Raw genomic sequence first — 288,358 nt, 5'->3', positions numbered from 1 at the left:
AAATTATACTCTTCCCCTGCGGAGACCCTTGTGGGAGGGATTTAGAGGGACCAGGAAACTCCACAAGGTTCATCTCCTGGAATTTCCTTCCAACTGCCCCCTTATGTAAGAGGACTTGGAGCTGAGTATGGAAGAGACAGGGAAGGACTTCTCCTCTCACAGAGAGCTGTCTGCTCTGCATCCCCCCTCCATCCTGTCAGCACAATTCCTGCAGGAGTTGCTGCTGACATTGGCCAAGCACTCTGGACTTAGGAAACTCCTTCTTATAGCCTGATCCACTGTCCATTGAAGTCCATAGGCGTCTTTCCATGGACTTCAATCTGCTTTGGGTCAGGCCCTTGGAGAGGGTCCCCATGGGGAACATCAGTGAACACACTTAAGGAACATTAACAGGGCTGGACAGCCACATGTCAAGGGAGGGAGCTGTGATGGGGAAACCCTCCCTTGAAAACCTGCAGAGCAACCAGCCCCATGGTGCAACTGTGAAGGGGCTTCTGTTGGGACCCAGCAAGAGACAAGATGGTGCAAAGATGGGACTCCTGCCTCTTCTATCCACCCCCATGCCAGAGCCACCAGAGCTGAGTCCCCTCTGTTTGCAGAGCAGAGGGGATGATTTGACCCTAGATTTCCAATGCCTGGGAATTAAACACCTGTATCTGTGTTGGGGGCCAGAAGGTCTGGACTGAGAACTGAGGTCATTCAGGTTCATTATTTGTGAAAAATTGGCAGCCCAGGTGACAAACTAGCTGGGCTGAAGCTTCAGCCTAAACTTTAGAAGCAACTGTTCTTCACAGTTCTGTAAGCTGATTCGGCCTCTACCTGACCACAAGGGGAGAGGGAGGCTGAGCGCAAGAACCGCTTTCAGGTGGGCATTTTTGACATTCCTTAGACATCTGTCCCTGTTCTGAGGAGGGCTACTCTGCTCCCTCCCTCCCTCACTTCCCTGGGCCATAGGGGTTATAAAAGCTGATGTTATTACTGTTTAGCATGAATGGCCTCAGCCGTCATCTGCAGAAAGAGTGAGTTAGTTAAATATGTGTGGAAGTTTTGCACTCTGCCCAGGTGGACAGCACCATCCGCTGTTCCTCCTTGACAAACAGGAGGCTTCAGGTAAAATGGTGCTCGCTTACTTTTGAAGTAAGATCACACTGCAGCTTTAGTTTAACACTGTAAGACCCATCCTCCTTCTACTTTGTAAAAACAGGAGCCTTTTGACCTGGCCCTTTTGGTTTTAGATGTTTACTTTGCCTGGGGAAACAATATGAAACAATTAAAGAAACAAGCAAACAACAAGAGGTTTAATTGTCTCTGGTTTACATCAATCACAAAATGCCATCAATGTTTCTAACAATTCATATGGCAACACTATTGAGGAATAAGATTTTGGGGGCATTTTTCACTCTACTGATGCCTGGTAAGTAAATTGATGACAACACAAAATCTCTAACCTCCAGGAGCTTTAATGCCATGTGCTGGAGGTGGGGGAAGAGAACGGGAGCAACCATCATTATGTCTTAATAACATTGTGGGATGTATGGTTATTTTGATATTGTATTTAAAAAATAAAGACAAAGTAAAAACAATCCGAGCATTCATTGTTCTCAGACCTTTACAGCAGATCCAGCCTTCGTTTCCAAATTGTATGCCCCAGGTTGAGCTGAGTTCCCTTTGGTTATTTCTACCAAGTAGAATAAATAATAGACAATAATCAAATGAACCTGATCCTACAGCTGACATTAAAATCCCATCATTGCTGAGTAATGACACATCCCTTCACCAGGCTGCAGAGTTCCTTTGCTCTGCCAGAAGCAAGGGAGAGGAGGATACAGGGCTGGGCCTCATCAGCCCTTCTTACTGCTGCGGCGCTGGGAGGACTCAGAACCCTGCAGAAGGGTGACCACTCTCCCAAAAGCTGTGAGGAGGAGGGAAGAGAGGAGCACACCTTCTTCCAGCAATCATGACAATTTTTCTCTGATCATTCCATTTAGTGGGGTGTAGCTTGCTGGGAGGGGCAAGGGCACGAGTCTGGGGTTTGGCCTAGTAAAAGAGGGCAAGCCGAGACATGAATATTATTTGTTTAGCATAGTGTGCTCAGTGCTGTACGAGAGACAAAAATAAAGACTGTCCCAGTCCCCAGAGAAGGTCGAGTGTTCTGAGAAATCCAGAGGAGGGAATAAAGCAAGTTACTGTTTCTGTTGTTATATTATTTAATTATCAGCCTGAGAGTTTTCAAACAGCCCAGCCTCAAGCTCTCTCATGCTTCATCTGCTTTCTGTCTGCTTTGATAATGCAATGCAACTGGCAGGCTCCTCACTAGCCTCCACATGGTGGCGCTGTCTCACCAGGCTTTGCAATGTTTTCATTCTGCCTTCCAGCAAGGAAAACAGGGGACCTACATAGCTGGCTCCTCACTGTAGGTCAGATCCTGTGGGGTGCTGGGTGCTCTCTGCCGCAATTGATGTTAAGCACCTGAGCACCTCTCCGATGCCACTTGGGACTCAATTTTCAGAAGTGACTAGTGATTTGAGGCGTCTCAATTTTTGAGTGCCCAGTTTGAAACACCCTAGAGGGTCCCGATTTTCAGAAAGCGCTGAGCCACCCATCTCTGAGAATCAGGCCCATTTAAGGGACCCCAAGTTTGGCTTCCAGAGTCACTTTTGAAAAAGCTAGGCACCGAACTCACTGCAGGATCAGGCCCATAAAGCTGGATGCTGCGAAGTGCCGAGCACCTTCAACTCCTGAGTACTGGGGTTCTTTTCCAGCAAGAATCACCATTTCCATTCTATAGCAACGCCAGAAGTGCTGCCTCGGGAGCTGGTCTCAGAGGCAGGCATTTCTCTATACTCGATACCAGTCATGTTAACATCCCGGTAAACATGTTTTCTTTTCCAGGTACAGCTTGTAGCAGTATTTGCCCAAATTAGAGTGAGTTTGCTCTGCAAACTGCACTTACCTTTACCAGATACAGAGCAGCTGTTCCCTTTAGGTTCTCGCAAGGGCTCTTGTTTGCATAGACTTTTGTCAGCAAATATACCACCCTAAACAAGCCACTCACTCGTACTTTCCAGTGCTGATAGGGGAGTCATGAGCCCTGGCAAGACACCTTCCTCCTTGTCTTTTCATTTCATTAACAGGCAGCTGCCCCCGCGCCGGCGCCACCAATGATTTACTCACACCATCAATCATGTCACGGGAGTTGACCGAGTCTTACAGAAATATAAAAGACAGCAGCAGAGGTTATTAATTCTTCCCTCAGTAAAAGCATTTTGATCATGCAAAGCTGACCCTCTCTTCATTCTCTAAATCTCCTCCTGGGAATAAACACCTCCCTCATCACAATGCTAGCCAACACCTGACGTGACAGAACCCCCCACACACCCAGCACCGGGAGAGCTTATCATGTGGTAGCCGGAGACAAGAGCCCTGAAAAATGTTCAGATAGTGATGGTCCCCTTTGCCCATTCAGTGATGGTAAAGCAAACGGACCTGCATGTGGACTTTGCTCCTGCTCCCACTGAGTGGGACTGAGCTCCTAATGTCTGGCTTTGGCCTTCTCCCTCAGTCACAGCTCTACCCCTCCCTCCCCCGACACACATTCTGAGTCCAAGGTGTGTGTCACTTCTGGAACAGGGGAAAGTGAATTTTACCAGCCATTTCTTGAGAACCATCCTTAGAAGAATCAAGGAAACTAGCCCAGGGACGTTTCATGCCTGAATCGTGCTCATCAACCTGAGTTTAATCCTGCCATGCAAGAGGAAATACTTCCTTACATTTGGTTTGTCACAGAATCACAGGACAAGATTCTGCTGCCCTTCTGCACCTTGAGTAATATTTTACTCCCCAAGTATGCTGTTTATTTATTATTTGTATTACAGTAGCACCTAGAAGCCTTAACTGAGACCAGGGCCTCATTGCACAAAGCACTGTACTGACACATGGCAAGAGACAGTCCCTGGCCTGAAGAACTGACAGTCTAAATAGACAAGGGACAAGAGAGACGGTGGCTTATTATCCTAATTTTACAGTGAGGAACTGAGACACAGAGACATTAAGACCATCCTTCCTCTCCAGCAGTCCCATTTGATGGTTCAGTTACCAGTGTGAAATCTGTTTGTAAAAGTTGTAGCAGATGAATAATTCGTATGATTTAACGTGCTCTTCTGGCTGCTGAAATGAAATGACCCTGGCTGGCCCAGTGGGGGGAGGGATAGCTCAGTGGTTTGAGCATTGGCCTGCTAAACCCAGGGTTGTGAGTTCAATCCTTGAGGGGGCCACTTGGGAATCTGGGGCAAAATCAGTACTTGGTCCTGTTAGTGAAGGCAGGGGGCTGGACTTGATGACCTTTCAAGGTCCCTTCCAGTTCTAGGAGATGGGATATCTCCATTATTTGTATTTGTATTGATGGAGATTCAGTATGTTAGGGATTGGTATTTTCTGGAACAGTAGAGTTATTGACAGCCTGTACAGTTATATTTTCAGCCAATTTACAGCAATCCCTCCCTCTCTCCCGAGGAATGAGTAAGTGGCACAAAAGAGGCACTTGGAATATTTTATTTAATGCATTATTGAAATATACTGCTCAAGACAGGCACTGGTTTGACAGAATTGTGGAAAGAAGTCTTCTTGACATAGAACCATGCAGCAGAAGTAGCAACAGTGAATTGACACTAACTGACTCCCGCTGAGGATCTGTCGCTTAATCTTCTTCTTCCTGTTTACATAAGATGATTACATTTATTTCTTTGAATCTGCTTCTGGCTTATGGCCCATTACATACACACACCATACGAGCCAGCTGAGTTGGTAGATCAAACTGTAGACCAGCTACAACAGTCTCTCTAACATACAGAGAAGACAGACAATTCCTTATTAATCACAGTTGAGTTGTCACCTAAAAGAGGAACGAAGGCTGTTGCCATATTCCCTACGACAGCTGTTTCACATCTGTTGCAATTAACTTTACTGGGCAAGGCTCAGAGGATACCAAAAGCTTATCAGTTGTACCTGGGAGACAGTGCTCTGGTGAGACTTGTAGCGACAAGCCCATCCCATAAAGAAGATGGGTGGGGCCAGCTATAGATAAAGGCTTCTAATGGTTTGACATCTTTAACAGTAAGTGAATCTTTTTGGAAGGGACCTTTCCTGAGGTCCCCATATTTTCTCTGCCCTGTGACCCCACATCACAACAGGGCTCCATATCCCTTTTTAGTTGAAGAGGGTGGAATGTGGACTGAGAAAGGGGACTGAAAACAATGCACAGTTCCCCTTCCCTATGATGTGTCCCCAGCCCCAGTGATCACAGGGAGTGAGGGGGAGAACCTGAACTTGAATCCCCATGTGGGAGTTCAGACACAGTGGCTGATTCAGGTAAGTTTGGATTTTTCACCCCAGGCAGTTCATATCTTCACATATTTGAGTGTATTTTGGGGGGAATAGAGCAAGGAAAATGCTTGGGTGGGAGCAACAGTGCTCTGCTGTGACGATCATGAGATGTGCTCTGGGACCCAGACAATCTGGGTTCAGTTCCCAGCTCTGTCATAGACTTTGTGTGGGCACGTTACTCTGTGTCTTAGTTCCTCATCTGTAAAAATATGGGATAATAATACTTCCCTCTTTCACAGGAGTACAGGATACTACTGTGCTGGGCACTCAGATACTAGGATGCTGGGACCAGAGAAGTGTTACCCCAAAAGTTGGACCTAAGGCACCCCAATACTGGCTTGCCTATAATTCTAAATTGATCATCAATTTATTTTGCCCAAATGGGTAATAAGGTGGTGGCCCGCCCTAGAGGAATTGCCAGGGTTTTACCAGGGGGGTTGTTTCCAACTCACAGAGGACTCCCCAGAGCAGGCAAATCCTACTAACCCCTGGGAGGGCCTGGATGCAGCCCTCCGCTCAAAGGGTTGACATTCAAGCAGTAATTCTTCAAAAACAAAGTAGTATTTATTTAAAGGAAATAAGTAGTTTCAATGCATTCAATAAAGCAAGAGGGAATACATTATAATACATAAGATAGAATAGAACATTATGAACTCTTGTTTAGAAATTATACATTAAAGCAGTGCAATAAAATAAAGACAAACTACACAGAACACATAGCATGCACAAATCATATAATGGTTACAGTGTGATACTTAAGGCACAAAGAGACCCTGCATACATATGTATACAAGCCCTACTACAACGCTGATACATAATACTGCACTTATTACAATGCAGCAGACGGAGCCTCTTTCTCTCTATATATATTTGAAGACATTACACATTTGTACATGGAAAAGATGGTATACTTTAACATTACCATTCTGTGAGCGATGATCAAACAGTCACAGAATGGGGTGGGGTGGATCTCACTGAGAAGCAGGCATTCAGCTTTATTTACAAGCACACCCAGGCAGTCTTTTAAAATAGACAGAAAGTCAGATACACTCCTTCACACTCCCTCTGACCATCTTTTGGTCCTTCTGCTCTGCCTGGACACAAAAGAGTAATGGTTGACCAGGCTGTCTCACTGTGGCTGCTGCCTCCAACTGCTGCCTCAGAGTGCCATCTGCTGCTTCTGTGGCTGTTGTCTTCTAGAAGTTGTTGTTTGTTTGCTGCTGCAACTGCTTCTTCTTCAGGTAGCTGCTACTTCTCTTCTCCTTGCTGGTTAATCTTCTCTGCTTGGTTCCACACCCACACACCAGCCAGCTAGCTGTCAATCTTATATTCAGAGTCTGGCACTCTCTGATTGGTTGCTTTTCCATGCTCATAAATTAGCATAGATCCTCCCTGCCTAATTATACCAGCTCAGCCAATCAACTTGAATTTATCAGCCTAGAACCTAATCCTGTCTAGATCCTCCTTCTAGCTATTAGCACAAGTCCTCCTTCTAGCTCCACCATTCAGGCATTTGGAAGGAAGCTGAGTCAGGCCTGTTGAACTCTATTTCACCCCTATTTCTTAACTGCTATTGGTCAACTTAGTCTGTGTCCTTCATTTTGATGTTTTCTAATAAAGTGGCCATTTTGGATTTTTCACTATAAATTATCATTAATTATTACTTATTTAAAACCTTAATGTTAAAACCAACTATTGTTTTATGCAAGCTAAAGCATTATGATACTGTCACCACCATTGTTATGCAAATTTGGAGAGATGATTTTCCCGATGTTTTAACCCCTCTTTCTAGCTGTTTTTTTTCTGCGTATCTCTGTCCTAGGTGCTGCAAGGTTTTTCAGAACAGCTAAAAGCAAAATCTCTGGTTTCAGAAGTAGCTAGGTAACTAGAAGTAACTTCCTCCTTCATCTGAGGGGTCTGTGGGAAAAAAACCCTTCAGTTTCAGTGTGACCACTTGCAATATTGCTCTGCATTGACATGTTGGTTACTGCAGTACGCCCAACTACAGGTGACTTAAGGAGGAGTAACATGAGCAACGGACCCAATGTTCTATGACACGTTGACAGAATTCTCATTCATTGACTTGGCTTGACATTGTCTAAGGTCATTTAGCCAGACATCTCCTGAGAAGAAAGCTTTATGTGATTAGATTCTCTAACCTCCCATTCTCTTTCCTTTTATTAATCACACACCAAAGAACTTCTATCTTTCAAGTGCTGCTCAGGCTAAATTAATCAATCAAAAGCAAAAAGGCAACAATGGTACATGCCTTCATCACTTCTTGGTTGTACTATTGCAATTTAGTCTACCTGGTGCACAGAGAGATGGTCACATTATCTCTTGGCAGGATAGACAGGTACACACCCATGCCCTCGACTGGCTCTCTATTCATTTCCAGGCCAGTTCAAAGCCCTGGTATTAATCTAAATGGACAAAGCTATATCAGAAGCCATCTCCCCATACAATATACATTGAGAGATTGGGAACATTGCAACCGTCAAGAACCAGGGTGAACGGGTGAAGCATCAGAAGCAGGGTGTTCTCAGAAGAGGGCTATAGTCTGTGGAACCCTCTGAAGGATTGAACTGAGCCCAGGACTAACAGTGTTAATGAAAAAAATGCAAGACAAACCTTTTGTCTCACAATGGCGAGACAATTTCTCTCGGAGGAAGAAGTTTCTGCATCCACATATTCACAGTTGAAATCCAATCCACACCCTTTATGTAAAAAATAATTATAAAGCAGAACATGGAGATACCCCTTGGAAGCTCCCTTCTGACATTTTTAAATATTCTTTAATTTTCTGCTTTTGCATTTAGGGTATGTTTACACTAAAAAAAAAAGGGTGTTCTTAATTCTGGTTAGCTAAGACAGTTTAAAATTGCAATGAAGACATGGCAACATGGCTTTTAACTCAGGCTAGTGGCTCAAATTAAAGCCAATAGGGGAGCCTAGGGTTGAACGTGAGCTGCTAACTCAAGTTAAAAGCGGAGTTGCCATGTCTTCACAGCTTTTTCACCCCAGTTAGCCATAGTGGGTTAGCTAATCCAAGCTAAGAGCACATGTTTTATTTGCAATGTAGACATACCCATAGATACTCTACCCCAGTGATTGCTGCCTTACAAGAGTGAAATGAACAAAATCAAATTGAGGGGACTGGACAGCTTAACTGACTGATGCTGTGATACAAACCCTTACCCTGTAGGTATTACTAATTCAAATCCAGCTCAGGTCAGTAGTGACTGAAACTGTTGCTATCTGATGACAGTTGAGTAGCCTCAGTCCAATTCCCTTTGGGCAAGTGTCTCCATCACCACTACTGGCACTAATTGGTAATCCTGTTGGCAGCCTCAGCAGAAGGGTCAAAGACCTGAATAAGCCTGGAGTCTGAACTAACCTCTCACCCCTTGATACCTCAGGGTCAGTGTTGAGGCATATTGACAGGGCAGTGTGTGCTGGACCTGTTCTGGCTCAAATACTCAGACCTGTCAATCAGGCACTTTTCAGAAACATTATGTTCAAATCCCCACAAAGGCCATGTGACATTTCTGGCCATAAATAAGGCTGTTTCATGCACCAGGACAGGTTTGACGTTGCCTGTTTCCTATAGACACAATTAGAATATTTTACCAGGCCGAAATATTTTCAACAGATGGCTCTCGCTTTTCAAGGAAGTGTTTGTAACATATGTCTCCGGCAGAGCTGGCAGGCTGTCTGAAGACCTGCTCCTCAGGATTCCAGCCCAAACGGACAGCAGTGCACAAGAGAAGCAGCATTTGTTGTATTATAGCCAAATGAGAAGGTCAAGAAACCTAGCCAATGACATTCTAAGAGCAGATTGTTTTAATCAAACATTCTACTAAAGAAGCAGAAAACCTGATTATCATGTTATCTACTCTTCTCAGGCTGGGATTCACTTTGATGTGACAACCAAGTATAACAGTCTAGTGGTGGTAGGGAGCGGGAATTTACACAAACTTAAGAAAAGGCTTCAGCAAATGAGATGGGTCCTGCCAGGGGGAGGCTGAAAAGAAAGTGATTGCAGAAGTGGTCTGTGGGACATGGATTTTTGCCCACCCTTTGGGACAGACCTATTTACTGGGTCATCTTTATAATGTACAGTAAGTTCTTTGGGGCAGGGAGTGTGTCTCAGTATTTGTCCATATCACTCCTGGCACAATGCAATACCAAATGCTTGTGATTACTAATACTCATTATTTTTAACAATAGCCATAGAAGCTATGGAGATTGATGTGTTTTTCTAAGAAACACTTAAAACAACCCCCGAAAAACAGAAAAAGGCAAATGTATGGGTTAGATAGCTATCCATAAATATGTAGATAATACTCTAGCTAATACATGACAACTTGTAAGAACTGCACCTTGCCATCTGGACAGGGAAAGAAGCAGAGGCAGCCTCGCTGACAGAGAAGTGATTGATCAGCACCGAGATGCTGTGAAAGAACAGACTAGTGTTACAACATTGATTTCTCTCCTTGCCACAGAGGCCATTAGACACTCTGGAATCAAATGTGGCACCTCCCAGCAATATAAAGTACAGTTACAAGCGGGATGAAACCTTATGATGGGTTAAAACCTCATTCACACTGATGTGGGAACACATCCTTTGTTTAAGATAGTTGTAAGAGACAGCTAAGGAGTCACACCTAAAACAAGGCCTATTAGGGTATGTCTACATGGCAGAATCCACCCCACGGCAGTGAGCGTCAGAGCCCAGGTCTACAGACTTGGGTTCCTGGGGCACACGCCATGGTGCTAAAAATAGCCATGTAAACGTTCCTGGCTTGGGCCTGAGTTCAGGCTCTGAAGCCTAGGGAGGAGTGTAGGTTTCATGTGGGAATCTTGCTTGTCATGCAGAAGGTGATGGTGGTGTTGGGGGAAGGGTGCAGTTCAGCTATGAGACCTTACAGAGACCCTTCCACAGGACTGGAATCTGCAAGTGAGGAGTGGGCAGGTCACACTGAGAGAGGGCAGGGATTTGGGGGATGCCCATTGTCTCCTCCACTGGCCCAATTGTGTTTTAAATAATTCAGCAACAGGGAGGGATGTGGGCTTTGAGTTGTGGGGGGCAGCAGTGGAGGATGACAGAGTGTGAAGGCGGGTGTTGAATCCTTTGCTACGAGTGATGTGATTTTAACAGTAGACACCTTTATTGCTAAGTATTACAGTGCACCATAGTGTCCAGGTCACGAAGTGGTTACAGACCAAAATAAGCAGAGAACAACCTCAGGTGACTGGGGGGAGGAGATTGGATCAGGGAAGGAAAACCTTCTGCATTCAGATGCAAATGCTACAGTAGCCAGAACTACAATGAGGTGCATGTTGTCATATTGGAAAGACTCAGCTGGAGACCTGCTGACCAGAATGCAGACTCAAGCAATTGTCTGTGAGAGGTCACTCCAGGGTCAGCAAGATGGTAGGAGTTTCAATGACAAAAGAGAAGAAACTTGTTCAATGCATACCTTCAACCCTCAAACAATTGCTTATTTCCTTAAGGAAATCTGTTATGTCATTGTCACTGTTCTGCAGAGGTGCACAATGTATTTATTTTTCCAGTAGAACTATATCTTTTTCCATTTGCTGTTGAGCTTTTATTTGCTGCTCATAAGAAGTCAATAAATCATCATCATCATCATCATATTTTACTTTTACGGGGAATGCCTTTCATTCTGAAGGATATCACACCGCATCACATTACATATATATACACCTATATACACACAGCACGGTTGAAATGCAGCCGTCCTTGGGGCAGAGGGTGTCAGCCTATTGGCAGGCCTCCTGCTGCACCACAGGGGAGATAGGGGAATTTTGGCTTAGGACACGAAGGCTGAACCTACCCTCTTGCTATGAAATCTTCACTGTTCACCTCTAGATCCCTGACTACAGTAAGCTGCATTGTAGTTATTTCAGAGGGATGGAAGGAAGAGTTCACTCTTCTAGCGTTTGATGTGACTTTGTGGCTTCAGGGAGTAGATCTGCTTGAAAAATTGTGAATTTAATTTAATTTAATTAGTTCCATCACACTTTCAAGATGGAAGTGAAGAATTCCTAATGTGGACTTGGGCCAGGCTCCCTCTTTTCCACTACCCTGGCTGTTTCTGTCCTGGGACTCAGAAGCTGCCATATTTTCAACAAGGCCTAACTCCAAGCTTAGGAACCTGCTCTGTGGGAAATGACATTCTACAGGGGAAACTCGTTCACAGAACACGAGATCTCTTGAGAGGCTGTGTGTGTGTGTTGGGCTGAGAGTTAGGGACTGGAAGAAAAAACATAAGTAGTGATAAGAAGGTCTATCGTGGCGTATGCCAAGGAAGTGCAAAGTCTGTCAGTAGACACTAAAGTGATGACGATCAAACAGTTATAATGAGATAAAGCACAATATGGATCAATTCCGCTCACCTTACTCACATGAGCAGTTCCACTCACAACCAGAGGGCAAGCTCTCATTGCCACTTTGAATGTCTTCCTTGTTCTATGTTCTCACAGCTATATCTGAGCTTTGGAAATGCTACATAAAGTTGTTAAAATACTTTTTATCTCTACTGCTGACTTAAATACTTGCCAGTCAATGGGATGACTCACATGTTACAGTTAGGAACATGTTTCCATCCTTTGTTGAATCAGGGCCTTAGGGCCTGATCATGAATGATTGTGAGCATCTCTTGCAAGGCACACCTGGAACACTGTGTGCAGTTCTGGTCGCCCCATCTCGAAACAGATATATTAGAATTGGAAAAGGTGCAGAGAAAGGCAACAAAAATGATCAGGGGTATGGAACAGCTTCCATGTGAGGAGAGATTAAAAAGACTGCGCCTTTTCAGATTAGAAAAGAGATGGCTAAGGGGGGATAGGATAGAGGTCTATAAAATCGTGACTGGTGTGGAGAAAGTAAATAAGGAAGTGTTATTTGCTCCTTCTCATAACATAAGAATTAGGGGTCACTGAATGAAAGTAATAGGCAGCAGGTTTAAAACAAACAAACGGCAGTACTTGTTCACACAATGCACAGTCAACCTGCAGAACATGTAGCTAGGGGATGTTGTGAAGGCCAAAACTATAGTGGGATTCAAAAAATAACTAGATAAGTCTATGGAGGATTGGTCCATCAATGGCTACTAGCCGAGATGCCTAGGGATGCAACCCCATGCTCTGGGTGCCCCTTGACTTTGGCTGCCAGAAAATGGGAATGGGCGACAGGGGATGGATCACTTGATTGTCTGTTCTGTTCATTCCCTCTGGGGCACCTGACATTGGCCACAGTCGGAAGACAGGATACTGGGCTAGATGAACCATTGGTCTGACCCATATGGCCATTCTTATGTTCTTAGTTCTGGGAACCACTGAAGAAGAAACTGAGCACACTTGTCACGCAGTAGCCTGCCATTGGAGGGCACCGTAGGCTTGTCACAGCTCAGAGCCTAGTTAATTCAGTTATATGGATTTAGTAATATTGGACCAGATTCAACCACAATGATGCAGGGAATTGCAGTTCGCACTTCCCTACGTTAGCTGGAGCCTCTGCCCCCACCACTCTCACACAGGATTTCTACCAGGCCAGACAGGTTTCAGTAATGGCAGGAGTTTCTTAGGAACTGACTGGTGAAGACTGCAATAGGGACACATTACATCAATGTGTTCCCTGGCAGCCCTAGCTCTGCCACCGCCCCAGCCAGCACCACCCACTTTTTAAGCAGCTTTGGCCCTTAACTGGAGGGGAATCATGGCCACTTTTCACCACCAAACCTTCTGCTCCTGGAAAACTTTCCAAGACTGGGGCATGACAGCTGGATTTCTACTGTCGGAAGCCAGTGTAGTGAATTTGGCCCCCATAGTATATAACAAAAATGTACCAAATCACACAGAAAAAACATGAGGCTATATCCCCAAAGTAGCCCACTTCTTAAGATAGGGAGAAGAATTCTTTCACAAGTTAAAGTCAGTCCTACAAGCTTACCCACTGCCTTGTAAAATAACAAGCAAGCAGAAACGCACATTTCTCTAAAACTTTGGTCAATTATTTTGACCATCATCCCACAATATAGCAATCTGCAGCAGCTGTGGACTGCAATTTGTGTCAGGTGCCTGGGCAGCTTAAGTGGGTTTCCTAATTAAGATCTTTAGAGTCAAGAGCTGCCCAAATAATGATTGAAGTGGCTGCTGCCCAAAACGTAAGAAGTTTGTCTTGTGGACTCATCTATTTTTATTGCTTTACTTTTTCAACAGCTTCACTCAGCTGGAATGTGATCATAGACATTGCTTACTATCTAACTCTGGAACTTATCATAGAATCATAAAAATTAGGGCTGGGAGAGACCTCAAGAGGTCATCTACTCCATCCCCCATGATGAGGCAGCACCACGTGTACCTAAGACCATCCCTGAGAGATGTTTGTATAACCTGTTCTTAAAATCTCCAATGACTGGGATTCCACAACCTCCTTAGGTAAACTGTTCCAGTGCTTAACTATCCTTATAGGTAGAAAGTTTTTCCTAATAACTAACCTGAATCACCATTGCTGCAAACTAAAATGACGACTTCTTGTCCTGCCCTCAGTGCACATGGAGAGCAATGTAGCACTGTCCTCTTTATAACAAGATTTTACATTTTTGAAGACTTATCAGGTCCCCACTCAGCCTTTCCTTCTCTAGACTAAACATGCCAAATTCTTTCAACCTTTCCTCATATGTCATGTTTTCTAAACCTCTTATTTTTATTGCTCTCTGTAGCCCATAGAGTTAGTGTTAGCATATATTTTGTTCAGAAGTAATGCAAGGAACCTAAAGGCCTGATTCCTGGAAGACACAGGCTTCAGCAGTTAGCGTAAGGCTTGACGTCTGTGAACTCTGGCACAGATAAATGGCCTAACGGTCCCCACTAAGTTCTGGAGAACTGGAAGTAGTTTGTGGAAGGGGGAAGTTTGTCCACAACGACATCAGCCAGTCACGGGAACAGGAGCTAACACCAGCTTTTGACTAGACCATCCACAGATGTCTGACCACAAGAGTGCCAGGGCAAGGAATTGATGTATATGCTAATAAGTTCAGATCATTAATATACTAACCTATAGGAGAAGGACACCCCAACATTAGTAGGGTGAGGAAATACAACTAAGGAAGAGGGAAGAAACCGCTACTGCATATGCATTAGACCTAGTGGCATCAGTGTAACATATTATAAAAGTTGTATTCCAGCCTGTGGGCAGGAGGAGAGAGAGATGTAGCCCTTGGGAGGTGCCAGGATGATGGCCACTGGTGATGATGAGGAAGGTGATGGCGATGAGGAAGATAATGGCTAACATCTCTGGTTGTTCTGCAAAGGCTGGTGTGAGTATATGAGTGTTCAGATGTACATTCTGTAGTATTTATACCTACCTTGCTGGATTAGAGTGTTTGTGTCTTTGTGAAATGTATTAATAAACTATTGTAAATACAGAAGGGTTCCTGAAGTGTGAGTGTTGCAGCTGTGCACATCGGGGCTCCTAATTAAACAGTAATTTTAATAATACTGGGACTGATCTTGGGATAACCTACAACCTACCAAACCTCAGAGTAATTACTGGGAATTCTTAAGTAATCAATATAATTAATACATAATCTATAGATCGGGCTACATCTCCTCTGGACTCTCTCCAAAGTGTCCAGAACTTTCTTAAAGTGTGGTGCCCAAAACTGGACACAGTACTCCAGCTGAGGCCTCTCCAGTGTTAAGTGCAGCAGAACAATTACCTCCTGTGTCTTATATATGAACTCTTGTTACTACATTTCAGAATTACATTTGTCTTTCATCGCAGCATCACATTGTTGACTAATTCAATTTGTGATCCACTATAACCCCCAGATCCTTTGCCGCAGCACTGCTGCCTAGTCAGTTATTCCCCATATTGTATTTGTGAATCTGATTTGTCCTTCCTAAATGTAGTACTTTGTACTTGTCTTTTTTGAATTTCATCTTGTTTAAATCAGACCAATTCTCCAATTTGTCAAGATCTTTCTGAATTCTAATCCTGTCCTACAAATTGCTTGCAATCCCTGCCATCTTGATTTCATCTGCAAATTTTATGAGCATACTCTCCATTCTATTATCAAAGTCATTAATGAAAATGTTGAACAGTACTGGACCCAGGACTGATCCTGACATGTCATAGAATCATAGAATATCAGGGTTGGAAGGGACCTCAGGAGGTCATCTAGTCCAACCCCCTGCTCAAAGCAGGACCAATACCCAACTAAATTATCCCAGCTAGGGCTTCATCAAGCCTGACCTTAAAAACCTCTAAGGAAGGAGATTCCACCACCTCCCTAGGTAACCCATTCCAGTGCTTCACCACCCTCCTAGTGAAAAAGTTTTTCCTAATATCCAACCTAAACCTCCTCCACTGCAAATTGAGACCATTTCTCCTTGTTCTGTCATCTGGTACCACTGAGAACAGTCTAGATCCATCCTCTTTGAAACCCCCTTTCAGGTAGTTGAAAGCAGCTATCAAATCCCCCCTCATTCTTCTCTTCTGCAGACTAAACAATCCCAGTTCCCTCAGCCTCTCCTTATAAGTCATGTGCTCCAGACCCCTAATCATTTTTGTTGCCGTCCGCTGGACTCTTTCCAATTTTTCCACATCGTTCTTGTAGTGTGGGGCCCAAAACTGGACACAATACTCCAGATGAGGCCTCACCAATGTCGAATAGACGGGAATGATCACATCCCTTGATCTGCTGGTTATGCCCCAACTTATACAGCCCCAAATGCCGTTAGCCTTCTTGGCAACAAGGGCACATTGTTGACTCATATATAGCTTCTTGTCCACTGTAACCCCTAGGTCCTTTTCTGCAGAACTGCTGCCTAGCCACTTGGTCCCTAGTCTGTAGCAGTGCATGGGATTCTTCCATCCTAAGTGCAGGACTCTGCACTTGTCCTTGTTGAACCTCATCAGATTTCTTTTGGTCCAATCCTCTAATTTGTCTAGGTCCCTCTGTATCCTATCCCTACCCTCCAGCGTATCTACCACTCCTCCCAGTTTAGTGTCATCTGCAAACTTGCTGAGGGTGCAGTCCACGCCATCCTCCAAATCATTAATGAAGATATTGAAGAAAACCGGCCCCAGGACCAACCCTTGGGGCACTCCGCTTGATACCAGCTGCCAACTAGACATGGAGCCATTGATCACTACCCGTTGAGCCCAACGATCTACCCAGCTTTCTAGCCACCTTATAGTCCATTCATCCAGCCCATACTTCTTTAACTTGCCGACAAGAATACTGTGGGAGACCGTGTCAAAAGCTTTGCTAAATAAGTCCTCCCTTTGCTAAATATGTCCTCACTAAATAAGTCCTCCCAGTGTGATGGTGAACCATTAATAAGTACTTTTGGATGATGGTCTTTCAATCAGTTATACACCTACTTTATAGCAATTTAATCTAGACCACATTTTCTTAGTTTGGTTGTGAGAATGTCATGTGAGACTTTTTAAAAGCCTTACTAAAATCTAGATATATTATATCTATTGCTTCCCTCCCTCCCACACGGTAAATGTAAAATATCTGGAATTTAGTCAAAGTCCCACATGATGTTCTCATAAACAAGCCAGGGAAATATAGTCTAGATGTAAATACAAACTATTACTAAAAAATTACTATCAATAATCACTAAGCCAGTTATCCTATCAAAGAGGGAAACTTCATTGGTTTGGCATGATTTCTTCTTGACTAATACATGTTGGCTATTACTTATCAACTTATTATCTTCCAATTTGTTCTAGTAGCTTTCCAGGTATTGAAATGAGGCTGACTAATCTGTTATTTCCCGGGTCTTTCTTCTTCCTCTTTTTTGTAGATGGCTCCAGCTACTGTAGTGTCCGAACATCTGACTCACAATCTTTAATGTATTTATCTTCACAACACCCTTGTGCGGTAGTGCTCTTACCCCCACTTTATAGATGGGGAACTGATGCACTGAGAGACTAAATGACTTACCCCAGCTCACACGGAAAATCTGTAGCAGAGCAGCGACTTGAAGGTGGGTCTTCCGAGTCCCAGGCTAGCTATCTTTAATCACTACCTTTCCTCATGAATTAGGACTTCAAGAGTATATTTCTTGCACTATTTTATTCTAGCAGTTGTTGGTAGTTGCAGCTGAAATTAAGTCTGCAAAGCAGTTTCCATTATAAACTCCTGTTTTCATATGCTCATAACTTTTTGGAACATTTGCCTTTTGGACTAAAATTTTCCATGTGTTGTGCTGCTCAAAGGGCACTTTCCCCAGTTGGTGTTAGATTATTTTATTGATGGCCTGGAGTATTCCCTGCTGAAGAAAATCCTACATGAGGTTTCTGGGAGAGGAAATCTTGGTGAGGAGTCCCTGGTGGTAATTCCCCCCACATTGTCCCACTGGCTGTCCCGCATGAAGATGGCTGCTCTAGCTCAAACTGAAGTTACGGGCTTGTTGCAGGAATTAGTGGCTGAAATCCTATATCCTGTGTTATCAGGGCCGGCTCTGGCTTTTTGGCTGCCCCAAACAAACAAACAAACAAAAAACGGAGCGGCCAGAATGGCAAAGAAAAAAAAAAAAAAAACCTGCGGGGCGGCCAGAGCCAGGGTGCAGGGGGACTCCCTGCGCTGCAGATGTGCCCCGGCTAGCGGGGGGAGGGGGGAGGGAGTGGGGGGGAGTGGGGGGAGAGATAGAAGGGAGGCGGCCAGGGCTTCAGCGGGGTGCTACCACGCGGCCGCGCCGCCTGCCAGGAGGGCTCTGCGCTGCTCCGGTCGGCTGGGAGGGAAGGACGCGGGTTGCCCTGCCGGGCTTGCTGCAGGGCGCTCCCGTCCTCCGCGCCGCCGCCCCCTACAGGGCGGCCGGAGCGGAACACCACACACACACACACAAAAAATAAGCGGCCATGCCGCCGTAGGATTGGGCGGAATGACACCTCCTACAAGCTGCCGTCCCAAGCACCAGCTTGCTCGGCTGGTGCCTGGAGCCAGCCCTGTGTGTTATGCACAAAGTCAGATTATATGATTTTAACATGCCTCTCTGCCCTCAAATCTATTACTGTACTTGGGCTGCATGAAAAGGTGGAATTAAGGTTAATTCAAATTCACTGAATAATAAAGAGCCCTCATTTGTATCTAGTGAGTAATTCCTAGTGTATGTAACAAGCACACCAGTCACATAAACTACGCTAAGTTAATGCAGAATCAAATCTACACCAGTTTACGTAATGAGAAAGAAATCTAAAGTGGCCTTGTACACCTAGTTTCTCTATTGTGTCTTTTCTTACACCCAGCGGATCATTTTTTATCTGGGCCTATTGTCACCTGTGTGTACGGGTGAAAAGACAGGAATGCTAGAGATAACTCTGTAAACAGATAATCTACGGAGGGGCCAAGACCCAACAGAGAGGTCAACAAGCTGGCTTAGCACGGGAGACTCTGAGTGAGACAAACCAATCACATCCAAGAGCCTGGTAGACAATTGTTACAAAAACCTGAGGTGCTCTATTTTCAGTCTTTAGGAAAAATTGCATATGACCTTTGCCTGCGTGCTACTGACAGAGTCATGCAGGAATTACGAATGCTAGGGAGTGTGTTTGTGTGGGTGTGTGAGCGCCCTGCAGGGATATACCTTTGAGAAAAAGGCGGAAATTCCAAACACTTTATTTCAGTGGGTCTCAAACTTTTTTACTCGTGACCCCTTTCACGTAGCAAGCCTCTGAGTGCGACCCCCACAATAAATTAAACACACTTTTTAATATATTTAACACCATTATAAATGCTGGAGGCAAGCAGGGTTTGGGGTAGAGGTTGACAGCTCGTGACCCCCCATGTAATGACCTCGCTACCCCCTGAGGGGTCCCGACCCTGCTTTATTTAATCTTTTCAGGGCCAACAGGCTTTCCATGTTTTTGTAATTTAGCAACATATTACAGTGAATAGCATGGCACTGATTGCACAGCAGTGTCTGTACTCTCTGTGCCTTTGGTGGGCACAGTGTTATTTAATACACATTCACAGCTTGCTACAATGAATCTTTGAAGTCAAAGCCAAGTTGTAGCTGGTTGTGCCATGTGCACAAGGGTTTTTTGGGGGGAGGAGGGATGTAGAATGTGGAGAAGGCTCAAGTTTGCTATCATCATTGAAGTCAACTGGGGTTTAACTATCGATTGCGATGAAGCAGGACTGAACCCCATATAAAGTCCATCCTGTATCTAACAATACCTTTAATTCAAGGGCCAAAGTTTCATTCCCACTGCGCTCACCGTTACCATTGAAACCAACGAGAGTGCAAGGTATTGAGACTTTGTGCAGTGGCTAGCCAGAATCCCAGTAAAGAGCACAAAGGTTGTGCAAGTCGGGACTGGATGGGCCAAGGGCGTGGCCAGCGCTCTGCCTCTCTTCTACAGTGAGCAACAGAGCTGTGCTGGCATGGAGGGAGTGCACACACTACACACTGTAAGAGTGGCCCAGCTCCCACTCTGGCCTGCACTCGCACAGAGCTGCTGAGGGACTTCTGGCTAGGCCTAGGGTGACCAGATGTCCTGATTTTATAGGGACAGTCCAGATTTTGGAGTCTTTTTCTTATATAGGCTCCTATTAACCCCTACCCCCATCCTGATTTTTCACATTTGCTGTCTGGTCACCCTACTAGGCCGTCAGCATGTGGCACATCCATAATAAAAGGTAAAGAAGGAACCAAAGCCCATTCTGCATCTGATTTTTTGGAAAGTTTCTGTTGTTTCAGTCTATAGGGCAGAGAGTCCAGTCCAGTCACCTGACTTCACTAGCAGGACCAAGTACTGATTTTGCCCCAGATCCCTAAATGGCCCCCTCAAGGATTAAACTCACAACCGTGGGTTTAGCAGGCTGATGCGCAAACCACTGAGCTATCCCTCCCCCCGGGGGTATAATGAAAGGTTGAGTGTTAAGTTAATGCAACAAATCAGAGCTACTGCTTGGGTGATCTAGACATTAACTCCAATTCTCCACCTCTTTTAGCCTGTCTTAGGGTAGCTCCATCTTCCTCCTATGGTTAGAAATGTCAGGGTCCCCCTGGGCTGTCTTTTGTTGGAGCACGTCTCTGCCTGACATCTCATCTCTGCTTTCTACACCAACCTTCACACTCCCCAGTGACTCTGCACGCTCCCTGCTCCCCCTCAGATTTCCCCTACTCCCTTTCCTGTGCTCCCATCATAACCTCCATTTCACGCATGTGCAGGCTGCCATGGCCATCACTGCTGCTTCTAGTAGCTCTACAATCCTCAACAGTGCTCAAAGAGTGTGTGTGTATGGGGAGGGGGCACGAGAGATCACAGACCCTACAACCCCCCCCCCCCAAAAAAAAAAAGATTAAAATCGAGTTGAGTCAGAGAGGAGCACAATAAGCACTGTCATACCAAATTGCTGCTCCCAGATTATGACAGACACCCTCCTCCTTTATTTCAGACCATTTTGAGCACTGTTCCTTAATGACTTCACAGCTCTCTTCCAGCTGAACTCACAGATTTCTAGGGACAATTATTTTAGGCCAGGAGGCAATCAAAGCAAGTCCCATAGCAACTGTTAGCAGGGATGGTATGAACTGGGGATCACTTAGCAAAACTAACCACAGCTGATTCCAAATGCCACTACCAGGATCCTGTCACTGTACGAGGAAGGCAAAATTCTAGTGCTGGCTCCATGGCACTAGTTAATAATTAGATTCAATATTAGCCTCAGTGTTCTCTTTATCCAGCAAGGGTCAGTCTCCAGCTGAGCTTCCTCTCTGATTTAGCCACCACAAGTGCCAGCTGAGGTCGTCAGTGCTGGTGGAGGTCTAATTTTTCCATTCTGTTTTAGACGGCAATGCAATAGCAAGTTCTCCAGAGGTGATGGGCTTCTGATTCACTTCACCAAGTGCTGGGGCTCACAAGCTTACTGGTGTAAAAGCTTTTATCCCAGCTGAGCCCAACATTGACAGGATGCCTGGTTTTCATTATGTATCCTAAAATGCAAGCTGCCACTGTTTATCTGGTGCTATTGCTGGACTTCCATCTGCTTCTTCCTTTTCTCCTCCTGACCACACTGCATAATGCAACAATCAATGGGATTTTCCATCAGGGATTTCTCCTGCCTATTACATCCTTTTTCGCTCCTGTTTTTACTTGATTAATAAGATCATATATAGATACATACACCTGATCCACTGATACAAGTGCTTTATTTTTTCATCCTTGTCGCTATGGTTTTGGCACTGATTAAACAGTACTTGGTACAAACTGAGGTTAAAGCCCTTTTCAGATAATAAGGCCCCATTTTCCCTTCCTACATGAAAATCTGTGGGAGGGGAAATCTGCTACAAAAATTCTGAGATTCATAGAGATACTTATTATGGGAGGAAAGACGGTCTTGTCTTGTGCGTAAGGTACTAGATTGGTGCTCAGGAGAGGTGTGTTCAGTTCACAGCTCTGCTACAGACATCCTGTATGACCTTGGGAAAGTCCCTCTGTCCAGGTCTCCATTCCCTAGCTGAAAAATGGGGAGAATATTTTTGTCCCCCCCAACCTCATGTCCTGTCTCTTTAGACTGCACATTCTCTGGTGAGAAATATCTCTCATTGTGGGTATTTGCTGTGTGTAACATAATGGGGTCCTCACCTTGGCTAGAATTCTAAGTGCTACCATATTACGAATAATCATAATAACGATGCAGGCTTCAAAGAGGAAAGAGTGGTGACCCCATGGAGTGAAGGGGACACTGCCTGAAAATCCTGCAGCTCCATGGGAAAGGCAGAGCACACTTTACTTCTGGGGGAATTCTGTGCCACTGTACACGTGCAGAATTCATGTCCCCCGCACATTTCTTTGCTTTCCCACAGAAAAATGCTTTTCTGACAGGGAAGCAAAGGGAAGCCATAAAAGTGGTCATGCACCCCTCCCCAGCAGCACAGGCATGTTGTTTTGAGTGCCCGGAACAGCCGGCGGTGAGGTAAATCACTGCTGGGGGTGGGACTGGGAACACCCCAGCTGGTGAAGTGAAGTGCTCAGATACTGCTTGGATACCTCAACAATGAGTAGGAAGGGAATAGGAATCTCGACAGACAGAACACCATACAATTGGGGTCCTGAGCATACAACACTCACCCTAAGAATCCCGCACAGGCTAACAGAGAGGATTTAGCACACAATGAATTCACTGCTTTTCTCCCTAGCACCCTTTGCTCCAGATTCCCAGTTTTCTTCTATCCAGCCAAACAAGAGAAAAAGCCTTTAGCCCTAAATTTGGGTGCTGACCTCTGTTCTGCAATCTTTCAGGTATGACGCAGGGCGAGGAAGCTCACAGACTTTGAGGTATGTTTGTAACAAGCATGGCAGAGGTAGAATAGGTATATTTAGACCTGATTTTCATAAACCAACATATAAAGGAGCACGGATGGGAAACAGGAGAATTTACAGGGAGGGAAACATTTGCTATATTTAGAAAACTGTAACTGGGCTGAGTGTACAGGTAGGTAATCATTTTCTTGCTACAATAAAGCCACATTAAACAGTGCATGTGAACGCCACCCTTACTATGGGACTCTCCTTAAAGGTCAAGCATTTTGATGATAGCTGAGGTTTATGATGTCTAGAGCTAGTGCTATTACAGAGCAGCATCACCTTATGCTGAATTAGAGATAACATCTTTCAGATAAGGTATTCAACCAAGAACCCCTCAGTCCACCTCTACCTGGCCAGATGGGAGTTAAAGATCTCAGCCTAAAAAAAACAAAAGTAGGTTATCTGTCTAGTGTACCTCTATGGCCCCTAATGCTGCAATATCTGAGCACTTCACTAACCTTGTAATGTATTTACCCTCACAACACCCCTGTGAGGTGGGGAAATGAGGCACAGAGAGACTACATGACTTGCCCTTGGTCACACAGGAAGTATGTAGCAGAGTTGGGCACTGAATGTGGGTCTTCCAACTCCCAGGCTAGGACCCTAGCCACAGGCACTGACTTTCATTTTTCTGGGTGGGTGCTCCACCCCCATTCTGCCCGGGCCCCACCCCACTCCACCCCTTCTCTCAAGGCTACGCCCTCATTCCACCTCTTCCTGCCCCCTCCCACAGTGTCCCACTCTCACCCCGCCTCTTCCTGCCCCTGCTCTGCTTCCACTCCACAGTACCTCCCGCCCGTCGTCGAACAGCTGATCGGTGGGTGGCTGGTGGGTGTTGAGCACCCACTATTTTTTTCCATGGGTGATCCAGGGCTAGAGCACCCACAGAGTCGGTGCCTATGAGCCTAGCCACTGGACCATCTTCCATCAATATCCAAGCCAAAGTGACCCCACTCTAAGTTTAACTGGTTTTAACATCCAGCACAGTGGGCTTGACCCCACATCAACACAGATGCATAACGTGGGGCACAGAAGTGCAACGTGAAAAGTGTCAAGCAGGATAAGCAGTGCAGAGGAGCCTGATTCTGCTACTTCTTGGCCATCAAGTTACTCTTGCCTAGTAGCAAGAACACAACCAAAGAAGGGAGCACTTCATGTGCATGCTGAGGATCACACTGAAACTCATGTCTGCTCAGCAACACCTCTCTCACCTCACTCCCCAATTGTTTTTTACCTGGCATTCTTGTAAATAAAGAAGAGGGACACAAAGGATCTAGAGCTCGTTAATACATTGTGCAGAGAGTTACGTCTCATGCTTAACCTTATTTTCTCCCACAAGTAACCTCCCCTCCCACCTGTGTTAGAGCACCCTGTTGTGAACCTCTCAAGGACTTGTAGGAGTAAGGCCCATTTAACCACATAATGGGTATCATTACTGCCTGCATAGTCACTGTTCTACCAGCAACTGACTCACTACTCGATAGGATGCTTTGAGATTACTCGCATAGGAAAGGCATACTGTTAAACTAAAGTTCTATTGCACGAGGATATTTGGTATATGACTTACACCATCACTGCACAATCAGAGTGCAGATGACTTCATAATGTTGGGAGAAGACCACCAAAAATGTCCCCGATTGGTCCCCCCAAAAGGTTCAGGAAAGACATAAGAACTCTCCACAAGGGGCCTCCTTTGTCTTTGTGTTAATACTGGGTACAAATTGTGAGAGTCTCTTTCTCTCTTGGAAGAGTCTGGAAAATGCCAGCATTCTCTGGGTTAATCACCAGCATTCTCCGGGTTAAACACATTCCTACATTTTTAAAGAGCGTCATGAGTCAGCCCATGACACAAGAACCACAGAGAGCATGGTGGGCAAAGAACGTGAAAAAATAACCCTCTGTAAATACAAGATGGATTTGTGCTTGTTTGCCTCAGCAGCGTCCGGGAGTGTTCCCCAAGCAGCCCACAGTCCCAGAAGACATACAGGTGATTCCAATCCTGGGAAAATTGGGACGTTATAAGCTGCTGTGTAAAAATAGCGTCTATCTTTGCTTCCCTTTTAACAAGATTAGTCTTGCTTTTCTCTCTGTCTTTATTTTGCTGTCTACTGGCCACCTCTTCACTCTCACACTAATGTGATTAGCTGGGCATGTGGACCATACTGGGAGCTACTGTCACAAAGATCTCTGCTTACTTGAGTGCACCTCTTTCCTGAATGAAACATCTTGTGTTTATAGTCACAGGGGGTATTGTTAACTCTTGGATTCTAATAGAAAGGGATATTTACAATCCCCCCCTAAAAGTTGATTCAGGGAGACATTTAGGAAAAAAACAGACAGAAGACAGATGTGTTTCCTACCACAGATGCTGAGGAGGGTCAATTGTTCTGCATATGTAATGACTTTTTATGGTTCCTTACAAATGCCCTTTTACACTGCTAAAAAGGTGCCAAAGTCAAATATGTATAGTCAGTCACCACAGACAATTTAGAAACCTTACAGGACACTACAGCTTTATAACTTGTTAAATATGTTAGAGATGGACCTCCTTTCACTGTCTATATATAATCATGAAGGAGAGTTTCTTGCTGCACCGAAGAACTGACATGTTATTGTGATTTCTAATGTCTTCACTGCTGTGTGGTTCTCATTTTCCCCTAGATCTTATCTTGAGTCTTCTGCAGCTTGTTTCCCATCAACTCTCTCTGCTTAAGGAACTTCATGGATTTGTTCAGAGAGGTGCACAGTGTTGGTCTTAAGTGTAGTTGGAGTAGGAAAAGTTGCTAAATTATGAGCCTACATAGAATAGGTGATCAGTCAATAAAAAAGACCTGAATATAGACAGGGGAAGAGAGTTGAAAGATGACAAGTTGTGACAAGAGGTTTGGGTTCAGTGAATATGTGGGAAATATATAGTACAAGGCAAATTGGCATATGCTATTTAGGGCAGCTGAGAATCTGGCCCAAGTTACTCATTTCATTTATTTGTATTCAATCTTGTACCCAGTGAGCCCAGAAACACCCAGGGATTTCAATGAGAGGTCTGGCCAAGAGCTGAGCCCTTTGTGAATATGTACACAGCAGACTGACCACATTTATTTCTAACCATGGCAAGAAAAGGCTCAGTAATCTCCTGACTAGCTAGCTGTGCATTGTCAGAGATGAAAGATATCGTTTAGATAACACATAATGGAACAGTTATAACAAACGGGATAGTTTCTTCCTACCCCAGTTTTCATCTCTGACTCCTCTTTCGTCACCTTGGGCTGCTTGTTACTGACAAATAAACTTTCACCTAGGATTGTCTAAGAATTCTCTTGACATAAGTAGAGTGCAGTATGTTTCACTTCATTTTAATTCAGTCCAAACACGATTCCATTTCTTACTATGTGTTTGTACAGCACCTAGCACAATGGGGCCCTGATCCATGATTCCAGCCCCTGCTGCAATACAAGTAATAATTAATAACTTGCTAAAATTATATCGTATTGTATCTATGAGCATATTGGGAGAGGGTGAACAGGGCGAAGCCAGGCAATGTGGTATATTCTGCACTTGATTTTCTGGACTGTAGCTAAACACCTCCAATTTTAAGAGAACGGTGATTTTTAAGCAATGAAATAGTAAGGGTTTCAGTAGGGCTAGCTGAAGCTTTTGCAGAGCTCTGGGTAGAGATTAAACCCAACCAGCTCCCTCCTCATTTATGCCCAGGTCCCCTAATTTCTGTGTAACCTATCCTCAAAGACAGAGACACAAATCATGAGTAGACCAATGATTTTCAGGTGCAGGAGCTGGAGCTGCCTAGCTGAGACTTTTCCTCCATAGTAAACTGGGTATAATCTAGAGGTAAACTGCTGCTACTCCAACACTCCTATATGGCTATAGCTGTCATGCTGCCTCCCTGATACATCTATGTGCTCTTGAATAAATAAATGGTACCGATGACTACCCCAGTCACAGCGGATAAAACAAGGAGTGGTTGAGACTGGGTATTCCCCTTGGGGGGAAAAAGAGATCTTAACGTTGTACTTGATGCTTAGACAATATGGTGGTGGTGGTGGACACATTAGAAATAAGACAGAAAATCTGCTACATTGTTGCCGTCTTCCCAGACAGTTAGCGTGTGTGATGAAATTAAATTAGAAAAAAATTCAACACCAGGATTACCAGCTATGTTGTCTATACTGCCCCCATAGCACCAGTGAGACTCATAAACAGTAATGCTAACAGAGCACAAGTGCATTATAGGAAGGGCTGAGAGACGCCTTTGATTTTAGGCAGCTGTCTTTACAAGTTCTTGAATTCAAAGTATGTACTCAGTATGAGGGCCTAATTGTGCAGTCCCTACTCAGCCAGAACTCCCATTAATTTCAATGAATAAATAACATCAGAATTAGGTCCTAGCTGTGCATGTTTTTTTTTTTTTTTTTTTTTTGGGTCTAAACGTGTGTGTAACACCAGAAACAGTCATTGCTTCATTCCCATGTCACAAGACATTGACCATTCATTACCCATATCTCCTCCTGTCTAGAAAGAAAACAGACCATTCTTAGACCTGGATGTTTTCTTTCCCCAGGTAAATAATTAATAAATGAAATAACAAACTGCTGCTTGTCTAATGCACACATACAACAAACGGTACTTTCTTTGCTTGGAAATGAGCCTGGCAAAATCTCATGGGAACAAGAGAAGTCTTTAAAAAGCCAAACTTTAGCTGCTGGAAAAATCTTTACTGAAATGACTGGAACAGACAAGTTTAACAAAGCGTTGAGTCATTTTTTTGTGCTTTGCTCCAGTAATTCATTGGTGAAAAGCCAAACTCAGTCTTCTCATTTTCTCTTTAATTATAGGAGAGCTTAGTTCCAGTTTCAGTTCCACTTCCACCAAGTTTTCTTCTAATACCTTTGGTTAATGTTCATCTTGGCCTGGTCACTTGTTCAACATGCTAGAATTAAGCTGATGATCCAGGTTAGTGAGAAGAAATGGCACCAAGGATACACCCTGCAACCCATTCACCAAATCAGAGACGGGCCGAAGATGCAAAGTTGAGATATTTTGGAGAAGAGTGAGGGATCTTTGCATACACTGTTTGGGAGTCTTTTCTAGCGGTCAGTAACGGTGGTGTATATTTAATGTATAACTATAGGTTAAATTGGCATAAGGGAAAATGCTAATATACATACAACTGAGACATGTGTCTATTTTATTTAGGTTCTTATACCATGCCCATCACTATAGCATCTTATCTTATGCCCCCCAAATATATATTTTTAAAATCACATACCCACATTTTGGGCAAAATTCTGCTTTTAGATCCATATGTGGCTCCCATTAATTTTGGGAAATGAGACCAATCTTTTCATTTGAGAAAATACTCATATTTTCCTTTTTGATGTGAGAAGGACATTTACATTTAGAATGGGGCTGTTGATCATAAAAATTCCCTTAGTAATGGCCTGGAAATCTGATGTTAACCCTGTCACAGACTGCTGCTTTTCACTTGTCTGTTCAAATTGCTAGTCATCTTGTACACAGACACAGAGGGCCCAATCCAACTGCCATCAAAGTCAAAGGAAGACTTTTCCATTGATTTCCGTGGGAGCTGGACCAGGCCCAGAGGCATTGTGGGTCAGAGCAGGGAAGTCAGATTGCATCTCTACCTGGTTCTGATGCAGCTGGCCCTGGAATGCTGCGTGGAGTTCTGAATACTTCATTACCGGAAAGGTATGGATAGTTTGGATGGAATTCTGAACAGGGCCGGCTCTAACTTTTTTGCCGCCCCAAGCAAAAAAAAAGAGCGCCGCCCTCCATAGCACTGCCATAACACACACCTTCAGCACTGCGCCGCCACCCACCCCCGCGGAGCACCGTGGCGCCGAACACCAGCCCCCTTGCGGAGCGCCGCCGAACACCTCCCCCCCCGCAGAGCGCCGCGCCGCCGAACACCGCCCCCCCCTGCTTCCCTAGGGCCCCGCAGAGCGCTGCGCAGCCCAATACCCGGCACCCCGCAGAGCGCCGCCGAACCCCCCCCCCCGCCGAGCGCCGTGCCGCTGAACCCCCCCCCCCGCGGAGCGCTGCCAAACCCCTCTGCCGAGCGCCATGCTGCCAAACCCCCCTGCCGCCACACACACCTCCTGCCGAGCGCCGCCAAACACCCCCACCACTGAGCCGCGCTGTCGAACCCACCCGCCGAGCGCTGCGCTGCTGAACCCCCCCGCCACCACACAAACCTTCCGCCGAGCGCCGCGCCGCCAAACACCCCCACCACCGTGCCGCGCTGCCGAACCCGCCCGCCGAGCGCTGCACTGCCGAACCCCCCCCACCGCCACACACACCTCCTGCCGAGCGCCGCGCTGCCAAACACCCCCACCTCCGAGCCCTGCTGCCGAACCCGCCGAGCGCCGCGCTGCCGAACCCCCCCCACCGCCACACACACCTCCTGCCGTGCCGCACCCCCCCCCCGCGGAGTGCTGCTGCCGAATCCCCCCCGCAGCGCCTCCAGCCACCAAAACAAAAACAACCCACCCCACCCCCAGCGCCGCCCGACCGAATCCAAAAAACAAACAAACCCTGAGCGCCCCCGCCCGCAACCCCCAAGATTGGCTGCCCCTTACCAGGAGCCGCCCCAAGCACGTGCTTGGTCGGCTGGTGCCTGGAGCCGGCCCTGATTCTGAAAGGAGGAACAAAAAATCACTGGGGCCTGGGAGGGAAGGCATTAGTAAAAATAGTTAAATATGAACAATCAACCACTGTGGCCTCAACCCAGAGCTCTGCACTGATGGATTCCCTCTGCACACAGCCCCATTGAAATCAGAGGGGCTTAGAACAGGGGCCTTCCCAAGTGGCGCTCATTGCAGGATCAGGGCCTTAGTTGTCATCTAGCTAAATTATACATATTTTAATTCCTTTAATCTTTTCCCAAATTCAAGCTCTCCACTGCCTTAATCATTTGTTTCCCTCTTATCTCAATTGCCTACAATTGCCATTGGCCCAGCCTAACAGTTGCTCCTGACAGCACAGGGTCTGTATTCATGGCAGCACTACATGCATCAGGAGACACAGCCCTGCCATAAAGACCAACGTCTGGAAGCAGCTCGGAAATTAAGACAAGACTAAGTTCTTGGCCATAAAAAATTTGCTCCAGGCTGAATCTTGCTGAACAAGGTGTCAGCGCCAAAAGGTTTTTTCACCATTTGTCATAAAATGTAGTTTAACCACCTTTAAGTTTCAGGAGGTGGGGGGTGTTCAGGGGTGTGTGAAAAGAGCACATCTCGGAATGTGCTACTGTTTAAGCTCAGTTTTATAGATGCTCCTCTCACTTACTGGTTTTATACTGACATAACTCTATTGTTCTCAATGGTACAAGTGATCAGAGAATTAGGTCTAAATAAACTAGACTGTGGATTGATTTCTCATTTAAAAAAATAAAGTAAAATAAAGGCCACAATTTTCAAACACAGCCATCTAAATTAGGCTTCTAAAGCCACAGCTCAGTATCTGATTAAAGATATTTAGATACCTAGATATGGCTTTGGGAGAGTAGCTTTAGGGACCAGACTTGAACCTTTCTGAACCTCATTAGATTGGCTTAGGGTGACCATACATCCCATTTTGGCTGGGACAGTCTTTTTTAAGCCCTGTCCGGGCCGTCCTGACTTTTTTTGGCAAAAGTGGGCATTTATTCCATTTGCTCTTGCCAACTTGATCAGTTTGCAAGAACTAATGAGTCAAATGCCCACTTTTGTCAAAAAAGGGATGCAGAGGAATGTGCAGGATGGGGGGTGAGCGGCAAGGCCAGCCTCATGCAGGGGGAGAGGCAGGGTTTGAGTGGGGCGCAGGCAGGGCTCAGGCAAGCAGCAACGCCAGCCCCAGCCCGATGAGGGTGGGGGGAACGCCCCTCGGGTGAGTGGCTCAGGCCAGCCCCAAGCGACGGGGGGAGAGGGGAATTGGGCTAGCCAGGAGAGCCCTTCTTTCCTTTTGCGAAGATCAGTACCCCGTTTGCTTTTCTCCTGTCACCTGGTACTGCTCTAGGTGTCCATGATGTTTCATAAATAATTGTACCAATGGCATAGAATACATTTTTGAGCTAATTAAATCAATACTCTAGGATGCATATCACACTTGCTGGCCTATTTGTGCATGTTCACATTTTGCAAGCATTCTCTCCTCGGTTCTTTCTCAATAGTTATTTTTTACAGGGTTCTTCTTAGTCTTCAGCTACTTTTGAGTCCTGTTAATGTCCTCCCACCTTTTGGATGGCCAGGTGCTCTGAGTAGGATGAAACATTTGAGAGACAGTACAATAGAGATGATGATCCATTGCTTTGATCTGATGTAATGGCTTTCTTTGTTCTTTTCCCAAGGAAAATGTTACGTAGATTTAAACAGAATGAGGGGCAAAAGTAAGAGAGATACCCAAATCAACGAGTGAGAGGGGAAAAGGAAGAATAGGAAAAAGGAAGAGAAGGGAAAGGACAGTTTGGTATTTGTAGGATTCCCTAGGCAGCAGCTTCACCTGATTTCTTTGTAGGCAGTTACATGTTTTATTCTTGTCTCAGTGTGATTAAATACATAACAGGCAGAATTCAGGGAATATGATGTAAAACCTTTTTGCTTTAGCAAGACGTGCTGGGTCAACAAAACCCAGCTGAAAGATGGTGTGTGTGTTAAATAGCATGGTCAGTAACTGGTTGGGAGACCATCACTACGGTAATACACACAATTCCCTTAAGGGCTCTAAAATCTCTGATTCTCCTCATGAGGATCAGTCAGTTTTCCATTCTAGCACCTGGTGTGCTCTGTCACTTGGTATCATATTGTGCTTAAGTAGATTGAGCATATAATGGGAATGGAGCTGAGTCATAGAGAGAAGTTTCCTATGTCATTAGTTCTTTGTATCATTATCATTGAATCTGGGCCAAATTCACCACAGTACACTGCCATATAGTGAAGCCATTTTGCAGCCCCACGTCAGCTGTCCGCTAACAGAGTCAGGAGGCCGGAATGGAGCTGTGTGACTAATAGATTTTTGGGGGGTCAGCAGTAATTCCAAAATAAATAAATAAATAAATACAAACTTGTTTTGGGTTGAACCAAACTCAAGTTTTTTCAAAATTTCCAGCATATTGAAGAGTTGAAAAAAATGTCACTGCTGGTTGAATGAAAAGTCTTCTTATGACAAAATCAAAACGTTTCATTTCAATTTTGCCCATTTTTACGTATTTTTGATTTAAAAAAAATGTAAGGACATTTTGAAACAAAAGAGTAAATGCTCACCAAACTATTTAAATTCAGATTTTCTTTTCACCCAAAACAGTTCAGCAAAACTGACAAATTCACAAAACATTCCAGAATGGGAGAATCTGGGTTTTTCACTGAAAAACAGTTTTGCCTAAAAAATGTCACCTGACTTTAGGAGTCTAATGAGGATCTGAATGTAGATTTGCTTGGTTAAGAGTACGTCTACACTGCATGACTCTTTTACATGTATAGCCACTCCAGCACAGGTATAAAGAGCAGTGGAGACCATGAGGCAGGGTTTACAATAAAGACACGTCTGAAGGGCCTGGGTATAAACCTGAGTACACACCCTATACGGCTCTCTACTCATCCAAGCTGTGCCTCCCTGCTGCCTCCCCTCATCCCGAGCCTTTCACTGATGCAGGTAGCCACACACTACAGTGTAGATGCAGCCTGCTTTTCCTCGCAGCACGTAGCTACATGTACACGACATGCCGCTGACAGTGGTGTGTAGTGTAGATGTAGCCTAAACGTAAAACCCTTTCGTCTGATCCCATGTATGTAAACGTTCACAATGACCAGAGCTGTTGATGTTGGGGGCAGGGCCAGCGCAACCCATTAGGCGACCTAGGCAGTCGTCTAGGGTGCTAACATTTGGGGGGCGGCGACCGCAGCGGCCAGATCTTTGGCCGCCCCAGTCGTTGTCAGTATTTCGGGGGCGGGACCTTCCGCCGCCTAGGGTGGCAAAAAAGCTGGTGGCGCTCCTGGTTGGGGGGGGGGGTCTATGCTGGGTAACAGCAGAACCCCCCGGCACATTGGGCCATATTCACCCCGGTGTAACTTACTGAAGTCACTGAACTTGATCCATGGGGTAGCTTACAAATACATTAACAAGGCACACACTCAGTGCATGCTCAGAAGACGGATCCTCAATCCCATGTTAAGGGGGCATTTACAATTATCGACAGTTTACTCTCACAGATAATTGGCTGCTTGCATATCTCTATTTGCCATGGCAAAGGCTGGTTTAAACTGCTATGTAAAGCATTAATTCATAGAAATTTTGCCTTCATTCAAGCTCAAAGAGAATGGCCAGCGAAGCATTCACACATTGAACAGAGCTTTTGGAAAGGAGTCTGCCGGCATCCCTTTATCACATGCAGCCTTGATAGCTCTGGTGGCTGCACTGATACCTTTTCCCACATTCTCTGCTTTAAGAATTCTTCCCAGTATGGAAGTACATGACTGTACTCAGCTCCTGCAGTACAGCACTTTCCTTTCACTGTTTGTTGTTGCTCCAGCATTTTCTTTAACATGCTGTTGAATACCAGGGGTTCCTGTGCACACTTCGGGATGCTGCCGATCAGTAGCTATCCTGGATTAGGGAATGTATGCTAACATTAGCACACACTATATACACATTGGCCTAAATTCTCCTTTACATTCAAGCCACATTACACCATTCTGGCCTCAAAGTGGGTGTAAATTACATTTCTGCCTGTTTTAAAGCCCCTTTACACTGCCAAAGTGCTGTAAAGAGGCCTTAATGTAAACGAGGATGAAACCAATTATGTATGTAACCCACACACCTCCTGGGTGTGGTGCTCTGTCCCCTCTAGTGGCACCGAGACCACTTAGGGAGAGAGATTAATGAGTTTGCTCTACAGCCTTAGCTAACGCGCAGTTGGCTTTTAGCTCATGCGGTAGAGGCTCATGCACTAAGCTCCAGAGATCACCCGGTTCGATACCGACGACCAGAGTCTGTCAGCGTTACAAGTGGGGGTCCCTCCAGGATTTCAGCTGAGAAGTCTCTGAAGCTTAGGATGCGCTTCCTCAGCTAGGGGACGTATGTAACCCGCACACCTCCTGGGTGTGGTGTTCTGTCCCATCTAGTGGCAATGAGAGCAAGAGAGATAAGATGAGTCTGCTCTACAGCCTTAGCTAGCAGCCGGTTGGCTTTTGGCTCATGCACTAAGCTCCAGAGGCCCCAGGTTTGATCCCAATGACCAGGGTCCAGCGGTGTTACATACAGACCTTATATACTATATATGTGTGTGTGTATGATGTACATATTGGAGACAGATTTAGAGATAGACCCAAACTGGTCTCCCTCATGGGTGTTCTGATTCAGGGCACCAAAAGTGGGCCCACTTCCTGAAATGTTGGAGCTAACCCAAGTTAGAAACCAGAGATAAGTCCCTGGTCTAAAGTTTGCGGGCAGCGTCCTCCATTGATGACTTCCCCAGGCAACAAGATTGGCAGATGGCCAAGATTCAGAAAAGAGTTTGGTTGTTTATGTGGCTGTCAAGAATACCCAGAGTTATTATAATGATAACATTTTGTGGAAGGGCTATTAAATCTCTATCTATTAGAGATTGGGATGAGACTTTGCTGATTACCCTACCTCTGCCTACCATGGGGTCTGACACCTTCCTCTGAAGCATCTGGTACAAGCCACTACAACACACTGGACTGAATGAATCTGAGGTCTGACCCGCTATGGCAACCGCTATGTTATCTGGATTGCTGGCCCCGAGCCCCACCAGCTATGGAAACAGAAGGCTGGATCAGTGCTGGGAAAATATACAGGGATGGAGAACCAAAGTTGTTGTGAAACGGAGGATTCATAAAATAGAGGGAATGTACAAAACCCCACTGTCCTAGCGTGATGAGATATCCCACTATTAGGGGCTTTGTCTTATATAGGCAACTATCCCCTCCCCCCTAAAAAAGTGCCTTGATTTATCACACTTCCTATCTGCACCTGCACTTGATGGAAGAATCCCATGCACTGCTACAGGCTGGGGACCGACTGGCTAAGCAGCAGATCTGCAGAAAAGGACCTGGGGATTACAGTGGACGAGAAGCTGGATATGAGTCAGCAGTGTGCCCTTGTTGCCAAGAAGGTTAACGGCATATTGGGCTGCATTAGTAAGAGCCTTGCCAGCAGATCGAGGGAAATGATTATTCCCCTCCATTTGGCACTGATGAGGCCACATCTGGTATATTGCATCCAGTTTTGGGGGGCCCCCTACAGAAAGGATATGGACAAATTGAAGAAAGTCCAGCAGAGGGCAATGAAAATTATTAGGGGGCTGGAGCACATGACTTATGAGGAGAGGTTGAAGGAACTGGGCTTGTTTAGTCTGCAGAAGAGAAGAGTGAGGGGGGATTTGATAGCAGCCTTCAACTACCTGAAGGGAGGTTCTATAGAGGATGGAGCTCGGCTGTTCTCAGTGGTGGCAGATGACAGAACAAAGAACAATGTTCTCAAGTTGCAGTGCGGGAAGTCTAGGTTGGATATTAGGAAAATCTATTTCACTAGGAGGGTGGTGAAGCACTGGAATGGGTTACCTAGGGAGGTGGTGGAATCTCCATCCTTAGAGGTTTTTAAGGCTCAGCTTGACAAAGCCCTGGCTGGGATGATTTAGTTGGGGTTGATCCTGCTTTGAGCAGGGGGTTGGACTAGATGACTTCCTGAGGTCTCTTCCAACCCTAATCTTCTCTGAGTCTATGATTCTTCTATGATTCTATGAAGGAGCTCTCCCATCGACATAATTACTCCACCTCCCTGAGAGCTTCTCCCACTGACATGGCGCTGGCCATGCTGGCTCTTAGGTCGGTGTAGATTACCTCAGACTTTTCCACACCCCTGAGCGACTTAAGTTATACTGAAGTAAGCACTAGTGAGTACAAGTGAGTACAAGGCCTCAGTGGGAGCTGCCCATGCTCAGAAGTTTTAAAAGTCAGGCTGCGCGGTTAGCTACTGTATCAAGACATCACTGCTGTCTGGCCAGACTTAGCACTCCTCCCTCTGGTGGCGGCGGGACCTGAGGTAAATCAGCCCCGACTTGGACAGTGTTTGTCTTTCCCCTCTGGGTTTACTTGTCAGTATTTTTGAGGGAAGCCATAGGGCAGGGCCAAGGAGTGCTCCTCCACCAAACAAATGTACAAACACAAAACCAAAGTGGCTTTCCTTTCCGTGCCTCCTCACTGTGGGAGCATTGTCCTGTTGTTGGCCCCAGGGTGTCAGTCCTTCCCCTACAAAACCAGCACTCAGTTTTAGTTGTTTCCCCTATCTCCCTGCTGCCACTAGCCCTGCAGCACTTGTCTCTCCTCTCTCTCTCGCTCACCAGAAGAGGGGTTTAAAAGGTCTCAGGCAGCCCTTAATTGGATTCAGGTGTCCTTAATTGACCTGAAGTAACCCCTTCTCAGCTTATACGAAAAAGGCCTTTATCATTCTAGGCAGGGGCATGTGCAAGGGGGGGACAAGCAGGGGCATGGGCCCCCCTCAATCAGCAGGGGCACAGAACTCCTCTGGGTCCAGGGTGGGGAGAGCGAGCTCCTCGGGCCGCGGGGGAAGAGCTATCTCCTCTGGCCGCTGAGGAAGAGCAAGCTTAACCGGCCCTGGGGCCATGCGGGGAGAGATCCAGCTCCACCGGCCATAGCAGGGAGAGCCAGCTCCTCTGGCCACAGGGGGAGATCCAGCTCCTCTGGCTGCCGGGGGAGAGCGAGCTCCCTGCGGCCACAGAGGGAGCCAGCTTCACCGGTGCCATTGTAGGGAGAGGCAGCTCCTCCAGACAAGGTGGGGGAGGGGAAGAAGCAGCTCCTCCAGCCGCCCGATTCTAGGGCTAGCAGTCCTGTCTTCCACCCCCCTCTTACAGCGGTCAGCCTGACTTGTCACACTACCTACATGTGGATTTGGATGTCAAGACTTTAGGCATCCGGAGCCTCAATTTCAGAGGTGGCATCTCCCACTAAAGCTCAGCACCACTGAAAATGAGGCCACTTAGGTAAGTACCCAAACATGGATTTAGAGACGTAACTCTAGACCACCCACAGTTTGAAAATTGGCCTATAGAAAAAATGCTGTTTCTGATATTATTCATCTTCCCATATTGGTTCAATGGCTCAACCGAGCAGCTGGGGACAAAGATCACACAATTACAATCCATTTTCTGATCAGCTTTGTAGGAGCCCTACCATCAACTTTCTTCCAATCCAGCTATGCTATTCCTTTCACACTTACCCCAGCGCCATTGTTTATTGCTAAAGATAACTGGGCGACAAGACCAGGTTGCAGTGCAATTTGGTTGCATGTAAAAATTTTAATGAATCAACAGATCCAGAGAGAGTGAGAGAAAAAAACTGCATTCCAAGCAGCTGGAAGACTTAGCAGACAGTGAAGGGCAGGAGGTGATTTCTCTCCTTGCTGATTTAGTCTTGGGCTTTCAGGGGCACTTTAGATAGTTATGATCCAATGCACATTGAGCTTGGATTAAATTGATTTCATTTCCTCTATTTATAAAATGGCAAAGGATCAGGGGGCTATTGGCTCATGTACTACGTGGTACTTTGCTTGCTGGACACACCCCACTGAGTCTAACTAATTCTCTCAAAGGTCGTGCTAATGCTTTCCATCTAGAGGGGATTAAAATGGCCTGTCTCAAACTTCTGACTCTCCAGGCCTATACCGGCTTTTGCCATAGCATCTAAATTGCTACAAGATTCATCCTTTTCAGTGGACTTTGGCAGCCTTTTGGTAGCTTCTATTTATCAGTCATTCCAGTGGAAGGCTGCTTGAAGCTGGTTCACCTGAGCCATCCCACTGCAAATGCAATGCTCATGTTTCCTTTGGGCCATTTCACATGGAGATACGGCTGTCTGAAGATGATACCACTTTCTTTGGTAGTTTGTTCCAATGGTGAATCATCCTCACTGTTGAGGGCATTTTTCTCCAGCCCTCAAAACATTTTATGGCTCTTTGCTGCTCATCTCCAATTTTTCAACATCTTTTTAAAATGTGCACCCAAAACTGGCTGCAGTATTCCAATTTCAGTCTCACTGATGTTGTGTCACCTTCCCACCCTATTTACTGCCCATATGTCTAATGATGGCCTTAGCCATGGGCAGCGGGTATAATAGGCATAGGGAGGCTCTGCCTCCCTCGGCGCTGCCGCAGCCGCCAGACCCCCAGTTGCGAGGTTTGGCGGTGAAGTTTTTTGCTTTATTATGCCCCATGCAGGTTCCGGGGCAGCTGAGGCGGCGGTATGTATCTCCTCAGCCACCCCAGAACTTGCATGGGGCATATCAAAAGCATCTTCTAAGGCAGGGGTCAGCAACCTTTCAGAAGTGGGGTGCCGAGGCTTCATTTATTCACTCTAATTTAAAGTTTTGTGTGCCAGTCATACATTTTAATGCTTTTAGAAGGTCTCCTTCTATAAGTCTATAATATATAACTAAACTATTGTTGCATGTAAAGTAAATAAGGTTTTTAAAATGTTTAAGAAGCTTAATTTAAAATGAAATTAAAATGCAGAGCCCCCCGGACCAGTGGCCAGGACCGGGGCAGTGTGAGTGCCACTGAAAATCAGCTCACGTGCCGCCTTTGGCACACGTGCCATAGGTTGCCTACCCCTGTTCTAAGGGCTGCTTTTCCCCTGGGCGGTGGGCAGGTTGGGTCCGGGGAGGGGAGGCACGGTGCAGCTGCGGCCCACCCCAGGCTCCTCTGGGCAGGTGGAGGCTTGGCTCAGGGCTTTGGCCAGGCCGGCCGGGGCTCCTCTGGGGGGTGGGGGAGGCTCGGGACTTCAGCCAGCCTGCCGGGGCTCCTCTGGGCAAGGTAGAAGGTGGGGGCTCTGGGCTTTGACCAGCCTGGGGCTCCTCCGAGCGGGGGGGGGAGGAGGGAGAGGTTCCGGGCTTTGGCCAGCCCGGGACTCCTGTGGCCTGGGGGGGAGGGCGGTTCAGCAGGGGGGGCTTGTGGCTCCGGCTGCAGCGGGGGGGCACAGGGTCTTGGGGCTCTGGCCATGGAAAGGGCATGGGCGGAAGGGGCGGAGCCGAGGGCTAACCTCCCCAGAGGGGGACTCTACCTGCCACCCCATGGCTTTAGCATGGTCATCACAGCATCACGCTGAGAGCTCATGTTGAGTGGCTTGCCCAGTATGACTCCTAAATCCTTGCCAAAGTGACTGCTTTCCTGGATACAGTTCCCCATTCTGTAGGTGTGGCCTGCATGGTGTGGTGCTAGGTATATGACCTTGCATTTGGCTCTGTTAAAATTTGTTTTGCTTGAATGGGTCCAGCTTCCCAAGTCCAGTGGGTCCAGCTTCCCACTATGCGGCTCAGACTGGACAAAGCTGGAGGCTTTCCACACAAAATGTCAATGTTGTATATTGGGCATAAAGTGGAATGATTTCATCTGTAATGCAGTTGTTTATGGTCATTCGGGTCTACAGACTACTGGGGCCACTGTCCACAGGTGGTGCCTTACGCTTTTCGGACATATCTCAAGTATGCCAAAAGATGTTCCAGGGAACGCCGTTCTCCGGGTGGCTTGTAACATCTGGGATAAAATTCCACCAACCGAGGGGTGGAGGCGGCCCAAAGGCAGACCCCCTATTACATGGGTTCATCAAATCTGTTCCGATGTTGGACTCTCAGGCCGTCAAGCCTTTGTAGTTGTGCAGGAATGGACCAAATGGCAAACGATCGCTACAGCCAACTGTCTGGCTGAGTGTTGAAGAAGAAAAAGAAGCTTACCAAGTGATCCAGAGTGCTCCGTATGACTGCCCTGTCCTTGTCCTTATTTACCACTCTGCCAGTATTTTGTCACCCACACATTTTATCAGCGGTGATTTTATATTTTCTTCCAGTTCATTGATAACAATTATTTTAAAAAGTTAGTTCCTGAGATCCTCTTCAGATCCTAATATCACGTACCTGCTCCCTATAGCACAGTCCTGTAGTGTAGACAAGCCCCAACTGTGTCTCAGTCTCTCACCTTGTAAAATGGGGATAATAAATGAAACCTTGATTATCTCTATTTTATAGTTGGGGAAACAGAGGCACACAGAGGTGAAGAGACTTGCTCATGGTCACAAAGTCAGGAATAGAAAATGGCAGGTCTTCTGATTGCCAGTCCTAGCTCAGATTATCCTGGCCTCCCTGCTCTAACTTTAGTCTCAGCCCAACTAGAGGTTTTTTCTTCTTCGTGCCCCTTAACTCCACATCACTACAGGAAAAATGATTTTCTGTTAGCCATCTGGCTTTACTGCATGTGGATGCCTTTCCAAAATATGTGCTCTGGCTCAGTCTCATGTTATGGGTTTGATGGAGGAATCACTTGGTGACATTTTAGGCCTGTGTTATACAAGAGGTCAGACTAGATGGACATAATGGTCCTTTCTGACCTTAAAATCTATGAATCTGCACATTTTTCTGCTGTTAGTAAGATAACTCTGGTCATATTTTCGATCATTCACTTTCAGTTGGAATAAAAAAGCAATACTTACAAGCACACTCTACTCCGGGAAGTTTATTTATCCAGTATTGGCTCCTAATCCATAGCACCAAATTCTTCTTCTTCTTTCTCTGAGCACATGCTTTATCTTGCCTCCTTTCTCACCTCCTCCTCCACTCTCTCTTCTAAGAAACTACCAGCAATTTGCAGTAACACAGGGTAGAAGCAGGCAGAATTATATAAAGAGAGCACGGGAGAGACAGGGTGAGTTAGCAGCAGATACACAGTCATCTGTTTATCTTTATTAATGAACAACCTCAGAGAGGGGTGCATATATTTAGCACTGGAAAAGCAATTACATGTTGTCTGCATCCATAGAGTGGTGTGCTGTTGTAATATCAAGGTCGCCCGGGGGGGGGGGGGGGGCAAGTGGGGCAATTTGCCCCGGGCCCCGCAGGGCCCCCCACAAGAGTTTTCAGGGCCCCCCACGAGAGTTTTCGGCGGCGGGTCCTTCACTCGCTCCGGGACCCGCCGCCGAAGACCCCAGGCCCCCTGAATCCTCTGGGCGTCCCTGTGTAATATTTTACAAGATAAGCAGCATCAGGGATGGTTGGTGCTTGGATAAGTGACCTCTAAAGAAAACAATGTGCTGTGGATGTTTTAGTAGGAAACACTTCTGTTTGAGTCAGTTTGGAATCAGGGTGCTGCTGGACATGCAGCTTTTTGGAAGAGACGGAAAACGATGCTACTGACCACTTTGGTGCTCGAAAATCCTAGTCCCAGTCTTCTGGCCAGGTGCCAATGTAAAAAGCTCTAATCTGCATACCCAAACATCCTTTGAATATAGGATGCTTTCTTAAATACCTGTCCTCAACAGTTTTTCAACAGCTCATAGTAATGCTGCACAACTATCACTTTTCACCCCAGAGGTAGCTGCATTTCAGAAGAAGACAAAATGATTCTTCTTTCATGAATCTGATTCAAAACCCAGTGAAGGCAATGAAGTTGACAGAAGGACTCCCAATGAGCATTGGCACCGGTCCTGTAGGTATTAAGGATAGCCTTATTAAATCATAACCTGATCAGACCTTTCCAAGAGTTACTTTGTATAAGAAGAGCCTACTATAAAGGCTAATCCTATGGTAAGGCATTTATCACCCTTCTGAAGATCCCTTGATTATGTCTGGAATGGATTTCAGGCCAGCCAGAGAAGTGAAGGATTCCAGAGTTTAGATATCTCTACGATGGGCTTCATTGTAAATCAGAAAAGTGAAAGTAAAGATTTTTTTTTTACTATATATTAACTTAAATTTCAAAATGAAGTTGTACCAACTCCAAACAATTAGAACTTCTTTGTTTAGAAAATGTTGGGGGGGGGGTGTCTTTCAATAATTTTAGAACATATTTTTTCAATTTTTTGTTTAAGCGGAAAATTTGTCACAACCATTCTTTTCCCGTGAACAGTTTCAGTTTCAACAAATCAGCATTTTCCCAATGAAAAAGCCTTTCATCAAGAAATTCCCACCCTGCTCTAGATCCGACGGTTAGCTCCACTGCTGCTGTGAGGCTGTGCAAACTATGAGCTCAACTATGAGCTCCAAGGTGACCTCTGGCCACTTGCTTAATACAATCCAAAGAAAAGGCTAGAATGTTGGATTCAGACATGGCCAGTCTCTCCTGTTGGAGCTGTTCCACTCTGTTTAAATATTCATTGAGCCAGAAACAAAGATTGACTCTATAACCCGGTGGGTAGAAGCCTGAGGACCAACTCCCAGTGCTGGCTGATTCAGTTCAGGGACCTGTGCTAGGGTCTCCCACATCCAAGAAGACTGTCCCAACTACTGGTTATTCTGGGGTCTCTGTCTCTCATGTTTTTTCACAACAAATTTCAAAAGGCCTCATTTTCCTTCTGCACAGGAATGAAAATGAACTTCAAAACCTTGCAAATTTTTGCAAAACAGAATTATTATTTTCCAGTCGGCCCCAGTTACTCCTAATACACTTTGTGGGTCATGGAGAAAAACAAATACATATTCTATGGCAGCCACTTCTAATGCCTGACTGCCTCAATCGTGACAGAACAGGTAGAGGAGTTAGACAGGGGTACCACGCAGCCTCATAGTTCAATTCTCTCTGAACGAAATGGTAAAATACCTTTTCTTTTTCAATGGGAAACTGGCTGACTGACTGACTGAGTTAACTATATGTCACGAGAAGAGCTATCATGCATTGAGTTTTAAGAAGTCATAATACATCACTGCATACAAGTGTGAGAGTTAGGGTGAAATCTCTCAGAGTATAACAGAGATAAGCGTAAGCGCATGGCTTAATCCATTCGTAATCCGTCAGCTCATGAAGAACTATGGAATATTCTCTGTACTGTTGATTAAGCATATACAAACAGAGCTGAATGTGTCATTCACAGCACAAAGCTTGATAAATAAATTTAACCTCTTTTTCTGCTTGCAAACTGTCCCTAAATTAATTGTAATTCCCTTGCACTAACTCATTGTTTGACATTACTGAATACAACATTTTTTATTCTGTAGCCCGATTGCAAATAGTTTGCTACAAGAATTCAATATTCTATATTCAAAATATAAACTGTGTTGGTTAGTAATGATGATACACAAATCACATAGTAAAGTTTGTGTTGCTTGGTTGGACAAGTAACGCCTATGATCAGGAGAGGGATTGAATATGTTATTGGAGCTGGAGTGAATCTCTTAAAGAAAAGCAGCAGATAAACAGGTCCGAGGGAATGGCATAACAGGTGGCATGGCTGGGGAGGTGTTAAGAGAGCCTGAGGGAAACAGGAAATGCTCCAGCTGGAGCTAGTTATAACTGGAAGGTATATAAAAAGACTTCGCTCTCCAAAGGAAATGATTCTGGTCAGGGAAAGGATGGTTTTATTGAGCAGTAGGGCTCAGTTCTGCACAACCTGAAGTACCTCGCCAGAAAAGGCTGTATTACACCCTGGAGAGAGGAGTCTCCTGCTGAGAGTGGAGTGTATCTTTTAAGGGACAGCTGAAGCAAGCTAATTCCCAAGTGTGAGCTGGACTTCTCTGAGAGACCAGGGAACTGATTACCCCTGTAACAGCTGGGGAGTAGAACAAGCGGAAATTATTTCATCAAGAAATTTTTTGTATGAAAAATAACTTAATAAAATACAAAATTGTTTTGGTCAATTTGGGTTTTTTTGTTGCAACACTAAGAAAGGGTTAAAACTGATTTTTTTTCTTTTGTTAAAAACTAAAATGTCATACGAAGTGAAAAGTTGTTGGTTTGAAGCTATTTGCAGAAAACATATAGCCTATTTCACCAGCTCTCTAGGGGACCAACTTGAGGCACTAGGGAATTAAGAGCCCTCTTTGGGGACTTTTTTTTAAAAAAGTCTTGATTGTGTCTAAGTTGGTTGGTTGGCAGACAGAGCCATTACAGCAAGAGAGGGAACTTCAGAAAACAGCATTCATCTTCCTTTTTGGATCACGCACATTCTAGGAATAAGGCACATTATGAAAAATGAGAAGGAAACCTTTGGTCTAAAAATAAACTAGCACGTGCACAAGGTCTAGTTTCTGGGTGCAGTTAACTTCAGTGCAGTTACTCCAGGTTTACATCTGTATAAGCAAGATCAGACTCAGGCCCTGCTATTACAGATACTCATCCATTATTATTTATTTATAGAAAGAAGAACAGGAGTACTTGTGGCACCTTAGAGACTAACAAATTTATTAGAGCATAAGCTTTCGTGGACTACAGCTTATGCTCTAATAAATTTGTTAGTCTCTAAGGTGCCACAAGTACTCCTGTTCTTCTTTTTGCGGATACAGACTAACACAGCTGTTACTCTGAAACCTATTTATTTATAGCCACACGTAGAACCAGGAACCCCATTATGCTGGGTGCTGTGCAAACACTAACAAAGAAGACAGCCTCTGCCCTCAGACACCTTGGAATGTAGGTTGATGAGCAGCAGACAAAAACGGGTGGCTGAAACAGACAAATGGGTTGAGGGGACTTGGGAGGATGAGCTAACAATAAAACAGGCAATGTTTGTTTGACAGCAGAAGTCTCAACTCACCACTTGCCTAGGCATTGTCAGGTGGTTGTGTTCTGCAGGCATCATAGCAGAGGTACATCTTTGATATCTGAAGTTGTCTAGCCTATATAAATGCATGTTTTTATTACTGTTTCATTCATTCTCCCCCGCATCCTTTCTTCTGATTGCTTGTTCCACCCACAGTCCTTATCTTTTCTTAATTATGTGATGAAGTCTTTGGGGCAGGGGTTTGTCAAGCCCGTATGCTGACTGCATTTCAATAGAGACTATGTCTACACTAGAGACTTTACAGTGACACAGCTGTACCAATGCAGCTGCCCTATTGTAAGGGCTCCCGCCAGGCCGCCGACGTAGTGCTGTCCACACTGGTGCTTATGTAGGTCAGGGGTGTGTTTTTTTCACAACTCTGACAGACAAAAGTGCTAGTGTAGACAAAGCCATAGATTAATACACTGTTAAGTAGGGCTGGTCAGCGGTTTTCTGACACAACATTTTTCCATCAGAAAATGCCTTTTTGTCAAAATCAAAATTTTCCCACAGGAATGTATAATAGGGATGAAATTTTGTTTAGAAAAAAATTGAAAAAGCATTTTGATAAGGTGACTCAAAACGTTTCATCGACATTTTTTGAACAGAAAGTTTACTTTTTTTTTTCAAAATTTGATCTTATAAAAAAGATTTACAATTTTTATAAAAGTCAGGATTGAAACAAAACTTTGACCTGAAATGATTTTTCTTCATCAAACATTTCATTTTGCAGGAAGTTTCAAAATTCTGTGTGTTCCTTCTAATTCAGAACAAAACCAAATATCATAGTCACAGGATTTCCCTCAAAACAAAAATTCCGAGTCCTGCACAGCTCTGTTGTTAAGTCAATATTGTTAAAATCCTTTCATTCTCCTTCTCTCCCAACAAGGACACAACTTGGTATGACTATCCCATTTGCTTCCTCTCATTCCCTATGGGCCTGACCCTGCAGTCTCTACTCAGAGCCAGCTTGCACCTGACCCTCTTAAGGGTGCATAGGGAATGTTCAGTCCAGGGCCGGCTCCAGGCACCAGCTTCTCAAGCAGGTGCTTGGGGCGGCCGCTCCGGAGACGGGCGGCACGTCCAGGTATTCGGCGGCAATTCGGCGGACGGTCCCTCACTCCGCCTGGGAGTGAAGGACCTCCCGCCGAATTGCCGCCGCAGATCGCGATTGCGATCGCGGCTGCGGCTTTTTTTTTGTTTGTTTGTTTTGGCTGCTTGGGGCAGCCAAAACCCTGAAGCTGGCCCTGGTTCAGTCTGTCTTTCCTTAGGGTGCACGATATTTCCAAGGGGTTGGACAAGAGACAGGGCCATTGTCACATCTCTCCCACTGCACTGATGCAAGCTGAGTGTGCAGTGGGGGTGCACTGGCACTGCCTCTCTGAGATGGGTGCACCTAGAGACATTCTCCTTGGGCAGGGTGGCTTTGTACCTCCCCGTACTCTGGGCTGTCACAATCAGACACACTCTAGCACTCAGGAAATACTGCTCTAAAACTGAACCAGAGTTTTACTGCAATAACTACTGCAGGATCTGGCCCCATGTTTGCTACCAATTTCAAATTAACATTTCAAATGGCCAGCAGGATTTCTAGCTTTCCCCTTTCCACCTGCCACTAGAGAGCTCCATACAAAAGGGAAGTGCTGTATATTAACTAGCAATTATATTTGTGTGTATGTTTTTGCTACTGGGCATGGCCATGAGAACACTCCCTGAACACACATGCTGTTACTCTAAGTTATGCATTTAGAGGACGGAACAATCATTCTCCCTCCACTAACTATTCTTCTTGCCATTACAGTGAATATTCCATTATGGAAAAAAAAAAGTCATATTGAATGTAACAGGGATTCAAGTAAGTGGGTGTACAGAAAGTTAAGTGCTCTATAGAAATCCCTCTGAGCACCTATAGAATTTTAAAAGCAGTGCTATACTTTCAATAGTTTTTGAACAATCATATAGAAGGGACATAATCTCTATTAAATACTATACAATGGTTCAATAGCATAGACAAATTAGTTTTCTGTTATATTTCATAAGACTGTTCCATGAGTGTTTTTATCTCAATCATATTTTATGCAGCTCAGTGTTACTTTGTATTCCAGTCAAAGAGAGGTAGCCCTGAGGAAATCCTGGCTCTGACAATGACTTCCTCAGTAACCTTGGGCAAATTGCCTAACCTCTGTGCCTCAGTTTGCCCATCTCCAGTATGGGGATAATAATTGCCTCCCTCCCAAGGCTGTTTAAGGATTCCTTAATGTCTGTAAAGGGTTATATAAGTGCTAATTATAACATTTTCCACCTTATCTTTTATTGACTGTTCTAACAGAAGTTTGAAGACAAAATGAAAGACAAACTCTTCTGAGTACTCTGCTTATCCACTGTACAGAGAGAGTATACTGAACAGCTGTATTTGGACCTTAATTTGCTATGAATGTAACCAAGTTACAGTTATGCAGTTATGCCAGGATAATAGCACGTGCAATCAAATGAGGAGAGAAGGGACCACATGATGCTTATGTGCAGAAGGGGACTGATACAGCAAAGTGCTAAGCACTACCTGTGAGATGGTGAACACGCCCAACTCTCATTGAGCCACACACTGATGTCTTACATAAGGACAAAGCACCAGTTTTTACTGACAGTTGCAGATCAATTATCCATGCCCTTGGCTGCTTCCGCCCTCCCCTTAAACCTTCCTTGTGCACTGGGTGCAGGGAACCCACTGTGCAAGGTCTTGCCCCACCCTCAAGCGGCTGAGCCTCTAACAGCTCCAATGCGGTCTGGGCTCTCCAAACCTGTGCGGATGGTCACAGTTGGCTCCATGGAATAAAGTTACTTAGTAAACGCAATTGATTGACATTGCAATGTCACGGGAGTCTTGCTTCTATATTTCTAAAAACAAGTCTTGCTAGAATAAAACTAGGACCAAAAGTGGAACCATGTCAATATAGATCAATTTTGGCAGTCCAGACAATAGTGATTTTTAAAAAAAACCAAACCAAACCAGGCATACAAGTAAATTACTTTCAGTATCTGAGTTGGTAGAACAAGTTAGAGAACAATAAAATCTTGATAGCTAGTAATAAATGTTTCTTTGCCATGTGGGTTAAACCAGTTCAAAGGGAAAAACTAGGATAAAGGTTTTTCTTTTTTTATATACCAGCTGCTGTTAAATTAAGTGCACTAAATCACTCAAGTTAGAAGTGGAGTTTCATTTTCTTGCCACTAGGTGCCTCTGTTTGATCTTGATAAGAAACTATGTTTTTTCCCCTTGATACTACATATAAAGTAAGATTTACAGTAGGGTTAAGATTACAAGATAGGGTTTTCAAAAGCACTCAGCATTGGCCTAACTCTGCTCCCACTGGGGCCAACACGTAAGGCCCCAATACAGCAGCAGCTGGCTGCATGTGTGCATGCTGCCACTCATGTGCTCAGCCAGTTGCAGGATTTGGGTCAAACACAAACACAACTAAGCAGAAGAGGAGCTCATGCCATTCATCCTAATGGGAGTGGCCTGCCATGTGTCAGGGCCCTCAATGAAACCACACAGGTGAATCCGTTGAAGGAACAGCCGTGAAACCTTTACCTGAATTTTACTGAATAAATGATATTTTTCTTAAATTTCAAAAATAAATTCCAGTTGTTTGTTGTGATGGCATCACATTTCTGTCTTTGTAGAAAACTGGCCCTTCATGAATACAGAGTTATGGGCCTAATCCTGCAGGCTTCAGTCAAGCCAAACTCTCCCTGAAGCCAAAGGGAGTTTGGCATCTGTGAGTCCATAACTGAACCCAAAGTTGTCAACAACAGACGTGACCTTTGTCCTGCAAATACAGACACTGGGTGCCAATCTTCTATGGGCTAGAAATCAGTGGTTCTCAACCTCCATCCCACGGGCCGTGTGCTGCCCAATCAGCATATAGCTGCGGCCCCTGTGACATCCTCAGGGCCATACAGGTAGTATATATATTGTGTGGATGCGGCCCACATAACAGATAGAGAGCTGCATATGTGGCCCACAATAGTAAATGCGTTGAGAAACAGTAGGCTAAACTGTGGCAGGCCCTTGCTCAGCTGCATTGGATGGTGGCCCAAGAAATTTCCCCTTCTTACATGTCCGACACAAGAATTGCTCCCTGCGTGTGCATATAGGGGCACACCTCATCCAAGAGTGGGCAAAGATGCAGAGTGGGCCAAATGCCCAGAGGGAACAGCCAGCACCATTCTAATAGCACACTCCCATCACAGCAGGCACAATCCCCACCTGAGCTGCCTGTGAGCTGGCAGCAGCTCTGAGCTTCTGCTTATTCAAGGCTGTGCCTCTAAGGCCCAAACTAGATGTAGAAAGACAGACATTTGGTCACTGCTAAAGTGATGTGTTGTTCAACCTACTGCTTTTGAGTTTCAATGAATAGAAATTTTTTTTATTCATAAGGGGTGAAATTCATGCAGGCGCATGGGACCAGTTAAGCCAAAGGCTGTGCTGGAGTGGGTGCAACAGGTAAGTTAGCCATGCATAGGGGTCTCTGCACCAGCTCTGAATATGCTGGCATGCAGGGGAATGGCCCCAAGATTTAGGCTTATGCAGATCCGATGGCCTGAAAACCACATGGAGGGGGCACAGAAGGGCAGAAGCTGTTTTTCCAGCCCACAAACTAGAATCCGGAGCCATATCAGAACGGTTTGCAGCCTCAGGGTTCTCCAGGACTCTTTGCTGCTCCTGGCTTCCTAAACAGCAGCAGCTGCCAGAAATGCCTTCTTCCATCTACAACAGGCCTGGAAGCTATGCCTCCTCCTGCCAGGTGCTGACCAGGCCCAATTATCAACTCATTTGTGACCTGCCCCCCTTCAAGGCTTAACTACAGAACACTGTACCAGGGAATGACAATGACAGCCTTGGAAAATTTCCAGCTGCTTCTACATGCAGCAGCTTGCCCCAGAGCTCCAAACACTACCCTACACTCCCCATTGAAAGCCAGATTGAATTCCAGTGCTGGCCCCTGCCTTCAAAGCCCTCAATACATTATGCCACAGCTAGCTTAGACGTTGCCTCTCTTGCTGCAGTCAGGACCTTCCATAATAGCCGTGTTCTTCAAGATCGTTGGAACCCTCTGCTATCATTCATGAGTGGGAGACAGCCTTCTAAACAGCTGGCCCATGGTTTCGACTCTGCGTGGTATTGGTGCTTTGATACAAATGTGATAGACACCTTAAAAATACCTTGGCTGGGAAGGTCAGTGTCCCATGGTCTGCATCCATTGCCTCGTCCCCGCTTAATTCCCTGCCCAAAGCCTAATTAACTCAGGATTTGGGCACAGGAGGGCGCAAATGTTACCACCCTACTTGTGAAGCCAGATAGAGTTTTACTATTGCATTCAATGGGAGCAGGATTGGGTCCAAGACATAGGTGTTGGAACTAGGGGTGCCGGGGGTGTGCTGCATCACCTGGTTTGAAGTGGTTTCCATCATATACAGGGTTTACAGTTTGGTTAAATGGCTCTCAGCACCCCCACTATACAAATTGTTCCAGCACCGCGGTCCAAGATGAATCCAATTCCTATACCTAACGAAAACCTTAGGCAACACCTTTAAAAGACTAGGGGCTCAATCCTGCATTTAGAGTGTACTTAAAAGTCCTAGTGAAATCTACGGGAGTCCTGTGTGTGCAAGGAACACAGCATCAAAACCCAAATCTGTTGTAGCTCAATAAGCTTACAGCTCTTATGTATGTTTGACTTCAAGGAAACAATACAAATCGAATGCTGTCACCATATACTGAGATCATCTTCCTGAAACTTTTTATTAAGGCAAAGTTACAATAAAACATTAATATACTACATCACACATTACTTATTACTTATTCAGGATCAGGTTAATAGTCAAAGAATCTGGCTAAAGATTCTGTTTTGCTGGCTGGGGAGCCCTTCTCCTCTGAGTTGGTAAAAACGGTGACCATACTTCTAAACACTTGCGCTTTGTGGAGCTTCTCTTGTAATAGAAAAGCTGTCACACCAAGTATGTACACAAGGACGGTCCATATTTTACTATATCACAATTCCATAGGAGGAAGAGGAGTCACATTTTTCCAGTCATGTGCAAGTCAAAGTCTTGCTGCTAAAGATAAAACAAAGTAATTTGTTGCTCTGTTTAAAAAATGTAGCTCTTTTACTAAAGCACCAAATAAGCAGGTCAGGGGATCTCTAGGAACCTGTAACTTTCTTATAAAATGTTAGTCTCATTAATAATTTCCTCCCAAAACTAATTCCTGGAAACAACTACCACAGGTGCAAGTATGTTTCCCTCTTCTTGCAATCCCTCCTACACAGCACCTCCCTAGTAGCAAAAATACAATGAAACTTATCTGGAGTCAAATGTCACCTATGTGGCAATTTATAAAAGAATTTCTTTATGAGCTACACAAATTGAAGATGGATATCCCCTTTCACATATAGAGACCCACTGATCCAGATCAATTTCTTTGTCCAAATCCCTCTCCCATATTTTCATCTGGGTTCTTTTCTTGTCATTTTGATGTTTATTGTTACATACATTTGAAATTAAAGCCCCATTCAGTTTTGGAATGAGCTCTTATCTTTATTACTGGGGGAGGTTATCTATGTAACTCCAAACTTTCTGCATGTATGACTCACACAGTATAGCTGATCAAATCTGTCAAGCAAGGCTGTCTTTCCAAAGAGAAAGTCTGCACATTAAAAAGAAACAATATAAATTCACATATTCTTGTGGCTGTATTAGTTTCCCGTGAGGATTAATATTTTATTGACCCATAGAGCTTCATGGTGCTTTAGAGAGAGGTAAGATGTCAGGTTCCTGCCTTGAAAAGGCTGCAAGTTAAGCCTAGTAAAAACAGGAGTCATTGATCTCAAAGGGCTTTGGATCAGGTTCCAATGGTCCAATCCCACACCGTTCTCACATGAGTAGGCCTTATTAACTACAGTGAGACACCTCACATAAATATCTGCTCCTGCAAGTAGTTGTTATCTGTAGGGTCATACCCTCAGTTAAATGAATAACACAAGTGTCTATTAATTGTGGTGGGAAGGGAAGCAACTTTACTTATTTAGATAATTAACAAGCATCTGAGACAAGTGTTGATATCTGCATCTACAACACATTACTGACCGACATCATTCCATTTGATGAAGGAGCAGTTATAATAATAATGTTATGGTCCAACAGAATAATTATCATGGGAAGCCAGTACTGCCATGAAAGGATGTGTGAAATTGTAATGCTTCTCCTTTCTCCCAGTAAACAGACTGTGCGCCAGGGTTACTCCTGAGGGAATTCTGCACACAAAAAATTAAATTCTGCACCAAAAATTTTAAAAATTCTGCACACAGTTTAAAATTCTGCAAATGTTATTTGTTAATAAATAAATGTGGAGGCTCCAGCATGGCAGTGGGGAGCACAGGCCACTGGCAGCCCCCCCATCCTCGGCAATGAGGCTGCACCTGACCCTGACACAGCGCAAGGGCCGAGCCTGCCCCAGAAACACCTTGGGGTGCTGCCTTTCTGTGCCAGTTGTACCAAGATAGAGAGCGAGAGGGACCGACTCTCACACACATGCCCAGCCCTGGCCCCTGATCCAGGTGTCGGGCAGGCAGGCTCAGCCCAGCAGGATCCAAGTGTGGAGGGGCTTAGTGTAGGGGGACCCCGCTGTGGCGTGAGAGGGTTTTGTGTGGAGCAATCTGTGTGCGGGCAGCTCAGTGGGGGGGCTGGGTGTGGGCAGGGATCTGTGAGTATGTCTACAGTGCAATGTAAGCCCAGTTAGTAGAACTCGAGTTAGCAGACCATAGTTTGTCTTGAGCATCTACTCTCATTTGTAACCCCGGTTAGGAATTGTTGTTCCCTATGGAACCCAGGGCTCCAGCATCTACTCTGTATCATGCGGGCCTGAGTCCAACCATCCATATCTCAGACTTCCTGACCTAGCGCCCTCCCAAAACGTGGCTGATTTAGCCCTTTGTTCACCTTTGGAACTAGGGGCTCTCAATCCTGCATTTAGAGTGCATTTAAAAGTCCTACTGAAATCTACAGGAGTCCAGTGTGTGCAAGGAACACAGCATCAAAACCCAAAACTGTTGTAGCTCAAGAAGCTTACAGTGAAATTGAGTGACTTGCCCAAAGCCGCGGAAGTTGTTAGTGGAGGATCCAAGGTTAAAATGTAGGAGTTCCTGATTCCCAGTCTGGTGCCCATTATTCTAGGCCACAAGACTCTTCTAACACCCCTGCACTGGATGCACTAGATACATTCTTTTCAGATAAGCTGTAGTATCATTTGGGCACTGTGATTAATTTGCATTCAAGGTACAACACAAGTCTCTGGTTTCAGGCATGGAGACTTGAACATCCAAACAAAGGAGGCAGCCTGGTCTTGTAGATGAGGCACTGGACTGGGAGACCTGAACTGTATTCTCAGCTCAGCCACTGCCTGCTATGTGAACCTGGGCAAGATATTTAATCTCTTTGTGACAGTTCCCCCTTCCCTCTGTTTTGTCTAGACTGTAAGCTCTTTGGGGCAGGAGCTGGGGGCTGGAACAATTTGTATAGTGGAGGTGCTGAGAGCCATTGAACTAAACTATAAACCCTGTATATAATGGAAACTACTGCAAGCCAGCGGGCGAGGCAGCACCCCCAGCACCCTCGTTCCAGCACGTATGGTGGGAGAGGTCTCTTAGTATATGGTTGTACAGTGTAGGTCGTACAGTGCTTAGCACAAGGGTTTCCTGATTTTGGTTAGGGCCAATAAGTGCTATTGTAATATAGACAATAAATAATATTTCTGACCTCAGACATGTGAGTGGTATTCAAATTTCGATTTCAAACTCAAAAGTAGATGCAATTCTCCCCACTGTTGGTACTTTTACATCCCTCTAAAGTTCTTTATTAAGACTTCGCATGATATGTTATGTTTTAGAATACAGTGGCTAGAAGCTACTGTTTATGTGACTTGTTCTCACATAAGTGGGAAAACATTTTCCAGACAGGACAGTGGAGAAAGCATCAATTTCATCTCCTCAAATGGAGCTGTCCCCAAGACAAAGCAGCCAGACCCATCAAGAGAAATTTGGAACTGTGGTACATCATGTTCACTGCCCCCCCCCATTTCACTTTATTTACACAGACATTACAGACATTTTGCCCCCCCCCCCCAAGCTTGGGACCCTGATATAATTGCCCCCCCTTATCCGTCTTCTCATCAGCCATGTAAGCAGCAGTGGAGATTATGGACCCACATACTAGGTTGAAATTAGGAGAAAATCTGCTTAAAAGGGACAAGATAGTAAGAAAAATACGTATCTTCAGTCACACAAAGTACTGTGATTTCTGACTTGATTTCTTCTATGTAAGTGGGGGCAGTACATCTAGAAATACTTAAAATAGACCTACCTACTAGGTAGGAGCCAGCAGAAAAAATTACCTGCCAGAAAAATGTTATTGTGAAAATATGCCTTCAATACACATTCACTCCATTTATGTGCTTCTTGAACACAGGAGAAAACCAGTCTATAAAGTTCCTGGTGGCCTAAAAACAGAAACATCTGTTCGAGTCAGCTTGCTTGGCTGAATATAGCAGCAGGAAAGCCCAACTGATTAACTCTGTCCTCTTCCTAATGTGTTTTTGTAGTTAACAGAAATCCCTATAAAGGTCTTTTAAGGATACTGACATCATTACCACCCAGCCATAATTCTGTAAACAGAGATCCAGGAAATATCACCCTACTTACTAGTTACCAATGGTATCTAGTTTACACAATTCAAATATATTTCATCTGCCATCATCTACCTGTGAGACAAACAACCTGTATTCTAATATATATAGAGAGAATCAATGCATTGATGAAGGGAAGGATAAAAATGACAGTACTGGGTGGGGGAGGATGGTGGTGGGGGAGCTCTCCAACCTCACAGCCAGATCTAAGCTGTAGCAAACAGTGCAGTGGATTAAGGCAATATAATAAATATAGGAGGCACTTCACATCAGAGCCAAGTTGATCTTTCTCAATGTAAATAATAATCACATCTCTTCCCCCTTCTTCTTTCTTCCATATGTATTTTCTTAAAAGGATGCTGTTGGTTTTTTTCTTAGCTTTTTCAGATAGTGTTCTTTTCCTCACATACGTTTATAATAACCCCCAAGGCTTGAACATGAAGGGTCAATGTCTCAGTAGGTGTAAACTGACATGTCTTCACTGAAAGCAATGAAGTCACACTGATCTATGCCAGCTGAGAAGCTGGCATCATATTTGTTAACATACTGATATCCACCAAGCCAGCATTTCTACTGCACACACATAAGGGAGTGATTTGTTGGAGCAGGACTGCAGTGTCAGGCTAATGCCATTGATCTTTTAAAAATAAAAAATTATGGTGAAGAATTTGAGGGGAAAATGTATGTGAAGAATTATATGGTCTTTACAAAAAAAGTAATGGGTCAAATTTTAGGCTCTCATTCCATGGCACTTTAAAATTAATTATTATTATTATTGACATTTTCATGGTTCCATAGTTAAGGGTGAGTTGAGTTTTGCACTGAAAGCAGGGATTTGATCAGTTGATTATGTATGAAAACTAAAGAGCATCATCCCTAAAATTACAACATTTAATCTTTGAGCCAAATGAGTTTTCTGAGAAATTACAAGTAAATCTGCTAATTAGTTTATTAGTTAAAATTAATTTTAAAATTGGCCAATTGCAGAATTTAGTACCCAATGTCAAGCCCTTTGTTCCTTTGTCTGGAATTCTGAATTAACTTTGTAATAGAACACCACAGATGCTTCCGAATTCCCCTATAGTGAAATCTTGTGCAGAGGCTACATGAAGGGCGGGGGGTTTTGCGTTTTTTTTTTCCTATTAGGATTACAGACAATTTTTCCTAGTTACTCTTCATAACTGAAAGTTTCTCCATCAGCAGCATCTGATGAATAATATATCTACAACATAGAATACCCTGTAAAATTGCAGGCTTTCAAAATGGCTGATACCACCCATCATTCTCAGTTAATTGGGGTCACAATTGACCCACAGTTAAGTGGCCATTTTGAGAGAGTGGTGTGTATCTTCCATTGTTCTCAAGGGGATGCAGGCCACAGGCTGCTCTTAAAAAATGGCCACTGGTTTCATGTTCATTGGAAACAATGAGAGGTGGTGGCCAGTTTCAAAGAAGGCGCACATTGTATTACTTCCTGCTGTTAGTGATACAATGAAGGAGGAGGAGGAAGAGGAGGAGTGGGGGGAGGGGATGAATGCATCTTTACAAAGCAGATCAATCTAATCTGGAACCACAGACCCTAAAACATCTTAATCATAAACAGATGGTTATTGCATGGTGTCACTGAAGAGCAAAGTTAAAGGTTATCTGGGTGTCCTAATGGTGCATTTCCACACCTCAAAATGATTTGATTTATTTTCAATTTAACTTTAACACTGAAGTTTTTGGTTTCTAACACTTGGTTTTGGAAACATTCCTATAATGTATTCCGCAAGTTACTGTCATTTACTTTCAACCTTCATCTTGGTTTTTGTTTGGAAATTCATTGAAGGCCCAATTCTGAAATTCTTATTGATGCTTAGTAGTTCTGGACAGGTCAGGGCAACTGCACCTGTATGTCCCCTTTGTGGTCCAGCAAGGGCACCCAATCTCAGGCTTCCAGGTCCCCACTGTTACCACTTTTGGGTGGAGACCCACCTCTCTCTACGGGCCATTCCCAGGCTGCACAGTTCCCTGCCTTCACTGTGTGTTTTCCAGCCCAGACAGATTGCTGGGCACCTGCTGCAAGGACACCTGCTGCTTTCTCTGCAGAGACGGATAACTGAAATATAAGTTACAATACAAATCTTTCTAAACAAGCCTACTTTATTCTTAAGGTAAAAAGCATTACAGAGAAAACATTAAAAACCTACATGCCTGCTAATAAGCTTATTAATTATCATCCCATCCTAGGGGTTTCTTTGCAGTTACAAGTTCATCACAGCTTCAGCTGAGAATAACCACACAATCTTATGAGGCCTCAGTAGGCCCAATCCTCTCCTAAGGATTGGGGCCTGGCCTTCTGTGGACTAGGAATCCCATCTGTTTGCTGGATCAGGAAAAAGGCCCTGAGTCATCTTAAACCCAGACTTTTTATCCACAAATCTTTTCTTTGTTCGTCTCTGGAGAATCCAGTTTGAGCTAGTATATGCATATCTCCCCAGGGGATGCTTCAAAGGCTGATAAGGAAGGAAGTTCATCACCTCCCAACTAGAGAAGGTACATATAGTGCAACACCATATACACAATTGTATTTTTAATACAATGTACCCAAAGGTATTAACCCTAATTCAGTAAGGTTTAGCTTAATTCAATTAAGTTTATGTTAATTCCATAAGGTTTCTTTAGGATATTGTCAGTCTGTCACAATTCTTAAACACACTGAGTTCAATGGCACCCTCAAGTGCTACTCAACATAAGGGTTGGGGAATCAGGCCCTAAATATTTGTCAAGCTTTCTTTATCAGACTGTAGGGAAACACAATTCCCCTTTAACATTCAGAAAGTGAAAAGTTCTATGCTGAGTTGTGCTGGATCAGTTCATTGAAATACCACCGAAATTACCTTAGGCACTGGGAGAGGGACAATTTCTCCTGCTGTCACCTGCCAGAAAAATATTTTCCCCTTTTAATATTTCATATAGAGGAAGGTCCCGCCAGAGCTTGTACTCACCTGGCAGTATGAAGCTTTTTAATGTAAAGGATTTTGTTCCTTAATCAATGGCATACCGGTATATAAACTAATCTCATGTAAGCAAATAGAGACACAATTAGTCTCATCTCATCTTTTCCAGATCTGTCCTACCTCTATTACTCTCTCCCCTTTTGTATTCACCCTACTGTTTCAGTTCCTACAGTATTTTTTTAAATCTCCTGTTAACTATTCACAGATGTTGCTTCAAATACACTGGTGGTGTGCAGAACAGAAAGAAGGTTTTAATTAAACAAATACTATTCTTGGCAAGTAAAAAGAAAAAGTAAGTTTCTTTGCTATCTTCTGGGAACTTCTATAATAAACAAATAAAATAATAATAATATAAATGTATTATTTGTACACCTTGAAGTCCCAACCAAGATCTGGGCCTCATGTGGTGCTAGTCACTGTACACGCACGCAGGAGACAAATCATGCCCCCAAAAGTTTATAATTTAAACAGGTAAGGCAGACCATGGGTGAGAAAAAGGAGGAAGTATTATTATCATCCCTGAACAGAGGCATAGAGAGGTTAATGACTCAGCTGAAGTCATGCAGGAAATCAGTGGCAGAGCTAGGAACCGAATTCAGGTCTCCCAAGTCCCAGTCAAATATCAAACACAAGAACCTAAGCCTGACCTGAGGGAATGCTGAGTTTTGTCATTTCCTTCACACTTTGAGGCCCTATGTGACAGCCACAATTCTTCAGTCCAGAGACAACAGAATGGGATGCACTTTGGAGTCTGTGAACAGTGATGCCTAATCAACTAAACCAATCACTGTGGTATAACAAGAGGAATGCCCTTCCCTTAGGGGTTAAGTGCTTCAAAACTCCAGAGAGAGAGGGACTGGGTAGAAACCAAACCCTGGTCCCCCACAGCAGGGGCAGACTTATTGGAAGTCTTTTGATTCAGAACACATTTTTCAGATCAGAACAACCTATTACTCCACAGATTTTCCAATGTTTTCCCTCTGTGGACAACTGGCTAATACAAAGAGCCTCTCAGAGACCAGCTCAGTAATTCCCCCAAAGCTTTGTGAGACACCACTTCTAGAAATATTGCATTATTGGGATAGGACAAGAAAGGAACATTTATACTAATGATTTCCCATCATCCCTCCTATATTAGGGTTTTCTTTTGCCTCACCTTGTTAGTAGAAGTTAGAACCATGCATGGATATGTTGACTGATTGCTATTGAGATAGTGGCAGGTACAGCTTGCCCTGCATATAAGGGATGTGAGAAGGGCTCTCTGGAAACTAGGACAGTGCAAATACTGGAGAAAATCAATTGGAGAAACAGCCAAGCTCTGCAAGGAAGTTTAGGCTGAGGTTTATGCTGTGCTATTATTTTTGAGTTACCAATAAAACCAAGCTACCAGAAGAGGATGAATTTAAACACTCAGAATCTGTGTCCTCTTTTGAAGATGAGTTATACACTCAACCTTAGGGTTACCATATTTCAGCAAGCAAAAAAGAGGACGGGAGGAGCCCCGCCCTAGCCCCTCCCACTTCCCGCCCCCCAGAACCCCCAACCCTCCCCCCGTTCCTTGTCCCCTGACTGCCCCCTCCTGGGACCCCTGCCCCTAACTGCCCCCCAGGACTCCACTCCCTACCTAAGCCTCCCTGCCTCTTGTCCCCTGACTGCCCCAACCCTTATCCACACCCCCACCCCCAGACAGACCCCTGGGACTCCCACGCCCCATCCAACCACTCCCCACCCATCTAAACCCCTCTGCTCCCTGTCCCCTGACTGCTCCAATCCCTCTCCCCACTCCTGCCCCCTGACAGCTCCCCCCCAGAACTCCCAACCCCCCACCCACCCCGCTCCTTGTCCCCTGACTGCCCCCTCCTGGGACCCCTGCTCCTAACTGCCCTCCAGAACCTCACCCCCTACCTAAGACTCCCTGTTCCTTGTCCCCTAACTGCCCCCTCCTAAGACCCCCCCCAACTGCCCCCCAGGACCCTAGCCCCTACCTGTACCCTGACTGCCCAAAACTTTCTCCACTCCCCCCAAAAAGCCCCCCCTGAACTCCCGACCCCCCCCCCGTTTCTTGACTGCCCCCTCCAGAACCTCCCTGCCCCTTCTCCTGCCCCCTGGCCCCCTTACCCTGCTGCTCAGAACAGGGTGTTGGGCTCTGTGCGAGCCGGACACGTGGCTGCGCTCCCCAGCACAACAAAACCCGGTCCCTGGCCCTGCACAGTGCTGCCGGAGCCGGGCTGCAGGGGAGAGCTGCCGGCTCAGAATGCAGGGCGGATCCGGCTCCTCTACAGCTGCTCCGGAATCCAGCCCGTGACTTCCCTGCAGCCCTCCCAGCCGCTCGCTCTGCTCTGCCGGGGGAGGGGGGAAATCCCGGACATCCCATCCCATCTCCTATTTGTAAATAACATTTTGAGTTATTTACAAATTCCCCTCGGACGCTATTTTTAGCACAAAAAGGAGGACATGTCCGGGTAAATCCGGACGAATGGTAACCCTACTCAACCTGTCTTTTCACCAACAAAAAAAATTACTCCTGGAAGGCCAGCTGATTTTAAAAGTCTCTATATAGAGATATCCATTTCTGTATATGAGTAGAATGGCCTTAAAATTTAAAGTTTAACAATGAACTGAATGACTTTGTCAGTAGATTAAACAATGCTAACTGCAAGATCAGATTAGAATCCAAGATGGCTAATACATGAAGTAACAGACTGACCAAGGCATAGGAAGACAGACAGAATGTGTTTATATGCATGAGTAGGAAACTAAGGTGACAACCAGGGTTATTCAATATAGCATGAGCTCTCTGAGGGCTGCATAATAAATAAGAAAGAAACCTTTGCTGATGGATTTTTACTAACTAGGGCTCAGAATATAAAACATTTTAATTGCAACACTTGTTTCTGTTTTATAGCATCTAAAATTGGGTACACACTAACAATGGAGAAGCTAAAGTGTGTAAGAATAATCTTAAACATTCAGCTATGGTACCTCAAATCTTCTTATGTGAAAGACCTTTGTGCCCCATGGCATTGCTTACTCAATACAGCTATCCTAACTTGTGGTGGTAACTGGTGTTTGAGGAGGTTTATATAAATAAATACACCCCCCCACCTTGGATGCTGTATTTTGCACCCCAGGTAGGGAGTCTGAGAGGTACCCATTGCCCAAGGATTAGATAGCAAGTAATCAGGCCCCTTCTTGAACATCAGATGCACCTTAACTTTTTGCACTATTGATCCAACTGCTGATAACACACCTTCGCCCAGAAACAGTACCAGGCATATTGACAGAGGGAGCCAGAGCTAATCCTCTACACAGGCTGCCCATGGCCGATTCCTGCCGCCTCCGATTGCTATGGCCAATCAGGCACAGAACAGCGGAGATTAGAATCGAACCCACAGCTGTACGGTCCCAGCCCACTCCCCTAAAGCAGGTCTCAGTCTCCGCCTCCCTCCTTTAGCTCTAACCCCTCCCTCACACTCATAGGGAGAGAAGCATAGTAGGCTATAGCGCCTGCGCACACACTTTTATCCCAGGGAGCACCGCCTCCCGGCAGCGTCCTGACGCTCGCTCGGGAGCACGTGACGCCCGCGGGACAAGGCGCCTCGTTGTCGCGCGCACACAGCACAGCAGGGGCCAATCCAATGGCAGCGCACAGAGGTCAAGGGGGCGCGCGCCGGAGGATAGGAGCCGAGAGGGGACAGGAAAAAGACGCCGGGCGGTGCCAAGAATAAAAGCGCATCACGTGGTGTCAGCATGGCTGGGGATGAGGAGGAGGCTGCGGCAGGAGCGGCGGCCGAGTGTGTACAGAGCCGGCGGTTGCCTGTGCGGGGCCTCATGGGGGAGTCGAGACCCCCCGCGGACTGTGCCAAGCGCTTCATCTGCTCCTTCCCCGACTGCGAGGCCACGTTCAGCAAGGCCTGGAGGCTGAACGCGCACCTCTGCCGGCACACGGGGGAGGTGAGAGGGCGGGGCCAGGAGGAGGGGGCGAGTCTGAGGCGGGGTGGGGCTGGTAAGTGGGCGGGGCCAGGGCTGGCACGGGAGGGGGCGGGGCGAGCTGCCCACCTATGGAGCCCTGCTCTCCTGGGGTGGGCTCTACTCAGTGCCTCTCACCCCAAGATCCCAGGGCTGTGGGAGCCTCTGCCTACTGCGCTGCCCTGGTAGGGTGACCTGCCAGATGAACCAGGCCTGGTTCGCTGCCACCTGGGGCCACGCACATGAGGCCGCAAAGGCTGCCTGTGGGCAAGAAGCAGGCAGTTTGTATGGTGCAGCTGGCATGGGGCTAGCAAACATGTGCTTTGTGCCTAATGCCTCTGCCTGCCTGAGGAGCTGTCACAAGATGCCTGAAGTACTTTGAAGACAAGTTGCTAGCACTGCTCGCATAATCCCATTGAGCCCCCAGGACTGGTGTGTGCCAGGGGCCTGTGCCTCAGATGTGCAAGCTGCCCTATTGTGTGCTTTATGGACCCCTCCTGCCCTGCCCCCCATAACATAGCCCTGGGGAGGGGCAGCAGTGTCTAACTGGGCATTTTGCCATGGCATAAGGCAGGAGTTGAGGGATATCAAGAAACTTCAGGGCAAGGAGCAGAGCCTTCTCTTCAAGGCGGTGACTTATTTCAACAGGAAACAGTTCAGAGGAAGTGATGCACTAGGCATGCAGCATTTACTGAGCACAGCTGTGTAAATGTGCATTGGGACTCCTGGGTACCATTTATAATTTTGCTGGGCAGTATCAATTTGGAAATCACATTTTTCACCTGGTGTCTGCTGTTGTCACAAGCAACCACTGTGATTACTGTGAGAGAGATAATAAAAAACTCCTTGTTTTTCTCATCATTTTATTTTGAAGGTTTGGCAACACTGTCTAGGTGATTTCACTTTTATTGAGGGTGCACACCCTTCCCTAGGTTCTGCAAGAGGATGTTTACCATTCATAGTAACAGTAGAATTTAAACTGGAAGTAACCAAGTCACAGACAAGAGTGTGAATTAGTGGGGAAGTGGTGACTGAGCATGTTTGGTGATGGTATGCTCAGACTGGTTAAGAAGCCCTTTCTAAACATAACAGAAAAACACAAACACTAAATTGCCCTTTAAATTACAAGAATTTTTTAAAAATCCTGGTATAACAAAGGATGTTCTCTCAGAAAATTGATTTTAAAAAATTGTCACTTAAAAAAAGCTCCCACTCACATTGCACTTTAACCTCTCTGTGCTTTAGTCGCCTTATCTGTGAGGTGGTGATCCTTCAACTGACTTTGAACAGACTCCCTTCCCTGTCCTTTTCCCTAGTGAAATCATTTGGGGCTCCCTGGGATTGCATAGTCAATTGCAGGATTAGTAACATCTCCACAGCACTTTACAAACCTCTGATAACTCCTCAAGCTCCTTGGGTGAAAGAATCTATAGAAATAGAAAGCATTGTACCACGTTAATAGCCTCCAACGATTTAAAAGGACACTATCTATTTGAAATCTAGTTAGTTAAAAGTAGATCCAGGTCCTTCAGGTGTCTGTCCTCCTACCAAATTTTGTGGCTTAACCATCAAACTTCCCTATTTTATTTTTAAAGTGTGTGTGCTTTCCCATGTGGCTGTATGGAAAAACCACACAAAAAGAGGAAACTAACTTTCGTAAAATTGACTATACTCAAAATGCTGTCAAATACTAATGCAGTTTTTGTTTACATTGTGTATTTTTCTGTCTTTCAGTTAAACTATTGTAAGATCACCCTGTGCTAATTTTGAAACATTAATCATCTTATAAGAAACTTGTCTGAACTCGAGAAATAAACTCAAAGTCTTATGGATACAGATTTTTGGCATTTTCTTAAATTTAAAAAAAATCCAGATTAAAGTTTGAGACTTCTTTTTATCTAGGAAAATATTTTAAATGGGTTCCCATAACAGTCTATGTGTGCAACCTGAGGATATTAAAGTGCTTTAATTTTCTAAAGAGAAAACTTGTGCATATTAATGAATATTTTAAACATTTTCTGTAACTGTTAATGGTTTAACACCGACTAAACCTGTGCCCTGTATGCTCTGATTTTTTTTCCTCCTGGTTCTTAAATGCACTGTTTATATGGGGAAAAAAAATTACTTGGTTTCATTAATATAAGGGCAGCTTCTCCTGAAAATCAGTCTCCTAAAATAACTTACTTGTATGATTTTTAAGCAGTCTCTCTTTCTTTCTGTCAGAGACCATTTGTTTGCAATTATAATGGTTGTGGTAAAGGTTTCACCAGAGACTTCCATCTTACCCGTCACTTTCTTACGCACAGTGGAGAAAAACCATTTGAGTAAGTATTGTACTCTCTTCCTTCAGGCACTGAATAAGATGATTAGCTGCGGTCCTATAGAAACACACTGAAATAGAAAACTTACATTCAGGAAAGCCAAACAAAGTATAACACTAGTATGATTTCAGTGTCATAGAAACCAACACGAGCTGGCATGATGCTTCAGACTAGTGAGCCATCTAGCCTGGTATCCTGTATCTGGCAGTGGCCCATACCAGATGCTTCAGAGGATGGTGAGGTGGGAGGAATCCATAATAGATGTTTATGGAATACCCTGTCCTTCTAGCACCAAGCAGTTAGTGGTTGGCTTGTGCAATGATGCCTGAGGGTTCTAGTTTATCTAATCTGAGATAATTTTGCATGTTCTCAGTACAAATACCAAATCCTTTACTGGAATCCTACTAAGCTCTTGGCCTGTCTTTGCTTTGATCAGTTTTAAATTTTTCTTTCAGTTTCATTGGATGTCCCTTGCTTTTAGGTTGAGAGAAAGTAAATAGGACTACCTGATTTACTACCTTTGATGTTCCATTCACTGTCTGGGGGGGGAAAGACACCCATTTCTCAAATAACTAGCATTAACCTTTTCAAACTCTTCCAGTGGAAGTCTCTTCATGAGACACTGTCATTTAAACTTTCCTGTACTACTAAAATCTTCAGAAATCATCCTTTATTTTTGTAATATATTAAAAATGCATATTGCCATATACAAAATTTTATATGCCTGACTAACTAGAGCTGGGTAGGAAATTGTTTTCCTGCCCCCCCCCCCAGAATGAGACACCTTTGCCTGATTCAGAGCAGGGATTTGACCCTTGGTCTCCCACTTTCCAAGGAAAGTTTTTAATCAAATCTGGTAAACTCCCATGAAAGTTTTGGTTTAGAGAAAATGACGTTTTCTGACAACACAATCGTTTTGTCAAAAAATTCCCAACTAGTTCTATTACTAGTACAAACAGGGGATGTAGCTATGTATTTCTTACTCTTAATGAGGTCACTGAAGCAACTGTGCAAATAAACTTATCAAGTAATTCTTACATTTTTTTGCAAATGAACCAAATTGGAAAATGCAAAACCATATTAACTTGGTCAGCCAGGTCTTTTGTGCTAAACCGGATTGGGCATGGACAGAACTTGGAATACTAAGAGAAACAGGTTCTGTAGGTTGTTGGTGATTCAGCTGCTAGTATTTTGTCTTTCAATTAAGAAGTGAGCCAATGTCCCAACATAGCTAGGGAGCACTACTGCTGAAGGGCCTCTCTTTCAAATGAGACATAAAACAGAGAACACTGGTGCTTGTGTAAATTTGTAGTGTTACTCTTGGCTGTTTAAACTACCACATATTGACCCATTTCATTGGGTGAAGTGACTTCTACGTGGGTTGAACTCTCTTGGAGCTTTCAGGATGAAAGAAACTGTACAATTATAAGACTGTTTATTAAAAGATTTCAGGATTTTTTTTTAATATCATAATACTATAAAGCACTCCAACTTTTCTAATGCGAAGTACAAACTTCCAAGAATTGGTGTGGGTATGTGATGGTCTGGGAGCCAGGAACCCCTAAATTTTAATATCTGTGCTCTGACAGGGATTTCCACTGTAGCCTTAAATGAGTCACTTATCCTGCCATTTTATCTTTAAAATATAGATAATACTCTGTGGGATGGTTGTGAGGTTTGATTAATGTTTGTGCAATATTTTGGAGACACTGGTAGGTTCATTAAAAAATATTGACTTGTGGGTATATAAAGAATTAAACTCTAGCTCTTTCCCTTCACTCTCCTGATTATCTGAATACAGTATTAAGAAAATATAATTTATTTGCAGGTGCACAGCTGATGGCTGTAATCAAAAATTTACAACAAAATCAAATTTAAAGAAGCATGTTGAACGCAAGCATGAAAATCAGCAAAAGCAGTATGTGGTAAGTAACTCTTTGCTAATATATGCTTAGCATTAAACAGCCTCCACTTAATTTAGTCAACCAAATATTTCAGACCCTGGAAACGTGAGTGCATGTTCAAATGTTGTTATAAAACACTTGCATATTTGGTACTGAATTTGTAGTATTAGCAAAAACCTGTGGATCATATTGGCCTTTCTCTAACCATAACCAACTTAATTTTCCAAACAGTGTGCCTTTGAAGGTTGTAGCAAGTCTTTTAGAAAACATCAGCAGCTAAAAGTTCATCATTGTCAACACACCAGTGAACCTTTTTTCAAGTAGGTGAATAATTTTAATAAACTGTAGATATTCCCATATACAATATCTAAATGAAATAAGATACGAGATCTTCAGTGTGGGTGGATGATACAAATCTACTTTGATTATGGACCTTTTATATGTAAACATGCTTTTCTTTTTATTTTTAAGGGATGCTGTTAGGTTAACTTCAGGCTTAACAGCTTACTTCTCTACAGACATATGCATGTGTTGAACTATCCCTTCACTTTGCCAATCTATTCTGAGCAGCAGTCCTGTGCTCCTTAACTGGAAATAGTTTGTACATTCAATGCTTTGGATTTGTTACAGCATCATCCGACTGTATAGTTTAAACTTTACATATAAAGTGTAATCCATAGGTAGAATAGCATTTTCCTTTACCAGGTTGGCTCCCCTGCCTGCTTCCCCATCAGGGAGTAACTGCTTAATTAACACACAGGTGAGTGGTGAACAAAAGTGAGTTAGGTGTAAGGACACAATTGGCTTGACTGAAAAGTACTACCTTTGTGGAATTGTATGTCTCCATGAGCAAAGCAAACCCATATTAATTGATGGAAGCAAAATTGGGTCTTTTTATTTCTTATAGGTGGAATTTTCTTATGAATGTCATTGTTACTTCTAACTATATATAGCATAACTGAAGGAGGCAGCATAGTCCACTGGCTAGATTACAAGAACAGGAGACAGATGCCTGTTGGTTTTACCCCACCCCACCCCCAGCTCTGGTATTGACTTATTGCATTGCTTTGGATGTATCATTTAACCTATCCCCATTTTCCAGAAGGAGAAACTACCTCACAGGGATGATACGAGGTTTAACTAAGCTTTTAAAGTCTTGAATGATACTTGCTATATACATAGAAAATGTTTCATAATTACAACATAAAGTTGCAGCTGTTGAGTGGATCAGGCTGATCAGAGCTGCACTGTGTAGTGTTCTATTTTATTGTAAAGAATATAGAGAATCTTTTTTTGAAAAAATACATTTGATTGCACCCTTCTAATTGCTTTTGGCTCATTAGTGTCTTTGCTTTGCCTCGTTTGATTGTTTTTAATGTGTTTAACACCTAGATGTAGTCATGAAGCATGTGGAAAACATTTTCCTACTCCAAGTAGACTAAAACGGCATGAGAAGATACATGAAGGTAATCTAGTTCTCCCTTTTACTTCAGTGTGACTGAAGTACCACAAAATAGCTTGTTTTTCAGGGTAGCCTGGGGGCTTGGAGATCTACAACCAGATCTAGACATGGCCCTCATGTCACGAACCAAATGGTCTAAATTGACACAAAACAGCACAGACTAATTGGATAGCTGGCTGAGGTGTAATTATAGGGTGTTGCAGTATTCAGTGTGTAACTTCACTTTTAATGTAAGTGAACATTCACAGGCTTGGCAGAATAGCTCCAAGTGTTTTTAGTCATACTGTTCAGGTAGGTCCTTCTCAGATCACACTTTCCTTCCCTCTGAGATTATTTTGATATGATGGCTCAGTGGTTAAGGCAGTAGCCTAGGACTTGGGAGACCTAGATACTGTTCCCTGTTCTGCCACATGCTTCCTGTGTAACCCTGGGCAAGTCACATGGGTCCCAATTTTTAAAGTTATTGAGGGGCTTAAAAATGCAGATGTGGGATTTTTGAAAAGTGCCCAGGTGCCGAACTCTCAACTTCTGAAAATTGCACTAGGCACCTGAATACCTCTAAAATTGTGCTCTGCTCAGCATTGCAAGGCATAAATGACATAGCAGTTTGCCTCATTTTCAAAAGTGATTTAGGTACATACACTGAGTTCCATTAACATTCAGTAAAACTTAATCTCGTATGCAAATTTAAGAACTTTAAATTCATGCCCACCTCATCCATACAGGGGAGTTACAGCACTTTGGTGCACATAGCTATTCACACCACCTTAGCCCAAATTGGAGGGCAGTGCAGATATGCCTTGTCTCTTTTGAAAATGAGACTTAGTTGGCCTGTCATTTGTGCCTTGCAATGCTGAGTAGAGAAGTGCCTAAATATCTTTAAAAATCTGGGCCCTAGCCTCTGACTCCATTCCTCATCTGTAAAATGGTGATAATAGTACCTGCTTACCTCACAGGGAGGCTGAGAATGAATACATTAGCTCCTGAGGCACTCAGATATTAGTGATGGGGGCCCTATCAGTACCTAATATAAGATAGAATTGCGCTCAGTTTTAACTCCAAGTCAAATGACTTAAACTAATTTAATCATACCTGATGCAAACTTGAGTCTTGGCAAATCAAAGATTGGTATGTGGCTTACACTCTACCAGTGTAAGAGGACAATAATAACAATCTAGGTACAATTCCAATAGCTTAAATATTGTAGGCCCAATATTTGGTTTCAGTCAGCTTTACAGTGTGAGTGCCTAAGTGCTGTTCTGCCCCATCTCACTTCTTAGTGGGAAGCCATCTAAGAACTGAGGATAGTCTGTGGGCCTTGCCCTCTGCTGAGTGCCAACAAAGGAGCTAATTGCAATGCCACTTCATAATGAGGTATCTTAATTCAGAATTGGACTGAACTACTCCTTTCACATAGGACAAATAGCCAGTGGCTTTTGGCTGCTATGAACTTGGAAGTGTGCTATATAGGTAATTGATGCCGTATCTGTGTATCCTAGCTAATTCTCCGAACCCTTGCAGCCCTCAAATTAACACTAACGTGCTCTAGTAGCCTTACACACTGAGCCATGCTGCACATGCTGTGGATTTTAGGTATACATTAACAAAACAGATCTCTTTTTATAGCTTATGCACTCAGCATGAAAAGTGTGGCTGCATTAGCATTGTTATAGAAACTTTAATTTTACATCTTCTGGTAAGTGTACAACTCCTGTGTTGCACTCCATTTTCCTGCCTTGAAAACTGAAGTGAGTAAAGGAGGGGCAACTTCAGAGTCTTGCTGCTAACTATAGCTTGGTAGCAAATTTCATTTTTCTAAATGGAAGTAAGAATTTGCAGACTTTAGCAAGTTAGGGAAAATCTCCAAAATCATGAGACTTGCGTTCTGTCCAACTCTCTTCTTGCTCTGACAGAGACAATAGCTTTTTTTTGTTTTTGGAGGGTGGGTGGGTGGGGTGGGGTGGGGTAAATGTTAATCTCCTGATACATTACCTCAGCAGCCGCCTTTGCCTGTTAGGCTGTGTGAGTGCATAGTGATGTCCAAGTGGGAAAAGGATTCATTAGCCTTAGCTAAAAACCATTTCATCCACTTAGTGACACTTTTTTCAATCATAAAACTTAATCAGATTGTTCAAGATTCAGAAATATCATTATGCCAAGTTTCAAGATTCTTCCTTTCTGAAAGTCAGTTAAGTGCAAACTGTTTTTTGTGGGAGGGACAGGTAAGAGATGGAAGAAGATGGGAGTGCTCCACACCTTCTCAAAAACACCTCACATTCAGCTGACGAGTTTCCTTAACCATTCAAGCATTCTAAGTTAAGAATGACTTAGTTTCACTTATCTTGGACCTGTATTGAGCAGGTGTATATGTGTATCTAACATTTAGTTGACTGATCTCTGGCAAATTCACACATTTTAGTGTATTTTCTAAACCTAAGCAATGTGTTTAATAGGATATGTGTGCAAAAAAGACAACTGTTCATTTGTTGCGAAAACATGGACAGAACATCTAAAACATCTGAAGGACAGTCATGCAGGTAAGCTCAGTAAAACTTGTTTTTACAGTTCTATACAATGAATTAAGTTCAGTGCTCTAATGTATTGGGTAAGAACCCAAATACTAACTTGAAGGGAAATCTCACTAAACATTTTACCAACCTGCTCTTTTTTTTTAAATTTTATTTTATAAATTTTCTTTAATTACACTCTATATAATTTATTAATTACAAATTAATACAGCTTAATATGAGATACTTCTATACCATTCTGGCTAATCTGTAATTGAAAAGTACTACTCAAGTCTGTCCCGTTTGCCCACTGATGTGATCATGTGTAATGGGATATAGTTCCTTAGTACAAGATATGAATAGTCTAGGATGAGAACATGAAACAGCTCCTGAATTTCCTTCAGTTAGTGAATATGAATTGGAGACTCTCATTCTAAAGGACTGACTTGAGTTATTTAAGTCAGAACCTTCATTTGGATTTTTTTTTTTTTAGTAAGTTGCTCTGTTCTTGTTTTTCACCTAGAGCCAGTAATCTGTGGTGTATGTTCCAAAACATTCAAACGCAAAGATTACCTTCGACAACATCAGAAAACACATGCTGAAGAAAGAGAAGTATGTCGATGCCCAAGAGAAGGCTGTGGGAGAACTTACACAACTGTGTTCAATCTTCAGAGCCATATTCTTTCTTTTCATGAGGAGAAAAAACCATTTTTTTGTGATTATGCTGGCTGTGGAAAAGTGTTTGCAATGAAAGTAGGTATTGTAGACTGCTTTAAAATCCAGAATATCTTCTCTTGAGTCATGTCAACATAACTTTCTTCTCAATTGCAGCAAAGTCTTGCAAGGCATGCTGTTGTACATGATCCTGACAAGGGAAAGCTGAACTTAAAAGTAAGTCAAGTACTTCTGCAAACACCTCTGAGCCATTTCCTTTCTCTTCAAGAAGCAAAGAGTAAATTAATTTAAACACATACAATTATGTAAAGTGTCTTTAAAATTGGAAGCTAGTCTAGCCCACTACTTTATTTTATGTAGGCACTGAGTATTTCTGAATTTAAATACTGTAAAGGAGGGCAAAGAATAATTTTGCATGTTCGGGGTAGACAACCTATGGCATGTGTGCCGAAGGCAGCACGCGAGCTGATTTTCAGTGGCACACTCGCTACCCTTTCAAAAACCTTATTTACTTTACATACAACCATAGTTTAGTTATATATTATAGACTTATAGAAAGACTTCTAAAAACGTTAATGTATTACTGGCATGCGAAACAATGAAGACTCGGCACACCACTTCTGAAAAGTTGCCGACCCCTGGTTCAGATGATCAAGATTTTTTTAATCTATAAAGTAGGAAGGCTGCTAATACTGTACTGTGACTCTTTTATAAGGCAAAACAAACTCGTCCTAAACGAAGTCTGGCCTCTCGTCTGAGTGGATATATTCCTCTTAAAGCACAGCGCCGAAAGGTTGAAGCGGCAACAGAAAATAAGGCTCTGAATAAACCTGCAGAAAATGAGTTACCAACTGTTGAAACACTGACTCTGCACTAGAGACTTCTGGAGACAACTTCAACCAGAATTGACAATTGCTTTATTATCACATGGGTCAGTTTATAATGGCTTATGTAGAAAACTGAATATTTTGTTTTATAGTCACTTCAAGTGTTTGGTTAAAATCACTGCAGTTCACTCGACTCAGTAGTTTCATTTCCACTCTCCTTGTTCAGAATGTCTGTCTGTTTTTCTTTTTCCATTTTCCTGTACTCATTAACTTCTTTTTCTGACATGTGTCTCAAAACACATGTGCTCTTTCCTTCTTTAGTGACTCTTGGCTGGGATAAGTAAGTAGCTTTCTCAGGCATAGTCTTGACAATCTGATCAAAGAAAGCCAGCTGAAAACAAAAAAAAATTGGTTATATTAACAATGGGATTTAAGCAGGCCATTTCTAATAATTCTTTAGAGTAAGTGAAGAGAGATTAAAATGTTAAGTCTGGTCTACCTCTATGGCCGTTTCTTACAGTTAATCTGATACAACATTAGCTCTGATTTGGACTATGAGTGCAGCACAGAGATTGTCTTTCTCTAATCATCACCACAGTAAGTGAGGCTTTTAAAGTGCCACAGCCTTTTTAGAAGGCTGTTTCAGTGGTGAAGTTCCAGTAAGCACATTCTCCTTTACACCTATATTATCTTTCCACTTGATTCTTAAGTGAAATTATTAGAAGCATAGTGCGACCATGAAATCTTTTAATAGAAAAGGTTAGCCATGCAGTTGCAGTGGTAGGCTCAACTAGTGCCTGAGTGAAGGAAACATTTATAAAATAAGTTACAAAATGTCAGAAGTAGAGAGTCTGTCAGGTAGGGACAGTGAAATTCTCTACTCTGAAATTCAGTCTTAAGCAATTCATAATGACTGAAGGGTGTCATAGAAGATACCTGCACAAGTAGGGGGAGCCCCATTCTTTTCAATCTTACTTGCAAAAAGCATTTCATTAAATCTATCAATAAAATTTTGTTCCACTTTTAAAGTAAATCATTAACATTTACACACACAAAGAATTGCATCAGTGAGATACTAAGTCCTGTTCTCCTAAATTAGCAAATAGACCCACCATGATCAGATGTAAGTCACTGCAAAGTAATGTGTACTGAAACAAAAGGAAGCATACCCTAGAAGCCACCTATTGACCCTCCAGTAAACGGAATTGCTAAAGAAGGTACTCCAGTAGGAGTGGGGAGACAGAAGCTGGATTCTTTGCATTTGTCAGCAAGGTGGCCAAGTACCATAAGCTAGCTTTCATGCATATTGGAGGAAGGGAGTCATAGATTCCAAGCCAGAAGGGATCATTGTGATCTAGTCTAACCTTCTGTAGAACAAAGGACATAAAACTTCCACAGAGTAATTCCTTTTGAACTATACCATCTCTTAAAAAACAAACAGACCTCTTACATTAATAAATTGCCAGTGAGGAAGAATCCACCATCAATCCTTGCTAAATTATTACAATGATTAACTACTCTCACTGTTAAACAGCTAAACCTAAGTCCCAGTCTGAACTTATTTAGCTTCAACTTCCACATTGTCTTACTTTAACTAACTATGCATTAGAAAAATGTAGTGTTAAAACATTTCAAGGCAATGTGTGAGATTTACGTGTGTAAACACATTGTTCAAATTATCTCTGAGAAGAGACAATTAATTCTGAATGGTAGTGTCTGATAAATGGAAGTAACTTCACTTAAAAGGAAACAGGTTTTTGCCCTCTGTACTAATGTCACAACCATCACATACTGGTAAGAGTATACTATCAAAGGAAGAAAGCAGTATTATACCTGGAAACAAATAAGGCTACCAGTGCCAAGTAATACATTTGGCTGATCCACAATTTAAAAAACCTTAATATAGCTTACCATCTTTTCTGGTCCACCTGCAACATTTCTTTGCTGTACAGAAATTCTGACATGATGCTTCTTATCAATCCACTGCTGAATCTGTCTAATTTTAGTCTCTAAGTCATGTTTTGCAATAGCTGCAGAAAAAGTTAACTCCTTCAGCTGAACAGGCCCTGTTAAAATATAACCAATAATATATAGGCTTCAAACTAAGTTTAGTAGTGTTGTGTACACCCCTATTCTGTGTTCTAATGCACTGAGGCTACTGGGAGGTTTTTTGGGGGGAGGAGGGAGGAGAAAAGTACAAGTCAGACAAGTGTCTTCATTCTTATGAACCATCTTTCCTACTCCATTAAGAGTTCCCTATCTTACCTGTTTATCATTATTTTTGCATGCTCACAATACCTTATGTCCTCATATTTAAATATATGGAGATATACCTATCTCATAGAACTGGAAGGGACCCCGAAAGGTCATCCAGTCTAGCCCCCTGCCTTCACTAGCAGGACCAAGTACTGATTTTGCCCCAGATGGCTCCCTCAAGCATTGAACTCTCAACCCTGGGTTTAGCAGGCCAATGCTCAAACCTCCCCCCATATCTTGCTCATTACCACGCTGCCCCCTCCTATTCTGCTCGGAACATGTTCCCATTACCATGATGGCAGGCCTTTCCTCCTTCAACATCCCTCTTAAAGAGCTCTCTTTTCCATAAGGCTCATAACCAGTAACCAATATTAAACTAGAGATGTGAGGTGGTGGTGGAAAGGATAACAATCTTAAAGTTACCATTTCTAGTCACTCAATCCATGTTCTTCAGACTAACCAGGTTTGGTCAAGGTCTGTCTCAGATGAGGCTGAGTACAACTCAGGTACTTAACAAATAAGGCTGTTCCAAGGTGTAGCTGGCCATGAAATGTATGAATCCCAAATTATGCTTTTTTAAATATAAGAAGGCTAAATGTTTTCCCATTGTATAGTTAAGTGGGAAAACTTTTAAAAATTAGTCATCCCCCTCCATCTCCATTCTGTTTCAAAAGATCACACAGCCTTGAATTCTGTTAGAAATAAGTTCCTGTAATAGCATAAACACAACTCATTCTCCTCCCACCCTCTGCATATGCTCTTAAATATCCATTATTACAAACTTCTTTTTGTAGGTGTTTTAACAAGAGCTAACCAAAACTGTTATAGTGGTGCTACTGCGGTAGCTCACCTGTCTCAAATCAGTAGTAAATAGCAGAAAACATCAAAAAGTGTGAACAATTTCTTAGTTTGCATGAGGATAACCCAAGACAGACAGACATCACTGTATACAAATACCACCTCTAAGTGCTCCATCTTGCCAAGTTATCAACCCAATAATTTAAACTACGGGTATAGAATGATTTATGAGGAAAAAGTGAATAATTTTGGTTATTTTATATAAAAAAGTGGAAGGGTCCATTTGGAACACTGTAAATACATTGCTGTCAAGGCTTCCAGATTTTCTCTCCTATATGTTGAGCAATGTTTTGTGACTGTCAGTGACAAAAGTATGCTTCTTATAGATATGGCATATTCAGTTATGAAAACTATCATTTATAAAGAAGTTTGCATTCATAAAAATTAATGATCATTTAAAAGAACAAAAATTCAATATGAATGCCATGGTACCAGAATCTAGGTCATTCATTTATAGAAGTACTTAAACAATACCAGAAGCCAAAATATTAATTATGAGAGCATAACAGAATGGTTTTCTACATTAACTAGACTAAACCAATTTTTGCGTTTTCAGCATGCAAATCTAAAATAACATTGACTGTGATGACAGTACTCTGGATTTACATTGATGTAACAAACTGGATTTGATTTACTGCCACTACTTCTAATACAGCAGTTTTCGAAGTGTTTAATTTATATTAGCAAGACACCTACCAGCTTTTGAACTTGCTTTTTGCTTCTCTCTACGTTTGAGCTGCTCTTCATGAATCTGCTTCCCAGTCATTAGTCTGTACACTGGAGGCTCTTCATTTTCACACAGTGGAACAAGCTTCAGATCACGCTCATTCATGAGTCGAATCACATCTCCTCTGTGCATATTTCCTAAGCTGTTTCCATTTTCACTAATTACATGAATGATCTGCTGAGGAATTTTCCTCCCAATGCTTCCAAATGGTCTTTGGGCATTTGTTTTTTTTTTCTTTCCTTCTGGTTTCTTTTCAGCTTCTTCAGTTGTACAAAATGATTTTGTAGGTACAAACATAAGTCTCCTTTTAGCACCAGCCATCACCATCAGTGCTTGAGAGAATGTTGTCTTTTGCATGGTTTGCACCAAAGGAATGTCCAAGTATTTACTTATGCAACTAGTTTCATTCCTTGTGGCTTGATGTATTAATTTCCTTAGGCAAAGGGCAGCCATTCTGAGAAAATGGGGAAAAAAGAAAAAACAAACCTCTATTCATTAGTTAAAAAGACCTAAGTCAGGGTTGGCAGCCCTAATTTTTAAACTATCCTTTCATTTGTTTGCAAAGTCATGTATTTTTTTATTTAATTAGACTCAAGGTGCACAGTCATCAGTGACCCTACAATTAATAAAGCGTTCATACAATAGAGAAAGAAGGGTTTGGCAGGGAAACCATTTCAGGCTTCTGAAGGGTCATCATAAAGAGTTTTTTTCAAATATTTTAAAATGTAGGGGCTAAACTTACTTTAAAGAACCCCAAAGAGTTATGTGAGCTAGCTGATTTACCATTGTAAGACCAGATAGTTTGTCATTGTCTGGAGGGGTGGGTTTTGTTTTTAAATAAAGTTTCAACATTTGAAGTTACATGCACAAATGAAGGAAGTTGGATGGAAAATCTGACAGTGGAACGAACCTCTCTCTTGGTGCTACCGGCACCCTCCTTGATTAGAATATTTTCTTTCACTTATACTACACTGACTCAGGTCCACCAAGACACTCAAGAGTAGTTGAGGTCTGTGCATCAGATCTCTGCAAAGTCCTTAGAAGTTCATGTCCCTGAGGTATATAGGAAGCTTGGAACTTAAAAGAATGAGACTTCCATGCATAATCTTTGCACACATGCTTAAAACTTGACCATTACCATACCTGTAGGAAGCCCATAGAGAGGAGCACACATTTATCCCAGGGTTGAAATCATCCTTTAGTATACAACCTATTTCTTACATCAGTGACTCAAAATAACAATAATAGTTTATTTTCCTCAAAATATGAGCTACCCAAACTTAATCCCATATAAGCAATCAAAGGAGGATACTTGGCAGTTTTGCTGTTATATGGGTTAAGTCCTATTGTCATTTCAGTAACTAAACTAGAAAGCTCTGTCATCTCTAAGTTCAGACAAATATGCAGTAATATTAGAGCACAGCTGCATCTATATTAGTGGTTTCACTTGTCAAGCTATATTGTTTTGACAAAAGTTGAAAATAAAGATTTGCTATTGACAGTGTTTAAAGTGTGCACAATCTTGTTACTGTATATAGTGAGTTAGGACAATATCCTGATGTTTCTCCCTACTCCTCCAAAGGCATTTAAAGGCATAGAGAATGCACTCAACCAAGAAACCAAGGGGTGTGGGGAGAGTGCATTTTACTATGGCTATCCCAAGATAGCTGTTAAAATGCTTTTTCTGTCCAAGGTGATGTTTGTGAAGCAGGCAGACTGGGAGAGGATGGTAAGGTAAAGAGTTTGCTACAGGCATATGGAATGTCGCAGTATTTCATAGAGTATGTCCACACTGCAGGCTCAAGCCTAACCTCCCTTCTGTCTACACACAAATCGCACTAACAGAGGACTTAGACCCAGGCTCCCAGGACCCCACCAGGATGGAGGGTCTGAGCCCGAGTCAAGCCGGGGCTCTGGATTCAAACCCTCTTGCTTTGCAGTATAGACACAGCCCTAGTAGATGCATGCTCCGGGAGTCTGCCAAAAGTATCCCATGGGCCAACTTTCTTTGTCCTCTGGACAGTCAAGTTTGGTAGCCAGTAAAGTTTTCCCACACTGCACCATGAACAAAGGGCTAGAGCAGCCACATTTTGGGAGGGCGCTAGGAAGTCTGAGATATGATTGGTTGGACTTGGGCCCACAGCGTAGATGCTGGAAACTCCAGGCTGGGACTCAGGGTTTAACAATTCCTAACCGGGGGTCACGAATGTAGAGGCAGAACCAGGATTAGAATCTAGGTCACCTGAGTCCCCAATCCTATATCCTACACACCACCACATTGCCTTTCCTCTAGTGTTCCTGATCATAAAGAATGTCACATGCTCAATACCAAAATGTATCCTCCATCCCAAAGAACCTGGTATTATTTCACTAATTACTGACCAGAAAAATGAAACTCCCGCTACCCCAAACATACACATAATTTCAAACTTTGTTCTCCTTGTCTTCCTTATTTAGTACCATGGACTAACATTTTAAATGCCATATCTGCCCCCCCAAGAAACCCATGATCATTTGCTGGGGGAGAGAAAAGTATCTTTTTACAACAATGGATTTTGCTGCTTATATTTCTGGTGGGGGTGCATATTTTGCTCTGTGTGTGTGTGTTACAATCTCTGGGAAGGACCATGCACAGCTGGGAGAGGGTATTTTACTATGAATTTTACAGTGTCTGGGGAGGGTGTATGTGTCCAGAGAGGAGGGTGTTTTGCTGTGTGTGTACGTTGACAGGATACATGTGCATGCTGAGAGGGAGGTGTTTTGCTGAGTGCTGGGATAAGGTATTTTGCTGTGTGGGAGTGTGCATGCACATGAGCAGGGAGATATTTTTTTTCTGTGCACAAGTGCACTGGGAGGAGGTATTTTGGGTGCATGTGTGTGTGTGCTGGGAAGGAATATTCTAGAGATGGTGTGGGAGGGAGCATTTGGGATGTACGTGCAGGCCTGTTGTGGGAGAGGGTATTTTGGGGGGGTATTTGGGGAATGTGGGAGGGAGTCAGGGTGGGCTGATTTAAATTATAATGATTTAAATCACTGATTTTAATCAACTTTTCTATTTGTACTTCAGTTCTTTTCTAAAGAAAAGTGCAGTCTCATTGGTTGATATAATCATTAAAACATATTGATTTACAACTAATTAGAGCCTTTATTCTAGATTTGGTACTTTTTTTGCTATCTAGTAGAGTACACTATAACTATATACATGTACTTAAGCAATTACTTCATTTAATGTTTTCAGATTCTTATTGATTGTACAGTTTTAGTATGTTAGAGAATAGTGAATGATATATTGCTTATTTACTAGATAATTAACTTTTTGCTCATGACTTCATAGAATCATAGAATATCAGGGTTGGAAGGGACCTCAGGACGTCATCTAGTCCAATCTCCTGCTCAGACTTGTCAAGCTGCATTAGGATGGTAACAAATTTAATTAAACAGAGGAAACAGCGCACAAAATTTATTTTTATTAAACAAAACAAGCCCTTACTATAGTACTTGAACTATTTTGCCATATTTATAAAGCTTGATCTCAAAAGTTAGATGTTTTCCCCAATTCTTTCTTTATCAAGAAAAGCAGCCTTTAACTCAAAGTTCTGATCAAGGCTCACTGGTTCAGCATACAGTATTTATTTTTTTTTAAAATGTTTTAAGATTATAATAAATTTAGGCCTTAGTATATTTTGTATTAAATTCAGATATTTGTAACAGTTTGATATTTTGAAGAAAATCTTATTATAATTTAAATAACAAAATAAACAAATCCAGTTTAAATAAAAAATCTGATATTTTTAATCCATTTTTATCCACCCAAGAGAGGGTATTTTGGGGGCATGTGCTGAGAGATGGGTATTTAGGAAGGGTGTGAGTACTTTGAAGGGGTATTTTGGGGGTGCTGGTAGGGGCTATTTTAGTGGTATGGGGCATGATGCTGGGAGGGATGTATGTACTGGGAAGAAGTATTTGGGGGTGTTGGGATGGGTGTGCGCTGGGAAGGGGTATTTTCGGGAGGAGCTGGGGGTATATACTGGGAGGGGATATTTGGAGGTGCTGGAGGGGGTACCTGGGGGTGCTGGAGGAGTGTGTACTGGGAGGAATATTTGAGGTTACTGGAGGGGGTACTTGGGGGGTACTGGGAGGAGGTACCTGGGGGCAATACCAGATTTACAATGGTGCCACTGGCACCATGCCCACAGTCGAATGGGGCCCCAGCACGCTCTTCTCCGCCCCCCACTCTCTCCTGTGGGGTCAGAGAAGCTTGACTCTGCCGCTGCTGGGGCTCCGTGGCAGCCTCTGCCTGCAGCCTGGCTCCTGCCCCGCCCCTTTCCCCAGCATGCTGTGTTCCCTCCCTGCCACCGATCAGCTGGATCAGCCTTGCAGGCAGGAGGCGAGAGCCACAGCACGCTGCTCTGGAGAGGAGGACAAAAAGAGGCGGGGTGAGGTCTTAGGGAAGGGGCTGGAATTGGGGCATACCCCCTCCAGCCCCCTGTGTGAGCACCCCCATGACCCCAACCCACCCCCCGAGTCCCTGCCCACCCTAACCCCTGCACCCCACCACCCCCTGCTCCCCCTCACATACCCCCAGCCCCCTGCCCTGCCTCCTGCATCCCCCTCACACCTCCCCAGCCCCCTGCACCCTCCTCACCCCCTCAAACCTCCCCAGCCCTGACCCCTGCACCCCCACACCTCCCCAGCCCCCTGCCCTGACTCCTGCACCCCCTCCCACATCCTCACCCCCATCCTGAGAACCAAACAGGAGCTGCCGCAGGTAAGCGCTCCACACCCCAACCTCCTGCCCCAACCCTGAGCCCCCTCCCTCGCCCTAGCTCCTGGCCAGACCCCATACCCGAACATTTTTTTACAATATTTGGAAAGATCATTAAGTGGTCCGTGGAGACCCTCCGTGATTTTCAAGTGGTCTGTGGAAAAATAAGTTAGACTACAAAAACAATCAAGGTACCTCACTTTATTTTCATTTACTTGCTATTACTTATGGGAGGAGGATGAAGAACAAAGAATGAAAAACGGGGCAGGGGGAGATAAGAGAGAACGTTCTTTTTCTTGGCTGAGTGCCAAGGAGAAGCCCCAAAAATGAAGCTGAGCACAGGGCTGGGGGGGCCTCATTAACTCTAAATCCACCACTGGCTGTCACGTCACCTGGGCTGGGGATGCTGTCAGGGCCGGTGTAACCACTAGGCGAACTAGGCGACCGCCTAGGGCGCCAAGATTTGGGGGTGCCAAAAAGCGGTGCCCCCCCAACATTTTTTACACTACAGTGGAGTCACATCTTATATGGGGGTTAGGTTCTAAAGTCACCGCGTAAGAGGAAAATCGCATATAGTGAAAATTACCATAAAGTACAGTATATACTAGAACAGGGGTCCTCAACCTACGGCACGCCTGCCAAAGGTGGCACGCAAGCCGATTTTTTTTTAATGGCAGGCTGCGGGTCCCGGCTGCCGCTGGGCCTGCTGCCGACCTGCGGTTCTGTTCACTCCGCTGGCAGCAGGCTGAGCAGGGCCAGCAGTGGGCCGGCTCCTGCCAGCCAGGGTCCCAGCCGCCAGCCCCGCTCAGCCTGCTGGGGTCCCAGCCAGTTCCACTCAGACTCCTGCCGGCCTGGGTGAGCGGTCTGGGATTCCGTTCTCCCAGGCCGCCAGGAGCCTGAGCAGATCCAGTGGCCAGGACCCCGGCTGGCAGCGGGCTGAGCAGGCTGAGCGGGGCCGGCGGCTGGGACCCCGACAGGCAGGAGCCAGCGGACGGATCCCCAGACCAGCCCGCTGACAGTCTGGGGTCCCGGCCGCCCTGCTCAGCTTGCTGACGATCTGCGGTTCCGGTGGCCGGCCCCTTGCCAGGCAGGATCTCGGCCACCGGCCCTGCTCAGCTTCCTGCCGGTCTGGGTGAACGGCAGGAGGCTGAGCGGAGTCGCCGGCTGGGACCGGTGAGTGCACTGGGAGGCTCATTAGGGGGGTACTGGAGAGGTGTACGTGTACTGGGAAGGGCACCGGGTGAGTGTACTGGGCTGGGTATGGTGGGGTACTGGAGGGGTGTACGTGTACTGGGAAGGGTACTGGGTAAGTGCACTAGGTGGGGCAGGGGGGGTACTGGGGGGTATACGTGTACTGGGAGGGTCATTAGGGGGGTACTGGAGGGGTGTACCTGTACTGGGAAGGGCACCGGGTGAGTGTACTGGACGGGGTGTGGGGGGGTACTGGAGAGGTGTACGTGTACTGGGAAGGGTACCGGGTGAGTGCACTGGGTGGGGTATGGGGTGGGGGTACTGGAGGGGTGTACCTGTACTGGGAGGGGCATTAGGGGGGTACTGGAGGGGTATACCTGTACTGGGCGGGGCATTGGGGGGGTACTGGAGGGGTGTACCTGTACTGGGAAGGGTACCGGGTGAGGGCACTGGGCGGGGTATGGAGTGGGGGTACTGGAGGGGTGTATGTGTACTGGGAAGGGTACTGGGTAAGTGCACAAGGTGGGGCATGGGGGGGTACTGGAGGGGTGTACCTGTACTGGGCGGGGGTACTGGAGGGGTGTACGGATACTGGGAGGGGCATTGGGGGGGTCTTGGAGGGGTGTTCCTGTCCTGGGCAGGGCATTGGAGGGGTACTGGAGGGGTGTACGGGTACCGGGCAGGGCATTGGAGGGGTACTGGAGGAGTGTACCTGTACTGGGATGGGTATGGGGAGGGTACTGGAGGGGTGTACATGTACTGGGAAGGGTACTGGGTGAGTGCACTGGGAGGGTCATTAGGGGGGTACTGGAGGGGTTGACATGTACTGGGAAGGGCACCGGGTGAGTGTACTGGACGGGGCATTGGGGGGGGGGTACTGGAGGAGTGGACCTGTACTGGGCGGGGCATTGGGGGGGGGTACTGGAGGAGTGGACCTGTACTGGGCGGGGCATTGGGGGGGGGTACTGGAGGAGTGGACCTGTACTGGGCGGGGCATTGGGGGGGGGTACTGGAGGAGTGGACCTGTACTGGGCGGGGCATTGGGGGGGGGTACTGGAGGAGTGGACCTGTACTGGGCGGGGCATTGGGGGGGGGGTACTGGAGGAGTGGACCTGTACTGGGCGGGGCATTGGGGGGTACTGGAGGAGTGGACCTGTACTGGGCGGGGCATTGGGGGGTACTGGAGGAGTGGACCTGTACTGGGCAGGGCATTGGGGGATACTGGAGGAGTGGACCTGTACTGGGCGGGGCATTGGGGGATACTGGAGGAGTGGACCTGTACTGGGAGCGGATACCGAAGGGGGGGCAGTGTCGCTCTCCGGGGCTCCCCCTCCCCCTGGCAGGGCGGCTGGGGCAGGCCCGGGACGCGGTGCCAGCACGTCAGCGCCTCCCTGCGGCCCCGTCACCCCCGCCCGGCCGGGCTCCGAGGCCCCGCGGCGGGGCAGGTGGCTGGGCCGGGAGGCGCTTGGCGGCGGCGCTTACCTGCCGGGCCGGGCCGGGCCGGGGATCCGGCAGCGGCGGACGCAGGGCGGGCGGGCGGCGCCAGGCGGGGCGGAGCGGAGCGAGCTCGGCGGCCGGGAGGGGCCTGCGCCTGCGCCGCGCGGGGCCTGTGCGTGCAGGGTGCGCGGGGGGGTTGGGCTAGGAACCGCGGGTGTTTGCTGGGCCTGTGCCGGGCGGGGCGGGCAATGGCCTTTGCTGTGGGGACACTGGGAGCTGCAGCGTGTTGCTTTCTGAGGTGGTGTCTGGGGGTCCCGGGTGTGACTCGGGGGTTACGGGGTTTACATGTGTGTGATGCATGTTGAGAGCATCTCGCTGGCTGCTGCTGAGTTGTACATTTGTGTTGCTATTTGTGCATTTCTACAGGGGCTGAGAGTGACTGCACTGGGCTGGAAGGATGCAGGGGTAGGCAACCTATGGCACGGGTGCCGAAGGCAGCACGCGAGCTGATTTTCAGTGGCATTCACACTGCCCCGGTCCTGGCCACTGGTCCAGAGGGCTCTGCATTTTAATTGAATTTTAAATGAAGCTTCTTAAACATTTTAAAAACCTTATTTACTTTACATACAACAATAGTTTAGTTATATGCTATAGACTTATAGAAAGACCTTCTAAAAACGTTAAAATGTATTACTGGCACGTGAAACCTTAAATCAGAGTGAATAAATGAAGACTCGGCACACCACTTCTGAAAGGTTGCCGACCCCTGGTGTAGACACTAGACACGCACAAATAGGTTGTTGCAAGGCAACTTACATCAACCTAACTTGGTCGTGTAGATCAGGCTTTAGTGTTTAGAAATTACCAATTGTTTTACTAAATAAATAAATAAAAAGGAAGAGAAGGGGATCCTGGCCTCCACCCGTCCCTGATAGAAAATTGCAACATTTTGATTTTACCTTATAAAGAAAATAGGACTGGGTGACATTTTTCCTTTTATTATATATATATATATATATATATATATATATATTTGAAAGTTTGCAGTCATTGCTTCAATTCTTGCAGTAGGTTGAGAAAATATCAGTCATTTTATGTAACTTTTGCTAAATTTGTAATTTTTGTGTGTCTGTGATTCTTCAGAGAAAATGCAGTGCGTGCAGCTCTGTATAAGAGGAAAAATCTTTTCTAAATCAATTTCAAATCTGAACCCCATGTTCAAATGTTTGGGGTGTCTATGAACAACTCTAAAGCCACCACCTTAGATTCCTTTTTAAAACTTACCTCCATGGTAATGAATACAGAAAACTGCTGCTCATAATAATGGCAAGGCAGGTGGTAAGTTGTGTTAACCGCTACAGCTAAAAATTGTACACCCATTTATTCTATGATAAAACAGCCTATTGTTTTTGTTACCTTGCTTCCCAGCCTCCCTCACTGCCTGCTTTTCTGTTTCATCTATCTGTCCTTTTAGACTGTAAAAGCTTAGTCCAGTGAGCCCTCAATACGAAGCTATTGCAATAGAAATTATTAATAATCATTTTCAAGACCCCAGTTGCATCCTTGACAGAGGAAAAGACTCTGCCATAGGGAAAGGAGTGACAGAATGTGATTGATCCCGCTTTTTTTCATCTGCAGAAGGCAAAATATTTTCCCCTTGGAATCCAGATTCACCTACACAGGTGGGGAACTCAAGAGTACCAGCAGCTACTGAGGATAATTTTGGCTGAAGCAAAAAAGATGCTGCGGCCTCACCTCTCCCCTAGCTACATGGTGAAACGGGAATTTCTAATACCTTTTTAAAACTCCTGCTACACCTTCAAGAAACTAGTTGATTAGTTAATCCACTTATTTATTTTATTAATTTTATTTAAAATATTATGTTACTGAGTAACCACATTTCCTTATTGTTATTGCCCCAGCTTTCCTGCCTCACTCCCTCTGTATTGTTTTGTTACTCCCCACAGCATGTCTAATTTCAGGCAGGTTTCTATCCTCGGGGCAGGGATCGTGGGTAAGGTTGTGAGTCTGTCACGGAAGTCTCGGATTCTGTGACTTTCCATGACCTCTGTGACTTATGCAGCTAGTGGGTACGGCTGACCCCAGAGCTGCCCAAGGAGCTCAGGTGGCTTTGGGGCCAGCTGCTCTGGTAGGGTTGCCAACTTTCTAATCGCACAAAACCGAACACCCTTGCCCTGCCCCTTCCACGAGGCCCCGTCCCGCCCCTTTCCTGAGGCACTGCCTCCACTCATTACATTCCCCCTCCCTTGGTGGCTCACTCTCCCCCACTCTCACTCATTTTCACTGGGCTGGGGCAGGGGGTTGGCATGAAGGAGGGGGCTCCAGGGTGGGGGTGAGGGACTCAGAGCACGGGAGGGGCTTCGGGTTGAGACAGGGGGTTGGGGTTTAGGAGGGGGTATGGACTCTAAGGTGGGGCCAAGGATGAGCGGTTTGGGGTTTAGGAGGGGGCTTTAGGATGGGGTTGGGGCCAAGGGATTCGGAGTGCAGGAGGGGGCTGCAGGTTGAAGCGGAGGGGAGGGGTGAGGGCTCCAGCTGAGGTGCGGGCTCTGGGGTGGGGCCGTGGATGAGAGGTTTGGGTGGAGGAGGGGGCGCCGAGTTTGGATGGGGTCTCAGGGCTGAGGCAGGGGCTCGGGCTTATCTCAGGCGGCTCCCTGTCAGTGGTGCAGCAGGGCTAAGGCAGGCTCCCTGCCTGTACTGGCTCCGCACAGTGCCCCGGAAGTGGCCAGCAGCAGGTCCAGCTCCTAGGCGGGGAGGGCCAGGAGGCTGCGTACACTGCTCTCGCCTGCAGGCACCGCCCCCCAACTCCCATTGGTCATGGTTCCCAGCCAATGGGAGTGCAGAGCCAGTGCTCAAGGAGGGGGCAGTGCACGGAGCCTCGTGTTCCCCCCACCTAGGAGCCAGATCTGCTGGACACTTCCGGGGCGCAGCGCGGTGCCAGGACAGATAGGGACTAGCCTGCCTTTCCCCCATTGCCTCTCCAACTGGACTTTTAATGTCCCAGTCGGCGGTGCTGACCCCGGAACTGCCAGGATCCCTTTTCAACCAGGCGTTCTGGTAAAAAAATGGACACCTGGCAACCCTATGCCCTGGCTGCTGCTGGGGTCACCCCGGTCCGCTCCTCCCCCCCCAGCTGCAGTAGTGGTGGTCCCAGGCTGCCTCCCTCCCCCGAGCTGCAGTAGCGGTGCCTCCTCCCCCAGGCTACAATAGGGGTGCCCCGGTCCACCCTCCTCCCCAAGCACCAGCAGCGACCCAGAGCCCCCTCTCCAGAGCAGCAGCAGCAGTATCCCCAGAGCCCCCGAGAGCACCCAAGATTTAGTCAGGAGTATTTATAGTAGAAGTCATGGATAGGTCAGGGGTTGTGAATTTTTGTTCACTGCCCATGACCTGTCCATGACTTTTACTAAAAATACCTGTGCCTAATTCTTAGCCATAATCATGGGGCAGGTTCTCCAGACTGGGTAAGGAGCTTAACTGTTCAGGAAGGACAGGCAGGGCGAAAAGGTGGGGGAGTTGCATTGTATGTAAGAGAGCCGTATGACTGCTCAGAGCTCCAGTATGAAACTGCAGAAAAACCTGAGAGTTTCTGGATTAAGTTTAGAAGTGTGAGCAACAAGGGTGATGTTGTGGTGGGAGTCTGCTATAGATCACCAGACCAGGGGGATGAGGTGGATGAGGCTTTCTTCCGGCAACTAGCAGAACTTACTGGATCACAGGCCCTGGTTCTCATGGGATACTTTAATCACCCTGATATCTGCTGGGAGAGCAATACAGCGGTGCACAGACAATCCAGGACACATCACACGATCCATTGTCTACAGCCAAGCCCTAAGATACAACCGAATTTGCTCCAACCCCTCAGACAGAGACAAACACCTACAAGATCTTTATCAAGCATTCGTAAAACTACAATACCCACCTGGGGAAGTGAGGAAACAGATTGACAGAGCAAGACGGGTACCCAGAAATCACCTACTACAGGACAGGCCCAACAAGGACAATAACAGAACACCACTGGCCATCACATACAGCTCCCAGCTAAAACCTCTCCAGCGCATTATCCACGATCTACAACCTATCCTGGAAAATGATCCCTCACTCTCACAGATCTTGGGAGGCAGGCCAGTCCTCGCTTACAGACAACCCCCCAACCTGAAGCAAATACTCACCAGCAACTACACACCACACCACAGAAACACCAACCCAGGAACCTATCCCTGTAGCAAACCTCGTTGCCTACTCTGTCCCCATATCTACTCTGGCAACAGCATCAGAGGACCCAACCACATCAGCCACACCATCAGGGGCTCATTCACCTGCACATCCACTAATGTCATATATGCCATCATGTGCCAGCAATGCCCCTCTGCCATGTACATTGGCCAAACCGGACAGTCCCTCCGCAAAAGAATAAATGGACACAAATCAGACATCAGGAATGGTAACATACACAAGACAGTAAGTGAACACTTCAGTCTCCCTGGTCATTCTATTACAGATTTAAAAGTCACTATCATTGAACAAAAAAACTTCAGAAACAGACTTCAAAGAGAAACAGCAGAACTAAAATTCATTTGCAAATTCAACACCATTAATCTGGGCTTGAATAGGGACTGGGAGTGGCTGGCTCACTACAGAAGCAGCTTTTCCTCTCCTGGAATTGACACCTCCTCATCTATTATTGGGAGTGGACTACATCCACCCTGATTGAATTGGCCCTGTCAACACTGGTTCTCCACTTGTGAAGTAACTCCCTGCTCTCCATGTGTCAGTTTATAATGCCTGCATCTGTAACTTTCACTCTATGCATCCGAAGAAGTGAGGTTTTAACTCACGAAAGCTTATGCCCAAATAAATCTGTTAGTCTTTAAGGTGCCACCAGACTCCTTGTTGTTTTTGTAGATACAGACTAACACGGCTACCCCCTGATACTAGACAATCCAGGAAGTTTTTGGAAAGTGTTGGGGACAATTTCCTGGTGCAAGTGCTGGAGGAACCAACTAGGGGCAGAGCTCTTCTAGACCTGCTGCTCACAAACTGCGAAGAATTAGTAGGGGAAGCAAAAGTGGATGGGAACCTGGGAGGCAGTGACCATGAGATGGTCGAGTTCAGGATCCTGACACAAGGAAGAAAGGAGAGCAGCAGAATACGGACCTTGGACTTCAGAAAAGCAGACTTTGACTCCTTCAGGGTACTGATGGGCAGGATCCCCTGGGAGAATAACATGAGGGGGAAAGGAGTCCAGGAGAACTGGCTGTATTTTAAAGAATCCTTATTGAGGTTGCAGGAACAAACCATCCTGATGTGTAGAAAGAACAGTAGGAGACCAGCAGGAGACCAGCTTGGCTTAACAGTGAAATCCTTGCTGACCTTAAACACAAAAAAAGAAGCTTACAAGAAGTGGAAGATTGGACAAATGACCAGGGAGGAGTATAAAAATATTGCTCAGGCATGCAGGAGTGAAATCAGGAAGGCCAAATCACACTTGGAGTTGTAGCTAGCAAGGGATGTTAAGAGTAACAAGAGGGGTTTCTTCAGGTATGTTAGCAACAAGAAGAAAGTCAAGGAAAGTGTGGGACCCTTACTGAATGAGGGAGGCAACCTAGTAACAGAGGATGTGGAAAAAGCTAATGTAATCAATGATTTTTTTGTCTCTGTCTTCACGAACAAGGTCAGCTCCCAGACTGCTGCACTGGGCAGCACAGTATGGGGAGAAGGTGACCAGCCCTCTGTGGAGAAAGAAGTGGTTCGGGACTATTTAGAAAAACTGGACGAGCACAAGTTCATGGGGCCGGATGCGTTGCATCCGAGGGTGCTAAAGGAGTTGGAGGATGTGATTGCAGAGCCATTGGCCATTATCTTTGAAAACTCATAGTGATCGGGGGAGGTCCTGGATGATTGGAAAAAGGCTAATGTAGTGCCCATCTTTAAAAAAGGGAAGGAGGAGTATCCGGGGAACTACAGGCCAGTCAGCCTCACCTCAGTCCCTGGAAAAATCATGGAGCAGGTCCTCAAGGAATCAATTATGAAACACTTAGAGGAGAGGAAAGTGATAAGGAACAGTCAGCATGGATTCACCAAGGGCAAGTCATGCCTGACTAACCTAATTGCCTTCTATGAGGAGATAACTGGGTCTGTGGATGAGGGGAAAGCAGTGGATGTGTTATTCCTTGACTTTAACAAAGCTTTTGATACAGTCTCCCACAGTATTCTTGCCAGCAAGTTAAAGAAGTATAGGCTGGATGAATGGATTATAAGGTGGATAGAAAGCTGGCTAGATCGTCGGGCTCAACGGATAGTGATCAACGGCTCCATGTCTAGTTGGCAGCCGGTTTCAAGTGGAGTGCCCCAGGGGTTGGTCCTGGGGCCGGTTTTGTTCAATATCTTCATTAATGATCTGGAGGATGGCGTGGACTGCACTCTTAGCAAGTTTGCAGATGACACTAAACTGGGAGGAGTGGTAGATACGCTGGAGGGTTAGGGACAGGATACAGAGGGACCTAGACAAATTAGAGGATTGGGCCAAAAGAAACCTGATGAGGTTCAACAAGGACAAGTGCAGAGTCCTGCACTTAGGACGGAAGAATCCCATTCACTGTTACAGACTAGGGACTGAATGGCTAGGAAGCAGTTCTGCAGAAAAGGACCTAGGGGTTACAGTGGACAAGAAGCTGGATATGAGTCAACAGTGTGCCCTTGTTGCCAAGAAGGCTAACGGCATTCTGGGCTGTATAAGTAGGGGCACTGCCAGCAGATCGAGGGACGTGATCGTTCCCCTCTATTAGACATTGGTGAGGCCTCATCTGGACTACTGTGTCCAGTTTTGGGTCCCCTACAAGAAGGATGTGGAAAAATTGGAAAGAGTCCAGCGGAGGACAACAAAAATGATTAGGGGTCTGGAGCACATGACTTATGAGGAGAGGCTGAGGGAACTGGGATTGTTTAGTCTGCAGAAGAGAAGAATGAGGGGGGATTTGATAGCTGCTTTCAACTACCTGAAAGGGGGTTCCAAAGAGGATGGATCTAGACTGTTCTCAGTGGTATCTGATGACAGAACAAGGAGTAATGGTCTCAAGTTGCAGTTGGGGAGGTTTAGGTTGGATATTAGGAAACACTATTTCACTAGGAGGGTGGTGAAGCACTGGAATGGGTTACCTAGGGAGGTGGTGGAATCTCTTTCCTTAGAAGTTTTTAAGGTCAGGCTTGACAAAGCCTTGGCTGGGATGATTTAGTTGGGAATTGGTCCTGCTTTGAGCAGGGGGTTGGACTAAATGACCTCCTGAGGTCCCTTCCAACCCTGATATTCTATGATTCTTTGGGGGCAGGTCCAGATCAAGCACAAAGGTGGCTTTTAGCCATCTTTATGTTCCCCCCATCTTGAGGCCTCTGGTTCCAGCACATACCCCAGTGAAACCTGGAGCAGGTCAAAGGCAGTACTGGCTCGTGTTGGCTCTCAGTGGCCCCCTGGCTGCTGAGGCTCACTCTGATGCTGGGGTGTCCCATCCCTGCCCGCTGCGTGACTGCGAGAGTTGTGCAGTAGGAGCTGTGGTGGTGACTGTATGCCACCTGAGGAGTCCTTAGACTAAAGGGATCCTTAAGTGGCTGGGCCTGCTGACATTAGGTTCTGCTTTACACTGCTGAAGTGGTACAAAGCAGCCAAGTGCTCTGAAAGGTTGGGACCTGTGGCTGTTATCTGTATTAGTAGATGCTTAGCATACTATTTAATACTGATAAATAGAATAAGTGATTATCATTCAGACAAGTTACTCAACAAAAGCCCAACGTGTCCATTTGACAATACATAACTCAGAAGAAAATGTACTTAGGCAGCTTTTTCATGGTTATCTCTACTTATTACTTAATGCAGGCAATTGGTTTTTCTTGGCCTTCTATGTGATACAGATTGGTCTTGGGACAGTTCCTGCCATATTTATTCCATATATCAAACTATGCACAGCTCCTACCAGGCCTGTCTTATGAGAGGGGACTGGAAGAGCTTGGTTTGTTTAGTCTAACAAAAAGAAGGCTGAGAGGTGATAAGATTGTTCTGTATAAATTCACTGGGGGGGATGAAGAGTTATTTAAGCTAGAGGACAATGCTGGCACAGGAACAAATGGATGTAAACCATGAAGAAATTCAGACTGGAAATTAGAAGAAGGTTTCTAACCATCAGAGGGCTGAGGTTCTGGGACAGCCTGCCAATAGGAGCTGTAGGGGCAAACAACTTAAATAGTTTTAAAAGAAAACTGGACAAATTCATGAGTGCAGTTGTATGACAGGGTTTCTTGTAATGGTAGGGGGCAGGGCTCAGCAGCCCTGGGGCTCACTTCCACTTTACGTCTTATATTCCTAAAAGTTCATGCTTCAGGGTTGTGTCTGACCACCTACAGGGGTGAGGAAGGGCTGTTTTCTGTTTGTTTGTTTTTATTGTGGCATTGAGCATTCTCTCTCTAAGGTACTTGACTGGCTGGTTCTTGGTCACATGCTGAAGGTCTAACTGGTCTCCATATGTGAGGTTGGGGAGGACTTTTCCCCCAGGTCAGAGTTCAGGTCAGATGTGTCTGATCTATTTTGTCCATCTCCTTGGTTGTAAAGCGCACACTGAACACACTGTTGTAAGACTATTTAGCCAAACAGTGTATTGTAAGGTATCATATAAAAAAACTGGTGACATGCTGGTCATGAATATCTTTGCATGATATATGTACTGGTTGTGTATAAAAAGTTATGTATGTGTGCTGGAAATATGATCTTAAAATATGTTTTTGAGGCAAGCCTGCCTTAGACAAAGGAATATGGATTTACCTGTCTGGGTCAAGCTTTGTAAGTCATAGACAATGAAAGTATATTTGCAAATAAAGTAAACAAAGCAATCAAGCTAACAAGCTGGGAGGAAACAGCTTGTTGAGCACAGCAGGGAACACACTGGAGTAGAGTTAAAGAAACCCCTACAACAACCCAGTTCCTGTTTCTCTGCCCCCTCCTCCCCAGAGCCCAGCTGGGGGCCAGACACTCAAACCCCCTCCCCCCCAGAATCCAGCTGCAGCCCCCCCAGTCCAGAACTCACATCCTCTGCCCCCCAGAGGCCAGCTGCAGAACCTCCCCTGGCCCAGACACACACACCCCTGCCTCCCAGAGCCCAGCTGCAGCCCCCAGCACAGACACTCACATCCCTTACCCCCCCAGAAGCCAGCTGCGGGGCCCCACCCGGCCCAGATACTCACACACTCTACTCCCCAGAGCCCAGGAATTCAGAGGGAGAAACAGCCTGATGCTCAATCCCAGGCTTGCATGGAGTATTCTGTGCGCTGCCGCCTCCGTCCTTCAGGGCATGCTGGGAACTGCAGCTGCTGTGAATCTTCCAGTTCCCTCCCCCTCCTCCGGGCCTTGTCTTCTATTTGCGAGCTGGGCTCTGCCAGGTCCAGCAGCCCCTAGTGGCGGCCAACATCTCTGCAGCCCATTTCTGTAGGGGAGAAGAATTTCTGCATGCACAACATTAATTTCTGCAAAATTCTGCATTGCGCAGTGGTGCAGAATTCCCATAGGTGTAATACCATGAACACCTAATTCAGGAACAGAAGTTTTTCCAAGCAGCCATTAGGCCTGGAATTGGACAAGAGATAAGTAGAACTCAAACCCATACTGTATTGGAAATATCTGTTTATGCAACTTTTTCTATTTTCCAAACAATATTCGCTAAGAATTATAGGGCAAAATTTTCAAATCAGGATGTCTACAGTTATGCTCCTAAATCCATATTTAGTCACCTAAATAGAAGTGTACTCATTTTCAGAGGAGCTGAGCACCTGCAGTTCCCAATAGCTCTCTGTGCCTCAGGCTTCCCATTTGCAGAATGGGGATAAAGATGCTATACTCCTTTGTACAGTGTGTTGAGATCTATGAATAAATGATAAGTATTCTTACTACCAACATTCATCTCAGTCTTTGTATATGGCTCTGTCAGGCAACTCATTTGAAAAACTCCCTTGCACCAAAGGGAGAGAACAGGATAGAACTTTACGTATCTCTTAAAACACACAGTTTTAGTACATACAGACATCCAAATGATGCAAAAATTCTCAATGAATACATTTACTGATTCCTAGAGACTACAGTAATTCATTCATTAACTTTCTATCCCTAGGCTTTGAAAGGTACTTCGTACACACATTTCCATTTCTCTTTTCTAACAAGAAAAGGCAATTACATTTTTACAAACCAGCAAGTGATAAACAATAACTTCTAACTGAGCCCCCACACATAATGCAAGAATCCAGTTGAAACAGGCTAAAGTTTTGTTTTGTTTTTGAAAATCTGTCTTTTCTATGAATTTAAAAAAAAATCTTTTGAAGATGCATGCCCTGCCATTACGTCACTTATACTGATTTACTGAATCCCGGCAAAGGACTGCTTATACTCAGTGAAAAGAAAGGCTGACTGAATATATTAGAATGTTAACCATAAAACAAGCCTGTGAGTCCCCAGGGTGAAATACAATTAAAGTTAAAACTTCCCCATGTAGCAGGTTTTTTTAAATGTCTAGTTTTACATCTTGACTGTATGGCGAGGACTTTCCACTGTACATCTGAGACATTGTTCTGCAGCTGCAAGTTGCTGGGTTGCAAGTTGCTGGGTTCAGCTGCGAAGATTTTAAAAGCTGCTTTGTTGGCAGCCTAGGACACATCCGTGACCTTATTAAAGTAGAAGTGAAAGCTCTCTCTCTCTCTCTCTTTTTTTTTTTTTTTTTTTGCAACAGTAAATCTACTAATTTTACAGTCAGTTGAACAGCAATGGATTAATTTGTTTAAAGTCTGCATTCACAAAGAAAACGTGAACTTCACTGCCTTGAATACCCTAAACTACAGTGTGATATTTGAAGGGTAGAAACTATTACAACTTGCCCTAGAATGATCCAGGCAGTTCACTGTCACCTGCTTCTCAGCACAGGTGCTGACCTCTCAGTCTATTCTGTGCCTCCTGACAGACTAGCAGCTAGGCTGAGCCTTTGTGTGCAACAGAGAACTCTTTTCCAATGACTGGGCCAGTTTTCTTCAGCAGCCACAGGAAGCAGAATAAAGAAGAGGTTAAGGGGCACAATGAGGGTCAGTATGGGTTAAATTTAGTTAACATCAGAGGTTATAGCTTTTAACAATAGCTTGAAGGAAACTTATTTGAAGATGCAATTTGTTTCTTCTTTGTCAACCATTATTTTTTTTAACTCTATTGACAGTGACAGCTTAACAAAGTTTTTATATGCCAGGGTTTTTCATCCTTTAGAGAATAAAGAACTGTGATGCTAAAAAGAGATGCAGGTGGAAGACTTGATAAAGCTTCCATGATTTTCCAATTGAGGGTTGAAAGTAGGCTCCCTGCTTGGCTAAGTCAAAAATAATTTGTAGATGTTGAAAAAAAAAAAAAACACCACACATTAGGAATGGAGGAACTTTTGCATACAAGTTGCCAGTGGCAGAGTGTTTTATCAGCAATATTATAACTGAATAGTCTTTGTGTGTGTTTTATTCCAAAATAATCTAGTGGGTTTTTTTTTTCTATCTACTACTAAACATGATCAGAGTGAAATCCTCTTAACAAAATTACTGATTCATCTTTCCTTAATATTTACTGGTTCATAACATATGGAGCTAGTTTCCCCCCGCCCCCGAATCCAGTAAAGAAAGAGATGCGTTTGACTGACAGCCCATGTACTACAAAATGGTCTACATGAATATTCACATCACTGAGTTCTCATTCAGTTTATTAAAATGCAAAGGTTAAAATGCTCTCTAAACTCTTTTTTTTCCAGAGGATACAAGTAAAATGCATAACAAACATTCAGATGGACCTTCTATATTACTGTGTACATACTGGAATTACAAGGCTTGTGTCAATCAATCTCTTCTTTATGTTATACATTCTAGTGCAAAATAAGAACTGTTTGTATTGTGCTGGATAAGTCACTTAATTGTTGCTCTGAATCCCTGAACTTGAAATCCTAAAATTTTATTTAATTAAATCTGCTGAGAATTAATCTTTAGTATAAATATATATGTTTCATTTGCCTTTACTTTAAAAAAAACATTTGGATATTATGTTGCATGCCACTGTGATCTGTACATTAGAAACACGTAGGCCCAAACTTTGTGTTGTTTATAGGTGTGAACATCATTAAATTCATTGGTGTGAACTTTAAATTGAGAATTTATGCCCCTATATAGCTAGATTATAGCTTTTGTAGTGTACAACAACAATTTAACAGTGATGTTCACTAAGGTAAGCATTTCTCTGTGAAATAGGTTAGTGTATATTTTCTGGCCACTAAGAGCCAAATTCTTCTCTTAGTCACTCTAGCTCAAATCTGGAGTAACTCCATTTAAAATCACTGGAGTTACTTATATTTGTACTGGCATGACTGAAAGCAGAATTTGGCCCTAATGTTGAGTAATGTATGGTATTTTTCATGATTTTATAAGGCCAAATTCTGCCCACAGATAAGGGACATCTGGGAGTTTCCGAGGAATCAATGCAAGAGAGACACTTAAGGCGGTTCTGTTGTTTCCGGTTTGGGTGAATTGTGCCACCAGATGGATGTGTGTATTTGAAGGCGGCACTGAGACTGATGATGGGAGGGTGTAGTGGTAGTAACCATGTAGGGCCTTCTCTGGGCATAGACCTGGGGGAAAGGGGCACAAGCTGGCCCAAGTTCTCAGGACAGTACATCTCCCCACTGTGGGCTGCACATCCACAGGGCAGCCCGTGCATTGTGCAGGTGGACACACCCCACATCTAATCTCCTCATGACAAACAAGGAACGTAAGAGACAAAACGGCATTTAAAAAACAACAAAAACCTCCCCTTACTATTCTGTTCACAAAGCTCAGCCAACACTGAGCTGCGAGAGGAACAGAAACGTCTTTTCAAATATTTAATGCTGCCATTTTCCCTCTGAGCTGTTCTTAGCAGCCTTAGCCCGTTCACTTCAAAGGCTTCACGCAGACAGCGGGCATCAACCAGCCCACGCGAAGTGGAGGCTTGGGTAGGAGAATTGCAAAGCAAAGCTAATGGCAATACTGCTGCTGTGTCGAGGGTGTTTGTTTATTACAAATCATTGATCTATTTTTAATCGTGGCGCTAGTGCTGTTTCGTTTATGGGTTTAGTTTTAGAGTAGTCTAATGCTCTAGTTGGTAGGGCAATGGGCTGGGGGTCAGAACACCGGGTTCTGTTTCCAGCTCTGCTGCTCCCTTGCTGTGTGACCTCGAGCAAGTCACTTCACCTTTCTGTTTCCTCTCCCGTCCTTTGTCCGTCTTGTCTATTTTGACTGTAAGCTCTTTGAGGGCAGGGATTGTCTCTGGCTATGTGTTTGTACAGTGCCTAGTACAATGGAGTCTCAGTTTGGGCCTTTTGGCATGAGCATCATTTAAATAAATAATAATGGAATGTTCCTCAGTGAGGAAATCTGAACAGCCAATCAGGATTCCCCGATGAGCCTGAGCCGAGAGCTGCACTGACAGCCTTAACAAAATAAAAGTCCTTCAGAAGACTGAGGGTTTTTCTGGATGCTGATTAATTAGTTAATGTTTGTGTAGCCCTTTGAATAGAAACAGCGTTAGGTAAGTGTTAATTATGATGTCTGTGTAGTTAGAAAACAATTTACAATGCTGTAAATACTTCAGATAATGCTAATGGAGTTTTATTCAAAGTCTCAGTGGGGATCTTCAGAACTTTATTGGCTTACATTTTTTGTGAACTTCATTTGTCATAAACCTAAAATTGTTTTGTGTGTCTGCCTCTGTCTGCTTCCAGATGGAGTTCAAGTGCACTGGGATACTGGTCAGATCCTCAGCTGCAGGAAATCATCAGACCTCCATGGAAAGCTATGCTGACCTCTAGCAGCTGAGGATTTGGCCCACTTTTAATATTACATGCAAGGGAGTTATGATCTTAGCAGAATTTTATCATTTTGATTCTCTTCTAAGATCTCCCTTCTATGGGGATGTTCTTCTACTAGATCTAATATTTACACTATTAAAAATTAATGATTATACACTCAAGCACCATCTGTTATGAGAACAAAAGTGTTCATGCCAATTGATTACTCTTGATTGTGGTTTCAGTGTTTCCATCCACAATGAAAACCAAGTGCTTCCAGTATGTCAAAATTGTACCTCTGGAGAATTTTGTCTGCTTTCATGCAGATTTCAGATCTCAGTCATGGTCAATTCCTACAGCTCTTTGCTTTCAGACAGTTCCATCTTTACACAAGGCTTGCTCTCAGAGAGCCTCTAAGGCAACCTGTCTGCAGCTGGGCCAACTTCCAGAACCCCACTTAAGTTATCTCTAGCCAAGATTAGCATTCATGGGCTCCCACCAAAATCAACTGGACTCCACATGTTCCTAAGGCCTGGTCTACACTAGGCGTTTATGTCGAAGTTAGCGCCATTACATCGAATTAACCCTGCACCCGTCCACACTGCGATGCTATTTAGTTCGACCTAGAGGTCTCTTTAATTCGACTTCTGTACTCCTCCCCGACGAGGGGAGTAGCGCTAAATTCGACATGGCCATGTCGAATTAGGCTAGGTGTGGATGGAAATCGACGCTAATAGCTCTGGGAGCTATCCCACAGTGCACCACTCTGTTGACGCTCTGGACAGCAGTACGAGCTCGGATGCTCTGACCAGCCACACAGGAAAAGCCCCGGGAAAATTTGAATTTGAATTCCTTTTCCTGTCTGGCCAGTTTGAATCTCATTTCCTGTCTGGACATCGTGGCGATCACAGCAGCACTGGCAACGATGCAGAGCTCTCCTGCAGTGATGGCCGTGCAGTCTGTGAATAGAAAGAGGGCCCCAGCATGGACTGATCGGGAAGTCTTGGATCTCATCGCTGTGTGGGGCGATGAGTCCGTGCTTTCTGAGCTGCGCTCCAAAAAACGGAATGCAAAGATCTATGAGAAGATCTCAAAAGACATGTCAGAGAGAGGATACAGCCGGGATGCAACGCAGTGCCGCGTGAAAATCAAGGAGCTGAGACAAGGCTACCAGAAGACCAAAGAGGCAAACGGACACTCCGGATCCCATCCCCAGACATCCCGTTTCTACGAGGCACTGCATTCCATCCTCGGTGCGGCCGCCACCACTACCCCACCACTGACCGTGGACTCTGAGGATGGGATACTCTCCACGGCCGGTTCCTCGGACATGTTAGGGGACAGGGAAGATGAGGAAGGAGATGAGGAGGGCGAGGCAGTCAGCAGCGCTCACAATGCTGATTTCCCCGACAGCCAGGATCTCTTCATCACCCTTACAGAGATCCCCTACCAACCGTCCCCAGCCGTTACCCCGGACACAGAATCTGGGGAAGGATCAGCCAGTAAGTGTTGTAAACATCTAAACATTTATTTTTAACAGAACAGGAATATTAACAATTAAAAGAATGGGTTGTTCATGATTACTGTGCCCTAGGCGCTTAACAGTTTAGTCATGGGCAGTGCAAGTTTTGAAAAAAAATCTAGCAATGTCCGGTTTTCCGTGATTGTCCAGCACAAGCCACTCTACTGTTTATTCCCTGCTCCTGCAGCTACAGTAAAATGCGGTCTATATATGCGAGGATAGAGCAGTAATCCTCCTGGGACATCTCGATGAAGCTCTCCTGGAGGTAATTGGAAAGCCGTTGCATGAGGTTCCTGGGGAGAGCGGCCTTATTGGGTCCTCCGAAGTATGACACGTTGCCGCGCCACGAGACTATCAAGTACTCGGGAATCATTGCTCTGCACAGCAGGGCGGCATACGGCCCTGGTCTTTGGAGGCTTTCCCGGAGCATTCTCTCTCTCTCGCTCTCAGAGATCCTCATCAGGGTGATGTCGCCCATGGTGACCTGCTTTGAATTAGGTAGGGGAATGTTAGTGTTGGGACTGCTTGCTCGTTCCTTTACAGAACTGTAACCGCTGGTTTGCAGCCACGCGGTGGAGGCGGGAGAGGGGCAGCCGAAAGGGATCGTTCCCGGGGACAGCCACGAGGGGGTGGGACAGGGGCAGAGTTCCCGCTTGCCGGATTGCTGGCAGCAGGGACTGACATTGCTTTAAATGTGAAATGAGGCCAGTGGTAATATAAAAGTTTTAAACTGCCACAAGTCTACGGCTTACCATGTCTGCCTGCAACAGAAATTCCGTTGTGCTGCCCCGCTTCTCAAATGTGCTGTGCAAGACCCCAGGCACTGAATGCGAAGGCCGAGAATTCGACCTTGTGCTGAGTGCGCATGTGATAGGTGCTGTGCATGGTCTTGTTCACAGAGAAAGACTATGTTCTTTGTTCACAACTACATTTATCTTTCTGAGGAATTCACTCCCTTTTTCCCATTTCCACAGCCCCATCTGCGACTGTCTCAGAAGCTAGCCTGGCATCACACTCCCAGAGGCTAGCGCGGATTAGGCGTAGGAAGAAGAGGACACGGGAGGACATGTTCTCTGAACTTACGGCCTGTTCCCAAGCCCAGGCAGCACAGCAGACCCAGTGGCGGGAGAAATTGACCCAAATGCACCAAGCAAACATGGATCGGGAGGAGAGGTGGCGGCAGGAAGACCAGCAGGCGACTCAAACGCTGCTTGGACTACTGAGGGAGCAAACAGACACGCTCCGGCGCCTTGTGGATGTTCTGCAGGAACGGAGGCAGGAGGACAGAGCCCCGCTGCAGTCCATCTCTAACCGCCCTCCCCCGCCACCAAGTCCCATACCCACCTCACCCAAAGTGCAAAGAAGGAGTGGCGGCAGAGTCCCTGCTAACTCTCACTCCACCCCTGCAGAGAGCTCTAGTAGCAGAAGGCTCTCATTCCCCAAAATTTGAAAAGTTCTTTCCTTCCCGCCTGACACAAGCCCCCGTCCAAGTTTCACCTCCCAGTTCCATGTGTAGTTGATAATAAAAAATACGTTTCTGTTAACTACTGTTTCAATCATGTTCTTTTGGAGGAGGAGGGGAAAGGGGGTTGGTAATTGGACAGGACAGTCACCTTTGGCAGGGTACATAGGCGGGGGCAGGCACAGCAGCAGGGCACATACACAGTGCAGTGATGCAGTGACTAGTTACCCTGGTTAGTCTGGGAGGTTGTTTTCATGTTATGTGGTGGGGGGTGGGTTGCTCTGTGACTTTGTGGCGGGGGAGGGCAGTTACAGATCTTAAGCGGCGGTCCTTATGCAGGATCACAGAGCCACGCAGCAGGGGATCTGTAACCGTCCTCCCCCTGCCACAAAGTCACATAGCCCCCCCATACACACAGTCCCGATCAGGAGGGGTGACAGGCTCCGTTGAAACAACCATCCCACCGCAGCGGAGCCTGTCAATCCTTGAGTTTAGAAGCTTCATTTGCGTCACTACACTACACCCGCTCCGCACCACAGTCTGCGTCCCAGTTTTAAAAAATTCCCGCGAAAACAGTATTAAAGAAAACGGTGTGCATTAACAAAGTAGAACTATTTTTATTTCGAAACGTGTGTTGGAAGGGGGGTGAAGGGGGTATGTAACTGGATAGGATAGTCAACATTAACTGGGTAAAGAAACGGGGGCAGGTTCAGCTTCTCTGTACACAAACTTTAAAGTCACAGGTTACCCTGCTCACTCAGGAACTTTGCTTTCAAAGCCTCCCGGATGCACAGCGCGTCCCGCTGGTCTCTTCTAATCGCCCGGCTGTCTGGCTGGGCGTAATCAGCAGCCAGGCTATTTTCCTCAACCTCCCACCCCGCCATAAAGGTCTCCCCCTTGCTCTCACAGAGATTGTGGAGCACACAGCAAGTTGCTATAACAATGGGGATATTGGTTTCGCTGAGATCACAGCGAGTCAGTAAGCTTCTCCATCTCCCCTTGAGATGTCCAAAAGCACACTCCACCACCATTCTGCACTTGCTCAGCCGGTAGTTGAAGAGTTCTTTTTCAGTGTCCAGGGCGCCAGTATAGGGCTTCATGAGCCAGGGCATTAGCGGGTAGGCTGGGTCCCCGAGGATGACTATAGGCATCTCCACATCCCCAACAGTTATTTTGTAGTCCGGGAAATAAATACCTTGTTGCAGCCATCTAAACAGACCAGAGTTCCTGAAAACACGAGCGTCATGAACCTTGCCCGGCCATCCCACGTAGATGTTGGTAAAACGTCCCCTGTGGTCCACCAGTGCTTGCAGCACCATGGAAAAATAGCCCTTTCGGTTAATGTACTGGGTGCCCTGGTGGTCCGGTGCCAGGATAGGGATGTGAGTTCCATCTATGGCCCCACCGCAGTTTGGGAATCCCATCGCTGCGAAGCCATCTATGATCGCCTCCACGTTTCCCAGGGTCACTACCTTTGGCAGCAGTACATCAACGATTGCCTTCGCTATTTGCATCACAACAACCCCCACGGTAGATTTGCCCACCCCAAACTGGTTCGCGACTGACCGGTAGCTGTCTGGCGTTGCAAGCTTCCAGAGGGCTATGGCCACTCGCTTCTGTACACTCAGTGCAGCTCGCAACCGGGTGTCATTGCGCTTCAGGGCAGGGGACAGCAACTCACAAAGTTCCAGGAAAGTTCCCTTCCGCATGCGAAAGTTTCGCAGCCACTGGGATTCATCCCAGACCTGCAGCACTATGCGGTCCCACCACTCAGTGCTTGTTTCCCGTGCCCAGAATCGCCGTTCCACGGCATCAACATGACCCATTGCCATCGTGATGTCCTCGGCGCTGGGTCCCCTGCTTTCTGAGAGGTCTGTGCTACTCTCAGACTTCAGGACATCACCGCGGTGCCGTAGCCTCCTCGCCTGACTTTTCTGCATCTGCCTCAGGGAAAGCTGCGAGGCGTTGAGAGCGGCCACAACTGCAGCGATGGTCGCAGCGTGCTCCATGCTCGCAGTGCTGTGGCATCCGCGCTGTCAATGACTGGAAAAGTGCGCGAACTGATTTCCCGCCGGCGCTTTCAGGGAGGGAGGGCGGGAGTGATGGACGGATGACGACAGTTACCCAAAAGCACCCTCGACACATTTTGTTACCCAGAAGGCATTGCCGGCTACACCCAGAATTCCAATGGGCAGAGGGGACTGCGGGAACTGTGGGATAGCTGACCACAGTGCACCGCTTCGAATGTCGACGCTTTCACCATTAGTGTGGACTCACAAAGTCGAATTGCTGTCCTTAGTGTGGACACACACGTTCGACTTTGCAATATCGATTCCAAAAATTCGATGCAAGTAAATTCGAACTACTCTCGTAGTGTAGACAAGGCCTAAGGTTCTGTCTTTGTAGAGCTTGTTGCAGGATGAGGGTCTTAAAAGGAAAGCTCCTCAGAAGAGCCTAGTGGCAAAAGCCAGCCCACTGTGTAACTTCCTTCCATTTTCAGATAGGTAAGACCAGGGGTGGGCAAACTACAGTCCTGGGGCCACATCTGGCCCACCAGCTGATTTAATCCAGCCCTTGAGTTCCTACTGGGGAGAGGGGTCTGGGGCTTTCCCCGCTCCCGCGCTCCAGCCAGGGAGCGGGGTTGGGGGCCACTCCATGCATGCTGCAGCTCCATGTGGCTCCTGGAAGCAGCAGCATGTCTCCCCTCCAGCTACTACACATAGGAGCAGCCAAGGGGCTCCGCACGCTGCCCCTGCCCCAAGTGCCGGCCCCGCAGCTCCCATTGGCCGGGAACTGCGGCCAATGGGAGCTACAGGGGCAGTGCCTGTAGACAGAGCAGCACACAGAGCTGCCTGGCCGTGCCTCTGCATAGGAGCTGGGGAGGGGGTGCACATGCTGCTGCTTCCAGGAGCTGCTTGAGGTAAGTGCTGCCAGAGCCTGTACCCCTGAGCCCCTCCTGCACCACAACCCCCTGTCCCAGCCCTGATCCCCCTCCCACCCTCCAAACCCCTCGATCCCAGCCTGGAGCACCCTCTGGGTTAGATGGACAACCAAAAGTAACATTATTCTGTTCTACTCTACAGGTTTCTATACCGTGCTCATCACCCTAGTATCTGAGCGCCTTCTACTAGCGCATTCGCTGTTGGTTATCCCTTTCTAAATTGCCTTTTTCTTGCAGCTATTATTAACTATTACTTATGTCAGGCATCTCAACAGCTAGTACATACATGAGCATCCAATCTGAAATATAATGGGGCAGTTCCTCTGCATTGTGTCTGAGCAGGAAGTTCCAGGGTTAATTAGTTCATGATTGTAAAGCCCTTTAAAAGTGTATAGTGCTCTTTAAATTCTAAGTATTATTTTATTTATTTACTTGGATTTATGCAGCACCAACCATAGCACAATATCTAGGCATATTTATCAATAACATTAAAATGACAGTTGAGGATCTCTTACCAACAATACCCTGCCACCAGCCCCCTTCCATTTAAACCTGGGTAATGGAACCACAAGCAACGTGTTAGAGCTCATATTTTGATGTAAAGCATAGAGGGGAGCAGCCTCTTAATTATCAGGGATTCAGAAACCAGATCGGCACCAACCCCTTGAATTGCCCTCAGAAATTAACGCACAAGCTAGCATTAAATTCTCCAATAGATTACAACTATAGATGGGGCAAATAAGATTTAGCAGGATCTAGTCATACCATAGACATTACCACATTAATTTTAGTAAGGTTTGAAGAATCACAAGAGAACCCTTCTGTAAAATGTGCTCATTAAGTAACATTAGTACTTATATACAGTAATACTGATCATAGGAGCAGCTCAAAGTACTATACAAATGTTAATACAATTAGCACTCATTATAGCACTTTTAGCTAGTCAAAGGACCATGCAGGCCTTTCTGAGTAATCCTCAACAAACCCCTGTAAGGTAAATAAGTATTATCCTTGTTTTCTATTTGGGGAAACTGAGGGGAAGTGCTTTGCCCAGGGCCATACATGAAGAAAATGCCAGAGCTGGGATTAGAAGTCAGGACTTTTTAACTTTCAAACCTATAAGTCATTCCTCCAGACCAAGCTGCACTCCAATTTAGCCTCACTCTGCCACTGGAAACGATACTATCCATTCTAGCTATTTTATGAATGTGTAACATGAGGCACGGAGAGGTGCAATGTCTTGTCTAAAACCACTGAGCAATGAAAAAGCAGTGCTAGGACTAGAAACCAGGACAATTGGCTCCTAGTACCACATTCTAACTATTAAACCCAACTACTTCCGTGGAATTTGAGGGCCCTGGGTCAATGACATGTTATCACTGTACATTTGCTTTTGTTTATACACTTGCATATGGTGCTAATGCAAAACATCTTGTATCCATTACCTCGTGAAATAATTGCCACTCTTAAGGTTATATATATTTGCATCTGATGAGGACAGAAAAGGTTCTTGAACAAGGCAAAGATATTTATGTATAGTTATGTACCATCCTTATAATAAATATCTGGTAAATACATATAGATTGGCACCAATTTTTTCTTTTTTTAAAAGCATTAATAGAGCAGGTTGGAATATTTTTGCCAAAATGAAATTTCAGCAAAATATGCTGTTTTGTCAAAGCTGAACCATTTTGGTTTCCATTTGCTGGGAAGGTTTTAGGGTGTGAGCCTCTGTAGGCTGGATCTATGGCTGGACTACATCTCCCCTGATGCACCACACTCTTCCCACCTTGGCAAGCTACCCCAAGTACACAATATGAGTCGAGCCCAGCCCATAAAGAGAATGAGAACATGAGTCACTCAAAGTGTAACTCCCAGGGGACATTTCCAAATCAAAATATATTGGGTTTTGGGTGTGGGTTTGTTTGTTTTTGTTTTAAACAAAAAGTCAATATTTTCCATGGACAACAGGCACTTTTTTTTTTTCCAGAAAGTGTATAGTTGAAAACCCACTTTTCCATAGAAAACCAGTTTGGGCAGAAAATTTTAGACCAGCCCTAGTCAATAAGTATTCAGGAGTCAAGTTTGCCAGAAGCAAAGGCACAGCATTTTTTATTAACTGTGTGAGCACTCAGTGCCGTCTGAGTCTGCTCAGGCTTCTGGAAACATCTCGTTTATGCTGATCACACACAAGGTATGTCTACACTGCAATTAGATGCCCACAGCTGGCCTGTGCCAGCTGACTCGGGCTATGGGGCTGTTTTATTGTGGTGTAGACGTTTGTGCTTGGGCTGGAGTTCTAGGATCCTTGGAGATGGGAAGATCCCAGAGCTCAGGCTGCAGCCCAAGACTGAATGTCTGCATTGCAATTACACACTCATTAGCCCGAGTCAGCTGGCACGGGCCAGCCGCAGATGTCTAGTTGCAGTGTAGACATACCCACATAGACTTAGTACAAGTTGTCACTCCCATATCAACATTGCATAACTGCATTTGGATAATCACTCCCATACTAGTAACTACTCGATACCTCTGCAGTCACAATGGTAGTTTTGTTGACTGGGTGAAAGAGAACTTACAGAACCTGCTTTTCCTCTCTGCTTGGTTACACGGTTGATATGGAAAGGGTCTATTATCTGGGCAGCCATACAGGGACCTGCACTTCAACGAAGGGTTATGGTCATGTTCATTATATGCAAATTTGCTAGAGCATTTATCTAACTATTCATTAACATAATATCAATTGGTACATCAGCATAGCTCTTATCTGATCCAAAATATTTCTCATGTAAAAAAGCTATGCTGGAAAAAGCAGTTTGGCCATGTAAAGAAAGGATGAGCCATACTCATCCCTGGTGTAACTGCATCGGAAACATCAAATCTGCACGAGGGATGAATATGAATATCTGCAAAAATAAGCACTGTACAAGTGATTTACTCACTTAAATAAGTTAGTCCTAAATTCATCTTGTTTTACTTGATTATTTAAATAAACAACCTTCTTCTGGCTTGACTGATGGTCTGAAGTTTTTCTTTTCTAGCTTTCAAATTTGTTTGTTTTCCCTATACGAGAAATGTTTTGGCTCCGATAGTATTTATTTCATTGCTTTTTTCCACTGTGCTTTATAAAAAGGCAAGAATTGACCTATATTTGCATAAATGGGAAGTTAATAAAAATTTTAATAAAAGTACCAATTGCAATATCGACAGATATTTTAGATCAATATGTTACACATCTTTATATTAGCATCTGCTTTTGTGGAATTATTTTGGCCACAGGAAGGTTCCCCCATTGTTAGATTAATGCAACTGAACCCTATTGAGATTTCTAAAAATGATAAAAATTGAATAAGAAGGCCATAAAATTCAAACAAGCCTGCTCCCTAGTTCATGTCAAAATCTACCTAAAAACAAAATTTCATGACAATTATATTTCATACTCTTTTGCTTCCAGGGGAAGCAATGTTGTAATATTTTCATTAAATGCAGAATATTTTTGGTTTACAAATGATCATTTAGGCCTTGTCCTGCAAACACATACCTATGAGAGTAACTTTACTCATGAGAGTAGTCCCACTGATTTCAGAGTCACTAACAACCTGAGTAAAAGTTACTCATTTGGGTTCCGATTCAACAAAGAATTTAAGAATGTACCTAATTTCAAGAGCTTAAATTAATGGCACTTCTCCCATGTGCTTAATGTTAACCATCTCTGTAAGGGTTTGTCGAGATGGCGAGCTAGTGCATGGCAAACTCGGGTGTGAATCTACATTGCAATTCGCTACCTAGACAATCCCTAAAGTTTTGCAGGATCAGGGCATTCATTATTTCTGGTTACATGAGACATGCGGTGCTAAAATTAATAAGAACAAATCAAGTTTAATCCTGGGGAGGGGAAACTTTTTACAATGACAGCCAACTACAATCTCACTTACAAAATGCATCATTACTATCCAGAGAAGAGAGGCCTTCAGTTTGTAAGCCTTGCCTGAAAGATCTGCATAGTAAAGTACATAGAAATCAGTTTCTCTATCTTGAGGATGAAGGGCTGAGTAACCCTGCCTGGTTTTGAACCAGTGGCTCCAGGAAGACTAAAATATGTCAAACCTACTAGTTGAACTACCAGCCATTCCCTCCGGCTGAGCCTATTATTGCAGACTTGGCTGCGAGCCTGCTCTCCTTTTCTTTGTAAATCTTCTTTGCACAAAATACTTTTGCCAAATCTACCCCAATCCATCTCATTTCTCCACGCTTACATACTCCAAGACTCTCCAACTGGGCACCATGGATAAGCGCAGAATTAGGGTACAAAGGAGGATGCAGAGCTGCTATCTGCTCCTTCAAACAACAGGAGGCATCTAATATTAATTATACTGCTATACCAGTAGCACCGTACAGTTCAAAGCAGTGTGCACACAGTAACAAATTAAGCCTTACAGCGCTGTTGGGAAGTGAGGAAATAAATATTATTTTTCACGTTACTGATAGAGAAGCAGAGGAACAAAAAAAATGATCAGGGCCCAATTCTGCAACCTGGACTCGTGTTGAGTAGAAAGCCTGCAAGTGAGCAGTCCCACTGAACAGCCTGTGTGACTTTTCCAGGGCCATAGAGCAAAGCCGTGTCAGAACCCAGCTCTCCAGATTGCCAAGCCAAACTCACATTGGCCCTCAAGCAAGTGACAGTTAATCGGCATTTCATTTTCAGTCCTACACTGCGCACACACTGTGGCCTCATTGTCAGAGGCTGCAAACCCAGAAAGAGCTGGTCAGGTCCTCATCTAGAATCTCCTTCAGCTTGTGCAACAGATTGGTCACAGTGTGTGATTCTGGCAACTCCACATGCACATGATGGTTCCTACTGACGGCTGTTGTAGAATTGACTCCTCATTGCCCTGTCCAAATGTCCACCACATGGCTGACTCCATTGGATAGTTCACACATATTCTGTGGTGTTAATGGTCTGAGAACGTCCCTGAGTCTGTCCAGTGAACTGTCTTTCCCATTCATCTTCCTTATTACTCCCCTTTGACAGGAGGAGAACTGGAAGTATGGAGAGGTGGGGCAGCTTGCATGAGTGGCCCTGTGGTCTAATGGATTAGACATGCACCTATGGAGGCAGGAGACCTGAGTTTTATTTTTAATGACTATGTGATAAAGAAATAGACTTGTTAAAATAAGACATTTTTCTTTATACCTAAGCAAATCTTATGCAAGAAATGTATTGCTGGCTCTGCCACTGACTTGTTGTGTTGCCCTGGGCAAGACACTTCACTTCTCTGTGTGATTGTTTCCCCTCCCACTCTATGTCTTGTCTGTTTAGACTGTGTGACGGGGTTCACTCACCACTGTGGCGCCTCCTGCTGGCTGTCCCAGGGATTAGTTCTGCTAGCCAGTGCACCCTCTTCTGGTGGTGTCCTGCTGCCGCCATCACTTATGCTCCAGGACCCATATCACTCCCAAGACCATGGTGTCCTCTTCATGACAGCTCTCCAGCCATGTCATGCTCTGTTCTCCCCACTTCCAGGGGAACTGCAGTCCACTGTCCAGCCACTTTCCTCAGTGACAACTGCAGTCAATTATCTGGCTACTTTCTTAGTGATGGTGGTAGGGACCCAGGCCCACCCACTATTCTGGGTCCCAGCCCAGGGACCCTGTAGATGGCCGCCACTTGCTGCATCCCCTCTGATGCCTCTGTAGAGCTCCCTGGGCCACTTCCCCACAGCCCCAGAACCCTCTTTGCCCTTGCCTCAGGGCCTCAGCCTGCAACTCCCTGCAGCCAACCAAGATCCATCTTTGGCTCCACCCGGTTGCTGCTAGCAGCACTGCTCTGTCCAGGGTGCTAGTTCCCTGCTGCCTGGCCAGGAGCCTGATTTTCCCTCCTCGAGCTCCAGTCAGCTACTGAACTTGCTCTGCCCTGCAACTCTTCTTATATGGGCCTGCCTGGCTGCTCCTTGTAGCCCCTTTCCTATTGGCCGCTTTTCGCACAGCCGCCTTAAGATTCTATTAACCCCTAACAGGCCAGTGTGGGGCATCAGTGCGCCTCAGCACAGACTGAAAGCTGTTTTGGGTAGGGGCTGTCTCTCACTATGTATTGTACAGTGCCCAGAGCAAAGGGCCTCTGAGTCAGTCAGGGACTTTAGTCAGGTGAGCTGCTGGGTGGCAACTGTTGCCTGAGTGCTGTTTGGGGACACATAGGCCTGGGTTCAAGGCCTGTAGAGCCCTCTCAACTGGGTCAGACCAATGGTCTATCTAGTCCCGTATCCTGTCTTCCATCAGTGGCTGGTGTCAGAGTGAATGAACAGAGCAGGGCAATTTATTGAGTGGTCCAGTCCTGAAGAAGAAGAAGAAGAAGAAGAAAGCTTCCTGTGCGGCAATAGACAATTGAACTTTGGAGGTTTCCTACATGAATGCATGATCTGTATCCCAAGTCAGAAGATATTTAATAGTATAGCAATGCCTAGAAATTGACCTCAGAGCCAGTGCTAGCCCATTGGAGCCCTAAGCAGGAATATCTCCCCTCCCCCAATACTAAAACAGGCAAGTTCTCATAATAAAAAGTGAACAGGAGGTTCCCTTGAGCTGCTCAGGGCCCTAAGCAATTGCTTAGTCTTCTTATGCCTAGCCCCTTCTTTGATGGACTTAGTGAGAGAACAGAAGTATCAGTTTATGCATTTTAAAATCATCTGTATTGTATCTTAAATATTTTTTTCCATAAGTAGACTTGGAAGGATTCATTTTTTACTGGTAAATGTTGGTAAATATCAATTTCACCATCCACACACAAACTGACAAAAGAGATATTTCCATCGATAGCAATCAAAATATACAGACAGGCAAGGTAAGAAAAATGCTGCTTGAAAACTTAGTAGAGTTTGATTTAAGGATATTTACTTTGTATATTTTGATATGTGCTGTTGACAATTTGTGTTTTAATAGTTATAAAGCTTTAACTTTTTGAATCTCAACTTCTACTATAATTACTGTCCAATCCCCTATTGTCTGCCCCCAGAATTTTGTGCAATTGTGAAAAATTAAATTGATAAAAAAATGCTTAAAAATAAACGTGGATATTATCTGTCAAAATTATAAAAAATTAAAAATCCAACCCTACCAAGCAAGGACCAATCACAGATTCCTGGAATGTAGAGAAAATAAACTGCTAGGACTGAAAGTTTGTTCAGTTCCAAAGGTTATTATGGCTTTGTCAATTTATCTTCTTAAAGTAAAAGTAAGAAAAGAATGAAATGTTTTTTGCATGGTTACATAAAAAAAAAAATCACCTCCCCTACTGCCTCTAGTTGCAGTAATAAGCTCAATGTGCTAATGAGAATCTCCAGGGAGAACACTGACAGGATTAATTAATGGGTGGATTTCACTTTAATAAATGTACAAGCAATTTTCTAAATGCAGATGGCACAGTCCACCCTGATGGGAGCTCTGCCTAGAGCCACTTATACACTAAGTGTCTGGGAAAAGTGGTTAATTTGTAAAATGCTTCATGATACTGATTAGAAGAGAGTAATACTTATGCTTGCTTCCCAATGTATTATTCATTTCACAACTATAAGGACATTAAATGTCCTTCTAGATGTCCACTGTTTCCAGATATTTTCAGTAACTCACATTGCTTTAAAAGAAGTAACTGCTATAAATGGAAAAGAATGAGTGTGGCATGTCCTCTGTTTATGTTAACACTAGTTGTATATTCTTCTTGGAAACATGCTTCTCCCCCCAATTTTAAATATTTTGTATCATAAAAATGCAGGAGAGTGGCAATATCAACCCCTTGATTATATTACAGAATAAGCAATTTAATACACATCGTTGCATTCAATCCTGCTCTCCAGCATATGGTAACAATAACAATGCTAAACATCTTGGTAAGGAATTATCTGCAAATAACTTGCCAAAATGAAAAAACCCAACCCTATATACTCCCGAATGCTATCCTTAGCTGGTGTACACTGACATAGCTTCTCTGACTTCATTTTACACCAGCTGAGTATCTGGGCCATGGATCGTATCTACGTCCATACCTCTCTACCTGTTGAGGTTCAAATATAGGACACAATCTAAGGGAAACACCCAAAATTAAGGCTATGCAAACAGACAAAAATAGTAATGTCAATAGTAATGCCAAGCAGTAGCAATTTTTGGGTCCTTATAGGTTAGTTTCCCATTGAAAGAGAAACCAGAGATGCAGAGTCTGGGTATTCTTAATGTAACTTAGTTTAGTTACACAATTCTTATGTATACCCCTACAGCAGTCTTAGAACAGAGTTGGTTACAAACAAAACCCCTCTTTCAGAAACTTCACCTCAAACACCAATGCCCAACTCCCAAGAAGCAACTTTGCACCAAGAATTGACTCTAGTTAGAGAGAGATTAAGCCAGAAACCAACTCTTTTGCTGTTTGCAACAGCTTCCCCAAAAAGAAGGACAATCACAAAACTAACAACAATACAGCATTTCTTCAAAGATGACACTGCTTACATGCGGAGAAAAATAACATGTAAGATATGTAAATGTGCCATCTGGTGACGCTCACAATAATAATACCATAATGACAATATAAAACAGAGGCAAATTTGGATCTAAAATCAGGCAACCTTCTGGATTAAGGATCACTTCATAGGTACTGTATGTGTGCTTGTAGGCTCTGTGAGGGCTGTATACATTTAAGAGGTGAAATTCTGTTCCTATTGAAGTCAATGACAAACTCTGATAGGGCCATGATTTCACCTAAGAAGTTCTATGTTTATAAAATTATAAAAGTGGCCTTTAACTTCTGAATGGTGTTCAGCAGCCCCAAGTGATGTCTGTATTGGAAGCTATAGCTATGCCATTAATCAGTGAAACCTGCTGACATGAAGAGCCACTGGAATGTAATTCTGCTGCAACTTTTGTTTGTAATAAGATTTGCATGTGCATTCTAGTTATTGTCCTTTCAGTCTCAATGAAAATAACTATTAAACCAGATCAGGATCCCCAGCAGTTGATGCAAACTCCACTTAGTACCCCCAGTTCTTCCATTCAAAGCCATTGTAGCTCCAGATGCTGTATCTGTCAAGTTCTCCTAAAGCTGTCCTTGTCACGGGCAATGTTGTAGCATCCTTTGTTTTGTTACTCATGCTACCAAAACCATCTCACTCAACTGTACCTGATTACAAAGTTCTTGAACATCGCTCATTCTAGATACCACAGTACCTCTGTCCCACACTAACATGGTATTATTGGTCTGTTATTATCACAAATTTCTGTAGTTCTAGATGGTGTATCATTAACAGATGACAGATGCATATTAAAGAAATGAACTTCACCTCCATTCAAACTTCCCTTCCTACTATTTTCTGTGACTAATCTAGGGCTCATTTGTGTCCGTAGGTCCAGCCTGGAGTAAGGGAAGCTGCTCCCAAGAAGGAGCCTGGGAGGAACTGTGACAGAGAGACAGTTCCTCCCAGGGCACCCATCTTGTAATGGAGGAAGTAATTTACTGCTGCTCTGAAAAGGGGGCAGCATGCTTCCCTCAACATGGCCAGAAATCTTCACTGAAGGTGGGGAGCAGGGAGATGGCCTCACCTACTTCCTGTCCCTTCCCACCCTCTACTTGTCCACTGGGGTCAGCAGGATCCCCATGCTGAACCAATATCCAAGTAGCCCTAACATCTCCTTAGTCCAACCCAGTTCCCTTGTGGAGTGCATTAGTGCTAGTCACAACCTCATCCTTTAGCTTGGATCCTTTGCCACAGACTTTAAAGGCCCATATTACACACTTGCGTCTCAGAGGACTGAAAACTATAACCCTAATATTGTCTTTTCAGTTTTCAGATAACTAGAATGGTCATGGTTAGGGTTTTGTTGATTAAAAAACCTATTTATAGAGTTTAATTCATATATTTGCAGATAAAGATTGTGGACCATATAAATAATATCACAATATTTTCATATTAAATAAATTAAGCTCTGTAGTCCTACTTCAAAAAGGAGAAACAGACAGTTAAATACAGAGAAAATGAACAATTTAATCATATCAATCTTAAAAAAAACAAACAAACTTTAAGAAGATGTCTCAAATCAGTAGCCATTAGTTAAGTTGCCAGACTGAGTATCCTGTAGAGAGAGAAATACAGGGATGGTCTACACCAGGGGTCGGCAACCTACGGCATACGTGCCAAACACGGCACATGAACCGATTTTGAGTGGCACGCAGCTCCCTGCCGCGGTCCCGGCCCCCAGCCACACTCAGCCCCCCTGCCCACCACTCTCCCCTGCGGGGGCAGGAGACAGCAGCTTGGTTCTGCGGCAGCCAAGCTTCCCCCCTCCCCCGCTTCTTCACACAACATGGTGCTTTCCTGCCCCTCCTCCTCTCCGTCCCTGCGCCAATCAGCTGATGGCCCTAGCGAGGGGGAGGGGGAAGAGCGGTAGCATGCACACAGCTCCATAGAGGACGCAGAGAGAGGTAGGGACGGAGCCTGGGGGAAGGGGGTGGAACAGGGCATATCCCTTCCAGCCCCCTGCCATGAGCTGCTCAGGGCAGGGGGCTGGGAGCACCCCCACGAGCCAAGCACCCCAGCCTTCTGCCCTGCACCTCCCACACCCCCAGCCCTCTGCCCTGAACCCCCCCACACACAGCCTTCTGCCCTGCACTTCCCATGACCCCCAGCCCTGAACCCCCCACACCCCAACACACACCCAGCCTTCTGCCCTGCACCCCCCAACATCCCCCGCCCTCTGCCCTGAACCCCCCCACACCCTAACACACACCCAGCTTTCTGCCCTGCACCCCCCACAGCCCACAGCCCTCTGACCTGACCCTTGAAGCCCCCACACACCCAGCCTTCTGCCCTGCACACACCCCACACCCACAGCCCTCTGACCTGACCCTTGAACCCCCCCACACCCAGCCTTCTGGCCCTACACCCCCCACACACCCCAGCCCTCTGCCCTGATCCCTGAACCCCCCCACACACACCCCAGCCTTCTGCCCTCAACCCCCTCCCCCAGCCCTCTGCCCTGACCCCTGAAACACCCCATCCCCAGGTCTGGGGTCCCAGCCGCAGGCCCTGCTCAGCCCGCTGCTGGCCTATGTGAACAGAACCCCAGGCTGGCAGTGATCTGAGCAGGCTGGTGGCGTAAGATCAGCATTTTAATTTAATTTTAAATGACGCTTCTTAAACATTTTGAAAACCTTGTTTAGTTATATAATATAGACTTATAGAAAGAGACCTTCTAAAAATGTTAAAATGTATTATCAGCATGTGAAACCTTAAATTAGAGTGAATAAATGAAGACTCGGCATACCACTTCTGAAAGGTTGCAGACCCCTGGTCTACACACACCAAGATTAAGCCCAGCCTAGATCAGGTTAGCTTGCACCTGTACATTTGCAAGATAAATTGGTCTAAGCCAGACTTAAATCAGTTTATGAGTGTCCACACACAAAGTTGCATCAGTTTGATTAAATGGGGTTCAAAACATAACCTTAGTTGTATAACAGGTGCAAAACATAACAAATGCTGCAACTTTGCACATGCATTCCACAGAAACAGATGAAAAGGAAAAACAGGACAAAAATCAGACAAATTGTGGTCAAATATGAAATGTTTTAAAGTTCTGCATTAATTATACAATCCCCTCCCTCTTCCTTCTCTTGCTCCTGAAAATCAAGAATCTCACTCTGATCTAAATCACAGGGGTTTTACACAGGTGTATCTCCACTGAAGGTACATCTACACTACAGGGGGGAGTCGATTTAAGATACGCAAATTCAGCTACGTGAATAGCGTAGCTGAATTCGACGTATCGCAGCCAACTTACCCCGCTGTGAGGACGGCGGCAAAATTGACTTCTGCGGCTTTCTGTCGGCGGCGCTTACTCCCACCTCCGCTGGTGGAGTAAGAGCGCCGATTCGGGGATTGTCGCGTCCCGACGGGACGTGATAAATTGATCCCCGAGAGGTCGATTTCTACCCGCCGATTCAGTCGGGTAGTGTAGACCTAGCCTCACACTAATTGTACTTCATTGAACGTATCACTCCAACAGGAGTCTCACTCCCGGATTTCAGCTCCCTAGTGCGAGACTGGGAGAACTCCAAGCTCTTGAAGATCCTCAGTTCTTAAGGTAGTGCGAGATCTGTCCTGGGGCTCTATCATAGATCACCTCTGATTGTAATCTTTTTGAGGCAGGCACCATTTTTGTTCACTGTTTGTACAGCACCTAGTGCAATGGGATCCTGGTCCATGACTGGGGCTCTTAGGTGATCATCATTATCATGGCAAATCCCAAAGGGAGCAGCCTCCTTGAAGATTGAACACTGCCTGGAGTGATCTCTGGCTATATCCTTAAGGTGATGTGTCTGGGTATTCAGTTTGTGTCCATCACTGGCAATCTTATCATGCCACTGAAGCATTTGGCACCCATGAGATTGCTGGCCCACGTAGCGGCATTTCTTGTTACACATGCTTCGGAATGCATTGATCGTCCATTTTAATAATATGCCCATACCGAGAAAGCCACCAAAACTGAACCAATGTGGGTGGAGGCAGTTGCTGGGTTTGGCTTTGAATATCCTCATTTCTGATCTCATCCTGCCATTTAACATGGAGCAGCTGATGAAGGCGACGAGAATTGAAAATGTCCCTCCGGTGTTTCTCAGCTGTCTTCAGTGCCCATATTTTACTTCCATACAACAATTGGTATAACCCTAGTTCTACAAATCCACAGCTTTGTGGCAAGCTTGATGTTGCATCATGATCAGTGGAACCAGAGTCACAGGGCCCATGTTCCCTAAAGGGACTGTTATTGACAGAACACCAGGGGAACAGGGGAGTTAGGCTGAAGCAACTCAGCCACAGGTACACAGAGTCCCCAGGGTTTAATAAAGTTTCACTCGTTCAACTTAAACTGCATTCAGTGTCACGCTTTGTGAGTGAAACATGGCGGCAGTGTCTGAGCTGTGAGTTCTCTGCAGTGCAGTAGCTGGCAGTGTGAGCCATGGAAAGTCCCTGGAGCCCTGGATTTTGTAGTGATGAACCTGGTGGAAGGAAGAGTTTGAGCGGGACACTGACCTGGTCATACAGGAGAACAGCAGCAGGAGAGTAAAACATTTACTCTGCCTTAGTGAGCAGCAAGGCAGAGAGATCTGCCACACTTTGCAGCTCACCACTGCCTCAAGCCTCACAGCACTCCTAGGAGCCCTGGGGAATGAGTGCTCCCCAAAGCAGAACGAAACCGTGGAGCACACAGGTATTACACTAGAGACCAGTGCAAAGGGGAGGGAATAGACCCCCATGCTGCAGCCGCCTTACACACACTGGCTACAATTCTGGGGATTTGACAGATCCCCTAATTTGGAACAGGACAGTCTGCAGCACTTGGGATCGCCACTGGTAGGAGCAGGTGCTCTGGGAAGGTGCTCACTTTAGACAGTGCTTAGCCATGGGGCATGCAGTGGAAACCTTGAAAGGATGAAAGCCCGAGGAGGCACAACACCCCCAGAAGTACAGGCAGAGAGACAACAGCAAGGGAAAGCAGGTGCCCAGGGTTCCACACCCACAGTGAGATTAATTTACTGAGGAAGACAGCATGAGCGAGTAAAGGAGAAGTGCCACACACTAGGATAGCATTGCAAGGAATGTGGCAAATTGAACAATTTCAGCAGTGTGTGTGCAAGAACAGAGGAAGGTCCCAGAAAGATTCAGGCAGACTTGTACAAGAGGGGGATGGCACATATGATAACCGCCAGCAGAAGGAGACTCTGTTACCACATGAGCTGCCCACCCTACTATGGGAAAGGTGGGAGTGGCCTTATTTACCTTCAGAGAATAGCAGTACTTGATTACAGTGAACTACTATTCAAATTTTGGGGAGGTTGAGTCCTTGCTTGAAACAAGCAGCAAGTCAGTGATTGACAAATTGAAGGCCCACTTTGTAAGATATGGCATTCCAGACACCATTCACTGACAATAGACCCCAGTTTGCCTCAGAAATATTAAATGATTTTTCATGCAAATGGGAGTTTGACCACCACACCTCCTCCCCAGCATACCAACAGAGTAATGGCAAGGTGGAATCAGCTGGCAAAAAATTAAGAGACTGTTGCAAAAGGCTGTTTCTTCTGGTTCTGACCCCTTGCTAGCATTTTTGGCACACAGGAATACCCCATCCAGCGGTGCCAAACCAGTCTAGTGCAAATACTGATGGGACAAAGGACCAAAACCTTGCTACCAATGAGGGGAGACCTGTTGCAACCAGAAGGATGGTGATACCGCTAAGAGGAGATGGCCAACAATCAGAGAAAGCAGGCACTAGAGTATGCCAAGTCAGCCAAAGTCCTACTGGCCCTGGAGCCAGGCACTCCTGTGAGGATCCAGCCAATAGAGAGACACTGGAAGGAGTGGACTAAAAGACTAGTGCGGGGCGCAGTGGCACCCAGGTCATACAAGGTGACTATGCAAGGGGGACAAGTGATCCAAAGGAACAGGGGACACTTATGAGCCACCAAGTGTAACACCCAGAGAGTGCCTGCAGAGATACAGTGACCATCACAAAGCAGAGCCACAGAGATCCATTGGGAGGCCAACCACAAAGGGAAGGAGGAGACTCCAGAGAGAGAGAATTTGCTAGACTCAAAGACAAGTGAAAGGGAGACAGAGATAGCTCAGTCCTGATGTGGTCACCTGTTGAGGATACCAAACTCTCTCAGAGACTCAGACACCAATTTGGTTACGTGATAGCGACCTCTGGTCAAAGAGACATGGGATGAGGGTCTGGGCATCAATATTTTGTTGTTAATGTTTGTATGAAAATGTTTGTAAAATAGGGAAGATGTGTCATGATCAATGGAACTGACATCAGAGGGCCCAGGTTTCCTGGAGGGACTGTTACTGACAGAGCGGTCCACAGTGGTTAATAAAGTTTCACTTGTTCAACTTAAAATGCATTTCACTTCACACTGTGAATGAAACAGATGTTATAACATCCCCACAGAGGCCACGGAAGGGCCTGCAACATGGCAACGCTGCTGCTATACAAGTGGCCACATCTTTTGAGCATCCTCGAGCACTGCTTTGTTGCAGCTGTTGGCCAATCTGTTCAGGCAAGAAGCAGCATGTGTTGGTCTGGTTATTAATTCAAATAAAACTAAGTCCCTGGCCTTTACCTTTAAAGCAGGCTCTAGCTCCAGATCACAACCAGCTCAGTATTAACCTGTCTGGATGGGACATTGAGCAGGTGGCTCTTGGGTGGTACCACAATATTAATAATACAACATCATAGTCAGAGAATCTATATAAGGTTACTGTCTTTGGGGAGAATTGCAGTTGTATGAAGAGTTTGCAACAGTTTTTTCACTAGCTGATCCAAAATACAGTACAACAGATTGTTTTGTGACATTAGCAATAAATAAACAAAACCGATACTAGAGCTGAGTGCCAGCCAGTACACACAAAAGGTTCAGCACAATAAAAAACGGAACTCATTTCATACACTGGGCACAAAATGAGCCCATGTGACAAAACTGCACTGACGGGGCTGTATAAAGACAGATACCACCTTGGAGCAGCAAACTAAAGCTCCAGCTGGTGGATCCACCTGAGCAGCCAAGCAGGTCCCTGTGGAAGAAACTGTTCTGAGAATGAGTGTTGTTGTGAATAGAAAGCTGTACTGGTCCATAGATTGTATTTATTGATAGAGTGGCGGCAGAATAATCCAGTCACTGGTAAAGGGAAGACTCAGGCTACCTAATCTGATCTCCATCCTAGACATTTCTTTTTGTGTATTTCATGAACTAGTTGTTATTTTTAGTTTGGTTTATGGTGGGGGAGGATTACACTTTTTTCTTCCCCAAAGGGAAGATGTAATGAGCAGCTATTAGAGTCATGTCCACAGACCACTGCACAGGCAGCTAGTTGGCCCTCAGTTCTACCCCAAGAGCCCTAGACTCTGAAGCACACTGGTGGCCATTCCACAGTCATTGCAGATGCATTTGAAAATGGAGGGTTAAACCTCCATTTACTCCTGGTCAGTTTAGGAATAAACCAATCAGTTGTGTGCTATTTATTTTGAAGTTCAATTTATTTTACACTGGCCTCACAACTTTCGTTTTCAATACGTTTTGGGGCAGGAAGAATAAAGTGTTGTTACTCTGATTCTGTGAATCAAGGCCAGTGGAACTGTTGTATGACAGAGGGACTCACCAGTAACTAAGTAGCACTCGCTAGACAAGGGGCATGGGTTACAAAACCCAGTAATTGAGAGAGGTTGGGGACAGGTATGTGTACCTGATGGTATGGGCCCCTTTTGAGGGCCTGGAACACCAATTGCACTACCCCCTCTCTCCACTGTTGAATAGCAGAGCTAAGTTTGCTTCCATTAGGAGTCTAGCTAGAAGTTGCTGAACTGAATTCACTTTGGGCCAATGCTGCACCAGCACTGGGGCTCCCCTACTACAAGCTGAAATCACTAAAAGAGCTAAAATTGCTGAGCTGAGATCACTAAGTGCTATGTTAACCAGTGGGGGAGCCTGAAGATATATTGTTAAGCAGCTGGCAGAGCCGAGCAGTTTGTGGGACGGTTGGAGCAGCCCATGGAACAGTGAGCGAGTGGAGCGGTGCAGAGCAGAGCTGAGCCATTTGTGGGGGCAGCTGGAGCGGTTTGCGGAGACGTCTGGAGGAGCGGAGTGGTGCGGTGCGGCGCGGTGCGGCTGGTAGAGCAGAGCCATTTGTGGTAAAGGCTGCAGCAGAACTCCACGGAGAGATGGGGCAGTCGGCCTCGGACCACGTAAGGTGCACCTTAACATCCCGTGTGTGCCCCCCCCATTTCCGCCCAGGCTGGGGGGGGTGTAAAACTTTGCAGATAAACTTTTGAACTCTGGGGCAGCACTGACCAGGGACAGAGACTTTGGGGTTGTTGGATTTTGGGGTGATTCCTGAGGGGAAAAGGACACTGCCAAACTTATTTGGAGGTGGATCTTTTGCTCATGGTTTGTGTTATGAATCCTGTTTGTGGTGTTTCCCCAATATATGCCGCATTGTTTCCCTCCTTTATTAAAAGGCTTTTGCTACACTCAGACTATGTGCTTGTGAGAGGGAAGTATTGCCTCCTAGAGGCGCCCAGGGGATGGTATGTAATTGTCCCAGGTCACTGGGTGGGGGCTCAAGCCGGTTTTGCATTGCGTTATTGAAACAGAACCCCTAGATACTGAACCCGGCCCTTGTTGCTGCCAACTCAGAGGGGCAGAAGGGTTACATTAAGATGCATGTGGCAGTTCATATCTGTCAACTGCTGTTTCAGACTGTCTGCAAACGTAGGAAGTCCTCACTACACTGGTTTACATTCAGCTCATGTTGTAAAGGGGTCTCCCTGCAATCAAGAGGGCTAGATTTTTATTTTTTTATTTTTTTATTTATTTTAAAGAAATTCTGAGCAGTGTTCTATGGAAGGGGTGAATTCTACAGCAAATTCCACAACTGTAGAATATACAGGGCCCATCTATGATTCAGAAAAAATCTTAAACTGGGCTTTCCAGAGAGCAAAGAAAGGGGATGGGATTCTCTTTTAAACTACCAAAACTGGCAACCCCCCAAAACTCAAGGTAGCCAGAATCTTTGCATCATCTACATTTGTCAGATGCTGTCTGACTTGCTGTGCAATTGAGATGGATGTGATCAGCTTGTTCATTAGCGACTGATGTGGTGGCTACAAGATGGAGCCAGCAGGAGAAAGTAGCAACTTTCATGCAAAATTAGAGGACTTTGAGGCCCAACTGCTACTAGGAATGATTGCACAAATGGCACCCACCATAAGCCACAGGAATAGAAGCATGGGCTGCAACAGCTTGAAATTACAAGGGTCAAGAATTGTAAGGGAACTCAGATACCGGAAATGGTGAACAAATGAGCTGGGGACAAGCTGTAGGTCAAAGAGAAAGAAGAGGGGGATGAAGGAAAGTGGAGGGAGTTCTCTATAAACTCAACATAGAAATGGAATGTTACTTGTGTGTGGCTTGAGGTCATTGCCCAAAATGGTGCTGCTCAAGATGGGAAGTGAATTGGGCTGTCTTAGAGCGAGAGGAGTTTTCCAGTACACGGCAGAGCAAATTAACAGCATCTTTCCCACTGCTGTGTGGGTAAGTCAGCTCTGTTGCTATTTGGTGGATACTGAAGCTGCTGTGCTTACTGGATAGCAGCCAGGCTGCTGGTAAACAACTGTATGACCTTTGAAAGCACAAAGTCCTAGGGGATGCGCTTTAAGGACTCTGGAGATTTTGGAAGGTATCTCCTCCAGGCAATGAATGAACATTGGGTGTCCATGCTGCTACTATTAGATCCATTAGCTACTTTTGATACCACTGACTGTGAGGTGTGGACTCACTTGTGAAACTGAGCAGGAGTAAATGGGGTTGCCCTTCTGTGGTTCATTTCTCTCTCTCAAAGATTACAATGGATGGCTGTGAGCAATTGCACCATTTCCCCAAAAGCTTTCACATGTGGGATGTCACAAAGCACCACCTTCTCATCTCTCTTATTTAACAGGTATACAGGCTGGTTAGCAGGGTTAGTGAGGAAGCCTGGTGTTTTCTCTATGTGGATGACCTGTCTTATGTCTATCTTTTCCAAGCCCAAGATAATGCCTTACTCAGTACCTTACTGTCTCATTGTCTTCTGTACTCCCCCATCTGTCTATATCCATCTGTTGTCTCTTATCTTATACTCAGATTGTAAGCTCCCTGGGTCGGGGACTGTCTTTTTCTTCTGTTGTACAGTGCTTAGCACAATGGGATCTTGATCCACGACTAAGGGTCCTATGCACTACAGTAATTCAAATAATACATTAAATAAAATTATTGATAATAATAAAGTCTATAGCAGAAGAGATGGAAGTTCTAGTACTTAGTCTGGGCAGAATGATGAGTTATACATTTGTGACTTGACACATTGCTAATTGTTTGGCTCTGAATCAAAGAATATATGCTCTTTTTACAAGTACCAAAGCTGCATCTGACATATGGTTATCATTACCAGACACAGACCAAGAGAACCATGTGCCAGTTTTAGTACTTGCGACTTCACATCTAACTATTATGGAGTGTGTAGCCATTCAGCAGTCAAGGTGAAAACAAGCTTTCCATTATAAGCCTGTTTTTTTTCCAATACACTCCCTGATAATTTCCTCCCAAAGAACCCAACTCCCCCTGAAATCTCACGTGGATACCTCATCCCAGAGTAGAATTGTTTGGGAAGTTTGGAAAAGATCAAAAAAGGAGGTGGAAAGTTAGGCTATTTAAACATTGCCCTGTTGTTGACTTTCAGAAGCATTTCCTAGCTTTTATTTTTATTTTTTGCCCCTCATAGCTCCAAAATGGGATGGCTTCAAACTCCAGATTTGTTTCATTTTGCTGGTCTTGCTGAGAAGTGCTTTCTGGTGTCTTTGGCAGAGAGGAAGTAATGGGTTAATGATGAAAGATCTATAATATAAACAGCTTTATAATATAAATCCCTCATTAAGGAAGACAAGGGAGGAATTAAACTAGGGCCAAGATGTTCAAAATTGGGTGAGAAAAGTAAGGCTCCTAAATAATATTTTAGGCATTGAAATAAATGGCTTGATTTTCAAGAGTGTGGAGCAGCCAGCAGCTCCCATTGGCTTCAAGGAGTGCTCACACCACTTAAGTGCCTAAGTATGCACTTTGGAGTCTACCTTTACAAACACCCATTTACAACTCGACCCTCCTCCCTTTTTTTATACTGTTTTGATGTTGGGGCCCATTAAAACAGTTCGCTACTTTGTAAATTCACAAACTGATTGCACATTTGATGGCATACAGGAAAATCTGCTAGCAAGTCACAAGGTTCTGGCTTGCCTAAATTAATAAATAAATGTACATCATTGTGGAGATATAGGGCCAGAGCTGGTGCAAGTGGGCACAGCGCCTGCAGGATTCAATTGGATTTAACTCACTTTGACACCAGAGCTGAATTTGTTCTAGTCTCTTTATTTTGTAATAAGTTACTAATCGGATTGTCAGATTTGATATTCAGTCATAAATGTCTAATTAAGAAAAAAGCAAACCACCGCTTCATAAAATCTCTGATTAATAGTACTAATAAAATGTCATAAAATGCAATGAATTTTGTGATAATGCTTTCAGCAACTAATTACCTTTCATTATCTTTAGTGTTGAACTGATCGGAGTACTAGCATCTAGGCTAAGATGCGCTAATATCATTATGACTATCTGCTGTGTATGTGACATGAACTGGCCATATGGAAGGAAGCGGGGAGCGGGAAAAGGCATTTGTGCCAAGTGTCAGGTACCTCACATTAGAGCAGGGGTTCTCAAAGTGGTGGTCGGGACCTCTCGGGGGTCACAAGGTTATTACATGGGGGGTCGTGAGCTGTCAGCCTCCACCCCAAACCCCACTTTTCCTCCAGCATTTATAATGGTGTTAAATATATAAAATGTGTTTTTAATTTATAAGGGCGGTCACACTCAGAGGCTGGCTATGTGAAAGGGGTCACCAGTACAAAAGTTTGAGAACCATGGCATTAGAGAGACAAGGTGGGTGAGGTAATATCTTTTATTGGACCAACTTCTGTTGGTGAGGGAAACAAGGTCACATGGCACTCATGCATATGGCAGCCCGGCCTGCAGACATGGGTGGCAGGTATAAGAGACCAGGGGAGGCTAAGTCTCCCCAAACAGCCAGCCCATCACCTTTGGAGTATGCTGCCCCCGCAAGGGCGCCCGAGCCATGACCTTGCCTGCACTCCGCTCCGAGGCCCCGGTCCTGCTCGTCTTCTTCCCCTGAGACCCCGCCCTCACTCCACCTATTCCCATCCCTGCTTCATCTGCATGGGGGCCTCAGGGGAGGGGGTGAAGAGATGAGTGACCAAGTGGGCGGGGGGCTCAGGGGAGGAGGCGAAGAGGCACGTGCGAGCGGTGAGTGGCCAGCCACGCAGGTGGGGTGGGGCAAAGAGGCACAAGTGGCGGGCAGGCGGGTGGGGGAGCCTCGAGGGAGGGGGCCAAGTGGGGGCAGGCCTCGAGGAGGGGTCAGTCTGGGAGCACACGGCCTCCCCAAATGGAGGAGTCACACGCTGCCCATGCCTGCAGATCAGGTAATATCTCACACCTGTTGGGGTGGTGGGGAAGGACACTCTAAATAATTTTTGGCCTAAAGCTGTGTGAATAACTGAGTGTCCAAAACAGAAAAATAGAAAAAATAGAAAAAAATCATTTTGGGTTAACCTGAAACAAAAAATTGTCGAATTTTTTCAGCAAATTGAAAAAGTAAAAAATGTTGTTTCAGGTTGAACTAAATGTTTCATTTAACCTGAAATGAAATATTTAGGTTAATTTGAGGGTTGTGGGTTTTTTAACCTTTAAAAAAAATTAAGCTAACTTTAAAACAAAAATTCATTTTGAATTAAAAAAAACAAAATGTTTTATTTAGAAATGTCAAAACAAAACATTTTCATTTTTTCTGAATTTTTTTATCAAAACAATTTGGCAAATTAAATATGAGTATGGAAATGATATGAATTGTTCAATATGAAAATGAAAGTGTCTACATGGCTTTTGTAAAAGGAAATCATGCCTCACCAATCTATTAGAATTCTTTGCGGGTGTCAAAGAATGTGGATAAGAGGGATCCAGTCAAAATAGTGTACTTGGATTTTCAGAAAGCCTTTGACAAGGTTCCTAACCAAAGGCTCTTAAGCAAACTAAGTAGTCATGAGGTAAGAGGGAAGGTACTCTTAAGGATAAGTAACTGATTAAAAGCTAGGAAACAAAGGGTAGAAATAAATAGTCAGTTTTCACAACGGAGAGAGGTAAACTATGGGTCCCCAGGGATTTGTACTATTCAACATGTTCAGTAATGACCTGGAAAAGGGAGTGAACAATTAAGTGGCAAAGTTTGCAGATACTACAAAATTATTCAAGATAGTTAAGTCTAAAGCTGACTGTGAAGAGTTACAAAGGGATCTCATGTGACTGGGTGACAAAATGGCAGATGAAATTCAGCATTGATAAGTGCAAAGTAATGCACATTGGAAAAAAATAATGCCAACTATACATATATAATGATGTGTTCTAATTTAGCTATTACTATTTGAGAAAGATCTTGGAGTCACCATGGATAGTTCTCTGAAAACCTTAGCTCAATGCTCAGCAGTGCTCCAAAAGGCTAACAATATTCGGAACTATTAGGAAAGGAATAGACAATAAGACAGAAAATATCATAATGCCATTATATAAATCCACGGTGCACCCATATCTTGAATACTGTGTCCAATTCTGGTCACCCCATCTCACAAAGGAAGTAGTGGAACTGGAAAAGGTTCAGAGAAGGGCAACAAGGATGATCAAGCATATGGCTTCCATATGAGGAGAGACTAAAAAGATTAGGGACTGATCAGCTTAGAAAAGAGACGACTAAGGGGTATATGATAGAGATCTATAAAATTATGAATGGTGTGAAGACAGTGAGTTGAGAAATGCTATTTACCCTTTCCCACAATTAAAAACTACACAAATCAGCGGTGACCTGATTAAATTAATAGGCAGCAGGTTTAATACAAAAGAGGAAGTACTTTTTCACATAATGCACAACTAACACGTGGAACTCGTTGCCATGATGTGTTGTGAAATATAACAGAGTTCAGAAAAGAACTAGAGAAGTTCATGGAGGACAGGTCCATCAATGGCTATTAGCTAAGGTGGTCAGGGATGCAACCCATGCTTGGGCAACCCTAAACCTCTGACTGCCAGAAACCAGGAGGAGAAGACAGGGTAGATGACTCCAACTGCCCTGCTCTGTACACTCCCCTGAAGTTCTGCTACTGGCCACTGTCAGAAGACAGGAGACTGGGTGAGATGACCCATTGGTCTGACCCACTATGGGCATTCTTATGTTCTTAAAATATTTCAGTTGATCAAACTCTGCAGTTTTCTGTGTAAAGAAAAGCTTTGTCCAAAAAATTTCACCCAGCTCTATTTTGGCCTAAGGGAAGGTGCCATGGATCCTAATCTCCCCTCTCCCACTGACTAGTGTTTAGTCTGTGGCATTCAGAACCTTTATTACTGACCAAGACTTTGTAGAAGACCGGCAACTATCATTCCCCTGTTTTGCAAATGAGGTAATTCAGGAGTTGCATGAGGTCATGCCAAGCAGAAAAGGAAATAGATAGACCCAAATCTTAACCACTGGGTCACACTGCTTTGCAGAAAGAACATGCTTGGCCAGGGCCGGATTTCCAGTTCGGCACAGTAGGCACGTGCTCATGGGCAGCAGTGTTCTAAGGGCGCCTAAAAGTTAAAAGGGGGTTAAAAGTTAAAATTACTACATACAGCTCCCCTGCAGGTGGCCAGGCTCCTGGTGTGAGTTGGTGGCTGCCCAGCATGTGGGGCTGGAGCAGGGTGAATGTCCGAGTTAGCCTGCCTGGGGGCACTGTGAGCTGCGGCTGTGTGGGGGCAGCTGCTGAAGGTGCTGGGAAAGTCCCAGACCCTTCCCAATCTCGGCCGCTCCTCTGCCTTCTCCCCAGGCCGGGGAAAGAGAGGGAGGGAGGGGCATGGCCAGCGCCCCATTCACTTGCATAGGCAGAGCCAGAGCACGGCTGTCAGGTGGCGGCAGGGATGGAAGACCCCCGGGGTCTACTCACCATGGGGAAAGGTATAGTCCTCCCTTTGCACCTCGCCTGGGAGTGCATGGCGGAGAGTCTTGTGCCTTCCCAGGGAGGCTGTGTTTATATTTCTTTTAGTTTCATTTTTTACAGAAAACATGAAGTACAGCTGTAAGTAGGGCAGGCACTGAGGATGCTGTGCCTAGGGGCATGTAAGGTGTAAATCCAGCCCTGTGCTTGGCAACACTGGCTGTAAACACTGCTCTAACCACTAGACACACTGCTCTCAGAGCCAGAAACAGAACCCAGCAAGCTTGATACCCAACCAAGTGGCAAAGTGTCATGTCTCCCTCTAGGAGCTAGTCCACATTACAGCCTAATTCTGGTACTAGTTACCAGTTTAGCTCAAGGGTATGTAGTCTGCACTGTGAATATAAAGGTCCTGGAATCAAACCATACTGATGGTCCAAGCAGGGGAAAAAATAATATATGGCCACGTAACTGAAGTCTGTAACATAATTCCTACACCCTCAGAGGCAGCACTGAGGTTGTCTGAGTAACTGTATTGCCGGTGTTTCCCAGCTTTTAAGCTTGACTTTGCAATCTTAACATGCTTTTAAAGTAGTGTTTTTGATGTAGTATATGCACATATATAGCAACGCCCTCTTCAATTAGCATTTGTTAGCTCATGGCATTGCTACTGGACTACGGAACATTTAACCCAGGAGTCACCATTCTGAATCCAGCATCGGTGGGCAGGGAGCTACTTTTCACCACATCCACTGGATATTTGGTGGCCCCTCTTTGAGAGGAGTTGAGTGGGTCTCAATTCCAGCTCCCACATCACAAACTCAGCCCAACTTGTTCACTAACTGGCAGACTCTACAGAGGGGGCCAAGAATTATACAGCCTATGGAGACTGGAGTCCCTCTGCTACTACCTAGAGGAAGTTCCCCAGGTCAGGTGTGGGATATGCTGGCAGGGCAGGTAGGAAGCTTGCTGTAGCGATGCGGACTCACCCCTGCGGCGCCTCCTGCTGGTCTCTGTCAGGAATTAGCTCATCCAGCTTCCGGAGTGCCCTCTGCAGGCCGGTGATCTGCCTTACCGCTGGCCCCCATGTCCCTCCCAGGACCCCGATGCCCCTTTCTCTGGGGTGCTGCCCCTCTGGCAGTAACCCCTTAATCTTGGGGTCTCCCTGTTGCCGGCCCAGAGGGGGCAACAGGGTTCGTTGCCCGGTGTGCGCCGCACCAATAGACACACCAGGGTGGAGAAGCAAACCAAATTTATTTGAGATCTCGAAAAGGCACTCAGGAGACCAGCATGTCTCAAATCAGAAGCGCAGCAAATACAAGCAAGTTTTCCCTTTTATATTCCAAGCTGTTTTGAGTAAGCCTTTGTTCTGGTTTCTCCCTCCTACCTCTCCCATCCCGAGCAGTTACAGCAGGGACACATTGTGGTTTGTTAGAAAAATTCCCGTTCGCATGCTTATCTTCGGCCTTGCAAGCTCTACGTAATAGGCCTCTTCCACCCCTCTTTCCCCCCTCGTTATCACTACTGCTTCTACTAGTGTGAGCGAAACTGCAGCTGTCTGCTGGAAAAAGCTGACCATTACATATTCTGCTTCAGCATTAGCCTGCTAGCATGGAGGCTGGTGAAAGTTCACAAGATGGAGTTACTGTGGCTCACTTAGACCCAGAGCAGGGGAGTTTCATCAGCACTTATGGCCTTCCACTTCCCCGAGTTACCTGGTAGCTATGCCTAGTGGCACCAACATCCCCACACAGAGGAACCCCCACCCCCTATCCCCACCTTGCTTCAATTTAAGGTTACTACCAGTCACCAACTAGCCCCCATTCCCCGGGGCAGACTGCAGTGTATACTACTCATCACTGGCAAAGGGAGTTTGGGCCTGCTGCCCCTGTCTAGCCTTGGGCTGTCCCCTACAACCCCAATACCTGTTTGGCCTTATACTAGGCCACAGCCCGGGGGGTTTCCAGGCCAGAGCTCCCTTGGCCTTCCCCCAGTTCTGCTCAACTCCAGGTACCTTAGCTAGCCCCGCAGCAGCCAGACCCATCTCCCTCCACAGCTAGAGGAGACTGTGTGCCTTTACTCCTGGCTCAAGCCTTTATAGAGCCAGCTGGGCCCTGATTGGGGTGTGGCCCCCAACTGCAGCTGTTTCCCCCAATCAGCCTCGCTGCTTTTCTCCTCCCACAGCCCTCCTCCAGGGCTGTTTTAAACCCCTCAGGGCAGGAGTGGGTAACCACCCTGCTACACTTGCCCTACTGCAGGCAAATTGAGGGCTTCATTCACCAGGACTGCCAAGCCTATGCCTTTCCCCAGCACTAAATCCATACAGCTCTTTAAAATGAAAGTGGCTATATACAATTTTTTGCAAATGTGCAAATTATTTAATTATATAATTAGCATAAAATGCCACACACCGCGCTGTATAAAACTTGGCAGCTATGAAGTGTCTGATGCCATTGGAAGAAAGCAAAAGGGAACAGATCCTTTTCCTAATCACCCCTCCCCTTCCTGGCCTAGGCAAGGCCTCCATTAGTGCCAGCCATGAGGAAAAGGAGAGGAGAGGCAGCCAACCTCCTAACTATTGCAGTAGCTAGCACAAAAGATTATTTGGCTGAAGCTGAAAATCGGAGTTGTGTCTGGAACTCATCCACATCCCTATTCACAGCCCACCTCAGGACAAGCCTTGGCTGTAGTAAATGCATAGAGTATTCTTAGCTTCTTCGTATCTTTTAAAAGTATATAAATTAATCGCTGTACTAGAGAAGGTAAATTGGGAGCTTCTCTTCTCTCCATCTCATAGCACAAGAGCAAGGGAACAAGCAATCAAACAGAAAGGTGGCAAACTCAAAACTGATAAAAGGAAATCACTTTTCACTCAATGCATAATTAGACATTGGAACTCATTGCCACAGGACGTCATTGAGACCAAGCAAAATTCAAAGAGGGATTGGACAGTTATGTGGATAATAAGATTATAAATAGTTAATGCTGAAAAAGAGATTTGGAAGGGACATAAAGCTTTTTGGGGGAGGGGGCAGATTACCCCATATCGATCTAGTGTGGAGTTCCTTCATGTGAAGCATCTGTGCGTGCCACTGTCAGGGACAGTGGACTAGATGGACCATGGTTCTGATCTAGCCTGGCTTTTCCTCTATTAGCAATGCAGGTGTAGTGGCCTTACATGAAACAAAGGGTTGCTTGTGCTGAAATCTTAACCTGGGCTTGCTTTTGACAAATATATCCAGTGCAATGCTCACATGGTGATCAATTAGATCATTTAATAAACCATCTCATTTTGTGTTGTTTTATGTAAAGCATTTTATTTGTGCTTTATTTATTGTACTGCTTTGTCTTCCTTTAAGCTCAAACAATACAAGTCACTGGCGTGTTGTTATTGTTGCCTCTAGAATGTTTACTCCTAGCTCCCTTTAGGACCTAAAAGGCTGAAAACTGCATCATAATTGTCCAATTAGTCCTAATGCTGCGTAGTGTTGACTGTTTAGTTACCACATATTGTGTACAGAACTAATTGTGGTGAAAGCAAATGAATGGGAAGGAAACAAACAAGCTACTAGAAAATAATTACTTGGAGTGTTTCTTTTTAGTACCTGTACAGCAGATTTCATTATAGTCAACAGCTTCTAAAGCTGCTTGAAATAGTGGTATTTGTCATTTTCATAGAAACTTGATAATGACATTAATTTATCTTAATGGTCTGTTCTATTGTTATAAATAGTAAAATTAGCTTAAATTGTCTTGCTTTTGCTGGTTTTGGATGGCTCCAAAGGGCCCCACAACAGCAGATGAGTAGATAATTTGGTGTGCTTGACAGATTTCCAATAATTTGTTATGTGGAACATGAGTAATGCTAGTACCATTAATGTTCATTTTCCTCTAAATTCATTACTGCCCTTTTCCCTTTTATCTTTTTTAATGTCTGGGCCATTTTTCTATATTTCAAGTGGAGCCACAAAGCCTATTCAGATTCAGCTATAGTAGCTATTAACATTCTGCACATATTGAACATCATGTAGAAAAACAACTCTTTATGAAATGATGAGGTTTGTGGCTATTTCTGATGGAAAGCAGACAAAATGGGTTGCTTGCTGGTACTAGGGATTGGCTATAATTATGTCAAATGTAATTTTAAAGAAATTTAAATGTTTTCATTTTTATGGCAAAGGTAAAACACACTTCACAGGGATTCTAAGAAGGTGTAAATGCATTAATAAAAACTGTTCTTCTCCTTTAATATCACTCCTGTTTAAACTTCACAGAGAATTTTAGCCACGGCTATTTCTCATGCAATCTTTTCTATACAATTTAATTCTGATTAGTCCTGGGAAAGTGTTAAAATTAATGATAATTTTAGGTAGATTCACTGACATGATAATCCTCAGAACAAATGGGAGAACATTTCACCAGTGAAAAATTATTTTGATTCACGTTATTTACTCTTGCTTCAGATCAACATTTCTTGTTTTCCCCCACAGCTGTAATAAGCTTCAGACAGGGGTGGCAGGTCCAGCTATTTGGCGGCAATTCGGCGGACGGTCCCTCACTCCTGCTAGGAGCAAAGGATCTCCCGCCAAATTGCCGCCGCAGATCGCGATCGCGGCTCTTTTTTTTTTTTTTTTGTGGCTGCTTGGGGCGGCCAAAACCCTGGAGCCGGCCCTGTTGCTGAGATACAGAACAATAGAAAAAGGGGGGAAATAGATAAGCTTGCATGATGCTCTATCTCTCTCTCATGCATATAGCAGACACAAAAACACACTACTGGAGCTGGCCAGTGAGTTATTACAAAAATGCCACAATATTCACAGAAAAGGAAGATCTTGTCAATATCTGTGTGAATGTAGGTTTGCAAGAAGGCCCAAAGCTAGCTATCGTGATATCAATTTCATTTCTCCCTTCCTGATTATAGAGGGTCCAGTGACTCTCCAGAGAGCAGAAACAAAACTGATCCCCTTACCAGGAATAACAGTCAAGCAAATAGTTTGCAAACAACCGATCAAGCTGAAAGGGTGTTTGCATGAAGTGTCAGGAATAATGGGTAAAAATTAAAATCTGTTCATGGAAGATTCACAAACAGAAAAAAGGCTATTTGCTGCTAATTGTTCCCCTAGGTCTATCTCTCTCCTCCTACACTTGTCTTATTAGAGGTTCCTGAAATAATAAAGTACCTTGTCAGAACTGCCAGCAGTTTTATTTACTTGCACATCAGTGTCAGTAGAAGGGTAAAACCTATAAAACCGAACGAGAAAGGGAAAATCCAGGGAAAATCCTATCCACTTAATGCTGGGTCACAAAAACTTCAGAAGAGCGGGTTAGACAAACACTTGCCAGGGATGGTCTAGATAATACGTAGTCCTGCCTTGAGTACAGGTGATTCTATGCTTAACGCAAAGTCAGTTATTGGACTGTCCCGTGGAGTCCCATGCAGGTTGCTAAGCTCTATGGCCCTGAACTAGAAACGTTTCCCTAATCAGCAAACTGCTTCAGCGCATACTTAAACTTAGCATGTGCTTAAGTTTCATCGAAGTAAATTAGAGTGAAACACATGCGTAAGTGTGTTCTTGAATGGGGTCCTTTAGGTGGTCTCTTCAGTTGAGCTGCATTGGAAGTAAGATGCAGGGCAGGAAGGGAGGAGGTAGTGCCATGCAGTGCTGCTCACAGCACTGAAGCTGCCAGCTCCATTAAGAGCAGTACCTTTGTCCAGCCTCCCCATATCCTCCTGATCACAAGGTAGATCTCCACTCCTGTGAAGCTCAGGAGCTCTGCAAAGAGGAAGTTCTGAGAGCTTCCAGTCTTTTCAGGAGCAGAGCTGAGCTCCGTGCTTAGGGCCAGAGGAAGGGGCGACACAGTTAATAGAGATGGCTGTTTCAATGGGCACAAGGGCCCCTCTGCACAACTACTTCTCTCCTAGATGTCCCTTCCCTGCCCATGGAGCATTGTCTCTTCCCGGGCCCGTGTCCCATTCTGCTTTAATGACTCAGCCTTTTTTCTCACCTGTAAATGATATTTCTCTGGTGAAACAAGGTCAGGTCCCAGCTTAGTGGGTTTTTTTTGTTTGCATGACACTCGAACACGCAGCAAACGATCCCACTGTAGGATTGTTTGGGCTTCAGTCCAACCTATCTGGAGAGCCTGCTGAATGCCCTCGCTACTGCCATTAGAATGCTTGCAGACTGCAAAGGAAACAAACCCAGGGCTGGGAGGACTCGTTAGTAAAGAAAGCGCTCAGCTCTGTCAAGGACGCTTTGATACAACGAGCAAGTTGTGCAAAGCGAGCCTGAATCCAGAGCTAGCCAGCGGTAACCACGGCAGATGGAAACCTCATCCAAGGGAGGACACATGACAAACTTGGGGCAGCAGCACCAAGAATTTGTACAAAAAATGAGAGATGGGGCCTTGTGGAGTGAGCTTCTCAAACTCACCTGACTGCATATACAGATCTCTGGCAGATGGGGGCCTGGCAGACCCCACCTGACTGGAAAAACTTGCACAGACACAATTGTTTATGTTTTGGGAACATGGCTTTCCTCCACACCACTGTTTTCCCCCTCTGCATGTGGTAACAAAGGAGCCTTCACTTCCTTTGCCCCTCACACCCTCCCCCGTGCAAAAAAAGCCTTCAGTTGCTTCTACCTCCACTCCCTAGGACTAAACAAGCAGTGCCTCTGTGCACCTTTCTGCTAAGCGATAGGAGAAGCAACCATTCCAACTACACCCTCAAGGGAAACAGAGGCCTCCCCTGTGTTCATGGGAGGCCTCTGTTTCCCTGGTCAGATATTGCTAAAACCACTGGAGAAAAAAAAAAAGCATCTACTGAGGAAGCCTGAGTTCTGGGTGTAGAACTCTGGGACAAGGGTGTTATCTGAGGTGCGATCAGCACTCTGGATTGAGAGACCCCATTGACACCAGGAAATAAAGGGCTGGAGATCCCCTTCCCTGGCTAAAATATCATGACAGTTTAGGCAGTCTGCTAGCCAAGTTACCTTCCCTGCATGATAACTGACCCTCAGGACCTATACCTTTCTTTCTGCTTTATAGGAAAAGAAGTCTGGACTCGGAAAGGAGGTGGGAGGATCCTCATTTGCCTTGTCAGTTTGGGTCTTCTTTTGTATGGCTTAAAAACAGCAACATTAGAAGTCCAAGGCTGGGTCTACACTACCCACCGGAATCGGCGGGTAGAAATCGACCTCTCGGGGACCGATTTATCGCGTACAATTGGGACGCGACAATTGATCCCCGAATCGACGCTCTTACTCCACCAGCGGAGGTGGGAGTAAGCGCTGTCGACGGGAAGCCGCAGAGGTCGATTTTGCCGCCGTCCCTACAGCGGGGTAAGTCGGCTGCGATACGTCGAATTCAGCTACGCTATTCGTGTAGCTGAATTTGCGTATCTTAAATCGACCCCCCCTGTAGTGTAGATGTAGCCCAAGTCTAGGGTGGTGATCCAATTGATTGCCTCAGATGTCACCAAGTGCATGGCAGAGATACCACCAGAATATGATTGTTTGGAACATTGGTTGACAGGATGTTCCATAGTCTGAAGTCCATTTCTACAGGACACATAGGATCGTGTCTCGGTCCCCATTCCTGGAGGAGGTAGGAGCATTTGCCATGTGATGTGCAGAGGTAGTTCAAAGTGGACCATATTTTCTGTGGGAGGGGAAAAAGCCACTAGGTTCTTCAGTTGGGTCCTCGATGTGATGTTTGCTCAGGACATTGACAGCTTTCCACCTTGTTCACCATTGATCTTCGGGGGGAAATCCCGAGTCTTTGAGATCATGGACTGAAAGCCAACAGGGTTTTCTAGATTTTAGTCAGAATCTCAGTATGTTATTTAGGTGTTCGTGTAGTGGGAGATCCTCATTCCCTTGAATAGGTGGGACTACCAAAGAATTCTGTAACAAATTTGAGGTGAGTGGATGTGCACCAGTATGGGAAGCCATGATTGTGGCACTGATTTTACTGTGACTGTAATGATTTGCAAGGCAGAGTCGACAAGTGGGAGCTGTGTGTCCAGACGAGTGAGCAGTTTTCTGAGTTGTGTAAACAAGGGATAGTGAAGAGGTCCATAGGGTTTTTGCATCAGCTCCCCAGGTCATTCCTGCCATTTCCTGGGTAAGGTTTACGTGCATCTTGATTTTTGTCATGGATATTTTTCAGGTGCTAGTGGTATGTGAGGCTTCAGTCTAACATCACACCAAGATATGTTGGGGTGGGATCATGTCTTACCTGCTGGCCACAGAAGTCCACATGCAGTTCTTCCCTAGCCTTTTGATTGTTTAAATGAAACACCTACACAACAGACTTGGTGACGTGTTTTTAGCCACCACTGTGAGAAATATTCTTCCATGGTTTTAAGGTCCTGGGTTAAGATTTGTTCTATGGTAAGTAAATCCTGTGCCCGTGCAGTCGGAGCAATGTTCGGGCCTGGGTAGGCTATAGTTATTACATTGTCCAACTGAACCAGGACTGGCCTGCCTGGTACCCTCTGAGGGCAAACAGGGCTCTACAAGTGGCTCTTAGCTCTAGAACAGCAGTTCTCAATCTGTGGGTTGGGACACCAAAGTGGGTTGGGACCCAATTTTATTGGGGTCTGACGAATGCGTCTGATGAAGTGGGTATTCACCCACGAAAGCTTATGCTCCAATACGTTTGTTAGTCTATAAGGCGCCACAGGACTCTTTGTTGCTTTTTTAATGGGGTCGCCAGTCCTGGCATTAGACTTGCTGGGGCCTGGGGCTGAAGCCCGAGCCCCACCGCCCAGGGCCAAAGTCAAAGCCTGAGCCCCACTGCCCGGGGCCAAAGCCCAAGTGCTTCAGCCCTAGGTGGCAGGGCTCAGGTTACAGGCACCCGCCTGGGGCTGAAGCCCTTGGGCTTCGGCTTTAGCCCCCCTGTCCGGGGCGGTAGGCTCAGGCTATGGCTTTGGCCCTCCCACCTGGGACTGCGGGACTCAGGTGGGCTCAAGCTTTGGTCACCCCTCCTGGGGTCATATAGTAATTTTTGTTGTCAGAAGTTGGTCACGGTACAATGAAGTTTGAGAACCCCTGATCTAGAGCAATGGAATCCTACCTTTTCCATACTAGACTGTCCCCTGTTCCTCTAGTCAGCCCCTCCATTTAGCAATATGGAAAGCACAGAGTAGTTGCAGCCCCCCGGTTGGGAAGTAATCTGAAGAGACACACTCAGAGCAAGCCAATGTCAATCAGGGAAGTATTCAGCAAGGGCAGAGCTATATTCAGTGAGGAAAATCTTTGTGTGTTCTCGGAGTTCAAACAATTGATTCAAAATGCTGCCATGTGACAGCCAACAAACTTCAGCATGTAAGAGAGCTGTCAATATTGTATATCTGTTTCTTCATTCATAGATTATAATGCCATTAGATCATGCAGTCTGATATCCTGTCTGACACAGGCCATAGGTTATCATCCAGTTATTCCTGGTTTGAGCCCAATAACGTGTGTTTGTCTAAAGCATGTCTTCCAAAAAGCCATCCAGTCTTGATCTGCAGACATCAAGAGATGAAGAGAACCCACCACTTCTCTTGGCTCACTAGTAAAAGAGTGTGCCTTATTTCCAGTTTGAATTGGTCTGGCTTTAAGCTCCAGTCATTGATTCTTGCTGTGCCTTTCTCTGCTAGATTAAAGAGCCCTTTAGCACCTACTATTTTCCCCTGTGAAGGTACTTATAAACTGTACTTATGTCACCCCTCGGTCTTCTTTTTGATAAAATAAACAGATTGAGCGCTAAATCTTTCACTAAGAGGCATTTTCTCTGGAATCATTTTTGTGGCTCTTTTCTGCATCCTCTTCAATTTTTCAACAAAAGCCTTTAGTAGGGCTTTTGACAGTCCCACATGATATCCAAGGGTGCTAAAGGAGTTGGCGGATGTGATTGCAGAGCCATTGGCCATCATCTTTAAAAACTCATGGCGATCAGGGGAGGTCCTAGATGACTGGAAAAAGGCTAATGTAGTGCCTATCTTTAAAAAAGGGAAGGAGGATGATCCGGGAAACTACAGGCCAGTCAGCCTCACCTCAGTCCCTGGAAAAATCATGGAGCAGGTCCTCAAGGAATCAATTATGAAACACTTAAAGGAGAGAAAAGTGATCAGGAACAGTCAGCATGGATTCACCAAGGGCAAGTCATGCTTGACTAACCTAATTGCCTTCTATGATGAGATAACTGGGTCTGTGGATGAGGGGAAAGCAGTGGATGTGTTATTCCTTGACTTTAGCAAAGCTTTTGATACGGTCTCCCACAGTATTCTTGCCACCAAGTTAAAGAAGTATGGGCTGGATGAGTGGACTGTAAGGTGGATAGAAAGCTGGCTAGATCGTCGAGCTCAACGGGTAGTGATCAACGGCTCCATGTCTAGTTGGCAGCTGGTTTCAAGCGAAGTGCCCCAGTGGTCGGTCCTGGGGCCGGTTTTGTTCAATATCTTCATTAATGACCTGGAGGATGGTGTGGACTGCACTCTCAGCAAGTTTGCAGATGACACTAAACTGGGAGGCATGGTAGATACACTGGAGGGTAGGGATCGGATACAGAGGGACCTAGACAAATTAGAGGATTGGGCCAAAAAAAACCTGATGAGGTTCAACAAGGACAAGTGTAGAGTCCTGCACTTAGGACGGAAGAATCCTATGCACTGCTACAGACTAGGGACCAAATGGCTAGGTAGCAGTTCTGCAGAAAAGGACCTAGGGGTCACAGTGGATGAGAAGCTGGATATGAGTCAACAGTGTGCTCTTGTTGCCAAAAAGGCTAACGGCATTTTGGGCTGTATAAGTAGGGGCATTGCCAGCAGATCGAAGGACGTGATCATTCCCCTCTATTCTGCATTGGTGAGGCCTCATCTGGAGTACTGTGTCCAGTTTTGGGCCCCACACTACATTCAAGAAGGATGGGGAAAAATTGGAAAGAGTCCAGCGGAGGGCAACAAAAATGATTAGGGGTCTGGAGCACATGACTTATGAGGAGAGGCTGAGGGAACTGGGATTGTTTAGTCTCCAGAAGAGAAGAACAAGGGGGGATTTGATAGCTGCTTTCAACTACCTGAAGGGGGGTTCCAAACAGGATGGAGCTCGGCTGTTCTCGGTGGCAGATGACAGAACAAGGAGTAATGGTCTCAAGTTGCAGTGGGGGAGGTCTAGGTTGGATATTAGGAAACACTATTTCACAAGGAGGGTGGTGAAGCACTGGAATACGTTACCTAGGGAGGTGGTGGAATCTCCTTCCTTGGAGGTTTTTAAGGCCCGGCTTGACAAAGCCCTGGCTGAGATGATTTAGTTGGGAATTGGTCCTGCTTTGAGCAGGGGGTTGGACTAGATGACCTCCTGAGGTCCCTTCCAACCCTGATATTCTATGATTCTCATAAGCAAACTAGGGAAATGTGGTCTAGATCAGCGTTTCTCAAACTGGAGTCTGCAGACCCTCCAAGTTTGACAGCGAGCCACTGATAACTGCTCGTTGAGTATGGTCTTTCAATCAGTTATGCACTGACCTCATAGTAATTTCATCTACACCAGTGGTTCTCAAACTGTAGCAACCCGAGGACTCCCATTTAGATTTAAAATGTTTCGGGGACACCCAACCCCTCCACTCAGCCCCAGGTCCTGCCCCTACTCTAGCCCTTCCCCTGCCCCCCCTCTTCCCTGCCTCTTTCTGTCCCCTCCCCCAAGGGAGCCCTTGCCCGCTCCTCTCCCTCCCTCCCAGCGCCTCCTGCACACTGCTGAACAGCTGTTCCCCAGCATACAGGAGGCACTGGGAGGGAGGGGAAGGAGTTGATCAGTGGGGCCCACGGACCCCTGGAGTATCCTCTTGGACTCCCAGGGCGTATCTAGTGGGGTCCAACAGGAGTCTGTCCTGAGTCTTCTACTATTCAACATTTTCATTAATGACTTGGACAGCAGAGTGGAGAGTATGCTTATAAAACTTGCAGATGACACCAAGCTGGGTGGGGTAGCAAGCACTTTGGAGCACACTACTAGAATTCAAAATGACCTTCACAAATTGGAGAATTGGTCTGAATTCAACAAGATGAAATTCAACAAAGACATGTGCAAAGTACTTCACTTAGAAAGGAAAAATCAAATGCACGACTACAAAATGGGGAATAACTGGCTCGGCAGTAATACTTCTGAAAAGGATTTGGGGGGTTATAGTGGATCACAAATTGAATTGGAGGCAATAATGTGATGCAGTTGCAAAAAAGACTAATATTCCAGGTGTATTAACACAAGAATCATATGTAAGACACGGGAGGTAATTGTCCGGCATGTTTAATCTTGAGAAAAGAAGACTGAGGGTGGATTTGATAATAGCTTTCAAATATGTGAAGGACTGTGTCATGGGGTACTCTACTTGCTGCCAGGTGGCACCTCCTTCTGACCCTTCTGAGGATTAGCTCCCCCCCAGTTCAGTGCCCCCTCTCTTCTTTTCCACTGTTGCAGCTCTCCTCCCATTCATGGAGTTGCAGTATAGCTGCCCTCTGGCCAAATCACACTGTGATTTCTCCTTCTGGGCAAGTCCTCTATTCTGGGTTCCAGTCCAGAGTCTGACTGCGAGCAATCAAGGTCTGGGTCATCACCAACTCTACTGCTTCTTCCCTGGACTACTTCCTACCAGGCTTCGTTAAGCTTCTCCCTCACTAGCCTTCCCAGTCAGACCACTCTCTCTTAGGCCTACTAAGTAAACCCTTCCTCGTGGGTTCCTACCGCTTTTCTCAAGGGTTCCTCTGCCCCCTTCTTTCTTCTTTCTCCTTTACCTGGGCAAGAGAGACTGCTGACTTCCTCCCTGCCACCACACTGTTGCCAGCCTCTTGGTTTTATAGAGCCCACCTGTTCCCTCACAGGTGCGCTTCCTATTAATTAGTGCCCTCCACTCAGCCTACATCTCCCCCTTTTGCAGCTTAATTGGTTGATTGGGCCTGTCTGGCCTAATTCAACTCTTTCAGGGCCAGTGTGGATAATATACCTCATTACAGGCTGGTATAAAGAGGATGGTGATCAATTGTTCTCCAGCATGTCCACTAAAGGTAGGGCAAGAAGTAATTGGCTTAATCTACGGCAAGGGAAATTCAGGTTAGATATTAGGAGAAACTTTCTAACTATGAGCTCAGGTCTAGGCTTCGAAGGGAGGCTGTCGAATCTCCATCACTGAAGGTTTTAAGAACAGGTTGGACAAACATTTGTCAGGGATGGTCTAGATTTACTTTGTCTTGCCACAGTGCAGGGGACTGGACTTGATGACTTCTTGAGGTCTCTTCCAGCCCTACATTTCTATGATTCTATCCCTTTAAAAATGTGGGCACCAGAACTGGATGCAGCATTATAATATAGTGAAAAGGTGTGCATTGGTGGGGCGATCTTTAATAAAATTCACAACTTTTCCAGCCTCAGCAAGTACTGTTTCTTAGTTGCACTGGTGTCCTCTTTCCCACTAAGGCTTCTTGGAAGAGCTGGTCAAACCAAAACCATTTCCCTATTTTCACCAATAACTGCAATATTTGAATTTTTTCAACCAGCTATACTACCCAGTGCATTGAACAATGTGTTCCAACAGCTCAGGGTTCTATAGACTGGTTTCTAGTCACATAGCCACTGTGGTTTCTGGCCATAGCTCAAGGACCACCAGGGCAAATACTGGAACAGCAAAATCCATCCAAAGCAGGAGCAAGAACTGACTGCTGGGGAGCTTTAGAGACTTTTCTCCCATGTAGGGTTATTCTTACCCTGAACAGTGGAGCAGGCAACATTCATGTTTGCATCCTCCCCAGTCAGAATGGACAGCTATTAAAAGTTAAGCAGACAAAGACATCTGTAATTTTATCCAGAAGTATTGAGAAGTACTGGCTCTCCGGAACTCTCCCAAACAGCTGTTCTCAAATACCTCCAGCCATGTCGTGAATTTGTCCACTGACTACACCAATGGAGGGGGGACTTGCTTTGATTTGACCAATAACAGCAGATCCCAATGGACCATTACCCACTTTTGAGACAATTAATGTGGCCCCCATTAAGAGGCTTGGCAACGTTTGCTATTTGTGGGGACACCAAGTGTGATGCTTGAAGGACTTTTAATACAGCAGTCTTCTGATTCTGCAAATGCAAAAGCTTTCACTTGAAGAATTCAGTGGATTTCTTTTGTAAAGATGGACAGTTGGTATCCGAATGACTTGGTGATCCCTCCTTTTGACCGCTGTATGCTCATCTCCAAATCCTTTGCCAGCTACTGTGACAATTCCTGGAAGTAGCATGATAGCTGACAAGTGTTATGGACAACAACTGAGGAGAGTTGGAAACAACTGAGGAGAGTTGGCAGTTTTTCAAAGGGACACTATTAAGGGCCCAAAAGCAAGCTATTCCGCTGGTTAGGAAAGATAGAAAATGTGGCAAAAGACCACCTTGGCTTAACCACGAGATCTTGCATGATCTAAAAAATAAAAAGGAGTCATATAAAAAATGGAAACTAGGACAGATTACAAAGGATGAATATAGGCAAACAACACAGGAATGCAGGGGCAAGATTAGAAAGGCAAAGGCACAAAATGAGCTCAAACTAGCTACGGGAATAAAAGGAAACAAGAAGACTTTTTATCAATACATTAGAAGCAAGAGGAAGACCAAAGACAGGGTAGGCCCACTGCTTAGTGAAGAGGGAGAAACAGTAACAGGAAACTTGGAAATGGCGGAGATGCTTAATGACTTCTTTGTTTCGGTCTTCACCGAGAAGTCTGAAGGAATGCCTAACATAGTGAATGCTAATGGGAAGGGGGTAGGTTTAGTGGATAAAATAAAAAAAGAACAAGTTAAAAATCACTTAGAAAAGTTAGATGCCTGCAAGTCACCTGGGCCTGATGAAATGCATCCTAGAATACTCAAGGAGCTAATAGAGGAGGTATCTGAGCCTCTAGCTATTATCTTTGGAAAGTCATGGGAGACGGGAGAGATTCCAGAAGACTGGAAAAGGGCAAATATAGTGCCCATCTATAAAAAGGGAAATAAAAACAACCCAGGTAACTACAGACCAGTTAGTTTAACTTCTGTGCCAGGGAAGATAATGGAGCAAGTAATTAAGGAAATCATCTGCAAACACTTGGAAGGTGGTAAGGTGATAGGGAACAGCCAGCATGGATTTGTGAAGAACAAATCATGTCAAACCAATCTGATAGCTTTCTTTGATAGGATAACGAGCCTTGTGGATAAGGGTGAAGCGGTGGATGTGGTATACCTAGACTTTAGTAAGGCATTTGATACGGTCTCGCATGATATTCTTATCGATAAACTAGGCAAATACAAATTAGATGGGGCTACTATAAGGTGGGTGCATAACTGGCTGGATAACCGTACTCAGAGAGTTGTTATTAATGGTTCCCAATCCTGCTGGAAAGGCGTAACTAGTGGGGTACAGCAGGGGTCTGTTTTGGGACCGGCTCTGTTCAATATCTTCATCAACGACTTAGATATTGGCATAGAAAGTACGCTTATTAAGTTTGCGGATGATACCAAACTGGGAGGGATTGCAACTACTTTGGAGGACAGGGTCATAATTCAAAATGATCTGGACAAATTGGAGAAATGGGCTGAGGTAAACAGGATGAAGTTTAACAAAGACAAATGCAAAGTGCTCCACTTAGGAAGGAAAAATCAATTTCACACATACAGAATGGGAAAAGACTGTCTGGGAAGGAGTACGGCAGAAAGGGATCTAGGGGTTATAGTGGACCACAAGCTAAATATGAGTCAACAGTGTGATGCTGTTGCAAAAAAAGCAAACATGATTCTGGGATGCATTAACAGGTGTGTTGTGAGCAAGACACGAGAAGTCATTCTTCCGCTCTACTCTGCTCTGGTTAGGCCTCAGCTGGAGTATTGTGTCCAGTTCTGGGCACCGCATTTTAAAAAAGATGTGGAGAAATTGGAAAGGGTCCAAAGAAGAGCAACAAGAATGATTAAAGGTCTTGAGAACATGACCTATGAAGGAAGGCTGAAAGAACTGGGTTTGTTTAGTTTGGAAAAGAGAAGACTGAGAGGGGACATGATAGCAGTTTTCAGGTATCTAAAAGGGTGTCATAAGGAGGAGGGAGAGAACTTGTTCACCTTAGCCTCTAAGGATAGAACCAGAAACAATGGGTTTAAACTGCAGCAAGGGAGGTCTAGGTTGGACATTAGGAAAAAGTTCCTAACTGTCAGGGTGGTTAAACACTGGAACAAATTGCCTAGGGAGGTTGTGGAATCTCCGTCTCTGGAGATATTTAAGAGTAGGTTAGATAAATGTCTATCAGGGATGGTCTAGACAGTATTTGGTCCTGCCATGCGGGCAGGGGACTGGACTCGATGACCTCTCGAGGTCCCTTCCAGTCCTATAATCTATGAATCTATGAATCTATGGTGACATTACCTCACCTTGTCGCTCTCAAGTGCTCTGGTGTGTGGGTTTGGTCAGAGTCCTACAGAGAGGAAAGTCAGGCTGCAAGCAGTGGATCCACAGAACAGGGGAGAAAGGGACAGCATTTAGGACTTCACTGCTTCCTGGCTCTCTGGAACAGTACTGAGCAGGCAATGCAATCCAATTAACTTGCCCTTGTGAAGAAAGCTGGAGAGCAAAAATCAGTTGCCTTATGGTCTCAGCAGGACAGGGAGACAAACCAAAATGTTGAGTCTCTGACAGCAGCAAAATGCCATATGCCATGGCTGCAGGATCACAAACTTCACAGAGCTTTGACTGAGACAAATGGGTCAGGTCAGACCTCACAGAGCTATTGTTTCAGGCTCTAGGTAGATTCAGACAGTGTCACTCTATTGGTTTGTGCTCAGTTGACATTTCTGAGGTTCTTTCTGCAATCATAAGAGCTGGAAACGTTCTTACTCTTTCATTAAAGAAAAAGTAAGGGTTGAAAAAGGCGAGGAGAGGTGTCTCATTTGCCAGATTGAGCACCTCTTCTCTACAGCTTTTAGCTGGAACCTTAATAAATAAATAAATGGAGATATCCCATCTCCTAGAACTGGAAGGGACCTTAAAAGGTCATCGAGCCCAGCCCCCTGCCTTCACTAGCAGGACCGAGGACTGATTTGTCCCCAGATCCCTAAATGGCCCCATCAAGGATTGAACTCACAACCCTGGGTTTAGCAGGCCAATGCTCAAACCACTGAGCTATCCCTCCCTTGACTCCAGCCAGGACCATTTCCTCTACACCTTGTGGCTACTTCCCTTTCTGAAGCCCAGAAACTATAGGCCAGATCCATCAATATGCTCCAGCTGCTTTATACCACCCAGCAATACAAAGCAGTCATAAACCTGGCTTAGTCGGCCAGTTAAGGCAGATTTCGGTGAATCTCTCCATACGTTTTTTACATTAATAGGTGATATTGCCTGAGATAGTGTTGAAGATTCTGTAATACTTGATGCTTCTAACGTGGTTATTCTCATTTGGTACTGCTGTCTGTATTGAGGAGTAATGTGATTATAAACCTCAGTTGTATACCAAGCAGCTATGCTTTTTATCTATTACTATCTGCTCAGTAAATGCTCCTCTTTGGCTGCTTTTTCACCATTGCTATTACACCGAATTCTGGGAGCAAAGCTAGCACCACGTTCAAGCACAGGTAATAAGCGTGTATGTGCTTCTTGTGTTATGTCAATCTCTGGGGGCCGGATTCTGATCTCATCTCACTAATGTAAATCCAAAGTAACTCCACTGAAGTGGGCAGATTGCTGGGGTGTGTGCTCTGTTTAAAAATAGTGCCTCAGCCTGCAGCTGTCAGTAGGCTCTTGGGTCATATTCAAGTGGACTGAACTACAATAGTTTAGTCTTATGGGACACATGCATAGATCATTCTTGCTAGGGCCTTATTGTAGAGGAATGGGCATAGCCGTTTGGCCTTCAGGAGCAGAGAGAAGCTGAGCAGGACTCCAAAACACCACATAGCTTGAACCGCTGTGGTGCAGATGCATGTTCAAGCTGTGGTTTCCTCACAGAACTATCCCCTTCTTGTGGAGGCCCATCTAACTTAGACAAACTAGCTAGGAAAATCCTGCAGTTTCATTGGTACTCATGGATCTCATAGGAACATGGGGCTGGAAGGGACCTCCTGGCTCATCAAGTCCCATCCCCTGCAGGGAGGCCCGTCACACAACCCTGTTCATAAAACTTATCAAGCTCCATCTTAGACAGGTCGTTTGTCCCCACTACTCCTATGCCTGTTCAAATAGGACATAAGCAAAAAAAAAAAAGAGCTCACAAAGTGGTCTGCTCATGTGAGTTGCACCCTAAATTGTGGACTGCCTTATTCACCCAGTGAAATAGTATATTCCTGGTCTTCTTGATAATGAATGTAACATTATTTTAACTACAAGATGGACTGATTCTTCTGCCTTTACTTAAGCAAATCTCCTATGGCCTTCAATGGAAATTTTGCATGAGTAAAATAGGGTTGAGGGCCAAAATAGTTAACTGGTACACCACTGACAGTGCAGTGATCTCTTGTACTTTTTAGCTATAGACCAGATTAGTTTGGAATTTTAAACCACAATTCTTAAAGTGGAAAAATGTTCTTTAAGTGTGTATATCTCTTTCATTGTCCTTGTGAAGAGTATAATGGAGAGGCAGCTGTTGCTGAGACTTTCACCCCTTTGAGCCTGATTTTGACCACCTTCAAAATGATCATTTCCTCTTCATATCTGGTGTTTGAGGCCTGTGGCAAAGAGAAGTTGGTTTGCTCAAATCTGAGGTGATTTGGATAGGCCATTTTGTGGTCTGATACTCATGAAAAATATTTTTTGTACTGTTTTTGGCACATCTTTTCTCAAAAACATGTCCTAGAAACTTCAAGTAGGACTTATCTGTGCAATCTTGATGCACTGCAGGGCATAGACCCAACACTGAGACTGGGAACAGCACACAGTACAGGAGAAGCTATTCGCTGGGGAATTAGGAATATCGGAATGATCTGTCAGATCAATGTCACAGGGGTCCTACTCTGCCCCTGCCTTCGTACCTGCAGAAACTGCAGAGTCCTCCAGGTGTGCTCTCAGGGAAGCTTTATTTCAAGACCCCTCCACCCCATCCCCCTGATCCCACCTATTTATAATGTTAGTCAAGCTTTAGGCCCTCTCAGCAAGATCTGAGGGGAACAGAGGTCTCCTTAGTTTCAGCCTTCTCTGTGACTAGCCCCTGCTAGCCCTGTTCCTCTCTTCTCTCCCCTTGCACTTTCTTCCTGTGCCTCTGCTCAGCCCTGGGCTGATGGGCCAATCGAGTTCTTTAACCCCAATCATCTTCTTCTGGGGCACCAATTAGCCTCTAAGCCAGAGGTTCCCAAACTGTGGAGCGCACCCCCATAAGAGGGCATGGAGGAATGTTCTGGGGGAGCGCAGCGGGGCCCAGGCTAGCCCCCAGGGGAGCAAGGGAGGGAGCACCACCCAGTCTCGCCCCCACCACCAGCTCTGCTCCAGTCCTGCCCCCAGCAAGGGCCTTGGCTCCTGGGCCCACACCTGGTCCCGTCTCCAGCCTCAGCCCAGCTCCACCTCTGTCCGTGGGCCCGGCTGCCAGCCCCCACAGTAGCCCGGCTGCGGCTCTGTTCCCACCTCCAGCTAGGGTTGCCAGGCTTCCGGTTTTCGACCGGAATGCCCAGTTGAAAAGGGACCCTGGCGGCTCCAGTCAGCACCACTGACCAGGCCGTTAAAAGACTGGTCGGCGGTGCAGCGGGGCTAAGGCAGGCTCCCTGCCTACCCTGGCTCTGTGCAGCTCCCCGGAAGCAGCTGCATGTCTGGCCCCTAGGCGCAGGGGTGATCAGGGAAGCTCCACGTGCTGTTCCTGCCCCCAGCGCTGGCTCCACAGTTCCCATTGGCCAGGAACCACAGAGCCATCTGGCCCCTCCACCTAGGGGTCACTTCCAGGAGCAGCGCAGAGCCAGGGGAGGCAGGGAGCCTGCCTTAGCCGTGCTGTGCCACCGACTGGGAGCTGCCTAAGCACTGCCCGGCTGGAGCCCACAACCCTCACCCCCTCTTGCACCCTGAACCCCCTGCCCCAGTTTAGAACCCACCCTGCACCCCTACCCGAACCCCAATCCCCTTCTGCACCCAAACTCCCTCCCAAAGCCCGCATCCCCTCATGCACCCCTACCCCTTACCCCAGCCCTGAGACCCCTCCCACACTGCAAACCCCTCAGCCCCAGCCTGGAGCCCTCTCCTGCACCCCAAACCCATCATTCTCAGCCCCACTCCAGAGCCCACACCCCCAGCTGGAGCCTGCACCCTCTCCCGCACCCCAACCCCCTGCCCCAGCTTGGAGCCCCCTCCCACACCCTGAACCCCTTATTTATGTCCCCACCCCAGAGCCTGCACCCTCCAGCTGGAGCCCTCCCCCTCTCCCGCACCCCAACCCCCTGCTCCAGCCCAGTGAAAGTGAGTGAGGGTGGGGGAGAGCGAGCGATGGAGGGAGGGGAGCTGGACTGAGTGGGGACATGGCCTCAGAGAAGGGGCAAGGGCGTGGCCTCAGGGGAAGAGGTGGGGCAGAGGGCGGGACAGGGGGCGGGACAAGAGTGTTCAGTTTTGTGCAATTAGAAAGTTGCCAACCCTACCTCCAGCCTCAGGCCCAACCCCATCTGCGGCCCCAGAGGGGGCATGGACAAGGGTAAAGGGGGACACGACCCTGAAATGTTTGGAGACTGCTGTTCTAAGAGATAAGAGTGCAGGCTCACCAATTCACTCTCTGCATTTTGTCACACTCAGGTGGATTTTTAAAAAGTTACCAAGTGACTGGAGGAGACCTACGCTTTGCTAAATAATGATGAAATCAGCCCCCCTTCTCCCCTCTGAATTCCAGCCTTTTACCTGGTGAAGCTAACTGGTCCATGTTCGTCTCAGAGTTTCTGATTATCTTAAAAGATTGCTACGGGGCAGAGTTAAGGTTGTTTGCCTTAACCGTAAGGTGGTAATGCCTTCACTGTACCTTCCATACTTTCAAATGTTTGCACTTATTTTATTCACCCATTTCCAAAGGTTCTTTTTTGTAAGTTTTTTTTTTTTTTTTTAAATTCTAAAATTATGGCTATGTACTCTGAACCTAAAAAAAGATTTTGCCTGGAAATAGTACTATGTGGAGAAATGGGCTGACTTGACCCATACATTTAATTAAAATAGTTGACATTCAACAGCTTCTTGAGATCTATTAAGTGATACCTTGTTAATCACACTGGGGTGGAGCTGGAAATGGAATTCTGTGTTTGTTTTCTGAAAGCCTACACAAGATGCCAGCTTGAAGCTCTGCTCCTTGGTAATGTTTTATCCGTTTGAAGTCTGACACCAAAAATCACATGGAAAGAATAACAAATATGCATTACAAAGAGCATGTTTTTTGGTGCACAGCCTTTTTCCTTGTGATAAGAATAATAGATTTTTTTTAAATCAGCAAATCAATGTGATAAGCAAAATATACTACAGCGTGCAGGTGAAGCTTTCCTAGTCCTCTTCTTTGGGGATGGAAGGTCATGCATTAGTGATGTAGTAGATCAGAGATAAGTTCATAAAATATTTACCTAAAATAGCATGTGGCCATCTGACTGTTCATTTATAAAATAATAGCTCTGAAGAATGAAGCACAAGCTACAGACCTTATTCAATTTCGTTGACTTTGCTTAGAGTCCATTAGATTAGGTTATGCATTGTGCTAAGGAAGATGCAGCATGTCAGCAGCACATAATGGAGCATGAAAGATAAATAATTATAGGGTCATTCACGAGAGCTGCTCCAAGTAAAGGTCTCTTAGCATTTCCATTACACATTCTTGTTTTGGTGCTTTAACCATGCAGCCGTAAAACTTCGATTTGGGCTGAGATTTGCTAAAGAACACCGCAATGCGGGAGCAAGTTTATTTTACCGGTTGACCCAGACTTTGGTTCGGAAAAGAGGCCAACTAAAAAGTCTCCAAACCCATCCTGACATAAGAAACTGTGAGTGTCATGGTTTTAGGATTAGAGGGCTGGGGCACATGCCTTATGAGGAGAGGCTGAGGGAACTGGGGTTATTTAGTCTGCAGAAGAAAAGAGTAAGGGGGGATTTAATAGCAGCCTTCACATACCTGAAGGGGGGGTTCCAAAGAGAATGGAGCTAGGTTGTGCTCAGTGGTGGCAGATGACAGAACAAGAAGCAATGGTCTCAAGTTGCAGTGGGGGAGGTCTAGGTTGGATATTAGGAAACACTATTTCACTAGGAGGGTGGTGAAGCACTGCAATGGGTTATCTAGGGAGGTGATGGAATCTCTATCCTTAGAGGTTTTTAAGGCTCGGCTTGACAAAGCCCTGGCTGGAATGATTTAGTTGGGGTTGGTCCTGCTTTGAGAAGGGAGTTGGACTAGATCAGGGGCAACCTTTCAGAAGTGGTGTGCCGAGTCTTCATTTATTCACTCTAATTTAAGGTTCCGTGTGCCAATAATACATTTTAATGTCTTTAGAAGGTCTCTTTCTATAAGTCTATAATATATAACTTAACTATTGTTGTATGTAAAGCAAATAAGGTTTTTCAAATGTTTAAGAAGCTTCATTTAGAATTAAATTAAAATGCAGAGCCCCTTGGACCGGTGGCCAGGACCTGGGCAGTGTGAATGCCACTGAAAATCAGCTCGTGTGCTGCCTTTGGCACGCGTGCCATAGGTTGCCTACCCCTGGACTAGATGATCTCCTGAGGTCTCTTCCAACCCTAATCGTCTATGATTCTTGTGTCAACAATCCAAATACTGAGGAGTAACCACATAGGCCTTGACAAGATCGTTGCAGTTGTGCTTCGCCATTACGGTCTTCTCTGTCAATAATCCACGGAGTCAGGAATCCAGAGAGAAAAGAATACATAGATAGTCATTGACGCAATCTGTCTGTTGAGTCAATGATACAGGCCCTAAGAGCAGATTTACACAATAGACCATAATAGCTGTGCAGGAGCTTTTCTTTATCTCCGTGGAAAAGCTGAAATAAAGTAACATCTTAGACAGACATTCCGAAGTTTTTGCTGCTGTTCTATCTTGTTTCTAAACTGATTCTATTTCAAATAAACACATAAATCCAATTAAACATAAAGATAGAACTGAAACCCAGCGGTGCCCCAAAAAGTCTGGATTTGCTCCTCAAATGGGTTTGAGTAGCCCACATCCACCTATGTGCCTCTGTTACAGCTAACAGCATCATTTCCCCTAACTTTACTCTTGGGAGAGGGACCAGAAAAAGTTGTTTGTTCTTTTTGTCTCTTGTTCAGCCTTGAGCTGCAATTACTATTGATGAAAGCAAGAGTTCAGCCTCACATCACTATAAAACTGAGAACTGCTGAAAACACGACCTAGTTGTATGTGGGTGGCAACTGAGCTTGCTGATTCTTGAGAAACTGTCTTATGGAAACTGTTTACAGCCTTCAGCAGTTCTGCATAATAAATGGAAAATTATCAAAATGTAGGCCCCTCTCAAAGTTCCTGAGCCTTCCCACACCGACCCACACACAGGCAGAAATTTTCAACTGGCTGTAGTAAGGGGGCATAAATTATTATTGATTTGTATTACTGTAGCACCTAGGAGCCCCAGTCATGGACCAGGACTCCACGGTGCTAGGCGCTGTACAAACTCAGAGCCCAAAGAGCTGACAGTCTAAGAATGAGGCAGGAGACAACAGATGGATACACACAGACCAACAAGGGAGCACATGGAAACAATGGGACAACCGTGGTCAGTACGCTAGGCAGTAGTCTCAGCACACCAGCAGCTTAACTTTTGTCAAGTTTTTTGTAGGTATCACGGCAAAGGAGGATGTGAAGGAGGATAATGAGGCAGCTCTGTGGATATTTACTGGGAGCTCTTCCTAAGCATGAAGGGCAGCATGAGAGAAACCACAAAGGTGCTGGTGTGAAAATGTATCCAGTGGGCGATGGAGACTGGTCAGAGGCCAGGGTTGACAACTTGATAGTGAGTGAGAGACGATAGCTAGGATGGGGATAGGCTGAGAAGGGCCTAAACAGTGAAGATAAGTTACTTATGTTTGATGCGATGGAGAAGGGGGAACCAGTGGAGGGATGCAAAGTGAGATGGGAACCAATGGAGGGATGGAAAGCGAGACATGGTTTGGTCAAAGCAACGTGCTAGGAAACTGATCCATTTTGGATGGATACGAGTGAAGCAAGATGGAATTTGAATAGAGGATGTTGCAGATGATGAGAGCCTGGATGAGACTTATAGCTGCATGGATGGATCAGAAAGACTGTATCTTAGAAATGTTACGTGGAAAGAATTTGCAAGATTTAGACACAGTCTGGATGGGAGGACCTAGAGACAGGGTGGAAATGAAGATGACACCAAGGGTACAAGCCTGAGTGCCAGGGAGATTGAGAGTGTTGTCCATAGTAATTGAGGATTGGGGAGGGGGATTAGGAGCTCTGTTTATGCCATGTTGAAAGACTTCAGTTGCCTTCAATGCCTTTGACTAAGGTACCAATTTCTTAAAATAAAATAAAAGATGCAGATTAAAAATAAGATGCACATAAGGGCTGAACTCATACCATTGGGACATATTCTCTCTTCAATCTTTGCTCAGACCTCACATTGACGTGAAGGGGAATTCTACAGGCAGAGCAAGGGGGCAAAATAGCACATTATGTCCTTGCATTGCAAACATCTTCGAACAGTGGGTGCCACCCAGGAGCTTTCAAGATACCAAGATATAAAGTGGTCACTTGAGGTGTCCAGAGGTGTAAGGAAGCTGTAAAGCACTGGCTCTTCATCCAGCCATTTGAGCAGGCAAGAAATTCATCTAGCCCATTTACAATAAAGCTTCCTTTAGCTGGGCCAACCTTTGATGAAATGCAGAGGGGTAGGAAAGGGAGATTATATGCAAAGGAATTCTAGAGAGGAGCCAGTGTTTTGGTTCATTGGCAGATCTGAAAAATCAACAAAAGAGTTTGGGTCAGGTCAACCTAAACCAACATTTTTTGGAATTTTCAGCAAATTGAAAACATTTTATTTCAGGTCGAATTAAAAGTTTTGTTTAGATTTCAGGCATTTTTCATAAAAGGAAAGGGACAAGTACTGGTGTCATAAAACCAAGCAAGAGGAGAGTGTGGTGGGGCCCCTCTATACCCAATAGCCCAGCGGTTTGGGCACTCACCTGGGATGTGGAAGACCCACGTTTAAATTTCTGTTCTGGGGCAGGGACTGGAACTCAGGTCACCCCCCTGCCAGGTGAGTGTCTTAACCAGGTGGATGCTCTAATCACTGGGCTACTGAGTGTAAGGGGGGGCACCACCACTACCGCCTCCTCCTCCATTTGGTAAATGGTCCCTAGCACCCCTAGCGAATCTAGCCTGAAAAAGTTAAATGTTTCATTTGGACAGTTTTCATTGTGTCCTGAATGGTCTTTGAGTTTTTGTTTTGTTTTGTATCTATCTTTGTCTTGATGATGGTATTTTTCTTATTTTTTTTTAAAAGCATCTCAATTTAATGTCCCATGGGAAATCTGCCACCCTGCCACAGACCAGCTGGAAAACTGTCTCAGAACTGAGAGTGGGGAAAATGAATTTGAATCAAGGCTTCTTCCTTCAGCCCCAAAACATTTTCCTTGGAGGGCTCCCCTGAAAGTACTGGCCAGGCAGACCATTCCTGTTTAACATGCAATATCTGGCCAGATAACATCCCAAAGTAATATGGCTACACAGTGACTGTTACATTCCTCAACAATCTTGCATTCCTTTCCCTTGCATTGCATTTTCCAGTTAGAGATAAGCAAGTTGCAGAACACCAAGAAAAAGAAAATTTGCTGTCGAAGGAGGTTGAGTTTCACTGGAGATACAGGAATTGGACACCACCAAGTCTCTTGAAACATCTCTTTTGCTCAGACATTAACTCACTGGATTTTTCAAGATATACAGTGAAATCCATTTGTGCCTCTTGGGTCAGATTCCAGCTATTTTTCTCTGCATCACAATACTCTGGTTTAGTTTTCTTTTTCAATGTCACTTTTTTTGTAGGTCTCCTACCCCCAAACTACAGATAGGAAGAGAAAAGTTCATTGAAATAGTGAATGATTTGTTAAACCGTTACATGTTAAAACAAGATACACCCAGCATTTTAGGAAATACACACAAAAAGGGGTTGCATTGTGTGAATTATTTTCCTATTTGAAACACAGAATCTCTCTCAAATGGCTTTAAAACCCATATTGTGGTAATGTATCCAGTTTGTTCCATTAACTACTCACAGAATCAACTGGAGAACTGCTGTTATTAATTTCAATGGAAAGCTAAAATGTGGTTCATTTTCTGTAATTGCAGGCCCATAGCCTAAAGAGCCAGCAAAAGCTTTTAATCTGAGGCATTTTTAGAAGGGTCTGATCAGAATTACATTTAACATCTTCATAAGGTGAGTAATTATGAAAGCCTCAATAACAAAGATAGTCAAAGAGCTGCACTCGGTATGATCTAAACTTCCTATAGTGTAACCAAATGGCTCTCTTACCCACCTATCCACCCACACATACATACAATTACATAGCACACGATCTGGAACATTCAGAAATATGGCTTTGTTCTGTTTTGGGATGAAGCGGTCTCCAGAAGATTATTAGCACATAACCTCAGCAGGCCTGGGAAATGCACCACCCTGAGGTAATTACTAGTGGAGAGATTTACCTGGGCCTATAGGTCATCCTAATGCTTTCACCCATCCTTCCTGCTGGGTCCTGTTACTCCCACATCAGTTGAGCTTTCTTACTTTCCACCTACTACTATCGTTATCCACCACTGCTTGGGCTGCAGAAGAAGCAAGGGTTCTCCAGGGAGAGCAAACATTGCTCCATAACCAGCCACAAGAGGGTGCTAACATATACTGCTTGGTGGCAGCACAGTTGCAGAGGCTGTGAATGTAGACTGAGCCAGGTTGTCACCCCACATCAACAAGACCCCTGAGGAGGTTCCTGAATAAAAGGTCTCCCACAAACAGCGAAGCTGTCGGGGGCGGGGGGGGGGGGGGGGAGGGGGCAGTACCATTCCAGGGTGTTAATTAAATAGCTACCTGCTCTGCTGGACGACACTGGGTTTTGATGTGTGCTGCAGCAAACCCTCCAAGGTCTGGTTTCTTGTACAAGTGTGTGCTTTGGACAGAAGAAAGGAAGAAGAAATCCTTGAAGTTAATATACAGTTTGGAAAGGGTGAGCTAAAGCAAACAGCACAATAGACAAAAGTTACAGGTTGTCTAAAGGCAATAAAATACATTAAATCATCCTAAAACAATGCTATTTGCATATATTAAATCAGATCGCTTCTTTAAAGTGTCATCCAGTAAAGGAATATAAGCGCAAGATTGCTAATAAATCTCACATGGCTGGAAATACACAAAGAATTTCTTACCTACTAATTCCTTTCTGTGGCCAGGTAACTCCAGTCTACACCAATGGGTAATCCCTTCGTCATATGTCAGGTGGGTGTATTGATCCTGCATCTCTGAGTCTCTGATTAGTGCTTCCCCAGGTAGGAGCTGTGCTGTGCTGGAGAGAGCAGGCAGTGGCCAGACTGAATGGGAAGAGAGCAAAGCTGAAGATACAGAAGGGTGGGGGCAAACCAGAGGAAGCACTTTTGACTCCGGGGGATTGGAACATGCAAATAAGCATCCTTGAAAAAGCCACGGCTACATAGTCCCCTGGACTGATGGGCCTCAGGGTCTCCACTTTGGATTTCTCTCACCTCACCTATTGGTTCAGCCATTTTTAGTTTAGTTCTGGGCAAAGGCCCTGGGGTTCTGCTAGGACAAACAACAGCCCGGAGTCATCTACTTGTAACCACAGCGACTTCTAGAGTCTTGATGAGAAGCAATTGCTGTAGGGTCCCTATGGCAGGCAAGATGGGAAAGCTCCTGGAGTGGAGGGTGGCTGGAGGAAAGGAGAGTTCTGAAGAATCCTTCCCTTCTAACCAGCAGGGCCCAAGTGTGCTGTGCGATTAAAGCCAATCACTGGAGAAAACCCACAACCCTCACTCCTTCAGCAGCTGGCAGGGAGGGAAGGCAAAGACTGACTAAAAGAAGTGCTGGGCTTGCTGGTGCCATGGAAGGAGAGGGGGAGGAATCTTTGACAGGAAACATTATCATGCCGGGCCCAGACTGGTTTTGCTGGCTAGGGGCGCTCTCAGTTTGAGAAATTAGATCTGGAAGAGGCTCTGAAGGAAGCGGACCCCTGACACACTCACCTATGCTGGGAAGAAGTGCCAGGGAAGGCTTCTTTCATTCCGAAATTCAACATCCCTGAAGAGACAGTCCTTTAAAAGCAACTGCTGTCAGCTTCATTTTACCAGAAATGTCCCCAAACCAAGGACAAAGCCAAAGGCCACTCACAGCCAGCGCTGAGCAGCCCCTGCTGCTTGTAGCTAGTTTAATGGCATCCTGTGGAATCATAGGACTGGAAGGGACCTCGAGAGGTCATCTAATCCAGTCCCCTGCACTCGTGGCAGGACTAAGTATTATCTAGACCATTCCTGAGAGGTGTTCTTTTGTAACTGGTGTTTGGGTTAGTAATGGCAGCTGGCCACGGGTGACTGTTGTACTGTTATAACATGTTTACAAGTAAAGCATTTTATATCATCAAGAAAGTGTATTGCTATCAGTGTCTCTCATCAGACAATCATGATTTGGAACAATAGAGCTAAACCCATGATCAGGAACAATTAGGAATTACTAAGCAACCAGAAGACCGACCCAACCACATGAGCAACCCCCATCAGGAACTCATTCAGCTGCATGTCTACTAATGTTATATGTGCCATCATGTGCCATCAATACCCTTCTGCCATGTACATTGGCCAAACTGGACAGTCCCAACGTAAAAGAATAAATGGACACAAATCGGACATCAGGAATGGTAACATACAAAAGCCATGGTAACATACAAAAGCCTTTGATCTTCCCGGACATTCTATAACAGATTTTAAAGTAGCCATACTTGAACAAAAAACCTTCAGAAACAGACTTCAAAGAGAAACAGCAGAACTAAAATTCATTTGCAAATTTAACACCATTAATTTGGGCTTGAATAGGGACTGGGAGTAGCTGGCTCACTACAAACGCAACTTTCCCTCTCCTGGAATTGACACCTCCTCATCTATTACTGGGAGTGGACTACATCCACCCTGATTGAATTGGCCCTGTCAACACTGGTTCTTCACTTGTGAGGTAACTCCCTTCTCTTCATGTGTCACTATAATAATGCCTGCATCTGTAATTTTCACTCCATGCATCTGAAGAAGTGGGTTTTTTACCCATGAAAGCTTATGCCCCAATAAATCTGTTAGTCCTTAAGGTGCTGCCGGACTCCTTGTTGTTTTTGGGGATACAGACTAACACGGCTACCCCCTGCTACTAAGCAACCATTATTCCTCTAGACAGTTAGGTAGAGCAATTCACACATCAATAACTTCCTTATATGAAGCCATACTGTGAATCATTGCTCACCCCACCGCCATTTCATAAGTCGTCATGTCATTCATAAGTATGTTGTACAGTAATCAAGCCCCCACCCTCCCCAAGCACTTAACCCCACCCAAATCAATTAGCTCCATTCTCCCCACCCCCAAACATAGCCATAGAGATATTATTTCCTCTCTTCCATTGGGCCATGGAAGTCCAAATGTAGGAGCATGAAGCATCCCTGACTTCTGTTGCCCTGGTGCATCCAGGTCCAGCAGTGGTAGATGCACTTTCTGGCTGCGGGTCTGATTCAGTGTCCCTTGATGTCATAGGTCCATTCAGGGTGGAAATGGCTGATCTCTTGCATCACAAAGATAGTGAAGAGTGCCACAAGCCACAGTAATGAGGACAGCATTGATAACGTTGCAATACAAATGGATCTGTAGAGACCTCCAATAGGATTTCCATCTACCAAAAGCCCATGCAGCAACCACTCTACGCTTGATGAGAGTGTAATTAAACTGTCTTTTGCCAGGGCCTCTAAAATCCAGGTACAATTTCATAAGCCAAAGCTGAAAAGGAGTACATGGGTCCCAGAATAACGGTGGGGACAGTAACTCCATTTATGACAATGTCATTTGGTGGGAATAGTGTCCATGAATGTAGACTCCCAATCAACGAAAAGCCCTGGCACCATGAACTTTCTGAGTGCAGCTCACGTTGATGTTCACAAATCGCCCTCTGTAATCCATGAGGGTCTGTATAACACTGGAGTAGTACCCTGGGCAGTTTATGTACTCATGTGCTCCTTGAGAAGGGCAAACTATGGGCACATGAGCCCCATCAATGGCTCTGGTGCAGTTTGGAAAACCCCATTCTCTCAAAGCCAACAATTACCTCAGGAATATCTTTTATGCCCAATACCCTCGGGTACACCACACACCTGATTGCCTCCAGGTCCGGTGTAACCACTAGGCGAACTAGGCATCCACCTAGGGCGCCAAGATTTGGGGGCATCAAAAAGCGGTGTCCAGTGTCATGGGAGTCAGCTGAGCAGGGCAGGGTGGGGAGCAAGACCTCCATAACAAACCCACCTCCACAGCGAGGGGCAGGACGGTCAGTGGGAGCCTGTGGTGGAGCAAGGAGGAAACAGCCGGCCGGGCTTGGCGACCAGCGCAGCCAAGGGACAGAGCTGTTGGGGGAGGCAGGACGCAGTCCTGAGCTCAGGTGAGCTTTGCCCTCCAATGCACTGTGCCTGGGGCCAGGTGCAGCCGCCTCCTGGGGCAAGGGAAAGTGAAACTAAACCCTGCAGCGCGACGGAGGGGAAAGGGCTGGCACAGATGCCGCTTCCAACCGACCCCCCTGGTGGCACTGTGCCAATGCGGGGGGCCGTCCCTGATCCCCAGGGAGATCCTCACCTGCTCCCTGGGAGAGCCCGGCTCTGCCCTCCTTGCCCCTGGGTCCCCCCCGGAGGACAAAGTTCTCAGAGCCTGGGAATGTTTAGAGACCCTGCAAGCTGGGGGCATTCTCAGCCTCCTCCTTACTCATAGGTTCTCCCGGGCCAGAAGGGACCGTTGTGATCATCTACTCTGACCCCCTTGTATTAATTCTAATGAACAATGCCACATTATGCAGTATTCATTTTTGAAGGGTTATAATAAATGATGCTCCGGAGGGAAAAGTGGGCGGGGGGGGGGGGGGGGGAGGCGGCGCAAGGTGGAATTTCCCCCAAGGCCCAAAATATCCTTGCACTGGCCCTGATTGCCTCAGAAATGTCTGCCACCACTTTTCACCTAGTCGACTCTGCAACACCAAACTGGTTGGCAATCAACCTGTAGCAGTCTGGGGTAGCCAGCTTCCTCAAGGCGATAGCAATCTGCTTCAGAACCAGCAAGGGTGCCCTCAGGCATGTCTTCAAGCTGGTTTGTCAGGGCAAGCGGCTCACAAAGCTCCAGAAACGTGTCTTTCTTCATGCAAAAGTTCTTCACTGCTGGTCATCTCAGGTCTGCAGGACTATGTGATTCCACCAGTCTATGCTTGTGGCCCTGCACCAGACACGCAGGTCTATGCAGGGGGCATCAGTGGGTATACTGTGTACTGAGCAGCATCAGCCAGTGCAAGTCTGCCATGCCTGGGTACATGTCCTCCTCTGCCGCCTCCTCCTGCTCCATCTAAAGTGCTCTCAGGTGCCTTTGGTGGGTCGGAAAATGCTGCCGTAACGTCCACCATTACCTCATGGAAGCTCTGCCCATTTTCTGACACAGGAGAGAAAGCGCAAGCAAGAGATCTTCTTGAAAAGGGGCCTCCTCCACGTTGCTCAGCAGGCTGGGTTGGTGGCTGTTCCTGTAACATGGAGGGTGGACAGTAAAGTTTTCCTACCAGAGCACTACCTTCAAAGGATGAGAGCAGCCACGTTTCGGGAGAGTGCTAGGGAGTCTGAGATATGGTTGGTTTGACTCAGGTCTGTGTGCTGCAGTGTGGCTGCCAGAAAACCAGGTTTGAGCCTGGGCTAGAAAATTCTTAACATAAGGTTAAGTATCAGTGTAGATGCTCAAGCCCTGGGTTCTCTAATGTGCATTAGCTGATGCGAGTCCCACTAACCCTGGGCTTACATTGCAATGTAGACATGCCAAGTATCTTGTGACTACCTGTCAGGTAGATAGTGCAAAGTTTTTGGTTCCGTGAGAGAGACCAGGGCCTAGGACAGAACTGGCAGGCAGTGCTCCACAGAGATTAGCAGAAGGCAGCCACCTAGGGAAGATTAGCAGCCAAATCTCCAGACTGGGACCAGCAGACATCCCTGCGAGAAGGGGGAGCTGCAGCAGGAGGAAAATCTGTGGGAGATTTTGCAAGGGAGGTGGTATGAAACCTGGGGAAAAGATCCAGAAAGACCTTGGGAAGCCTGGTGTGAGGGTGAAGGGTGAATACTGTTTTGTTTATAAACCAGTCCCCGCAGCGTGGGGCTGGAACAGCAGTCGTGCAGCGTGTGAATACCTGACAGGCAGAGGACAAGAAACGGGGCACAGCAGGGCACTCTCAGTGTGGACGAGGACATCCACCCTCTCACAGGCTACACTGCCTTCCAGTGATGGAAGAGTGGCCCATGCAGTTGGCAGCATATTATTTATGGAAGCAACAACTGGGTGGGACTTTTCCATTGGCCAATCCCTGAGGAAGGATGGGCTCCTGCCATGCTCTCTCAGGTTGAAATTGTTAAAGCATTAGCCACGTGTATAGTGCTCGGGGGGAAACCTTTGGGGAGCAGCTGCAGCAGGAGATCACCTGAGGGAGATGAAGGAGAGAGCAGAGCTGTAGCTGGGACTCTCACGGGCAAAAGGAAGTTAGCGAAAGGGGTGAGGGCACCATCATAGCCTCAGCTATTACTCGAGAGCTCTTGGAGACACTGGCCTGCCCTGGGTGGTGGGAAGCGTGAGCCCCGGGAGAGGCGCAGCACGTCTGCATCTACAGGAGGAGGAAGCACAGGTGTCCTTGCTGAGGATCTCCAGATAATCTTCTGGCTTTGCTGCTGCTCTTTGCCCATGCCAGTCCCTGTCAAAAGGGATCTGGTTATAAGTCTTCACTAAATAAAATGGTGACTACACGGCCCGGGCCCCAAGGCTCAGAGCAGGCTTGGGAGCTCTCAAAAGGAAATCGTATCTGAGCAAGTGGTTGAAGTCCTTATGTTGCTCTGCACTAGTGACATTCCAATGTCCCTCAGTGACACCCCTTCTTGGAAACCACGCTAAGTCCACCCTCCCAGAATTTTACTTAAAAAGGAAAAGGAGGTGGAGGGCAGGACTTCTGGACAGTTAAATACATTTAGTTATTTACCATTGTACTTGAATATCTTGCTTTTCATGTTAGCTTTCTCAATGGGAGGGAAAAGGGGAAGGAGATGGAGAGAATTAAAAAAGCCAGAGAACTTACAAGTGAGAATGGAGGATATTTGCTAGTTCCAATACAGGTAGGAGACAAGATTTTCAAACCTGGGTACATAGTGTCAAACTCCTAAATCTATGAATAAGGCACATAAGTAAGTGGCTTTTTCAAAAAAGTGCTGATCGTCAATGGGAGCTGCCTGGCTCTTTGGGAAATCAGGCCACTTAGTTAGATGTGTCCAGAGCAGTAAATAAATTACTACGATTTGAACGTGTATATTTATTTGTTTTCCCTAAAGCTAATTAAGTATTTTAGGGAAAAGTGTGAGAGTATCACACTTTTCACAGCAGATTTACTCAGTCCCAGCAAGCCTGGGGACAAATTAAGACCTGGATGGGGGTTCGGGATAGGCAGCAGGAGCCAGGGGTGATGGGGTTGGGGGGGGGGGCTGGAGGAGACAGTGGGGGGCCAGAGCCTGAAGTCCCATGACTGGAGGATGGGGATGGAGCCTGAAGGTGCACGGCCAGAGCCCAGGGCCAGCTCCTATGCAGCCAGAGCCCGAAGCCCTGTGGCCAGAGTCCACCACCCCAGGGTGAAGCCCAATCCTGAGCCGCACTGCCCCTGGGGAACTCACCAGCTGCCTGCTCCTCCAGCATTGTGCCCCAGGTGTCTTCAGTGGGGGGCAGGGCCCAACCCCCGCTTGCAGCCCCAGCAGCCAGCAGCAAGGCGGTGCATCCAGGAACAACAGGGAAGGGGAGGAGCCACTGCTCCACCCCCCACCACAGCCCAGTGGGCTGTGGCCGCAAGAAAAGTCCCTGGTGACCTCATGTGGCCACATTTGAGAAATGCTGGCCTAGAGGGGCCTTGGGAGCCTTTGCAGCACCCATTTCTTCAATCTTGGTGCAAGTTTTCTAACATTTTGACTGGCAAGTGTTGGCAAACACAAAATCCTGGTTGCAATTGTACAGATATTACAATGGCTGGAACACACTTCTCAAATATGTTTAACAGTAAAAGAAAACAAATGCTAGGCAGAGATGTAGAGAGGTAGAGAAGGACTGCTAGGCAGAGATGGCGTTCACCTTTCGAGGAGAGGAAAGACCCTATTCGGGCACAGACTGGCTAACCTAGTGAGGAGGGCTTTAAACTAGGTTCGACGGGGACAGGTGAGCAAAGCCCACAGGTAAGTGGGGAACATGGAGACCGGGGAGATGGGTCGGAAATGAGGGGGAGTGTGGGCTATATTGGCAGAGAGAAAGGAGAGTCAGGACAAAACTGGGAGGAAAGATCAAACCAGTATCTTAGATGCCTATATACAAATGCGAGAAGTATGGGGAATAAGCAGGAAGAACTGGAAGTGCTAATAAATAAATACAACTATGACATTGTTGGCATCACTGAAACTTGGTGGGATAATACACATGATTGGAATGTTGGTGTGGATGGGTACAGCTTGCTCAGGAAGGATAGACAGGGTAAAAAGGGAGGAGGTGTTGCCTTATATATTAAAAATGTACACACTTGGACTGAGGTGGAGATGGACATAGGAGACGGAAGTGTTGAGTCTCTGGGTTAGGCTAAAAGGGGCCCCATTAGGTTAGGCATTGACATGCAGAATGGTCATCCACTTCCCATGCTTGATACATTTAGTGAACCATTATTAAGCATGCCAGTGACCACAAATTTCCTGCAAACCCTTACTCACATGAGTAGTTCCATTGAAGTCATGTGAGGAAGGGTTAGCAGGTTTACATAACATACAATGCTTATACACAATTTACCTGTACCTGAATTTGCTACTAGGGGGGAAGCTGTTCTAGACTTGATTTTAACAAATAGGGAGGAACTCGTTGAGAATGTGAAAGTAGAAGGCAGCCTGGGTGAAAGTGATCATGAAATCATAGAGTTTGCAATTCTAAGGAAGGGTAGAAGGGAGAACAGCAAAATAGAGACAATGGATTTCAGGAAGGCAGATTTTGGGAAGCTCAGAGAGCTGATAGGTAAGGTCCCATGGGAATCAAGACTGAGGGGAAAAACAACCGAGGAGAGTTAGCAGTTTTTCAAAGGGACACTATTAAGGGCCCAAAAGCAAGCTATTCCGCTGGTTAGGAAAGATAGAAAATGTGGCAAAAGACCACCTTGGCTTAACCACGAGATCTTGCACGATCTAAAAAATAAAAAGGAGTCATATAAAAAATGGAAACTCGGACAGATTACAAAGGATGAATATAGGCAAACAACACAGGAATGCAGGGGCAAAATTAGAAAGGCAAAGGCACAAAATGAGCTCAAACTAGCTACGGGAATAAAAGGAAACAAGAAGACTTTTTATCAATACATTAGAAGCAAGAGGAAGACCAAAGACAGGGTAGGCCCACTGCTTAGTGAAGAGGGAGAAACAGTAACAGGAAACTTAGAAATGGCAGAGATACTTAATGACTTCTTTGTTTCGGTCTTCACCGAGAAGTCTGAAGGAATGCCTAACATAGTGAATACTAATGGGAAGGGGGTAGGTTTAGCGGATAAAATAAAAAAAGAACAAGTTAAAAATCACTTAGAAAAGTTAGATGCCTGCAAGTCACCCAGGCCTGATGAAATGCATCCTAGAATACTCAAGGAGCTAATAGAGGAGGTATCTGAGCCTCTAGCTATTATCTTTGGAAAGTCATGGGAGACGGGAGAGATTCCAGAAGACTGGAAAAGGGCAAATATAGTGCCCATCTATAAAAAGGGAAATAAAAACAACCCAGGAAACTACAGACCAGTTAGTTTAACTTCTGTGCCAGGGAAGATAATGGAGCAAGTAATTAAGGAAATCATCTGCAAACACTTGGAAGGTGGTAAGGTGATAGGGAACAGCCAGCATGGATTTGTGAAGAACAAATCATGTCAAACCAATTTGATAGCTTTCTTTGATAGGATAACGAGCCTTGTGGATAAGGGTGAAGCGGTGGATGTGGTATACCTAGACTTTAGTAAGGCATTTGATACGGTCTCGCATGATATTCTTATCGATAAACTAGGCAAATACAAATTAGATGGGGCTACTATAAGGTGGGTGCATAACTGGCTGGATAACCGTACTCAGAGAGTTGTTATTAATGGTTCCCAATCCTGCTGGAAAGGCGTAACTAGTGGGGTACAGCAGGGGTCTGTTTTGGGACCGGCTCTGTTCAATATCTTCATCAACGACTTAGATATTGGCATAGAAAGTACGCTTATTAAGTTTGCGGATGTTACCAAACTGGGAGGGATTGCAACTACTTTGGAGGACAGGGTCATAATTCAAAATGATCTGGACAAATTGGAGAAATGGTCTGAGTTAAACAGGATGAAGTTTAACAAAGACAAATGCAAAGTGCTCCACTTAGGAAGGAAAAATCAATTTCACACATACAGAATGGGAAAAGACTGTCTAGGAAGGAGTACGGCAGAAAGGGATCTAGGGGTTATAGTGGACCACAAGCTAAATATGAGTCAACAGTGTGATGCTGTTGCAAAAAAAGCAAACATGATTCTGGGATGTATTAACAGGTGTGTTGTGAGCAAGACACGAGAAGTCATTCTTCCGCTCTACTCTGCTCTGGTTAGGCCTCAGCTGGAGTATTGTGTCCAGTTCTGGGCGCCGCATTTTAAAAAAGATGTGGAGAAATTGGAAAGGGTCCAAAGAAGAGCAACAAGAATGATTAAAGGTCTTGAGAACATGACCTATGAAGGAAGGCTGAAAGAATTGGGTTTGTTTAGTTTGGAAAAGAGAAGACTGAGAGGGGACATGATAGCAGTTTTCAGGTATCTAAAAGGGTGTCATAAGGAGGAGGGAGAGAACTTGTTCACCTTAGCCTCTAAGGATAGAACCAGAAACAATGGGTTTAAACTGCAACAAGGGAGGTCTAGGTTGGACATTAGGAAAAAGTTCCTAACTGTCAGGGTGGTTAAACACTGGAACAAATTGCCTAGGGAGGTTGTGGAATCTCCGTCTCTGGAGATATTTAAGAGTAGGTTAGATAAATGTCTATCAGGGATGGTCTAGACAGTATTTGGTCCTGCCATGCGGGCAGGGGACTGGACTCGATGACCTCTCGAGGTCCCTTCCAATCCTATAATCTATGAATCTATCTCCAGTGGGGTATTATGAAGTGGGTATCTGGTCCTGAGCACCTAAAGCTTTTGTTGACTTCAGTGGGAGCTAAGGGCATTCTCTATTTGGCTGGATCAGGTCTCAACAGACAAAGGTGGATGATTCCAGAAGTGGAGTGAAAGCCACTGAAGGGCTGTTCTTAAGGGAATTGGGGTCATTTCCCCCTGTTTTTCAAAGCCGGACACTCTCTCCTAGTGTCTCTCCCTCTCATTGGAAATCTGGGAAGTAAATGAATAAAAATAATAAAACTCATTCTCCTCTGTTATGCTGTTTCTAATTTGTATATACACTGAAGACTTCAGGGTAGAAATGGCATGTTCCCCAAAAGCTACATTTTAAACTTTAGTGGATATTTCATAATATAATTTTTTGTTACGCCACTATGAAACTGATGCCTAGTCCAAAAACGTAATGATTGTAAGGCTCAATTGTACTCCAAGTGGTTGTACTCTTTTTATTATAATCTGATTAAATGCTTCTCTTCAGTAACATTTTGCAATCACTATAGATCAAATCCTGGGACCAAAGCCATCAACACGACTAGCTTTGGTTTGCTAAGATGGAAGAAAATGGCAAATTCAGGTACAGGTAAATTGTGTATAAGCATTGTATGTTATGTAAACCTGCTAACCCTTCCTCACATGACTTCAATGGAACTACTCATGTGAGTAAGGGTTTGCAGGAAATTTGTGGTCACTGGCATGCTTAATAATGGTTCACTAAATGTATCAAACATGGGAAGTGGATGACCATTCTGCATGTCAATGCCTAGCCTAATGGGGCCTTTCTCCTTTAGCGAAGACCCTAGGCATTACTATAACTACAAAGAATGACTTGTTTGTGTCTCAGATTGATCACAGTATTGTTGCTTTTATTGAATTTAATGAAATCTTCTCACATTCCTTAGTGGTAAAGACATCATCTCCATTATGTAAAATATTTAGTTTAAAACTAAGCTGGATTAAGCACTAGAAGGTATAATGAAGGAAACAATCTGGACTAGCTAATCTAATATGACACTTTCAGCTCTAATTTCTACTATAATTTGGTGTTCATATCTATGGTATTTGTCACTGATCTTCAAAGACTGAAAGTAGTATCCACAAGATATACGATATTCATAAAATATGCCCAGCATTCCACCTTTAGACAAGAGCTTGCAGATAAAAAGATGCATATGGCCCACTTGTCGTCAAACTACATTCCTTTTTCATGATCTTTGAACTCAGGTACTCAAGAAAACCAACTATACCTTTTGAAGTATTGGAGGTTTTACACCACATTCACCCTCATGGTATCCAAATGCCTCACAAATAGCTCAATGCAACATCAGTTTTAAGCGGAGGCTTCTAGATAGCTTCTCAAATGCATTGGCTGATAATATTTTAGTGCTGTGCAAATGCAGATCTGAGTAAGCAAATAGTTACGATTCAGATCTTTTGAGAACCCTTTACCCCGATCTTAATGTAAACAGAAGGAAATCATTTGAGAGTGCACATCCTTCCTACAGATGTTTAAGAACTGAACTTACCAACCCAGCCACATCTGCAACCACAAAACAATGCCAAATACTGTTTGTGGGGCAACAAATTCCATGAATGGCCTCAAGCTTGGGGTCAGACTTGTGCCGTTTCAAAATATTACAGTAGCTAACCTACCTGGCAAGCCCCTAGATATCTTTGAGATACCAATTGTCTGGATTATTTCTCAGCAGCGATATAACAAAGAACCAATCTTTACAATCAAAATTGTTGTTTATTAGAACACTAGCAATTGCACTGTATATGTCAGGAGTTGGCAACGTTCGGCATGTGGCCCATCAGGGTAATCTGCTGGCGGGCCACGAGACATTTTGTTTACATTGACCATCCACAGGCATGGCCCTCTGTAGCTCCCAGTGGCCATGGTTTGCTGTTCCCAGCCAATGGGAGCTGCGGGAAGTGGCACGGGCTGCAGGGACGCGATGGCCGCCGCTTCCCACAGCTCCCATTGGCTGGGAACGGCGAACTGCAGCCACTGGGAACTGTGGGGGGCTGTGCCTGCGGATGGTCATTGTAAACAAAGCATCTTGCAGTACACCAGCGGATTACCCTGATGGGCCACGTGCCGAAGGTTGCCGACCCATGGTATACGTACTGTACTAATTATTAGTCTTGAGAGGCTGGGGCACTAAGCAATCCTGTACTCACACCCTATGTGTTATTGTAATAATTGTGGACAAAATATGCCTTGGGAGGTATCATTTGAAAACTAATAACTCACTGATCATTAATATTCTTGGATGATGTGTATATGCTGGAAGCATGACTATAATGTGTGTAAAACAGGTATATCAGAGGGAGTTGTTAAACATGTCCATCTTTGACAAAGTAATGTAGATTTGATTCTCTGACCAGCCTGATATACAGGCAAAGACAATGAAGGTCCATATTTACATATAAAGCAGAAACAAGACCATCGAGACAGCGGGGGGAGATTGCTGAAATGCAAATTGTTCTGTTTCCTGCCTACTCAAGTGGGGGAAGAAAGAGCATGGAGCTTCCTTCACCACCAGACTCCATGTTGCCATCCTCACAGCTTGAATAAACTTTACTTTGAAGGGTAACCCTCAGAAGAATCCATTCCAAAGGTTTACTGGTCTATAAAGACAGGGGGCTAAACCTCAAGTGATAAGCATCTGAATCAACTGATTGTATACAATATTATGGTATTATAAGAGTATATAGTGTGAGGTTTTTTTCTGAAAGCTAATGACACACTGGTGATCAATATCATTGTGCAATGTACGGTATTAACAATGTAAGAGTTATGGATATTCACGGATATTAGGCTGTACAGTCGGCCGAGATACAAGGGAGTTTCACAGCCATCTACCTGTCTCCTATGTAAATTAAGCATGGTGGAATCAGAAACAATGGAAGCCCCATTTATATTGAAATCATACAGGGCAGGAAACCAATAGGCAGAGAAGAACAGCATGAGGTCATCCTGCCTCTCGAAATAAAGTCATTGAACTTTGGAAGATATAAGAAAGGACAGAAGCCATCTTTGGCATCCATCACTAGACAGACACAAGAGGCCAGAGCTCTTGTAAGTTGAGAAAGATGGGTCCTTCCCCCCAAGGGGGAAAGAGAAGGTTAAGTCTTTGGAACTGAATATAGGTGAGAAACCTGCTTAGATAAAGATCTTTCACCTAAGGAGACAAGGGAAGCCAGCACCTTTTACTTTTCTGGAAGGTTCTGACTGAAAGTCAGCCATGACTGGGAGGAAGGGCTGGTGAGAGAAGCCATCTTGAACAAGGCCTGTATCTTGCTAAATTAACTTTTAGATTTTTAGATGTGTTTTCATTTTTTTATAACCTGTTCTAACTTTATTCCTTATACTTGAATTCACTATATCCAATGTATATTTTGTTAATAAATTTGGTTCATTTATAAACCAACTTAGTGCTGTGTTTAAAAGGTAGAGTGTGCTCAGACCAGTTAAGTTAATAAGCTGTGATGTGTTCTTATGTCTGTAGAGGAACAAATGAACCATATTATTTCTCTTAACTGCCCAGAAGAGGGCTGGACATTGTAGAGCACACAGTTTTGGGAAAATAGGGGTTTGGAAGTGTGTTGGGGCCACCCTGCAAGTAGTAACCCAGGCTGGTGGAAGCCAGAGTGGGGCTGTACACAGGCTGCTGGGGTCAGAGCTGATGAACTCCGCCTCCACTCAGGTGTGATCTGCATGCTTGTAGGCTGGTTGTGAGCATCCCACGCTGAGAGCTAGAGCAGTAAGGCATTGTAAGGCACCTATGGATGCAGGGCAAGTGGTGTCACAACCCCTCACTGGTCTGGAATTGCATCCCAGAACTTGGAAGTGGCCTATGCACATAATATGAATATGAAGAGAAAAATATCTTCAGTATTTAACGAGACTCAAGTGAAGATCACTACGGTGAAACTTGCCTTGTTTACAGTATTGTTTGCTACACAACAAATCTGGAAAGTGGGTTTAGATGTGCATGCATTTTAGAAGAACTTTAAGTTTTGCAATATTGAATTTTTCCCTCAGTTGTTCTTGATTCAAACAGAAATTGATCGAGTGAAATCATGAACCTGCAGATTTTGCTTCATTAGTATGCCAGGAGGCAAAATAAACTGTTTTATAATCTTAGCTAAAGAGCTATATGATTGCTTAGGCTGTTACTTCTGGGAAGACAAAGTATACAGATTACTAGGTCCAGGACCTAATGGAATGGATGTTTGTGTGTTCAGATGCAGCAGCTATATCAGTCTATACATCAAAATCCTTATCCTTTCACACTAGACAGAAGTGCCAGAGTTGATATATTGGCAAATTCTGCAGATTTTTTTCTTTTTTTCAGGTAATCTCTTATCCAGTGCAAGGCTTCCTTAACCTTCTACCTACTGGACCATATCCGATCAAGAACCACAATCTAGGATCTGGCCAGCACATCTAGTGAGGGCTTAATCAGATCTTAAAAAGGTTTCTCTTCATCTTCCTTACAAAGAATGACTCCTGCTTGAGAGCATAAAGCTGTCTTTCCAGCAAGGTTGTGTTGTGTTTCCTTGTGCCAAACCTGGCTCATGGCAGAGTCCTCTTGATGATCAGCACCCTGGTGGTAGAGTACTAGAATGTGTGGGTTTTCCATCATCTTCTGAAGCTTTTTGATATTACCCACTGCTGGAATGCGAGTTAGATAACTGAGGTGTTCCAGTCTGGTGAGTCTCATATTCCTATTTTCTTATGAATGTGCTCTGAGATTTTTCTGTAAAGTTCTATAACTAACTTGTGTTTAACCAGAGAGAGAAATATATCCCTAAACTGAAGGTGATGAATTCATTTACATACATTCTTTGTAAAAAGACACAATACTGAGCTGTTAAAATGGGTAGAATGGACTTTTATTTTCATTCATTCTTCAATAATACCACACAATTAGATAGTAACATCCGAAAAAAAAAATCTTGAAATAATTTAAACAGAAGGCACAGAAGAATAAACCCGATAAACTAACCACAAGATCATAAGAGAACTCCCCCTCCCCCCAAAAAAACACATTAGTTTAAGAGAGGGAGCCCCTTCGGAACAAGTTTCTGTCACAAGACATTGTGATCAAAAGCTATTGCCCAGTGGAACAAAATCTATAGCACAACTTAAGCTTAACCATGCTTTCATGATACAAAAGAAAAAAAAGGGCAAAACTTTGATTTTTGCTCAGATTTCGAGTATGATGTCACTTCAGATGAAATATTTTAAACCCAACACACCGGTCACTATATTTCGTAAATGCTATGCAAAGACGTAGTTGGCAAAACTTTGCATTAAAAACAAAATATACAGTTAAACTATTTTTGGATGGGAGGAAACTTGTTCTCATCTCAGCTAGGGATATCAAAGAAATGTAGCCTCTGACTGCTTCAAAAACAAATATTTTCTATACAGTAATATACTGCATGGGTGATTGATTTGTGTCCTGATAGTGTGAAAGCAAACAAACATCAGACACCACAGAGAGGAATAAAACTACTTCATTCATAAAGCTTTTACATTTTTTGCAAGAGATGGTAGCTTTATTTTTTAAACAAAGCTACTGGAATCAGTGACATGCGATAATATGCCCCAATAGTATAGCTGCTAAGTCTGAAAATAAAGTTCATGCTTCACAATTGAAATATGCAGTGATTATGAAATACATTCGCTGATAATTAATACCATCATTATTACAACAGAGAGGTCATTCATAAATTAGTTCAGATTCTGAACTTGGTTTCTAAATGGAATGCTTTTTCAAGTATGCAGAACATTAACAATGTACAGATTTTGCTCCAGATCAGCACATTAGTTGGTGTTCTTTTACAAAAGGACGCTTATCCTGCAAACGTTATGGACAAAGCAAAACCTGCAAGTGATAGGTTTGCTTTAAAAATGCTAAACATAATTAAAAGATATAAAATATTATAGTTGTCAACAATCGAGTGGCAAGTGTTTGCCAAAGAAAAATGATTTCTCAAATACAAGACAGATCTTTTCAACATTTTTTATGAAGGCATTTGTCAGCAAGTAACAGAATAAGTAAAACTTTGCAGCTCCCTTTGCACTTGGAGTCCAGCCTCCTTACTTTTAAATGGTAATGTACACTGTCATAAACCGCTTTCTTCTTCTTTTTTTTTTTTTAAATACCTCTCTGATTTACAGGTTGAGTCACAATAACGTTTCTACATAAGAATAAAAAGAGCTACTGACAATCACAATATAAACTGTAAAAATGGTTTTAGTAAAAATGTTCATCAAAATTTTCTGACATAGCAAAACATTCATTTGGAAAGTAAACTCTAATACAGCAGGCCGTTCGATCAAAGGTGACCCAGGCTTATTTATTGTTGCCAGCATTCTGACTGATTACTTCCATATTCCTTTGCATTATAGGATACAAACTTTGTAATATATTAAATCGTTTTCTAGCAAAGAGTCCGATTATTGCACTTTATAAAAATTCCAGTAATATCAGGCTTTTGTCCTACTCTTTTGTGAACACTGATGACCTGCAACAAAAACCATGGGACCAAACACTTTCTTATGAGTAAGACAGATCCTCGAATGGTTTTAACATACTGGAACAAAATGAAAATATTTACAAAAAAAAATGAAAAATGCATTCCTTTTTATACCAATTTTGATTCACAGCAGCAACGGGTAGAACTTTAATTGCATTACTGACATGAATCTTCTCTCAAGGAGGAGAGAGTACATAGCTTACCATTTTACGTTTCAATTTGGAAAAATATTAACTAGAAATACCACAGAATTCTTCTGCTGACTGTCAGACTATTACTGTCTGGGAAGGCTTAATGACAATAACATCTTAACGTGCATGTGTCAGCTCTTAAACAATGAGCACAACAAATTCGGTAGATATGGCTGTTTCAAGATGGCAACATACGTACAGTAAAGAGGTTGAGAATCCCCCCCTTTAAAAAAAATGAATGTAGCAGTTTTTGGCCCTGCTTATTACCAGTAGAAAAAAAATGGAGGCTTTATACCAGCCATGTAGAAAATCATCTGCTTGAACCAAAGCGGTTTTACAAATCTATATGAGGCTTCCAGGCCAGCAAACAACAGTCAAAGTTACTTTGTTCCTCTGCTCCTTCAGCATAGGAACTAGTGAGGAATGGCTCATGCCCACTGTGGATAGTCCATTTACAGCGACAATCATGTCACCACACCTAAAAAAGGAAACAAAATGGAAAGCAGCTGATGAACAATGGTGCACAACAACTCTAACACAACAATGAGTAACAGATGGCATTTCACAGTTAGGGCCTCAGGTTTCTATTGGACTTGGAGTTCAGCTGCAAGAGCTAAAAGCATTCAATTAAAAAAATGAAGTCTGACCTCCCGTTGTAATTAGTATGGGGAATTCTTGAACCCCTGGGGTTCAACTCTGGCGTAATTCCAACACTAGCTTTAACAGTTTGCCTGTAGAAAGATACCAGGATTGATGCAAGAGTGGGAGAGGGAGAGAGAAAAAGTCATCATTTACCAGGGTTAAGTAGGGGATAATAAAAACATATATAGACAGACTTACAATATACATGTTTATATGATAAAAACATAAACATGTTTATAGGGTTATAACACACATATAATATGCATTTATTGTAGCTGGCAAAAGCAGTGACACCTATAGTTAAGATTGCTCAATACTTTCCAACATAAGACCCTGTTTTCAGTTGCTTATAACTTTACCAAACTTAACCATTCAAGATAAAGTTTCCTATGCCAGATGTCTGCCTCAGGGTGTGTGTATAGCTTGAATGGCTAAGTCTGGTAAAGTTACACACACACACACTCTCTCTCTCTCTCTCTCTCTCTCTCTCTCTCTCTGAGGCAGATACCTGGCATGGGAAACTTTAGCTTGAATGGTTAAGTCTGGTAAAGTGTACATATAGGAAAGTTTCAACTAAAATGGCTCAACTATTTCCAAAAATGAGGTTAAAGGAAAATACATTGTTTTGCCCATGTTAAAAAATTCCTAAAACCATTTCATTGAGATATACTGTCCTCATGCTTTGGAGCAAAGATTTAAAATTAGGCAGGGAAAGCACCTTTTGCCATCCATGTGAAAATTTGCTCAAATTTGGTCAAGTTATAAACATCTGACAAATCTGTTTGTACATGCTTGATAGACACTTGTTTGAGTTTACCAGCTACATTTTCTTTAGATTCTTTCTGCACTCAGCATGCTTTATCTCAGCGGTTCTCAAACTGTGGGTTGGGACCCCCCAAAGTGGGTTGCGACCCCATTAAAAAGCCAGCCCCAAGGCTGGCTTAGAGTTGTTGGGGCCTGAAGCCAAAGCCGAAGCCCGAGCCCCACCACCCAGGGCCGAAGCCCAAGGACTTCAACCCTGGGTGGCAGGGCTAGGTTACAGGCCTCTATCCCCACACTGCTCCTATCTGTGACTTGACAGTATACGTTCTATTCCCACAGGGCTACTGAGCATGCTCCAGCACTGCATTGCAGGGGATGAGGAGTAATTTCCCTGCAATTGCATCTCCTGACTGCAGGGGACACCAGAATTCTGTCTTTTATTCTCAATATTCCTTTTGTTCCTATATAGGCAGGGTAGGAGGAAGCAGCCTGACTCAGAGTGGTGAGGAGCAGAGTGAGGGGGGAAGAACATTTCCTAACTTTTAAGGTTACAAAGTCAAGAACTCAATGCTCTTTTAATATAGTTGTTTTTAATGTAATTGTATATTAAAATAAAAATAGTAATGTATAGGACCATAAAACAAAAAATTACAGTATGCTTAAGAGCCTGAGAATGTTATTTTATTTGATATTTAAGGGCCTTTAAAGCTTGTTCGGATCCTGGTATACAGTCATAATGTATATGAGCAGGGAAACCCCATTCTCAGGAATAAGGCACGCAAAATTATAAAACGAATTTTCTTCTTAAGCCACTTTGTAACGAAATAGAAATACAGAGATTATTGCGTAGTAAACCTCCAAGAGTCATACAGAGCTCCCAAAACCACACAGAGTATCACTCTTAGCAGCTTAGCTATTGCTATGATCTGAGTCATAAGATGGCCTCTAGTCACCGCCATGTCATTGGAAACATGCATTAAGCTGTTCTGAAAATAGATTAAGCCTTCCTTAATTTGTAATCATCATGATTCAGATCTACCCTGTATGTAAAACAAATATGGTACAATCTTCTACTCATATTATCAAACCTTCATGATGTTCAATTTACAAACGAGGGAATCTTTAATATTTCAAATCCTGCATCTGGAGGGACCCTAAATTCAGCCAAAACAAACACCCTGAATGCCACATTTGGGGATCCTATTAAAGTGCCATATTTGAAAATTGGACCCTGCATGTTGATTGACTCTCACAGTGATCTTGACTAGATACTGCTCTAGCCTCTTCTCCACCTGCTTCCCCACGCGTCTATTATAAAATGAAGCTCCTCTAGCTTTCGTAATCCTCCTCAAAGTAGGCAGAGAGCATTATACAACATGCTCACTTCCCGGCTCCAAATCCTGGGCAAGATATTTCCCCCCAGGCTGGGTCTTGGCCTAATGGAGGAGTCAAGGAATCAGTAGAGATGATGGGGGAGATGGGTCAAATCAGCACTACTGCCTGATGGTGGAACGTTTTTCCAAAGAAAGGTGGGGGAAGGAAGAATGACTGGGACTAGATGCTCCCACAAGTTCTGACTGATCCCACTTCCCCCAGCCAAAAATCCTTCTGACTTCTCAGCACTGCACCTAGTAGACTTGCCAAGCTGCTATAGGGAGTTGGCCAGCTCCCAAGAAACACTGGATATTAGTCAGTGGCCCAAGGATTATATGTAATGTAACAAATCACTTCATGCAATATGCCTTATCATCACTGTCCCTCCAACTTCTAATATCATTTAAAAAGATGCGGTAGTACTTACTTTAACCTTCCGTCAAAGTATGCTGGAGTTCCAAGAACAATCGTTTTAATGAAGAAAGGCTGGTTTGTGTGATTCTCCTCATATCCACCAACGATGCTAAAGCCCCAACTTCCTAAATTGCTCCTCCGTAGCACTACATCATGGCAGCTATGTAGGCCGCTGTGGGGTGAGGAGAAAAACACATGCCATGTAAATATTTTCACGTTATGTGCAACACTTGCTCTATCGCATCACTGCAATAAGCACGAAAGAGAAGGGGTAACGGTGGGTAAAGGATGGTAATTAACAGTGTTCCCAGGATGAATCATCTTGTAATATTTAACCATCTTGACTACTGTGTGCTTAAAATTACAAAAAAAACCTTCTGGAGGTAAAAAAGTATTAAACATAAAGAATGTACTGTTGGAATTATTGCTTAAATACAGTTACATCTAGAAAGTGACACTTCTAAAATGAGGTTGTGGGGGTTTATATTTATCCTCCCCCCACACACCCCACCAGTTTCCATATCCAATGTGTTTTATTTGCAAAACGAAAGATGATTTTTCTGTCAGTTTAGGGTTTTCCATCTTGAATTTAGGATCTGAAAATCCATCTGTCTTCTTTCTGCCTCTTCCTGATTCATCACTACCAGTAATTAAAATTTTGCAATCAGATGACAGTTTTTTGGATGATGCAAAAGGCAGAGTATAAATAATTCAGATTGCATTTGAGTAGCCGTATTGGCTTTGAAATACCTACAGTAGTGAAACAAGTAGTATAAAACAGGAGATATGACTGAAAATGCACAAAGAGAAAATCTGTTGGGTAAAAATGTGCCATATTTTTTATTTATTTATATATATGTATATATTAAGGGTGTCAAGCGATTAAAAAAATTTATCATGATTAATTGCGTGATTAAAAAAAGTAATTGTGATTAATCATAATAGAATATCATTTATTAAAATATTTTTGGATGTTTTCTACATTTTCAAATATATTGATTTCAGTTACACCACAGAAAACAAAGTGTACAGTGCTCCCTTTATTTATTACAAATATTTGCACTGTAAAAAACAAAAGAAATAGTATTTTTCAATTCCCCATAAGAAGTAATGTAGTGCAATCTCTTTATATGAAAGTTGAGCTTACAAATGTAGAATTATGTAAAAAAACAAACCCTGCATTCAAAAATAAAAGAATGTAAAACTTTAGAGCCTATAAGTCCACTCAGTCCTACTTCTTGTTCAGCCAATCACTCAAACAAATTTGTTTACATTTGCAGGAGATGATGATGCCCGCTTCTTATTTACAATGTCACCTGAAAGTGAGAACAGGCATTCACATGGCACTGTTGTAGCTGGTGTCGCAAGATATTTATGTGCCAGATGTGCTAAAGATTCATATGTCCCTTCATGCTTCAACCACCATTCCAGAGGACATGTGTCCATGCTGATGATGGGTTCTGCTCGATAACAATCCAAAGCAGTGCAGAACGACGCATGTTCATTTTCATCATCTGAATCAGATGCCACCAGCAGAAGGTTGATTTTCTTTTTTGGTGGTTCGGGTTCTGTAGTTTCCACATCTGAATGTTGTTCTTTTAAGACTTCTAAAAGCATACTACACACCTCATCCCTCTCAGATTTTGGAAGGCACTTCAGATTCTTAAATCTTGGGTCGAGTGCTGTAGCTACCTTTAGAAATCTCACACTGGTACCTTATTTGCATTTTGTGAAATCTGCAACGACAGTGTTCTTAAAACAAACAACATGTGCTGGGTCATCATCCAAGACTGCTATAACATGAAATATATGGCAGAATGTGTGTAAAACAGAGCAGGAAACTTACAAAACTCCCCAAGGAGTTCAATCACAAATTTAATTAACACATTTTTTTAACAAGCATCATCAGCATGGAAGCATGTCCTCTGGAATGGTAGCCGAAGCATGAAGGGGCATACGAATGTTTAGCATATCTGGCACGTAAATACCTTGCAATGCCGGCTACAAAAGTGCCATGTGAATGCCTGTTGTCGCTTTCAGGTGACACTGTAATTAAGAAGCGGGCAGCATTATCTCCCATAAATTTAAACAAACTTGTTTGTCTTAGCAATTGGCTGAACAAGAAGTAGGACTGAGTGGACTTGTAGGCTCTAAAGTTTTACATTGTTTTGTTTTTGAGTGCAGTTATATTAAAAAAAAAAATCTACCTTTGTAAGTTGCACTTTCACGATAAAGAGATTGCACTACAGTATTTGTATGAGGTGAACTGAAAAATACTATTTCTTTTGTTTATCATTTTCACAGTGCAAATATTTGCAATAAAAAATAATATAAAGTGAGCACTGTACGCTTTATATCATGTGTTGTTGTTGAAATCAATATATTTGAAAATGTAGAAAAATATCCAAAATATTTAATAAATTTCAATTGGTATTCTATTGTTTAATAGTGCAACTAAAACTGCGATTAATCGTGATTAATTTTTTAAATTGTGATTTTTTTTTGAGTCAATCGCATGAGTTAACTACAATTAATCGATAGCCCTAACATACATACATATATACATATACATATACATATACATATATGAGAGGCACTTTCCTGACCATCACCACACTTTTAAAAGTGGTAATGCATATGCAAAAGTGTTGAATTCAAGAATATTTTTCTTTTCACAGAAAATCTTTATTCAAATCCAGAGAAGCAGAAAATGTTGAGGTATGCCTAACCGTTGCTTCTCTACATTAATCATGTTGTGCCATGCATTGCAGCATATAAGACATAATTAGCAGCAAAATATGGTTGTTTGTAGTATGTGAGCAATAAATGACTGCCAGCTCTTGTTAAGCAGAGTTATTTATCAGACTTGAAAGCAGTTTACTATAGCTGTATAACTCACAAGACATTATGACTGTTTTACAGGAAGTTACATACAGACATCTTGTACAGAAAAAACTAGAGGAAATCAATGAGGGCCTGATCCTGAAAGCCCTTTTTACCAAGGGAAGTGGCTTGTTACTGTGTGTAGTTATAATCACTTCAGATTTATATTATGGTTTCAATGCTGACTGTCAGATTTGGTTTCTCCCATGGTTAGTTGCAATGGGAGATTAACATGGGTCATGATGTGAATGCATCTGATATGACCCCATGTATGGTCACGCTCGAGCCATGCACACAAAACTGATACTGAACTCAAATCAATCCTGTAGTATCATCAGAGGGACTTTGAGAGCGACTCCCACATTGTTGCTATACTGCCTCGCGGGGATTGCATCACCATCAGTGAGGCGGGATGCCTTCAGTAAAAAGGAGACACAAAAACAGGTGCATGTTTCAAGACAGCCACTGAATGGACACATTCCACCACCCAAGAAGCTGAAGTCCAGAAAGAGCTTTGTCTCTAAGTCCCTTACCCCAAAATACCATTTTGGAAGGCTACAGAATAACAAAATGGCAGGAAATGTCGATGATCTTGGAGAACCTGGTTCTTTCAGAACAACTCCCTCCAGCTACTGACCTCAAATGAAAACAATGGTGTATTCTAACTTGAGTGAGAGCTGAGGTGGCAAAGACTGATGACAATATGACCAAGTGGAAGCCGAGGAATGACTCCAGATGTGAATATGGAGAGCCTAGGCAAAACACTTGAACCCTACCACAGTGCCCCATCAACATCCCCTACTCCAGAGGAACTACTCGAGATAAGTGACAACAACGATCTTGGCTGTGGTTCTGGAGCAATCTGCTATGATGATGACTTCAGGATTTCATTCTGTTACCATCACATTCTACATGCTCTCTGTGGTTACATCCGCAAACCGTGGGTGTAATTCTGGAAACCCTTCCTATTGTGCACAGTGTGATTGAAGTTAACAGGACTATGCACAGTATTAAGCACGATCCTTGATCGTAAGTGTTTCCCGGAATTAGGCCCACAGTTTGTCGATATAGCTACCAGAGAGTGAAGAATGGGATGAGAAGTTAAATCTGGTGATATCAATCAGGCCAAAAGTTAGGAAAAGGAAGTGGGTTTGCTGCGGGTGTATTTGTGTTTGATAGAGTGGTGGCTGGTTTTCTGAATTATATGTGTGAGATTTGTGACTGCAGATTGATCTGTTCTAACTTCTTTCTGAATATGTGCCTAAGACCTGTGTGATAAAAGTCAATGATCAGTGAAGGTTATATCCTTCTGGGACAGTGTACCCCATAAGGCTTTATGGGGGGGGGTGCTTATAAATGCATGTATGATATAACTGGAATAGGTTTTTGCTACACATGTCAAGTAACATATCTATGTAAAGGTTATGATCTACTGGTTATGTTCATCCTAGTTGTACGCCAGGCACCACTTGTGTGTTCAAAGTTATGAACATTGGCTGTATAATTGCTAAGTAGCCTTAGATTTCTAAGTAGCCTTAGTTAGAACATTTGGTCACTTCTTGGGAAAGGAATATGCAAATTAGGTGCTCAATCAGGAAGCACTTAACAGACAAAAGAGCTTGGAAGACTCCAATCCACATAAGAAGTCTACCTGAGGACATTCAAGGTAGCATGTGGGTAATGGCTACTACCTGCAAGTCCTGAGTCATGCATGGGCATGTGACTTGCCCATATGATTCCGAATCTCCATTTTGTGACTGGATTCTACACAGGGTGAGGAGGGGGTCTCCACCCACAAGAGAAAGTCTATTTAAACCCCTGGGAGACCCCTCTATTTTGTCTTCAGCTGGCTAAAGAAGGAGCCTCTCCACCCGCCCCCCACCCCCCACCCCAGGATACTTGAAGGAAACTGGAACAAAGGACAGTACTACAGAGGGTGTGAGTGATTGCTGGACCCAGGCTAAAAAGAGATTAGCCTGTAAAAGGGAGCATTCTGGAACTGGTGAGGATCTTATCTGTATTTAGTTTGATTAGACATAGATTTGCACATTTTATTTTATTTTTCTTGGTGACTTACTTTGTTCTGTCTGTACTACTTGGAATCACTTAACTCCTACTTTCTATATTTAATAAAATCACTTTTTACTTATTAATTAACTCTGAGTATGTATTAATACCTGGGGGGATCAAACAACTGTGCATATCTCTCTATCAATGTTATAGAGGGCGAACAATTTATGAATTTTCCCTGCATAAGCTTTATACAGGGTAAAATGGATTTATTTGGGTTTAGACCCCATTGGGAGTTGGGCATCTGAGTGCTAAAGACAAGCACACTCCTGTGAGCTGTTTTCAGGTAAACCTGCAGCTTTGGGGCAAGTAATTCAGACCCTGGGTCTGTGTTGGAGCAGACGGGAGTGTCTGGTTCAGCAAGACAGGTGCTGGAGTCCTGAGCTGGCAGGGAAAACAGGAGCAGGGGTGGTCTTGGTACATTAGGTGGCAGCTCCCAAGGGGGTTTCTGTGATCCAACCCGCCACACCTTCCTTCTATGAAGTTATTCATTTGCCTTTCTAAACTTTGTTTTTTATATTAATATAGGGTGATTTGGGTAAGCGCTCTATGTTTCCTGTTTAAAACTCGGGCTTAACTTAGGGATCAAAAGGACAGCTTACATTCATCGGGGGAATTGAATTGGTTAGTGTTAGACTTTTCCCAAGGTTTCTGAAGGGATAATCAGTGTTTTCTATCTTCCGGCTGGCTAACAGGATACTTTTGCTGTACAATCCTTTGTAAGTGGATTGTAAATTGAATGTGGCTGCAATAGATTGGCAGCAATAGGGTGAAGCAGGTACTGTAACTGAGCTGTTCTCTGCTTTAGAGTTTAAATCAGTTTTAACATTATATTAATTAAAACTGCTGCAGCAGCATAAAGTAAATCCCCACTAAAAATGAACTGTTCTTGTATCTGAACGCATGTATAAGAAAGAAACCCTTCAACATATTGCTTCAGCCCTATGTACGTCACACAAATATTTTATAGCAAACTGAAAAATGTCAGGAGAATGACACAGCCAAATGCAAGAGTTAATATTATAACAGCAGTGTAAACATGAGTTTAAACAGATCATTCATTAACTAGTACCTGGGAAGCCCCAGCCACATGACCCACGAGGGCGACCAGCTAGCATCATATTCATTTTCGCTGATTGTGCTTGGTTGTTCCTCATTAGTCTGGGTTTGTTCTTCAACAATCTGAACCTCCAATGTTTTGAGTGCCACCACTGAAGAGGTAGCACTGGCTTTGAGCATAGCCACTGCCTCACTATGACTTAGATTGGTCAGGTCAATGCCATTAATATTCAGCAACACATCACCTGTTTAAAAGGCACAAATAAGAGTGTAAGTCACGTGGCCTATTGAATACTTGTTTTCCTGTGCTAATACCTGGCCTGTACTTATAACACATTACTCAGTGTCTGTTCACGTCAATGTGTTATCTCCCTGGGCCTAGACTGTCAGAAACAGTAACTCTCAGAGCTGTGAGCTGCAGTGTATTAACTCTACAGCCTCATACGGACAATTTAAACATTATAATGCGTAAACTATTTCACTGCTGCATATCTCAGCAGAAACAGAAACACTATGCTTGGCTAGCATGCTCTGCTATCATGCAAATCAGAGGTGGAAATGATCTATTAGGTCAGGCACCGCTCCTGCTTCAGAATAGAGCTGACCTCTATGGTATATCCTCCAGTGCTCTGTTCAGTCCTCATTTAAATGACTTGAACACTGGAGCTTTCACCACTCCCTCTGGAAACTAGTCTCACCATTAGGGATTTTTTGTGTGACTTTTCCAGCTTTGTGTTCCATTTCTTAATGTATTCCATTCCTCATAGTGGTCCCTCAGGGTTTAAAGGGAAGGCGGAAAAGGAACGGCAAAAGGTGTAATGTACCCACGAGGGAGAGGGGAAGTCTTGCAGAAGGTAACACAGCAAGTGGGGCATGAAAAGAGTACTCCCACTTCCTTCCCCACATGCACACTTCAATCCTACTGCATGTCTGTGCTTTGCCAATTGGGAAAGACAAAACAGGGGTCACAGGAAAGATTAATAAGGAAAAATCAGCTCTGAGGAAGCAAGAGCATCTGTAAAAAGATTATAATAATCTGGAAAGAGTCAAAAATACCAAGATTGCTGAAAACAATTTTCCTTGAGAATATTTTAAAAGGAGAGAGTCTCTTATTGACTGAGTGGTTACAGTATTGCTGCTGCACTGCAGAACAAATCAGCAAAATCCAGGACTCAGTTACACAAGATATGAGACTCAATCACTTTCCAGAAACTTGCATAGCAGGGAAGGCTAATTCCTTTTGCAGTTGCAGCTTTAACATCACATAAGGAAGAAAATCACAAGTGTTGCTTTGACAAATGGATTTTTAAATAATGTTTAGAAAAAGATACTGTGCACATTTGTATATTGCATTTAATGTTCCTACCTTACACTGTCATGAAAAATATCCTCCATTACCTCATTTTAAATTTGCACACTTCAGTTACTGTTCAGACTTTGCCCTTATGTCAGAATGGGCCCACAGGATTTCTAAGTCAGTGCAGTATTGCATGGGGTTGCATTACGTATTTATGTGATTTAGGCGCATGTACAACATTTTACAAAAAATAAATCAGGAAAACGTCAGGCTGTACCTTAAGCATTATCCCAGCAGGATTACCAACGTCATCCACCCCACACCTGCTCCCACCCCCCAATACCCTACCCGATTCCTTTCTCAAAAGCCGGAGATAACAGATGCCCCGTCCCGAAGATCAGCAAGCTCACTCTAGGTCTGACAAAGGATGGGGAAAGTGAATTACAGAAAGGACGGTCACTTGCTGAAAATGCCTGCTATTAGCACAGTTAAACAAGGTGCCTGTGATCAGAACAGGTCAGTTTAGCTGGGGTACTGAAGATATTACACAAGGAGAGAAGTGGTTTCTCAGACAGCTACAGGGCCCAACCCAAAACCAAAAATAGGATGTGTGTACTGAAGTGAAAAACACTAGACAAGATTCTTAACTCATAGGGGGATTACAGTCAACTTTACACAACCATTTCCCAAGCCAGGGGAAAGTGTGGCATTGTACACTGAATTTCCATAAGTGGAATATTTGAGAGAAGCATTTATCATTGCTACCCTACATCTGTTGAGAAACTTTGATACCTTACAAAACAAATGCACAAACAGAATAATTGAAAGATGCACATGCTGCCATTTGAGTCAAATCCTACCTCGTTTGATCCTGCCATCTCTTGCAAGACAGCCATGAGGTTGCACGCTAGTAACAAAAATTGGCAGTTCACCACTTTTGCTGCCTCTACCTCCTGCCACTGTCATTCCAAGGGATTCGTGTGGTTCTTTTTTCACAGTAATGTGCTTTTCTTGGCATGCAATACACTGGGAAAGAATCTGCAAGAATACAACAAAAGATACTTGATTTAAAAAGACTCAAAATTGATGCTTAGTAGGCTCCTAATCTATATTTAGGTAGCTAATGAGAGCAGCCTGATTTTCAAAGGTACAGAGAGCCTGCAGCCAGAGCCGTCCCTAGGGTATGGCAAATCGGGGCAGCCACCCTGGGCCCTGCACTTTTGGGGACCCCGCAGCTGCCACCCCGAATAGCCGAACCCTAGGGACGGGTCTGTGTGCGTGTCGTGCGGGGGCATTAGGCTGGCGTAGGGGGGTGGGGTTAGGGTGCGGGGGGCCAGGCTGGCCGGGGTTAGCAGGGGGCCTGGTGCTGGCAGCAGGGGTCAGGCCTGCACTCACCAGCGGGGGTTGTCCCGGGCCCCGAACCCTCCTTGAGACGGCCCTGCCTGCAGCCCCTATTGACTTCAATGGGAGCTGCAGGTGATCAGCACTTTTGAAAAATCAAGCCATTTATTTAGGTACCCAAATATGGATTAGGAGTCTAACTTTAAGCATCCATTTTTTAAATCTCACTTCTAATTTACTTACAATATGCTTAGAGAGGGTATCACTGCACTGGACATTGAAGATCTGCAATGCCAAGTTTTGGTGCTGCTGCACAAAATCCATATGTTCATATGGCTAGCATCATGGCACTGAGAAACACAGGACTTTGATGTTTAGGTGGAAGTCACACTTACTAAGTGCATCATTTTTGTAAGTATCATATGGACCAAACTCTACAGACTCAATGTGAAATGAAAAAGCATATGTATTTTAAGGGTCACAAGCCGACACACCTTTTAAACAGTTTATTTTTATATATGCAGTTTTTTTTTTCTTTTGCAGCTTGTCTCCAGAATCAGGTTTACCTATGTTTGGCTTCACACCATCAGGAGGGTTTAAACCTGAACTAAGGGCTTGTCTACCCAGGGAGTTATTCTGCAATAGTTATCCTGATTAACTCCATGTGTGGACATTCTTTTTCTGGAATAAGATTGCTTTATTCCCAATTAGTTTAATCCTACTTTGGAAGTAGATTAGACTAATTTAGCATAAAACACTCTTGCTCCAGACTAAGTGTGTCCCCAAGGGAGTTATTCTATAATAGCTATTCCAATTTAAATTCACCTTAATCCAAATTAACTTGCCTATGTAGACAAGCCCAAATGTATTTTATTTGCTTAAATGCCTTCATCCTCACGTACTTAGTGATATATTCAAAGCATTCCACATTTACCTCCACTGATCATCTCAAATCTACAGAAGATTTAGAGGTAAGCTAAAAATACAGAAAGAAATTACACCAGTTAATCTTCCAGTGGCAGTTATATCACCTCCTCCCCACATATGAAAAAAGTGCTACCCTTTTATATTCCCACTACACAATGCCAGAAGTGGTTTAGTATTAGAGTGGCAGACACATATCACTGTACACATATTAAATGCAGCTTATTTTTAATTCCATCAGGCTTTGTGGCCATCTACTTGCTGGTGCTTTACAATTATGTAAACAAAATTCTTTAAGACAAAAAACTTCAAAACCAACCCCCGCTTAAGAGCGGAGTGTAGGTGAACTATATGATGAAACCCCTTTGGCCCTTTTCTGAAATCTCTCAAATTTTTGGAAGAAAATCCTGGCAAAAACCTAAAGTGCTCACAACTTAAGTGACTGAGATTGAATTCGGTTATCAACACCGTTTGTTGAAAAAGGATATCAAGGATAGCAAGGAGGCCTATTAAAGGCCTGATACTCTAGGTGATTATATGAGTCATTGAATTTGAAGAGCCAGAAGTCATATTTTTGAAACTACCAAATTATCTGAAGCATAAGCTCTGAACAGTATTTTATTTTTGTAGTAGGACTTCTGTATAATGCCACACTAGATTCATGGAGTCTCTTCATTCTGTCCTTCACCCCATCATGTAAAATATAAGCCAGCCAGTACCCATGCAGTAGCCACAGCTCTCTTTCCTTTGATTCAGGGAAGGGAAAACATGACTTTTTCCACCACAGGCAATGATAATCTGTTTATACTACTCCTGGGGGAATTCTGCACCACTGCACAATGCAGAATTTTGCAGAAATTAACGAGTGCGCAGAATTTCCTTTCCCCTACAGAAATGGGCTGCAGTGCTGCTAGCCTCCACTGGACCTGGCAGAGCCCAGCTTGCACATAGGAGACACCTGGGGAGGTGAGAGGGCGGGAGCTAGAGGGTTCCTGGCAGCTGCAGTTCCCAGCATGCCCTGAGGGAAGGAGAGGGCGGCGCGCAGGAAACGCTGTGCAAGCCTGGGACCGAGCATCAAGCTGTTTCTCCCTCTGGATCCCTGAGCTCTGGGGGGTGAGGAGGACAAGTGTTTGCAGGGCTGGCTCTAGGCACCAGCCAAGCAAGCAGGTGCTTGGGGCAGCAAATTTGCAGGGGCGCAAGAATCTAGCATGGGAGCTGAGAACCAACAGGGAGCCCTGGGAGCTGTAGTTCCTTGGTTAGCTCCCTGCCTATAGAGCCAGCCCTGGAGCAGGGAAAGAACTACATTTCCCAGCATTACCTCGGCTGCAATTAAGAGGAAAGGGAGGGGGAAGGAGTGTGGCACTGAAACCTCATGCTGCAGCTTGCTGTAAATGGTAGGGACAGAGCCAGCTCTAGGTTTTTTGCCGCCCCCTCACCCCAGCCCTGGGCTCCCCCCCGCACTCCTGTGTTGCCCCAGCCCTGGGCTCTTCCCCCCGCCCCACCCGCATCTCCTGCCACCCCAGCCCTGGGCTCTTCCCCCTCCCCCCCCGCATCTCCTGCCACCCCAGCCCTGGGCTCTTCTCCCCCCCTGCACCCGGACCCCCTGCCGCCCCAGCTCTGGCCCCCACCTGCATCTCCTGCCGCCCCAGCCCTGGGCTCTCCCCCCACCTGCATCTCCTGCCACCCCAGCCCTGGGCTCTTCTCCCCACCCCCTGCACCCGCACTCCCTGCTGCCCCAGCTCTGGCCCCCACCTGCACCCTCTGGGCTCTCCCCCCACCCACACCTTCTGCCGCCCCAGCCCTGGGCTCTCCCCCAAAGAAAGAATTGGGTGGACTAAATGGACATCGTACCTCTCTATCTGAAGCCTAGCAAGGCAGGTACGTGGATCCCACTAGAATTTAAAATGAAAAGTAAGGGAGGGGAGGCTCTACTAGACTGGGCAGCTATAGATACAGTACCAGGCACGTAGGAGGATTTACACTTCTGAGCCATGGAAGCAGAAATTGACTTTTCTTTTCCAGATTTAGCAAATATTCAGAAAGGGAATCTAGCACCTGCCTTCCAGATTTGAACACCCTCAAAATTCAGGAGTGCTCAAGCTCAATTTGGGCAGCTGTTACTTAATTTCTCCCAAATCAAATATACTGATCCACTGTAACTTGCTGTAGAAAAAGTAGAATAAATTGAGCAAGAAATGCTTCCCAGTGGTTATTAGTACTGGAATTGCTATTTTCAACAGCCATTGCTTTTTATTATTATTATTAAGTTTTAGTTTTATTTGTTTAAAAGGAAGACAGTGATATTGCATTGGCAAATTCCCCATAGAAACAAAGAATGGAACAAAAGAATAATAAAGGCACCTCAACTTTTACTCATTTATGTGGGACAGTCTTATAATATGCATCCAGATATCCTCCAATCACACAAGCTGAAAATTGTTCCACTTTACTGCAGTTCTGTAACCACATGGAAACCAATCCTGTCTGTGTTCTGTGCGCATCCTAAATTCCTGCTGAATGACCCGCCCTGGGAGCGAGTTACCAGTGACCCAGGGCTGGGGCGGCAGGAGGGGGAGGAAAGGAGGCAGCCAAAATTTTTTTTGCTTGGGCAGCAAAAAACCTAGAGCTAGCCCTGGGTGTTTGGGAAGGGGGGGAGGGGGCTCCACAGTAGGGCTCTAGGGTGTGGGTATCTGGGCCAGGGGGGCTCCGTGGCTAGGCTCTGAGGGGGGGCGCGGGGTGTGGGTGTATTGGCTGGGGGAGCCCCCATGGCTAGGCTCCGGGGGGAGGGGTTGTGGGTGTCTGGCCCCCTGGCTAAGCTCTGGGGCGGAGGGCTTTGTGCGGGTCTGGCCCCCCAGCTGGGCTCTGGGGGGCGCAAGGGGGCAGAGAAACAGGAACTGGGTTGTCGTAGGGGTTTCTTTTTCTCTCTACTCCCAGGGGAATTTTTGTGTGTCTGTATTGTTACAGACATGCCTGCTGACAGGTATTTTGAAATAAATTACCAAAACTAATTGAAACTGGCATGATTATGTAGTGTTATTTTGACAAATAAAATTTGCAGAATTTTTAATTTTTTTGCCGCAGAATGGTCCCAGGAATATTATATGGCTGGTGGATATGCTCCAGCTCCTGGGGTCTTGCAGTTCAATGGCTTGCACAGCAGAAGTCCAAAGGATGCTCCTTATGGCAAACCTTCCTCATGGTGGTAACATGTTGCCCACTGTCCCACACACGATTCCAGAGCTACAATTTTATCTCATTCACAAGACTTGTATGTGTCGCTGTAACCAGCAAATCTGAATACCATCAAATGCTATTACATTTTCTTTTCAAGTGGAGAAAGAGAAACACTAACCTTATGCGAACTGTGTCTGCTGTGGAACAGCTGCTGCGCCTGGTGCTGGCTGCTGTTATGAGTCCCTGCTTCTCGGAGAATAGCGACTGTCTGCGATTTCACTGGTCTGGAGATTGTTAAATTCACCCTTTCCCCGCTAGCCTGAGGGAGAGATATGCAAAATGAAAATAATAATAAAGTTCTCACTGTATTGTTATTAATTAAGAGATGAGGGATGGTCTTGTGGCTAAGGTACTGAGCTGGCACTTGAGAGATCTGGGTTCAATCCCTGGCACTGCTTCAGACTTCCTGTGTGATGCTGGGCAAGTGATTTATTTTTTCCTGCCTCAGTTCCCCATCTATAAAATGGAGATATTAATACTTTCTTTTCTCTCCCTTTCTCTTGTCTGTTCAGACTGTAAACTCTGTGACAGGGTCTGTCTCTATGTGTACATACAACGAAGCCCCCAGTTTCAGTTCAGTTTCAGGCACTTTGGTAACACAAGGAAATAATAACAAGAAAATGGACTGAGTACACTGACAGATGATGATTTTATAGTTTTCAAAACTACTCAATGTTTCAAATCTTAATAGATATTTAAAAACAAATTATTTACCTAGAATAACTAACTTTGTAAGTAGATTCAGAAAATTTGTTGAAGAAGTTGGAGAGAATATATAATCAGACCACCAAACTGTGTAGTTTTGGGGACTATGCAAAAGCTCAATGGTTACCCTAATATTCCAAAATCCCAACACCAAGATCTCCAAATAGAAATCTGACCTCTTCAAAAATCTCAATAAATTGAAAAACGGACAAAAAAATAACACAAGATTATTAGAATTTCCTCCTAATTACAAGAGATATTTAAGATGAAATTTAAATTATACAAGCAAATAACCCCCACCAGTATCACAAGTCTCCAACTGTTGTTGGAGTATGGAGTTAATCAAATAGTAAACAACAGTATTCTACATAGTCCTAGTGTTTAGGTAAGGTGGTTTACTGGATGAGGACATGGCTTAGAATCAGACCCCCGCCCCCACCTCCAACTTTGCCATTGATTGGTTATGTGACCCTTGGGCAAGTTACTTCCTTTTTAATCCCCATTTTACAGATAGGGAAACTGAGGCACAATGCGACCTACTTTCATAAAGCTTTTTGACATCTAGCGATAGAGAGAGTGATAAGTACACAGTATCATGATCTTCCTTGATTTCTTCTATTAGACTTCAGACTACACTGAGATCACCTTATACATATGAATAGTCTTATAACTTTCAGTAAGCTATGGCACACACTGGAGGAGGCCAACACACTTTTCACTTCTGGCCACATCGGTTCAATTTCTAGGTTTCGTCTGAGGGGGTGGGTGTCTGCAGTGCATTTTGCACTATTGTGACTGAAAACACCCACTGTATTCACACCTACACACCATTGTAATAACAATCGTACAAAATATGCCTTGTGAGGTATCATTTGAAAACTAATAATTTGCTGGTCAATATCATCATGGTGAAATACATGTAGCAACATTATATGTGAAGTTATGAATTCCCCCTGTATTATGATGTTAGCATATGTTCAAACTCACACGGGTCTGACTAGGCAAAAGGTGTTAAATGGGTCTATCCTAGGCAAAGGAATGCATGTTTACCTCAATTTACATTTAAGAAGTAAACAGGCTCCTTGAAACAGCATGATGGGGAAATGGCAGGAGACAAGGCAAATCTGCATTTCAGCACGCATGGGGAAGAAAGAGCATGGAGACACCTTCACCACCAGCCTCCACATCACCTTCTTTACTGTTTGAGTAAACTTTGCTTTGAGGGGTAATCCTCAGAAGAATCCACTTCAAAGGGTGACTGGACTATAAAAGTGAGGGGCAAAAACATGCCAAGGCATCTCTCAATCTCTTTCGCTCACTTAAGTCGACTAAGGAGCCAGCCCTTTGACATAAGGGAGAATCCTAACCTGTGAATTTGGTCAGCAATGTTGCTGGAAACCTGTGGTAAGAATTTTACTTTGAACCAAGTCTAGCTCGTTAAGTTTAGCTACTAGAAAGCATTTTATCTTTATTTCCCTTGTAACCATTTCTGATTTTAATGTCTTTTACTTGTACTCACTTACAATCTCTCTCTTTGTAGTTAAATACATTTATTTTATTTTTTTTAATCAAAGCTAATCCAGTGTTGTGTTTAAACTGAGCTGTTTAGGTAACTCCAGTTCAAGTAGCAAACTGTTGCATATTGACCCTTTACAGAGGCCTCTAATATCTGAACTGCCCAAGAGAGGGCTGGACAGTGCAGAACACATCTTTTGGAGGAAAATCTGGGATTGGGAATGTGTTGGGGCCACCCTGCAAGGAGTAACCAAGGCTGGTGGAAGCCAGAATGTGACTGGAGTGTTGCTGACAGGCTGCTGGAGTCAGAACTGTGGTTAAACACAGACACTCAGGGTGTCGCCTGCATGCTGTTCGCCTGTTTGTGAGTGGCCCAGTTTGGGAGCTATATCAGTAAAGCACTGTGAGGCACCCAGTGTTAGGGGGCAGGCAGTGACACAACCTCTTACCAGTCTGGATTGCACCCCGGAATGTGACAACTCTATAAAAGATTCCAGGAATGTTGCTCTGTGTTATTCTGAAGTCTAAAATGGCTGTAAAGTCAGTGTGAAGTAATAGAATCAGCTACAAGCATGGTTGGAGCTCCTTTTGTACAGAATATCAGCAGGTTGTATCTTCACTGGGTTTTGCATTCTGTTACCATCCAATTTTTAAGTTCTCAGCCATTTTGACTTCACAAATTACACCAGAAAGGCATGTATTTATGCCATGCCAAGAGTCCCAGACCATTGCAATAACAGAGGTAACACAACTAGTCACCATCATTACTCTACAGGTAATTTGCATGCAACAATTTCATTGGCAGTATGAGGGAGACTGCACAGATACTTGGCCCAGCTGCCACACCTGCGCACCCAACTACTACCTGCACAAACCAACACAAATCTCCAAACATAACCCCCAACAAATCAACAAAACCACCCCTCTGCACAACACGACCAGCATGCAAATCACCACCACTACCCCTCAATGCAGCACACACCCCTCATTTGCCACCCACACAACTCTCCCAGCCCAACACAACCCACACACAAATCAATGCAACCACCTGTGACACCTGGCACCCCAATATTCACCACTGTCATATAATTAGGATATGTTTTGTGCAAAGTCTGCCTTGTGAGGCATCATTCTAAAAATCTAGTTCTGCTAGACATTAATATCTCATTGGATTGTATGTGCTACCGTCCTATGTGAAGTTATGAAGTTTGGCTATGTATGTGAGGCATGTGAAACATGTTGTGAGGTTGAAAAACACCCAAAAGCAGCCTTTCAGGTACAACAGTAAAAAGGACAAACAGTTAATGGCTTATTGAGGAAATGCACACAAGCACAAGGATTACCCCAGGAACTGTGTACAATAGAAACCTCTCAGAGATAGCAATGGGAACTGTTTGACCCACATCACAGCAAAAGAGCTCTCCAGCAAGTGGGAAGAAGATATAAAAGGGGGACAATGACATCATGGTGGGACCTCACTCTCCCTACAACAACACACCTGGAAACACCTGAGGGGCAAGGACTGAACTGTGGGAAGTGATGGTCCCAGGCTAGAGGAATTTTTAGCCTGTGTATGAAAATCTGGGAAATCCAAGGCACATTGTGCCTTAAGAATCTGCCAGCCTCTTTATCATTCAGGGTGAGAATTTGCTAATTCATATTCTACCTATCTAGTGTGTTAAGCTCAGTTTGTGGTTTTGTTTATTTATTAAGGTAATCTGCTTTGATCTGTTTGCTCTCTCTTATAATCACTTAAAATCTATCTTTTGTAGTTAATAAACTTGTTTCTGTTTTGTCTAAAACTGGTGTGTAAAAATTATAACTTGGGGCAGAAAGTTGTTCCATCTCTCTCTCCACATTGAGGGAGGGGAGACTTTTATGAGCTTACGCTGTACAGTTCCCTGTGCAGTGCAAGATGGTATAATTTTGGATTTACACTCCAGAGGGGGTGCGTGCCTTAGCAACTGGGAGGTGCCTTAGCTGAGCCTTCCCATGCAGAGCTGATCTCAGCATCTATGTGAAGCTGCAGCTGAGTGTGTCCCTACCTCTGTGTATGCTGGTGAAAGAGCAAGCTTGGAGAGCTTGGCAACTTATCACAGCACCACAGTGCAAGAGGGAGCCCAGGCTGGTGGATCAGGCGGGCTCAGTGGTACCCCAGTTCTAGGTGCCACTCTGGGGGGAATCCGTCACATCACCCCCCATACAATAACACCAAATATCACCCTGAAGCCTAGAAAGTCTGAGTCAGTGGGAAGGAAATGAAATTAGCTAAAATCATGGCTGGGAAATCTTTTTGATTGGAATATCACTAGGTTCAATCATCACTGGGATTCACAGTCTGTTTCCATCCAATTTTTAAGTTCTCAACTGTTTTGTTTGTTTGTTTTTAAACACACACATCTTTATAAAATTACCTGAGCGACAGCACAGGCTTTCAGCTACTAGTAATGAGTAACATCTGCCAAAACCACTATACAGTTTAGGCACAATACACAAGTTGTTCTGTACTGTACTATGCCATTTTGGGGTGAAATTTGGCGATATGTACAATAAGTGTCCTGACATAATAAATTTTAAAGTTTCAGACTGAATAAAGTACCCCATTAGAGTTTACCTGGATAATCTGAGCAGCAAGTTCCGGTGTCCCATGTTTCAGGTCATGTCCATTGATTGCGAGTACCCGGTCATTGCTGCAAAGTCTGCCATCTTGAGCAGCCAATCCCCCTTCCAAAAGGTCGAGGATAAAAACTCCTGGCTCATCTGTTCTGCGCACTAATTTAATGCCAAGCTGTTCACTGGAGTCTCGTTTATGCAGCGTCACCTGAAAGCCATCTTCTCGCAGCGAAGTGCTGTCAGCATGGTTGTGTGTCCGGCTTCCAAATCGTCTCTCTCGGAGCACCGTGAGATGCAGCACCATGCAGGGCTGGGAAAGAACAGCTCGAGCACGGTTATGGGACACGTTGCTGATGTCAAAGTTATTGACCTGGAAAACAAGAAGTAAAACAATATTCATATCTGTTTACTTGTTTCTAGATGTATCAATAAAATCCTTGCCAAGTTCAGAGACCCTGTTACAAACCTCTAATAGTCTATACCTGGAATTATCTACTTATCCCACTGTGCTCCTTCCCTCTCTCCATTCAATTCTCTCCTAAATAAACACTTTATCAGCTGAGCCTACAAAGCTAATCCACATCAACATTACGCCATCACTACTGTAATTAACACTAACTTTCACCACATTCTAAATTACTGCCAACCTCTCCGTCTCCCAGTGCATTTGCGTCTGGTCATCCTGGGTCTTTCACCCTGTATGCTCAGGGAAGAAGCTGTTTGTTCTATTTAAAGTGACAGCCAAACACATTGTACCAGTTGGGATAAGTGCTCAGATATTCAACCAGTCAGATTACCAGATTGGCTGAACACTGCTAAACCTATAAAATTTGGCCTAGAGTACAATATGTTGTAGAATACTGTTTTTGACTACTGGACAATTCTAATTCATATTTAGAGTGTGAAGAAAAAATTTTTTTCATATATTTCAGCATACTTTATATTACTATACTTTAGGGCAACATATAAGTGTATCTGAATTATAGGATGTCCATTTCACAGTTTATCAGCTTCATTTTGCAGTCCTAGAGCTCAGGAACAGAAATGTAAACGAGACACCATATAAGTACACAAGGAAGCAGAGACAGATGCTGTCTTGGATGCCAGTTCAAGACCATCTATATTAAGTCATGCACCTCGTGTACCATAAAAAACAGAGAGAAATTAGCACTGCTGGGCTGAAATACCAACGTCTGAGCTACAATCAAATAATTCAAAAGTGCGCAAGATGCAGAATATTAAATTAAGTCTATCATTCCTATTATCATACCTTTTTTTTAAGCAACTCCACCTCAAATCTGATCTGATTTTATTGACTTCTATCTGAAAACTATTAGAGCTAGACTCAGTGCTGGAAGTGGTCTGAAGGCTTGGAATTTCAGCTAATGCTTTGAAAACATTAATCTTTAACTCTTAGGAATTCTAGAATATTGGCTGCTAAAATAGTAGGAATGGGAGGAGAAGAGAGATGGTAAGTCTGAATAAATTGACTTTAATAACTTTGGTAATACACAACACAAATTTTCTTCCTCTCCTAGGAAAATGAGAGCACCTTGGAGTTTCATGCTACTGCTGCGATCTTGAGCAATTCCCTGTTTCCACATTCAGAATGACCACAGCACAATTAAGTGGAGGAAAATATTAGACTTAGGGGAAAAAAGCATAAAGTCAACATTTTTTCAATATAATTGGACCATTGTAGCTCTTCTTCAACATGGAGACAAACTGTTTACGCTAACAACAACATGAGACTCAAGTATCAGAGGGGTAGCCGTGTTAGTCTGAATCTGTAAAAAGCAACAGAGGGTCCTGTGGCACCTTTAAGACTAACAGAAGTATTGCATCTGAAGAAGTGAGGTTCTTACCCACAAAAGCTTATGCTCCCAATACAGACCCTCTGTTGCTTTTAACATGAGACTCAGACTCTCAGATGTCTCTGGAAGAGGAAAACATTGAGGAGGTACAAATATTCACTAATATGTGAATTAAAAAGCTCTGAAGCTAATGCCAAGATTTCCAGAAATGAGTGCTTAACTTTACACATTCAAGTTTTGAAACCCTTGGCCTTAAGTTTTACATGTCTGACACTGAAGAGCAACAAAATTTTTGGAACTATAAAGGTTAAATCAGATGACACCTTCACTTTAAAATTCTGTAACTCAACACCCACCAGCGCTACAGAAACTTTGGTGGGCTGGTATAAATACTTTCGGGCCTGTAAACTGTAAGCTTGAGCTGGGGAGGAAACGTTTTTCCAGCCTGTAAAAATTTGAGATTTCAGAAATGCTTCCCATTGCATATTGGGATAGGACTTCTTGAAGCTTTTCACAAAAACAAAACAAAACAAAAAACAAACAGGGACACAAACAGACTATCCTAGCAGGAAGGGCACTTACCTAGGACGTGGGTGACCCAGGTTCAAGTTCCTACATTAAGCCAGGCAGAGCAGGGACTTGAAGCTGGCTTCCTCATATCCCAGGTGAGTACCCTACCCACTGGGCTACTAGCTATTCTTTGGGTGAGTTTGTGTCTCTGGGTTTTGACCCGGAATTTTGCCCTGGACCTAAGAAACCTCTCCTGAATGAAGTTTTATCCAAACCAATATACTTCTGTGAAAAGGTTTCTTTCTGATTATGATTAATCCCAAGGTAAAAAGTGCAATACATTTTTAAAAAATCAACAGTTAAAATGCAGAAGTGTTAGGGTGAAACCCTGGTCCCATTTAAGTTAATAGCAAACTCCTGTTGATATAAATGGGCTTAAGTTTTGCCCTTACAGCCTGTATTGTTAATTTAAAAACCAAACCAAACCCTACAGTACATAAACTGCCGGACCTGTTGACGCACTACTCTGATATGCACTAATACAATAACTGAGATATCTGAGCCATTAATGATTCTCTTCAAAAAGTCATGGAAGACGGGGGAGATTCCAGAGGACTGGAAAAGGGTAAATATAGTGCCAATCCATAAAAAGGAAAATAAGGACAACCTGGGGAGTTACAGACCAGTCAGCTTAACTTCAGTACCCGGAAAGATAATGGAGCAAATAATTCAAGCAATCAATTTGCAAACACCTAGAAGATAATAAGGTGATAAATAACAGTCAGTATTGATTTGTCAAGAACAAACAATAGCAACAACCACCTAATAGCTTTCTTTGACAGGGTAACAAGCCTTGTGGATATGGGGGAAGCAGTAGATGTAGTATATCTTGACACTGTCTCATATGACCTTCTCATAAACTAGGGAAATACAACCTAGATGGAACTACTATAATGTGGGTGCATAACTGGTTGGAAAAACATTCCCAGAGAGTAGTTATCAGTGGTTCACAGTCAAGCTGGAAGGGCATATTGAGTGGGGTCCCACAGAAATTGGTTCTGGGTCCAGTTCTGTTCAATATCTTCATCAATGATGTAGATAATGGCATGGAGAGTACACTTATAAAGTTTGCGGGTGATACCAAGCTGGGAGGGGTTGCAAGTGCTTTGGAGGATAGGATTAAAATTCAAAATGATCTGGACAAACTGGATAAATGGTCTGAAGTAAACAAGATGAAATTCAGTAAGGACAAAGGCAAAGTCCTCTACTTAGACAGGAACAATCAGTTGCACACTGAAGTATTGTGTCCAGTACTGGGCATCACATTTCAGGAAAGGTGTGGACAAGCTGGAGAAAGCCCAGAGAAGAGCACACACACACAAAAAAAAGATTAAAGTTCTATAAAATATGACCTGTGAGGGAAGATTGAAAAAACTGGGTTTGTTTAGTCTGGAGAAGAGAAGACTCAAAGGGAACATGGTAACAGTTTTCAAATACATAACAGGTTCTTACAAGGAAGAGGGAAATAACTCGTTCTTGTTAACCTCTGAGGATAGGACAAGAAGCAATGGGGTTAAATTGCAGCAAGGGTGATTTAGGTTGGACATTAGGAAAAACTTTGTAACTGTCAATGTAGTTAAGCACTGGAATAAATTGCCTAGGGAGGTTGTGGAATCTCCATCATTGGAGATTTTTAAGACTAGATGACCTCTTGAGGTCCCTTCCAGTCCTACGAATCTCTGATTCTAGGAATATAAAGTATTTCTTTTTGTGGCAGAAATGTTTCTAGAGGATCAATTCAGTATGAGCTTTTCCTGCAGTCCCTAAAACAATAAATACACCTGATACAGCAATGAGATTTGACAGAGAAAAAACAAAGTAGAAAAAAAATCAAAAACATCTGCCTGTAACAATGAATTTAAACATTAAGTATCTGAGTCAAATCCACAAAAAGTACAGGAAATTCATAGTTAAGGATGGAACTTCAAGGTACAATGGGATGAGTTAAGGATGATGTTGTAAGGCAGTGGTTCTCAAACTAGGGCCGCCGCTTGTTCAGGGAAAGCCCCTGGCGGGCCAGGCTGGTTTGTTTACCTGCGGAATCCGCAGGTTCGGCTGATTGCGGCTCCCACTGACTGCGGTTCGCCGCTCCAGGCCAATGAGGGCTGCAGGAAGTGGCGTGGGCCGAGGGACGTGCTGGCCGCCCTTCCTGCAGCCCCCGTTGGCCTGGAGCGGCCAACCGCAGCCAGTGGGAGCTGCGATCGGCCGAACCTGCGGATGCGGCAGGTAAACAAACCAGCCTGGCCCGCCAGGGGCTTTCCCTGAACAAGCGGCGGCCCTAGTTTGAAAACCACTGTTGTAAGAGTCTCCAAACATTCGGTGATTTTACCATATCATCGGTACATGTGCTCCAACACTTAAGCACAAAGAAGCAAATGAAGGAAAAAGTTTGAGAAAAAACACCCTTAATAAATGTATCATTTTAGTAAATGAGTGCTGATACAAAATAGTCCATAATGGGCATATTATTATTTATCTTAGTCATTTCAATCTGTAAGTTTCAGGAGTGAAACAGACAAATATAACCTGGTAACAAATCCCTGAAAACGGGAATTTATAATGGAATCTCTGACAGACATTTTATTCCAGGACCTCTTTTGATAAGTATCTAAGATGTTTCAGTTATTAATCTGTATTACAATTGGTAACTAACTTCTTTTGGTTGATAGATGACGTTTCTTAACATAAGTGAAATGACCACCAATGTCATATAGGCCTACAAAAGTAGAGTTTATATGGGAAATATGTTAAAGGAAGCATATTTTTTCTGGTCTCTTTCAAAAATGTGCCATGAAAGAGAAACCTGAAATGAAATACAAGTTCAATTTAAAAACAAACCAACCAACCACGAACAATTGTTTTTCATCCACTGAGTAATATTTTTAAGCCCTAGTTGTCCTTGCTTTAGAAGGCATCAATGGTCTACTTCTTATACACTACTGTGTTAATTCTAAAACATACTAAAGCAAGCTGGGCGTGAAAGCAAAACATCTATTTCTTCCACACAGATCTTCTAAGTGAAACACAGAGTATGTGAAAAAGTGCCAAACACCTTCTTTTCAGCGTTTAGCAGATGACACTACAGGAGCTCGAAGTAAGATGTTCTTGAACGAAGACATATTTCTCTTTACTCTTCTCTGCCAAAATAAAGACCTCCCTCAACTGTGCGTTATAACATCATGTGATACGTATCATAATGGTGCATCAAAAGGTCCATAACGCCACTATGCAACACTGTAATCAGCAAGGGATGAGGTGTGGAACACACTGTCAGAAGTCTTAAAAGAGCAACACTCCAATGCAGAAACTACAGAACCCGAACCACCAAAAAAGAAAATCAACCTTCTACTGGTGGCTCTGACTCAGATGATTAAAATGAACATGCATCAGTCTGCAGTGCTTTGGATTGTTATTTAGCAGAACTGATCATCAGCATGGAACCATATCCTCTGGAATGGTGGTCGAAACATAAAGGGGCATATGGATGTTTAGTATACATGGTACACAAATACCTTGCAATGCTGGTTATAACAGTGCCCTGCGAACACCTGTTCTCATTTTCAGGTGACACTGTAAATAGGAAGCGGACAACATTATCTCCCATAAATGTAAACAAACTTGTTTGTCTTAGTGATTGGCTGAACAAGAGTGGACTTGTAGGCTCTAAAGTTTTGCATTGTTTTATTTGAGTGCAGTTGTGTAAAAAAATAATAATTCTACACTTTTAAGTTGCACATTCTCAATAAAGAGATTGCACTACAGTACTTGTATGAGGTGAATTGAAAAATACTATTTATTTTATCTTTTTTACAGTGCAAATATTTGTAATAAAAATAATATAAAGTGAGCACTGCACACTTTGTATTCTGTGTTGTAATTGAAATCAATATCTTTGAAAATGTAGAAAACATCCAAATATTTAAATAAATGGTATTCTATTGTTTAACAGTGTGATTAAAACTGTGATTAATCTAGACTATTTTTTTAATCATGTGATTAATATTTTTAATTGTTTTACTTTCTTAATGTTTACATAAAATTACATACATTAAATAATATTAAGCTAGATGTTTAAAATGTTAGGCTTGTATTTCTAAACAATGAATTAATCATATTTTTTTAAAACCCTGTTGATATGAAATATACTTTACAATTTTATATAATAGTATTAAACCTTGTGCCCTCAGTCAAGTATTAAAGGTTACCTGAAAAAGAAAATACTTCTCCATTTGGGTAGGCAAGAAGTTCTAAAGTTCACCTTACAGTCATATTCAGCTTGTCTAAATTCCTCAGATAACACTCTCTGAAGAGATCTTCAGATGTCCATCACTGAAGCATGAACATATAACTGCATGCAACATAATACCTAGTTTTGGTCTGCAAAGGCCAAGCCGACTAAATTTCATTTCACCAACACAGGCCAATTCTAAGCAAGGAAGCCCTTAGGTCTTCCACAGAGTCGGGTTTGTGTCTTCTGCACCTCTCCATACCCTGCTTCTATATGCCCTTCTTACAATGGCAAGGGGATTCTACTGAACTTGCTTACAGAGTTTGCAGAGGTTCAGTGTTATCAGGTCTACAGGGTTTTTACACCGCAGTTCCAATTTTTTCCCATCTAGAGTCACTTTACAGATACTTAGAGCTTTTGGAACCATAACTGCCAGCTGCTCAACAACAAGAATTTCTACAACTTCAACAGGCTCACCATTCTGGCAGCTCATGGCACAGCCCTTGATTACCAAAAGGCTCTGGGGTTAGTGACTGGATATAGCATCCAATCAACACCTGCAATTGCTTGGTTTTGAACATAGCTTGGGTTACTTTTTGCCAACTCTGTCATAATACTCTGTGATAGTAAAAGGGCTGGTTTCTCTAATGTCAGGAAAGAAAGGTTTTATTTTCTGAAGTCCATGCTAATTTTATTTAAAGGATACTAAAATTTCCCAACCATGTCTACCTGCTGGAGTGAGTGAGTGAGTGAGTGTGTAAAAAAGGTGGAATTGTCCAGAGTTGGCAATGAGGGAGCATTTACTATGGTATGTCGGATCCAAAGGACAGAAATATTTAAAGTAGCTGAAAATAAAATTAAAGAACTAATTAAAAATAAAACAGAACCAGAGCTTTTAATACTTTCTTCTGCTGTTTCCTTATTCTTCTAGATTTATTATACAAGTTATTTTATCTGTTAATTTTAAATAGGAAAAATAACCCTAATATTCATAACAGAACATTTCAAATCACATCAGTGAAGGACTTCACCACATTTTTTGTTTTTAAACATAAATTGTTGATTTCAAGTAATAAGGAATGGCAGGGAGCTGTAACTGGAAGGGAACATGACCGACGAGTTAGCATAATAAACAAGGCAAAAAAATCAATCCCGTAACTCACAAATGCAATTGCAAAAGGCAAATTAAATTAACTTCCTAACCAAAAATAACCTTTGCTTTCTTCGGAGGGGGTGCCTATACCTCAAAAGGAGAGGAGGAGAGCCTCAGACCATTAAAAATAGAAAATAATACACTCAGCTTTTCTTATCCATTTTAAAAGCTATTGAACAGAAATAATTATAGGAAGCCGAGCCCCATGAACTATGTAAATCATTGGTATCAGTACTGGAATAACAGACTCTGCTCAGTCTGAATAATAATTTGTTTTTAAACTAATATTGCAAAGCTAACATTTACACAACACAGATTGGCAGGAGAACTACCACCATCTCATAACATACTGTACAGCAATGATTGAATGCATGCAAGTAGATAGACAATTTAATTAGATTCCATACTTGAAGTATTTGGTCTCCAGCAAGGAGTCTTCCATCTCTGGCAATGATCCCATCCCGATAAACCTCTTGAATAACAATGTTGATCAAAGGAGTTTCATTGCCACCCACTATGCTAATTCCTAACTCAATATAAGGATTGGACCGGTGAATTTCAATTGTAGTGATTTCTCCTTCGGGCAAGGTAGGTGGCTGGTGGGTTGCTGACAAGTTTAAAGAAACAAATATAATATATAGAAAGGTTAATATATTTTATACCCCAGTACATTTTCAACACTGCAAATTATTGGAGGACAATATAAGCACACCAGACGACAATGGTATAATACAAATAAAACAAATTGGATTGGCTCCACTGTTTGCTGAAACACCTTGGTTTATCTAAAAAGATAAAGACATAGAATAAGTGATCAGTATCCATGCACTAAGAGAAAAGTTAGGTATTACTTTAAAAAAAGAGGATATTCAGAACCCTTTGGGACCTAACCTTTAAAAATAAATATCTTCCTTTTCATATATTTTCTTTATCAATTAGCCCTTCCTTAACCAGTTCCACAGGACAGCAACAGCTGTCACTGATTTACAAGGTCAAGGCAAGAAGGATGCACACCTCCAAACACAAACACAGACAGCTACAATGGAAGAGGAGGATGCTAATGAATGGTGAGTACACAGGCTACAAACAGGAAAAGGAAGGGGAAAGACCACCTTCCTCTGTGGTAAGGCTCAGTGTTTCCTCTCTAATATCGCAGATGCTAGAGGTGTTACTGTTAGTTCGATGCAGATGGATGCAGGAGTTACTCAGTTGCCTTTTCGTTCGAACAGGACAGTATTCCATAGGTGGGAAGCCTGTTGATCCAGGGGAAAAAAATCTCATCTTAGAAACCAGATTCAGCAATTCCATAGAAAACATTGCCTCAATGTAGCTATCAGACCAGACCAGAGACATTAACATGCTCTACAGTACCAGATAGCCTTGTGTTATAGCAGTATGATACTACTGCAGTAAAAACAGATAGATCTTTCCCATCTAATTATGTTTTCATCCAAGTGCTACATTTTCAAGTAGAGAACTCTTTGGGGAGTTTAACTTTCCACTAAGGATCACTATAGGACAAGCACAGCAGCTGGAGATGTAGGGTTTGTTATTTGTTTGCAGGAGATAAACTTACAATTATGTCACTAAGTTTCTAGGTTTGATTTAGACAGATCATACAGAGAATTAAAAGACAAACATGACATACTGTCTGCTATTGTGCTCTCTTCAAAGGCAGGGTTGTCAAGGCCAGGCTCATCTGTCCATGAAGGAAGAGTGGTTGGTGTAAAGTTCTGATCCACTGGCACTGGCCCCGTCCCAGCATGGTCTGTATCTGGAGATAAAGTGCCTGGGTGATCTATCAGATTAGGCCCATTTTCATTCTCAGCTTCTGTCTGCAGCTTGCTAGACTTCCTTTTCTCCAGTACAACCCTTCGATGGGAAGCTCCAGGACACCTAGAGATAGACCGTCATGTTACTTTCAAATATATATGAAAAGTGGCCATATTACATAGCACAAAAAGCTTGAACATTCCAGTCTCAAATTTCCTGCAACCCACTTCCAAGGCTCTTCAAGTCCCCAGCACCCACTCCTTCCATGTTCCCCAGTCACCAGCACGCCTTCCAGTCTATGTCGTACCAGTCTCTTGCTCCTCTTCCAGGCATCCTTTCGTTTGCTGTCCATAGAATGTCCGCTTCCTCATTTCCAAGAATAGGTATCACAGTTCCATGCTACCCATTTCCTTACTCTGAGTCCAAGCCCTGCCCCCTTGTATGCCCCCTATCCAACTTCCCTCCACACTTCTCCTCTCATCACACCAATCCATGCCTGGAATAGGTAGTATATCAATTTGTATTGCTTAACAATTTAAAGCCTGCTTCTGAGTCAGCTCTATATGAGCATGGCCAAGGCTGTAGCCAAAAAACAACGAATAAACTGGGGGTGGGAAGGGAAGAAAAAAAATCCTACATCCTGCTGCCACTTGTGCGTGCATATGTTTTCTGAACAGAGCATTTCTCTACCCCAGGCTAGTATACAGGGAGCCAGAACCAGGGCTTTCTTCAGCATGGTTAAAAAGACAGCAAGCAACAGATAATTTCAGTCCTTAATTTACAAAGTTTCCTTTTAATTAGTAAAAAGCCTTTTATTTTCCCAGTTCCTCTTGCTTCCTAACCTATGGTTGGGTTGGAAATGCACATTTTTCCTTCCCACCACCACCCACTTGGTCCTTCCCTCAGCATTCCACAACCTCCTCTTTATAACTGCTTTAATGAGCCCCTAGTTAAGCTGTTCCCAATCTACTTTAGTGGTTTTTTGTTTGTGAGTTTCCTATGTGTTATTTATATGCAGCGACAACAATGTTATGGTGATCTTTCATTTATATAATGATCTTACATTTACATAATGCTTTTCATGTACATTGGTGATCAGGTCTGGACCTGGGTCTTATGTCTCATCCGTAAGATGGAGTGTTGCCAACTCTCATGATTTGATTGTGAGACTCATGTGTTGTGCTAGCAGAATTGTGTGGATTTGTGCAGGTGGCAGTCGGGTATAGCACCTGGGCCAAATAATCCCCCATCTGTGCAGTCTCCCTCATACAACCAATGCAAATGTGGCAAGCAAATTAGCTATAGAGTAGAAAGCGGTGATTGGTTGAGTTACCTGATCTCACAATGGTCTAGGACTCTAGGCATGGCATAGATACATGTCATGATGATACTGCAGCTACACACTTCATAGTGTAATTAGTAAAGTCAAATTGCTGAAAACGTAAACATTGGAAAGCAATAGACCATGAATCCCAGTGATGATTCTACCTGGTGATACTCCGAACAAAAGAGTTCTTAACCGTACTTGTAGCTACTTCCATCATTTCACACTAGCACAGACACTTTAGGCTTCAGAGTGACATTCCTGGAATCTTATTATCTAGCTAAAGGGATTTATCATGCACAGTATGTGTCCATTATTCAAATATTGAAGCCACGCACAAGTTATGCAGGCCATTCCAGACAAGTGGCCAATACAAATTCCAGACCACACCACACACCTTGACCTATTTTGTTTATTCCAAATATTTTGGAGAAAAGCTATTTTTGGACCCCAATCTTGAAATCTGTTGTATATGGGTAGCCCGCAGTGCTCAGGCAGAGCCCTGCTGAAGTCAGTGGGTCTCCATGAGGGCACAGGGTTCTATCTTCACACAACAAGCTACATGATCAGAACTTCAAATGTAAAATGCATTTGACTGGCATTATTTTTCATATTATACTATCTGTAAAATCAGGCCATCTTACTTATGAATAATAGAAGAGGTGGTATTAGCGTTTATAAAAATCTCCAAAATGATCTAAAATAGATTTTCCTTAGATCATGGTGCCATGTGTGTAAGAGGTAACGTATCATGACCTACCAGGACTAGGAGCAGCAGGTCAGCAGCAAACCCATGCATTGGCAGTATCTATTTGCTTTGGGAGTGCGGGGGGGAGGACCCAAAAAACCTTCGGGAGGAGGGTTTACATTGTGGAGATCTCTCTTCCCTTCACCCTTTCTTGTGCAAGCTCGGAAGCTGGAGGAGGGGTAAGAGCAGCGATAAGGACCCCTTCTCTCAGTAGCCAGGAGGGTCAAGAGTGGGAAAAGACACAGAAAGCTCCTTCACCCTTCCAGCAATTGGAGAAGTTTTCAACGGCTAGAAAAACTTCAAATGCATCAGACACTTAGTAGCTAGAGGCAGATATGAAAGATGAGCCCCCAAAACAAGGACCAGGGACAGCATCCTGGTAGGAATCCCAGCACTTTTCTCCTTCCCAGCAACTGAGTGTGGCAATGAGCTAGGCTTTCACTAGGACATCTTGTTGATGGGAACACAGCTTGTAACCTAGGTGAGAATAGGTGTTAAGCAAGGAACTTTCAAACTCCAAATCCTTTGGATTTTCCTTACTTTTGAATAGTAGGTTTTGCATTTATTGTTTTTATTGTAACATTTTTTCTGTAAATCTTGCTGTGGTCATGTATGAATCTGCACATTAAATATGCTGGTTTCCAGCCACTGAGCAACTCAAAAGGTTCTTCTCTGGAAAAAGAGGCTTTTATAAAAGGTTTAAATTTAACTTTCCACAAAAAATTCCTTTTAAAGGAAGCTCTAAATGTTCAGTAATGGGGGATATGGAGGAGTGTTGTGGTACCTTCTGAAGTGGCTACACTTTTTAATACTGGATGGCAGGTTGTGGCTCAGCTTAAATAAAAATAATAATAAAAAAAACCCTAAGACAGGGCCTAAATCTGCGCGTGAACCAAAACTGCATTGTGCTGGACCAAAGCTGTACCTTTCTAGAATGGAATTTGATTAGATCTGAAGACTCAGTAAGTTGAATTTAAATCAAATATTGCAGAAGTTCAGTAAGGTTTTCTTGGACCTGTGTCAAGTAAATGATCTTTGATAAAGTAGGTACCAATACCATTGTTAGTTATTAAACATTAACAAGATTTTTAAATACCACATGGTCAGGAAATAAAGTACAAGAGATCCTCACAAGGGCTGACTCTAAGGGGCTGTGGTTCCCAAGCAAATTTGATGAACCTGAAAAACTGATAAATCAAGGGGATTCTAAGTAAGCAATGAGGTAACTTGGGGTGATTATTGACCATGATATCATCAAATTTGTGCCTCATGCTTCTAATATCCTTGATAGAGTGGTTTGCATTTACCACACACTCTGGAGTTGACTGGTGGATATTATGAAATTTCTTGCAGCCTTTCTGCTTAAATAAAGCCAATTACTATTTCACTGGAAATTTTAATTCTGAGTTTGAATGTTTTTAACAGTGAGGCTAACCAAGTATATTTCATTTCTTAGAAAAGCAGGCATGTTCACCTGAGTGCTCACTGAAGCTGGTTTGTAATATCTATGACAAAGATTACAACAGTACTGAATTGTACATTTATCTAACATTTAATAGTCAGTAGTAGGATTTTATTGGATTCACCAATCCATATCAAATCAAATTCAAGCTACGCATTTATTGCACCTTTTATGCCAGTAGAGGTACTTTACATAAAGGTATTCCAATGTTTACAAATAAGCTATATTGAAAAACAACTTTATCAGGTATAAAAAATGTGTGAAGGAAGGTTATCAGTAGCACACATCAACAGAAAGGCAATTCCATATGCATGGTGCACAGCTACTGAAATGCTGTTACAGACTGATTGATGGGAATAAATAATGATTCAGTTTAAATTAGACCTCATTATATGACTTGTGCATTAGACACACAATGATTTTATGTAGTGCTGAAGTGTGTATGCATGGTGCTTTACACCAAAGTGACAAGTCCCTGCCATGAGGAGCTTACAATCTAAATTTGACTCAATTGAGAAAGAAATGACAAACAATGTAAGAGGGCTAGGAAGGTTGAGGACAACAATAGTGAAATATCATTTGAACTTAATGTTTGGGATGCATCTTGTTACTTTCTCTGTTTTTTAAAAAAAAAATAATGGATTTAATATATTAGGGTTATACGGTTAGCCAAATCAGATTTTTTTTTCACCATCATGTAGGTTAGATATGATCCTGCCCTGAATGAAGAAAAACAGTGAAAGTTGCTGTCAGAAAGCTGAATGCAAAGTAAAAATAGTTATTTCACTGGGGGAGAGGGTTGGATCTTTTTCCAGAGAAAGGCAGAGATAGAACTTTATGGAAACCTCCACTTTCAATAGTGTATGTAATACATTGTTTAAAATGTAAAACGCAATGCATGTGTAAAAGAGGCTTGAATGAAATAACATCTATGGGTGGAAAAAAAATCCTGGCATCAGATGCATTCCGTATTTCTCTCTTATCAATCACCTCCCTCTCTTCATTTAATGCTTGACCATATTCCTCTCCTATTTTAATTTTAAGATCCCCCAAACCCTTTAAAATGTGACACTTATTAGGGGCTACATATTCACAAAGCTTTCCAACACACTAAATCATTATCACTTTCATACTTCAGTTCCTCACACCAAATGTGATGGGATGCCCACATTTTTGTCCATGACTCAAATTTGACTCTGCTTGGCCCCATTTCAGTTCATGAAATAAGAGTAATAATAAAACCCACTAAATATTTTCTAAACAATATTTCAGGATATTTTTAGTAAACAAAAACAATGAAATGCCACCCAATGAAACAAAGAACGTTAATATTCTTATTACAGAAAATGACAGTTTACATTTAAAGAGTGAAATACCACCTAGACAACACAACAGTACACTAGATAGTACTTTCCTTAATTGTTCATATAGCAGACATTGGGGGGTCAAGTTACATAACTTCATCCTCTCTAATTTGGTTGCTTGTATTTTTTTTCCCCTTTATCTTGCTCTCCTTTCAATATTTCAAGATACTGGGGAGTAAGAGGGGAAAGAAATATAAAATTACCAGGTCTATTTTAATTTGTGTAGCAGAAGGCCCTAAACCTTCGAGTAATATCTTACAAAGAAATCTCAGAGACCATCACTTCACCAGGGTAGCAAGTACAGTATATATTCAGGCAGTCTGGTGAAGTTTTAAGGTTTTCATCTCCATCCTTTATGGGTCACCAAACCCTCAGAAATAATCCCTTTCAGTTGCTCTATAGCAGCCATTTTTACTCCTCACCCTATAACCACATTATAGCACAGTGCACTGCAGCTCAGATCCTTTCAGGTCTAGAGACAGGCCACAGAGCAAAAACAAGGAAGATACTCCTGAATTTACACCTCCCAGGTTATATAGAACAATTCACCCTGTCTGCTCATCCTGCAAAGTGCTAAGTGTCTTATTCCCATTCACTGGGAGTTGATGATGCTCCAAAACTCACAGGATGAAACATGCCGAAAAAAATCAAACCTTTTATAAGTGCATCTGCTACCCCTCAAAAAAAACAAATGAACAAAAAACACAAAACAGTTAAATAATGAGCGACTGACCAGTTCCAGGAATAGATTTGTCAATAAACATCTTCTATACTGAATATTTGACAAAATTTGACTGTATAAAATCCACACAATTTAGACTGCTACTAAAACTATCCTAACAATACAAAAAGCTGTACTAGACAATCCCCTCCATTGCTCACCTGTTTTTGAGATGTGCTTCCAGCTCGCATCGTTGCATTACCTCCTGACATACTGAAGAAAAGGGACACAAAACAAACAATTTGTCTAACAGTTTATGTACGAGAATACTGGATTTTTTGCAGAGTTTAAAATGAAGCTTTTTTCGATCCAATGGACAGAAATCCTTCTCCTGCAAAAAGTTCCTTAGGCACTTGTAGCAGAACGTGTGTCCACAAGGGGTGTCTAATGGCTGCAACAAAGGCTGAAGGCAAATATGGCAGACCAAGTCATCATCCACTTCATTCTGATAGTTGTACAAATGATTCTCCCTTGTCCAATGTTGCTGGCCACATTCAAAACATAGAGGGTTCAAGGAGGAAGTCTGCTCTACTGAAACCATCTCATCATTTGTAGTACCCATTGTACAACATATGGTGTAGGTTTTGTTTCTTCATCAGTTAGACTAGTTTTGTAGTCTTGATTTTTTACAGTAAGGTGACTTATTCTTATGCTCTTTAATGAAAGGTCATTTTTCTGCAACATACAAGAAAATTAAAGTTATTCACGCTGTGTTACAAATGAGCAATATGAAAACGCTGATTAGAACAGTTTAAATTGCTCCAGTTTATCAAAATACATATTGAAAATGCCCTAATTAGCTTAACGGATATACATTTTATTTTTCTTTCCAGAAATCCATCATTAAAGGGTTAAAATGAAACAAATCCATAACATTAATTTTGTATTACAATATAAACATTTTATTGCTATGTAACAGCTGTAATGTAATACAATTCCAATTATTGTATAGCTTCTGCCTCCAAGAGGATTGTGGGTTAACAGCAAGGACATGTTATACTATTTTAGATTAAAACAAAACAATTAGTTTTACTGACTAAGAAAAATATATTCCATTGTGAGCTGAGGTTATGATGCCAATTAATCAACTATGTACTATAATACACGAAGAAATGTGTTTCTTCAGCAACCTCAATAGCTGCTCAGTCTGTGGCATCCCATTAACAAAACACTGTCCACATGCCACATTGTGCCTATACGTTTTTAATTAGTGGATTACTGCACACCGAGGTTATCTCATTCTACCCAATATTATACATTTGATTCAAAATGTAATGAAAGGCCAGGAAAAAGGTATGGTGTAAACGGATTATAAATTGTGCATAACTATTGACACGACACAATCAGTATGTTTGCTTTTACATCTAATGAAGTTAAACATACAGCACACTCACACCTTATTTTCCAAACCTTAAGCATGTTAACTTTATTAATAATTAACAAGATGTACATGGTTAGGAAACAACACAGCCAAGTCACCCTATCACAGAAGTTTCAGTTCCACAATAGACCTAAAGTTCATACAACACTGATTGGGCTCCTCACCAATTCTTATTCCAATTTTCTCTCCCTTTACAAAAAAATTACTAACTACTTCTGCCTCCAATTAGCTTTGTGACTACAAATGTTTTTGTTTAGATAACAAATCTAATGTATTTTAGGCTTTTTATTCCTCTACACAGCTGTTAGTCCTTCAAAATTTTCCTGCATTGCAAAAACTTTTTTTTTCTTTTTGCTATACTGCACATTCTAACCTCACACAGCCAAACAGAAGACTTTGGGCACATTTTACAAGGATTACGATATTCTTTGATGCAAAAAGGATTAAATAGTAATTTGTAATTCAGGATTCTATACTGCTGTGGAAACTGAGGCTCCTCATTGCCCTATCTTGTAGTAGATAATATGCACCTTCTGCAAAGGATTTCATGAGGGAATAGGATAACAGTTCTTTGTTACTAGGGACAGTGAACGCAGAACTAGATGACATGGAAACCAGCCTTAAATATATTACGTAAGAAATCTGACAAAAATTTGACAAGAAATCTTGTGTCTAGGGCCCTTCTCTATATAGAATGTAATTCCCTTAACTTTATGTCCACACTGGGTCAATAAAATAATATAGAAGATGTGAGACTTTCCTAAGGACTGCTCTCTACACACAAAATCAGTCAAAACATAAATGTTCTAGAAAACATAGGGTCACTTTCCAAAGAATAATTTGGGAATTTACAAAATTATATTATCTGACTGCTTAGTGTTCCAGGAACATCCAAACAGAATGCATCAGGTACCGCATGTTCTAACATTCCAGAGATTTCTATGGAACATTAACAGATAGCAGCAGCACAACAGCGGCAGTGGAGGATGAGTAGTGAAGCCATTTATAAGCAGATATTTTCTGACTCCAACTATTAATTACAATCAACACCATTCCTATTCTTTAAACACCCAAGCATATAATAAGCAGGAAAAATCTCAGTCAGCACAGCTGAGGAAATGTCACTGGACCAATCTGGTTACTTCAACAACGTTGGCTCCATAATCAATGTCTTGACACCAGACGTCATGATTTCTGTGTTAAAAAAAAAGACAGGTCAAGTATCTCACTGGAGCTTATTAAAAACGTAAATGACTTGTACTGCACTCCTTTACAGAACTCAGTCCAGCATCACATAATGAATATACCAGTGAGATACTTGATAAGGCAAAAGATGACATCATCAGCCTTTGGGAGAGAGGATGATAAAAACTGGGTGACTGGGCAACAAAATGGCAGATGAAATTCAATGTTGATAAATGCAAAGTAATGCTGTTACCTCTCAGGAAAGGTATCTTGGAGTCATTGTGGCTAGTTCTCTGAAAACATCCACTCAATGTGCAGCGGCAGTCACAAAAGCTAACAATGTTGGGAATCATTAGGAAAGGGATAGATAAGATGACAGAAAATATCATATTGCCTCTATATAAATCCATGGTTCGCCCACATCTTGAATACTGCATGCAGATCTGGATGCCCCATCTCAAAAAAGATATATTGGAATTAAAAAAAAGGTACAGAAAAAGGCAACAAAAAGGATTAGGGGTATGGAACAGCTTCCATATGAGGAGAGATTAATAAGACTGGGACTTCTCAGCTTGGAAAAAAGAGATGACTAAGGGGGGATATGATAGAGGTCTATAAAATCATGATTGGTGTGAAGAAAGTAAATAAGGAGGTCTTATTGACTCCTTCTCATAACACAAGAACTAGGGGTCACCAAATGAAATTAATAGACAGCAGGTTTCAAACAAACAAAAGGATGTATTTCTTCATGCAACACACAGTCAACCTATGAAACTCGTTGCCAGAGGATGTTGGGAAGGCCAAGACTATAACAGGGTTAAAAAAAGAACTAGATAAGTTCATGGAGGATAGGTTCATCAATGACTATTAGCCATGATGGGCAGGGAAGGTGTCCCTAGCCTCTGTTTGCCAGAAGCTCGGAATGAGCGACAGGGGATGGATCACTTGATGATTACCTGTTCTATTCATTCCCCCTGAAGTACCTGGCATTGGCCACTGTTGAAAGACAGGATACTGAGCTAGATGGACCTTTGGTCTGACCCAGTATGGCTGTTCTTATATAAAAAGAATTCTTAATATAAGAGGAGCCTTTAAAAAAAACAACAACGCATCAGCACATAGAAGTGAATAAAAAAGTAAAGCAAGAAAGCTCTTAAGTGTACAAGTGTATGTAGGGTTTCCACTGTGCTATCCAGAACTATCACAAAAACCTTTGTTTTACAAAAAGTGTAAGGTCAGGTCATAGATAAACATTATTTATTCAAGTTACACTTATGTAGACACACCTGAGCACCAGGGGGTGCTTCTGGTAATGATATTCCAGTGGGACTCTGAAGAATGACATACAGATCACAGTACTTTTAGGAATAATATAATGGTGTTCTTATGATGCTGAAGTCCCACGACTCATGGATAACTCCAGTACAATGGCATGAGATCTCACAGCTCTGGTGATAGCCATGGCACACACATGGATCTGATCTGCAGCACAGATGTTAAGTATGCCTTGCCACAATCTGATCACCTCTTCCATGCTGAGGTCTGGGTCTTGTTCCACCTTTCTAACAGGGTGATGGACCCGCTTTGATGTTCCACCCCTGGGGACTCATGGATTCTGTTGGGTTCCAGAACTTTTGAGCAGAGAACAGTATCCAGACATTGGATCAGTGAGTTGACAGGCTTGTAATACGTTACAACTACTTGTTGTCTAAAACTGTTCTTGTGCATATCTTTTCCCTATGCATCCTCCTCTTGGGTCACCATGGGTTATTGATGGACAGCATGGCTGACAGATGGCACAAGAGTGAATGAGACTGGAGTACTGATAGCAAGATATTGGTATTGAATCCATTACAACCTCAGGGATTTGTGATCTGTGGTGGTGACTAAAAGATCTTTTTTCTCATTCACCCTATTTTCTCTGAAGTCCCCAATAGAGGGACTGTTCTGGTTACGGAGGCTACCTCACTAAGAGGCACTGCCTTCAACTGGTTTCAGTTTCTGCTGCAGAGTTCTGCAGATAGGAGCAATTTAATAAATAACAACATATTATCTCTGATCTCATGGAGGCTGAGTCAGAGGAGGTAGCAGACCCTTCTTGCTTTCTTAAATATTATGTTCCTTTGCAAATGGAGGCTCCAAGAGAGAGCCATTTCCCAGTGTTGAAAGGATCCATTCCCTCCATGGCTAGTGAAAACCAATATTCAATATCCTATATTCAGCATGACTATGTACAACTGCTGAGATGTCTCCTAGAATTATAGTATCAACTAAAGAAAATTGCAAACAAGTGAAAAAAAGATATGGGGGGGAGGAGGAGGGAGCAAAAGTTTTCCAACTTTGTCTTTCAACACATATAATTCACCAGAAAATAAGTCTCCTGGAATTTTTGTGAGACAGCAGAATAGCACAGGTGACGCCCTTGTCCCTTTGGCAACAGCCTGTGACTGGATATTCAACTGTACAAAAAATATTTAGAAAGCTCTTTTTTGTCTAAAATTGGTCTTACTTATGGGTCTTTTGGTTCTGATTTACTGATATAACTACAGTTCTCAGTGAATCTTCTCAAATTCCTGCATTGGCTTAAAATGTTGTCTGTTTGGGTTGGGGGCGGGGGACATAGATTCAAATGCCATGATTTTCACCTTTTTTCCTGGAGCAATACTATAAAACATGAAGTGAACAAGGCTCACAGCAATAGCTGCTCCCTCCCTCACATTAGTGTACTGTCCCCTTCATGCATGACAAAGAACAGACTATTACTTCACAGTTTAAAGATGACTATGTATTTCTAAATGAATGCCTGGAAAAATGTAAACTAGCCAGGTTCAAAAATCTCACATCAAGAAATTATTGGAGGATTAGCTCTTAATTATTATCATTTTTTAAACTGTACAGTAGATTTTTCCTCTGGTTCCAAAATACAAATATATTTTTAAAAATTAACTGTTTTACATTCTCAGTTCCTCTTAAAATGTTCTCATCCCTGAGTTTCCATTTACATGCGCTACTCTGCACCTTTTCTTTCAACAAAAGGAAAGACCAAATGAGTAGCCTCTCAATGACTGCCACTGTTGCTCCTTTGCTATACTCAGTGGCCTCCCTGCATGGCATCAGCTTCTCTCCAAGACAGACGATCCAGCTTTCATTGCTCTATAACTAACTGATCTAACAATTTATTTTGGAATGTACGTTTGCTCATTAAATATAATGTATATAAAACCAATCAAACAATATCCAACTGAAAGCTATGAAACCAAACTGATACTGAAAAAATAACCAGCTCTATTCCCCCTTGTTCCAGGGCTGTTCTATGCTGGCCTGTTCCTACAGCCTCAGGGCTTCTCTAAATTGGGCTGGCTGCCAATAGCCCTAAGGTGCTACTCTACTTGCTGAGGCATAGAGATGCCCAAGCCACACCCTCTTTCCCCAGCAGGTCTGGGTAGGGAAGGTGTAGGAGTTACTACGGAGGCTTTACTCAACCCAGCAGTGCCTAAATATAGCGCATCCTACTGCAGCCAGATAGAGGAAATCTGTTCCAGCAGGGTGATGCATAGCTGCTCTAACACAGCCCAAGAGATAGCTAGATGAAATAATAACTACATGTACAAATCACAATGCCTCATTCATCAACATGTTGGGTCACAGGATATGTTGACTAAGGACAATATATGTTATAAGAGTCAAAATGTACTTTAAAGATTTCTGAATTCTCTTCTGTTCTGATTCTTGTACTACACCCATCACCATGCTAACTGAGTACGAGGTAGCTGTTAAGTAGTATTATACTTATTCTCCAAAATTACATAGGATTTTACATTTTTCGAACCTTCATACAAATATAAACTAACCTTCATACCACCCAAAGGGCACAGGTAAGCACCACCCCTGTATTGTGTAGATGAGGAAACAGGGATAGGTTAAATCACCCCAAACTACAGCAAAGCCAAGATTAAAAATGATAAATTCCTGGTGTCATAGTTTCAGGGTAACCACACCTGTATCCCCCTACTCTGTGGGTCCACTCCAGGAGTGCCCAGTCAGGACTCCAGCCATCACCTGTCTCTGCGCAGGCACTCTTGTCCCACTCCCTTTTGACTGGGGGCTTTACAGGCTGCACAGATCCCTGCCTTACACTGTGATATCACCAGCAAGTGGGTCTGCCTGAACACCAGTGTAACCCACACACCTCCTGCATGCGGTGCTCTGTCCCATCTAGTGGCACTGAGACCAATTAGAGAGAGATTAATGAGTCTGCTCTACAGCCTTAGCTAACAGCCACATGGCTTTTATCTTATGCAGTAGAGGCTCATGCATTTAGCTCCAGAGATCCGAGGTTCGATCTCAGCCGCCGCCGACTGGGGTCCGTTGGTGTTACATCAGTGCCTGTGCTTTGCTTTCTCTCCAAGGGCTGTGAACAGTGTACTGCCAGCAATTACAAGTTGCCACACAGTTCTTTCTAGGAAAGGAACTTTATTCCTATGGTAAAAGCATTATAGAGAAAACATTTAAAAAAAAAAAATCAAAGTACACTAAAAGCTTACCAGAAGTCACCATTAGTCTTATAGGGCTACAGTAGACCAAAGGCTTCCCAATCCTTCTGAAAGGGTTGGGGCCAGGGCCGGCGCAACCTATTAGGCGACCTAGGCGGTCGCCTAGGGTGCTGCGATTTGGGGGGCTGCAACCGCGGCGGTATTTCCGCCGCCTCTGTGGGGGGGGTGGCATTTCGGGGCGGGACCTTCCACCGGCAGCGGCACTCCTGGTTGGGGCCCCCCTTGGACAGAAGGACCTGTCCATTTGCTGGATCAGAAAGAAGTCCCTGAGTCAGTTTAAACACAGCCTTTTTATATCAAAACCCCTTTCTCTTTGTTGGTCTCTGGAAAACCCAGTTTGAACCAATATATGTGAGCCCGAGTGTGTGGTACCTCTCTGGAGATATTTACAATCCTGAATGATTCATCTTAATCATCCGCCATTGTTTTTGGTTTTTAAAGAAGCTGCAGTAATCCTCCCCCCAGAGTTGCATTCAATACCTGACCCGCAGTGACGCATAAACCATTTATAAACTAAACACAATATGGTCCAAACATATACTGCATGGGATTGCATTATCTGTCACACCTGGATCCCAGTTCAATGTTCAGTCCAATATCATGCTTAGCAGTAAAAACAGTATCTAATTTGGTGACTCTGAAAGCTGTTTCAAGTAGGCAATAGTATGATTAGATAATTAGAGATGGCAGAAACTCTTCCATATTTAATCTCTTCATATTTTTCATTTCAAATATCTGGCGCTATAGAACAAGAGTTGTGCTCCATGTCAATTCCCATTGCCTACATTGCCTGTCAGCCTGACTCAGCAGGTACAGCTTCTGTTTTTATTATTAAAAATGTACAGTAAAAATACCCATGTAAATGAAGCAGAACTAGAAACAATACTCTGATGGCTTTATAACATCTGTATTAATGATTCAGATATCTGGGGCTTCATATGAAGGAAAACAGATTTTAAAGTAATCCTGTAAGATTTTACTCTGAAAATACGAAAATTTTATCCCAATTCTAACTTTGGGTATTTATTATTAATAATTATTATTTGTATGGAGCATAGGAACCCCAGTCATGGCCCAGGACCCCATTGTGCTAGATGCAGTATAATCACAGAAGAAAAATACAGTTCCTGTCCCAAAAGAGTAAGTATAAAAAAAATATACAACAAATGGATCCAGATAAGGTGACTGGGCAATACAAGGAAACAATGGGACAATATTGGTCAGCATGATAGGTTGTGGTCTCAGCACACCAGCAGCTTAACTATTGTCAAGTTTTTTGTAGGCTATAAACTATTAAAATGCTATGATGCCACAGGAAGGAGTCTGGCAAGTCAAAAATCAATAACATTGCTGGAGAGGCAGAAGTGCTGACCAAAGCCCTAGCAGATTTCTGTTAAGGTAACAGTAACACTTTTAGTGGAGTCTTTTCATCCAACATGAAAATTTTCAGACTGACGTTCAGTTCTGTCGTATGCAGGAAAATTAAAATATTAAGTTCGCAAGAATAAGCAGGCCTTTTGTATTCAAGCAAATAAAATTACATCCCAATGGTAAGTTTTGTATTTGGTCAAAATTATACTAGAACCAAACAATGCTGGGCTCAAACTATCGATTTACATTGTCTTTTCCCCCTACGCTAAGTATCTACGTTCCATAAAAACAATGCCCATAGAATAATTATACTATACAATTAAAACTGTGCTCATAGTAAACTGCATTTGGACAGTGCACCAACCTCACAAAATTTCAGGAACACCTTGCAGACAATGCTTTTGTTTTTATGCTTCAGGAATTCAGTCTTAGGGTTTTTAAATAAGTCACATCTCTAAGAAAAGTACTTTCAGCTACTTCAGCAGGAAGGCAGTTTTACTGGGTAACAAATGAAGCATCACCTAAATCTGGTGAATGCAGATTATGGAAGAGTCAACACTACTGAAACTTGCATTTCGTATTTGTGGTGTGCTGTTTCCATAGTAACAAAGAACTACAGGCTTTAATTACAGCAGCTCCTTTGAACAGGGGTCTCTTGCAAGGACACCTGCTGTATGTTTTCTTATAAAAAGCTAAGACTCTAGAATAATTGGATCAATGGAATATCATTGTAACTTTACATTCTGTGATCCACTTGTCTAGACTGATAGGATCCAAGTAGTGATCCTGTCAATTAAAGGAAAGATGCAAAGGAAGGAAAAACAGGTACACTCTAAATCAGGGGTGGGCAAACTATGGCCGCAGGCTGCCCATCAGACCTTTTAATCCGACCCTCGAGCTCCCGCCGGGGAGCAGGGTCAGGGGCTTGCACTCTGGCACTCCAGCCAGGGAGCGGGGTTGGGGGCTTGCTCCATTCCGTGCGTTCTGTGGCTCCAGGCGGCTCTTGGAAGCAGCGACACGTCCCCCCTCCAGCTCCTACATGTCTGCAGGCACCGGCTCTGCAGCAGCCATTGGCCAGCACCGCACCTCCATGTAAGAGCCCGAGGGAAGGGGGGACATGCCACTGCCTCTGGGAGCTGCTTGAGGTAAGCGCCACCTGACCTCCTCCTGCACCCCACCCCGTATCCCCTTCCATACCCTGAACCCCTCATTTCTGGCTCCACTCTGGAACATGTACCCCCAGCCCAGAGCCTGAACCCCCTCCCACACCCTAATAACCTGCCTCACAGCCTGGAGCCCCCTCCCATACTCCGAACCCTTCTGCTCCATCCCCAGCCACCTCCTGCACCCCAAACCCTTCATCCCTGGCCCCACCCCAGAGCCTGCACCTCCAGCTGGAGCCCTTACCCACTCTCGCATCTCAACCGCCTTCCCCAGCCCGGAGCCCCCTCCCACAACTTGAACTCCTCATTTCTGGCCCCACCCCAGAGCCAACAACGCCAGCTGGAGCCCTCACCCCCTCCCAGGCCCCAACCCCAATTTCATGAGCATTCATGGCCCGCCATACAATTTCCATATCCAGATGTGGCCCTCAGGCCAAAAAGTTTGCCCACCCCTGCTCTACATGAAAGTAGCTTCGACAGTGCCAGAAAGGAACCCTATTAAACCGGGCAGCAACTACAAAAGACTAAATATTTAGCCAGAAGTATTTGTTCAAAGTGTGCAAAAATCATCAAGTGGCCACTTTCCACAACCCATTTAGAGGGAACCCTCATTTTTGGCTCAGGGGATTGCAATAGACCTTCTCTAGTCATACAAATCTTAATGGAAACAGGAGAGATGAGGACTGGTACCTCATAGGCCTCTTCAATGAAACACCAAGTTCATTATAACAAATACAGAGGCTACATCAGATAAGTCTTCGACTCAAAGAAAAGGAGAGATCAAAGAAGAGAAATCTTTAATTCAGACACTATTTTTTTGTATATATATTAGACGTAAGAAATTTGGAAAATTTAGACCGAAAAAGAGACCCTCAAAAAGTTGGAGAAAAAAGAGAAACCAAGATGTACAGTAGAATTAACAACCGTGTGAAAGCAGGAAACACCAAATTATTTTTTTTTAAAACACTATCTATTTGATGCAAAAACACCCAACCCCACCTAGTGACAATCACCAAAATTATGAGCGCTCTCTCCTCCCTTCAAGAACCTACTTCAGCCACTCCTGACTGAGGCAGGGAGCAAGAGACTCAGACAAAATTGTGCTAACACATGCAGGACTTCTTAGAAATTTAAAACTAACCCACTGTGGAGCAGGGACACAATATAGGGATTGTGGTACAGGGGTAATATGAGAAGCAAATTTGACTCACACAAGAAACCTAATAGCTGCATTCTGGGCACACTGGAGAAAATATGTACAGAAACAAGAGGAAGGCCAACACACAGGTACTTTATAAATAAAAACAGTCAGTGCGTTTGTATTTAAAGCATGAACAAATTTTTATGCCATTTATAGAAAACAAATGCTTTATCCAGGCTCTGTTATTGAAAACTCAAAACAAAATATTGTAGCTGGATAGAGTAAAAGGTCAGTCTAAAATATCAAAGTTTTCTAGAAAAGCAGGTCCAAGGTACCTTACACTAGTGCTTTGGACCAAATTAATAGCAGAATGTAAATTCTTTACATTAAAAAAAAAAATCACATCAAAACAAGGACACAAGAGTTCAAACTAAGACCATAAAACATTCAAGGTGGAATGGGTCTCCATTTTTTCCATACCTGTATTGTGACCCCAAGTTACAAAAAATTACGGGAGCTCATTCCCATTAACCAGGAAGAAAGGGAAATGGTTGTGAACCCTTGCTTATGACTCCCAGGTTCAAAACCCACATTATAGTGAAAGAGTAGTCAGGATATCAAAAGCCAAGCTGGCTATTCTGTGGCCATAATAATCATATGCCAGAATAAATATGCAGAATTTTACAGACCTTACCCATGGCTTGTATTATACTATGAAAATAAAACACAAACTTGCCATAAACACAGATTATATACCACAGGAACCTACGGATGCGTCACCATTATACTTCAGACAGATAAAACTAATAGGTGACATTTTTTTCTCTCTCTTCAACACTCTGCTGTGTTCTTCTATCAGTAAGAAGAGTAAAGTACATTACTTTTGAAATAAACCCAATTTCATCTAATAAGGAAAAAAAATTCATTCAGGATTATACATTCACCAAGTCTGAAACCAAGACTTGTTTGTTTTAAAAACAAAGCTTTTTTTTTTTTGGTAAACGAGTGCAAAATTTAAATAACTTGATTGCTCTCTTAGTTGAAAAAACAATTTCCCCAAGCTTAAGTAATTCAGCTAAACATGGCTTTTCTCCAAAGTATAGAAAAGCACCAACACAACCTTTGATTAACATCACTGTAAGGGGTAGGATTTTATGTCTGAGAAAAAAAAATTAGTATGCCTGCAGTCAAGAAATTAACAGCAAGGGGATAATTAGCCAGACTGCTTCTTTCTTACTGATTGACTGAATTGCGGAGGGAGGCAGAGTGTGAAAATTTTGCTTATCCATGCATTTATTTTCTACAAGACAATCTAACAGCTTTTAACATCTGGGTTGCCCTTTCTGCTTGGAGAGATTAAGACAGCAGAAAGCCATCAATCAAGAAGCTAAACCTTCTATAAAGCCTACTCCCATGTATCCTGTTCCCAGATGACAGCTTCCACAGAAAAGCAGAACAACTTTAACATAATGGGCTCCTGGCTACCCAGAATGTAACATATAAAAGACATGATTTGGTTAAATTATACAGATTTGTAAAAGTCAGAGGCAGGTGAGAGAAATAAAAAGTGAAGTGTGGCTATATTCCCTTTTCATCTTGCTTGAGAGGTGTCTTCATTGGAGAGCAAGTCCCAATCACATCACTATCCTAAGGGTCTAAATGAAGACACCCCCAAAGAGATAACTATCTTGGAGCTGCCCTGGAGAGAGGGTCAAGGTCTCAGCAGCCACAAGAGGTGAACCCAAAACAGGCAGAAAAATAAAGGGGGGGGGGGGAGAAAGAATCAATTGCTTCCTGCAAATCCCCCCAGTGGAAGTAGATTCCAGAGTAAGAGTTTTTAGGGTGTCTGTGGGCAGAAACAGGAAACCTGACCCTTCAGACAAACTTACACCACCTTCCATGACAGACACCTACCTCCTCTTTGGCTTCCCCTTCTCTGCCAGTCAGTCACATTCTGGATGGCAGTGGGAGCTGAAATTATTCTGTGAGGCAGATTATGTTCAGTAACAAGCTCTTTGGCTCAGTAAAAGGATAAGGAAACTAGGTAAAATATATGATCAAATGAAAAAGCACACTTGTTTAAAATGGAGAATTTCTAAGGAGATCTAAACCAGATAGGTGGGAACTCTTGGTTCTGCCCACTCTTCTTGGTGTGAAGGATGGACTCTTGAGACAAAGCAAGGAGGCAGATTTTTACAAATGGCTCAGCCCCTTGACTGAGAGCTATAGACTGCCTTTTTCCTGACAACAGGGAGAGGCAATCAATATATTACAGGTTACCAAACATTCTCAGAGAAGTCCAGGAAACACTTCAGACCACAAAGCGCCAGGCACTTTCTGCTATGAGGGAGAAGTGTGAGGGGTTATAGAAAGGGAACAAAAAGCATCCTGGATAGAAGGGGACTTGAAGCTTCAGTCACTTGCATCAACCGGCTAAAGGCCATCATAGAAAGCACTTAAACTGGCCTACAGTCATAACAAAGGAATGCTTCTCCAGAGATCTGGAGACTATTTACCTATTCCCAGTGCACGGTAAATATTACCAGGATGGAGGCAGCTCCTAAAAATATTTACCTTCTTACATTATATTTTCATGGTAGACTTATCTATTCTTAAATTAGCCTACGTCAAGTAAGAACTGCAAATTAGCATTTGAGTTGCACAGAATGACTGTATTAACTACAGAGTGATTCCATTTAGTCTGCAGCATAGTGTGATTGTATTAGAGCTAATGACTTGTGCTACACCCCCTGGTGGATCAGTCAACTCAAGTTAAAAGTTACCGACACACTGAAGTTATGAGGCTTTAATGTGTGGATGGGATTTGAGTTAACAGTGCAGTAAAGACAAACCCTTAGATGGTGGCTGGTCACACCTGGGTTAGATCAACTGAAGTACTCACACCCAAGTGCAGATTACCCGAGTTAACTCTGCAGTGAAGACATACCAAATGGGTGTTGCTGTAATATAACCAAAGTTCGTATAGTAAAATAGTGCATGACCAGACAAGAGAGGAAAAATAAATTAGAAATCTGCATCAAGACATCCCCTGACAATGGCCTGATCCAGCACCTCTAAAGTCAATGCAAGGTTTATCATTGGTTTCAATGGACTGGCCCCACTTTAGGCCCCAAACCTGCACCAGATGGAAGTCTCCTGCACAGAGCCTCACTAAAGTCAACAGGGCTCTGCACAAGAGCTGGGGTCCACTCATGAGGAATTCACAATGCAGCCTCAGGTTTTCCTTGGTTTTTAGTTCTTCTGAATGATTTTCTATTCACTTCACAGCACCACAGAAATTTCAGTATGTCACAGGTTTTAGCAGTCGGCATGCTGCAGAAACTATGGACCTTTCTGCAAAATTTAAATCCAGAATGCCATGGAAAACACTGGATGTCCTGGTTATGAGTAACTGGAAATTCTTATGCTGCCTAGTTTTAAGTCAAAATCTTTATTGCATGCAAAATAAATTCTAAGGACAAAAATACAACACTGAAAATAAACAGAGACATATGTGATACAAATCTATACAGTAATAACTTGAAACTTGTGAAAGAAAGCTCAGGTGGTTGGGACATGTACAATGTATGGATGATGGGAGATATGTTATGTAAGCTTTGAACTGGATACCTCAGAAAGAACAGAGAAAACGAGCAAGGCTAAGGAGGAACTGGCAGAAGACAGTGACAGAGACTACTGAATCCGGTGGCATCACCTGGGAAGAAGTACCACAATTAGAAAGCAACAGCAATCAGTGAAGGAACTGGACTGCCCAATGTGTCAGCATCACAGGAGGAACTAAGGTCTAAGACATATGTGATATAGATCTACCCAGTAGTAACTTGCTACATTTAGTGAATATTATGAGACACCCATAAAACTTTCTTTTAATTAAAAATTGTGTTTATCTTTCTAAACAGCTCTTTACATTCTTTCTTTTACACACACACACACACACACACACACACACACACACACTACCCTAACCACTTTATCCAGGAGTTTAAGAATAGAATTCACACAGGAATTAAATCTCTGTGTGGGATATATCCAAAGGAGACAAAGAATATACAAATTAAGATAACATTGCATTTGTATCAGTCAAAAACTGGGCATAATACACTTTCTTACTCCAGTCTTTAATTCCACAGCCATGAAATGTGCTTACAGACTTGTAAGGAGTATTTGTCAGATAAAACGTTTTTTCTTAAATCCATTTCCATATCCATTCTATGTCTTAAAGCTTTTTACTTCCACACCCTTAAAATCCTATTCCAGTCCCTTTCCCAGTTACCATCTTGGCTGGTTGCAATTAAAATAAATAGTAATCCTTGGGTCATCAGGATCCACAGAATAGCAAGGTTCTCTCAATGGTATGCAGTGCGTTAAACAGTACATATACTGGAGTGGGAAGTTTGTCCAGTAGAGTACATCCCTTGTATCCTACAAGAGTGTTCTTGGGAACAAAGTATTTCTGTATTTCAGTAACAGAAATAGGTTAGTGAAATACAGAAGAACAGTGTTTTTCAAACTTTTTTTCTGGTGACCCAGTTGAAGAAAATTGTTAATGCCCACGACACAACGGAGCTGGGAATGAGTGGTTCAGGGTGTGGGAGGAGGCTCTGGGCTGGGTCAGGGGGTCAGGGCTTTGGGCTGGGGGTGCAGGCTCTGGCGTGGGGCCAGCAATGAGGGGTTTGGGGTCCAGGAGGGGGCTCAGGGCTGGGGCAGGGGATTGGAGTGCGGGGTTGGGGCGTGGGCTTACCTCGGGCAGTGGGCTTCCTGCCTATCTTGGCACCGTGACCACGCTGTGCCCTGGAAACGGCCAGCGGCAGGTCCAGTTCTTAGGTGGAGGCGCGTAAGTGGCTCCACGCAGCTCTCTCCCACAGTTACCGGGCCCCCCAGCTCCCATTGGCTGGTTCCCGGACAATGGGAGTGCGGAGCTGGTGCTCAGGGCAGGGGCAGCACGCAGAGCCCCGTAGCCCCTCGCCTAGTTGCCGGATCTGCTGCTGGCCGCTTCCGGGGCACAGCACAGTGTCAAAACAGGTAGGAACTAGCCTGCCTTAGCTGGGCAGCACCGCCGACTGGACTTTTAATAGCCCGGTAGGCAGTGCGGACCAAAGCCGCTGTGACCCAGTGCCTTTCATTCTGTGACCCAGTACTGGGTTGTGACCTACAGTTTGAAAACCACTGAAGTAGAGGGTTCAAGTGTAACTGTGAGCAAAGATGTACAGTGTTACCATAACACAGCAACTTAACAGAACAGATTCTGTTACACATTCTAGGTTTATTCTTAAACTTGCATGGCAGTCTGGGGCCAGATGTTAAGCAACTTGTTTCCACTAGATCACATGGAATAAAAGCCTAATTTTCAAAACACTGGACACAGAAGGAAAGAATAATCAGTCCTACATGCCAGCAACATCTCTGCTCACTTTTCTTGGAAGTCTAGTTTTTTTTTTTTTTTTAATAAACTTAAAGAAACAATAGAACATGAGCATGAAAGTGAAAATTGCTACTTTGTAATTAAATAGTAGTCAGACTTCATTTCATACTTACAAAAATGCAAAGCATCTGGGAGATACAGATGTACAGAAACAGTAACAAGTTTTAGGAAAACCAAAGAAAAAAGTGAAAGGTAGAATTACAAAAATGAGTAACAGGTAGTAATGCAGAACACTAAAATAATTTCAACTAATTACTGGTTCAGAAAAGTGGTGTTGTTGTAGCCATGTTGGTCTTGGGATATTAGAGAGTTCAGGTGGGTGAGGTAATATTTTTTATTGGACCAACTTCGGTTGGTGAGAGAGACAAGCTTTTGAGCTACATAGAGTTCTTCTCCAAACTTGAAGAAGGGCTCTGTGTAGCTCAAAAGCCACCAACAGAAGTTGGTCCAATAAAAAAATATTACCTCACCCACCCTGGTTCATGCCCGCAACAGATATGGACAAATACTTCATCCCACTACTAAATATGGAAAAAAATCAAACTGGGAAAAATCAAGGGGCTCTCATTTGGATTACAGCTGCAGAGTTAGCAAACGAGGGATGTATCATGCTATGATAACATTTACATTGAATGTCAGCCAAAATAGACAGAAGCCAAGATGTTAAAAAATGGATGCCTAAGGTTAGGAGCCTGAAACCATGTTTAAGCTCCTAAATAAATGGCTTGATTTTCAAAAGTGCTGAGGACCCTGCAGCTCCCGTTTACTTCACTGGGAACTGCTGGCTCCTCAGAACTTGAAAAATCAGACCACTTATTTAAAAAGCGTAACTTCATGCATGCATATTTGAAATTCTTGGTCAATGTTCCAATGACAGAGGGAGAATGGATGAAAACAGTCAACAACATGGTGAAGCAGTCAGTCCTTTCCTTCTATGGTCTTCTAGGCATGCTTAAATTTGGCACTGCAGATTTTAACAAGGATGCTTTGGACTATACTCCCCCTATGCTATTTGCCCTGCTCCTAAGAGCTATGTCACATCTTCCAGACCTACTTTGGGTATTCGTGGTTATGGTCTTGAAGCATGGTACTATAGGATGCCACACTTCTGAAAGCAGTTCTTTAAGAAATGACACCAGCATTGGAAATAACCTGCCTATGTGCACGCAAGATACACAGGGTTGGAAATTTAAACTTTTCTTGACAGGGCAGATTGGCATAAAGATAAAATTCTAACTCATCTCTCTTTCTAAAGTCTATAGAACTTTCTCCCCATCCCAAGCTAAATGTTCCAAAAGCTTTTTGTAACAAATAAGATACCTACATAAAGTAATATTTTGCATGTCTATCAAGATCTCAGTGTGAATGCTGTGCAGATTAGAAATGGGAATGGAGCTTTTCACCAGTATATTACTTATTCAAAAATCTAGATCTGGTAGTGAGTCAGGGTTACCACCATCTCACAGAAACTCAGTACCTTGTGTGATATGAGTCTCACTCCAGTTCCCAAAGGACAAGGGGAGCCTTTCCTCACAATTCACCCACAAATAACAGCCTTGCTGGCAGTCTCATCAGAAAAGCCACAGAGTAACTGATTATGGAAAATTAACTATTTTCAATTCTCACCCTTCTAGGTGGCCCCTTCCTGGTCAGATTTGAGGCATGTTGGCAGGCAGTATGAGGAAATCTGCACTGCTGCTGCCCAAACTGTTTCTGTTCTGTGGAGAGACAGAGAATTTCAGTCTCATAGACTGTCAGTCATCAGCTTTACAATAACTAATTTGCAGGCAGAACTTTGTTAACCCAGAGTTAAGGTTCAGCAGAAACAACACTTTTTGAAAATGTTCTTAAAGGATTTTCACTCTTTTAAAAGTAAAAAACAAAAAACCCTGAATTTTAGTAGCTCTGGAAACCAAAAATTAACATTGCACTTTAAAATTAACAATCTAAGAACTAGAGACGTAAAATCCATCATTGTCCATCAAGAATACACAATTTCATTTAATCAGTAACATAACTAAGCACACTTTGTGCTAGAATACCTTACTCTCAGTTGTAGTGTATTAGAAGACATTAAAAAAAAAAAAAAAAAAAAGAGGTGCGAGAACCAGCCATCTCTCTAGTGACTACTCAACTAAGGCAGCCATGAAGAGAACTACTCAACACAGGCAGCCACCTGTGGTTAGGAAAAAAATCCAGGGATCCTGAAAAGTACTTTAGTTGAATGATCTTGGGTCTTGTCTACAAACTAGAAATACTCTACAACAGAAGAATAGTGTACTGTACTAAAAAGCCACTTCTAGCCAAGCCATTTCCATTTCCGAGCTTCAAAACTGAAAACATCGGAAATACACAGACTTGTGGGCTGTCTATGCAGACCAGTTTAAGTAAAGGGTGTGATTTTAAACCATTGCAAAATCCTGTGTAGATACTTGTTTTGAAGAATTTCATCTCAGTTTAGCTTAAGTTAATTCCTTTCTGACTTAAGATAAAAGGAAATAAAGCATTATTAAAATATAATTGTCTATACACCATTTTGCATTAGTTTCACTAAAGCTTTTTTTTTAAATGATCTCAGTTAAACAAGTGCAACTTTTTCATGTAGACCAATTAATAGAATCAGTATTTTTTCATTTTTAATTTGAGTATGACATGGTCTGTGAGATTGTTACAGTTCAAGGCTTGATCTCATAATTATTCTGTGTTGAGGCTCCTGGACTTCAAATGGGAGTTTTGTATGGAAAAGGAAACAGGATAGAGAACTAACATGATGGCTCAAATACATTTCACTTGGGCTATCTTTTGGAGACAATAAATGTGATGATTTCACTATAAAGTATTGTCCCACATTAATTATTAATCTGATTATTGTTGTATCACATTAAGTTTAATAAACAAATAATGCTAATTTTAAAACTCCCAGACACACTCTTTGCCATTTTATTTTTCTACAGTTTCTTCCATGTCAAAATGCTCCTTAATTTAGTGATAGTTAAAACAATGGAAAACCACCGAACAAGGACTAGACAGCACGCAAGCCTGGGCAGTTGCAGGGACATGTGGGCAAAGGGGTTTCCCACTGGTCTGATAAACGCAGGGGCAAGGGATTGATTGGATCACAGGTGTGTGTCTGTGTGTGCAAGACAGAAGCACTGGAAGCACCTCAGAATGAGACAGAGAAGGCAGTAAGGAGGCCCCAGAGGAGCACTTGCAGCACGTCCCTGAGAAAAAGCTAAGAGAGCTTTGGAGAAGAGTGCAATCTGGACAAAAGCTTGGAACTGGGAGCAAAGAAACTATATCCTGTTTGATTTCTATTTTGTCCAGGAAAACAGTACTTATTTTAATTGTAAATAAAACAGGATTGCATCAAAGAAATATCTGACTCCATCATCAATTTCTCCACTTAACAGAAACAACCCACAAAAATTTTGTCACAAAACTCCGAATTTTGGCTGTTCGCGTCAAAAGGAGTAACAGTATTATCTTCTACAAGGACCTCCATTTGAAGATATCAAATATGACTGCTTCAAAATACCCATTCATTATCTCCTAGCTTGTAATTTTTACTAGCAGGAAGTTCTGTAAGATGAACAGAATTAGAAAAAAAGAAAACTAAATAATAGAGGAATGCAGTTTTGTTTCAAAATGTCTTGATTTACTTTTCTTTTTAATTTAGTAGTGCAGTATTTTGAGTGAAGTTTTTAGGAGGAGATTCTTCACATCAAATTTTTGTACTTATTTTGCAATGGACAGAAAGCAAATGAAATCAAAACCTTTCTTCATAAAGTAGCTCAAATTACTAAATTAAAGTTTAACAATATTTCTATGGTGACTACTGTGAAACCTCATGGATAACTGTACAACTATTACTGTATGTATCCTAGGAGACCAAAGCGATCTCATGTTTAAAGACTTAATTCCCTACCCGACTCCCAATACAAATCACGTGGATCTATAAATAAAACAAGTAGCCTTGACAAAGGAGAAAGTTGATGTTTTATTTTGGTCCAGAATGTGTGTTAACCTCCACTTATGGCTTATTATAAGCATATTGTTTCCTATTGCATATTACCTTCCTTCCCTTCCCATGTCCCCCACTTTTTCCTGGCTATAAATATAAATAAAATATTTTTATATTTATATTTGTGTGTGTGTATACACACACTTTTTTTTTTTAAAGAAACTTGGATTTTTCAAATCAGAGTGGCTAGAATTCTCTGATCTTAAAAATATATCTTGTGAAAATTACCAAAAAGGTCTCGTGTTCTTATAATCTAAATTCAGCGTACTGACCAGACTGTCCAGCAAGATTAACCTGTAAAATACAACATGCAGAACCTAATAATTTAGGAAGGCATCTTCAAAAATACAGATTTAAAAAAAATGAAATTAAAGGGCATAAAATAGCTAATTTGAGACAGAGTAGATTTGTGTAGATTTTACATCTTGTCTGAATATTTTGTGCATTTGAAACATGCATTTGAAAATATTTCCTGTAATTCTTGTTTGTCATGCACATCACTGGTTCTAACATACAATAAGATAATCTAAGTCTAACCTCTGAAGCACAATTTCTTCAAAAATGCAGAACAGACCATAGGAAACACCCAGGTAGGATTTCTTACAAATCCTCTGCAGACAGAAAGGCAGATAGCAGAGAGGATGTATTGCAAAACCTGCAAACATAAAGCATGTCAGTACCCTTCCTTAATCTTTTTTAGTCACATATTTTTACCCTTTCATTTAAGAATTTTGACAGAAGTATAAACATACCTGCACAATATGAAGGAAAAGAAGAACATACATTGTTGTTCCCAATGGAGAAAGAGGATATCACATGACGACAGTGAACTTCAAGGGAAAAGGTTGTCAGCATGCTGGTATAAGTAAATACACCAGTGGGTAATTAAAATAGGACCAGACCCCTCTGTAACTACTGGAGTAGAACATAGGCTTTGATTTATTTAAAGCGAGTAAACACATCTGATCTCATAACGCTGTATGATGCTTGTTCAGCCTCAATAGCTAGAGTTCAAATAAATACTAGAGTGGCACCTGCCAATGGGTAAAGGATCTGTATTTAATGTGTTTTTCAAAAAATAATAAATCAGATGCTAAAATTAGCTTCAAGCAGAAACTTGGCCTACAAGTTCTCATGAACATGTAATGAAATAGCATCATGATATGTAATATGCAGCATTTTAAAGACACATCAAGAGCATGTATGTATCACAGATAGCAAGAACAGCACCATAATACCTCATGCATATTAGCTGTAAATCACTGACAGCATATTTCTGAGCCACTATAGTACATGCTGTCCTAGTGTGTTAACAATATTATGTAAAGCCTGGTGTGATGGAGTGTACAAACTCCACACTGGGCGGGAAAGGGTTAAAGGACACTACTGGGTACAGGTAGCCCCTCCCTGCTGCAGAACATGCTCAGAGGTGAAAGTAAGCCGGTATGGTCCGGTACAGAGTACCAGCAAGAGCCAGTACACCGTGCCAGGCCACACCAGCTTCCGCGGTGGGGATTCAAAGGGCTCGGGCGGGGATTCAAAAGGCCCGGAGCTCCCGCGGCTGCAGGGAGTCCCGAGCCCTTTAAATCCCCCCTGCAGCTCCAGCAGCTGGAGTTGCGGGGGGGGGCTTTAAAGGGCTCAGAGCTCCGCGGCGGCTGGAGCCCCGGGCCCTTTAATTTGCCCCTGTGCCCCGGGGGCTCCCAGACACCTCTGCAGCTGGGAGCCCAAGGTTGATTTAAAGGCCCTGGGCTCCCAGCCACAGCCGGTGCCCCGGGGCCTTTAAATCTTGAGAGGCCCCACTTCTTCTGGTTGAGGCCACGCCTCTTCCGGATGAGGCCACGCCCCCCTCAGAACTCGGGCAGTATCGGTAAGTCCTGTAAGTTACTTTCACCCCTGAACATGCTGCAACTGGAAACCGCGTTGAAAATGGAGCAACCCAGTGCAGAAAGGGGAGTCTGAGGAGTGCAGACCTAGCATGAAGGCTCCTGACAAAGTGGCTGGAGAAGCCTTCCTGAAGGGACAGGACTGTATGCTGAGCCCAGTTAGGGCTCACGGTTTGGTTTCTTTTTCATTTTCTTTTATCTGAGACCAGAAGCTGAAGAAGGAAAGCAGCAGTAGGAAGTGACTAGGGAGGGTAGCTCAGAGGGCCCCTTTGGAGGCCAAACACTGCTGAACCTTTTATGGCACTGGGCCACAGTCCATTGGAGGGGGAAGGCCTGGGCTCCCTTACTACCAGCTCCGAAGGCTGAATGTGCATTAACCACTAGGCCATCCAGCCCATCAAGGACCCAATTATACCTGGCCTGACAAAATAATGGTCTAAGAACATTTAATGTCTGTTTCCCTTCCCTGCACACTTTTTTATTAAAAAAAAAAAAACCTACTATTAAAACAGGAGATTAAACACAAAAGTGATATTAAAATTTTCCCACAACTGTGCGTAGGTGATGAAAATATCTCAGGGCAGTTTGATCTTATGTATCATTTGTGTTACAACATCTAGTCACAATGGAAGAATTCAGCATGGAAAGTCAGCATTTCACTCGAAAATTACTCTGCTTTTGTTGCTTAAAAAGTCTCTCTCAAAGAAGTCTGTTTTGTATTTTTAACACTAGATATATTGCGTAATAGCACAGCTATTTACTACAAACTATTACCTCCTACATCATCAGCCACTATTTTTATAACGCTGAATATTTTATTCTTGGATTTCAACAGTCCCCTCTTTTCCAGTTTAATATGTCACAGTTATTGTAATAAATACTGTGCTGTACATAGAAAAACTATGTGTAATAAATGCAATAGACATCTAAAGATGACATTTACTATTTCCTTTAAAGATACATGCTTATTTCTGATTTTTTAGTTCACTTTATTAACAAATACCAAACAGTAGAAAATATGCTCTGGTTCTAAAGGTCTCAAATTCAGCCTCTTGGGGTTGCTTCTGCAGACTTTTGGGGCCACTCAGTGGCACAGTCTGGTCTCTATGCTGAGGGGGTACTTCCCTCTCAACACCTGTCATGTAATGATTAAAGCAACACAAAAGTGGCTCCTCTTTTTCCTTGCAGCTTGACATAGGCTTATAGGAATGACATTGGAGAGGTGTCATAACCAAGGTTGCTGGTTCCTTCTTGGCTAGTAAAAAGGAACTGCATGGTCCAGATATAGTATTTCCCTGGCTGATAGCTCTGGAGCCATCAAAGTTAAATAAAAGGGCTTGTTGGGCTGAGAGTGTCATCCCTGCCCTCCCACAAGATAATAGAAGGGACATGGAAGGTGTTAAGGAGACCTTGTCCTTCAATTAGAGATGATGGTCTTATATACAACGGTGGATCTTATATATAAGATCACCCACACACATGGGCTCTTCCCCAAAGAGCTTACCTTCTCCAAAGCAACTGGGAGTGGAAGCTGCCTTGAGGTATCAAGGGTGAAACAGGAAAGCTCCCTCTGCTATAAATGAAGGGAGGAGGAAGACAGCTAGGGCTTTCTTTCTTCTACTCTTTTCTGCCCTTCAATAGGGGTGTACACAGAGGTGACTCCATGATGTAGCACTGCAGTAATTTCTGTAGTCTACTCAGCCCCACTGGAGGGTTTAAAGGGAAGGAGAGGGAAAAAAAAGATGGACCCAGAACAGGGAGCACTAATGTATAAAAGAACGTAACTGATTTCTACTACTTCCCCTTTCCAGAACACCATACGCATCCCATATAAGCTACTTTGTAGGATCTTAAATAGAAATACTTAACTCGTTTTACAATTCCTCAACCTTTTTCTTTATATGGGAAAAGCTTCCTTTCAACTTCTGCAATCTTTATGAAAACTGAAAAGAATCAACCTTTAACAAGCTAAGAAAACAAAGTAAAATACATGCAAGGCTCTCCCTCCTTTTTCTACCTTTGGATTTTTCTGACATAAAAACGGAACCTTCCATTGATATTCCTCCTTGCATTCACAAAACTCAAATAACTTTGTGCTCCTACTCTCAGCTATCAAAGTCAATTTGGCTGAACATGAAACAGAATAACATCTCAATTTATAAGCCATCCATCTCCCTCTCTAACAGCCTAATACAAAACATTCATTTATACCTGCTATGGGGCATGCATAATTTAAAACTGAATGGGATCTTCAGGCACAACAGTCTCCACTGAAAAGTTGTTGACTAGACTAAAAGCATTTCCTTACAGACACACAGATACCAAGATAAGCCTCTGTGGCTCGTCACTGTAGTAACACTGCTATGCCAGGACATCTGCTGCCACTTTCTAAATCAATGCTTAGGGATCTCTGGTCTCACCTGTCCTCTTATATCAGCCGCCCTGGGATGATATAAACGATTTTACATATAATTAGCTATCTGCCCATCCACTGTGTGTCAGCCATTTCCAAATACAAATGGTAACATTAACTACTGTTTCCAGCAGTGTCACTGTAAACTAGGTCTCTACTTAAAATAATTAATTAGTGTGTAGTGTTTTATACGTAACAATTCCTGATCTAATAGTGAAATCTTCACTTACAGGCTATTCATGTTTACTGATACCAAAAATTAACAGAATCTCAGTCCTTGTGTCATTTTCTTTCATATTAACTCACTGTGTTATGGGCAGTTATCCAGAGTCCTGCACTTACCCAGCTGTAGTAACTGCATTGCAATAAACCTACTAAGACAACAAGAAAGGTAATCTTTTTTTTTAAATTGTGAATTCCCCCCGCCCTCCATTGTGAAATGTTATGGTTTATTTGGTAAATATGGTTTATTTGGTAAACTTACAAGAATTTAAAGTACATTGGCTACGAATGCCTAATGGAGGATTGCACAGATCCATGCATTTTAAGGCGAGATGAGCACTAACTGAACTTCTACATAACACAAACCAAAGTAATTCCTATAAGTGGAGGAAATTATTCTTGTAAGAATGTAAGGGAATACTACTGAGCTCAATAATTTGTGGCTAAATCTCTTTCAGAAAGCCACTGAATATAAATTTAAAGACTATGTAGATAAAGAGATGCTGAATGGACTACTTGCTCTGGTAAACTCTTCCAAGGGTAAAATTACCCTGACTGTTAAAAGTTGGATCTTGTTTCCAATTTGATCTTAAACTTCCAGACACTGGATCTTATGCCTATGTCTGGTAGTTTAAGTAAGTTTGGTATTAGATATCTTGTCCCTGTGTAGGTACTTACTGACCGATCAAGTCTCTGTCTCTCTGGAAAAAGAAAAGGAAGAGATAGAGCTCTTTAAGTCTGTAATTGTAAGGCAGGTTTTCCAGACCACAAATTATTTTTGTAGCTCTTTTCTGAACTTCCTCTAGCTTTCCCCAACATCTTTTTAAAACATTAACACCAGAACTGAACACTGCATTTCAGTAGTTGTCTCACCAGTGTCATATACAGAGGTAATACCACCTCCCTACTCTTCTTCAATATTCCCCTGCTTCTATATCCAAGGAGAGCGTTAGACCTTTTTGTAGGGCCGGCTCTAGGCACCAGCGTTCCAAGCACGTGCTTGGGGCAGCACTTTTCAAGGGGCGGCATTCCGGCTCCTTGGGGTGGCACTCTAACTTCTTTTTTTTTTTTTTTTTTTTTTGCTTGAGGTGGCAAAAAACTTGGAGCCGGCCCTGCCTTTTTGCCACTGGAACTGCACTGGAAGCTCATGTTCAGTTGATTACTTATAATGACCCCTAAGTACTTTACAGAGTCCCTGATTTCCAGGATACATCCTGTAACTATGGCCTACATTCTTTGCTCCTAAATGTACACCCTTCCATTTGCCCACATTAAAACACATGCTGTTTAACTGCATGCAGCTTACCAAATTATTCAGATTGTTCTGTGTTAGTGACTTGTCCCCATTATTTATCATCCCATCAAACTTTGTGGACTTCTGCAAAAAACTTTATCAGCAATGATTTTATATTTTCTTCCACGGCACTGATAAATACTGAAATGTGTTATGTTGAGAACTTATCCTTGCATGACCCCCTAAAAGCACCGCCTGTTTTGTGGACAATTCCCCAATAACAATTACATTTTGAGTTACGTGAATGACCGTTGTCATCATACTGTACTAAGCAGGCATCTATTGCAAAAGCCAAAACACATGGCATATAGATTTCACTGTACTGGGTATTTCTGCAATGAGCATTATTAAAAGAGGCCACTGATGAGCTGGGGACGGGTCTGGGTGAATATGTCTCACAATTGCACCAGCCAGATCCCATTAAGGAAGATTTTCAAAGATATAAAAGACAGTGCCTAACTTAGGGTTACCATATTTGAACATTGAAAAAAGAGGACACTCCACGGGGCCCCGGCCCCGCCCCAACTCCGCCCCACCCCTTTCCCCGCCCCCGGCCCCGCCCAACTCCGCCCCTTCCCTGCCCCTATTCCAACCCCTTCCCCAAAGTCTCCACCCCTTCCCCTGAGCACCCCACATTCCCCCTCCTTCCTCCCAGCCACACGAAACAACTGCACCAATTCTAAAGTCAGGCACTCCACTAGTATAGACTCCCATGACTTTAATGAAGCTGCTCAGTGGAGGATCTGCCCCAGCGCTCAGTTTTTGGGAGCGGTCAGGACACGCAGCTCACACTGTTCAGTTTCCCAGCTCCCCAGATGCCTTGGAGCACCCAGTTCTCCTCCCTGCCGGGTAAAATCCCGGACATTTTGAGCTATTTAATTCTTTAATTCTAAAACGTAATTCTTTATATGTAGTGAGTCCTTTCCTTTCACCAGTTCTTCAGTTTTCTTTCTCCTCATGTGCCCACGCATACTTCTCTGCAGATCGCATTTTTCTCAGCAGTGGTTGATTGCTCTTTAAGAAGGCATGAAAGTCTTTACAAGAAGTTTGTCTGAAGTTGTACTGTACAAGTAGAATTCCTTTCAACGACTCAACATTCAAGTTGGTCCTTTCCTTTGTCCACTGGCTTTGCATCAGTGAAAAAATTTGCTCTACATTTGCATTGTGAGAAGGAATAGCAAAGAAAAACTGTGCAATCTTTAACAGTTCTGAATGACACTCAATGTTTTTGGATTTCTCAAAATATTTGGTCCACTTCTGGTGTGCTAGCAAATTACTGAACTCTTCATCACTGTTGCAACTTTCTGTAAACTTCTTCAGGTTGCTGAACTGATCAAAACACTTCACGTCATCAATTTGCATCCCCTTATCGGTCAGGTACTTGATACAAGGTTCCACATCACTCCAATTCGGTGTCTCACTCAGGGTAATCCACCTGAAACAAGAGAAGTCTTCAAGGGGTCTAAGCCACATCTCCAAATATTCTAAGCATCTGCTGTACATATTATTCACTTCAGCACAGAATTTGTCACACTCTTCATCAATTCCTTCCATGCGCTTTTGTGCCAGTAGTCCCTTAACTTTCAGGGACATAAAGTTGTGAGTCTTGCGTTCAAGAAGGATAGTCTGAACCGAGTTCAAACTGTTCAGCACTTCCACAACAGAATTGCTTTCCCTTTCGATTTCTTGGATGTAAGTTTGGAATACACTCATGAGTGAATGCATGTGCCAGAGGTAAATCTCACTTAATTCATACTCAAAAAATGTCTTAAGCACTATGGGTGGTTTGTCCTGTGACAGAAAGAATGACTTCAAGGCTGGAAACATCTGTATCAGCCTTGTAATGCCCGGAAATAATGACAGCCATCGTGTCTTGCTATGAGAAAGCAGCTTTCTGTATTCAACATCAACAAACTCACAGTACTCCTTCAGTCGCTCAGTTCGGACAGTGTAGATATGAAAGTACTGGTAAATTTTAAAAATAATGTTCTCAATGTCAATGTTCATTCTTTCTGCTGCATGGTGAACACAGTTGTTCAAAATGTGTGCTGGGCAACCCACACCAATTAATGTTCTCTTCTGCAACAACTTCTTTAAGTTTGCAAACACGTTCTTTCCATCTTCATCACGCCGGAGTCCTCCAAACATTGTATTGCAGTTGTCACCTGTAAATGCAATACACTTCTCGAACAAACCATTTTTTTCAAGCGTTTCTTTTACGTAATGAGCAATTGTGTCGGCAGTCTCATTAGGTGTGTTCTGAACCTCAATCAAACTTGACTGCAAACCGCCATTCTTCCAGTTGAAATACTGAATAATTACTGGAAATATTTTCACTGAACCGTGATTGCTTCCATCTGTAGCAACTCCACAGTAAGCTATGTCATTTTCTTCAAATGTTTTCAGAACAACATCAACAGAATGTGGTGCAAGCACGGAGATAACAATTGCTTCTGTCTTGGTTCTAGCACTTGAAAATTTCCGTGCCACTTCAGAATCAGGGAATGTCTTCTTCAACAAGACAGATGTGCAATCCATTGACTTAAAGCTATTATGATGCTTAACAGTGTGAAATGCAAACGCACCCTCTGCTGCAGTAACAGCATCCTCTGATTCGCTGCCTGGTTTTACAAAATAATCTGTCAATTTTGTTGATGAGCTCTCTCCTTGAACTGCTTTTTTGTGCTTGTCTGAGTCCACATGAGTTTGTAAATCATTAGCACCTTTATTTTTCACAGAGATGTAAGTACCAGGTCTACATACCATGCACTCAGCTTCCCATTCATCTCTACCACTTCGAAAACATGGGAACTTTGTCTTTAGTTCTGCAGTGAATTTACACTTTCGTTTTGGCATTGTGTTTGCTCCTAGGACCAGGGGCAGCCAGGGTCTCCACGTGCTGGGCCCGCCACAAGGCAAGCTCAGTGGCTCCCATTGGCTGGGAAAAGCTCCAATGGGAGCTGTCGGAGCCAGCCCCTGCAAGTCCTGCCCCCACAGCTCTGATTGGGCAGGTATTTCGCAGTGATCCACCACACTGCTGTGTCTCATCACAAATGGGGAGCTGAGTGCCATACAGCACACCCCAGCCCCAGGAGCTCTGATCCACTTGCAGGCAAGGCAGCCCGATGCCCATCGCAGCCAGAGCTCTGATCCCTCTGCACACTCCTGCCTTTTTCACACTGCCCTCCCCTCCTCCCCCACCAGTCAGTGCTTTTTGGCGACTCCCCGGAGCAGCTCCCCCAGCGCTGCCCCCCACCTGTGCAATCAGCGGCGCATGGTACTCCCAGCTTTGCTGGCATCCCTGGCTTACCTTAGAGCAGGCTCTGGCGACTGCTGCTGCTCCCTGACTCTTTGGCTCTGTTTAAGAGCCAAGCTGCCCTAGTGCTACCGGCTTCAGGCACTTCTCCTACCTGGGCTCCAGCTGAGCTGCTCCTCCCAGCTCAGACTGTAAGAGCTGAGCTGCTGGCTTCGGGCAGCCCTCCCCTACCTCAGGACCCAGAGCTGGCTGGACACGTCCCTTCCGCGGCTCCAACTGAGCTGCTCGGCTCCGCCCCCTCAGACTTACAGAGCAGAGCTGCAGGAGCCAGCGTTACCGGCTTCAGGAAGCCTCCCCCCCTGCCTCCGGACCTTGCACCGTGGGAGCAGCTCAGCTGGAGCCGGGTAGGAGAAGTGCCTGGCTGGAGGCTCGGGGTCCGGAGGCTGCCCGAAGCCAGTAGCGCTTGCTCGGGCAGCTTGGCTCTGTAAATCTGAGAGAGGAGGAGTGGAGCAGAGCCACAGGGGGAGAGGAAGTGCCGGCCATTTTCCCGGACATGTGTGGCTTTTCAGCAATTCCCCCCGGACGGGGGTTTGATTGCTGAAAAGCCGGACATGTCCGGGAAAAAGAGGACGTATGGTAACCCTAGCCTAACTTCAATTGAAAGTCTTTTTTTTTTTTTTTTTTGGACCTTTTTAGAAATGAGTGTTCTCTTATGCCATTGGGAACACCAAGAAACTCTGCCTAAGCGAATGGACACAGGAGGTCTCAATCACTGATCATGGAGATTAGCCTCACTAGAAAAATGGCCTGGGTGAATTCCTTTTAGGGTGACCAGACGTCCCGATAAAATCGGGACCATCCCGATTTTTAGCTGTTTGTCCTGCGTCTTGACTGATCTCTGGTCAGGATGCAATTTGTCCCGACATTTTGCTCCGCCGGCAGCACTCGGGTTTTTTTGTTTTTTTGTCCCCCCCCCAGTGTCCCAATATTTTCTTCATCTCATCTGGTCACCCTAATTCCTTTTCTGCTGGGTGTTTCTACAAGACATCTCAGACTATGAATATCATCTACCAAGGCTATATAAACTACATCACTCCAGCACTTGCCCACTTTGCTCTTTTAGTCTTGGTCTCTCCCTGTCCCTTCCATTTCCTCCATCTTCTACTTTTATGTAACCTTCTGTTACTCTTTAAGCAACCTGCCAAATAGCAATAATGAACGTAGTGTGGTACGTGATCACTCTGTCTAGTCAGTTAATGCCAGCTATCTTTCATATGTACATGACATTCCTCATCTTTCCATTATAACAAGTGAATTTTGTTTGAAAATCAATTATCCTTGTGGCACATGAACTCAATTAGTTTCATATAATTTTGTTTTTAAAAAGAAGAAAATAACTTCACTTATCAAAAGAAAAACTAGGCAATATTTGGTCTATTTTAAATAATTCTCCACAAATTTAATATTACTAAAAACCTCAAGATCCAGAGCAGTAAAACTCTGAGGCTTGTTTATAAACAAGCAATTCTGTTGTGCATAGAAAATTAGACTGTATTAAAGACTGATCACAAAAGTTTTTCAAGCTTCTTCCACACTTCAACAGCTTCAGCAATTCAATGTGAATTCCACTGTACAGAAACAAGTATCATTGCTAGTAGCTTAAATATGTGAAGTAATTCTTCTACACACCAGTTCAAATTAATATTTGTTACCTTTTGGCAAACAACAGTCAATATCCTATCTATACTCTTCAAAGATTTTCATGAACTTGGGCTTCTCCCAAACAAACTTCTAGGCAAATTCCGAAGGTATTCATCCTTACTTTATGAGGATGACAAAACAACAGCCACCTTCATAGCTGCTAAATACAAACAGAAAATGGTTGCTGCAAAACAATTTAAATCATAGAGGCAACGCAATCTTGGACATACCGTCTGTCTGAGCCTATTGACAGAAAGCCTGCACCATGTACCAAACAGCCATTTGTTACCACATAAAATAAAATTTTTCAACCACACTGGCTGCACAGTCACAAAACTAATCATATGGCACTTATATTCTCTCTCTCTCTCTCTCATGCACCTTTTGATTCTATCATTAGCAAATCCAATAAAATATTCAGATCAGTAGGTAGGTAGGTAGGTAGGATGACCAGGTGTCCGGTTTTCGACAGGAACACCCGGTCAAAAAGGGACCCTGGCGGCTCCATCAAAGGTCCGGTCAGCAGTACTGCAGTGCTAAGGCAGGCTAGTCCCTACGTGTCCTGGCACTGCACTGCACTCTGAAAGCGGCCAGCAGATCCCACTCTGAGGCGTGGGGGCCCCAGGCGCAAAGCCTCCTGCCCCCCCTCCTGTACCCCAAGCTCCTGCCCCAGCCCTGAGCCCCCCCCCAAAACTGGAGCTCCCTCCTGCACCCCAAACCCCTCATCCCCGGCCTCAGCCCAGAGCCCGCCCACACAGACCAGAGCCCTCACCCCCCCTGCACCCCAACCCCCTGCCCCAACCCAGAGGCCCCCTCCCACAACCTAAACCCCTCATCCCCAGCCCAGAGCCGTCACCCCCTCCTGCACCCCAACCCTCTGCCTCAACCTGCACCCCTCACGCATTCCAAATTCCTGCACCCCAAACCCCTCATCCCCGGACCCCACCCCAGAGCTCACATCCCCAGCTGGAACCCTCACCCCCTCTGGCACCCCAAGCCCCTGCCCCAGACCAGTAAAAGTGAGGGAGGGAGGGGGAATGTAGTGAGTGGGGGGGCAGGGCCTCGTGGAAGGGGCGGGGCTAGGGTGTTCGGTTTTGTGCCATTAGAAAGTTGGCAACCCTACTTGGAAGGATTAAATTTTTATTGGTGTATGTCTGTAAATGTTGCATTCACCATACCCACACAAACTGATTAAAAAAATATTTCCATCAATAATCAAAATTTATAGAATGCCAAAGTAAGAAAAATGCTGCTTGAGAACTTAAGAGTTTGATTTAAGAATATTTATTTACTTTGTATGTTTTGAGATGCAATGTTGACAATTTTGTGTTTTAATGCTTATAAAGCTTTAACTTCTTGAACCTCAGTTTCTAATGTCATTAAATAATTACTGTCCGGTCCTGGTCCTGCCCCCTCAATTTCCCACAGTTGTGAAAATTTAAATTGATAAAAATAAGGAAGAAGTGATTAAAAATAATCAATATTATCCAAAATTACCAAAAAAAAATGGAATTTGCCACACCTATGAATAGGGTTGACCAGAGATATCATGCTGTCCTAACAACGCTCTCAGCACTTCTTGTAGTACACACAATAGACTCCCTGTGAACATCACATTGTCCAGCCGTACTCATATACCTGCACTCATGGGATAGTTTCTGAAAATGACCTTAAAACTTCATCGTCCAGGATACATCCAGCCACTGCAAACCCTGAAAGGGGGGGGTATAGTTTGGTTGAAACATTTCCATTTTCTTTATCTATGGATGTTAAATAGACTGGAAGGGAATGTCCACCAGAGGCTACGTCCATCGAGCTATTTTAAAAACAACCAATACACCTCTTCTTAGGGATGGACATTTTCTAGAGAACTAACACTCTCCTCAGAGGTCTCGTTGCAAAGTCCCAAACAAACAACAGTCTTGTAATCAAGTCCAAACACAAACAAAATGCCCCCAGGGTTTCTTCCTCCCAAGGGTTCCTGCTGAGTTTTCAGACTCTCTCTAGAGATCAGAAGTTTGTGTAGTACTCTAACCAAGTAGAGTTCTGACTGTCTCCGGTACAAAGAATATCGGCAGCTCCAGTCATAGTTCTGTGGGAAGGAGGTGGCTTAACTCCTATATCCTTCTCCAACATTACCTAATAGGAAGGCCAAAAAAAGTCACAGCAATTCTGGGGCTACATTTCCTAGGATTCTCTCTCACTGGCTAGGGAAAGAAGAGCATTGTCCTGCCAACACTTCAAGGTTCCAGATGTGACGCTTCCACAGAGTTATTAGCTGCCCCCGTCCTCTTCAAATCGTAAAATGCAACTCCAGGACCACCCACTTCCTCTCTCTTTTGTTGTTTCCTAAATCTGTGTTTGCAGAACCTCCCACCCTCTCCCTGCCCCGGAATATGGTAGACTCCCCCTCCACAGTCTTAAAGGACCCTCTGTAGCAATATGGATTGCTAATATAATAGGGGGTATTTACATACTAATTTTGAATCTGAGCTTTTGTTGTTCCCACAATTAATAAAGACATTAACAAAAGACTGACTTGTATTTTTTACATAGATGAACATTTTAAATATTCAGCTTCTTAGCTGAAAAAAAATCTATGTGAAATCTGAAATTCTACTAAATCAGTAAATTAAAGTCCAGAATATCTACTTTAAAAATGACTACAAAATGAGAATAACCAGAAACATAAATAAAAAAAGATTTAATTTTTAAAACTGATTTTTTAAAATAAATTTGTATCCATACTGAATTACAGTATTTTAAACCCCTTCATTTAAAATATTCCTTTACCTTATTTTTGTCCAGGATGGTACTTTTGCCTGTGACACCCAGTCTTATAAAACCTGGGCCTTAATCCTGCAAACACCTAGGAGTGTGCTTAATTTTACTATGAAGAGTAGTCCCGTTAAAATCAGTTAATGTTACATCTTTAAAATCAATGGGACTTTAAAAATCAGAGTAGTAAAGTCAAGTGGGTGCCTAAGTGTTTGCAGGATTGAGGTCTGGAGGAGCAAAAAACATAACAAAACAAAGACCACCCCCTAGCTAGGGCCCTGATCCTGCATTGTGATCCATGTGGATGGACTACTATGCCTGCACAGAACCTCAATGAAGTAAAATTGGTGAAGTTAAAGTCAATGGAAGTCTGTGCAGGAAGAGCAGTCCTTCCATGTGCATTACGGAGGCTAATTCCCGCGTTGCCTATTTTGCTATGAAATTTAGATCCTGATGATGCAAAAGAATCTGGAAGGGCAGACCTCTTACATCTGTGTGGTGTCCATTTGATGCCTATGTGTATCCAGCTGCTGACCTAGGGCCCAGCTCTGAAGGCAGTAGCGCAGAAGGGAGGGTGGCAATACCATACCATGCCATGTCATCCTTACTTCTGTGCTGCTGCTGGCGGTGGCTCTGTCTTCAGAGCTGGGCTCCCAGCCAGCAACCATTACTGTCTGGCTGCCCAGTTCTGAAGGTACTGCCGCCATCAGCAGCAACACAGAAGTAAGGGTAGCAGTATCACAACCCCCATACAATAACCTTGCAACCCCACACCCCACAACCCTCCTTTTTGGGTCAGGACCTGTACAGTTACATCGTTGTGAAATTATTGGTGGTGACTCTCCTTGTATCTAGTTGCTTGCCTGTATTAAAATAAACTAAAAATAGATAGTTTACTAATATGGACAATTGCTACAGTTTCCATTGGTCTGCTATGTGATCGTGAAAGGGAAGGAGGTGTCCAAGAAAATATTTCTATTAAGAGGTAGTCCATATTACAGACATTGAGAACCCCATGGCCACCAGGTAATGGCCATTCAAAAATGTCTCTTGCCAAAATAAGGAAGCAACCTATTTTTCCCCAGGTGGTTCCTGGCACTATGGGTCCAACTGTGTGGTCAGTGAAATCAATTGGAGCTTTACTAGCCACTTTACTGGGGAAGGCTATATTATATTAGGCTATATTGTATATAGGAAACCCTATATTATATATTTTAAATAATGTAAAATGCACCAGATATAATAATCCATAGGCACATGAATAAATTATTCAAACAAAAGTTGGTGAACGGATGTAAGCAAAATGTTGACTGTGCGGTTGAAAGGGAAGTACAGTTAAAAATCCATTTTACAACATCTTAACATTCACGCGTGCCAAATTTTCTTGAGTTAAATTTATTTTTCAGAGTTACAAAGAATCCCAGGTTTCAGAGTAGCAGCCGTGTTAGTCTGTATCAGCAAAAAGAACAGGAGTATTTGTGGCACCTTAGAGACTAACAAATTTATTTGAGCATAAGCTTTCGTGGGCTACAGCCTACTTCATCGGCCCGTTCAAAATTAATTCTATAAAAAACTGCTTAGTAGTGAAAAAAAAACTATATATTTGGAATCTTCCCCCCACTTGTATTCATGTTTATGCTTTATTAAAGTTTAGTATTACTATTCTGCAGGACTACATTTCTTTAAAAAAAAATCAATTCAAAAAGATATCTTTCCTTCTCAAAATTAATTTGCAGTTTAACTCGTTTGGCTGTTCCTCCCTGTTACAAAAATCATATAGTGGTATGAACTCAAAGTTCAAATCACTTTGTTTTCATTATCACAAGCAACCTAAGAAATGTTGCCATCAATAGTAAATTCACATGAAGCTGCATTCCTATGGCATGTTTTGTGCATAGAAAACAATTCATAACAAAATCTAGTGTTTAAAATTCAGTTTATTCTTCAATTCCTCTGCTAAATTGACTCTAATTTATTACATTTTCGAGTACGTTTGATTTTGGATATTATGACATCCTGGTTCATGCCACTAGAGAGGAAACAAAATAGCCAGGATGCCTAAGGACAGATGAGAGTAAAATATCAAAAGCCTGGAAAATCAAGAATATCGCTGTCTGTTCCTGTTCCTATATAGGTCTTTACAGTGTTAATGCTAAAAATATCAACATTTCTTCACTATAGAAATTACCATACAGCCATACCCTTGAAGGCCATTAAGAAGCTGCATCTGGTGCAGAATGTGCCAGCTCAGCCACTTAATAGGGAGCACATTTGACTAAGCTTTTTGAGGCAGTGCAAAGCAGAATGGGACCCCAATCCCAGGGCCTTTAAGCATTACTGTAATACAATTAATAAATAAAACCACCATCATAAGGGCTCATACAGTCTGCACTGGCTTCCTATATGCTTCTGGGTCCAAAGCAAGGTATTAACATTGACTTTTAAAGCCTTACATGGTTTAGGACCTAGCTACTTGACACAATCTCTCTTCTCCAGCACCACTGCAACACCTGAGCTGGAAATCCCAACATTGTGCTTTTTGTTGCTATTGGCAGTGTTTTCAGCAGACGGCCTTCAACTCTGGACTACACTTCCCCCACTGGCTTGGAAATTAAGTACATTAACCTTCAGGCACAGCACCAAACCCATCTGTTTACTCCGGCTTTTGCCAGAAATGCAGGATATTGTTACTTCAACTTGTCATCAGAAGAGACATCTAATTTGCTTCTTTGTTATATTATGTTTTGTAATTTTTTGTATATATGTAGATATACCTATCTCATAGAACTGGAAGGGACCTTGAAAGGTCATCAAGTTCAGGCCCCTACCTTCACAGCAGGACCAAGTACCGTCCCTGACAGATTTTTGCCCCAGATCCCTAAATGGCCCCCTCATGGATTGAACTCACAACCCTGGATTTAGCAGGCCAATGCTCAAACCACTGAGCTACCCCTCTTCCCCCCCGACCCGGTATTAGGATTTTTTTTTTTTTAATTTATATGTATGCTGTAGAACACTGGGATAAGGACTTTTTTTTTTTAATAAAAACATTACGAAAGCTTGTAGTGATTGCGATTTAGCTTGCCAGACATTTCCCATTATAAAAGATCCTTGCAACAGTTTTCTGTAAAGTTCTAAACCCTTCCATTGTTTGCACTGTCCCCTGAAATGCCATTCATGATTGTGGAAACAAAATATTAAAAGCTACTATTTCTCTTCTCCCATTTGTGTTTCTCAGGAAAATTTGGACACCGTCCCAAAATAACTGAGAATGAATCTTCTAAGGTGAACCACACAAAACTGCCACAGCACAGCACCCTCCACACCCTCCAATTCCCACACTGCACTGGGAACACCTGGGACCTGTCAGAGCAGCTGCAATGGAGGAGAAGTCAGGCTGGGCTTGACTTTCCCCAACCACCCCTACCCGCCTCGTCCCAACACATAGGCCCAGTAGCCCATTTCTCCCCTTGGGATAACAGCTTCCTTCTGCTGCCATCTAATCCTACAGCTTAAGCAGTACTGAAAGTTCAGAGTTCAAACCTTGCTGAAGGTACCTCATGGGAGGGGGGTTGTTATAGCTGGACATAAGGTAAAAACATTCAGTTAACTGCAAAATGTTGATCATCCGTAGTCATTAATTCTCCTGGTACTTATTGCAGGAGTCCAGATGTCAACCCCAGTATACTAACTAAATTCTTATTAAGTTGATTACATGCTGCCAACTTAAATTCTTCCCTAAAGTTTCAACAGGCTACAGTATTCTTTGCTATTTCCTATTCTGAACTCCTTGTGAGCTGCTGCATTCCTCCCCAGCCATGTCTGCATTTCAGTTGTGGAAGTGCCCATAGTCTTGGTGCACCTTAGCCCTTGTGACCGCAGTATGTCAGAGATGCATAATTTATTTATGCTGAACAGCTCTGCAGAAGGACATCAGAAAAAATGAGGAATCATCTCCTGTACCTCACATATTCCAGAAGGAACCACCTTCAATAAGAAATCATCACATATTCCCACGCACTGGAAAGAAAATAAAATCCGGAAACCTACCTGGAAATCATGCAAGCAACCCAAAACAACTATCAAAAAAACCCTGATGACAGCCATCCAACAAAAACAAAAAGTGGAACCAACTACAACGCCACAACCCACAGAACACCACTTCCAAAAGAAACCATGAAACCAAGGCCCACTACATGGACACTACATGATACCTCAACAGCATCAACTTATCAAGACTACCCCTAACTGAAGCTGAATTATCTGTACCCTCCAAGGAACTGAACTTCTGCCTTGTCACAGAACCTGACACCATATTAACATTTGGAGAACTAGAAGCATTATTTCGCAGACTCCTCAAAGAATTCTTTCACAACAAAGATGACACAGCTACAACTACCATGTCCCCACTAACAGTCATAAGAAAAAAGAATCATCTGACTGGACATCCCACAGTGGACAAAACCACACACTTGATCATTACAATGATTGCTTCAGGAAAAAAAATTGACTGTGAAATCCTTAGCAAACATCACATCCACCACAATTTCTCTACTGCCAAGAAGACAGCTATACAGTCCCTGAAATCCAAGCACCAGATAGCAATCAAACCAACAGACAAAAGGGATGCCATCTTGATCTTCAACCATGATGCCTACGTCAATCAAGGCCACTGACAATTCTCCGACACCATATACTATAAAGAATTCAAAGAAGACACCACCCCACAACACAATTCACCCAGGAATTTAAGGATATCATCAAATTCTTTCCCAGACAACTCCAAAAGAAACTCTATAACCTCATCCCCCACCAACCTGCCCCAGGGACATTTTACATGCTTCCCAAGATACACAAACAAGGAAGCCCAGGCACACTCATCAAAGCTGGCCATGGCACTCTTATTGAAGGAATATTGGGAATCATAGCAACCATCCCCCAACCACTCACCACACCATACAGCTTCCTCCAGGACACAACTGACTTCCTCCAGAAACTCTGCAACATTAACCACCTCCCTCAGAGCACAATCTTTGCCATCCTCGATGTCATCTCCCCATACACCAACATCCCTTCTAATGATGGCATCGCTGCCTGCCTCAGAGATCTACAAGACAAAAGACAACACACAGATATCCATCCCAAACACATCACCAAATTAATCCATTTCATCCTCACCCATAACAACTTTACATTCAACAACAAACACTTTGTCCAAACCATGGGAATAGTGATGAGCACTATGATGGCTCCCTAAAATGCCTCTTCTTGGGCCACCTCAAGGAAGAATTTCTGGACAAATGCAACACGGAACCAATGATATATCTGAGTTACATGGATATTTTCATCCTCTGGACAGATGACCTAAACTCCCTCAGATTTCCAACTTCAACAACCACCACCCATCCAGCAAATTCTCTCTGGAACACTCCCATACCAGCATCAACTTCCTGGACCATGATCAGCTTCAATAATGGAAGCCTACAGACAACTATATACAAGAAACTGCCAGATCACCACACTTACCTTCACAGATCCAGTAATCACCTCAAACATAGCAAAAACAAAAAACAAACAAAAAAAAAACCACCTGTTACCTAAAGCCTGGCATTCAGACACCACAGAATCTACACCAATGAGAAAGTCCAGGATATACACCTTAACACACTTAAAACTGCCTTCATCAAATAAGGACATTCCACCAGAGAAGTAGATCATGGAACAGACCACCCAAATAACCTGAGAGAATCTGATTCAATACGGAAAAAACAAAAAAACCTCTCCAACTGCACACCCCTAGTTGTGATATACCATTCCACACGGGAAGCCATATGGGGTATCTTTAAACAATTACAACCCATACTTGATAGGGACCACATCCTGAAAGAATTCTTTCCTGAACATTCTGGTCTTCAAACAACCCCTCAACTTCTCCAAGTTCATCATCAGAAGCAAGCTCCCCACAAACCAGGCCACACCACAAGACACCTTTCAAGGTCCATGAGTCCTACACATGCCTATCAAAATATGTCGTGTACCTTATCCACTGCACTAACTGCCCAAACAACAACTATGTGGATGAAACCAGACAATCACTATGCTCTTGAATGAATTTACAGAGAAAAATGATTCAAAACAAAAACCTGTGGGTGAACACTTTTCACAAGTATCAGAGGGGTAGCTGTGTTAGTCTAAATCTGTAAAAAGCAACAGAGGGTCCTGTGGCACCTTTGAGACTAACAGAAGTACTGGGAGCATAAGCTTTCGTGGGTAAGAACCTCACTTCTTCAGATGCAAGTAATGGAAATCTCCAGAGGCAGGTATAAACAAAGATTAAGCAAAGACTGTGAATGGCTATCCAACTACAGAAACAGTTTCTCCTCCCTTGGTGTTCACACCTCAACTGCTAGCAGAGCACCTCACCCTCCCTGATTGAACTAACCTCGTTATCTCCACACTGATTTATACCTGCCTCTGGAGATTTCCATTACTTGCATCTGAAGAAGTGAGGACCCTCTGTTGCACTTTTCACAAAACGATCATTCCACATCTGAACTCGCAGTCCTCATCTTCAAAGGAAACCTGCACAACGCCTTCAAAAGACAAGCCTGGGAACTTCAACTCATAACTTTGTTAGACACTAAAAATCATGGACTCAATAAAGGCACTGGATTGATGGCTCACTACAACAATCTATAACCCACAAACCCTTCCCTGTCCTATGACCACAGAGGTATTAAGTGTCCACTTCACCTTGAATGATCTCTTACAACATGTGTTAACTCCTTGTGCTAAACAATCTGTTCTACCTTGTCTTTAGCTGTGACACTGTGAGTACCTTTTCCAGACCTGAAGAAGAGCTCTGTGTAAGCTCGAAAGCTTCTCTCTTTCACCAACAAAAGATGGTTCAATAAAAGATATTACCTCACTCACCTTGGCTCTCTCATATCCTGGGATCAACATAGCTACAACACCACTGCATGGAACATAATGTTACTCCACAGGTGTGAAGACAATAGTTAAGTTGACATTTACTATGACAACTTATGTCAGCTCGTATCATGATACTCTGGTCAGGTTGGGGCATTATCCATAGCATGCAACAGAGGCTGACAATGTGCACCCAGAAGAGTAGGATTTATGTATGAAAGATTTAATAAACTACTAAATCCCTCTGTAAACAATGGTAATGGTATCAACAGTTATAGTTGTTCCACAATACATCATTCATGCTGAAAAAAACATTTGGGGGGAAAAGAAAAAAAAAAAAAATAATGGAGATATCCCATCTCCTAGAACTGGAAGGGACCTTGAAAGGTCATCAAGTCCAGCCCCCTGCCTTCACTAGCAGGACCAAGTACTGATTTTGCCCCAGATTCCCAAGTGGCCCCCTCAAGGATTGAACTCACAACCCTGGGTTTAGCAGGCCAATGCTCAAACCACTGAGCTATCCCTCCCCCCCCCCCCCGAAGGAAGGAAGGAAGGAAGGAAGGAAGGAAGGAAGATTTAAAGTCAAAAGCTTGGTTTAAAATATTTTTCTCTAACAGAAACCATAATTAATGTATGTTAGATACTAATCCTCTTCCAATCCATTTGTTAAAGCAGAGCCATTTTTTCCGATTTCAGATTTCAAAAACACACAAACCAGGAACTTCTGGAGGTTTTAAGATTTGCAGAAATAAGGTGTTGCCCTTTTCTTTAAAGGGGCTACATCCGCTTTATTTCAAATATTAGAAAGTTAGTCAACTTTCCAATAGAAAACTTGAAAGGCAAACATTCATCCCCTATTAATTCAACCCTACAAACTACTGTTTGTTCCTTAAAAGGGTTACAGCTTAACATCTGAACTCTAGAAAAATTCAGCAAAAAGTTACACTGAAATATTAAACTCTCCTTTAACAAAAGAGAAGTCCACATAAGTGTTTGCAGAGTGTTTGAATAATTGCACTTTATAGTCTGTCATACTGTATTTCTGAAGATTTGAAAACTGAAAAAGATTAATACAATGAAAATATTATGGACTCAGTCAGGGTAATATAGACATATTAATTGAATTAATTAATTTTCAAATCTATTTAGTGTTTTCTACATTTTACTGATGTAAATAAATACACAGAAACCATATGGAGTATTCTAGTCAACTACATTTTATGTAACAGATGCTATGGCAACTGAGGAGTATAAACACAGTAACTGAGTATCTTGTACAAACAACCTCTTTGACGGGGATATGGATCACACAGCTTTCATATTTTAGGCAATACATCAAACTTCTTATTACTATGAAAAGTTACTGGTAGCACTAGAAGATTAAAGTTATTCCCAAAGATAAATAAGTGCAGGCAAAAGCAATAAGTTAATGAGCAGTGAGTTTGTCAAAAGTATTTTGCATCAACTTTCTGTAAAATATGTACAATAAAGTTAACTACACATAAAAACCTTAAAATTAGAAATGACAAATTCTTCATGAATTAAAGAATGTGGAAATTTGACTTGATCTAATAAAAAAAATGAACTAGAACCACACATGAACTTAAAAAATAATTCAGAGAAGCTTTCCATAACTGACGCCAAATAAAAAAAGTCCTAAATTGAGCCCAGAACAGGAAAGAGATTGAAACTTGGCTGAAAAAACAATCCTGACTTCCTTCCTTCCTTCTCTTTGGCAATTAGAAGTGATGATCCAAATGTTTACCCAAACTCTGTGAAGGAAGTTGAGTCACAGAGCATTGTAGCAAAATGACAAAAACAAAACAATTCAACAGAAAAACAGGACAGTTGAATTCAGAACTGTATCTGTTTTTAGAAGACATGCACTCCTATCAGCATGGCATCTATCGGACATGTTTTGGCACATTTTGATTGGTCTGGCTTATCTGTAAGAGCCAGAAGTCAGATTCCTCTTGTATGGTGTCCTCAGCTTTCTCCACAGACTTTGCAGTTTAATTTTTTTCTACACCTTGTCTGAAGTTTATAAACCATGCTGATTGTATAGTCCTTGCAGAACACCAGACTCTGCTTCTGTCCAGAAGACTAGGTAGTACATCAGAATCCCATAGTCTGGGTAATTCACAGCTGAAAGCAGAGAAGTTGTTACAACCCTGGCTTAGCTTGTGGATAGTTACCAGGTTGATGTACTGGACCACAACCACAGCTCTCATGTGCCTTTATGCCCACTGTCTCGGCATGGTTCAGATTCACTTATCTTTAAGTTTGGCCTTTCAGGCACACTCCTGGGTACAGACTCAAATGCTGGTACCCCTTTTGAGATGTGGAACCAAGCAGTCCAGCTGCCCTAGATTCCAAGACCAGTGCTGCAAGGTGGGAAGGTCCCAGAGCTCAAGCCTGAATGTTTACACCATAATTAAACAGTCCTGCAACCCAAGCCCCACGAGCCTGAGTCAGCAAGCATGGACAGCCACGTGTTTTTAACTGCAGTGTAGACATACCCATGGAGTTCTCAGAGATAACTGCTAACAGTTCCAAGATCGCTTCAACTAGTTCCTTAAGTATCCTATGGCGAATTTCATCAGGCCCTGCTGACTTGAATATATCTAACTTATCTAAATATTCTTTAGCCTAATTTTTCCCTATTTTGCCTTCCATTCCTTCCCCCTTGTTAATATTGTGCTGTGTTAAGTATCTGGTCTCAATTAGCTTTTTTGTGAAGACTGAAGCAACACCTCAACCTTCTTGATGTTGTCCATTATTAGCTCTCCTTCCCTCCTCAGTAGAGGACCTATACTTTCCTTCATCTTTTTCTTGCTTCACATATAATGGTGCTACGTGCATTTTGCCATGGTATTATTGAACAGCAAATTATAAGTTTTCACATAACTTAGAAGACATGCTTCCCAAGCCCTGTGAGCCCAAGTCGGCTGGCATGGGCCACACACAGGCTTTTCTCTGCTGTGGAGACATACCAAGAAAGTACACGGAAGAGAGGGGAGTAGATAAATATGTATTAATTCAAAATGAACATAAAGAACCAGCCGCACAAGTTCTCATATTTCTACAGCTGTTACTTTGATTTTTCTCCAACTGAGTAGGAACAACCTAACATGGTCCCTATTTATGTGAGTGATATACTGTAGATTCTCAGTGCACTATCCATAGGTTTGGAAGGATTAGTTCTTTTTGTTGGTGTATGTCAGTAAACATTGATTTAGCCATCCACACACACATCAACAGAAAAATATTTCCATCAGTAATACTGAAATTTACAGATAGGCAAAGTAAGAAGAATGCTGCTTGAGAACTTATTAGTTTGATTTAAGGATATTTGCTTTATATATTTTGACATGTGATGTTGACATAATATTTTAACAGTTATAAAGCCTTAGCTTTTTGAAACTCAATGTCTACTGTGATTAGTTATTGACTGACGCCCCGTAATTTCCAGCAACTGTGAAAATTTAAATTGATAAAAAATTAAGAACATGCTTTAAAATAAACATTGATATTATTTGTTGAAATTGTTTTTAAAAAAGTTAGTTTTGCCAACCCTGACTATCCATGAGTAATGTACAATTACCCACAGCCCATACGTCCTCCTTGAAATTTGATTTACTGTATAACCTACCACTACAGAGCAGTCACCTTTAAGAATCTATTCCTTGGCTGCGAAAGTCACTACCTAGTATGTTATTTGGAGAAAAAAAAAATCAAAATACAAAAGGGCTCTTAAAATACAAAAGGGTTGTTCTGCACACCAAGTGAAACAAGCAGCAAGACGCACCTGCACTGGATTCAAAACATATTTGAACTGCTTGACTGAGAAACAGTGGATATGTCTACACTGCAATTAAAAACCCACAGCTGTCCCGTATCAGCTGACTACAGCTAAGGGACTCGGGCTAAGGGGCTATTTAACTGCAGTATAGCCGTTCGGGATTGGGCTAGAGCCCAAGCTCTGGAACCCTGCACAGTGGGAGGGTCCTGAGCTCGGGCTGCAGCCCAAGCCCAAATGTCTACACTGTAGTCAAACAGACCCTTAGCCTATGTCACCTGGCATAGGCTAGCCATGGGTATCTAACTGCAGTGTAGACATAACCAGTGAAAACTTACTTTGGGACAAGGAAATGGCAATTACTTTGGGTTGGCAGCTAAAGCGTGACCAGAACAAAATATACCTACAGATTTAGATACCAATATTTCACTTACATATCAGAAAAAATCTCCATGCATTTCACCTTTCAAAGTAACTATAGTTTTGCCTTTATTTACATCTATCTCTATTGCTTAGGAAAGCTCTGCGGCTACATATGCACCTCAATACCACCTGATAATTTAGTGTTCACACTCATTCTTAAATAGCAAAGAAAACCACAAAAGATAGAATTTGGAGTCCTTTGACTGCAGTAATCTTCTGCCATAAGTTTTAAAGGGGATATTGTTCATAACAAAGGACTCTGGGGTTGTGTATCCTGCATTCAAGCAGAAGTAGCGTGTTCTACATATGTTAGTACAGAAGCAACCAGAGCAATACCAAAAGAGGTTGCAAAAATGGAAGAGAAGGAATACTACCTTGAACCTTATTGCAGTTACTGATAGCAACTGTTCTTATTCCAGCATCATCTTCTGATCAAGTAGTAAAAAGAGATGAATAACAGACTTCCTGACATAATTTCCATTGAACCTGTGCAAGATCTTGGAAGATAATGCACTACAGTTTCATATTCTCACTGCTATCACTAGAAGAGTTAGCAAAACTATAAGATATTTCAATAATATTTATATGCTCTCAAGGAAATATTTCTCTCTGTGCTTTGATGCACAACTGTGGGGAACACCAATCATTTTTCCCAGCAGCTACACAAAGAAGTATATTTGACAGAACTACACCACTCCAGACAGGAAAAATTGAAAGCTATCCCTTACCTTTCTGCAACTATTTTTTTCTTCTCGCTTCCTGCACACACCTCTTTTCAGTTGTGTTTTAATCCAATACATATATTGGTAGGTACAAGTACATCATAAGCATCACATTTCCTTGATGTCCTTTTTATTTTCTGATATTTACCACTGTTTGTATCTAAGATTTAAGACCTTTTAAAAATGATATGTAATTATGAAATGAATATGCGCCTCACCAGTCACCATGATTTTTGCAGCACCACAACCAATAGTTCTTACATAAATATTTGCCTACTCTATCTACCATTAGTTAAGTGTTCCCAAACCTCTGCAATTAATTTTTTTTTTTCTTCTCTAAAGGAATGGGTGCAGGGGGAAACAGTTAATTGTCTATCTTTCCATCCCAAATTAAGCCATCTTCATCCACTGGACAACAAAAATCAAGTGTGCAAATAGGAGGATGGATATCCTCTCACTTACGTTAGTCTGTTTCCTAAAGCATTTCCATCCTAGACAGCTTCCTGTCTAAACAGGATACCATGACTTAGCTATTGTCACAATTTCTGTTCTGTGAATTAGGCACTTTTATTTTTAAACTGCATCCTGAAGAAAACACTTGCCATGTAAATTTGGGATGTTGACCTAGGGATTAAGAATATCATTTAAATAAAAGATCTATCAGAGTGATTTCAAACCTGGAATACTAATAGGCTTTCACCCTTCTTTTTAAGTGAAGTGGGGAAAGATGGTTGAAGGCAGATGGCACATGGGATGGTGGGGGGGGTCACATGCTTCCCCCCATTTCTCAGGCCACCTCTTGCCAGGATTCCCAGCAGCAAGGAGGCAGCAGCTCCCCCTGGCCGCGGCACTTACCATGTGTCCGTGCAGCGTGGGGAGGGAGAAAGCAGCAGGGCGGTTGGCTGAAGGCTGAGCAACCCCCCGCAACCTGGGACTGCTTCTCCTTCCCTGCTGCTGAGATCCCAGCACTTCTCGCTGCCTGCTTTGCAGGCTGCCCACTGAGGTGAGTCAGAGTGGCATCTTCGAGATTGGGAGGGGAAGAGGTGACGTGGTGCTCAGTGCCAGGCAGCTCAGGTGGAGCCCCATCCAGTCCAAGAGCCTCAGCGGTGAGCAAGGGAGCAGGTTGGGGGGCGGGGAGAGTGGGAAAAGGGGGGCGTACCCTGCTGCTTCAATGCAACCCAGCAGCAGGGGGGTGCATTGAAACTCCAGCAGCCTCCAACATGCCTATCAAGGAGAAGGTGATTTGGAAGTGTCATATTCCCCCTTTCAACAAAAAGTGACTGATAATTCTCCAACTTCTTGTTAATTGAGACAATCCAGCCCCAAGCACCATCCCACCTTGGTGTCACCCACCCCGATGATGCATGGGGGACTGTGCATCCCAACCGTGTTGCCCCTTTTGTTGGTCTTATTTTGAACATTTGCTAAATTGATTGAGTATAGTTCAGGCAGAGAGGGGATACCTGCAAGCTCTGTAAGGGGCTAGGCAGCCACAGGACAGAGAGGAGAAGGAGGAGGTGGTTGCTACTGTATGTTGTGTACATACATATTAAGTTTCAGGGGATGGACACAGAGGCAACGTATAGGGCGGTCACGTGCCCCCACAGAACCTTTCAATTGTGCCCTCCTACTATCCACAGTTATGCGTCACCTCTGGTTGAAGGGTTCCCTACTGTACATACTAATAAAATATCATAAGTATTTTACAGTATTGGGACCATAAAATGCATACATAGACAGATTCAACTGACATTCGAGTGAAACATCTGATTTGTTTTTGTTATTTAGGGTAATGGAAAGAAATAAGAAGTTTAATTTTCCGAAAAAGTAGGGCCTCCAGAGATCCAAATTATAATATATAAGAATAGCAGTATCATTTCTAGCTTCATTGTATTTAGTTTCTTTTACTTTATTATCTGCTTTGACCTATTTCACTATGCCAAATGGTAGTACAAACAAAATTCGGATAATTTTTAAGAGGCTACAGTAGATACAGACCAATTTCACAACTTATTTACATTTTTATAAAAAGTGAGAATGAAACTATTTAACAGGGGTGTTGCGAGGCTTCGTGCATTAAATTGTGCAAAAATCTGCTAAGTTCTTTGGATGGAAGATGTTGCAGAAATGCAAACTATTATGTTAATTTTTGAAACCTCACAAGCTAAATGCCATTCCTCTGAAAGGCTGCATAATTAGACACATACATCCATAACTTTTTATTGTATAATCTATAAACTATCCTACAAACATATATTTAGAACTTGGTTATGAGTGTGTTGACATTTAGAAACAAGAAAAATGCTTAGATCTTCAAAACAAATGCTTTCTTACATTCTTGTTGTACTGAACAAACATTAACTTAACTAGATCAATATGTACTTCCTTGAAGCTCAAGACTTCATCTCCACTTTTTTTTCCCCCATCCAAAATACTAAAAAGGGCACATGAAATAAACATCTTCAGGGTTATTTATGAAAGTAATGTCCATTGACACAAATGTAAATCTAAAACAATATAATGGTTTACAACATAAATAATCATACAATCAAAAAACTTTTTTTTAAAATAAAAAACTATGACATGTTTATATTATTGCAAAATATGCTGCAAATATGAAGTCAGGACATATGCAATCATACTGCCATCAATAAGACAACAGTACTGCTAACAGAGCTATTGGAGCTGGCATGCCCACTGGATTCAATACACACCTACATGAACAACAGGTTTCATGCAAAATATGAAGTGTTTTGGTATTAAACATGGATGGTTAGGTTTATTCCACCAAATTTATTCCTGTTAAGCTCGGATCCTGCAAACACTTACGCACAGGTTTAACTTCAAACACAAGACTAGGTGCATTGGCTCCTATGAAAATACTCGTGTTTAAAATTAAGCCCACGAATAAGTGTTTGCAGAATTGGGGCCACAAAAAGCATGCATTACAACATTATTCTTTATTGCACTATAGACACCATGACCCAACAGTTACATAATTAAATAATGACAGTTGAAAGGATTTAATTTTCATCTTTAAAAGGCAATAGACTTTCTGAACAAGTAACTATAGGTCTACTATAAGGCAATTAAGAAGCATGCAAGTCAGTAATGTGATATTAACCAATTGTTAATCCAAATAAAAGTCAAATATGGAAGACCAACCACTGACCGATATTTCATGTCCTCTGTTGTCTTCTACAGCTCCAACAGAGAACATTTTGTTTTTAAACGACTGCAGTTTTCTTTTTAGTTACAACTGTTAGTATTTAATAAACAAACTATATTTTACCGATTCCTGAAATCAATTTAGATTAATCCAATAACTAATAAACACTCTCTCTTTATATGTTTCACTTTTAGTTTTAAAGTGATACTCTCAATTGAAAAAAACGCATTGGTCTGAAAATGTTTTACCTATTATTATTATTAATTATTATTATTATAAGTGCAAGACTAAAATAAGAATCTATTTTGTTCCATTTTCTTGCTATGTGCATTTGATTATACATAAAATTTTGTCAATTTCACTCTTTCCTCTGTACTGTCGATTTCAACTACATGAAGATCTAATTTTAAAAGTACAAAAATGAGATTTTAAAACATATGAGTGAGCAGGGAGACTTCGGGGCTTGAAACTACTTTAACTTATCTTTTGAAGTAGATTAAATTTCAATGGGATGGTGATGCTCCTTTTCATCAGAAGCTAACAAACTTGCTTGTTGTCAGCAAATAAGTACACAGGTATATGCACAAATATATTTTGTTGTGGTGGTTTGACACACACTATATGCACCATAGCCCTGATTCTTAAGACTGTTCTGTGCAGGTGGACCCTTATGCCAATACCTTTAAGTTAACAAGGCTCCTGGGAGAGCAGACCCTTGGCACCAGTGCAGCTTGCAGTACCATGGCCTATATTTTTTGTAATCAACAACAACAACAAAAACATGGTGCCTACTTCTCTTGCAGAACTGGATCCATGGTTTATATAGCTTTGTTTAAAGTGAACTTTTTTTAAAAAAAAAAGGTGCTAGAATAGAATCAATTCATATCATCACAAGAAGCAAAAATATTTAAAATCCAATACACTTCTACCTCGATATAACGCTACCTGATATAACACGAATTCTGATATAACGCGGTAAAGCAGTGCTCCGGGGGGGCGGAGCTGCGCACTCCGGCGGATCAAAGCAAGTTTGATATAACGCGGTTTTCACCTATAACACGGTAAGATTTTTTGGCTCCCTAGGACAGCATTATATTGAGGTAGAGGTGTATTTGAAAATTGTTTCTTCCTTTACTTACTTGCCCTGAGTTCTGGGTTCTCTACCTTGCCTGAGTTGATGATGTCACTAAATCCTAATACAGGATGAAGATGCAGCTAGATTAGGAAAACAGTACAGAATATTTTAGTTTAAAATAAACTTTAATTGTTACATTTATCCATGATTTTAGTGATTTAGTAAAGCAAACAGTTGTTGTTGTTGTTTTAAATATATCATTTCAGTTCACTTTAGACTAACAAAGTGGTTCTTCTTACATTTGCTTGTCAGCCTGTTCTAACTTTCCTTCACCAAAAAAAAATACTGTATTATTTTATGTAGCACCAAGCACAAAGGAAGATAAGATTCCTGCTCCAAGAAGCTTAATTACAGAAACAACGCTAACAGTGCTCTATTAAATCATGCTAACGTTCTAAAATGCGTATTTAGCTCATATACCTTGTTTCCATTTTGAGGAAATTTGTTTTAATAAAGTCACAGCAGCATATGGCCCTAGCATCTTTATTTTCAAAGTGGATATGGAGTTGGACACTATTTCAAGCCATCTGATGTTTCTTCCTAAGCCTCCTTGATCTGCTATCTGATTGTATACTTAGGATAAAAATCAGCAAACCAAAAGAATTGGGAAGGGGAATAAATATCAGCCATTCAAATTGTTTATTTAATGAAATGAAGAGTCTAGCTCAGAACAGCTTCTCTTTTTAAGAAAAGGTCAAATGCACTTACGATTCGGAATTTATTTTCAGAGACTATCATCAAACATACGCCAGAACTAATCTGTAACAAATATTTTAATTTTGTATGAAGACCAAAAATAAACCCACAATATAATATAATTAAAAAAGGAATTAAATTAAGCTCAGAAGTGCTTAATAGTGGATTTCTACAGATGTAAACAATCAACTAGTATGCATTAGCAACATGGTAAGTGACAGTCATATTTGCCACTGCCCCCACATCTAAAATAACTGGTTATTCACTTAGCTGACTGAATACTAGTTTTGTTTTGTTTTTCAAAATAAAGAATAATTTCTAAAGTATTCCTGGGAAAAGTTTAGTTGTTTAGCAGAAGACCACCCTATCTTTTACATTAGTTTTCTGATAGAAAAAAACTAGAGTTCAAAAACGGAAAAAGCATTTGTTATTTAAAAAGTAGACATCTACATTTAAGTTCTGAAATAGCTGTCTGTTCTACATGCTTCAGGGAAAGTTTACATATATGCCTATGGTTTTCTTTGGCAGGGTTGTAAAACATACCACCTTAATCCAGTTCCTGTAACAGAGGCTTGTTTACAGCTGTTCTTTCTTCCTCCAACACACTCAGTAATTCAACTCCTTTTCAGACCTTAGTGCTCTTTCATAAAATTATATCAGAGTAAAATAGATGTATTTCAATATCTCACAGAATAAATGCATCTGTAGTCAATCCTCTGTACATAAGCTAAAGCACAAACACATCAGTTTTGGCACATATGCAATTTAGGATTAAGTACAGTCTTTAGAACATAATGACAGTTCAGGTTTGGGAAGAGAATCGTTGTAGTTCTTGGAAGACACCTAGTGTGCAGTTCCATCCAGAAAATACCCATTTTTTCTTCTCAAGTGTGTTTAGTATCACAAGCACCAGGAAGAAATGGCCACAGCCAGAGACAGAGGGCAAAGTAACCCCTCCTCTCTCATTACATTTTTGCAACGATGACATTGCCTTTGCCTTTCTCTATCCTCAGAATGTGTGGGTTTTGTTGTTTTTGTTTTTTTCCCCAAAGGTAATAATAACTTATATTCAAATAAAAATGTGAATATATACATAAATATATATATTGACAAAGTCAAACTGATGGTCAACAGACATATTTAGGCAGCCTCTGCTTGCAATGCAGGATTTATCCAAATCTTTTGTCTGAAAGGTATGAAACGTATGGGGGATTCACAATCTCCCAGTGACAGTGATGGGAAATGCAGTGTGTCAGAATTTGAAGGAGTATAGATAGAAATCACCACCAACATATCCTCAAGAAACAGTAAATCTGCCTCAAAATACGTGTTAACTACTTATGCTAAACAATCTGTTCCATCTTGTATTTAGCTTTGACACTCTGAGTACATTTCCCATAAAGAGCTCTATGTAAGCTTGAAGCTTGTCTCTCTCATCAACATAAGTTGGTGCAATAAACGATATTTTCTCACCCTGCTTGTCTCCCAGTAAGAGGCAGACTCACCCACCCCACAAATCTCTAACATGGAGAAGGGGCTGAGAAGGAACTATGGAGAGAAGGAGGAAAAATCAGTCTCTCTCCCCACCCAGTCTTTGATCAGGTTGAGAACCAGTGGAGATTGCTGATACTTTTATTTACACAAATATAGAACAAAACTTTGAACTAATCCAGAACTTCTGAGGTATGCATATTATTAGCCTATATAAATACATGTCCTCATTACTTTTATCCTGGTCTTCCCTCCCCCTTCTTGCTCTTATTGCTTGCCATACTTACTACATGTGTTTTAGGCCCTGATCCAACCTCGTTTGCATAGGCTGACCCCTGTACTCCAAGCAAAGCCTCAGTGACCTCAACGGGACACTATATGGGGGCAGGAGTCCACCCAACCAGATCAACTTTCAGGATTGGGACCTAAAAGCAGTAAACTCCTTTGAGGCAGGTACTGTGTCATTTTATGTGTTTGCACAGTGCCCTGCACAATGGGGCCCTAAACCTGACTAGAACCTTAGGGCACTAATGCAACAACATACATAAATAATGGTCTTCCAGAGAGAGGGACAGCACAATGGGGGATGGAGGAGGAGATATCATTATCAACACTCTCCCTACCCCCATCTACCACTGAGTGGGGACTGGGAAAATCGTGCCCAGGAAGAGGAGTGAGTAATCATCATCACCAACCCTCCCACACATCCTCCCCCAAAACACACCCTGTCCCCGTGAGAGAGGAGAGGATCCTCCCTCACAAACACAAGAAACAGAACTGGGGAAAGGGGAGAGATTATTTCCATGCCTTCAGATTTCAAGCACAATCACTATCAGTGGTCCTGAGCTGAGGTTTTTACTACCCTGGTCTGATATTGGGCTAAAGCAGCAGCCAGTTGACACAAGCCCACGGGGGGTGGAGATGTCACCACCAGCTCTGATACACTACAGAGCCCAGGAGGCACCAGCCAGCCCGCAGCCACACTAGGGAAGCGGGGCGCCCAGCGCTCCGCTGGCAGCCCAGCGGCGAGGCACTAGGAGCGCGCAGCCTAGCAACTGACTTACCCCGACCGGCTTGCGCCGCCGCCTCCTCTCCGGCCCCGACTCAGCACGGCGCCCGGGTCCTGCTCATCCCGCGGCCGGGGACCGGCTCTCTGCCCCCGCCCGCGGGGCTCCGCCTCCCGCTGTCACGGGCGAGCTCCTGGCAAGAGACAAGCGCCCAACTCCGGGCAAGGACTTCGCCGCACGCTCACCTGGGCGGGCCGGCTCCTCCCCCGGGCGGTGCCGCGACCCGAGTGACAGCGCGGCTCAGCCACTCAGCCGCCAGGCCGCGGCCGGAGGAAGCTCCGCAGCCTATGGGAGCGGGGCCGGGGCGGGACCCGGCTGAGGAGGCGACAGCGGCCCTGCGCTGGGGTGTCCCCGCCGGTCGCCTGATTCCAGCAGCACACGCGCCCCGCGGGGCGGACTGGGGCAGGCGCGAGGCGAGGTTAACGGGGCGGCAGGTGGGTGTGGAGGGGAGCAGGCGGTGGGGTGCGGGGGAAGCGAGGGGAGGAGTGATGGGAAGGGGATTTGAGGCGGGTCTAGCAGTAACTGGATTTAGGGAATGGGAGATATTAGGCATGAGATTAAATGAGCGAGGGAAGAGACCGAAGGAGACCAGGACGAAGCAGTAGGATGAGCGCTGGATACATACAAAGGGGGGATTTTTCCCTTTGCAGGCGCCCCATCCTACGTTACCAACAGGGAATTGTGACTAGCTAGAGGCCGCACTGGAAACAAAAATTAGCTTTCTTCAGTTCACAGGTCGCTCCCGTGTGCTGGGTTCCATGCAAGGCGAAGCCACAGTTGCAACCACTTGGGGGGATGAGGGTAAATAACCCTTCCCCTTTTGCACCCCGGTTACTGTCATGTTCATGTCCCCGTCAATGCAGTTTCAGACCGTCTGTATTTACTGCTGGGCCCCCTTTGCCTCCAGCTTCCCTTCCCCAGTCACTGGCACCTGAGTCATTGCAACCCCACTCAGCAGCCTGCTGCCGCTGCCCGCCTGTGCTGGGCACCAGGGTGATCAGTGGGTAACCTCTGTAGCATCACTATTATGCCAAGACTCGGGGATGGGGCGAGGGAAAGACGCCCTTGGGATGGAGGTTTAGGGTGAATTGTTGGGGTTTCTCTCTGTAGCAGGGGAAAGGGGGCGTCATGTACCCAGCAAACCCCTCTGCGCCCGTGTTCAGAGAGGAAGAGCCTGAGCACACAGCCACCCCCGCGCCCATCTCCAGAGGGGGCCTCCTCCCCAGCGAGGCGAATCGCGGTCGGTAAGGCCATGGGGGGCTAGCCGCCACTTCCAGCACATGGGGCAGCAGCAGGGGCCAGGCCCGGTGGAGCGTGGGTGGGACCCGAGTTCCCCCCGGGCTCTGCCCGCTCCGGGCCCCGCTACAGCGAGGGGTGGCAGCAGGCACTCAGGGTACGCGGCGCTCACTTCCTCCCCAGCTCCGGCTCGCTCCGCCCTTCACGGGGTCCTCGCACCCGCTGCTCCGCCCCTTCGCTCCTCCCTGTCCCCAGCCGCGAGCAGTGGATGGGCCCGGCCTACGTCTGTACCTGACCGCCGCTGCGGTGTTTCTGGCCTAGCGGGGGCCGCGCCGCATCTACCTTCGCCCCGCCGCCATGGAAGAGGACATGGAGCTGGAGAGGTGAGAGGGGCCCTCCGGGGTGTGTGTTCCCGGGCAATGGGGCGGGGTGGGCCCGCTGTGATCTACCGCGCCTGCCCGGCGCACTTGTTCCCGTCCCTTCAGCACTGGGGGATGGGGCGGGGGAGTCGGGGGGAACTGCAGGGATGAAGAGTTGGGGGGAGGGGGGTTACCTAGGTAGTTCCCTCTTGAGTTTTGAAAGTTCACGTCTAGACCCGCCCCTTGACATTCTCCTGGTGGGAAGGGGTCATGTGTGGGGCTCGTGGTCACTCCTGTGCCAGGCCTTTGGGGGAGGCAACCACACGAAGGGCTGGTGCTGGACCTTGTAAAATACACATTAGTCATGTCACCTTCCTCCTCAGTGTGGAAGTGCCTGGCTAATCCTTCTGCTGTCAGGTAACAGGAGCTGATTTAGAGCCCACCTACTCGCTCTCGTGTGGGGCTTGATGATGTAAATAACCTGCCTCAACAGGTAACTTTTGTAGTGCAGAGGGACCATTAGAGAGCCTTTAAGACAGAAGCTGGAGCACTTGTTTACTGTCTGTTATTCATTGATGCTGACTACAGTGTTTACATTTAAATTATTGTATGCCATATAATAAAAGTTTAATCTTTTTTTTTTTAAGGGGGTTGCATTAATGTGGATGCTTACAGTTTTACTTACCTAAACATCAAGCCTACAAGGCTTGGAATATTTGGGAGGACAGGAGTCCCAGTTTACAGAATACAAATTTACATGCAGGAGACCTTTGACTTTAGTTTGAGAATTAGAATTGTTTTCCTATTCCTACAGCATCAAATATATTTTACTTTTACCTGTCTTAGACTATATAAGTGGTTTCCACATCGATGTTGAAGCATATACAGTATACTACCGAAAAACAGTTAAGATGTACTTTGCAGTACATGGAATGAGGTACGATAGTATTCCAGGATTTCTGAGGCTGCCGTTCTCTATGAGAGCCCTTTATCCCCCTATTGCAATATCATTCCTCTGTCCCTGTTGTGAGGGAGTAATCTGATTCCAAGTGGATGTATTCAGGAGAGTAGTTTATCACAGAGGGAACTTAGGTTATTCATGAGAAAAAATGGGGGCATTGAAGATACTGCTGACTTTCTGTTGAATTCTGAAATCCTCTATTGGATTGGCTCAAGTTGTCTCATTGTCAACTCTGTATCCCATGGCCTGGTTATGATCTACTGGAACAATATAACTATCAATCTTAAAAGTGAGAGTAGTCTGCTCAGAAGACTTTTTGGGCACCTGGCCCACAATTGTGAAATTTGCTTCTAGGAAGACTATGAGCCTCAGTGTCTTCATAATAAAATGTAAACTCAACTTTTTCAAACTCCTTACTTTGTTAAGGAAAGGCATACTTGTATGTAATAAATAAATGAACCCTCCCTATTAAATTAAGAAAGATGGGAGATTTTCCATGATCACTTTAATAAACTTGTGTTGCATGCCAGTACCAGTTATGATTGCAACTAGATCACAGTGCAAGTTGGAAAATTAATAAGCCTTGTTTTGTTAATTGAAATGAGAAAAGCCTAATCTCTGACTTTGTATTTATTAGAGTCAGATTGTGACTACATTGACTGGAATTCTGTTGGGATGAGATCATTCATTCTACTATACAAATTGACTCATGTCATATCCAAACGAACACATTCCGTTTAAATGCAGGTTCATTTAGTTGACTATTCAGTCATAACAGACCTCTTTTTTACTTTCTGCTTTGGAAATGGACCAGAAGCACTTACATTATTGGTAAATCTTGATGGTGTTATACTGTTTATTGTAGAATTGTCTGGGAGGAATGACTGAAATAATAGTTCTGCAGCATGACTTGTCAACACTACAACGAAACCATGTATAACAGAATCTCATGTGAGATTACCTGTTAGCAGTATGTCTAACAATGATAGCGTGGATAGCATGCTCTTCCAGTGTGTCTCACACCCAAATATAAGGAACTAACTTTGTGGTTCCATTTACAAAAAATAACTTGTTGCCCCCACTGTCCTCGTCCATCTGATATTGTAGATGGGACAAAGATAATAGTTGTGCTGGTGGAAATGAGGGGATAATTGGGCCTAAGAGAATTTAATGATCCATTTACCTCCTATAATTTTTCCATAAGACACTTCTCCCCTATGATCTTAAAAAACAACTACATCTGCACTGGTCTGAAATATCAAACTAACTAAGAATATGTCATGGTGAGGGGTGGTATGAAGTTTTTATCGGCAAAAGTTTGTGATGGCCGTATTACTTGCTGTAGCAAATCTAAACTATATCATCATGACTTCTACATGTGCCACACATGTTACAGAAAAGCTATTTTAGGGATGTTTTTAGAGAGTTTTAAAAATATTTATTTGAGCTATTTTTAGGTGCCTTAGCTACCATGAGTCCAAGTGCTCAAGGAAACATACAGGTTTATAATGATGACTTAAAATAGTGTTTTCTGTATCTACAAACATTATACTTTTAAATTCTGTTATGGACATGGACACCTTCTAGGTCTAGAGCAACTGCTGAGTCCCACTGGGAAGCTAGAAGTTTTCCAGACAAAGGAAAAAAAATTATTTGTCCCCATGCAGCTAAGACTACAGTCTGGTGGTCTGACAAGAGAACTTGGTTGTCCAAAATTTCTGGCAGTGACTGCATTCTCTCAGGCAAATTAAATTGAAAGATAGTTTCTGCTTTGATGGTCTAAAGCAGTAATACTCAGACTGAGGCTTGTGAGCTGCAAGTGGCTATTTAGTGTGTTTCCTGCGGCTCTTTGCAGCTCACGATATTAAAACAATGTGTGATTTAATTATTAACCAATCAGGATTCTTTTACTTATGTTATTAACCAATTGTAGTTGATAAAATACTGCTTTGTCAGTCATTTTGCTGTGACTATATCTATCTTCCCCCATCATTTTTGTGTGTGTGTGTATATATATATATATTCCTCCATCATACTATTAATATGAATACATAGTACTATAATAAATGAAACAATGAATTCACACTACTGTGGCTCTTTTGGGTAATGTTGATTGCTAATTTGGCTCCTGAACCACTGAGTTCTGAGTATCACTGTTTCTAAAGACAGTTCTCTAATTTCTGTTTGTTCTGTTTTGGATTATTATGCCAGGTTTTCTCACTTTTATTCTCTTTTTTTTACTGTCACTAACTCACTTGGTCTTATGTTCTGTATTTTTCTTGCTTAAAATGTTACCATCACCAGGAATGATGGATGCTGAATTGGCTACCTCTTGTCATGTGACCTTTACATAGTCTGAGATTTAAAGCAATAAAAAAGCAGCGACTACAAATACCTGCAGATTGTAAATAAACCCAGTTTCCCATTCACCTTTGCCACTATCTATGGCAAGTATCGGATATGCATCCTTCTGCCGTGCGCACCCCCCCCCCCCCCAAAATAATTTCAACTCCTTTCTGCTGGAAATTAGAGGCTGGCAGTTTCCCCTGAACATCCTACTATTAATTATATTGGAGAATATCCAGATTATAAATCTGAAACTTTTCATAGCCTTAAAATACTAGGCCAAATTCCAATGAAATGTAATTGATGCTGTGAGTATAACTTACACTCCAAGGGATAGGTATACAGGGTTATAAAACAACTAACAGAAGAGTGTCAAAGTGTCTGACAGGGCTGGATTATTTTTCACTTGCCCTGTTCTTACTCTTTCTTCCCTGTTCTACACCTTTGGCATGTTAGTTATTCACAACACCATTTATGTCCCTGCCCTGAAGATTTTGCGTTCTAAATAATAAAATATCCTACAGTTAAGATATCCTGCCTTTGGCCCTAGAACAACACAGCAAATATGCGGTCTTCTGGGAATATATTAGAGGTTGTTGGAGAGAGAGCGTTGGATATATTTTTCCTCACTCATAATCTCTTCCACAGTTAAAGCTGCCTCCTAGTTTCCAGAAACATTTCACAACTCCTGAATAGCATCTCCTACTAGAACTGCCTTCCAAACCTAGTTTGCAGTGTCATCTATTTGAAATTGTTTGTTGTCCTAAGGGATAAGGCCCTTAGCATCTGGAATAAACTCCTTTATATTATTGTAAAACAATGGGATATAACACAAAGAACAGTCTTACTTTTTGAAGTGCACAAGTTGCACTTAAAATCTAAATCCTTAAGATATAAAATTGCACGTTAGAAAGGAAGCACAATTTAATAGCTAAAAGTAATAGTTAGACTATAGATCTAGCAATCATGAGATTGGTTGACATAACTTGACATTGGTTATGTAACGTAAAGGTGATCTGCCAAATAAAAACTGAGGATGAATTTCTTTATGGAATCTTCACTAATCAGGCTGTGGGGGTCATTCACACAGAAAAAAGCTTAAACTAATGCTTTTTTAAAGAAGTGATCTGTTGTCAGCCTTAAACTGTTTAAAGACAGTGGAATTCTAAATCAGGTGAGTTAACTCCAAACTCTCCTAAGGCATGCTTTCCATTTGATTCTTATATGCCTATGTGGCATATTTGGTGTTTGTTTTAATCCTGTTTCTTTGCTGTTCAGTGTGGCATTCCTCAGGCTCCATTTTTTGAAATCCCTTTTCATCAGTTTCTGTATACATCCATTTAATTATTTCATGTTACATCCAGGGTGTCCATTGTTAATAATGTCCCTTATGTATGTACCTCTTCTTGCTGACTCTAGGACTGGCATCTTTGTCCTGAGCCAAAGCTTGGACAAGTTGTAAAAATAGATGTCAGGAACCTCAGATGTGTTCAAAAAACAACTAGCTTCTTCATTTCTAATTAAATTCATGCATAATAGAATGGCACTTATGGTATCAGTAGCACTATCATCTTGAGCTCTGCTCTTCAGAGCAAAACAGGGTAGAGTCTAGTCAGTTCTTGAATGCTGGAGGAAGTGGTCTTGAATATTCAGTGACATGATTCTCTCTGTCATTACTGAATCAATGCTCCATCTGGTTCTAGGGGACATAGTATCTGAGCACCAGAGCATAGCCTTTTATTTTATATACAGTGAATTTTGTGATGTTGCATTACACCGCCATGGGTTGGGCTCTGATTGCTACAGCTGCAAGCTCAAAATAGTGAAATTGCTTCTGGATCGTTTCTCAAATTTGGAGGCTCCAGGAACACGCAATATCCAAGCATAATGACCATATAAACACAATCACAAGTACAAAGTCTTATCTGTACAAGTTTTATTAAAGCAATAAGTAAAGTTACAATTACTCGTGTGTTGTCAAATGCTGGCGGCATGTGAGTGTTCTGTCAGTGTGCTGTCCCAGCTCTGCGCAGATAGCAGACACAGCAGACCTCGATCGAACTGCCCAATAAAACCACAGACCCGTTTCAGTAGCGAAGGCACTTGGCCAGATTTATTGTCGACAAGGCATGGTATTATGTCCTATACGTGCTACAAGTACATTTAATATATTCATGCCCGTGACAATGGACACAGCTCAGTGAAGGGCGGAACTTTCCGTTTCCCTCTAAGCTGGCCAAAGACACTCCCTCTGAAATTTCTTTTTATAATAAGTTACGTATTGCCCCTCTGACGTGGCTAGTTATCACCCTTTACCATGTATATGTAGGTTCAGTCAAAACATCTCTATCCATCACACTGTCATCATGACCTTATCTTTAAGAGGGGGTCAGTGTGTCCTTGTGTCATCTTCGGGGAGTGTGTTTAGACCATAATTCTGTATTGGGGTGTTCCGGTACCACCCTTCTGGAATGTGCTTGCATGGGTGTCCTGTGCCTAGTACTTGTTAGGAATGTATGTGTTTTCGCAATATCAGCCCTATTCTTGCCAGGTTCTGTGAGCCTGCACGCAGGCAGAGCCTGATGTCTGCTCACAGCCTGACTTTTGCTAACTTTGCTTTATATTAGCAGGACTTGACCCACTACTTTAGTTCAGGCCTCAGGCTTCTTATACCAGGCCTTATGTCTCAGGCTCTCTCTTTCTACTATACTATGCATATAGAAATCCTATGAAACCCTACGCAATAATTATAACTGGAGTCATTGTGACGGGTTCCCCTCTGGGGTGCCACCTGGAACTGAGATACCACTGAGCCCGCTGACCGACCAGCTGGGGCTCCTTCTCACACTGTTCTGCTGCGACAAGCTGCAAAGCCCTGCAGCCTGCAGTTTCACCAGCACCCATACAGGTAGGGACACACCCAGCTGCAGTTACGTGCAGGCTATCTGACCAGCCCCTGCATAAGAAGGCTACAGCCAAGGTAACTCCCAGCTCCCCAGGCATGTACACCCTTTGGAGTATAAACCCAAAATTATACTGTCTTGTGCTGGACAGGGAACTGCACCGCGTAAGCTCATAAACTTAACCACCTCCCTTAATGTGGAGAGGAATATGCAACAGCATTTGCCCCTAGAGCTATGATTCCCATACACTACACTCCAACTCACTGGTTTAGATAAAGCAGAAACAAGTTTATTAACTACAAAAGATAGATTTTAAGTGATAGCAAACAGATCAAAGCAGATTACCTAGCAAATAAACAAAAATGCAAACTAAGCTTAATATACTAAATAGATTGGATATGAATTAGCAGATTCCCACTCTAAGAGATGATACAAGCAGGCTTCAGATTCTTAAGGGGCAAGCTGCACTTGCTTTACAGCTTGGAATGCCCAGGTGTTTCATTCACAGGCTAGACATCCCTTTAGCCTGGGTCCAGCACTTTCCCCAGTTCAGTCTTTGTTCCTGAGGTGTTTCCAGGAGTCTTCTTGTGCGGGGAGTGAAGAACCACAGATGATGTCACTCCCTGCCTTATAGCTTCTGCATATGGCGGGAACCATTTGTTCCAAAGCTTGGTTTCCAGACCAGTCTGTGGGAAAAATACTGACATCCCAAGATGGAGGCCAGCATCCTGTGGCCTGGTCCCATGTCCTTGTAGAGTCCATGAATCTATAAGAGGGAATGAACAGAACAGGTAATCATCAAGTGATCCATCCCCTTTCGCTCATTCCCAGCTTCTGGCAAAATAGGCCAGGGACACTTAATAATAATTAGTGTGTAATAAGCATGTCATAAAAACAAATCGTATATTTCCAAGATCACTGCTTTTATAATTTATACTCAGGTAAACGAGAAAATCACTGGAAATATTCATTTTTAGGAGGGGGTTCACAAGACTTAACATTTTAGTGAAAGGGGTTCACAGGTTGTTAAAGTTTGGGAACCACTGCCATAGGCTTAAGAAAGCTTGACATGAGTGGGTGACCTAGGAATAACCCTATGCCAGCAAGGTCACAAGGTTACTGCATAAGAAGTGACAATAGGTGAGGTTATGGAAAAATGTATTGCAATAGGCAGCAATGTATTGTAAGACCTTTGAATGTCTTTCTTGACCACAGGGTACATGTCATGCATAGATGCTAAGGAGAATAAGAGGAACTACAAACAACCTATGAAAAATGGGGCACCCCAATCAATATTCATGGGGTATGGAAGTTCAGATAAGGGAAAGAAGGTTGACACCTGCATGCGTGTGCATAAGGTGTTAGGTGTGGTCAGAACTACAATATAAAAGAGAGTACCCTGGTTGGGTAAGAGTGGGAAGACCCCAGCAGGAACTGTCCGTCTACTGATGATCATCTTTTAAGAGGTCCAGCAGACCCTAGAATAGCTCTTGGGCACCTGGCACTGGCCACTGTCAGAAGACAGGATACTGGGCTAGATGGACCCTTGGTCTGACCCAGTAGGGCCATTCTTATGTTCTTATTTATCATTACAGTATTTTTATTACATTATGAAAATGGCAACACTCTTCCAAGATATCACTTTCGTAGCTTGTATCACTTTGAATGAGCTGGTTATAAGACAAGGCTCCTATGTTTCATCAAAGAGTATCAGATGTGAAACAGCATGAAGGTATTTAAGAAACCAACTCAGAGTTCCACCTACACAAGCATTCAGGTCTTGAGCAGTCCAGACAAACAACACACGTTACAACAAAGCTTAAACTTGTTCGTCATAATAATTTTAAAAACAATGCCTATTTAATTTTAAAAACAGCAAAAAATATCCGCCTCTCTTTCCATTTCTTATAAGGAGTCTTGAAGTTTAAATCTCCTCAGTGTGATAGATACGCTTGCTTTGATCCTCTTAACTCTTGGAAGTCCAGGGGCTCCGGGCTGCTGGCCCCATGCTGCCCGGGGTCCCTAGGGACAGCTCTGTCCGCCATTAGGGAATTTTTTTCCGAGAACCCCCTGTAACATTTTGTGAACCCCCAGGGGTTCTTGAACCCCAGTTTGGGAACCTATGGCCTAGTCTGGCTATGCTAAAATCTTACAGGTCTCATCCTGTTGGCCTTGTGTTTCAGCCATGCTTTACTAATACCCACTCATCACTCTTAAATACTTAATCTTATACTTCCATAATCCTACAATTTAAATCTGTTTAGCATACATTGATTATATATGAAATCGATCCATAAATGATAAATGGATGATAAAATGAACTTAATTGGCTATAACAGTCTTTCAGATGAGTCACTAATGATCCTGGTCAAGTCATTGTTCCCAGGGAATTTTTTTAAGAGATGTTAGTCTCTATGTTCTTTGATAAAATGAGCCATCTCTAGTTTTGCAAGATGCTGTACTGATTTTGGTACCTGATTGTGCCCACCCTGTAAATGGTTGCATTATAATTGTGAAGCAATTCCTGTTTGAGTATTACCTGTATATGCAGTGTTGTTATAGCTGGGTTGGTCACAGTATATTAGAGAGACAAGGTGAGTGACTTTACATTGAATGGTCCCTTGAAATATGTGTGAACTCTTTATGCTAAACAATCTGTTCCACCTTGTGTTTAGCTGTGACACTGCGAGTCCATTTCCCAGACCTGAAGAAGAGCTCTGTGTAGCTCGAAAGCTTGTCGTTCTCATGAATCAAAGTTGGTCCAGTAAAAGATATTACCTCACCCACCATGTCTCCATTGCCTGTATAGTTCATAATGTACTTTAGGATCCTGGCAGATGAAAGGTGCTATTATAGTTGAAGCTAGCAGAGATGGTTAGAATTAAAATTACCTAATGCTTTCTATCATAAGAACCTGTTTTCAGTTGCTTATATCTTAGTTGAACTTAACCATTCAGTCTAAAACTTTTCATATTAGATGATTTTCAGCAAAATTGAGCCATCCCTTTCCAAGAATGAGGTTAGGGAAATGTATGTTGTTTGGCTTGACTTTACAGACTTAACTTCCTTTTTATCTTCATATACAATATAAATTTAGGTTAGAGAATTTTTACACAATGTATTCTTTGATCATCACTTAAAATATGCAGCAAAATTATAATCATTCAGGAATATAAGCAGACCCCTACGGACCATCCTTTCCTACAAGGAAAAGAACCCCTTGTTCTCACCAAACTTATCTCACCAACAGACCAATCTATTATAATTATTTTGGTCTTCTTCCAGTCATTCAAAAATATGCAGGTTTTGGATGCCATTTGCTGCTCATGTTATAAATGATGCCAGTATTACCAGTTGTGGCATTCCTGTGTGGTATTCCTTTGGGATCAGACCATGCATCAGTTTTATTAATTCTAGCTCCCTACGTGTTTTGGGCTCTTCTCCTCGTGTGGAGGTTTTGACTGTTGTGTGCTAGTCATTCCCTTCCTTTATCTGGTATTGCAGTTGCAAGAATGTTTATATTGTACCCAAGCTTTATAACTGGAGACAGCTAGGAGTGCTGAGTCCCGAGAGTCCTTTTAAAAGCAAATATAGAACCTTATTTGCACAATTGTGAAGCCTTTGGCTGATTTACTGATATGTATAAATTCAGCATATGGAACTACGTTACATGGAAGATACTCTTTAAGTGTTTTATACCACTCTCTTCAATTGACTTTTCATAGTCCTTGTGAGTCAGGAGGGCTTTCTGAAGGCACAGCAACAAAAATTAGTGTACTAAAAGAGGGTTATTATGGATATAAAGACTCTAATTAGCCAGGAAGAGACAGACCAATGACAGACTGCTGGGATGAGTGTCAAGTCAGACTGAGTTGCAATATCATTTATAGATACATACAAATCAAAATGCCTGTATTTTGTGTATGTTAGTTTACATATAATCCAGTTCTATTAGCTTCACTTAATTAATTTGTAGTGTTTCTAAGAAAATTGTAACTAGTTTATATTATTGTAAAAATATATTGTTTCAGACACACTTAATTCTTTCAAGTATGATTAAATCATAAAATAACATGAGGTTCACTGACTTTTAATGTACCTTTGACACAGATCTTTCAAAGAACAGAATTACAAAGAATTTTTGCGGAATGGTGTGATGAAAGTCAACACTTAGACTTTTTGTTTTTCTGTTACTATCCTGTCTTTTGAAGGTTTGGTATCCTAGATATCTCCAAATGCATTATGTTCTCTCATGATACATAGTTTATCAACCTAGATGCAGATTTTTTTTTTTTTTAATTCTCTCAAACTTGCCTTCTTCCACAATTTTAAATAGTTTATCATCACTCTCTCAAGATAGAGTGGGGAAATGGCACTCTCAAAAGAGGAAATTTGGAAGTTCTCTTCTGAGGCATTTGAAAAGGCTATTTAGTTTTCTATTTAGATTTTAGGAGTTGAAAAGCAAAAAAAAAAAAAGGGTGGGTGGGTGGGCACACCACTCGTTTCAATATTCAGTATGTAAAACCTGAATTTTACTTAAATAAATGTTATTGAGACTTGGTAAGATTGCCAAGAGTAGCAGGATGGATCACAAGATAGCCCTCTGTTAATGTTACAGAAATAGTATGGAAAAGGGTGACATTAGCACAACACGAAAGATAATTGGGAAACACTGTGGGATTGATTTCCAAAAGTGCATGCACAATTGCATGTCTTGACTTGCACATAGAGTTGTTGTAACTGTTTGCAAATTGAGTATTTGCTTATGCATATGAGCATTAGAAACAAATACCCAATTTTCATGAACAATCATGGTAATTGCATGTGTAAACTAGACACGCAATTGTGCACTTACTTAAAAAACTAGCCCCAAACTATTGAGGACCAAAGTATTGGTAAAGTCTAACTGATGATCGTACCCCGGAAGCTGGGGTGTTGTATAGAACTTTATAACAGTGCTCTACTTATGAAGTCAACAGGTGAGAGGTCTGACACAAGAATCTCCCTCTTTTGGGGCACCAATCAGTTATCCTATACTTAAATCCTCAAACCACACTGCTTCTGCAAAGCCTTTCAATAATAAATCCCCAACGAAAATAGTGATGTGTGTATATATATTTAAATACCTGCAGTTTTTAAAAAATAGACATTTTGCTCCACCAGCATATTTGTCTCTCTGACATAGATCATAAACCTTTTGTGGCGGGATTTTTTGTTCTCAGTGTATCATGTAGCCAAAGAGCACGAAATACTTAATAAATAAATAAATACTAGTGACTGATTCTGAAGACCTGGCTAGGGAATTTCATGTCAGAGTTGCTTGGTGGAAATGATTATAATGTGGTAAAATGTTTCTGTGATAGCTGGATGGAAGTGAGCAGAAACATCTTTAATCTTGGGAAACCACATTTTTGGTGCATTCTAAGGCCACAATGTAGCCACACTCTGGCATATATTCTAACTTGGAAAAAGGCTATGACAGGGACCAGAAGTAGTGCCACATGAATGATAAGGAGCTGCAGCAGGCATACGAGAAGGCTGGGGGGGCAACAAATGATCCGATGCCAAGCTGCAGACCTGCTATTTTTACAAAGAGCTGCATGCTGTGCTCAGTGGAGACCCCAGCACTACCCCCAGCAGCTCTGTGAATACCTCCTTGGAGCCCAAATCACAAGCCCCTGCTGTGTACAGTGAGAAAGGGAGGAGGAGATGGTGGGTGAGGAAGAGGTGTATGGGGAACAGGCGACCTGTGGATCCAGCTGTGCAGTGAGCCAGGATCTGTTTTTGACTCCTCCACAGTCCAGTAAAGCATGGTGGGGGTAAGGGATCTCATGTAAGTGTGTACATAAATTTTCAATAACAGGGATGGCACCCCCAAAGTAGCAGAACACATCTTTTGACTTTTGTCATTACTTTACTTGTGCTAGAAGAGGTAGTAGTACAACCAAGAGAGGTAGAGTTGGTATCTGCTTTTTGTTCCTCTCCATAGCTAGGTGGGGGGCAGGAGGGATGTGGTGCAGTTTATTTACGTATGCAGGGATGTCCCTTGAATCCTCCTGAGAGATCTTGATGAAACTTTCATGGAGGTACTCTGCAATCCTCTCCTGAACATTTCTAGGGAGGCCTGCCTTTCTTTCTCTGAAGTTGGACACTTTCCCACCCTCCTTTAATTCTTTATTAATTCAGTCCTGTACCACTCGCTCCATTATCTTGCCTAGAATCAATGTCAGGCTGATATGCCTATAATTACCCCAGTCATCCCACTTACCCTTTTTAAAAATTGGCACAACACTAGTTTTCTTCCAGTCTTCTGGAACTTCCCCAGTGCTCCAAGACTTAATGAAAATCAGCATTAATGGTCCAGCAAGCTCCTCTGCTAGTTCTTGTAAAACTATTGGATGCAAATTATGTGGATCTGCTAATTTAAATGTCTAACTTTAGAAGCTTCTATTTAACATCATCTGGAGAGACTAGTGGAATTGGAAGTGTGTTAGCACCATATGATGAGACTATTTCATCTGTTCTTTTCCCCCAAATACAGAACAGAAATATTTATTGAATGCACTTCTGTCTTTTCTGCATTATTATTGATAATTCTATCATTTCCATCTAGTACTGGACCAATACCATTTTCAGGATTCTTTTTGTTTCTAATATATTTTTAAAACTTACTGTCCTTAGCACTGCTGGCCATAGATTTCTCCTTGTGTCCATTTGCTTCTCTTATCTGTTTTCTACAGTTCCTAACTTCTGATGTATATTCATTACTATCAACTTCCCCTTTCATCCATTTGTTATATATATTTTATTTTTTAGAGTTGCCTTCACATCCCCTCTAAACCAGGTTGTTTTTTTAACCAGTACGGCCTTCTTTCTCGATTGTGGCATTGTGACTTTTGGGGCATCTACTAAGGTGTTCTTAAACAATTCTCCATTACCAGTCACATTTTTTATTTTATTTAAGGTCTTCCTTCCAGATGATTTGATTTATAATTGTTTCAGTTTTGTGAAACTAGCCCTATTCAAATACCAAATATATGTATTCCTGCTCTGGACTTTATTTTATTTGCACATTATAAATGTGATCAAGTCATGATCACTTGTACCTAAGCTCCCATTAATTTTTAGTTTAGTGATCAGTCCCTCTTTATCTGTCAAGTTGAGGTTTAATATAGAATTCCCCTGTGTTGGATGCAACATCCGAGTTAGAAAATTATCATATGTAGTATTTAGAAATTCCCAGGATGTTCTAGTACCAGCAGCATAAGATCGCCACGTGTCATTCAAATTGAAGTCCCTCATGATCTCACAGGTTTTTTTCCCTACACATTATAGATAGGTGAATAAAGAGGCAGCCAGCCTGTTCCCTAGTGTGATTTCGTAGTCTGTAGCAGACACTAATACCCCATCTTTTGCTTTATTGGTTAGGACCCTGATCCATAATCATTCAAGATAATTTTTTTCCGAGTTATTAGTGACTTAGAAAGAGGTAATGCATATTTGACATAGAGTGCTGCTCCCCCTCATCTTTTGCCCACTCGATCCTTCCTAAATAGGTTATAACCATTGATTTTTTTTCACATTCCAATAATGTAAGTCATCCCACCACATTTCAGTAATAACACCTAGATTGAATTTATTCTCATAAATGAGCAATTCCAATTCCTTGTTTGTTATCCAGGCTCCTAACATTGTTGTACAGGCAATTAAAGAATTTCTTCTTTTTACGTTCTTTAGTTCCTTGATTAATTTTGTTCTGAATATCTCGATTTTGTGCTGATTGCTCATATCTTCCCTCTTTTTACTCTCCCCTTTTGATATTAGTTTAACACCTTCCTGACTACTCTACCCATCCTGTCCCTGAAGAAATTGGTTCCCCTTCTACTGACGTTGAGGCCATCAAACTATACAGTCCCTTCTCCTCACAGAGGGTGGACCAATGTTCCACAAAACCCAAAGACACCATGTAACTAGTGGTTCGGTTCTGTCTTCCTTTTTTCGTGGGAGAGGAAGGATCTCCGAGAAGATCTCTTGGACAGTCTTCCTCCTCAGCATACTTCAGAATTCCCTCTAGTCTTCTATTACCAGTGAGATTAATTAATGCCAATATGAATCATCACTTATGGATCCTTGCCTACCTATTATTCTTGACATCTTGTGTCTTGGCTCCAGGAAGGCAGCACACTGTCCTGTTGTCTTCCTGACCCTTGCAGAATGTTCTTTTGAGTCTTCTGAGTATTGACTCTCCATTAAGGATATTTTGTCTTCCTTGGATCGTTAGAAACCTCTTTGCGGGCAAGCTTGATTTTCTTACAGGTTGGGCCAAGCTGGCATCTACTTGTCTCCCCTGTACATCTCTCTGTTCTATTGGGCCTGCTGGATCATGAGAAGTATCTTGCATAGTTTCCATGTTGAGGACCTGGTATTGATTTGAAACTTCTAGCTGTGTGGAATTCCTCCTGGTTCCTTCTCTCTGGTGGCCATAGCCTGCCTATTCTTCTCTGTCTACAGCCATGTAGAATTCCACCATGACCTCTTGCCTGTGGTGGTTACGAACTGCCAGGCCTTCATTCTGACTCTCTCTCTCTCTCTCTCTCTCCAGTTCCTTTGTGGCCAGCTCTATTCTTCCCAGAACCTGGGGTAATGGTGTTTCCCAACCCTTGCTGTGTATGATCTCCTCAGCTTCTCTGATTCTCAGTAACATCTCAACTTGCACCTCCAATCCAAGAATCGTTTCCTCCAGCACAGCCAACAACTTGCACTTCATGTGCAGGACAGGAAAGCAAACCAAGGGTTTTTTTCATCGATGTAGGTAATCCACCTTTTTGAAAGGTGGTAACTAGGTTGAAGGAAGAATTCTCCCATTGACCTAGCTGTGCCTACAGTAGGGTTTGTCAAATTTCACAGCCCTGGGTGATGTAGCAAGATTGACCTAAGTTTTAGGTACAGACCAATCCTTAGAATAGATGAGACCACTGAGAGAAGTCGCTAAACGGGGTACTTCATAAGTTGGTGATAAGCACTATTGTTTTCCAGTTTTATGTCCTAGAGCAGACTGTATTTGTAGAGTAGTAAAACTTGTTGTTTACTCTAAAATTTGAAATAAATAATGTAAGTAATGTGTCTTCAGTTTCTTTAATGTGAGTAGATGTAAAGTGATGCATTTTGTTGCTACTGTTGCCTTTCTGTTTTTTGTCTTGTTGGGTAAAGATTTGGACTGTGACAATGAAAGGAAAATGATGACTAGTTGCGACCTCTTCCATTTGAATCGCTAGCTTACACAGATTGGTGGCATTGTCACTTCAACATATGAGCCAACTTTTCTGTACTTCCAAGAGTTCAGTTTTTTTCTTAAATGGTCTATAAATCTGTTTTTAATATTTTTTTTCCCTTTTCATATCTAGAAAGGCAGTAGAAGAGCTTCTTAAAGAGGCAAAGCGTGGGAAAACCAGAGCTGAAACAATGGGAGCTATGGGTTGGTAAGTTCCGATACAAATTGAATAAAAAAATTTACCGTACCTTTAAATATAGATGGAATGAAAAATAAATGACACTAAGCAGTATCAAAAAATTAAACCATATAAACTTTATACTTAACATATGGCAGAGCTTTCATCTCCAACTTTTAGTTTTTAATAGCATAACATTAAAACATTTATTTTATTGACTTTACAAATAGATTTCTCCAAACATGATAACAGGAGATGCAAAAACTTTAACTCCGCTGACTAGGGTAGAAATTGAAGTAATTTCTGCCTGAGTGAAGAGTGCCGTATCAAGTATTTACAGCATATACCAGTTGGAGTATAAGTGGCACTTTTTGTAGTGGCAAGTTCTTATCACAATGGTCACCGTATCAAATTTCAATCAAGATATTTATGAGCCGGGACATATATGATAGTTAGTTTCAACATAGATGTAGTTGCATGTTGGCCAGTAAATGTTCATATTTGTATTTGGGTTGGATTTTTTTTTTTTTTTTTTTAAGATTAGAAATACTAATGTCATAACAAACTTTACGACAAATATTTTTAATATAAATTGTCCTTTTTCAATAAATTTCTGTTTAAACTACAACAGTCTATAAACTCAAAGTAAAATACACTTTTGGAAGGTGGTGATTTTTAATGTAATCTTAAATAAAATCCAGGGGATTTTAATTGTCCTCCAATTAATTTTAATGGAAAGAAAGCTAAAATTGTTGATACTTTTAGTATGCATTATAGCAACTATTAATAGCATTATTTTGGAATAAAAAGCAGTATTTTAATTTTCATAGTTATTCCTTCAAAGTGTACCTGCACATAGTATTATAATACAATAAATTCAGTGATTTGATCAGAGGCATGGTTCATCTGTCTCAAATTGGTTTTGATGTCTTTGATATCAGGAACTCTAAAACAAATTTAAGACTGTTCACACATGCAGATTGCACCAGTTTAGTGAGACCAGTTTCTAACCAGTTTAAATCCGTTTTTAGACAAGACAGCCCTGACTCTCGCAAATGGAAGCTATACACCTTGAGTAATGGTATGACCACACCGCCAGCAGGCTTCTCATGTGATTTGTTTTTAAAGTAGCTGCAAATGGGTTAAAGTACAGTGGTAACTTGCTTAAAAGGATCGGTCTTTTCACATAGGTTGCCTACCCCTGGTCTAGACAAACCTATGGCACGCGTGCCAAAGGTGGCATGTGAGCTGATTTTCAGTGGCACTCACACTGCCCGGGTCCTGGCCACTGGTCTGGGGGACTCTGCATTTTAATTTAATTTTAAATGAAGCTTCTTAAACATTTTAAAAACCTTATTTACTTTACATACAACAATAGTTTAGTTATATATTATAGACTTCTAGAAAGAGACCTTCTAAAAATGTTAAAATGTATCATAGTCAAAGACGTATGAAAACTCTGTGTAGACAAACCCTTAGTTTTGAGCAAATCTGTACAGCTGGATGTGTTACAAGAGAACAGTTGGGGAAGGGGCAGAAAGAATAAAAAGATCATTTCATGTCTGTACTTCTAACTGTACTCTTAGTGCAACCTTAAATAATTCCTGTTCTGTGTCTATACACTATTTTCTATTCAATACTAAATAGAAATCCTTAGTCAGAAACATTGTAGGATACCAAACTTGGGGCTAAAACAGGAATGCTTTGAGATCATCCCTGTTGTTGTTGTTTCTTTGATTGCTGCTTGTCCCTATCCTATTTCTCCTCTCTAAGTTCAAGCCTACAGTTGCAGTGGATGAGTGTTCCTATGCTCCACATAGAAATGCAATACACAGGGTGCCTGTTGCTAAGTCAAAGTGATTAGACTGTCCTGGCTCAGTGTCTTAAATCAGTTTTACAAACAGGAAGTACCACCATGCTCTGGAATGCAGTGCTACTATTCATCTGCAGTTGTTTGGCAGATATTAGTTTGAAAAGGAAGATGGCTCATTGCTTATTAGGATGTGTAACAGTTGGACTACAAATATTAAAATGCCATTAAGCTTTTGACTTAAACCCACAAGACCAGAGGCATGATTTTTGTTCCTATTATGAAGCTATCATCTTGTGTTTAAGGTAACTTATTTTTAGATTTATAAAATATGCATTCATTTTAGACTCTGGGAACATACACAATATGTTTTTAAAAACACAGTACTTTTAAAAACATACAATCACATTGATATTGTGGAGTAAAAGTGGTGTAATGGACTGTAAATCAGGCACACTTTATTATATGTTCACATACATTCCCCCACGTACCATAGAACCCGTGCTTTATGCATACATCACTTTGAAACTTTAAAGATTTTTAATATTTTTAATCTCCTAGGGTTTTTTTAAATGAAAAACAATAAGCACAAATTCCATTCTGTGGAACTGTTTGCTAGTCAGCAGTAAAATGCTCTGTCTTGTACAAAATGCATATTTGCCATCCTGCATCATTTGAAGTCAAAGACACGATTTCCGTCTACTTCTGTGGATCAAACCTTCAATAAGGCAAGGGCTAAATGTACATTTTACTAAGGGCTTGTCTACATTGGCAGTTAACAGCGCTGCAACTTTCTCGCTGAGGGGTGTGAAAAAACACCCCATAGCACAGCAAGTTGCAGTGCTGTAAAGCGCCAGTGTAAACAGTGCCCCAGCGCTGGGAGCTACGCCCCTTGTTGAGGTGGGGGTTTTTTAGAGAGCTCTCTCCCAGCACTGTGCTGCAACCACACAAGGCACATTAAAGCGCTGTCGCGGCAGTGCTTTAGCGCTGCCAGCATAGACTAGCCCTTAGAGAGGCGAGGGCTCTTGCCTCACGAGGCTTGTCTACCCTAAAGAAACATTCTAAAATTTTCCCACCATTGCTCACACTTGGTGAAGTCCACCAGTGAGTAATACAGGTCACTCCCAAACTTTATTTTTCACAATACAACTGTGTACATGCTACACATCTTTATAAAAATACTTTTGAAGTGATCCTGGAATTATTTATTATTTCCTTTCATCCAGAAAGCCATAATCCTTAGTTAGGAGTCCAGTTTAGTTACACACCCAGTGTAGAAGGGGAGGAAAAATAACACTGACATTTACAATGCCTTTTTAAAATAAGCTAAAATAGCTATTTGTAGACATAAAAATGTCTTGACTTTAGTGTCCAGTGGTCTTGAAACTTTCTGGTGCTAGAAGAATCATTTCTTTCCATTTCCTTTCTAGAGATGGAATAATACTTCCATCTCTAGTTTTGCAGCATTGTCATAAGGTATGCAGACCAGGAAAGATACTGGTCCAGGACTGAATATTACTGTCAGCCTCCAATGTAATTTTGGGGAGATGGAGAGTTGCATTTTTGAGGGAGATAAGGAGACATGAAAAATTTGAGACTGTTTGAAGCAGAGGTTTAGAATATCGCAATACATGAGGGAGATTGCAGGTAATGTGGTCAAAGTTAGAATGTAATATGGATATCGCCACCACGTGAGAGTATAATAAATGTATCAACATCTGATGATGAAATGGAGAAAATCCCTTTATTTGTGTAACTAGGGAATAAACTACCTTAAATTTGCATATCTGACCATTTCCCGTTCCTACTGCCCATTAGTCCATCTTTTCTGTCCTACTTGAGCAGTCCAAACTGTTCATATTCAAACTACCACCATTTAAAAAAATAAAAAGTATGTACATCAAATGCTTTTATTCTCCCTCTCTTCAGTATCTTAGCATGGCAGGAGTCTGGACTGTATTAAGAAAGAGCAGGGAATACTGTCTTGAAGATGATGATTTGCTCCATTTACTCCTAGATCACTAAAACCTAAAGATTGACATCTCACTGTAATGAGTTATTTTTATCCCTCTGCTGCTAAGCTCTGAGGGTTCACTTCATGCCAGCACAGACCCCAGTCCATGACACCTGTTTCACCATCAGTTTTCCTCCACAGAGGACTGTTCCCTTCATTCTCAATGTTGTGCAGGCAGCCACTGTACCATCAAAAACAAACAGTTAAACAAGATGCTATTTATTTAAGGAGATTGTTTTATAAAGGCAGGGACTATCTTGCCTCATATTGTGCCATGCACATCAGTGCTAAAACAGTACATTTGTTTAAAAATAATAATAAAAAGCTAGCACAAACAGACAAATGCAAAGCATTTAAAGTTTTCATCTGGGCACAGGCTGCAAAAAGCTGCCCTAATAGTTTAAGAAGCGTAAGGTACAAAGGTTTAAAGCTGGTGGTAAGTTTTCTGACATGTTGGAAAAAATTCTGAACTTTATCATTCAGGCCTAGCCTTGTCAGCTATCGTAACTTGTCCTTCCAGTCTGTGCGAATGCTTCCATAAAGTCTTCTCTTTCCAGAAGCCGTCTGGCTGTTTTATACCAAAGACAGGCTCTTTGTAAAGGAAAACAGACAACCACCCCACTCCCACTCTTGAAAACTTACATTATCTGCCCACACTTGTGCTTTGTTTACTTCTCTTTCTGTCCTTTGGCTTATTCCCCATCTCTCAGGAAGGTTGGTTAACTCAATCCAAATCTCTTTGAACATGTCTGATCTTGGTCCTCATTCCCACCTGCATTGAGAAGCCATTCAGTCAGGACAGAAGTATGGTTCACACAACAAAGCAAATGCTTACTGTTCTGTGTTATTCATTACTTCTGAATTTATCTTGGGTCCCAGCATATCTGTCAAAACATTCCCTGAGTGTTAGGAGTTTGAAATGGAAGCCCTATCGTATTGGAAAACTAGTAATCCTACCTTTCCAGTCACTTAAACAATGAATCCCAGGTTTTTTTTAAGGTATTTAGGCATTGCAGTGCTTGCCTTGCAATGCCTAACTGATTTAAGAGCCTAAATCTCATTTCCAAAAGTGATTTAGGCACTTAAGAACCTAAATCCCATAGGAATTCAGGTTCCTAGGTGCCTAAATCCCTTTAAAAAATGAGATTCAGGTTACTAAATCAGTTAGGCGTTGCAACATCAAGCACCACAACTCCTAAATTCCTTTCAAAATCGAGTCCTTAATGTCTAAATCTTTCTACCCTGATTTATAGAACAGCTATTTTAAATAACTTCTTAGAAGTTATTTGTACTCCATTTTCTCATTCATCTGGACTTGTGTGGCTGAAAGATTCCAGATTTACATGCAGCTAAAATGATCTATTCTGTAAATCACAGAAAATAGATGTTGTGGCATAACTCTTTCATTGGAACTCTTCTAGAATGACCTGCATAATTCCCTTGAGGCTTTACTTCAAGAGTAATTATCCATAACTCTTGCCAATCAAACATTTATATCACCACATATCATCATGTATTCTATATAAATCATTTCTTAAAATACAGAAATGAAACAACCATTGGAGTGAAGCTTGATAACTGTTTAGCAGTGCTATGCAAATTCCTGTGGGACAAGAATGAATACAGTATCCAGTTGAAATTAAGGGAGGATGCTAGATGTACAGACTGGAGCTGCACAGTAATAATCTCCCCTGTACAGTGGGGTTTAATAGCCCTAATTTCCCAGAAATAGGCATAGGCTCTGAATGACCGCAAATGATCAGGATGTATTTCTTATATTTCATACAAAACATTCTGCCTCCAACAGCACTGTGGTCCCTAACGTGATTCTGGGTCATTCATTGACAATTAGAGGACGGAGTGCCATCTACTGAATCAACTTGTAGAGAAATGTTTTGAAGGTTTTCAACCTGCACATGAACTCTAAACAAAGAAAGAGAGAAAAATGTCAGTGCAACTCATAAGGGTAAAACAAATCTCAGAAACTTTTACAGCAGAAAAAAAAATCTAAATCAGATACTGAACAATCTGTTTTATTCAATGAATGTGTTAGTAGATGACAAATGTAGGGAATAAAAGATTGTAAAGAGTTAATCCTAGCGAGAGGAATGAAATAAGTGCAAAATATTTAGTTAATAAAGCTAGCTGATAAAAAGAAAAATTGGTAAGATTATAAACATAAAAGGGAAAAAGGGGGATTGATATCTTGGGTTTTTTGAAAAATAAACATTTATTTTGAAAGACATTTCCCAAATCTAAGTTAAACACTTCAAGAGCCTATCTATTTTATTGCTATAACTGCTTGATGTTCCTAATGCAAAAATGCCTTTTACTGCCTAAATTTCTCAATTCATTAAATAAACTACACTGAATGTGTAAAACATGATCTTACAGCCCTTTCCCCTCAGACTTGGGATATAGTATTATTAAAAAATCAGATAATTTAAGCATTGACAAATAATTTCTAATATGAACTATGCAAGTCCACATATATAGAATGTAACATAAGCTTCGGTCGCCACATCTTTTTTCTCTAATCTGTATTTCCTCCTTATTAAAGTAACTCAACCATTCTGCTTCCAGCCATAAGGCTATGATAAAAGGGGAATGGGAACATCCTGAATGGCTTTTCCTGTACTCAGAGTTTACACTAGGTGGCATGCAAGGAAAGCCAAAACCACAAACTTGAATCTTTCTAAACATTGTGGGGAATTCTCATGTGGAACTTTTATATTTGTGTTAAGATGTTGTTTTATGATTACTCTGAAATGTCTTTACAGGATGAAGTGCCCTCTTGCAGGTACAAATAAAAGATTTCTTATTAATACTATTAAGAACACGTTACCCTCCCAAAAGGAGCAAGACCAAGAACATGAACAAGAGGAGGACAGTAAACCGCCTGAGCCAAGTGAGAGCAGGAAAGAAGAAAAACCAAAGAAACATAGAACTTATCCTTACACTCCCAGCTTTCAGGCCAGAAGAAGAGTCAGCTATTCTCCTCCTAGGTACCGGAATAGGAGCCGGCACACAAAGGATAAGTACGAAAAGTGACCAAGCAAACAGAGAAGGTGATGAATACGTGCTGTTATAAGCCAAGAATGTAATTAAACCTTGAACTGTGGGGATGTTTGTTAGTCTTTAAAAAGAAGATCTTGTTCAATAGAGATCTCTTAGCTTTTGTGAGAAATAATCTTGGAGTGGTTTTATAGGACTTTATTTGGGGCTCCTTAAGAGAAAATAAAGTACAACATTAATTTGTTGATTAGTTTAGAACTACGTACTTCTCCCTTTTTCTCCCCATCCCTAATTAAACTTAGGGACTTGCTCTCAGTGGGTGTTGCAAGTTAATATATTTCATTGTTCAGTATGACTCTTTTAGTCAGTTTACTTTTTTGGAATTTAATGTAAGCAAATGTGTATTTACATGCAAAATTAATGGTAACTTTAATGCTAAACTCAGTTTAAAAACTTCATTTGTGTTGATGTTAATTTTTCAGGATAGATCAGATCTGAAGAAAGGAAGACTTGAGCACTCCTAGCCCACATGTACACTTTCTGTAGCTTGTAAGAGGTCAATATCTATCTACTGAGAGAACTGCTGACTTCTATAGATATTTTCTTTAGTGTTAAGAACAAATTTAAAACGGGCAATGTTAGCTTTAATACCTAGGAGGAATTATCTGTAATATGGAATATGTAATATGGTTCACCTGTTCGCATGTGTTCCACAAACTGATCAGAAGGGATGACAAACATTAGCAGTAATAAACTCTAGATGCAATACTTCTGTCTGTATTTAGACTTCCTTCTTCAGAGGAAGTAGTGTGAAAAACATAGAGACAGTGCTTTGAAAACAACCTCAGCAGCTAACATTACCATGTCTCTATCCAGGCCTGTGAATTTTACAATTAGATATAATACTAGAGTCACAGAGCAAGGATTTAAAAAAATGTTTTCTAACCACTGATGTAACAACTTTCCATGCCTGTATGACAATTTTGTAGTGGTAAAATTCTAAAATTCATAAATGTAATTACACATCAATATACTCTGTATGTCTTTATTCTCTGTGTTCTGGTTACTTGTTTTGTGAAGCATTTGGGATTTAAATATCCTCAGACATAACTGTTTGAATGAGCATATGGCTAAGTTTTTGTTTCAAGTGAGTTGAGAATAAATCTGAAACCTGTTAACTGAGGATGCATCATGTATCATCTGTAAACTTGGGGAAAGTGAACATTTAAAATTGCTTGATTCTAACTTTAGAATAAACCTAAACATGATAGCTTAAAATACTCTTGCATAAGAGGACTCAGTCTTTTTAAAAGGCCTCCTTAAAGGGATATTGCCAGATTTCATGGGCCACGATATATAATTAACTTTAAACAATATTAATTTTTCATTAAATTTAAAATAACATAAAAAATTATACTGAAAATACAAGTCATGAATATTACCACCATTTGAATTCTACTAAGTATATCTGCCAGTGCTTTAAATAAGGGTTCATTTCAGAAATGTATTCAATTAGGACTATGTCATACCAAAGAGGGAATATAGAGGTAAAAAATAAGAGTTATGCCCACATTTTTCCCCCCACTTCAGAATTGTGAAATTCAGTGTTTCCCCTCCCTGGAGAGGGGAAATGGCTCTGAGCTGCTGCCAGAGACCAGGCCATGTGGGCCCCTGCCCCTAGGGGTGAGCATGGCCCCTGGCCCGTCCATTGGGAGGGGAAGTGGTCTTGAGCACACCCCTCACAGTTTTCTGAAAAACAAAATGGGGAGAAAAAACCTTCCTATTTCTTCCCACAGTGAGGCTCACTGTTCTGCTGTGGGGGCAGGGAAGATGGGAAGAGAACTCTGAGCAATGGTAGCAAAGGATCTTGGCTTTGGTAGCTAAACTCAGGGAAAGGGAGTGAGAAGGGTGGTTTGTTTGAGGGAGAAATTGGGAGGGATTGTAAGTTAGTAGTTCTGGGCTTCTGACGATGGGTTATCAGTTTTGTGTCTTATCTTTTTTGTAAACTCAGATTGTAAGCTCTGCAAGGAAAGAACTGTTCTCTAGACTGTTTTTACGGTGCCTAAAACAGTGGGGCCCCACTCCTGGACACGCCTCCTAGATCTGACCAAAATGTCCCCCTTTCCCAGGAGGCAGTGCTTCTGGTCTGATGAGGTACTCTTCCAGATAGGATTCCTTTTGCGTGTGTGTGCTGTGACTCTGACAGACTAGGTGCCAGCTCATGCCAAGGCCTCTAGGCCTCACTGAACACTGCCAGATGCGTAGCTGGGAACCAGTCTGTCTCATCTCCGTATTAGCATTGTTAAAATAGATTTTAAGTTTATAAGTAGGGCCATACAAAATTTACGACCATGAAAAATGCATCATGGACTGTGAAATCTGGTCTTCCCCAGGAAATCTGGCTAGTGGAGGCGGGTCGCAGTATTTTCACCCTTACTTCTGTGCTGTCTTCAGAGCTGGGTGGCCAGAGAGCGGTGGCTGCTGGTTGAGTGCCCAGCTCTGAAGACAGCAGCAGCAGCAGCAGCAGTGCAGAAGAGAAGTTAGCCTGGTATGGGGGGGTCATGACTTTGTGGGGGGTCAGAGCTGGCCTTATGGGTGGGTGACCGCCCAGGGCGCCATGGTCAGGGAAGCACCATGGTCACCCCCACACACTTATTTGCACACAGCCCAAGGCCGCTTTAGCCCCTGAGCTCTGGGCCCGGAGCCAGGGAGGGGCAGGGCTGGGGGCTCCTACCATGTGCCGGGCTCCAGCTGCTGGTCCCGGCCAGGCTGGGGAATGATGGGACTTCCTCTTCCCCTGCATGGGCTTCTCCCGGGACTGGGTCAGACCCACCTCCAGGAACCTTCCCTGGCTGCAGGAAGCTCCACGGCTGCTGGCTGGGAGCCCAGCTCTGACGGCAGTGGTGCCATTGGCAGCAAAGCAGAAGTAAGGGTGGCAATACTGCAATCCCCCTACAATAGCCTTGTGCCCCCCCCGCACCCGATTCCCTTTTGGGTTGGGACCCACATGATTACAACACTGTGAAATTTTAGATTTAAATATCTGAAACTGAAATTTAAGATTTTTAAAATCCTCTGATCGTGAAATTTACTAAAATGGATGGTGAATTTGGTGGGGCCCTATTTATAAGAATGTGTTTAGTGTTTAGACTTGATGAAATGCTTGTAGGATGCTCCATGTATTGATCTCATTTATAACATCTATATCCCATGGTATAAAATTATGGTGAGTGTTTGCATTGTAAACGTCTGTAACTGTGTAACTCCCCAAATAGAAAAGAAGCATTTATTAATGTAAAGTACTGGTCTTGTACACAAGAAGGCCCATTGAAACCAAATGAGGCACTATGAAAGGTCAAAGGACAAAGACTTTGTTGATTGCCTCCCCACACCCATGAAGAGGAGACAGGCCCAAACACTTGTCCCATAAGTTTGAACTCTGGGGGAATGGAATAAAAATCCCCGACCGGAAAGAAGTGTATCACTATGCTGCTTGGAATTTGGAGAGGGCAATATTTCTAAGTATAAGCAAGGGATCCAAGCTCCGTGGCTTGGATTAGCTCTAGGGGACATAAAAAGCTTGCACATCATAGCAGTTTTTGTTAACTTTTGAAACCAAACACTGTAACTCATTTGTGTGTGTGTGTGTGTGTTTACCTGCTTCAACCTTGTAAATAACTCTTATTTTTTTCTTAGTTAATAAATCTTTAGTTTATTATAGGATTGGCTATACGCATTTCCCTAGGTCAATTGCACCTTAAAACTCACACCAAAGGTAAGGGACTGGTCCTTTGGGACTGGGAGTAATCTGAATAGTGTTTTGATTTTTGGTATAAGGGATCATCTGTCACAAAGGCAAGTTTGCCTGGGTGGCAAGAGACCAAAGTACCAAAGGGGACTGTCTGTGACTCCATGCTTAGGCTGCTATAGTGCTTGAGGAGTTTGTTTGTTACTTGGTTCGTGAAATCTCAGTGTAGAACTCACAATCAGTTTAGGGTTTGTGCCCTAATGTATACAGTTTGTGCTAGGAGTTCCCAGACAGTGGGCCATGACACAGTCCTGTGTGGTCTGCCATGGGCGGAGTTGGTGAAGGTGAATGGAGGGGTGTTGCTCTCCCCCAAACTGTATACATTGGCAGAGTGGCAGCCAGCGATGGCTCAGGGTCAGAGGAGCTCAGCGCCCCTGGTGGGCAGAAGGCAAAGCAGAGCTGCCCGGCGGTGGGCAGAGGAGGAGAAGGGGCCAGTCCCGAGAGGTGGTGGCTCCCAGGGTGGCTGGAGGGTTTGCTGCCATAAGCAGAACTGCCAGGCACCTCTCATTCGGGCCACCTGCTCTGTCGCATGGCCTCAGAGCCTGGCTGTGAGGGGTGACGGCGTGGCCCTGGATCCCCATCCTGGGGAAGGAGAGAGGCCTGCAGAGAGAGACTGACTGATGGGTTTGCACTGTCCCGAGCCTGCACCTGCCACTGTGCCAGGGATCACAACACTGTCCCCCACCTTGAGAATGAGGCTGCAGGTACCCCTTCCAGCACCCCCAAATAACCCTTTCAGTACACACACACCCCTCCAATACTCCCCAGCTGTATCCCCGTTCCCTCCCGGCAATGTCTTCTATTGGGGAACTTGAATATAGTAACCCTATGGCTATTCCCACTTGCTGCACCCCATGATCTGTGGCTATTGGGCCCCCTGGAATATCAGCCTCAGGAACTGGGCTTGGCAGTGCCCCTTCATTTCTGCCTGGAGACTACAATGATGTGATCAGGACCATCAAGGTAATAGCGAGGCCCAGCCTGAGCACCTGCCTCTGCCCAGCATTGGCAGCCCTCGAGCCCTTTCCAATTCCCAGGGAGTGGGTGTGTGTGAGGCAGCCAGAGTGCTGGGCGGGTGACAGGCAGGGCTGCCGGGTGACCAGCTCAAGGCACTCAGCAGGCTGCTGGGGGGGGGGGGGCTGTGGCACCTGCTTGCCCCTTTGCCCTCTTGCTGGCCCTAGTCTCTGCTGCGGCAAGATGGCCGCGCACGCTCAGTGGGCCCCTCTCCCTGACGGACGCATGTTAATAGTGGGCCACCATGCCTATTGAAGCAGCACAGATGGGCCTTAGGGAAAAAAGTTTGGGAACCGCTGCCCAATGTTACCCTCCCACCAACATTTTGTCACATTTTGCCCTCTTCTATCCCCACCCTACTTTTCTTCTCCTTCCTCAAATGATTCTAATCTAGATATTAGATATTAGGCATCTGAAGCCAGTAGTACTACTGGCTTTCTGTTGGGACACACACCAGCCTGTTTTGAGGAGAAGGTAAAACTGACTTCAGATCAAGGGGTGCAGTGATACTGCCTAAAATAGTCCCTCTGACAATTCTTCAATAAAGGTGAAAAAGGAAGGGGGGAAAGTATTATTTTGGGTCTTTTCAAGCAGCCACTAT

At 43.3% G+C, this 288,358-nt stretch overlaps 5 protein-coding genes across 8 annotated transcripts; 3 read left to right on the top strand and 2 right to left on the bottom strand.

Moving 5' to 3' along the window:
- Positions 1–60,639: 60,639 nt before the first annotated feature.
- On the top strand, positions 60,640–70,911 carry GTF3A (general transcription factor IIIA). Its single transcript, XM_054015389.1, has 9 exons — positions 60,640–61,007; positions 63,246–63,346; positions 65,172–65,268; positions 65,479–65,567; positions 66,640–66,713; positions 69,163–69,246; positions 69,740–69,969; positions 70,048–70,107; positions 70,607–70,911. The coding sequence occupies exons 1-9, from the start codon at positions 60,804–60,806 to the stop codon at positions 70,766–70,768; spliced, it is 1,101 nt and encodes a 366-aa protein (XP_053871364.1). The 5' UTR covers positions 60,640–60,803; the 3' UTR covers positions 70,769–70,911.
- On the bottom strand, positions 70,786–82,067 carry MTIF3 (mitochondrial translational initiation factor 3). The gene is made up of 4 exons (XM_054015390.1): positions 81,998–82,067; positions 74,529–75,013; positions 72,630–72,784; positions 70,786–71,109 (listed from the first exon to the last, which is right to left on the bottom strand). The coding sequence occupies exons 2-4, from the start codon at positions 75,010–75,012 to the stop codon at positions 70,894–70,896; spliced, it is 855 nt and encodes a 284-aa protein (XP_053871365.1). The 5' UTR covers position 75,013; positions 81,998–82,067; the 3' UTR covers positions 70,786–70,893.
- Positions 82,068–97,502: 15,435 nt separating this feature from the next.
- Positions 97,503–98,904, top strand: LOC128829957 (uncharacterized). The gene is made up of 2 exons (XM_054015510.1): positions 97,503–97,858; positions 98,335–98,904. Exons 1-2 carry the CDS (start codon positions 97,645–97,647, stop codon positions 98,808–98,810), a joined length of 690 nt encoding a protein of 229 aa, XP_053871485.1. The 5' UTR covers positions 97,503–97,644; the 3' UTR covers positions 98,811–98,904.
- Positions 98,905–169,885: 70,981 nt separating this feature from the next.
- Positions 169,886–259,021, bottom strand: LNX2 (ligand of numb-protein X 2). Of its 3 annotated transcripts, XM_054015386.1 has the most exons (13): positions 226,616–226,658; positions 226,401–226,518; positions 223,469–223,560; positions 205,767–206,280; positions 199,862–200,109; positions 199,326–199,466; positions 198,621–198,820; positions 190,450–190,818; positions 185,734–185,874; positions 180,977–181,154; positions 178,833–179,064; positions 172,821–172,979; positions 169,886–170,093 (listed from the first exon to the last, which is right to left on the bottom strand). In XM_054015386.1, the coding sequence occupies exons 4-13, from the start codon at positions 206,165–206,167 to the stop codon at positions 169,958–169,960; spliced, it is 2,205 nt and encodes a 734-aa protein (XP_053871361.1). In that variant the 5' UTR covers positions 206,168–206,280; positions 223,469–223,560; positions 226,401–226,518; positions 226,616–226,658; the 3' UTR covers positions 169,886–169,957. The 3 variants fall into 3 exon arrangements, with proteins under 3 accessions (XP_053871361.1, XP_053871363.1, XP_053871362.1); XM_054015388.1 differs by lacking the exon at positions 199,326–199,466 and having other exon boundaries at positions 226,616–226,654; XM_054015387.1 differs by lacking the exons at positions 223,469–223,560; positions 226,401–226,518; positions 226,616–226,658 and adding an exon at positions 258,840–259,021.
- Positions 259,022–259,203: 182 nt separating this feature from the next.
- On the top strand, positions 259,204–284,117 carry POLR1D (RNA polymerase I and III subunit D). 2 transcript variants are annotated; one of them, XM_054015385.1, is made up of 5 exons: positions 259,204–259,276; positions 260,262–260,461; positions 276,052–276,126; positions 282,701–282,988; positions 283,418–284,117. In XM_054015385.1, the coding sequence occupies exons 2-4, from the start codon at positions 260,436–260,438 to the stop codon at positions 282,969–282,971; spliced, it is 372 nt and encodes a 123-aa protein (XP_053871360.1). In that variant the 5' UTR covers positions 259,204–259,276; positions 260,262–260,435; the 3' UTR covers positions 282,972–282,988; positions 283,418–284,117. The 2 variants fall into 2 exon arrangements, with proteins under 2 accessions (XP_053871360.1, XP_053871359.1); XM_054015384.1 differs by having other exon boundaries at positions 259,208–259,276; positions 282,701–284,117.
- Positions 284,118–288,358: the final 4,241 nt, after the last annotated feature.

The sequence above is a fragment of the Malaclemys terrapin genome, chromosome 1, assembly GCF_027887155.1.
Source record: "Malaclemys terrapin pileata isolate rMalTer1 chromosome 1, rMalTer1.hap1, whole genome shotgun sequence".
NCBI classification, from domain to species: domain Eukaryota; kingdom Metazoa; phylum Chordata; order Testudines; family Emydidae; genus Malaclemys; species Malaclemys terrapin.
This window is presented reverse-complemented; position numbering and strand designations above follow the sequence as displayed.

Excerpts from the sequence above, each read along its gene's own strand:
- GTF3A (XM_054015389.1), top strand. The coding sequence starts at position 60,804 with ATGGCTGGGGATGAGGAGGAGGCTGCGGCAGGAGCGGCGGCCGAGTGT. Across the intron at positions 66,714-69,162 it reads GCATGAGAAGATACATGAAG|GATATGTGTGCAAAAAAGAC; the intron begins GTAATCTAGTTC and ends TGTGTTTAATAG. Across the intron at positions 70,108-70,606 it reads AGGGAAAGCTGAACTTAAAA|GCAAAACAAACTCGTCCTAA; the intron begins GTAAGTCAAGTA and ends CTCTTTTATAAG.
- MTIF3 (XM_054015390.1), bottom strand. The coding sequence starts at position 75,012 with ATGGCTGCCCTTTGCCTAAGGAAATTAATACATCAAGCCACAAGGAAT. Across the intron at positions 72,785-74,528 it reads AAAAGCAAGTTCAAAAGCTG|GGCCTGTTCAGCTGAAGGAG; the intron begins GTAGGTGTCTTG and ends ATATTTTAACAG. Across the intron at positions 71,110-72,629 it reads CAGGTGGACCAGAAAAGATG|CTGGCTTTCTTTGATCAGAT; the intron begins GTAAGCTATATT and ends TTTTGTTTTCAG.
- LOC128829957 (XM_054015510.1), top strand. The coding sequence starts at position 97,645 with ATGAGGTTCCTGGGGAGAGCGGCCTTATTGGGTCCTCCGAAGTATGAC. Across the intron at positions 97,859-98,334 it reads GGTGACCTGCTTTGAATTAG|CCCCATCTGCGACTGTCTCA; the intron begins GTAGGGGAATGT and ends CCATTTCCACAG.
- LNX2 (XM_054015387.1), bottom strand. The coding sequence starts at position 206,167 with ATGGGTACTACAAATGATGAGATGGTTTCAGTAGAGCAGACTTCCTCC. Across the intron at positions 198,821-199,325 it reads GAGCCTTACCACAGAGGAAG|CAACCCACCAGCCACCTACC; the intron begins GTGGTCTTTCCC and ends TAAACTTGTCAG. Across the intron at positions 185,875-190,449 it reads TTGCTGCTCAGATTATCCAG|GCTAGCGGGGAAAGGGTGAA; the intron begins GTAAACTCTAAT and ends TCTCTCCCTCAG.
- POLR1D (XM_054015385.1), top strand. The coding sequence starts at position 260,436 with ATGGAAGAGGACATGGAGCTGGAGAG. Across the intron at positions 260,462-276,051 it reads GAGGACATGGAGCTGGAGAG|AAAGGCAGTAGAAGAGCTTC; the intron begins GTGAGAGGGGCC and ends TTTCATATCTAG. Across the intron at positions 276,127-282,700 it reads ACAATGGGAGCTATGGGTTG|GATGAAGTGCCCTCTTGCAG; the intron begins GTAAGTTCCGAT and ends ATGTCTTTACAG.